Source organism: Notechis scutatus, chromosome 4 (genome assembly GCF_049901735.1).
Source record: "Notechis scutatus isolate UNSWTSFEM ecotype Mainland chromosome 4, rNotScu1.2, whole genome shotgun sequence".
NCBI lineage: Eukaryota > Metazoa > Chordata > Lepidosauria > Squamata > Elapidae > Notechis > Notechis scutatus.
Window position 1 is genome coordinate 121,557,815 of NC_142012.1, and position 280,367 is coordinate 121,838,181.

Here is a 280,367-nt window from a genome sequence, read left to right on the forward strand (position 1 = left end):
TAATCCGGCATTGCCCTGGTATTTATTTATCCCAATCCTGTATTAGACAGGAAAAGGAATGAATTATATCTATAGTTTCAGATCAAAGTAACTTTATTTACAGGGTTTTAAAAGTATAAGTAGAATATACAAATTATAAAGGAACATCTAGATGTAACAGCTCTGTCTCTCCTATACTGTAGTCAGGCCTCACACTGTTGTACTGTCTCTGAATGTCTAGATATAGCAGCTCTCTCTCTCTTATCCTTTAGTCGGGACTCACACTGTTGTACTGTCTCTGAAGTTCTAGATGTAGTTTTCTCTGTTCCTTCCAGCTGAGACTTAAATTCACACCTAATGTGATATGTAAGAGAAGTAAAGGGAGGGGAATTGGTTCTGAATCATCTAGATTTGTCATGTTCTTCTTAGGCATATTCAGTCAAGCCTCTTACTATTATGACAACTAACAACACTAGAAGGGTGTGTCTTCTCTTTCCCATCCTGTATGCGGATCTCTTTGATTCACTTAAGAGTGCCTGTGAAATTGAGTCAGTATTCTGGCAATAATCCCAAAACTATAACCTTATTCTTTAATTTAGTCATACTGGGAGTATGACAGTCTTAGTATATATGATGATGTGCGTGAGTGTTTGGTCTATACATTCAGAAGCTTTTCTTTAAGGAATACTACTGAACTTTGCTTTTTCAAGGAATTCACAACTCTCCCAAGTAAACAGCCACATTTATAATCCTAGACTGTAGTTTGAAGATGGTTGCTGAATTGTTGGAAAACTGTACTCCACTGAGCAAGAAACAGGATATATTAACCACAGATCAGCTCTATTTTCAGTAGCCCCGAGAGCCTGCATTTTTTAAATAAAAAAATATTTATGCAGGGGCAGAAAAGCTCCCAATTTAGATCCCATAACAAAATGTTGGAGCACTAAGGGACTTGGTGAGCTGAGACCTCTTGGCTTGACTAAACCTTCCTCTGGTCCAAAAAAGCTTGACAGGCTGCTGTCAGTAAGGCTGCCACAGAACAGCTGGCTTCTCCTCAAAGAAAGCCGATTCTGTTCCCAGAGGGAAGTGTCACATCTGTTCATGTGATGTATTGAATTGGAGTGTCCTACTGTTTTGCAGTAAACCAGAAGGCAAAGGAAAATTTGTAAATGTGTTGTTTTGAAATCCCAAGATTTTAAAACAAGCTCGAACTTTTAAAGGGTGGTGCTGAAATGCAAAGCCATTTAAATGTTGTACAGTTTGGCATATTTGCCAGCTTTTTCTTTTGTGTGTGTGTGTGAGAGAGAGAGGGAGCGCGAGGGAGTGACTGAGAAACAGCCTATGAGAATGTTTGTAGTAGTAAGCATGAGTGTGTATCATTTGAGTCAGTAAAGAGCCAGCTAACATTTCATGTCACTTATTGAACTAAGTTGTCTTAAAATGAAGCTCTATTATTTCTACAACCCACTGAGATATAGACTAGCTGATTGGCCTAGTGTATGGGGTGATGCCAGCCTATGTGGTTAGTAGTTGTTCAGTGTATCTTGTAATATTCGATGGAACCCAAAATATAGAGTGAAATTTAAGCCATGGTTCTATCAAACACCAGTTAGCATGTCATGTGAAAACAGCCAGTACTTTTAATATAGAAATAATAAAAACAGTTTTATCACACAGATCTGTCATCTTTCAGCAATACAGTATCTTGCAACTAAAATTGAATTTTTGTGCCTCACTAACAGTACTCAAGAAAAGATAAGAATAAGCCAATTTTTTTCCAGTCAACCCAGGGGAAAGTATGTCCAAAGTCACAAGTCAGATCAGGAGCAATTTGCTCAAGCGCATATTCAGAGCCTCAGGGCTATTCAGTCCACATGCACTAACATCACAGTGCAGTTTGGTTCCATTACGATGACAATTATGTCTCAATAAAAAGAACTGCATGTATGATGCTGTAGTTCTAAATACTCTGAATAGTGAAACCATCACTCCCCTCCCCATTTTAAACTCCTGAAGCACATAGATGATATCAAACGTTCATAAATGCAAATATTATTTAAGTAGGCTCTAGATTAAAACACAATAGCAACAATACTGAAACCTGTCATCTGATTATTTATTTTTATTCTTTTATTCTTGTTCTCGATTTTGTTTGACAAATTCTAAATAAATAAATAAATAAATAATTGAGACAGCCTAATCACAGTTCTCTTTCAGTATGGACCTATGATGAATACAGAACTGCTTGAAGAAATCATTGAATGATGGGCTATGATAACTTATCAAGACGATACTGTGGCTCACTGTTTGAAAAATATTGTCAAAGTATCTTTCTTAAAATCATACATTTTTTTTTTATTCCAACACAGAATCCATTTCTGCAATTTCTCTTCTCTAATCCTGATGCTATAAATAAGTCACTTCAGTTAATTTCTCCTACATCAACTCTTCGAAGGCTATAACTAAATGGGAAAGCTATCAGCTTTTCCATTTCTGCTTTGTGACATCCCAAGATTTAGCTGGAATAAATTTTCCAGGCTTTCATTCTGAGGTCTGTGTTCATGCACAAATGTAGTTATGAGCAAGTGAAAGGACAATCTATGGTAATTCACCTACTCTTCACCTGGGACTTCAAAAGGCAAATGTGGGAATAATAAGGAAGAGCAGGATTGGACAAGAATGACAGTAGAAAAAACAAAAGGAAATCAGCCATTATCTCTCAGCTATATTTGCATCTTAATGACTTCCCATTTCACAAGCCACAATGAACACTGCTGTTCAGTTTGGAAAGAACAAAGCCATTTCTGCTTTCGGCTGGGAGAGGCCAAATGGGTCACCTAGTTTCACAGAATGATTCAAAACCTATATAGGTATATTTGAAATTGATCTGAGGGGGGGAGAAATGCATTTTGAGTAGATAATAGAAACAATGAAAGTTATATTGAAGCCTTAGAATAAGAGATTGATTTAAATTCATCTATTGTAAAAGAATGCTAGAAGTGATTTCATTGTATTGTACTTTTTCTACGTGTTTGGTTTTGATTAAATTCCTATCTTAAATATTAGAGCTTTTTAGTTTTCATCTTTTTAGTTCAAAAAAAAATCTAATAAAGTTATCTTTAAAATAAAAAAGGAAAAGGCATCACATTTTGCAGGCTTTTGCTGAAGCTATGTTTTAAATTGTATAATACTCTGAAATGCAATTCTCACTGAGGAATATTTATGCGTGGTCTAAAAGTGAGAGGGCAGATTTTGAGTGTTCCCTCCCTTTCACAATTGGTGTCCTGAAACAGCTTCTTATAAAGCTATCAAGTCTGTTTCTTGTTATTGCTCTTCATGGAAGTCCAGCTGCTGCTGGCACAGCCCCTTCATTTTATCTTGTCAGCCCATTTTTGATTACCTCTTCTCAAATCTTTCCTCTTCACAAATCTTTACACAAACCTCTTCAGCCTGAATGGGCTCTTTTTAAGATTGATTGATTCACCATAGAATTAACCCAACCAATATTAGGATTTTAAAGGTTATTATAAGAATAAAAGGCAATGAAATCATAAATAAAACCATATCTAGTATGAGAGCAAATAAATAAAACTTTTTAAAAAAATACTACCATAATATATTATCAAGAAATTGACAACAGAAATTATCTAATATTTAAGATTCCTGGAGGAAAAAAGGAAAACATACAACAAGGCACCAAGCAAGTCTTATTGGGATTAGTGCCCATAAGCAAATTCTCAAATTGAGAAGGTTAAGAAATAGAACTGTAAAGCTGATCAAACCATGTGGCACACATTGCACAGCTGACCTTCCTTTAGATTTTCTGGCTACAAACTGTTCAATAAAATATCCCAAACCTTTACCAGTATTGTCATTTCGACAGGAAATAAACATAAATTGAGCAAATTCAAGACTTCATCTGACTTATGGTTAGATCTTAGAATATTAAATAATGGTAGATTAAACTGTGAATTTTTAACTGTGGACTTTTAATGTGTATGCTGCCCAGAGTTACTGTGTGTATGTTAGTTGGGTGGATATTTATTTTATTTATTTTTATTTATTTATTTATTTGATTTGCCAATTGTTTACAAGATAATAAGTATAAGTGTATACATAGTTGTGAATACATGAAATGGGTACATATAAGAAAAATAAAAGAAGAATAAGAGAAACAATAGGACAGGGACGGTAGGCACGTTGGTGCGCTTATGCACGCCCCCTACAGACCTCTTAGGAAAGGGGTGAGGTCAATAGTAGACAGTCTAAGGTTAAAGTTTTTGGGGTTTGGGGAAGAAACTACAGAGTGGGGTAGAGTATTGATAGTAACTTTTCCTTCAATCACCTTACTAACTCATAAAACTGGAGCTGCTGCTAAGTAGACAAGCAACTGCCTTATGCAATAGACATAGGGTAGTACAAAAAATCAAATCAACAAATTACATTATTTAATTTGTAATTGTATTTCACCAATAGAGAGAAGGGTGTCAATATTGTATTCCATTACCGGCCAAAACCAACATGGATGTCTTTGATTAGAGGCATTCTGAGTTGAACGGGGAACAGTCATAGGCAGGAACTATTTGCAGCTCTGACTCAGGCAGCAAAATATCTTGGGTCAGCCCTGTTCCCACACTGGCAGGCCTATGATTCATCCACAGTCCTTTTTTAGTTCCATTTCCTATAGGGTGGCCCAGTTTTTCCTATACCTCCCATCCCATGCTGAATTTGTTTTTTTCTGCCAGATTCCGAATAATGTTGCGTCCTTTCTCTTAAATTGTCTCCTAGGTATCATTAATACTATTATATTCAATAGAATATGGCAGAGGTATATTGTCCCTAAGTGGCTAAGAACTTACGTGGTAGGCTCTTGGGTATATCTGGGCTGAAATCAGACATGTTGGGACGTGTTTTATGGCCACATTTTATGGGACTGTTATGCAGATGCTCGGCAGCTGTTCTTGGATCATGCAGGTAGATCTTAAAGATGGCTAACAGACCTAGTAAGAAATAAAAAAACAGCTTCTCTGTGCACAGGCTGATGATGTCTACTACATCAGTAAGAATTCCTAATGTTCCTGCTTGTATAAAATATCAGCCTTCACCATTTTGGTACCTTCCAGAGATGATGAATAGAAGGATGATATTGGCTGGGTATTATGGAAATTGACATCCAAAGCATTGCAAAAACTAGAGATGCTGGGAACAGCTGAGATTCATAACCCATTTGTGTATTACTGTAGCTGTTAAGCAATTACCCAGAGGTTGTAAGTGATTGCCTATGATGAAGCAAATAATAGAAAGTTGAAGCATGCATTTTGAAGCGAAGGAACTAATAGCAGTTTAATTCATGCTACAGCTATACAAGGATTAGTGCAGTGCTTTTCTGTCTAATACAGAATTCATGCTGGAAAAAGGTGGTTTTAAGGACAACCTAGCAGTAATAATGATTAAAATCAGAATATTGTGGTTAAATGAATATTTTGCAGATTAGTTTTTCACGAAAGCTTCTTATGCCCAGCATTTATGTCCTAGACCTAGAGTGACCCAGGATTAAGGCACAAATGATGAATACCTTCCCTTCCCTTATACCCTCCAGATATGGTGAGACTGAAGACTTTAGCATTCCTGGTCAGCACAGCCCACCGGATTTTCAGTTCCAACATACTGGAGGTCATCAAACTGAGAAAAAGGTTTTAAATTTAAATATAATTTAGACCAGGCCTGTCCAACCCATGGCCCAAGGGCTGCAGGTGGCCCTGGACAGCAATTAATGCAACTCCACAAAATTGTAAACTTGTAATATTATTATGTGTTATTTATATACATTAACTATATTATATATTTTAAATGTGGCCCAAAATAAGTCCTCTTCACCCATTGCAACTCAGGCAAGCCAAAAGATTGGACACCCACGATTTAGACCACTGACTCAAGACTTCTAGTTCAGTTCTTTGTTGTCAGAACTGATCCAACTTGCAAAGCGATGAATAGGTCTGGAATAGTAATGAATGCAGAAAAGCTCCAAGGCCCTCTTACAAATGTACAGATTTGAAAAAAAGGGTAGAATTACATCAAAATAAATGATTTGTAGCCTAAAATTATCATTGATCGCCCAAACTACTTTTTGTACAAAATGAAAGTTACATTTGGAACTAGCACTGCCTTAATCCTTATAGAAGTGAAAAAACTTTGTATTACAGTAAACATTTTGAGGTACAATTTAGCTAGTAAAAGCCAGTACATTTTAGAGCACAATTGTAAGACAATTTCCTTAGAAACGTTTTTTCTGTCTGTCTGTATGTGAATTTGTATATATGCCTGTGTAAATACGCAAGGGTTTTTTTTTAAAAAAATGGGGAATCAGTTTAGGTTTTGTCCCTTGGGGGAGCCTCAATTTCTCAATCAGCAGGAAACACTGAATGCAGGCAAAGATTCCTTTGGCCACTGAAAGCAGAGATTCTGGCTGGATCTGTGACTGGGGGAACAGGAGGAAGCTAGAAGCCATTGCTGCATCACAAAGACTGCAAAAGAATACTAATGAAATACAAAGCCTCTCATTCTCCATTCTGAATCCTCAATGTGCACAGCTGTATGTTCTGGCACATCTGCACCTCCTGAGAAAAGCAAGCAGCAACCCCCTCACTCTTCTCCTGGGAGGCATGCTTTGCATTAAACGTTTTGGGGGCTTAACTATTCGTTGCATGGAGTCATTCCAGGGCACTGAATTAATTGGCCTCTCACTATCTGGCCTGGCACACTAAAAGCCTCTGTTGATAGAACAGATACTTTGCTCTAGTGAAGAACAGGGGCTCCACCCTTTTATGGTATTTGATTAAGCATTGCTATTACTAAGCCCAGGCTTTTTTTAAAAAATAACATCCGCTTCCCACAGACATCCAAAATCAATTCACAAGGAAGGAATGGCTTTCTTTACCCCTCCCCTCCCCTCCCGGCCCCAAAATCTAGAGCTGGTCATAACTAGTTAGTTGCCAGATCAGGGAAAACCATTCACAGCTTGTCCTTGGTATAAAGAGGTGCACTTGGCTGAGTACTTAGCAATCTGGTTTGGACTTAGAATCTAAGAAGGTTTGTTTCAGATTAATAAACACATAAGGGCCATCAGGCAATTCACTTGCAATCAGGAAAGCATTCCCAAAGTTGGCAATGCTAAACTGTATGATTGTCCATGTATTCAGTAAACCCTCTGTAAAGCTCAACGTTTGTTTTTTTTCCCCTGCTGATCAGGGAGAACTATTGCAAGTTCCTTACTGAAGAAGCAAGCATGCTGCTTTGTTGCAGGAGAAAGGAAGCAACCAAACGGCTACAAAATTTGAACTGCTTTTCTTGGTTTGTGCAATTTCTCCCACTAACTGAAAAACTGCCTTAATGCAGATGTTAAAAGAGTGATTACATTTCTTTTCAGTAATAGCAGCCTTCCAGAATAAATTGTGACCTCTTAATTTCCTTGTCTTGGTAATCCTCTAGGAACCTTGATTTGCTTATCCTTTATTATTTCAGGGTGTTGAATGCCATTGCTATGAGAAGGGGCAATTTGGGACTATAATTCCTCTAAGTTCCAGGTAGCTTGGTCAATATTAAAGATGATAGGAATTGGTATTTGAAATGTTTGGCAAAAATCAAGTCCCCCATCTTTAAGCCGGCAGTGTGTCAGATCATCATCTCAAAAATAATCATGTTCATGTTATGTTAACTCATTCGTTTATGTATTTATTCACATATGGGTTCTTACTATCTGAATATCCATGTAACATTCTTTTAACTTGTTCCTATTAACACAAGCAATATTCTAGATAGTATTCCTTTCTTTAAAGAGGTAAGAGAACATTTTTTTGCAATTTGTTTGATTGAATGAATGACGTATGTTGGCCAGGCAAATACAGTATTCTATCTTGTGCTAGCTCAATAAGGCAGTATCTTTAACAGAACCCAGTCTATTATATGTGTACTCTTTCTGTGTATCACATGTAAACAATTCACAAATTCATTTTCATGGATGTATTTAGAAAATTTGTCATTTGTCGCCCTTGAACAGATATTCCCTCTGACTGTTTGGAGTAAAGCTGACTGAGGAATTCTGGGAATTGAAGTCCACAAGTCTTAAAGTTGCCAAGGTTGGAGACCTGGTTTGGAGGGATCTCATTCCTCAAGATACGTTAACATTTGGGTCAGAGGTAGGGAAAAGAAACAAACTTTCCAGATACATGCACATTGCCATTTTCTTACAGCGCATAATCTGTGGATCAATGCATCCAGATTTGAATCTGCAGGACCCTGACAACTATGAAATTATGCTATCCCACTACCTGTAGATTGCCTTGAGTACCTGAATGGTGAACTGAAATATTCTGTTGAACAAGATGTCTTGAGAAGTTTTATCCTTCAATTCCAAAATTATTTTATTAAAAAAAAACAATCATATGATAAAAATGGATAAATCTGATGAGGCACTTCTCGTGGACTTTATTCTGAATTAGCCTGTTTCCCTTCAGGTATAAAGTGGAGCCTTTGCATGTATAATGCTGGACTGCAGTTGCTGAAATCTCTTACCATTGGTGATGCAGGATCAGGTGTGAGTTGGTTTCAACATTGTCCATCGTTGTGTTGGTTGTACCTATGCTAAGTTATGTTATGTCTGTTCTATTTGCTTAAAAATATGGCAGCAAAGTAGACCTGCTGTGGTGAGAAATGAACACAGTGGGTGGGACTTCATAAAATACGTGAAGGCCTTCCAATCATTTCCCATCTTTTCCCACACTAAGTTGGATAATATCACCATTTCAGTCTTAATAAATCAATCCTCTTTTTTCAACCTGGCCACCCTTTTCCCCTCAACAGATTTATCACATACTTTAGTTTATAAATGATTTAGAAGGCAGTAAAATGATGAGCTAGGATTTTTATTACCTTTTGAAGGCTAGTTAGGCAGTTCCTTCTGTCAGATATACATTAGAGCTGCAAGCAGACAATTCTAATGCAGTTGGCCTAAATAATGTAGATTCCACTGCCATATCAGAATCAGCAAGCTTTCTTGAGACACTGACCTTCTATGGTCTGTTTTCCGGAGTTTTAACTTTTTCACCTTTACCTTACCTCTTGGGTAGAATGGTAGCAAGGAAGTTAAAATATCTTCCAATATTACAAGTTATTTTTTTTTACCAACAATTTTACCATAGGCCAGCATTCAAACTAACAGTAAAAGATGGAAATGTGGAAACCAGAAGAGATTCCTGGGTGTTTTACATAAATCTTTTGGCTAAACAATTTCTTTACCTTCAAAGCACCCTAACACAGTGGTCCCCAACCTTTTTGTACCAGGGACCGGTTTCAAGCAGAAAAATTTTTCAAGGACGGGGGGAGAAGAGAAGGAGGCTTCGCTCTCTTGCTGCTCCACCATCCAAGGAAGAAACTGCTTCAAAGAAGCGGGGGGGCTTTTCCTGTCGCCGCAGCTATTCCGAGCGCCCGTTTCACCCCCACTCCCACCCGCGCGCGCGCTGGCGCTTCAGTCCACAGTGTCCCGTTCTGCCTGCCTGCCTGCCTGCCTTAGTTTCTGCTTGTTTGGGAGCAGCTTCGGCTGAGAATAATAACTATTCGCCTCTTTTACTCAGCCGAAGCTGTTCCGATTCAACCATTAACGAAGGCAGGCAGGCAGGCAGAACGGAGCACTGCGGGCGGGCGGGCGGACGGGGTGGGGGTGGGGGAGAAACGGGCGCTTCAGGGAAGCTGCGGCGACAGGAAAGCCCCCGCTCTTTGAAGCAGTTTCTTCCTGTGCTGGTGGAGGAGCGAGAGAGCGACTGAGAGAGCTGACCCAGAGAGAAGGACAGGCTTCGGTTGCTTCCTCCCTCCCCTTCTTTCATTTGTGTCCTTGATCCCGATCCCAGCAGCATTCACCGAAGGTGAAGAAAGCCGCCATTTTTAAAAAAAAAATTCTTTGCGGCCCGGTAGAGTGCTCCACGGCCCGGTGCCGGTCCGCGGCCCGGTGGTTGAGGACCCCTGCCCTAATAGACAATAAAACCTCTCTGTATTGTTAGCTATCCTGGAAGAATAAAATTATCATTTTTTGATTGAGAGCAAGTTGATCACTAACTCTGTTTTTATGTCTGCTGCTGTTATTCTTATTTGAGCTTTGCTGCACAAATTCTGCATTAGCAAAGTGCATTTGCTTCATCTTGAAAGGCATCTCTTTTTTAAAATATCAATTTGATGAATCCACCCCCAAATAATCCCAAGGAAGAAATCTTCACAGGAGGAAAAAATGATTGTTCCACTATGCTTTTAAACTATAGCATCTAATAGCAACTTGTTTGATCTAGGAAACACCTTTAAAAGCTATTTTGCAAATTGAACTGGTAATAAAAGGTCAAAAAAATGAGTCCTGAAATTTGAACCAGGGATTTCCCCACCTATTTCAGTTGCTTGAACCTTAAACAAAAGTAACTCAAGTGGTATTTTAAATATTTTTACATTACTGTATTGCATGTTATTACTGCAAGATACTATAAAGAGAAGAGTATTTGAATATATTCTAGTGAAGGTACAATTATTACTTGGATAACGAATGGGCTAGCTCTTTTTATCTTTTTGTCATGTACTTGATTCCATTTTTATATTCCTAGAGCATTTGAATAGGGCAAGGTTGTTCAGATCATTTATACTTGGCTCCATAAGGCTCAGTGCTGCAAGATCTCTTAGGAAAGTTATTGCCTTTCTTCTGACAACAAAAACAGCATGCACATTTAGCAAAAATGTCATTCTACCCTTGCAGCCCCCTTGCTGTGAATTGATTAGGCTCTTAAAAAGAAATAAGACTAATGCATTCACTCAATCAAGAACTAAGAATGTGGCTGGAAAAAATATCCTAATTCTAGCAAGGTCATCAGCTGTAGGTTATAGAAATACTTTGGTATTTTACATCCTACTTAACTTATACTATGAATGAACGTTATTAAAGCACTTTTCTCCTCCCTACTGAAGCTAGTCTTTATAATCTAGTCTTTTTTTCTATCTACTTCTTTTGGGAATCCTACTCATTCCATAGATCCTGTAATGTGCAGGTGAGGAAACTTGGTGCTTGCAGCCGTATAAAATATTTCTGGGGAAGGCCAAGAGTTGCAGTGGAACATCCAATGACACAGAGCAGGTTGAGCTGCATCATATGCACGGGCAGCACCAGAGTTCTTACATGGATGTTTCTTAATCACTCATCACCAAATGGCAATAAACTGTATAACTCAGAGATGAAACGAGATTCTGTATACTACAAAAAAAGGGACCCTGGTTGCCCAACTTTGCACTGAATTGTGCTCACTATCGATCATAATTCTAGAAACTAAACAAGTTTTTTTCCAGGTGGCTTTGTAAAGAAGGCGGCACTGATGATACTCTTATACTCCAGAGCTTTACCAGGTACAGCACCATCCTTAGTTTCTTCCTCAGAAACATGCAACTAATAAAATGCTACCCTCATCATAATATTTTAAGATGCAGAAAACTGTAATGGCTTTATGATTTGTGCGTTCTCCCAAATGTGATTGAGACATGCACAAGGCTTCACTGTTTAATGCCTAAGTATATGAAAGTCAGAAGTGCTCTTCTCAACAGGAAGAGGAAAAGCAGTACTTCTAGAAGAAAATATAACAAATAACTCTATTGTATAGTATCATAAAGTACATTATTACTTCCTCTGAAATTTACTTTATAAACAATTGTGTTTTTTTTACTAAATAATGGCCATTAGAATAACATCAAGGAGAACCAATAATTTTTTCAACGTTGGCTAGAAATGGAAACCCAAAATTGCTGGTTTTCATCTAGCAAGCTCAGATGGGCATGAAAAGGGTTGTTTACATGGAAATCTCCAATGCCTTTTGATATAGTGGTCTGCCTGAAGAAATAGTTGGAATTAATCCATGGTTACCATTCATCGTACCACAGTAGACCACAGGAAACTCCAAATGAAAGAATCTATTCTGAGTCAAATGCAGCGCAACCCTCCATATAAATACCAAATCTTAAAAGTAAATGCCTCTTCCAGAAATGTCCACGAGGAAATCAAGAGGAAGAAAATGCACTGTATCGGAGAGACATAAGCTCCCCACTCCCTTTTCTAGGCATTGTGCACCTGGGGGTGACCTCTGAAAGAGATGAAACTTGCTTTGCAAAGGTACAATGCTGTTTTGTACTTTTTGACAAAAGTGCTGGATCTGAGAAGGCATCTGGTCTTTCTCATCAAGTTGAGATAGGATTAAAACTTGTTTCTTGAGAAGAGAAGCTTCAACTCTGAACCTTTGAGTAATGGTTCCTATGAGGAAATGTTACTTTCCACTAAAACACAGGTAAACAGTGTGTGAAGAAATGATTGTCTTCTGTGGGTTTATGGCCTGCTCATTGTCATTTTACAACACAGTACCAATAACAGGACCTTAAGGAGATTCCTAGGATTCATCAAATCTTACAGATGAATTTGAGGCCCATATAGTCCATGGCAGGAGATCCATGTCTATATTGAAGCTCTATGTCCAATCTATGTCATAGGACCAAGGTTTAAGAACTAAAGGATATTTGTGCATGAGGGCAAGGGATGTTTCAAAACATTTCATCCATATGTCCTTTCCTATTTGGACTGCCAGAATAAATAACACCAGAGTGCTGTTTTAAAGTGAAATCTGCATTCCATATACACTGCCCACCCTTTGTGTTGAATGCATGCTCCTCTGCTTGTAAAAAAAAAAGTCAGGCCTGTGACAGATGTAATTTGCTTTTAAAAACTACCAAACCTGACCTTTTAATTATCTTGCAAATCTAAAATTAAAATAACTCTGGGATGATTATCTACTCCCTCATTAAGCCACCACTGAATATTACAAAACTTTGTTTGAAGTAACATTTGATCAAAAGTTAATATGCAATCAAAATTGGTAAACAGAACAGACAAACGAGATGATTTTACATTAAAAGCTAAATAATGGTTTTTCTTTAAATAGTGAAATTAAATGCTATTTAACTAATGTCAATGGAAGACACTATTTGTTAAGCTCTTCACTAGGAGAAACCACACACTAGTCTATCAGTTTCCAACAAACATTTTGTTTTTTTTTCATATAAACCAAACAGAAGACAAACTTAAATCTAGAAGTTAATGGTACTGTGCTAGAGTCCTGAAACCTGATTACAGTTAGTTTCCCCCCCCCACCCCGTGAATAAAAACGGATTCATTTTCTGCTTGCATCATATAATGTATTAACTCCCACACTGTTTGATAGAATAGACAGTGAAAGGGTAAACGCTAGAGACATTAAATAAAGCCATTTTCAAATAAGTTTGGAGCGGATTTGTTATAAAGCCTCTTGTTTGCTGTTATTGCTTTTTGGGTGCTGGGCTTGTTTGCTTTTTATTACACTGATTATTTTAATTTTCTTTTGAAGAATGTATGCCACTGAGCCCTGTTTAAATTGGACCAACATCTAAGTTCCAGTAAATAAATAAATAAATCTGAATGGTTGATGCTGGTACTAACTGTGGATTTCTTGTCCCTCCCTTTGTAAAAATAAATTATGTGCCTTTTTTTTTTAAAAAAAGGCAGAGAATTGAAAGCTAGGCTCAGGTAGTACAAAATCTTTTCTTAACGCCGTCAGGATACTTCCTATATAACAGATGTGGCAAGAGCAAGCACAAAGGTGAAAGGATTTTTTTTTTAAACTTGGGCCTCAAGGAATCTAAGCCCACTTTTCCCACTGGGAGCATTTGCAACTCCTAAAATTCCCATTCAGCATTTTCAATGGCTGGGGATTCTGAGAGTTTTAATCCAATGTATCTGAAGAGAAATAGATTGAGAAGATCGGTTCAAAAATGGCCAATAGAAAGCAGCTCTAAACCACAGGTATTTTGTTTTTGTTTTAAATAGCAGTACAATCTTCTACAGGTCTATGTAGCAGCATATTCCATTGAGTTAAGGAATCAAATGTTGCGGAAATGTGCATAGGTTTGTTGCATAAATGTGTTATAACAGAAACATATGGACAATCATGACTAGTTTAAAAGCAGAACCTCTGATATAATTCTGACAAACCTTAGAATGTGATATTTTTGTTTTAAATAAAGGAGATACCCACAGAAAGCAAAATATGGCACTATATTAATAACCTGCATTGCTTATTAAGCTAATATGACCGTATCTTTCTTAATTTGCAAATCTCATTTTTACATTTTAATCAAGTTTTAGCAAAGAAGCAAAATCTGACCATTATGCAATGTGCATATCATTCGTAATTATAGCACCCCTATATATTATATCTATCTTTTATTCTGAACTACTGTTCTGATTCATGTTTGGTCCATATGTTTTCATTACATCCAAACAGAAATGACATTCCTATTTCACTGAATAAGGAATAGGGTATTGCTAGATAATTGAACCCATGTTTTTCAATATTTATCCCATTATTGAATATCTATTTAGAGCAGGGGTTTCAAACTCAAGGCCTGCAGCCCAGCCCATGGGGTGCTTAGACCTGGCCCATGGGACTGCCTTGGAAACAATGAAGGACCGGCTTGCGGTACCTCTGCCAGTGAAAATGGAGCTTTGTTTTCACTGGCAGAGCGCTGCAGGAGGATCGCCCCAGCTCTGCCCAGGCCATCACAGGTATCCCCGACATGAGTGACATTGAACTGGCCACGCCCCCAGCCCCCCCAGGGTCAAATGCAACCCTGATGCAGCCCTCAATGAAATTGAGTTTGATATTCCTGATTTAGAATTATTCCCAAGGGCATGCATAGACAAAGAAGAGTGTGATCTATTTTTTTTTAAAGGCTATCAGATTTGCTTTCTGATCAACATATCCTTATTCTCAGACATAACTGGGTAAAGTAATGCCCACACAGGCAAACCAGAACAAGGCATTGCACTAAGTGATCACATTTATTTGAATATTTTGTGTGTGTGTGTTCTAAAATTGGTTACAGAATAAATACCTGCATCTTATAACAGGAAGTCCATTTTTTTTTAATACAAAGTGCTTGTTAGAGGAAGTTGCATCAACAAAACACAGGAAACCATGTGTGTACTTAGGCACACACTTCCCTCCTGGAAACTAAAACAGATTTTTATTTTTTTTTAAGTTTCTTTTCCCTTTTTTGTGCATTTCATTTCCTGCCATTGTGTATTTACAAATCTCTGAAAGAAGAAAAAAATGCCAATATGTACGATACGTGGCCTTTTAACACACGAAAAAAATCAGCCTTAAAAAAAAAACCTCTACAAGTGTCATTTCTTAATGAATCAATGATAGAAATTTGTCTTAAAAATGGGAAGGAGAAAATAATTAAAAGGAAAACCAAAGAGCCCAGACTCTGAAATAAAAAGGATCATCTGTCCCTTTAAGTTTTCCCCGTAGGAAAGTAGCAATGTCACATGATCCAAAGCAAATACTTGATTGAAATTCTTGTTAATTTTTTCCCACAGTCCCCATCCCCAACCTGATAGAAAGAAAGGAATTTTAAAGAATTAAATTAGAAATAAGAGATGACAACAATGCCCCACTCTGAATCTGGCATGTGGTAGGGATAGATGGAAATGGATTTGATTTAAAATAACAACAAAAACTAGATTAAAAAAATTCAAAAATCAACAGGATTCTACCAAAACCAGATGGTTAACTGGTGACATAGTGTTTGGTGGAAGGCTGACCATAAACTCTATAGAAATCCTGGCGTCCATGTTGCTGAGATGCATCAATCCATTCTCTCACTGCCAATCCTGGAAGCGACTGAGGTACAGATGGAGCAGGTGGGAGTGGGTGGGAATATTCCTGTGATGACACTGTCCATGGAAAGTGGCCGGATCGTGGGTAGGGCTGATGCCCACTGTGATTGGATACTGAGGAACAGTAACAGTTGTCCACTGAACAGACAAGAATTTTGCGCCCACCATACTGGGACAGCACAGACTGCTGAGATGATGTGCTGTTGGGATAGTGAGAAGGGTTGAACATGGAGCTGGAGTGAACTGGTTGGGGGCCACTGGAGAGTCCTACTATGTGCTGCGTGGAGCTACAAGGCACCATGGGTTGTGCAGACTGGCCTTCACCAGCCGAAGCCCCCTGGCTGACGTACTGGTTGGCAACGGGTCCCGAGGATGGCTCCAAGAAGCTGGCTTCTGGAAAAGCTGTGGAGTGCTTGCGTTTCTCGGCTCCTGAGTTACTGACGCTGCAGGGATACATAGGGATGCTCTGCAGGAATGGCACAGGGGTACTGAAAGGACCTGAAATGAAACATAAAAAATAAGTGACATCTCCATTTTCAGCTGAGTGATTAATGCAACAGCACAGATCCATGTGCGTGTTAGTAATATAACGAAGTCTGCCAGATAATGCCAAAGACAGACATGATCTCAAAACTAATAGAAACTAGGAAAAGAACCCCTGATTATTCCAGCTATCCATTGTAGAGATGTTTGATGGACTTCTTTTCTTATATTGAACAGATAGAAAGAGAAAATATTAAATACTAAATGTTGTTATCTGCGGGAAAGACGGTGTTAACATGCAGTGTTTTCTAATGTGCATAACAAATTCAAATATAATTTTGATGCAGAACCTGGATTCAAAGAAAAACTAGAAAGTCCAGTTGCCTCTTGAAAAAGTACCTTGGGGATAGTAACATTTTATTGATTAACTATTAGAGCATAACAGAATACAAAATATAAAACACAAAATACTAGTAAGAACATATGTTAAAAATAGAATAAAAGAACCTGCAAATTGTACTTCCATAACACCCCTCCAAATTCACATATGCAGTTCTCAACTCTTTGCTTTGTTCAAATAAAGGGCCATATTATTATAGGTCCATGTAATAATAATGTGCATAATCAGGAAGTCTGCAATTGTGGCAAGATGTATTATTATTTAATATTAATGTGTTGAGTGATCTAGAAAGATTTTTGGAGGTAATATCTTATAATGTCATTTACTAATGAATTATTTCTATCAATATATATATGAAGAGACTACGCAGCAACATTTGCCCATTTAATATCATCTCATAGAAATATTCTCCTGATATACAAATATTCCCATATAAGCAGAGTATAAACATTAAAATAATTATTCACAAATATTATAAATCAGGAATTGGTAACCTTTTCAGTAGCACTGGTAACCATAGCATGATCGCATGCAATAATGCAGAAATCATTGATCAATATGATTAGTTGAAATCTAACAAGAATATTGAAATTTATAGGATTTTATCAATTTCACTTGAAATTCTTTAAGATGTCATGTGTCAATGTTGAAATCTTAAAACGCTTGATGATTTATCATTTTGGAGAATATAGAAATGCTACTCAAAAATGTCCTCAACATTCTAGAGCCAAGGGGCAACATATTTATAACCCCTTTTTGATCCTTGTCTCATAAATTTTAACCCATGAACAGCCATTCCAAGTGCAACTGAACGCAGCCAAATTACAGCTGGTGAAAATAGCAGCTGTAGATAGATTATTTTGGATAATAATCTACACTCCTCACCCCAGGTACCTGACAAATAATAACAGAAATGTATTGGTTGCTACAGAATTAACTCAGGGGAGTCAGCAGTATAGCAGTAATTGAAAGAATATCCAAAGAGACTGTACCTCTTTAACTTCTTTCTTGATTAAGGCCATACTCTATAGCAGAGGTGTCAAACTTATGGCCCATGGGCTGGATGTGTCATGCATTGACCATGCCCAACCCTGGTTTAGCAAAGGGGGAAAAAGTAGCGATATGTCACGTGATGACAACATGATGCCGCAAGTTTGACATCCTTGCTCTATAGGACAGAGTAGAAATTCTAGGCCTTTCCGATGCTTTTGGATTATCAATTCCAATCAAAATGGTAAACTGAGAGCTGGTAGTCTAGCAACATTTGGAAGGAAACAGATTTTCCATTCCTATTCTAGAGGTTATGTAGAAAATAGCAAAGACATCAAATTGAGTTATCTTTCTAGTACTATTAAGACCACCTTTTGTTTCTAAAATATCTTAAACTTTGTAGATCTGGGACTAACAATATACAGTGAAAATATTATGGGAAGAATATCATTTTGTGCCACATTCTTGCCACAATTCCCTCTGAATTAAAATTAAATTGCCAATTAATAAAGCAGCACAGTGTAAGGAATGTAAGACAAATTAAAAGAAATAACACAAAAATAAAATGGTTTCCTCCGCCTAAAAATAGATAGTTGGAAAACCATGTACAGATTTAAGATTGGGATCCAATCTAGGTTGGTCACAAGGACGAGAGATTTACTCTTCCAAGCTTTTGGACTGGTCCTGGATTCCACACTCAAGGATCTTCTCTCTAGCAGAATGTGTGCTTTGGCCTATTCTATGAGTATTTATGTGGTACCTTGTTGTCTGTAGCTTTTTAGTTGTTGATTGGGATGTTGATGGCCAGCTATTAAGTCATTGGCTGATTTAAAATCCCTATTCTTATAGAACCCAGATTCTTCTCCTGGGATGATTTCCTTGAAATACAGGAGCAAATCTGTGAATTGAATATGTTGTGCTTATTCCTAAAGGAAGAAATATAAAACTCATCCAACAACACTCCCAAACCAAAAAAGGTCCTGCTCACACACGTTACATCCCCATTACCCTGTTTCCTGTGGTTTCCAATTTTCAAAAATAATTGTTAAAAAAAGGTAGCCGAAAGATACTCTGTCCCCGATTCATGCAAACGGAAATTCAGTAGTGAGTATACAAATGATGAAGTGTCATGGGAAATATTACTCACCTTCCAGGAGCTTCCGCAACTGTTTTTCCTTCTTGGCAATCTCATTCAGGAAGAGCTTGGAATTGAGGTGGCCAATCTTAGGAGGGGGCAGACTGCCTCCTGTGCAGTTCTGAGTCCTTAAAATGAGCATTACAATCTATTACAACATATTTTTTTTTAACAAAAGCCAGCTGGATAAATATCCACAGTGCCTCTTGTTAGCTATCTGATTCTTTCTTATGGCTCCATCCTTCTGCTAATTTAAGGGAAGCCTCAATTGTTCAAACATTTATCTCCCAGCAAACTTTTCCCCCTATATCTCTAAGAACAACTTTCTTTCCTCCACATATTATTCTTTCTTCTTGAAAAACAATTCTGTAAATTTAAGATTTCCCACGTCTTTTTAAGAAATGGTGTTCTCAACTGCCAAACACCATTTAAACTAATATTTTTCTTACATGTTTCATCACTACTAACAGAGAACAGTTTATTTGCAGGGATTCTCTGGTTTTGTAGATACAGGGCATAATTCAAAGAACTTTTTTTTTTTGCTCTGATTTGAGTGGATACAAATAACACAAAGTGTATAGCAGAAACTAAAGCACAAACCCCCAAACCATAACTTTGTTCCATCAATGCAGAAGCAAAACTTGTATTTTTCATGTTTGAGAAATATAGTTGTCATTTTCTTGAACCCTCGCTCTGAGTAAACTACACAACAGAGAGTTCCATTACAGTGCAACAATAACCATGGTTATAATAATGGCAGCTGAGGAAAGAAATTAGCTTTGTTAATGTTATCTTTACAGCCACTCAGATGGTTATCTGGATTTCCTGCATTTCAAACCACCTTCTAATACAAACCACCCTCCAAATTACTGCCAATAGATTTCTTACCTATCCATCAAGATCTTCACTGACTTTGTATTCTAGAAAAGAATAAAGAAATATAATTAGTAGTTGTCAATCAAATAGATCTCTGATGACACATAAACTACAGTTTTCCAAATTCTGCAGATATCTAGGGTGTTCCTATTGATTATATACATTTATTAAATTCATCTCCAACAACCTATAAGTATTCCATAACCAAACTACCTGACGATCACAGCTCATAGTCATGTGTTTTGTATATTATCAGATTCATTCTCTGTATTTTCCAAAGTTTTTCAGTTAACAAGAATGACTTCTGGCTGAAACTCTGGAATTTAGTGGCCACCATTATGAATACTGTCAAGGTAGATAGCAAATTTTTCTTCTCATAAAAGATAATCTGGATTGCTTTTCAGAGTTGTAAAGTTCATGAGAATATATGTAGAGCATTCTGAAGTACTATATTACCACTCTCTGTATTACAATTGCTTCTACCAATACCCTTTCATTTCTCTGTTGTAATTAAAATATATGGGATCAGTATGGAATCAGCTATTCAAGTTCAATCAGTGGTGTACAATATACTTTAGGTTAATTGCAAAAAATGCTAGTAGTTTACACAAAGCTTCTTGGTTTTAGATATATTTGCTATGATTTCCTGGATCACAATGAAAATAAGACAGCCTTCTTAATTAATCTTACAAATTTAATTAATCCTACAAATAATCTTTTCTGAAACAAATAGCAGAAGTTACTAAGCAAATATTTTGAGTTAGGTGAAAACCCAATAACTTTATCTATTGCTCTATAATGATCCTAGTTTTTATTATTTTAGCTGTAGTATATGACAGATAGACCCCGGGTTTTACAGCACAAGATTACCACTATTGCTGTCATTTCACTACACTTCCTTGGCTTCATGCACCTACTGAATGTTAATAATATTAAGAATAACCTCACATTCTGATACATTAATTTTTTCAACTCACTCTGCCATTCTTCTAGTAGTCTGATTTGGGACTCTTGCTGAAGCACAATTAAGTGCAATATGATGTATCAATCGACTTAACGAGATATTCCAGTAGGGTGTAAATACCTTGCCAATCATTTATTAAGATTTACAACGAAGCCTCTTTTTAATGGAGGCATTAATATTCATGAGGTGAAGAAACTTCCAAAATTGAGTATTAGGCCATTTGATGTACATGAAAAGATTTTTAGAAAAGAATGCTGAGTGGAACCTTATCTGAAGTAAGGTTTGAAGTAATCTTTTTACTCATCCATCTGCTGTATGACTTTAAAAAGCTACATTTAGAAAACTAATAGGAGGATTGACTAGGCATCTCCAACCCTAAGGGAAATCCAAAATCCTAAATAAGCCAGTTAAAACATTTGAATCTCAAAACCAAAAACATAAATTTAAAAATGTTGATTCGATTCTGTCCTTGGGCCATTTGACCAAAATTATAATAGTTTTATTTTATTTTAACTACAATTTCTTTCATGGCAGGTAATAATATTGTTATTTTTGACTTAATACTTAAGGCAACTTTCTCTAACCTGATATCCTTTGAGACATAGAATTTGCTTGGACACCAGATGTGCAACTATTTTCAAAAACAGTCAACAGAATCCCCTAATCTATTTTAAACAAATGTTATTTGAAATATTCACCTAAATACATCTCTGTCCAGGAACTGAACTGAACTTTTTATCCTGTCTAAGAGCTGCATGAAGTATGATAGCTGATGCTGCAATATCATTAGAATAGGCAGGATTGAATTTTGTATGAATTTTAGGGTTTAGATGAGGAGAAATATTCATTTTGTGCCATCAAGTTAATGTTAACTCTTGGTGACCACACTGATTTTCTCCAGGAAGATCTTTCCTCAATCTGGCCCTTAATGGGCTTCCATAACAGTGTACACATTGCTGTTATAACTGAGTAAAATTTCAATCTTATCCATTTAGGAAGGAGAAACTGTGGGGCTATAAATGGACTCAGAGCAACTAGAAGTTCAACAAGATTGTTGTGCTATATATATTCAAGAGTACGGGTAATATTGTTGGCCACTAGTTCTTTTAGGTAGCTTGGGACACTTATGTAACTTAGGAGAACATTTTACCAAATAATAATGTGAGGTAGATTAGGTCAAGAGATGATGACCCATCCAAAATCACAAAAAGATTTTGTAAGATTTTTTCTGCTATATATTCAACATAATTTTGGCTGAGAATATCATCTATAAAATAGTTTAGCACTTGTCCAATTTAAGTCTTCAGCTCTACTTAAAACGAGAAAATATATTTTGTTCATAGATATCTGTTCACAAGAAAGAAGGAACTTTAAAAATATATGCTATCAAACTATCCAAGTTTAATATTTATCATTGATCAATTCTGACTCCTTGTCAAGTGTTAAGATTAACCACACATTTGGATGTCCCCATGGTATACTATATGGTAAAATGAAAGATAAAATAATTTTCTACATGGACTAATTTTCAACTCTTAATTTTAATTTCCACTGTTAATTTTGACACTGCTAATTCATATGCAGAAACTACATGGGTCTTAGCACTACTTTCGAATGCTGAATGTTTAAATCCATCCATGAGAGCTAAAAGTAAATACCTGTCCAACTGTAGGCCAGAATTTTTCTATCAAACTTTAATCTACTTCTCTTATTACGTCTATAAACCTTTTTGGGATATTCTCATCCTTTGTTGACAAAGTAGCATTTAAACATGCAGAAACAGTGATAGCATTTCTATATCAAATAGAGAAATGGAATAATAATTGAATACTCTTTTCATTCTCTCTGCACAATATCTTTGTGTGTTGCTGCAGAAGCTTCAAAATTATTAAAGACAGAGAACCATAAACAATAAAACAAACAAGTCAATAAAACTACAGAAAGTTAATCAAATCTAAAGTAATATAGTTTTGCCAGGTAAATATGGGAGGATTCATCAGGGTAACTTGAGAAAAACAAATGCAAGGAGATGGGAGATGGCATATGCAAGCTGAAAAGGCTATAAAGAAGAGAGGGGAGAAAGAAGAAATTTCTATTGCCAGGATGGGAGACAAAGATTGGAAATAAAGTTACAACTGTGAGCTTGATGCACCCAGTACTGGCGTGACTGTTTAAAAGCTCTGAATCCTTCTTTTATTCTAAATGCTTAGCCCAGACCTCTCCTTCTCCAAACACATCCCACTTTTCACCTTCATGAAGTTGATGTCTTCTGTCTTGTCATACATGACCTGAACAGAGCTTAGCAGTTTCTTAGCCTCCTGCATGCGTTCGCTCAAATGCAGCACCTGGGCAGCATTGTCATTGCAGAATTTGGCTTGGGCTTTGTCAAGGATCTCCATTGTTTTGCGCAGGTCCTCATCAAGTATCTGATGCATCTTCTCATACTGTAGGCGCACCTCATCCTTCAACTGGCTCACCTTCTCCTATTGATACAGTCAAAGAAGAGTGCCCAGAGTCAATGTCCTCTCTTATTTACTTACTACATCACTCATAATGGATAGTGGTAATAATGCTGGATTCAGAAAATTTATTCTAAGCAATTTTCACTCGCATTTTTTGCACAGGTAAAAAAATTACACAGCATTTGCTTTGCTCTATTGGCCGATATGAACTTTAAAAGAATACAGTTAGTTCAAGATGTGAACAGAGTGGTGATTGTTCAACAGAGTGGTAAGGGTGCACATCTTAGCAAATGGCACACAGCAGCTATGAAGCATCATCTATAAGAAAATAAATTTTTGCTTTTGTCCTTGATCAAGATAGCAAAGACTGTGTTCCAGCAGTGAATAGAAGTTTTTCACAGACACATTATTGTACATCAATGCACCCCCTTAGCTCAACCTCCTCTACTATCCCAGGCAAATATGCTAGAAAGACAATTTCTCTATCTAACTATCAGCTGAAGTATGAGGCTGAAGTAAAATAAAATAATTTTATATCTCATATTCGGTAGATTATTCGTGCCCTGAGAGAGGAAGCTGCACTGGAAGGCAGGGGCTTAAGAAAAAGGGTCTACAGCAGGGGTGTCAAACTCAAAGCCCATGGGGCCAACCTGAAAAACAGTGAAGGACTGGCCGCGGTGCCTCTGCCAGCAAAAATGGAGCTTGGCCGCATGCGCCTTCCTGAGCTCCGTTTTTGCTGGCAGAGAGTTGCAGGAGGCTGTTGCAGCCGAAAATTGAGCTCAGGAACACGTTTTTGCTGGCAGAACACTCAGGCCGCCACAGGCGCCCCCTGACACAAGTGACATCGAGCTGCCCATGCCCACCCCGGTCCCCCGCGGTCAAACACAATACTGATGCAGCTCTCAATGAAATCAAGTTTGACACCCCTAGTCTAAGGTATGAAAAATACCTGTAGATTAGTGGTTTCCAATGTTCCTGCATATCATAAGAAGACATATTGAAACGATATAATTAACATTAGAAAGCTGTAGTGATTGATGCCTTTGGTGGGGATTCTCTAATTGTTCCATGCATGGAGGAAAAATAATACACGACTATGCCATTTATTTTGTAGGGATTCCAAAGACTAAACCTTCACTGGAAATTCCCCTATCAAGAACACTTTCTTGCTAGATGAACATAATTCTTCTTGGTTGTAGCTTTAAGTAAATTAGAATTACTTCAACTAGGCGCTTGTCCGATTCCAACTTGTACAGCTGCTCCTCAATGTCTTGTTCACGCTCTTCCAGACGGTCCTGCTGCTTCACCAGCATCTTCTGCAAGAGAAGGAAGAAGCAGAAGAAAGGCTGTTAAGATCTTTTAAGGGAGAGGAGGGAAAACTGAAAAGGTATATAATAATCACAAGGAATGTTGGAAATGCTGATGAAGACTAGTTCATAATGTTCCACTGCTCTTTCTATCAAAAGTAACAGAATGACAGTGGCAACCCTAGGTTTGTAATTTCAGTAGCTAATCTGAAAAGTGTTCAGTTAATTAGAAAAAGAAAAAAATGATAAACGATTTGTTCTTCCACTCACCATCACTGCTTCTATGGTAATATACTATGAACTAGAATTCCCAATTTTTCTCAAATTTTGGAACGACGTGCAGAACTTATTAAAGAATGAAGACATGTGCTTCAGAAAAGATAAATCCATTGTGTTACATAAGACCTTATTCAAATCATTTATTTTTGTTTTGTTTTGTAAGCAACAAGTATGTGCCAGGAGTGGAAGGAGACCCACACTGACACACACACACATGCCAGCCCTGGAGCCATCTTTGAGGTTGCCACAGCGAGGCTGGTTGGAGCTATGAGAAAGGGAAGGAGGAATAGAGATAGCTGAGGGGAATATGTAGCCAAAATAACATTATTTCTTATGTGAACCAAGGACACTCTCACCAGCACCTGGAGGGGCGTGGATAGGAGACATCCGGAATGGGGAGACCTGACTGGGGCATGTGCTGGTTGTGTGTAATGTGGGGAAGAACTTTGGGTAGAGAAAACCCAGGGGACGTCAGATTCAGGTTTTCATCAGCTGTGCCAATATGACATACCTAATAAATCTATACTTTGAGGAAGTTTTGATTTCCTATGGGCTGTTACTTGCAACCCTGACACACAACACATGAATATTTTTGCTAATCTGGAAAAGATGGAAAAAATTATATTGGGACACTTCTTGTTCTTAGATGGACTTTTTCATCTTAATTGTTCAAACATCTTAATTGTTCAAAACTTTGTATTCATCTGTGTATGGTTTGTCAATTGCACAGTGGCAGATAAGAAAGCACTCCAGAGGTTAACGTCATTGTCCAGAAGATCATTGGTTGCCCTCTCCTCTCTTTGGAAGAGCTTTATAGCTCCCGCTGCCTTAAGAAAGTTCAAAACATTCTCAAAGATCCATCTCATCCTGGGAACCCTTTTTTTGAACTATTACCATTTGGCAGACGGTACAAAATAATAAAAACAAGGACAAATAGGCTGAAAAACAGCTTCTATCCTAGGACAGTAGCTCTATTGAATTCTACTGTATAGTGCAATATTAATGCAATATCAGGGGTTTTCAATTCAATGTATAGAATGTGAAGAATGTATGGTTGTTTTATTTTCATAGTCATAATGCACACTGAAGATGGTATTGAATTTCGTTGTATGAGGTGCAATGACAATAAACTAAACTAAACTAAACTTTACTAAGAGACATCTTACCAAACTCTATATCTTTGTTTCTTAAACTTTAAGAGATAAAAACAGAATTTCCACCCCAAATATTTTTTTCAATTTGAAGTGCAGACTAGCTGCCCTATAATGTTAGAAACTGTATAAATACTATAGCCATAATAACAAGAAATTAAAAATAATAAATACTTACTATGAAAAATCAACATTAGATCATTTCCTTTGTATTTATTTTATTCTTGCTATTATTATGATCTTATTTTTCACCTTCAAAGTTCTTCCAATTCTGAGGAAATTATTTCTGAAATGCTATAAATTATTGTGTATACAAGAGTGTTTTTACTTCTATAGAAACTTTCAATATAAACATAAATAATTGATAGCATTTTACATCATCTAAAAATTCTTGATAGTACTTTGCCCACTTATTATGCACTAACTTCAGATAAGGCCCTTTCTACTTAAAAAGCTGTTTCCCTGGGTCATTTGGCTAGGAGAAGAAAAAGAGGCAAAGAAAGAATGCTTCAGAAGACATTGGACTTATGAAAACACTTTAGGCAAACAGGTCTGCAGATAACTAAGCTTCCTTGTTGAATGTTACAAAGAACATTACTGTAATTTCAAACAAATGAGTTTTCTGTGATAATGAAGAGCCAGATAAACCAGTCTTGTATAATTTCTTCCCTTTGCTTCAAGCAGCTTCTACATACAAATAGAATGCACTTTGATTTCAGATAGTATTACCCAGATATGAAACTTATTTTTACATGACTACGATAGTTTCAATTGTTGTATGAACTGTCTACCTTTGACCACTTAACACCCAGGTAACTGCAGGTTACTTCTCTGCCCTACTTCCATGGAAATGAAGTTGTTTTATTTTTTCATTGTTATGAAGATGACTAGGCTGAAAGACACTGACATGCCCAAGGCCACCCAGGCAGCTTCTTGTCACAGCAGATTCAAGTCATTCTAGTTCAAGCCGAGCATTAAATCCTTACATTACACTGGAAAGAATTCTTATAAACCTATTGTCATTGCTCACTAGATAAAATGGTATCTCACATAGCTGGCAATAAGTATTAAACTAGAAAAAGTTGAGAAACATAGATGGATACATAGCTTGAATAAATAGGCTGATACTGATGCCATACATGAAAGAGTTAATTTGTCAAAAATAGTAGTAGAGAATTAACATTGTTTTAATTACATGATAGCCCTGGTTTGTATTATTTTTAAGTGCAAATTTTTCCATTTAAGTTTCATCACCATTTTTGGGAATGGGCAGCATACAAATAAGATAACTAAATAATCTATTACTGCTTAAAATAATGCATTTTGACATACTGAATCTATATGTAACATAACTCTAGATATCTATGGAGAAATGACCTTCTCATTTGATATTTGTCTGCAACAAGCATGTGCATATGTAGCAATACCATATCCATTCATTGTTGTCTGACTGGTATATATGTGAAATTTGGCTAGGAAATTTTGTGAAAGATAGATTAGAGAAAAAGCTGAACCAGAGGCTTCAAAGATTTTGACTGGGATTGGGAGGAGGGGGGGAAGAGATTGGGGGCAGTTACTATGTTTTGTATTTGAGTTTTTATTTATGTAAGCTACCCAGAGTCACCATAAGTGAGTTGGGTGGTCATATAATTTTTATAAATACATAAATATCAATGAAGATTTATCTACAAAATTTGCAACCCGTTCTGCCTTCTGAGAATTGAGAACTGGAGATGCCACTTATTCGAGGAGAGCTAAATCCACTAAGCTGCCATGTTATAGATTTTTCATGTGCTCTTCTGACAATACTAAACTGATCAAAATTAATTATTCTAAATAAATAAATATCTATGTATTTCATTTCATTTCATTCTCTCTTTTCTGGCTACCTCCTCCAACTAATGAAATTCAACTGACACCATTCAAGCTGGGTGTTCTGCAGTAGGAAATCATTATCTGTGTATTCCTAGGGAGTTTTAAGCAGTAATAGATTATTTAGTTATCTTATTTGTATTCTGCCCATTCCCAACTGCTGGTGATGAAACTGAAATGGAAAAATTTGCATTTAAAAATAATACAAAATAGGGCTATCATGTAATTAAAACAGTCTGTATGTGATTTAATTTTAACTATTTAAATTAATATAAACTGCAGGGAATCAGCATGAAAGATAATTATAAATATCTATAAAATTATAAATAATATAGACAATATATTTAGATGTAACAGAATACTAGAAAATTCATTCTTTTCTGGGGATAAGAAATATAGGATAAATCTCTTAAAATAAATCTCCATAGTCAGCCTTTCTGAACAGCTGTCCAGGCTAAGTGGAGATGATGTAACTTGTATTCTAACACCTCTGATGAACAACACATTCGGAAAAGCTATTTTAAATATTTAACTTTAAAATAATCTGTTTCTTCAAAACGTTATGCAAAATAATTTTGTTTCCTACTCAAGCTATGTTAGTAATTGATAACAAAACCTCCAGGAACTGGAGATAAATGAGATAGCAAAATATTTCAATATAACACAAAGGATTCACATTTCTGACCTTTGGGAAAGAAAATCTCAGGCGATGGCATATTTTTCACTATCAAAAGTTTTTTAAAATATATGCTTACCATTTCAATAAAAGTAGGGGAAATGCAAAACAAGCTAATGTAATTTACCAGTCTCCAAATATTTTGGTCTTCTGCTGGCTTAGATGTGGTGTGTTTGTGTTTGTGTGTCCCATTCTTACACATCCATTCTCCGGAGGGGAAAATTTACCTAACTTTTTTACTACACCCCCATTGAAGCAATAAGGGTAAGGAAGATCAAGAAGGAAAGTGAAGTGGTTAGAATAGGCAGAAGGGCAATAGCAAAAACCAGTTCTGAAGGGATTATTATTATCATAAATAGCCGGTTGAGGTTTATAATCAGGTACTTGGTTCTTGTGTCAAGTACAGAGAAGAGTAAATCAATTTAAGTGCAAGGAAGGCCACTATCTTCTCTATCCATTAGGCAAAAATATTGGAACTCTTTCCTTATTTTCTTGATGTTCCCTGCAGATCTCAGGTACCTTGAGATCATCTACAGAAGTTGGGATAAAACAATAGAGGGCTGCAACACAACTAATAAAATTGCTTGCAAAACTTACAGAGAAAATAATTCATTTTTGCCTATTTAGCTAGCTCTCTCTAACCTGTCCTTTAAAAAAAATTCCCCAAAGTGGTACCACAGGTTTCACTTAGGAATCCTTAAGTCTTTTAAAAGAGAGCTGCATTCTATCTAGAGACAAAGTACAATATAGAGCTGTTTGTAAAAGCTCAACTACTTTGCTAGTTTATTAAGAAAAACTAAACTACACTCTGTGAAAGACTCGGGCATGACTAGGATAATATCAGTGTATCCAAACAGAACTTTCAGCATCCATTTAGAAATGTGAGCTGGATAGGGTATAAATGCTACCAATTCCTGGCCTAATTCTATTCACTTTCCTGTCAGTACAAGTCAAGAGCTGAGACTTTTTGCATTCCTCACAGCTCATCCTTATTAAGGAATGGGGACATCCCACATTTGGCAGACTTGTCAGTTCTTTCCCTGAACTGAAACACTGATATGGTAGAGTAGGACCAACAGCATTTGCAGTGTGCATGAGCAAAGCTATTAAATAGAAAACGAAAGATTTAAAATAGGGTAACAAATGTGGGAGGCACCAATGTGAAGCATATGCAAATTTATCAGTTTTCAACTTCTGTACCATTAACTGCTGAATATCACAGATTTCTTTCTCCCAACCTGGTTCCTTTTCTGGAAGGAACTACAACTTCTTCCATAGTTCTATACTGTAGCTCAATAATTCCCAGTGAGCACATAACCACTCATGGCGGCTGGTGAGGATAAGAGTTGTAGCCTAAAAACCTAGAAACTAGGTGGGAGAAAGCTGTAATAGATCCAGGGGTTGGGGATGGAGAAGAATCTTGATATTTAATTTACCAGTAACTGAGACTCTCTGAATTTTGAATATCACTACTGCTGTAGCAAAAGTAATGAGCTCATTTATTTTTTTCAGGAACAAATTAAATCCTTTCTGTTCTCCCAGTGCTGACATCTGAACCTCTGTATGTCTGCTTTCAAGTTTGGCATTGAGGAGGGATAGGATACCAACTCTAGAGATAGGTATGATGAAAATTCCCTGTCCCTTAAATGAATGAAAGAGCAAATTTATATATATGTGTGTGTGTGTGTGTGTGTGTGTATACACACACACAGACGAACACAATACAGAAGCCTGATGATGGCAAATGAGATTCTGCCGAAACGTTGCTACAACTTTAAAAGCACAACTATAATGACGTGGGAAAATACCCGAACAAAGCTGAATACCCCTGTACAAATACAACCATCTTTGATTTTGAGTGCAGCTAAAGTACAATATGAATATTCCAATGTCTCTAGATGGACATAGATTTTAAAACTCGGTTAATCTTTTGCTGAGATCTAGCAAACAAATATAACAATTCTGAGACTTGTTCATTAATTTTGAATAAGAGGTTCAGTGGAGAATTTTGCAGTTTTTAGGAAATATAGTGTTTAGTATTAAATATCTTTATTTTTTTTAAATAGCCCATATAATATTTCATAAACTAAATGGAATGAAAAGTATTTGATATAAATCAGTGTTTGACATATCCTTATATACCATAATAGTAAGTAGAATCAAACTTAATATCAATGCCACAAACTGTTCAGCAATATAATGTCCTAAACACCTTTTGTCTCACTTCTTTCCAGAAAGAATGCAAATTTTTCTGTCATAGAGCAAAAACAGAATTGAGATTTGTTGTTTTGCTACTATGCTTTATTTTTTTGATGTCACTTATTGGAATTAATTTTCTATTTTAGTGCAATCATTGGAAGTTCAGTGTATGTGTCAATGATGAGTTCAAAGTGGGAAGAATAAAAAATATTTTAAATTAAAATAAAATATTAGCCAAAATTTCTAATGCTAGGGTGTTGCAATCAATCACAACCATTCAGAGAAGTGAATTTGGAAGAGATGCTGTCTTGAAAAAATGAAGCAACTCCTGTCTGTCATTAACTCACTGTTATGACAGCATGATCTATGTCACTGATTCAAAAAACTAAAAAGGAGTCAAAGACCTGAGAGGATTAGTTCCAATATTATGCTGAGATAGGATTTTTCTTCTTATTTCCCCTGATATAAATCAAGCCAAATGACTCATCCAGTTCCATTTATATAAAGTGGTGAATATCTAGTGATGAGTTAGAAACCCTGGAAAATTTACCAACAAAAGAAAACCATACGCCATTGATTCATTTTTTAGGTATTCGTTTTCCATCCTAACATTTTTAGGTTATCAGGACCTTTTTAAGAACTCTGAATCCAGGATCAACTCTAATTCAGAGGAAGAGTAACAAAACTTACTTCACCTTTTAATTCCCTAATCATACACACAGATAGTATGTGCTTTTATTTATATAGCCACACAAAACTGTTCTTTTTTAAGTCTATGATATCCCATTTTTTTCAATATGAACATTTGTTATAAGATAGTGATAGTTGTCTGTTATAAAGGGAGATGGCCATACAGCAAACAAATGAAGGGAACACACACAAAAAATACTATTTAAGTTTGTCCTTGTATGTTACAGTTTACCCAACTTAATGGTACACTCTCCTCTTACTTTAAATTTCATACTTCTACTCCTTGAATTTAAGAAAAAAGATTTTTCCCACAGATGTGTTATTAAAATAAAAAAAAATTTACAATGTAAAACTGTGACATGTGGGGTTCTTGATAAAGTACATATTGCAAAAAATAAATTTACATTTCTCATCATTGTAATTAACCAAATGTATGACAAACCATGGCTCATAAGCATACTACTCATATACTCGAATTTCATTTTAGAATTGTTAACTCCCACGTGAGAGCTAGTTATAACTAGAAACAATAGGATCAGAAACTTATATTTATTTATTTGCCTGTTCCTATAGCAAATTGCAAGATTTCGAAAATGGGGCAATGTAAATCCTTAGTATGTTTCAGTTAGACCACAACAGCCTTTCCATACATGGAATCCTCCAGATATGTTGGATTGCAACTCTTACCGCCCCAGTTGACTGCCAGTCAGTATGCTGACAGGTACGCTCTGAGCCAGTTGTAGGATTCAATTTTTTTTTACTACCGGTTCCGTGGGCGTGACTTGGTGGGCATGGCAGGGAAAAAATACTGTAAAATCTCCAGTCAGAGATGGTATTTGCCGGTTCTCCAAACTACTCACAATTTCCGCTACAGGTTCTCCAGAACTGGTCAGAACCTGCTGAATAACACCTCTGCTCTGAGCTAAAATTTAACACAACTAGGAGGGCATTGGGTGAATGAAGATTAAAAACAATTATAGCAGCTCATTCAACAACAGGGTTCATCTGATGACTACTTCCTTATAGATCCTAAATGACAAATCTGCTTTACCCCCCAGCAAAGTCATATCAACTGAAAGACATACTACATTTATGTTCAAAAGACAAAGTAAAAGTTGGAACTCCAAACAAGATAACAAGCAATCCTTGGCTTGACCTCTACAAAAGTGTTTTGAGTTTTACATCCGCACCCTAAACAAGGCAAGCTTATTAAATGCAACAGAACACTTTGCTGCATTTAGTAAAATCTCCCTTAAGTTACTATAGCTGGTTTCCTAGCAACCACTGACACAATGGTAGACAGGAAAAGTGCAGACACAATTCTGCTGTCTGAAAACAATAGACCACTAAATGAAAGGAAGTAGTATTCTACTTCCTTAGAGCTGCTTTAGGTATTGGAGATCCCAGTTTAACACTGATATTGATTTGGAGAAAAGACTCATTCAGATAAGTTCCACAGATTGTAACAAGAGAACACCATGTGCTTGAACAACCTAATTCCATTTCTTTCCCCGCCATCCTGTTTCAATTACAATTATTTTCAATAATTTCATGGTGTTTTAACAACAGTAATAGTTTTGAATACTACATAGACAATCTGATAGACACATACCTATCACTGACTGTTGTTCCAGTTTCTTACATGATCTACTTTAAGTGACTCTTTTTGGTTAATAAATCTCTAGTTAAGAACTTTTTATATTCATATACTGCCATAAGATTTCACTGGTCTTTTCACTAATAATTAAAGATTTCACTAATCTTTAATTATTTTCAAATATGTACCTTAAAATTAGCAAAGGCATTTAACATAGAATAACTTTATCTTTGTAAGCTGCCCAGAAATATTGAGAGTAACTTGGGATATAAATTCCCTAAATAAACAAATATTTCAACCTAGGAATTTAAAGAAAACAACCACGTGCAAGAATAATTTTTAAAGGTAATTTTAAATTATGTTCTTGGAATTTCCAGCCCACCCAGTGATGGCGGATTAGAATCCTAAGCATTGTATAAGCCATGAATTAGAATCCAACTGAGAAAGTCTTAGAATGATAGTTCAATATTTGCCATGTTCATAAACATTACACAATTTAAGTCAACTACATGAAAATAGAAATCTATTGCAGCTGGGTAATATTCCATATCTTTTCATACATTTGTGCAGGAACTCTGTCAAGAATTTTATGTTGAAGATCCGGTTTGAGCTTCTTTGGTGACAGAGCAAAATCCGTGATTGTGCGCGGTTTTGATCTGTGCTCGCCGCTGGAGTGCCCCGAGCCGGCTGGTTTCAGGGCTAAGCTACCCCATAGAGGTGGTGAAGAGGGGGGAGACTGCCAGCAGGGTCAAGGAGAGTCACATCTCTCCTCCCCAGCTGGCCATTACTCCCTTTCCCGAAGGTGGTTGCAGCGGTGGTCAGAAATGTCCACCTCAAAGAAGAACTCGACCAGAAAATAATGTGTAGGAGGAAGATAAGAAGGAGAAAGTTTTGGCTGACCGGGTCAAACTGAAAAAGCAACAATATAAGGTACCCTGGAATTTGAATTATAAAGAAAAACATTGCTCCCAAAGAAGACTTTGAAGCGGCAAATGAGAGAGGGAAGGGAAAGGATTTGGTTGTTTTTTTCTTTTCTTCCCTATATTGACAACTAAGAGATTTAAGCAAGAAATCGGCAAAAATCCACTTTGACATTAACAGGTATTTAAGCTGAAAATAAAATGTCAAAGGGATAATAAAGATTTCTGGATTCTCAAAAACTTTTAAAAGAAGGGAAAAAAACAAAAGGATGGGATCTAAAAAAATGGAAGGAATTAACAGTGAAACTTTAACAAGATTCCTAAAAGATACATTTTAACTGAAACTTTGTAACAAGATAGTAGAACCCCAGGAAGAGAAAGTGGAAAAAAGAAGCAGGAAGAAACAGCTTTGGATTATTTGGATTACTTGGTGATTTTTGGATTTTTTGGCTATTGGATCTAAAGGACTAAAATTAATTGGGTGGTTGTTTAAAAGTTTTTAAAATGGTATCACTCTTGGAAGAATTGAGAATAGAACTTAAAAAACAGAAAGAAGATGCACAAGAAGGAAGAGGTTCTTTTGGCTTCGTATTTCAATTTTTAGAAATGGAGATCCTGAACTATGAGAAACAACAAGAAATGCCTGTAGAACAAGAAGGGTGGGACAAAGAAGAAGCCGTCTTCAATGACCAAATATTTCTATGCGGGGAAAAGAAAGGAAAGGGGGGAAAGAGAGTGAAAAATTTAAGATTTGAAAAAGCAACCCAAAAAAAGAATAGTTTGAAAAGTAATTACAATATTAGGAAGAAACAGAAGAGAGGATTACAGAAGAGAGAATCAGAATTAGAGAGAGAAGGGGTCAAAAAGGGAAGGGAGAAGAAGAGGGGGAAGAGGGAAAGGAAAAGAAATTATAAAGGACAGAAACAGGACATAGAGAAACAGGGAAAACGTACAAAGATTAAGGGTATAAGCCTATTTAGAAGACACAGAGATAATGGGTGAAAATTTAACTGAAAGGGGGATTCTGCAAAGGTACATAAGATAGTATTGTTATATTAGAAATAGAAATGAACTTTGAAAATATGAAACAAGTGTGATTAAAATGATAGATAAAATACTTATTGTAATGTAATGGAATGTTTAATAAATAAATGAAATAAAGAGAATGAGAGAATGGAATGAGGAAAGGAGGGGAACATTTTAATTATCATTGATGTGTTATAAAATTTTAAGTGAAGAGGAATATGAAAGAAATATGAAAAATTATGGAAATATTATAAGTGTTCCTAGAAGTATAATATCCTATTGAAAAGAAATGTTAAAGATGTTAAAGATTATAACTAACATGAATGATAGAGCTGAATTGGAATATAATAAGTATTTTATTTATTATTGTTATATATATACTTTCTCTTTAAGAACTTAGTGCGTATTTTAAGAATGTACCAAGCAGAATTCGACTGGAAGTTATGTGTTATATTGAATGTTATAATTGTAAAGGCATAAATTGAAGTTTAAATAAGAGTTGAAGGGATAAAAATTAAAAGATGTAAAGGTGTCATACTCCAATCAGTAACTACAGGGGAAAATTTTGTTTAATGAGAAAAGAAAGTATGAAATTGAAACAGGACAGACAAAAGTATAAATATAATGATTAGAAAGATATTGAAACTTAGAAAAAGAGATATATATAATTGAATTTAGAAAGGAATGAGATAATTATAAGTAAGATTGAGAAAACTAAGGGAAGGGAAAAATTATTGAGAAAATGTTAAAATAGTAATAAGATAGGGAATAGAACACAAAGATGAATATGACATTGAATTTGTGTCTGTATGGAGAAGTGATAACTCGGGACTATGCTAGTCTCAAAAAAAAAAAAAAAGAAAGAAAGAAAGAAATTTTACTTGTATTATGTTTTGTGAAAACCCAAATAAAATTTTTATTAAAAAAAAAAAAGAATTTTATGTTGAAGAGTTCATAAAATGTAGGGTAACCTCATGGCAACCAAGCAGGAAGAGCTGAACTTGGCTGGGGCAATTCAGGAAACTTCCTTTCTTTAGTCTTATGGCACAAAGCCAAACCAAATGAGATGACACCCTTGAGTCTAGTGTGGAGTCACCCTTGAGTCAATGGAGTCAAGTGTGCTGACTACATAATTTAATGGGCCATAACTTTAAGTCATGCATGGTAAGACCAGGATAATTAAATTTCATGCTTTAGAAATCCAAGGTCAGAAAGGCGTTCCCAGATCCTTACACTGTATGTTGCATCACCCAGTCAACTGTATAGTTCTTCTCAAAAATTTGGCCTGGTCAGATATAGAAAAAACTCAGCAGCTGCACTGGACTTGTCATTTTCCTATGGAAAAATCCCATCTGATTTTAAGTAGAAAGTATAACAAAACAAATTAGAACAGAGATTATATGAAAGCTTGTTCATTTTTTCCATCCTCTTTTCCAGAAACTAAACCATCGACAAGATCCAGTTTGGTGTGGTAGTTAAAGCATTAGGCTAGAAACTGGAAGACACGAGTTCTAGCCTTGCCTTAGGCCCAGCTGGGTGATCTTGGGCTAGTCACTTTCTCTCAGCCCTAGGAAGGAGGCAATACCAAAACACTTCTGACAACTCTAGCCAAGAAAACTGCAGGACTTGTCCAGCCAATCTCCAAAAACAAAAAACAAAAAAAAAAACCAGACAAAATTGAATGCAAGGGGAAAAAATCCACTGACACTCTCATGCTTTTGCTTCTAAAAGCTGGAACTCAAGAATACTGAATACTAAAGAAGCATGAATACCACAATGAGATTTAGGAAAGCTACCACAGAAACTGCCCTGCAATTCAGATTTTATCCCATCCTTGTTTGTCTTATACTTGCAGCTTCACCCTATTTTTAGTTCTCCACGGGCCCCCCTCTTCCAAGTATATTTCTGATACAGAGTCAGAAGGAGATTATTTTGTTTATAAATGGAAATGTCAAAATATAGAAATAAATTATAAGGCAAAGAATTCTTGACAGAAAACTTGCATATGTAAAATTTCCAGAGGATTCCCCAAGGATAGTAATAGAAATCTAGGGCATCTCTCTAAAATGAAGTATGGCTGATTTTAAGATTAACATACCATAGAAAACTCCACTCATTATTGTCATCACTAATAAGATGCTTCCTGGCCATGATGTACTCTCAGAACTGGGGCTCTCCAGACAGCCTTCCAGACTTCCAAGTGCCAAAATTCTCATCAGCAGTCAAGTTTATTCTGGGGAAAGAGGCTAATACATACAGGGGGCTCTCAGATTGGGGAAGGATGGCTGCACACACCAATTACCCCAAAACTTATAAGAACAGTTTATTAGTTAATAATTTATTTACAGAAACATGAGAATAGAGTAAAATGAATGGGATTCAGAGAAGGTGGGGGAGTGACCTTTGGCTTCTAAAAAACCTGAGTGCCATCCCTTCAAGACTCTGCTACTGAGTGCCGGGTTGATCTTATTCAGATTCCTTTTCAAGGGCACCGGAGAAAAAATAATTAGCATTATCTGCAGAGGCTGTAGCCCAGTTGTCATCATATCTCAGTTTGAAATAACGCAGAAGAAAGAGGTATCAGCCCACTGAGACCCTGGAAGATTTGATATTTTTGTACGTTGCCATGGAAGAGATCTGCATTTCTTTTCCAGCAGGTTGATTTTTCTATTTGCAATTGACACATTCTTTTGGCAAACAGCAGGATTATTTCAAAAGTAGTACCTTGAATACTAATGATGAGTGCAGCAGAGAGTGATGTGCTTCCAAGGACACACTCAAAAGATCCAGAACAAGGGCAGGTCAACATGTGAATGCCTTCAAGAACAGAACATTTGCGGGAGGGGAGGGGGCGAGACAATTCTATTCCAGGGTCCTTCTCTCTGAAACAATGAATCATAACTAGACCCAGAAAAGAGGCTGACCCATGCTCCTACCTCAAGAAGGAGTAGGTGGCCCCAGTAGAATCTAGGTACTTTGGACTATAACTTCCTTAGGCCTTGATCACGCGTGGTTTACTTATCCCTGCCATCAATATTCCATTGTTAGTTTCCACTATTAATTTCCACATTATGCTGCTAATTTCACATGCAGGAAAAAGATACCTTATGGCTTTGCTTAGTTGCCTGTGCGCCAGATGGAACATTTTCCTCTGAAATGTTTTTTTCTGTTTGAGGTAGTAATGTGACCCAGATCTCATTGGATGAGTGCAAAAATAGGGCAGATAGAAATGACAGGCCAGATTTTACAGCAAAATTAGCCCTTGGATTCCTCTTTCCATCCAGTCAGCTTAATCCTTACAATCACTGAAGGCAAATGTGCTGAGTGTTCTTACCCTGCAAATTGTAAGGGAGGTACCATCCAATGAAGCAGCTTCCATTCTTTAGAACAATATTTTTCAAACATGTCAATTTTAAAATATGTGGCCTTCAACTCCCAGAATTTCCCAGTCAGAATTTTGGGAGCTGAAGTCCACATATCTTAAGAGTTGCCATGTTTGAAAAATGTCCTGCACTCAATATTAGAAATGCCCAACAACACCCCACCCCACCCCCAATATTTTAAGCTTTTAAAAATGCAATTGTGCTACAGAGCATATGGGTGCTAATAGTATAAGTGCTATTCAGATGAGTTAGAATAAATTTTGTTTTGATAGTTTTGTTTGATTTAAAATATCTGGAGTCCTCTGCTAAAGTGGGCAGTCTAAAAATTATTGCACAAATATATAAACAAATGCATAGTTTACTTTCTAAACATACCTTGATTCTTACCATTCTGTGGTTGTGTCTGACACAAGAAACCCCAATATACACTGCTCAAAAAAATAAAGGGAACACAAAAATAAGACATCCTAGATCCGAATGAATGAAATATTCTCATTAAACACTTTGTTCATTACATAGTTGAATGTGCTGACAACAAAATCACACAAAAATTATCAATGGAAATCAAATTTAGCAGCCCATTTGGAGTTACACTCAAAATTAAAGTGGAAAAAAACAGTACAGGCTGATCCAATTTTGATGTAATGTCCTTAAAACAAGTCAAAATGAGGCTCAGTAGTGTGTGTGGCCTCCACGTGCCTGTATGACCTCCCTACAACGCCTGGGCATGCTCCTGATGAGGTGGCGGATGGTCTCCTGAGGGATCTCCTCCCACACCTGGACTAAAGCATCCCCCAACTCCTGGACAGTCTGTTGTACAACGTGGCGTTGGTGGATGGAGCGAGACATGATGTCCCAGATGTGTTCAATTGGATTCAGGTCTGGGGAATGGGTGGGCCAGTCCATAGCATCAATGCCTTCGTCTTGCAGGAACTGCTGACACACTCCAGCCACATGAGGTCTAGCATTATGAGGAACCCAGGGCCAACCGCACCAGCATATGGTCTCACAAGGGGTCTGAGGATCTCATCTTGGTACCTAATGGCAGTCAGGCTACCTCTGGCGAGCACATGGGAGGGCTGTGCAGCCCCCTAAAGAAATGCCACCCCACACCATTACTGACCCACTGGCAAACCGGTCATGCTGGAGGATGTTGCAGGCAGAACGTTCTCCACGGCGTCTCCAGACTGTCACGTCTGTCACATGTGCTCAGTGTGAACCTGCTTTCATCTGTGAAGAGCACAGGGCGCCAGTGGTGAATTTGCCAATCTTGGTGTTCTCTGGCAAATGCCAAACGTCCTGCACAGTGTTGGGCTGTAAGCACAACCCCCACCTGTGGACGTCGGCCCTCATACCACCCTCATGGAGTCTGTGGACGTCGGCCACCTGTGGACGTCGGCCCTCATACCACCTTCATGGAGTCTGTTTCTGACCGTTTGAGCAACCACATGCACATTTGTGGCCCGCTGGAGGTCATTTTGCAGGGCTCTGGCAGTGCTCCTCCTGTCCCTCCTTGCACAAAGGCGGAGGTAGCGGTCCTGATGCTGGGTTGTTGCCCTCCTACAGACTCCTCCACGTCTCCTGATGTATTGACATATATTGACATCCTGGTAGTGCCTCCATGCTCTGGACACTATACTGACAGACACAGCAAACCTTCTTGCCACAGCTCTCATTGATGTGCCATCCTGGATGAGCTGCACTACCTGACCCACTTGTGTGTGGGTTGTAGACTCCGTCTCATGCTACCACTAGAGTGAAAGCACCGGCAGCATTCCAAAGTGACCAAACCATCAGCCAGAAAGCATAGGAACTGAGAAGTGGTCTGTAGTCACCACCTGCAGAACCACTCCTTTATTGGGGATGTCTTGCTAACTCCCTATGCTTTCCACCTGTTGTCTATTCCATTTGCACAACAGCATGTGAAATTGATTGTCAATCAGTGTTGCTACCTAAGTGGACAGTTTGATTTCACAGAAGTGTGATTGACTTGGAGTTACATTTTGTTGTTTAAGTGTTCCCTTTATTTTTTTGAGCAGTGTATTAGCTCATCCATGATTATAACACAAAAATCCCCACAACTAATTTTACAACCAACCTATATGTGCAGTAAAACTGCACATCCTGAGGGCACACACATAACTATACCATACCAGGCTTAGGGTCAAAATATATTTTTGAATGCCGTTCCACACAAAGAACAGCCTCTTTGTTCTCTGGGTGTTCTCTAATGGCAGACTGCTAAAAATGCAGTCCACAAGCATGTAATCTGAAGTGGGACACTCTAGATTGTCATGCAGCTTTGATGCACATTTGGGTCAAACCCTGTTGGAGCTCAAAAAGAACATGGCTACAAGTGAGAAAAATGGGGGTGACCAACTACAAAACATACACAACTTTACACCCATTCCTTTCTTCCCTTTCCTGTTCTTGCTTGGGGCTAGAATTCTGCATTGTTTTGCTGCAGTTCTGCATAATAGTTATAGCCTCCTCTCCTGCTCTGGGGAAAGAAAATGATACTGACCACCAAGGAACTTGTCTACTCAGATTCTAATTAGATTATGCTCCCTAGCGCAGCAAAACAAGTGGAATGTTGCCAGCCATAAACGCTCAACGCAAAGGCCTGCATCAAACTGCAATCCATCTATCCTAAGGCTATGTGGGAAGGCGGCTTGCTCTGGCCCAGTTGCCAAGGCAACAGGGGGGCGTCGCCATGTGCATTGGCTCGGTAGAGAACCAAGGGGAATGAAGTCAGCAATACTGTATGGCCTCGTCAATCACAGTAACATTAGGCTGGTGGCCAAGTGAGCAGATAAGTGGCTAAAAGAGCAGACCTTATCCTCTGCTAAGTAAGGAAGAGAATATGCCCTATTGAAAAGCAGCTCAGATAAAATTGGAATTAGGGGGGGGGGAGAATAATAAATCAGCCAGTCACTCCTGACTTACTTGTTGGAACAGGACCAGAGTTAGGACCAACAATGAGGAAGTGGCATGGAGGAGATTCCGCTCATATTTCCCAGATGGCACTAACCAACTGCTACTCCTGAATTTAGAATTAGTGTAATCTACATCAAGGCCCCACTGTACTGTTGCCTGTTGATCAGGAGTGTAAGGTAAATGGGGCTGCACTCTTATTCACGCTCACCAAGGATTAAGGGCCATCAGACTTTAGTAAATGTGCCAAGGATTCCATAAAATGGAAATACACAGCACACTCACCTCAAAGGAACTCCCTATTAAAATTAATAGGGATTACTTGGATAAGGCTATCAAATATTGACTGTAAGTTCTTTAAAAAAATACTTAAAAGCACGACTATAAAAAAGAAATGTGTTCACCTACTGAAGATCAGGAAAAAAAAAATCAGTAATTGACAGCTAAGAGATATAGACATCCTTAAATATTTGTTGCCATCTGGTGGTCGTCCACATTTTTACCATCTTGATCTCAATGTTATTTCTGGAGTAACTTTGAATACTTTGTGTGGAATAGTGCATGCAGGTAAAATGTTATGCAAATAAAGACAATAAAGTTAAAAAAAAACCTCAAAATTGCTATGTAAATATTAGTAATTTGCAAATGAGAATTCAGAAACAATCACCTAAAAAGGGTGGCAAGCATTAGTTCTAATCTGGTCTCTAATTTCAACATGGACTTCTCCAAGATCTGTAAAGTCTTGCACCTCAAACTGTTCATACATTAAGGCAAGTAATTCACCACCTGTCATTTAAAGACACCTGCACAGCAACACACCAGGAATTTCAGGTTTTTAAGAGTTCAGAAGTAGCTGTAAAATACAATACGGTCTTGAGTTAGAAAGCCAAAAATAAATACCTCTGGTGCAATCTATATGAAGATTTTAATATTACTTGCTATAATAATTCTTATGTTGCTATACCTAAGGCTGACCAGCTGGCTTCCTGTCTTTGGAAGCACTTCAGTTTTATAGAGAACATATTAATTATCAATAGGAAAAAAGATGTTCCTCATTTGTGAGTTAGTAACTATTTTTGGCCTGAACCATTTCTATCTGTCTTGCCTTAGGGCCATCCAGGAGTGATCACAGTGGTATTAGCAGAGCTAGTAAACCCAATAGCGTGCAATTTTTTTTATTTGAAAGCTTTATTTGAGAGCTGATTAAGCTGTAAAGCACCCGTTTTTGCTTCTCAAACTCCTCCCAAACAAAAATGCCCTTGTTTTCATACTTAACATTCAAGGAGAACATGTAGCCAATTGGTGGTTCGTTCCTGCCCTATTTCAAAGTTCTGGTGCATATAAAGTACTTTTTGCAACAGGGAAAATTCATTATGCTTCCTATAAACTGAGGCACTGAAAGCCAAAAGAATAATGAACCTCTTCCTATTTAGAATCACTAAACTAAAGCTTGCAATGTTTCAGCTGTCTGTGTTTCCTACATGTTATTTTCATACCACAATTAGTTTTTTGTTTGTTTTTTACAGTCCTCATTTAAAATCATTTGGATCCTTGCATTTTCAGTTTATTCTAATTGGCTTTACTCTTCAAATAAGCATAGAAGCTGCACTGTTTTACATCAAATAACAGCTTCAAATAAAACCTCTAATGTATGTTATTCATGGCTCCTTAGAAAAAATAGAGGAAATATTTGTAAAATTATAGTTTACCAAACCAAGATGTCAAGCTATTCCTAAATTCTCCTTCTTGTAAGTAGTGCGTCTTGACTGATTATTGATTCAAGGGACTGAGGGCTAGGAAAAGAAAGGTCTCCATTCCAAGAATATCAGTCAAGCAATCAAGGCAAAGGATTATCTCGAATAAGGCTGGGTTTGTGAACATTCAAATGGCAAAGTGCTTTTTGCAATTGTGTTATAGAATAATCTGGCTTCTGTTCTGAAAATGATGTAATCAAGCAACTTTGTGTTGGCAACTTCTAGAAAACAAAACCAATGCAAATAAAGATTTTAAATACTCTGTTTGTGGTGCTGCATGGAAGAAGATGTTGACTGAAATGCAGTATATACATAGAAGAGTTCCAGTTTCCTGCCTCTCTCCAATCTACCTCTGGAATTTTCAGGATCAGAACAGCTGCAAGCAGACCAGGCCCCTATCAGACTTCTGGCATCTGTTGACTGGATAGTTCAATTCCATGTTTTTGTTCTATGTCCTTTCCTCATCAGCTGAGCTCTATACCTCCATGTGTACATCTTTCAAAAGTTTCACACAACCTCCAAATCTCACTGAATTTGTTCTGGAAACCTTCAACAGACTATATACCAAGTAGCAATCAGTCTGATTAATAAATAAGTAAACAATAAGCTAAGTACATAGCACCCTATGTGCATGTTAATACTTTGTCCAAAAACAAATTAGCACAGAAAGGCATTGAAACAGCTAAAAAGATGCACAAAGAGAAACAGAGCAAATGCTCTAGTTTCAAGATCCATTCATATAGGTTTTGCATTTCTGGGAAGCCTTTTGCACAACAATCGCCTAATGTACAAAACCTACAAAAATTCTCAATAAGTGTATGTTCTTCCATTACTAGGACAGTTAAATTGCAGTAATCCACAATCCACTTATGACTCCAAAATCCAGGAGAATTATTTTGATGATCTTAGGTACTGAAAAAACTTTGTAATTTGGTCTTTTCCTGGTTATCCCAGAGCTCTCCACTACCAGATCAAGATCACAGCTGCTTAGTTTTCGCAATGCTGCTATATCAAGAGCTCCAATGCTATTTCCTGAGCCCTGTGTTTCAGCTTTGTGACTGAATTCATATACACATGTTTTTAAAAGAAGTACCTATGAATCTAAATGTACAACTAATCTGCCCTAGGCAGGGGTGGGATTCTACCAGTTCGCACCTATTCGCTAGAACTGGTTGTTAACATTCTAAGCAGTTCGGAGAACCGGTTGTCAGAAGAAATTATTGGCCTAATCCTGTAAGGAAGGCGGGAAGGAAACATTCTGGTGTTGCTTACAGAAACTGCCTCTCTGTTAACCCTTATTACATTCTTGGCAGGACTAGACTTCCTGTCTCTGAAACTTCTCTGGAGTTTTTTTCCCCTCCCTTGCTGGTACTTTGCTTGTGTGGAGTGACCATTTAAAGTTACAATGGCACTGAAAAGAGTGACTTATGACCACTTTACAACTGTTGCAGCATCCCCACAGTCATGAGAGGCCAGGCAAGGAGATGCGTGCCTCAATGTGAGTAATATTGAGTTGGCCACACCCAGCCAATAACATGACCACCAAGTCATGTCCACCACCTAAGCCACGCCCACAGAACCAGTTGTTAAAAATTTTGAATCCCACCCCTGGCCATAGGAGAAGGAAGCTAGGCAGAAAATTCACAGGTCCTTGACTGCCTGGGGTGCTTCAAAAATTTCATCAGAATTCAAGAAAGTATTTAGTATTAGCTTTAAAAATTCCTATGTTCAACCCTCAGACTATTAAAAAAAATTCCAGGTCAAAATAGACACTATATACAGATATAACTATTCATTTCAATGGGACTTTTTGTTTTCTGTGGATTTTAAAAGTTGAAACTGCCATCTACATTTCTGATCAGATCACTGTAGTTGGACTTATCTTCTTCCTTCCTAGTCTATAGTTTGGACAGCATTCAAACAAATGTACTTTCAATTTTTTTGTATTCAAGCTTCAATTCCTAACGAAGCAAAGGACTAGTGAAAGGACTGGAATATATGATGTACTGATTGCATGATGGAACTGCACTGCCAAATAAAACTGCTGTTATATAATTTTGCTGCCAATGCATAAAAGAATCTGGGATTCTTTGACCTTAACATCTCAATGCTGTGTTACAACATATATTTGATCCTCTCCATCAAACAGAAGCCAATCACTTCTTTCTGAGAGAGAATCTTTGAGACATGAACTAATAAAAATTGTAACCACGATGTACGATGATTCTTAAATTTATTTTTACTTTCTGAGAAGAGAAAAGAAAAGTTTCCCATCAGGACCAATTTCCCATTCAACCTCCGTATAGCATTGCTAATTACAAAGCTGCTGAAGCATCCTGACTATTTTGCTAACACACCCTCCAGCTGTCTCCTTTAAAAAAAATGCAGTAAAATCAGCTTGGATTTTACTTTTTTTGAGGGGGTGGTGGCTCAGAATTCTAAAGGCCTGAATTATAATCTTTTATGAATCCTATCGTTTAGAACAGCCCAGGAACACCAGATGTTCAAGCAAAGCTGCCAACCAGCAGCTGGTTACAGCTTGCAGCACAGGGTTTTTTTTTGTTATTGTTACTTCTAAAAAGCAAAATGATATAGATCTGTACTTTAAACAAGCACACTGCCAGGCTTTATAACATCATAGAAAGTGGTGAGGGTTGTTTCTTATCTAGGGGTTGGCAGAGGTAGAGAGAATCTTGAAAAGGATCAACCTTTTTTTCCCTCTCTGGGCCCTTCCTTAAGGGCAGACCAAAACCTGGGCTTTTGATGTGAGTGGGATACTCCTTTTTTGAAGGCCTGTCCATACAAGCCAAAGAAAACAAGTACAGCGTAAACCAATACTCTCTCCCTATACCGGACAGACTAGACTCAATAGATTTAAAACTCTACTTCTTTTAATAGTAAATTTTTAAAATCAAGTATTTTGGAATATATATTATCTCTGTGTGAGACAGGAGGGGAAGTTGAAAGACAGTGGCTTGAGAGAATTAAAATTTATCCAAGAAATTCCTGTTAACATTTATCTAAGTAATTCATATTCAAGAGATAATTGGCCATGTTTTAGGGAGGGGACATTTTCTGCCCAGGTATCTGGGTAATAACCAAAATGAGGTTTAGGAAGGGTCAGAGGTGGTATTCAGCAGGTTCTGACCAGTTCTGGAGAACCAGTAGCAGAAATGTTGAGTAGTTCGGAGAATCGGTAAATACCACCTCTGACTGGAGATTTTACAGTGTCCTTCGCCTGCCACGCCCAAGCCACGCCCACAGAACCGGTAGTAAAAAAATAATAATCTCACCACTGGGAAGTGTCTACTATGCAACTTGTTTTTATTTTCTTTCTGAATTATCTGAATGCCTGCTGTATAGACACGTCCTTCTGGCGCACATATACATCTGCTATAGAGGGTTATAAGCTTGACAGAAGAGATTGGCGTCCAGGCAGAATATGGAGAATAGTCTATCACTGTCTTCTACCTGTTTGATTCTAATCTTATCTCAAAGGATAGAAAAGTAGATATATGAGCATTTCACTTTTTCTTCTTTACTGGATTTTACAGGCTTATTTATTTTATAAGCTTAATTCACTGCACTGTATACTTCAAATCTACTTTTAGATTTTACCCATGATTAATTTATTCTCTCCCCAGCTCTTAATAGAATACAATGTTACATTGTTTTATTTATGCTTAAATATGTTATTTCTCTATGGCTGGAACTTTTTATAATTTGTTTCAAGCTGGTCATTGATAAAAATCTGTCTGTCTGTCAACCTTACCTACCTACCATTTTTCTTTTTCAACATCTGAATTGGATGCCTTGAATACACCGTCTACTTGGACCAATCCATGCCAGGTCATTTGTACTCATTTGAGCAATTTTTACAACAGTATCATAAACTAGCTTCTACTTTAAGAAGGAACATGTTCTTCCTTAACTGAAGCAAGCTTATAATCACACAGGTAAGGTATGACATCTCTAATGCAACCTGCTAAATTTCAGGTAGAAAAATGGATTCAAGTCCCCTACTCAGGATTGAGAAAGAGGGAAGCATAATTAGAATCCCAGTTAGATTTGGCATATGTCCATCCAATAATTGTAAGATCAAACTACCTCCAGCTATGTTTCAGCATAAGTTGTTACGCTGTCCTGATATACTAATATTTATATAATTTGGAACAGTGAAAAGCTGGATTAATGCATTATTTCCAAAAAAAGAAAAATAACATTGCTATAATTTGGAGAAAGGAATATACAACATCCACAGACCTAATAAACTGCAAAATATTCTGAAATTAGAAGATCCTTAAATGATATATGTGAGCCTAAGGACTGGAAGAAGTAATTTTCAATGCCTGTCTATGTACCCAAGGTGCACAACATGAATCTCCAAGGATAAGAAAAATTAAAATTTAGATAAAAGAACAGCTATATACAATATTTAACAAAATCAGAGGCTGCAATGAATAGATATCCTTTCCCATTGCTTTCCATGTGACACAACTAGAGGGAGCAGATTTTGTATTCCTCCCCAACAGTATAGGGTTGCCTACATTTAAGAAAATACAAAAACCCTGCAAGAGATATCTATGGAGTCCTTAGTGGTCTCTGAGACCGATTGTTTGCAGATTTCATTACATAAAAATATCTGAATGAGAGAAAACAAAAACCATGAACAGCTTTGCTTTCTGTATAAAAATTATCACTAGGAAACACTTTTGCTTTTATTTTTCGGAAACTATTCAAGGGATTCACCTGAAACAGAGTCTTTGCAGTTCTGCTGAAACTCAACCCGGAACATCAGGATGCAGTTTTTAAGAATGCTTGCAACAAAGTAAAGCAGATAAATTTACACATGCTGCTATACTGCAATAATAATGAGCAACGGGGAGGGAATAGTAGGGCATAGTTATCGTTTGGAAGTAGACATATTTAACTGAGCATTAGACTGCTTTCATTCTCAGAAATATTATAGTAAATCTAGTCTGAAGGAATAAAACTTTTATTAAATTGCAGTTGATACTATTGTTCAGTTTTTGCTTCACTAAACCAGAATATAGAATAATATTTAGTTTTCTTGCTAGAAAATGACACTGGAAGGAACAATAATAAAAGTTAGAATATATTTATTCAGTACAATACACCAATTCCCTTAACAGTCAGCTATTCTTTAAGTGAAGAATATATGCTGAGTTTATTTATTATGACTTTTCTGAACAAAGGTAGACAAGAAAATTTAATAAAGTTTGGGACTCCCAGATTTTTTGCCAGTTGACATAATTCACCAGTGAAGACTTTTTTCCAAGCAATAAAAATAATGTTTTTGTATATATCACGGATCATATTATATATGTTTTTGACGAAGCAGCTAAATTTGTTGGGGCCTTAATGACATGGTCTTTCTCTATAAAGTCTTACATTTTCCTGGTGCGTCCTACGGAAATTTTGTTCCACTTTCTTATCCTCTGTCTTAAGGGCCTCTGCTATGTCTCTGGAGATCGCAGAGGGGGAAACAAAGGACACCAATGGTTCATCCAGAGGAGGCAATTGGAGAACTTCCTATCATTACCCCCTGGTAAGGAGAGGAGCCATAGTGAAGAACTTATCATTACCCCCCAGTGTGGGAAATGAACCTGGCTGCATCCATTATCTCTGGAATACATTCAGAAACAGTTTGTGGCACGGAATTTCCTACTATAGAACTGTGGGTTCAGAAAAAATCCTGCTATTGGGCCCCTGATTGTCAGGTGAAACAGCTGGAACACTAGGCTGAGGATCAATTTGGGCCGTGGTCCTAGCCTTATGGAGGACGGATTTAAACAGGTCAATGAATGGGGTAGATCAGGAGATAAATCCACATCCTCAGAAAATCCTTGTTCTCCTTGAGTTTCCTCCTCCATAACTGATGCCCTACTCCTGATGGAATGGGCCAGTGAAGCAGCCCTCTGGTGTCTAAGGGATTCCATTGAGGTCTGCTATTGCACAGATTGCAATGGAGGATCAGACCGTAGAGAAGATGGATGGCTCCTCCCCTCAGGGTGGAGGTCACCCCCTGAGAAATGGCCTGAGAAATGAGGGCCTTAATCTCATCCGATAATTCTGGGCCCAATCTATCTGCTAAGTGGAGCCCTGCTGCCATGGGAGTAAATGTGGCCTCAGGAACTCTAGCTCTGTCTCTGATCTGTAAATCTGCAAGGCTAGGGATCGTGCAATCAAAGGGAAATCTTTCAGTTTGGATTTCCTCTGCAAGAAGGAATATATTCCTGCTCTATCTCCCTCTGGTGACCATGCTCCAAGAGCTGCAGGCAAGTCTTGCACGAATGGCTGCTGAGGGCGGGAACAACCAGGATCTGGCTGGGGGGAGGGGGAATACCTCTCCTGTTCTGCTTGCTTCTGAGCTCTGGCGAACTGCTTTTCCAGAGTCCTCTGCCTTCGTTCTTCTGTTTCGTTCTTCCTTGAATAAAGAGCTTTTGCCTTTATCTTGTTTTCTGCCTCCTTACTTGCAGATCTGATCTTCTTGGGGCTCTACTTGGACTGTTTAGCACTTTTGGGCTCCATGCTGGATGCTGAGTGATCAGCCATCGTGCTTTCAGCCCAGATCGTGCCAGGAGGAGAGCTGAGTGCTCCAAATCCTCTTCTTTGGGCAGCTTTTCAGCCCTAGGTTCCTTTCTTGGGCCATGGCAGTGGCAGCACTACCAGTTTCCTGGGGTAGCCTGCACAACTTGCCATGCAGTCTAGAAGTAAAATGGCAGCTGGTGGCGCTGAAAATTAGCTGTTTGGTGCTATGACCGCAAACGCCCCTCCCCCCAAGTTACCTGGTTGAGCCTGGGCGTGTGAACAGCACGCTAGAGTCAATCACGGCTGGAGCACACACATCCCGGGGGTGGGAGATCATGGTCGAGCTGTCCCGTTTGCCTGAGTTGTGAGACCCTAATTGGTAGGGGAAGCCGCCAGAATTTGTAAAATTCCAATGGCTGCCTGTCTTCAGTTTTTCAAAATGTTGCAAACCTTTGGAGAATCCACACATTGAAGATTGCTATGTTCTGCTACTAATCATTGGACCCAACCTTTGCCATGTCTCTATAGTGCCAATACTGAGTCGTGACTGGGGCCTGGGGACTTCCTGGCCTGACAGGAAGAGGTGTAGCAAAGATTGATGACTCAGTCTCTGGGCAGAAAGGCAGATTCAATCCATATGTGTGGATTCTCCCATAGGCATGCTGGAGAAGGCTCTTCTTGATTAAACACCATATACTCAAAAGGACAATATTGTCAAGCAGCTAAGTGTTTGCTAATTGTTTTGTTTCTCCTCTCCACATGCCAAAATTCTTGCATTTTTGTGTTGCTTCCCTCTGCTCTTCTCCTCATCTGGAGCAAGTAACAAGAAACTGTCCAATTCATCTTAGTTGAAAGAAATATACACATAGTGAGACCATCCCAATACAAATCTCCAATGATAGATTTCTATCTTATCCTCCATTGGCCAAAAAAAGAATAAAGCTTATTAAAAACCCCGCTGAAATAAATTCTGTTTGAATTATGTTGCATCTTTCAACATGACAGTTCATTGAATTTAGAAAGCTTTATTAAAGAAATTTTGATTAATGACTATTATAGCAAGGATAAATACCAGAAAAACAAAATATATTTAATTTTGGAAAATTATTCTCAATCATGCACTCCAAAGAATTCCTAAAGCCTCTATCATAATAGATCTTACTGGCAGACCTGTAAACAGGCCTCCATAGATAACTCAGTTTACAGGTATAGACTTATCTTAAAAAATTTTCAACATTGTGAAGGTACTGCTTTATTTGGTTTAATGAAAATCAACATGGTTCCAATTACAAAAAGCAACAGCAGTTTTTAGCTTGGAATTTGCACCATCAAAGACTATGTCAGAGATAATGCAACATGTCAGTTTCCAGATGTTGTTGAATAGTATCTCTCAACACTCCTTAACATGTCTAAGCTAACTAAGGCTGCTAGGCTCTATGACTGAACAATATCTGCAACTTACCTCTGGTTTAAAATGTGTAATTTCCACCCATTTTCTGAAAATATTTTCTGGAAAGCATCTAAAATATAACGGACCAAAAATCCATTGTTCAATCCCTTGTTACTAAAACATTAAATTCACAATTAGCTAAAAGATGTGAACACAAAAAAGGAATAGTAACCCACCCTCCGTGGCTTACTCTTCTGATGTCATAACCATATATTATGACATTATGTTTATAACTGTAAGTGCACTTTTCAGAGAGTGAGAATCTTTGAATTTAGTGAGATTTTTTGTGTATAGAATTACATTGCATAATACTTCAAGAGGGTTTTTTTTTTGGTATTATGTCCTTGTCAGCATATTTTCTCTTTCTCTTTAACAAAAAAGTTCCCTGTATTCTTATTTTCTCACATTAACAAAAACTGTCATTTATTTTTAAATGTTCAGGGATTTTGTATTGTTTCTACGAGTTTCCTGAATAAAATTAATGCTGCATATAGTATGCATATATGATTATAATATGATTACCTAATCATATTATCAACAAATTGCAAGCTTTGTTCAACAGATTCTTTTTCATTATGGGATCGTTGACGTAAGCATTTGTGTAACTTGATATTTCAGTCACTGATTTATCATTAAGTTGACATTACTGATCTTAATACTCAAAAACAATAACCTTTCTTTTAGTAAAATTTTAGGAAATCGGGGTCAGTCTGCTGAGTCACTTCCCATTGCTTTTTGTTTCATTTCCATTATATATTTTGTCATGTCCATAGAGAGCACAGGATGACAAAAAGGGTAACCTAATTTAATATCTCTTAACCAAGAGTCTGGTCCAGGATAGCCTTGCTTCTGCAATGCAACCACATTGAACCTCAAAAAGCCTACAACTTCATTCTACTTGAAGTAGGTTCTGTATGAATTACTAAACACAGACACAAGCCTTATTCCTCCTTCTCCACAGGTTAGGGATACTGTCCAGATGCCCAGATGCATCACATTCAGCAATTAAAATCAACTCTATAAGATTATGTAAGAAATTTAAACAGTAGGATATTAGATTAGGAAAAACCCAGGAATAAGGAAGTCATCCAGGTCATGGTTGTCTCAAAGATGCTTTTTCAGGAGGCAACGGGACTTGTATTTTTCTTTGAAGATGTTGAATGGTGTGGAATAGGAATAGATTTCCAGAGAGAAAAATGCAGACTACAGGAACCAGGAGCACTACTCGGGTGACCCTGAAGACACAGATAAACCTCCGGGTGCTTCAAGGACCCTCTAAAAGGATACAAATGACCAGCTGTCTACAAGGAATATAAATTCTTCCATTCCCCACTATCCTGTCAGAGGAGAAGCTTCTTGGATGTGAAGCCAAATGAAAAAACAAGAAAATACAGTTGCCTCCTGCAAAAGCACCTTTGGGACCAGGAATAAGGAGTAGTTACTTTAGTCAAGGTAACCACAGCTAAATATCTATCAGAAGATTTCTACCTTAAGCTAAGGAACAAAAAAGTCGAATTGTACAGTTCTTCAAATTCAAGTACAGTATTCTATAGCTAGCTTAAATAAATTATTCTTGTTATAAGGCTTGTAATTTGGTTAACAGCTTCAATCTCCACATGCTAGCAGCATTCTTGGCTCAATTTAAAATATTGGTGTTTTTTTTTAAATTTTAAGGAAAATAAGGCAGGGGATAGGCAAGGAACTAATTAAGCATCTACTTTCATATGAAAATATGCAAAAGAAGCCATTCTAAAGACACTTCTGTTCAGAAACATTTTTATCCGGTATACATAAAATATTTTCTTTAGCATCACTTCCAAACTGGGATACTTCTCCTTGATTTTCCCCATTTGAAATGGTGTTAAGAATGGTGTTTAGTTTTTACATTATACTGGTAAGTAATATTTTAATGTAACTTTATTTAATTTCCATGACAATTATAGAAAAATAGTGAATGCAATATAAAATTAATCTGTCCAAAAAATAAAACAGAGATAGTTTTCTATACTTCTTTGTACAATATTTAGCGCTTATTTTCAGAATTTTTGTTACTGTAGAACAAGGGTGTCAAATTCGCCATGTTACATTATGTGACATATCATGAAAAAGTTTTTTTTCTCTTCACAGAGCTGGGGTAGGTGTGTCCTGCACGTGACATATCTGGCCCATGGGCCACCAGTTTAACACCTCTGCTAGAGGTACCAATAAAAGTTAGGATGCTTTTTTTTGTCTTTGATAGTAGAAAACTGATTGCCAAAATTCTTGCTGAATAACATGCACAATCCCACACATCCATACATGATTTGACAAAACTAAGTTTTAAATCCATCAGTTCTGCTGTATTTTTACTTTTGGTCATCCAGAGCAACAATTATTCTTGATAACTGGATTACTACTCAGGGGTTCTGATTCTGAAACATTCTTGTACAATATTAATTTTTCATTTTATTTAATTTGTAAAGTAGCTAAAAAAATCAAATTTAAAATATTCTAGCTTTTTCTTCCTGAAATACTCTACTAGATGGAATTATATTTAAAGAAAAGCTTTGTTTAGATGTTATTCTACTAAAATATTTGTAAATATTAAAATTAGGAGGAAAAACTAAAGGCATGGCTAACAATTAACATATGGGCAAGAGGATTCAATGAATATTTCCTTGATAATATTTCCATTGTATTGATTGCCCAGCATATGTGCATAATATGAAACTTCAAAATAATTTATTTTCTATGTAAGCAAAGGAAGCACATACATTATAAGGAAGAAAATTCCAAATCAGTAATAGTAGAAAGAGGGGATGGGAAATAAAGTAGCATCAGACTTTGCCAATTACATCTTTCTTGAAAAAAAATTGGCTAACATGCAGAATCGTGTTCATTTGGCAAACTACTGAAGAGGTCCTTCAGTAATAATATTCCCAAGCTAGTGACCCAGAAAATGAAAGGAAAGGAAAAACTGTATGGACGATTATCAAATAGATTAGACATACAATCAGTGTCCTAGTCCATATCCATTGCTTTAATCATGATTAGTCCCATATTAAGCTTGCATTAACCTCCCCAGAGATTTGCCTTTCCATATCAAACATGTATTTCTCAACAACATTCTGAATTTCCTTTTCACCTAAAGAGGGGGATTTATTTTCTCTAATATGCCATACTATGTTAAATTCTAGTAATGATGATAAAGTTGGTTGGGAGATATTCATAAACCATCCTGTGATTTTTCTAACATTTCTGGGATGATAATAGAGCCAGAGAGATCTTACATCTTTTACCCTGCATTTCCAGCAATTCAATCAACCTATCACTGTTTACTCCCCCTATCCCAAGCCACAGGAAAGCAGCTTTCTATTTCAGCGTATGGTACACCAGAACAAGAGAACAAAGGGATAGGCAGGCTGGTGCACGCGTGTGTGTGCATGCGCGCGCACACACGCGCACACACACACACACACACACACACACACAGTCCTTTGTCTGGGAAAGGCCATCCCTTCCTGGCTTCCAGTGAGATGCAGAAATGCAGTTTTTGCTGATCAGGCCATCCACTCTGAAAGTACAGTGAAATTCCTGGAAAACTTAATTTTGCCTTTTGTTCCCATCCATTCAACTAGCTCCTGGTAGAGGCAAAAGAAATACTCCTACTTCCCAGTAAAACATGATCAATAATGTTTGTGTTTGCAAAAGAGCATCTGACCTCATGCTTATTTGCAAGGTCAGCAAAAAGGAACACATAGCAAGGGGGAGGAAGAACCTGAGGAGGAAGCAAGCAGAGCAAATGAAAAATGAGTCTCCAGAAAGAGATTTAAAAACCAGCCAATTCACTAAATCGAAACGCCAAGGAAGCCATTCAAATTGAAAATTTTGAAAACAGTCTCCAACATACTGGTTTCTTTTTTAAAAAATGGACTAATGGTACACTGTTTTGGGATGAAGGGCTGAGATAATTACAAATTGTATCTCTCCTTAAAAGCAGCAGACTGCCCAAGCAGATTGGCTTGCCAGCATTTATTCCTACTTCAAAAAGAGACAGAAAGAAGACAGTCATCCAAACCTTTACCTTCTGCCAACTGTTTCATCTGGATCTATCTACAACTGCTGTGTTTTCAGTTTAGCCTCAGTGCCTGTACAGTGTATTACAAAAAAGCTCTTTACTGCATAAGCATATGAGCATTTATGTGGGTTTCAGGGAGAAAGCCAAGCAACAGAAGATTCTACATACAGTACAGAATCAAAGCCAAGATACTGATTATTCAAGCCACCAATTTTTTGGAGTAAGATGGAGCATTTGTAATGTACATAATATTATTCTATTTTTAAGCAAGGCAGGGGAAAACGTATCATTTTGTAGTTTAGAACAATGACTTCCTGCATGCAAGCTGGGATTTTTTAAAAGTGAATCTTTAACGTATCATGTATGACAACAACATACATTCCTCTAGTAATGTCACATATCTAGCTAAGTCATTATCATCATTAAGAAAAATTCCACAATTACTGGCTTCATACAAAGTGCTAAGCTAGAAAACCTAGTTTACAAACCTCAACCTTTACAAAGCAGTTGGTTAAAATCAACTGAACTGTATTATTAATTAGCATGAAATGCACATTCAACTTAAGGCCACCTAAGAAATTAACAGCCTAGGAAATGTTTAAAAAAAGATATACTTCAGTTTTGGATTATGTGAACATAAGATCCAAAATGATAAGAAAATATGTCAGTACCTCTATTAGACCTTTTCAATTTAGTTTTGCTACTGTACTTATGGGTGGATCAAAGCATTTCAAACATTTGAAATAAAAATATATTTTTTAAAAAGTTTTTTGAAAAATTATGTCAAATAGTTGTGTAATACAAAAATACCCACTCATTAAGGGTTACTATAAATCAGTATGCTGTTATTTACAACATGATAGAGGACAAGGTTAAAATTTTCTAAACATAGTAAGTGAATGCTTATCTGGATCCCTGTTTGTTTTAACCCTTGATTCTTATTCAAAATGGCATTCTTAGATCCCACACAATCAAATCCTAGATTATCCTCATTGGTAATTATTGCTTTACTCTATTTGACAAAATATTTATTTTACCCTTGGGGTAATACAGTATTAGACTTGACTGTTTCTGTTTCCGAGAAATGGCATATGACTCAACATGTGACTCCAACAAGTAAACCAGAGATTCTTACACATGAATTACATTATTGATAAGAACGTACGTTCATAATCTAAACTTTTTCATGATACACAATAACCAAGATCATGGATTCTGATAACTGACTCCTAGATGAACATAGAAGCTATATAAGCCAGTTATAACAATGCATGCATATTCAGCTATCTTTTAATTAGACCAGAGATTACAGAAATAGGGATAAACCTGTGCATTCTGTTTGTGCATACATAGCTTTAATAAAGATTTGTTATTAAATTATGAGGCAGAAAATCAAAGATACATATTGATAAAGATACTAAAACAAAAGCAAAAATTTCTTACAGAATGCTAAATTAAGCATTCTCCATATCTATCCCGCCCAGTCTTTCATCTCTACTACAGAAGTATGGTCTTTATGGAAATGAATCTCAGTTTCAGGTATTTATTGGAATTTTCCAGTGCAGAATTAGGTTAGACTATGCATTCTTTTTGAAGATTATCAAGGGCAGATATCAACCATGTGCCTCTTTGATTTAGCAAGATACAGTATAACCACTAGCAGGACTTTGTCTTAATCTTAAAGACTTAAACACTGAAGAACTGTGGTGTATTTGCTTTTTTGGAATGGGAGCTACACCTGGCTGTGGTTCCATCCATGCAAAAAGTGAGCAGAAAATCAAGTTCAATTATTAAGATTGCTCTTCAAGTATTTTATTATTTTCCCCTTCTGTCCCAATTGAGATTTAATTCATCAGCCACTTTTTCAGCGCCTTTAAAGGCCACATCCAGAATAAAGGCTTTATGTAACCATTAACACATGTGAAGATGGGAGCCATGACCCATCTATCCTTGAGGAAAACTCCTCATACTTCTACTTAGCACTCTGCAGTTAATGATAACATTTAGTCTACTGAAGATAGCTAGTACTTAGGTTCCAGGAGAATCTCTTCCTTAACCCATGATTTAGCAAGAAATCTAATGAATACAATTATTATGTTGAATTTGGGTATAAACTAGGACCGCAAATTTTTAATTTGATAGACTAAGATTGGATTCCCTTGCTCCAAAAGGAAACATAAAGGTTGGAAACATAAGACAAGATTGATTAGGTCAAGGGAAAATTACTTTTAGCTTGAAAGAATGAAATGTATGCAGTATAGAAATGTAACTATTCCATTTCAACCGTTTAAGTAAGTAGGACACATTTGTGTCCTACTTACTTAAATGGTTGAAATGGAATAGTTTCAGTTGCAAAAGATCTGAGAAGCTATAGGAAGGGGTGTATTGTTTCTGCAGGTAGCATCCAGTCTAATCTGCTTCATCCAGGTTTGAACATACCATGCATTTTGTAAAATGTAATTTAAGAAAGAATTCCAACAGTACATACAGATGGCTTTTTAAAACACTATTTTTGAATTGTTCATTTTCCTTGTATTATGGATTCTTCTTTGAAAACCATATGCTTGATCAATATGTGTCTATTTCTAAGCAAATAGAGAACAGCAAAGTAATGGACCTTGATGGATCAAACCTAAACTGATGCAAACAACTGCAGGCACAAATTGCAGGTTAGAAATAGAATAGCTCAAGTTCCAAAATAAGTTTTTCACTCTGCTGCAATTTCCTTGTTTCAGAAAATTAATGCTGCAATAAGATAGGCTTGTAATCAAATAAGTCACAGAGAAAGATATATAGATGCAACCTAGATATAATATCCATATGATTGGCACATGCCAAGATCAGAGGGTTTAGAAGGAGTATTTTTATATAACTACATGGGAATATTAGGCATTTAAAAACAGATTAGTGTTCAAAGTACTTCCCACACCTTTCCAGTAATCTTTATACCTTTTTTCTAAGGCAGGTCAGTACAATGATTTTGAAACTTCTGGAGGTTGAGGTTTAGTGTTATTTTACACCATCTATTGAGTTTATGGGTAGGCAGAAATTTGTATAATGACTTCCTGTTTCATAACATATTCTCTTAGCTTCTATTATACCTCTGTGAAATCTTTTTGTAGCCATCTATCTTTTTGTACCCGAGATAAGTATATTTTTCCTTCAGATCAGAGGTAAAAAGAACCTGCGCTTCAGTACCTCTATCCAACTCCCAGCAATCTTACCATTAACCATACTGTTTTGGGCTGCTAGCAAGTCTAGCACAGCACTGTTGTATTTGAAAGGATATACAAAAGAGTGTGAAAATGACTTTGGAAAAAGATACTCAACAGCAACTTTTGTAAAATACAGTTTAGTCCCGGAAGGAGTAGGGGGAAATCTCAAGATTGCCCCACTTCTTGAGTTTCTTCATATTGGAAGGGGGAGTAGGGGTAACGACTCTCTGACAGACTTTCAACATTCAGTTATTCCACTTTGCAACCATAAAGTAGAGTTCTAATCCTTGTGGAGTCTACCTCGAAGGACTGACATAATATATGCTGCATATATTTGTTCTAGGTTAGAAAAGTACTGGAAATTTTATTGTAAAAAGTACTCCTTAAAAAAATATGGTGGCCATGTCTTTAACTTTGTTGGATCATTCTGGGAGGCCAAGTGACCTCCATAAGAATCGGACTAAAACTTCAAGCATCTTCAGGCAACACATTTTAGCACAATCCCATAACTGTGAGAACAAAAAAAGTGGATGTCACTAGGCAAAAGATCTTGCTGTATATATTTGAGATATTTTTAAACATTTCTATACTGCATATCATTAAAAGAATCTAAAAATCTTACAATTAAAAATTATGTCCTCTTAACCATTTTTCCTTTAGTTGTTGTTCTGAACATTTAACAGTTTACTTTCCCATCATTTATATGGAAAATACAGAAAACATGTACTTTAAAGTAAGTTTAAATGTTTAATAAATTAAAATAAACATTGTAATATATTCAAAAATATCTAGGACCCCGCCCCACCCTCCAATAAAACCTAGAAGATAATATACATGCTCTGGCTTCACTGGTTTTGCATTATTGTTTGGCCAACTAAGGCCCTTACTAATTTCCTAAAAACTAGACGCAGCCCATAGCCATCAAAAGGTTGTCCACCCTTATAACAAAGGAAAACTTAATTCTGAGTAACCAGCCTATGTTCTTATCAGCACAGCTCAGAGTTTACTTACAACAACGAAAAGCAGTAAAATGAAGATATTCACTACAGGTAGTCCTTGATTTACAACAGTTCACTCAGTAACCGTTTGAAGTTACAACAGCACTGAAAAAGTAACTTATGACCATTTTTCACACTTATGACCACACTGCAGCATCCCCATGGTCACGTGATTTACATTCGGGTGTTTGACAACTCACTCACATTTACGACGACTGCAGTGTCCCAGAATCATATGATTGCCTTTTGCAGCCTTCTGACAAGCAAAGTTAATGGGGAAACCAGATTCACTTAACAACCATGTAACTAATTTAACTGTAGTGATTCACTTAACAAAGGTGACAAAAAGTCGTAGAATGGGGCAAAATTCACTTAACGAATTTCTCATTGAGCAACATAAATTTTGGTCTCAACTGCAGTCGTAAGTTGAGGACCACCTGCATTTTATAAGCACAACAAAGGTGGCTTCTACAACATGAAAGGTAGACCGGTCTTCCTATTTTAATTCTAGAGACTATTCAGTCTTTGTTAAAAATGTAAATAAAGCATGTGAGGATTTTCTTCCTAAGCCGTGTGATCCCCAAAAGGCCTGCCTTAACCATCACTCTTTCCATTCTCTGCTCACAAAGCAGCAACAATCCAGTCATTAAACCCACAACAAAATGTAGAGGAGGAAATGTTTTGATTGAAGTATTAACCTATTCTCCAAAGAACCTGAAGGCAGGACAAGAAGCAATAGATGGAAATTATTCTAGGAGAGATCACCCTAGAACTAAGGAGACATTTCCTGACAGTTAGAACAATTAATCAGTGGAACTATTTGCCTTCAGAAGTTGTGGGTGCTCCAAGATTGGAGGTTTTTAAGGAGAGATTGGACAACCATTTGTCTGAAGTGGTATAAGGTTTCCTGTTTGAGCAGAGAGTTGGACTAGAAGCCCTCCAAAGTCCCTTCCAACTCAGTTATTCTGTTAATTCCAAACATATTTCCAAACAGATGTGATCCCAAGTTCTGTATCTACTACCTTAAAATATATAGTATACAAATAATGTGTCTTCTACATTATTCTGTATGAGATATCGGTCAGATCTGACTTTGAGTTGTGGGGCAAAGTATTCCAACAAAAGAGTCTTGATCTCCTCAGAATGAAAGTTTATCACACACAAGAAATATTTTATACAACCTTTTATATAACCATTTTATATAACCTTTACTTATATATGATGTATGTATGTATGTATGTATGTATGTATGTATGTATGTATGTATGTGTATATATATATGTATGTACAGAACTTACAGGTTTCTTAAACTGAAACTGACCCAATTGCTTTTGTACTTTATTTACATAAGTAAGGTGAACATTATATTCTAGATATCATTTTAGTAGTACAGAATTCTGCGCAAGTCTGAAAACCTATCTCCAGACCTAAATCGACAGCATGCATATGCATTGCATATACAGAGAATCCTGAGGGGTGTTATATATCAAGCAGGAAGAATAAGTTAGGAAATATCAAGCTAGTTCAACAGAGAAAGCCCCTTGTTTTTCCACATAACATATCAGCCAGTAACCTACTTCAAACATGCAAAGTGGGTGGCAGGAGAGCTAGGAACACAAGGGCCCCGGGGAAGCCAGCAGCTTTTATTCTTTTTTATATCCAATCACAATTGTTTCCTCCTCCTCCTTCCCTCCCTCCACCTCCTCTTCCTCTCTGTCATATCTCAAAACACACAACACTTTGTTTTGCAAATGGTTCCAATGAGCATCATATTCATATGAGCAGGGACAGAAAATCAGGATATTTAAAACACAGAGAGAGAGAGAAAAGAGGGAGGGGAGGCAGGGGGGAGGGAAGGAGATAGATAGAGAAACAGGATTCTAAGCAAAACAGAGCCTTGGACACAGGAGATGAATGAGAAAGAGCCTTCAGAACAATGTAGACAATGCTAAAAAGCACATCTTCTGCCCTTTTAATTAGTGGGAGGTCAGTGGGAATGTCAAGCTTTGCCATCGAGTTCCTCTTTTCAGAGGAGGAAATTAGACTTTTAAATGAAGGTGCTTTACCTCTTTTTTTCAATAGGATTCATACAGGAAAAAAGAATTGCTTACCATCCCTTAGCACTTAGTATAGCACCAAAATTTACCATTGCCAAAGGAATGTCCCCCGTCTTCTAAAACTGCATAGCTATAGAAGTCTAGACAGGGAATGATACCAGTTATTTCTAAGAGAAGACCAAATGATCATCTTGTGAAATAGGATACAGCAAAAATTTTGCCCTTCAATCAAGGTTCATGGTGGCAGTAACCAACTATTCTCTGCTTTGCTCTTCATTCAAGCATGGCTTGATGAGGATGGGCATCAATGAAAGCCACAGAGTCTGATCTCCATTCTCCCATCTAACCACAAGGTCACTGAGGGTACTTACTTTTATTCCCATATGCTTTCTTTTTGTCAGATGGTTAAAAGGAGAAGCAAACCAAAATTAACAGATATATTTATTCAAGCTTTATATAAAAATACATCATGGGTCTACTTTGCAGGGATCAGGGAATATTTGTGTTTCTTTAAATTACAAAAGACTGTATTCTGTGACTATGACTATAAAATAAATACAAATCCAGGCTGTATCAATAACACTTTTGTAGCTCTCAAAACAGGAAACATTTTACAGACCAGAAATAACAGGCAAACACAAATGGCTAACTTATTATGCGATTGCAGAATTTTGTGAAGAGGGATATAAAATAAAATCTAGAGAAGAATTGATGGCAGAGAGACACAGTTGCCAATGGTCTTCTTATTTACAGTTATTGAAAAGATTTAAAGTAGACAAAAAATGTGGTTTTGAACATTCAAGATTGAGTTTGAAATGGAATTACATACAAATGATGAACATGTAATTGCTAAAATATCTAAAATTTTATTGAAAAATGAAACAGAAGTTGAACAAATTAAAAAATGCAAAGGTAATCCGGTAGCCTACTTTTGACTATAATTGGGATTGGAATTTTTATCACTATACAATATAGTTATTATGTAGCTTATTACATGATTGGACTTGATTTTACAACCATTTTTACCATGGTTAATAAGTGAATCATATGAGTGATACACTCAACTGTTAAGTGACACACACAATTGTTAAGAAATTCAGCTTCCTCAATTAACTGTTTGTCAAAAGCTGACTGGGAAAGTTGCAAATCATGATTACATGACCATAACACATTACAACTGTCATAAATGTGAGGCAGTTGTCATGTACCCAAATTGCAATCATACGACCATAGTGTGACAGTTCTAACTCGAGGATAGGTCAGAGGTCTTTTTTTTTCTAAAGCCACTGTAACATTGAACTGTTGTTAAATGAATAGTGGTAAATCAACAACTACCGGTATGCTAAAGGGAGCTAAAATTTTTGGTTTTAATATACATATGGAACAACAGGAAAATATGTGGTTGAAAGGGTTGAAATTTACATTATGTTGAAATCTTAAAGATAATTTTTATAAAATGATATGCCATTGATATATGTCAGCAAGGAAAAGTATCTACAATGTACAATATAGTTGCACTTCAAATTCATGTTGGAAATGTGAACAAGGGAGATTTTATGTTTGGTGGAAATGTAAAAAAAGCTAGAAAATATTGAATTCAAATATATATACCTGATTTAGAGGATTTTAAAGATTAATGTATAGTTGAGACCAAAGGTCAATCTTTTGGGATTGATGGACATAGTCATGGAACATAGTCATTGTTCTTTATATGATAACTACAATGAGATTATTGTATGCACAAAAAAAGAAAGCTTCGGCAATACAATGGAAGTGAAGATTATGGAGCTTGCTGAGATGACCAACTGACTTCTTTGATTAGAGAAAAAATATCTAATTTTATTGCTGATGGAAACCCCTTATGGACTTTTTGTGGAAAATAGAAAAAAACAGACTTATGGGGATTTATGATTAGACAGGATAGATTATAGAAAGGGGACATGTAACTTTAGAGAAAGATATAAATTTACAATTATAACTGCTGTAGCTGTAGGAAAAAAAAAATCATAAAACACTTCTTTTAATCTTTTTCCCCCTTTCTTGGACTTTTAGCTTTCTCTTTGATTTTTTTTCTTACTTTATATTAGCTTGTTTTTGGTTTTTAACTATTTAAAGCCTTTTATTAAAAAGTTTTTGTGACAACTCCCCATTGCATGCTTTCTACCCATATTAGTAGTGTGGTCTGCTTGTTTCTGAAACTCCATGTGCTTGATCCTCATCTACAGCTTCCCTTCACAGTATGTGTTTCACCCTGCCTATTTCCATGATGATCCAGAATAAAGCACATGGAGAGATTTTGCAGTCCCATAGATCTTACTACAAAAGTTGTCTGGGGAGAAGTGAGAATAAAAATAATTCAACTTTATGAACATACAAAACATTCCTTTCTTAAGCAAATGTAAGAATTCCCAAGATAACTTCGTGTTACATTTCTTTAGGTCAGACCTTTACTCCTGGTCAACATCCAGGAGATAATTGGATAATTAGACTTTAACCTCCAAAATTTCTGTGAAATAGTCCTTCCTTCTATCTTATACATTTAATTTTCTCACTGCTAATTTCCATGAAAACAGAAGCCCCAGCTCAAAAAATGCAGAGGCTGTTCAAACCAGTCAGAAAATCAACGAGAGATATGAGGAGGAGCAAAACGGCTATTACCAATCATTAAAGAGCGTTTGGGAAGCATGGCCAAGATAGAGGGAAATGGAAATGGCTGCATAAAATAGGGAACTATGAACTATGGAAATAGGAGAAAATTCAGGCTGCAGAAAGCCAAGGGATTAGAAGACCTCAGCAGGCCTTGCTAGTTTCAGGGAAGAAAAAAAGGGGGGAGGGGGCTGCAGTGGAGAAGAAGGCCTGCAGCCTCACATCACATTTAAAGTGATAGGCAGAGCAGAAAATGGAGCTGGAAAAACAGACAGCAACATGTTTTACAGGCCACCCAGAGACAGCTTGCCTGTGCAAAATTATAACTGTGACTTTATAAGCATTTTTAACCCACAAAAAGAAAGATGAAGACAGAAGGCGGCTGGGGAAGAGGGGAAGAAAGGACGACTGTATAAATCATGTTTAGGCCATAATACCCTTTATGCTGAATGATTTTTAAACGACACTTTAGGACAGCTCCTGATGAAAGAAGGCTTCAGAGCGACACTCTTAACCATTTTGTTTTCTCTCACATGCCGATTCCTGCATGTGGTTTGGGTGGAGCTGTTGTAATTCTGCCTTTTTCAACACAAAAAAAGCATTGGGCCTCTTTGGGGCCAGGTAACGAATTCTGTCAGAATGTACTCTGGCACAAAGGCCATCTTCTGTGACACTCCCCCACCACCACCACTGGCAATGCAGCCAAATGGGAGAAGCGTTTGACGAGAGCATGAAAAGCCAATTTGCAGAACATAAACTAATTGCTGCTTGCCTCCACAGGCAAAGCAAACCAGACTGGGCCATACTGAGGGTACAGGCAATCTCTCCTCCTGTCTCCTTTGTTCATTTGTTATGTTATCATTAGAATTCAATCCTGAAGATGCTCAAAGTATTCTTCCCTTATAAAAATCTATTTGCTTTGGACAAATTATGTTCATTTTAAATAAACATGAATAGCACCACTTTTTCATTTATTGCAGATATGGGGTACATCAGATGCAATTCAGAATGTTTCAAAGTCAGAAGAGTCTTTCATAGTTGGTAGGCAGAAATATATATGCAGAATAAGGGATAATTTCAAGGTATTCTTTTCTAGCTTTTATTTGTTTTTAAGAGGGTTTTTTTTTAAAGTTGTGCTATGGCAAGATGGTAGACATAGAAATCAAATCAATAAGGAAATAATAAATGTATAAATGCTATGAGCTGGTTTATTATAGGTCTCAAAAACTGCCTTTTAAGTTAAAAACCTAATGAAACCTATTTTTGTATAGCGACAAAAATAGCAGTACAATACAAAATAACAAGCATAAAAGGACTCAAAATGAGTGTTCAAGTTTCTTTCCCCTTTGTTGAGGTTTCTGAAAATTTTATTTTTTATTATGAGGGCAAATCAAGCTATCTGCAAATATTTAGCTTTTCTGCAAATTCACAACTTCTGGAACCTTGTAGAACTTAAGAAAATATAAAACAATGCAATTTGCTTTTGTACTCTGGTAATAAAAAATACCAAATTTGATGCTCATGCAAACATGCGAAATGACTCTTTTTGCTCATTCCAAGCAAGCTAATTCACTGCAATTTTTTACTAAGAGTTTTTAAATTAATCACACATTTCTTTTTAATGTGTGATTAATTTAAAAACTCTTAGTAAAAAATTGCAGTGAATTAGTTTGCTTGGAATGAGCAAAAATAGTCATCACTAATTTTAATGCGCCAAGGTCACTAATATAGGGAAAAACTAATCCATGGGAACTAGAAATTAGTTCATACTTGATATGACAATCTTGTTGCACCCACTTAATATATTTAGCTTTAATAAATCTGAAAGGAATATTTGGTTTCCCAGGTGTATAAATAGTTTAGATAGACTTATGTAGGAGATACAATTAGTTTTTATCCAATACATTTTAAAAATACTAGCTTTCTTTTTCAATTTCATATGTTCTCAGAGCACTCCTGAATGCAGCATATACCATGAAACTCCTCTGAATCAAACCATAATAAATATTGTTTCTTAGAACCAAATGGCTTAATTTTAATAATGGCTGAAATCTTACATCTCCTGCCTTATCTACCCCAGGACTGGAAAAATTTCTATAATCAAAGCTACCTATGGCTGATAAAAATTGTACAAGCATGCCCATTGTAGAAACAAACCCAACATCCTTAATTCATTCCAACAAACCCCCTATTCAATTGTAACAGACAGGCTTTAATTTTATTATTGTAGACTTTTTTCAAAACTTTTCCCATTATTCTTAGAATGTCTCCATTTCACTTCATAACATGTCCATATTCCTGTTTAAATCATTTCCTTTACTTCTACTGCAATTAAAAAAATGGTTTTTTAAGCCTAATGCATAGGAATTAAAACTGTGCAACCTATGTTAATGTACAAAAGAGAAAGAGATGCCCATGACTGCATACCAGGACAGCATCTAAAAATTGTTAGAAAAGGAAGTTAGACAATGGCTGAGATGAAGAATATTCTAGAATATTAGTCAAGGAGATACATGAAGGATACCATGGGAAGACTCATATTCTTTAATGAAGAACACTGGAAAGAAACTTATTCAGAGACAGGAAGAGATGTAGACTACATCCATTACTGATGGATATTGATTGAATATGCCACCAACAATATGGAGGGTATACATATAAAATCTCCCAAAGTAGCAAGTCGCTGTTTCATTTCACTTATAGTTTAAAATTTAGCATTATAGGAGAAAAAAAATGGAGCGATATGCACTCATCAAAAGGACAAAGTGCTGCATTTACGCATACTTGACTCAATCGATATAAACAAAACAGTATAAAAAGACAAATGGATGACCACTTATCTTTCCAGCAGGAGTTTACTGAGCAGCTCACATCCTTCAAAAACTTACATGCAAATAAAACTATAAAGTTAACTTCAGTTAAAGACATCCTCAGAAATTTGAATGAGAAATGGTTCCGGTAGGCTAGACAGAGTTATGTATGTTTAAAAAGACTAATGATTAGCTTTCAAAATATTCTCCCATGAAAAGTGCTAAATTGAGCAGGGCTAAGAGAAGCAAAAACATTTTCCCAACAATAAACTAAACTCAACATGTAGTGGTTTTGTTCGTTACTATACACTGAAGTCAAAACTAAGAATTGCCCAGCCCAAACAAGGACACAGAGTTCAGCTGATTTCCAGACAATGTCTGCTTATTCAGGGAAATACTACCAGACAATCTGAGATGACTTTTTACTAATTCACTTCATATGCAGCCTGACTATCACCAGTAAGGTCCAAAATAAATATAGTTTACTACATTATATGATGGAAGGCAATGAAGGACGCTTCTAGAAAAAGTTGGGTGTGCGCATAACTAAAAATTCCAGAATATTGACTCATTATAAAAAAAAAAATCTGAATTGAACTGTTAGTGAGATTTACCAATCTCAGTTCATCAGCCATTTGCCAAACCTCTCCTAGATTTGAGGAAAAATAATATTTCTGTTCAAACTCACTCTTTCTACTACGAATACATACCCTCATCCCAACCACAAGATTAGTTCTCCAACTGGAAAATAATAAGAAAGCAATTTTATTAATGACTTATTCACTCCCCCATTTTAGCAGCTAAATGGTGAGTCATTTTGGCAACACTGGAATATACACAAGTTGTCTGTTTTACAGCCACTGCTGTTCGTTTATTGTTAAATATTTATCCTACACAATGATGCTTGAAAGGATTCTGTGGACCTGTTTGTGCAGATTTTGAAGCAACTGGATCAGATCGAAAAAAGAAGACGGGACCCAGCCAAGCCTGTCTTTACATGCAGGTGTTGTCACAGAGTTGTTCCTCAGCCTGACTTTTGCCACATACTCAAGATCACACCCTTAAACTCAGTATTAATCCAGAGTAAACACCACTCCTTGGTTTCAGCCTCATGATCACCAGTACAGATTACAACTTCATTTCATAGATAAACATGCATGAAGGGAAATGATGACACAGAGGAAAAGTCTATCTTAGCCATTTTTAATGTTGCCAAAAGCGAAACTACTTTAGGTGATCTTATGACTATAGTCAAATAAATATTCATCGCCTCTGTGATATTTTAATATTTTGTACAACTTCCATGTATAGAAACCCGCCCCTCCAAAGACCCCTGAAATTTCAGCCTATCAGAAACTACCGAGATGTCAGGAATTAAACAAACTACAGTCCAAAGTATATGTTCATGGTCAGGCTGGCTGGAATTTAAAGGAATGCAGGCAAAAATATCTGAAGAATACAGAATACCAGATTGACTATCCCACCTTTACTGTATTGTCAAGGTAAAAAATATTAATTTGAAGCTGTTGATGGTCTTCCAGTTACATTCCCTTGCTCTACCACTAAATGATGGCTTCTTTGGGGAATAGCTTTTGTTGCTTTTGGATGAATGTGAAGATCCCATCTCATATCTAGTTTCATAGCATGGAGTCAGAGTAGGAGAGAGGGTTGAGTTCATATGGTACAGTGTTCCTTTCTAGAAAGTTGGCCAGAAAGGAGGAAGGGAAGAAAAATGGTGATATGACAACAAGTCTTACAAAATAAGAGGACTGCAAAGTAATAAAGTCTTTGCTCCCAACTACCAGAAACAAAGCTGCTTAAAACCAGATTTCACTACTGGACTTTCAACCTTTAGGTCCATTGGCATCTTTGTGCATCCCATTTCTGAATAAGTGCAAAAAAGACAGTTGGGTCTGAAGAAATGGTTCCCAGAATGAACCAAAGAATATTATAATGGGCATTTTATTTTGAAAGTAATAAGGGAAATTGCTGAAAATTCAAAAGCTTCACTTGCTATACCACTAAGAAGAATCTAGCCTATATAGAATTTTATATCCGCTAATAAGCCAATGCCTATCCTTAATAGCGTAAAATAATCCACAGCTTTAGATTTCCTGCTATTCTGAAATTTTCAGAGTGAAGACATTTAAATAACTGTTTTTTTTCCAGGAATATACCTTATTGTTTGAGTAACTAGTTACATTGAAAAACATCTCCCCGCCACACACATTCCCACTGCCTTATCCCTTCCTTCCCCTCCCCCAACATCCTGTGCAATAGAAGCCTGTTTCCCTTGATGGATTTCTAAGGACATCTGAAAAGATAATGTCAGCTTTTGTTTACTTCATTTTCACATTTAAGATTTGAGAATAGTACCAGGATAAGTATTTAAAGCAACCTGCAGTAAATCTTGTTAGCAGCAATGGAAGGGTGCATTCTGTAGGCCTTACAACAACAAAAAAGCGAAAGGCAAAAAAAACCAACACCCTTAAACAACCACTTATTTATTTATAAAAAGGTGGAATGGATAATTTTATTCTTGCAAAAATTTATGTTTGAGCAAAAGGGGTCACATTTCTTACTGAAGATAAAACTGTTCTTAGAAGAATTAAGGAGCAAAGCTACTAAAACAATAGTGATCCTGCTGAGCAATAAAAAAAGCAATAAGAAAAAAGTTCTTGCTGCACTTTTAATTATTGTCATTTGGTGTCAATGGTTCCTCTTTGGTCTCAGATCAAAACAGGGACTAAGTAAACCATAGCTGGCTGTAAACAAAGAACTGGGGATGACTAGACAGCTAAGAAACTGGCCTTTACCTGAAGTGGAGTACTAATTCGTTGATGCTCTTTGATACAGCACCCAGTACTGACCTGGCCAAAAATATTTCGCTGCCAGGGCAAAAGAAAGCTTAGTAATTTAAGAAATGTTTTTATTTCATTTTTATTTTAAAAAAAACATTCAACGTAATAATCTCTTCTATTCCACTTAAACTGATTATGTGACAATATCCACCACCTCAAATGAAAGCATTACACTATCTGGACAGGTAGCAGGATAGGTTCTAGGCTGCCCATAATAATGTACCCCAGAAGAAGGGAAAGGTAGGGGCTGCTTCAGGACCCCTCCCATCCACCATCTGAAAAAAAACGCTTGACTAATAATGAGGTCAGTCCTGTCAAATACACTAGTTGTATTTTGCAGTCAAGAAGAAAGCTGCATTTAAGTGTGAAGCAATGTTCCTACTTACCCTGATCTCATTGCGTCGGATCTCCACGTCACATACTGAGTGCCCTTGGTGTGCACCACTGTAGTAGCAACAGAACTGGCAAACAGCAACCTGTTCAGCTTCGCAATGATACAGTCGGTAAGCATTGTGCTGGGGGCAACTCCAAGCCCTGACGTCATCCGCCTCCACCAGGAGGTGTCCACGTGCTGTAGAGGGCTGTTGCAGGTGTGTCTGAACGTGGGATTGGCAGCATGGAGCTTCACACCTTAGACAGATCTTCTGTGCAGGCAAAGGTGGCCCACGGCGGCAGAAGACACAGTGTAAGACAGAGGGAGTCTTTTCCAAATTAAGAGAGTTGAATTTCTCCACAATGTTGGTCAATTTTAAGTTCTTTTCAAGGTTGGGCTTCTGGTTGTAGGCCTGATTACACTCAGGGCAACGCACTAGCCCCGACTCTTTGGCCCAAGCCTCTCCTATGCATCCCCTACAAAAATTGTGCTTACAAGGAAGTTGGACAGGTTCCACAAAGACATGCAGACAGATGGGACATATAAGCTCCTCTTCAAAACAGTTCTTCCAGTTTTCAGCCATGTCTCACCCAGATCAGAACTTTCCTTTTAATCTCTTTAAACAGTCAGTTTTTGGTCTACTAAAGCAGATGATGACGAGTTTCCACTTTTGCAACAGAAAGGCCACTAAGTTGCTAACGAACCAAAAAAATTAAGAATGCAATTAATGTAGATCTCCTAAAATTTAAAGTAATATATTCCCAACAAGCCCACTTTTATTAAATATAATTAACAATCAGTACTAAAATTGCAGAATAGTTTTAAAGTTTGAAGCCAAACTTTCTTAATTCTTATAAGGTTTTTACTTTCTGATTCTGAAAAGCAAAAGTAAAACTTACCGAGAGTTGAAAAAACTCCATACAAAATCCAAAAGGAAGTCCAAATGCCATATAAATCTCCTATATTAAATACTCCTAATTACCACTTTTTGACCATTTAATATCTGAAATGAATTTCTATCCCTCGTGACTAAATTCAAGCGTCCCTTTTCAATTATTTTTCCTCCGTAAGAAATTAGTATTTGAGTCTTTAATTGAATCATTCAAAAGCTGGAGATAAATCCATATGCAAAGGGCAGGAGGAGGAGCTAGTTTTCTAATGCAGCTGAATGGTGCAAAAGGGTTTTTTTTTTCCCTTGGCTTTGGGACAGTGCAATCGCAGAAGGAAGACAGTCAATCACTCAGATGAAATTCCAGCCCAGAGCCAAAAGGACCCTCCCATTCTTTGCTCTTTTTACAAATAGGAATGAGAAGAAGAAAAATACTTTTAAAATGTCTACTCTGAAGAACAGTAATAATCAAATTCAATGGAAAAACAACCTATTCTAATATTCTGTGGAATTCTGTTTTCAAGATTTGCCTTGTTTTTAATCTTTCATAAGACTAAGGTGAAAACAACACTCCCAACTCCAAAATCCTCAGCCTTTTGAAGAGTGATGGTTTGCTCTCGCTGGAAGGAAAACAAGTATGCCTTGATCAAACTGAAAAGGAATTTCTCAAGTGCTAATGAAAAGCCCAGACCCCGCCTCTTCCCCTTTGCTTCTCTGTTTTCCCTTCTGACATGAAAGCTATTTCTCCTTTTGGAACCAGCCTGCAAGGGGGTGGGAGAAGAGGAAGACAGACGAGCTGGAAGGGAACTGCTGAAATGTACAATTCCAAGAGGACCTACTCAGTCCTCAGCCATTTTGAGTTGATTTTATTTTTAATTTGTGGGATTTAGGGGAGAGAAATAGAAACAAACGTGCAAAAGACAAGGGAGGGGAGCTGGTGAATGGCACCACCCTGCAAAGTGTGTCCTGATGGGGGAAAGAGAGAAAGGCATACAGGGAGGAGAAGGAGAGAAGCGGGGTGTTCTAAATTGGGTTTATATAGCTGCAGCTGCTGTGTCTTTCAGTTTTTATTATCAGATCAAAGAAACCCCTACATACTCCTTGCAATCATCTCCAGCCATCTTGGGTCCCTTCAGTCCCCCTTTTAAGTAAAAATGTATTTTTAAAAAAATATCTATCGACCCCTCTCTTCAGCACCTCTCTTCTTCGGCTCCCACCCTCAGTCACAACAGAATGAGCTAGCAGACTAATGGATCGGACCCGTGTCACATAAAAAAAGAAACAACAGGAAACCCAGCCACGATTTCAGCCCCTAACAAGAAAAATTAAACCGGGGGAGGGGGGAAAGAGGGTACTATCACCACACTATCGCACACAACAAGAAAGAATATGGGAATTCCGGAAGAGAAAAATAGGGTGATAAATTAAAAAGCAGGTCCATTTATCGATTAGGATCCAGTACAGAAAGCCTACATGGATTTTCAAAAATCTTTTCCCCATTCAAGGCAGAGAAGTGATGAATCTAAGCTAATTAAGAAGCTCTGCCTGCTTCGCAAAGATACACACACACACACACCCCAATTAAGCCCTAACCGCCTTCTCCCCCCTTCCCCTTTAAGATTTGCAATACGAAGCAGGTCCGAAGTAGGGAGTGGATGGCCCAATAAAAATCAAATTAAATGAAGTATGCTGAGCAGATCGAAAGGGTCGCTATCAAGGTGAAAGGGAGCAGGCGTCGGAAACGGGCAGAGATGCTGCTGCCTCTTCCCCTCCGCTTCTCCTGGGATGGCGAAGGCGCCTTTAGGATCGAGGTGAACGAAAGGAAGAACCGGAGTATGAAGGAACTCAAGGGCGGAAAGATGACTAAAGATCAAGGGCGCATCGCAGGATTTCCCTCCCCTCCCCCCGGCTCGAATTTAAAGGAACAGGAGCTCAATCCGAACCCAGCTTCTCGGTTACCCAGCGGCAGGGCCCCTTTAACGCGCGATTGTCAATCGATCGATCGATCAATCGACTCCGATGAATAACAAGCGTGGAGCCTCCAGAAGCGCAAGGACAAAAAAAAAAAAAAAGGGGGGGGGGAGGTAAGGAATCGCCGCGCAGTCCGGAGAAAGCCGCTGTCCCAGCTCGGGCCCTCGCCTGGATTCAATCCTTCCTTCCTGCCCTGTTTGCGCCCACTCTAGCCGCAGTCAGCGCCAGCCATTCGCTCCCCAGGATCTCGGTAAGACCTTCGACGGCGACGATGGCGGCTGGCGCTGCTCCTGCTGCCGCCGCCGCGCTGCTCCTCAACCCCTTCTCCAGGGCCTCACGTGACCGCCACAATTTGATACATTAAACACAACGCGTCCGGCCTCTCTTAAAGGGGCAACGGCGGCTCCGGCTTTTGGTCGGCCTTGCAGGCCTCTCGCGCCTGACTCTCCCCGCCTTTCCTACGGTACTTACTGAGCGAGTGGGGACCGCTAGGAGGCCCGTTGCCGTGCCAGAGGAGAGCCAGCCATTGCTGAGCTCCCTTCTCTTCGCTTGCCTTTGCTGGATGTCACGGTATGACTGAGTCATAGTGGGCTGCTCCCGCCAGCCTCAAAGGGAGGGGAAGAGCGTGGCTGGAGCTGCCAATTGAATAGGCGGAGGAGGCTTGCTTTCTTCCCGGTGCCGGCAGCAGGGCGTCCCAGCTGGCCTTATCCGGGGTGGCACAGATAAAGGGAAGGGCTCGCTGGGATCCCTGAGGCTTTGAGCCTTGGTTAAGCGATGCCGGGTGTGTGTGTGTGAAACGGGATGGCTTTGCTTGCCAATCGGGGTCTTTTTAGCCCTGCTGCCCGTGGCCTTTGAAAAGGAATAGGGTGTTGTATCTGCTTGCCAATATAAGCTTTTTTTTTTTTTTTCTGATCGAAGCATCGCTTGGTTTTGTACACTGTTGGGGTCATTACCACTGCTAAAAATACCAGGTGAACAAAGAAAAAAGACACCTTACCTACAATATTAAAACTTGCTGCTGATGCCCGGTCCTGGAAGTCCTTCAAACGGAGTAGGGTATTTTAAATTCAACACTGCTGTGCTATCGCTTCTGGTTCATAGAAGTCATGATCTTTTATGTTATTCCATTATTTAGCTTTGATGTATTGCCATCATTGAGCCAGATCCTAGCAATACAATGATATCCTAGAAATGGATGTGGGAGAGGTTGCGGAAGTTCAAAAATCACTGGATTCCATGATTGGAGTTCACTTGTTATAGTACAGATATGAAACTGAATAGGAATCAAAAGAATGTGCCCTCTTAGTAAAGGGACAGTTTGAAAGGAAAAGGTTATCACAATTCTTTACCTGAGGATATGTTGTTCCCCTTGGAAGCTAACTTGGTTTCTGTGGTGTTTTTTTTAAAAAAGGGAGTGAAGATAAGGGATGGCTTTCCCTTATGCAGCATCATCATTATTCAGTGTCATATATTTTTCCAATGCTAATACTTATTAGAATGGAGAGCATAGCGGGTTACAGATGTTTTATTAAATTTAGCACTTTTTTTTTTGCTTGCCAGCTGAAAAACCTTCCTCAATGGCTTGTAAAGGTCATAAATAAGAACATATCTGCCTGTAGGCTTAAAAGGAAGATACAGGTTTACACAACACACTGAGTCACAATTACCTTAACTGATAATGATTTATTAAATAAGATGCTATAACTTGGCTTTAGAAAACAATCAGAAATCATAGTTTAGAAATCACAATCAAGAATAAACTAATCACATGTAAATAGCTTCTAGATTAAGTTTTGGAAGGACTAATTCAGCAGATGATGAATCTGGATCTAAGCACAACTGAATTCTCTCTGCTGGCCTCAGCAATGGCCATTTGTAGCTAGCAGTAGGAAACACTATTAAAACTGATACACTGGAGCTTGGTTAACTGCCACTTGATACTAGCTCTATGAAGGTTAATATAAGCTGTGTTGTCATTAGCAGCAAACACGCATATCTGATATGGCTATTTGCATGTTTTCATATGTTAAGTGATATCTAGTACTGGCTGTCAAACTCCCGGCCCATGGGCCGGATACATCCTGCACTGCCCATGCCCAGTTTAGCAAGGGGTGAAAGTCTCGATACATCACATGACACTGCCCTGATGATGTGATTTTGACATCCCTGAATTTCTAGCTATTCCAGATCTAGAAAACAGAGTAGAAGGAAAGATGTAACAGAAGAATCTGTAAACAAAGCTTGATTTTTGCTATTTTTTTCCTCTAACTGTGCTGTTGTGTGCTGTGACATTTTCTATTGGATATTCCAGCATTACTTTATTTAGAATGGTTTCAGCATACATTCAGAACCAATACAGTTCATAATACTTCAGGATTAGAAGAGGCTTTTGCTGTTTCAGGAAAAGGCCTGCATATTCCCAAGTAATGGCATGCCTGACTTCATATGAGAAAAGAAGACCTGGACAGATTTTGTCAGCACTTGTGTGTACTCCCTCTGTGAGTGTATTAAGCATTTACAATTGGCCACAGGGAGGAGTAGAATTTTCCTCACTGTGAGAGGCACAGTTCTCAGTTACAATTTCTGGATGACATGCAGAAGTTTTCTAAGTATGCTTCATTCACTGGTGGCAACTGCATTTACAGCTCATTTATACTTAAATATTGCAGTTTTCCACCTGTGATGATGTAGGTGAAGCAAATAATTTTTATCAGAAGAAGGAAAACAAACACTATTAATACTTCAGAGCTACTACAAATATCCAATTAATGTCTGGAATACTCTACCTGACTCTGTGGTTTCTTCTCCAAACCCCAAAAACTTTAGCCTTAGACTGCCTACTATTGACCTCACCCCTTTCCTAAGAGGTCTGTAGGGGACGTGCATAAGTGCACCAACGTGCCTACCGTCCCTGTCCTATTGTTTCTTTTTATTTTTCTTATATGTATCCATTTCATGTATTCATAACTGTGTTTATACTTATACCTGTTATCTTATAATCGCTTGACAAAATAAAAAAATATTTTGAATATCTAAATTGTTACTCTTTTAGGACTTTTTCTGCAATAGTTGGCATTACTGTCAGCTTTTGAAAACTGAGAATACGCTCAGTGATCTTTCAATTTTGCAGTGTTTTTCTGGTGTAATTAATGGGTTAGATTATTTGAGGGGAATAAATCCTATTAACTACAAATAACGTACTAACTAGAAATACACCTGATTTTGGCTACCATCCCTTTGCTACCAACTGTTCTTACAGAGAGAAGAGATAAAATAAAATTGATATTGAAAGGTATAGTCTTTAGTTCCTTAATCCAGTTCTGTAAAAACATATTATTACAGCTACATTTTCAACTTTGAAAGTTAGAAAAGATTCACAACAGATTTTTTTCATGCTACCTACAGGTATTCTGTTATTTTGAAGATTGGTGGATTTCCCTGGGTTTTTAAAAAGTGAATAAAGTGGTAAATCATTTATCAGAACCTTCCTGCCAATGTTATCTGCAGCAGCTTTTCCATACCTTGTGAGGAAAAACTGGTGAATCTTGTTGGAAGAAATATCCACCTGGTTCAGTTCCAAGCCGGGAGAAAGGCACTGGAGACAAAATGGAGGCTGGAGGCGGATTAAAAAGAGGGTCCATTTATTGACAAACATGTTTGCAGTTCTGGTGCAGCTGACCACATGGAGTTGAGAGCGAAGGGTTTTTATACCTTCTCTAAGCTTTGCACTTGAGCTTCCTGTTCCTGTGCAAGAACACATATTCTATTGGCTGTTGTCAAGGCTCCCATGGTGCCATGTAGTGGTTATGTATGGGTCATAGTGGCTCTATAGGCAAAGAAAATCCTAAAGTGTTTGAGCAAAGTTTGGCTGAAGTTTGGAGGGTGATGCAATAATTCCTATTATGGCTTAATGGCTTTGCCCTGTGTTGGCTCTTGGGTGAGAGCTAATCTGCCTCTGTTCAGACTTTGCTGCAGGGAGTAATGGATTACCAAATCTGCATTTCTAAAAATTGCCCCAGCTCCGTATCTGCTTGGGGGGCAGGGAGCTGGGGCTCTCTCCCTTAAGAATATTTCTCTTTTAGGGGAAATATTTTATCCTGCCTTTTTAAATATTTCCTAAAAAATTTCATTCTTCTAGTAGAGGGGTGGGTGCTAACTTTCTACAATCTAAATCCTGGAAAATATGCAGGGTGGAAAATTATTTTTCTAAAGCATAAACTAATTTTTAAATTATTGAAAATGTTAAAAACTCTCCTACAGTATATATGATAATGGAATAGGAATGGAATAGCACTGCATTATTACATGTAATATATAGTACCATGAAGAAACATAAGATTAAATAAACTCTTAATTAAAAGAATAAAATTAAGCAGTCTAGTTGTAAATGACATGAATTAGCATGAGTAAAATATGTATCTCTGTATGTTAGATTCTGTGGAAGGTAGAAGGGGCTTAAAAGAAATAGGTCTTTCAAAAATCTTATTGGTTATTTTTCAAATGCATTAAAGATAGAAATTATAATTCATGTTTGCTGTCTGGTCTCTACACAATATTAAATGGACAATATAATAGTGCATTATCTGAAATTCAGGAAAAGTTGGGGTTTTGCTAGTTAATGAAATAATCTGGGCTCATTGTCAGCAAACAAAGATACAAAAATATATAGATTAATTTATACATATATATATACAAGTCTAGGTCAAATGAAAATTAAGAATAAACTCTTTTGTTTGAATTGCTACACACTTTGAGCCATGTTATAGCAAAAATATTTTCTGGGCTATTATGTGCTTTGTACTCTATTCTGCAACTGATTATGGGGATACTTACCATACAGCACAGGGGTGTCAAACTGGCAGCCTGTGGACCGCATACATCACCCCAGCTCCATGAAGGAAAAAACATCACGTGACAGCAACGTGACGTAGCGAGTTTGACACCCGTGATATAGCAAGACTTTAACGATTACTAAGATGCTATGCGTGAGGCACTCTAAACATATACAATGTGCAATATGAAAGCTTAACATCATTGTTATATTTTGTGCAGCCATGTATGTAATATGCATCAGTTGCTTAGATTAAATATCTGAAATAAGAGCTTAGTTGCAGAAAGCTTATGCAACCACAGATGTGTTAATTAATCCTCAAAGTGCCATAGAACTCCTGGGCTGTTTTAAATTTCATATAGGGTTCTATCACGTACCATAGTACTTGCCAGAAATATTCTGTACTCCCTTTTTCCTGGATTGACAAGATTGGTTGCCAGCATTTGTGCTGTATGAGTATATTGCTGTGCTTTCCCCCCACAAATTATAATTGAAAGGTTTTCCCCATCCTCAAGTTACGACCACAATTGAGCCCAAAATTTATATTGCTAGGTGAAATATTTATTAAGTAAGTTTTGCCCCATTTTACTACTTTTCTTGCCATAGTTAAGTGAATCATTTCATTTAAGTTATTAACATGGTTGTTAAGTGAATCTGGATTCCCAATTGACTTTTGTTTGTCAGAAGTTGGCAATAGCTGACCTCAGGACACTGCAACCATTCTAATTATGAACCAGTTCCCAAGCATCTAAATTTTGATCATGTGATCATGGGGATGCTGCAACAGTCATAAGTGTGAAAAATGGCCTTAAGTCAATTTTTTCAGTGCTGTTGCAAATTTAAGCAGTCACTAAATATGAACTGATGAAAGTCAAGGACTCTGTATTTGGAACTTCAAACAATATTCCTCTGAGCATAGTAAAAAAATTTGGTCTGTAAAAGATTAAAGATCATTTAGTTGCATGGACGTTTAGTATTGTTAATATGCTGGTGATCTCTACTCATTGCCAGGCATGTGATGCTGTTCAGGTGCCTGCTCAATAGACTGTAAGGGCTTGGATGGGGAGAAATTGGCTGTGACTTAATTCTAGCAAGCTAGAGTGATTGTCTAAGGTCAGGAGAGATGACCCTTTGATACTGGAAAAGATAGCACTCCCCCAGATAGAAGTGGTATGTAGTTTGGGTGTGGGGGTGTCTCCTGGAAAAACCAGTGACAAGTGTAATGCTAATAACCATCACCATCTTGTAGGCCAATTGCATCCATTCCTGAACCTCATTTGATTATTGCAATGCACTCTACATGAAGCTGTCCTTGAAGGCCTATCTGGAAGCCATAATTGCTCCAGATTGCAGTGGTGCCTGTAATTTTGGACACTCGTTTGTTCACCCATATTACATTACTATTGCATGAGCTTCACTGTCTCCCAGGTGCAATTCAAGGTGCTAGTTATCACCTTTAAAGCCCTACATGACGCAGCTCCAGGTGCAGAACAGTCTCTTCCACTAAGTCAAATAGGGCGGGATGCTCTAGGTCCCTTTCCTCAAATATTATCCTCTGGTAGTACCTTGGAGGCCTGTTTTCTCTGTAGCCATCTTGATTCTTTGGAATAGTCTCCCTCCTGAGATTTGGGGGGCCCCTACATTAGACAAGAACGGAGCTGACTTGTTTACAGTACACGTAGTTTGACACCTGGAGGAAAGAGTCTGATTTGTTATTTTTATATTGTTTTCATTGTAAGACACCTAGGATCTTTGGGCAAGATTGGCAGACAGAAAAGAGGTACAGACAACGAAAGTGTACAAGAGGACAATTGAGAATTGGAGAGATGGTATTAGAAAGAATGAGTTCAGTAAATGGTGCTAAGAACAACAGAGCAGGCTCCAGATATATTCAAAACAAAACACTAAGAGTAACCAGCTGGGCATGCAATTCCCCTCCCTTGTTAATCAACATAGCGTCCTGGTCTTGTAACACAGATGCTAATCTAGGTCAAGGGACCATGCTGCCATGGAAAGTGTCTGAAAGTCAGGCCTGATGAAGACAACAGAGAGAAAACACTCTGTAGCAGCAGAGTGGGCCTAGACCAGGGGTCTCCAACCTTTAAGACTTGTGGACTTCAACTCCCAGAATTCCTCAGCCAGCAAAGCTGGCTGAAGAATTCTGGGACTTGAAGTCCACAAATCTTAAAGTTGCTAAGGTTGGAGACCTCTGGCCTAGACCACAATTTGGTAAAGTTCCTTACTTCTCATTTTTCTGAAATTTGTGTACACTGTTTTTGCAGTAACTACCTATTAGATCTAGTTCATCATTAAAGAAAATAGCTTTCATGTCATGATTTGGCTTTGCATTGATGTGAAAAGGCCAGCCTATGAAATAAAGTAAGAAAAGGAGCAAAATCTAATTTGATGGGACATCATCTTAGAACAAGGAAGTTGAAGAAGACAATATGAAATGAAAGCGTTTTTCTGTTTATAGAAATATATACAAATATCAGTTTGAAAAGTTGCCCTACAGTCTTGTTAAAATATACAAACAATTTTTGTTCTGTATCCTATACTCATAACGGTAGTACTAGAAAGGTAAATGCTCCAATTTTTCTCATTAGACACAAAATCTCATTTTTTTTCTGCATTTTCACATAATATAATATTAGTTAAACAAATAGAGCAAAAAGACTTTAGGTTCATCATGCCAAAGGAATCTCTGAGTTTAAGGAATAATTTCAATGTTTGGAATTTTTGCAGGGCTACTAATAGGAACAGCTAAAACCTCCAAAGATGTATTATGTTGCACTTTATTATTTCAGTAAATACACCTACCCATCTCATCTCAAAAACATGACTGAGGCTGGCTTACAATAAATTAAAAAACAATATAATAATATCAAAAATATACAATGATATAAGAAAAATAAAATCACATAAAACTCCCCCATACACAAAATTCATAGCTGAAGTAGTTGAGGCATTAGTTTACTACAGGAAGTTAATTTATCTGTGTCAGTGTTAGAGGAAAGTAAGTTACTAATTCACAGGTACTTCACTGGGTCATAATCCCAATTGGGGATGTCTTGAAAATGTAAACCCTGATGTTTTTTTAAAGCTCTATCTGGGTGAACAGACTTATTAAAATGTGCATGTATGAATGAACTGTGATTACCCATTGAAGTTTACTGTCTTCTTGATCAGGTGATGTGCTGACAGCTGATATTGTCACAGCCCCAGACTGCCTAAACCTGTTTCCCATCTGAAAACTGCCACAAAGATAGTCCAGGTAGAATTGCTGTGATGTCACAAAATGACATACTAACAAGTGCTACAAAACTTCTGAAGTGCAACTGTTTGGAGAAGAAAGTGATCTGGGTGTATGTTGTTGGAAAGGCCCAATTATTTTATAAATGATCAATCCCTTATGATGGTCATAGTCATCTAGACCAGCGGTTGCTAACCGGTGGGCCGCGACCCACTGATGGGCCGTGAGAAAATTTTTGTGGTCCACAGAGAAATCTCACTCCCAGAGCACCCCCCAAAGCAATTAATCCAGGCTGTGCTGCCCACATGGCCCACGGGAACCCTCCCTGCCCACTCACTCCTTAGCCAGCAAACTTGCCTGCTAAATTGCTCTTTTTCCTTTTTCCGACCATCATCTGTTCTGCTGTGGAGATTCAGATTAGCTAGGAAGCAGGAAATTGTTGGATTTCTTGCTTTCTAGATCTTTAGATCTGAATGATTCTGTGAGCAACTCAATCTGCCTGCCTGCTTTGCCTGATTTGGGGTAAAAGTTGTTCTTTTTTAATGAAAAATTCAGTATTTATACTGTATAAATATTTATAATATTTACATATAAGCCATGCCCAGTCAGTCACATGACCACCAAGCCACACCCACAAATTAGGCCACACCCACAGAATGGGTTAGTGGTTCCTGGGATTTAAAATTATGTTTGGTGGGCCCTGACGTCCAAAATCTAGACCAGTTATTTAATTGAACATGCCTTTTTCAAATTAGTCTGATGTTTTATTTCTCTTTTTAATTTGTAAGCTTTGAATCTCACTTTTTATTCAGGAGATCAGGATGATATTATAATACTCCCTCTTTCTATTTTCCCCAATACTTATACCTCTGTGAGGTAGGCTGGGTTAACAGAGACTGAATGGCTTAAAGTCACCCACCACCAACCTTTTATGACTGAAGGTGGATTTAAATCTGAGTTTCCTTGATGCTTGTCCAACACCTTAATCTCTTCACCATACTGGCTCTCTAATGCTGTGTCATACCAGCTTTTGTAATCAGTAGATTCTACATGTGGCCACAATGTCATATTTGAGAGATTTAGGGTAGTGATTGCTGTAGAACAGGGGTCTCAAACTCAATTTACCTGGGGGCCACTGGAGGCAGAGTCTGGGTGAGGCTGGGCCGCATAAGGGATTCCACAGTGGCACTGCAGACATCATTTCCGCTCAGCTTCTACTTGTCAGTGGCTCCTGGTTTTGCCTTTCCCTTCCCAAGGCAACGCGGGACTGGAGCCGCGCGGAGCTGCGCCGGCGGTAGCAACTCCTGACAGCCCCAGCCGGACACCTGAGCGGAGCCTGGGCGGAACTGCCTGTTGCTGCTGCGGGTGCTGCTGCAGGCATCTGGCTGCCCAAGTAAAGAACCGCACCAGCTCAGGGCAACTGTGAGGAGCAAGAGGGGAAGCCGGACCATTGGAGAAGCGGAGCAAAGCCGGAGATTAGTAGCTGCCTCTTTCGGCGCAGAAAGCTTCTCCCAACCAGCCGGCTGGTCTCCTCCTCCTCGGCCATACAGAACAAACAGGCAGAGAAGGAGAAGAGCAGCTGGCCAGTTGGGGGAGGCTTATTGTGTTGCGAAAGAGGCGGCTAATGATCTCCGGCTCCGCTCTGCTTCTCCAACATCTGGCGCCGCCCTGTTCTATGTGCTGGCTGCTCGGACTTGCCGGGCCCGAATGTCAGCCACGACGAGGAGCGGCGGGCGAGACTTCCTTCAGAGGTCCATTCCCCCTGTGGGCCGCACTAATATTATACTTTCATATCACGGTGGGGGCCACAGGATATCGTCCTGCGGGCCGCAATTGGCCCGCGAGCCGTGAGTTTGAGACCCCTGCTGTAGAATATTTAACTTAGTCTTCCTGATCACACTAAGTCCTGCTATATGAGGGCAAGTACATGGTAAAGCTAAATGAACTTCATGTACAGCAGGGGTCTTCAAACTTGACAGCTTTAAGACTTGTGGACTTCAACTCCCAGAATTCCTCCTTCAGTCATATTAGCTCAGGAATCTACAAGTCTTAAACTTGCCAAGTTTGAAGACCCTTAATGTACAGTATTAGGATTTTTGTTTTATTTTAAGATTGTAAAATTGTTTTATTGCATGATCTTATTTAACTAACAAGTTTTGCTGCTTTCAAACATCTTGGACATAGGTGATTCTTTCCCTTTTAACTCACATTCAAGAAAGCATCAAAATCGTCCTGAACTGACTTCTAAGCAACTAGGCAAACTCTTCAAAATTTAGGGACTGTAGATACAGGGCAGAATTAAATAAGTTCCAACAGAAAGCATATCTTTTTTTATCCCATCTTACTGACACATAAAAAGTTTCCTCGCTATAGAGCTAAGTAAAGTTTTGAAAGGAGAAAAATCCAGTGATGGCTATAGATTTATCCAGTTCTCATGAAAATCCTTCAGAATTGCTAGCCATTATTGTATCCTTACAATTTAGTCAGGCCTGATGAATATCTGCAGTGGCTGCCATAGTTGCAGTTGGAGTTCTCATCCTCCTGAAAACCACCATCCTGGGGAATGTGGACCTTCAAAATGTCAAGTCATTTGGTACACATCTTCACAGTGTTAAGGATGACAGGGCTCCAAGTTGCTTGCACAATAGTGATGTATTATATAGTTTCTCAAGATACTTTCGGGCTCCTGTTTAAAGAAATTCTGCATCTCTTTTTGGCATGTGTGATAGCCAAACACTGAAAAAAACACCAGGCTTGTTTTGGCACATCTTGTTCCACTTTGTTGGTGCCTTTGTAATTCAAATGCACTTTTCCCTGGGAATGCTCAGCAACTGTGTGACCCAGCCTCTTTAAGGAGGCACTAGCAAGCACAATGTTTATGATTTCTCATGATAGGACTGGTGATGTGAGTATTTTCAAAGTACCATTAGCCCTTGGACAAATGTGGCAAAGTCAAAAGAATTTAAAAGGCTTGATCCAGTCCATATCAATTTATTTTTTCAGGTATGTGTGTGTTATTTTTTTTTCTTCCATTTTTGTTTTATTTAAAAATAAAAAACTCAATTTTTAAAAACAAACAAACAAAGGAAGAAAGAACATAAAACAAGATATTTAAAAAGTGCATTAAAACAAACACATATACACATATTATCCCACCTACCGGCAGTTGAATACTGATTAATACATTAGATTTCCACTCCTTGCAGAAATAGGCCCCCCAAACTTTTAAAACTATTATAGCTATTTGCAAATATTAAGTATGTGTGTGTATTTTTAAACAGTACTTTATTCTGTCTGATGTGGAATGACAGTTCTGATAAGCATATAGACTCCCAAAGCCAGTCATTCTGCCCACTGCATTGGAATGGGTTTAGGAAAGATTGTTCTACCAAATACCAAATTCTGTTTCAGTCCCACTTAGCAGCGTTTTGCTGTGCCTATTCCTTTAGGGAACAAGAGATGGAATGTGTGCAGCAGAGGAGGAGCAAAAGTATAGGGTGATGTATTATGCATGGCCCATTGCACAACACATCTATTTCTAATTCTGACATGTTGGCAGGTATGGTTTAATTATGCATTATGTTCAGAAGTACTTCCTTTCATTAGTCCTGAATCTCCCCACATTTCATTTGTGAGAAAAGAAAAAAGAAAAACTTCCCTTTACATATAATACCTTCATTATGAATTAGAAAAAGAGTAGAGAAGGAATTCAGAGATGGTTGAAGAGTTTGGTTCAGTTGAGTGTGAACTTACACAAAGTTTATTATGGTTGCCCAACATAACTGGCATATTGATTACTCCTCTAATTAATTCACTCATGTTCATATGCTGGCAGCAGACAGTCTAGGATGACCAGGATGTCAAATGGAAGGATGCCATGTTCTTCATCCTTCTAGTTTTTGCAATGGAAACTTAGAGGCTGTTGCTCCACTCCCATTTACCTATGCTTTTTTTCTCCTTCAAGCGAGATATTTTTAAAAAATACATTCACAGTCAGGAATGGCACTACTGTAGACAGATTCTGGGGGACCTTATTTATTTTGGTCCTCCTACTAGTTCTTTCCCTGCTTGTGGCTGTAGAAGAGAGAAATAATCAGAACGGCCACATATGGGGACAAAGTTTTTGCTATTTTTGCAAATTAATAGAAGAGAAGGAGAAGGAGGAGGAGGAAGAGGAGGAGGAAGAGGAAGAGGAGGAGGAGGAGGAGGAGGAGGAGAAGAAGAAGAAGAAGAAGAAGAAGAAGAAGAAGAAGAAGAAGAAGAAGAAGAAGAAGAAGAAGAAGAAGAAGAAGAAGAAGAAGAAGAAGAAAACAACTTTATTGTCATTGTACAAGTACAACAAAACTATAGATGCACCCTATAGACAATTAACCCTCAGAGAAGCAGTTTTCCCAACAATGAGTAAGCTGATTTAAACAAATTAGTTTTGTGCTTACCAAGACTAATAATATTTGGGACTAAATCTAAGCTGCTCTGGACTAAATTGATCCCCCAATGATTCATTTAAAATACTAATGCAAATAGGGCCACAGTGGAGACAATTGTGCTGAATTCTAACTTAGACATCATCCAAGGCCAGATTGGATAATAGCATACAATTCCCTCTAGCATGAAATCTACTTAAGCAAATGAAGTAATATCTGACAAAGCAAAGTGAAGCAAAAGGAACAGTTTTTCTTTGTAGACCTTCCAGTTCATAGGTCAGGCCTGCAAGCAGGAACAAATTGCCACACCAACTACAAAAGGCTTACATCACAGCAACATTTATTATCCTCAGCCTATTGACGTCAAGGTGAATTGGGTGTATAACTTCTATTATTCTTAGTGAATATGTCCAATCTTAGGAGTTCCAGTAGTTGAAGTTCAAACATATTATTACATTATATGTAATTATGTAAAATGGGGGGAAACAATAGCAAATAATAATAGCCTTTATTGTTGATGTACATATATTCAACTAAATTGATTTAGCCTCTACTGCTGCTATCCATAACAAAAATACAATACAACATGAATAATATAGAAAACGGTAATTAGGGAGAAACCAGTCATATGTGTGCATGGAGTGATTGTAGTTGTATTTAGGAGCTGCCATGTTAGAGCTTCATACATTAGATACATTAAAATTTACAAGATGAATCCCATCCAAATTTATACCACTTCCCAAGTTTCTTTCTTTGCCAAATGACACCCTTGTTCTTCTGAATAGTAATATAAAATAAATATTTAAACATTTCCATTACTACTGATGAAGATGATACTGCTCAAATTCAAATAAACCTTATGAAGGTAGATTGTCCAATAAAGGAGTATATTTGTAGCTAAGGTCGAAATTAGGTGTCTTTGGTGCTCTCTGAGCTTGGTGTTTTCTTGAAGATGTTTCATTACCCAATCTAGATAATCGATGCTAAACTGTTCTAGCCATCTAGATTCTTTTTACTGGGAAGAATTATACCCAGAATAAGATGTTTGAGGGATATTGCACTTCCTTGTTTTAAGATGTGTTCTAAATGTATTAACTTCTTGACAACATCAGGCAAGACCTAAATTCATATCTGACACAAAGTTTTTGTTCTCGGGGATGCAGCTTTTCCTTTACCAAAGGCAACAGAGCTGCTTATTGTATGCAGCTTTTAAACAACATAATAGCAGAGGCTTCTTAGATAAACAACACTCTTATAATTTTCACTACTCAGTAATAATCATAATCATAGAACCTAATTCTAAACTGATAATTTTCAGCAGCAACCCATTTTTCCCAATGACCAATTAATAGAGGACTCTTCCACAAGGCACAGTTTCTATCCCCTAATTCCTCCAAAGCAGTATAAAGATCTGTCAATAATCTCAGTTCTGCCAGCTCCCAAATGCTGAGCAAAATAACTCAACTAAAGCTCTGCCTCCAGCTGACTGCTAGAAGCCTCTAGAAAGCAGTCTTCCATTATTTCACTTCCATTCCACAAGGCAGAGAAACGAAACATTGTTAGCTCCTCTTCCATGTTTTCTGTACATATTGCATACTTTTATCTAGGCTTTTGCAAAGAAATCTAAGCATTGAAATATAGTGAAGCTTTTCAAGCCACCATTCTGTCTGTATTAAAAATCCCATTCAGAGCAGTAAAGATGATAGGATATCTTATTTTATTTTATTTATTTGATTTGTCACTTACAAGATAATAGGTATAAGTATAAACATGAGTAAGAATACAAGAAATAGGTATGAATAAATGGGGACAATAGGACAGGGAAGGTAGACACGATTGTGCACTCACGCATGCCCCTGAGAGACCTCTTGGGAATGGGGTGAGGTCAATAGTGGATAGTTTAAGGTCATGTATCCATTTTGCAAAGAGGTCCTTTTTCCAGTGCTGCTAATAATGGTTGCAGACTGCAACAAGGGCTGATGTAGGGTAATAAATTGTAAACAAAATGTGGACCTGCAGAAACTTCAATTCATTGTAATGGCATTTCAGAAATCAAGCTGCAGCAAAGCACTTTTCAGAGTCATTTATCCCTGTCAGAAGAAAAGGGGGAAACCATTTCTTAAGATACAGGTGATAACATGTACTTCCTGAACCTGCACTCTTTCTAGACACCCTTTCTAAATCCATAACCCAGGGGAAACCTTTGAAGAAAGTTAGCACCCACCCCTCTCCTAGAAGAACGAAACATTCTAGGAAATATTAAAAAGGCAGAATGTTATATTTCTCTGGATGAGAAAAGGAGAAACATGTTTTTAAAGACAAAGAGCAGCTCCCTGCCCCCCACCCCCAGCTCCAGGGTGATGGGATTAAGATATGGCCCTCAGGACATGATAGGATTAGCCCTCTACCCATCTAATAACAGGGTTCACTACATTACGAAATCACCTGGGGACATTACATCAGTCCACAATTCAACCAAACTTATTTCAGACAAACTCCTAGGATTTGCACACGACCCCTAAAGCAACCAATATGATACCTGCCCTTGCACAGGAACAGGAAACTATAGGGCAAGGCCCAAGAGAGAGTATAAATATATATCTCTCTCCACTCTGTGTGGTCAGCTACCCAGAAGCACACATGCTTGGTGGTTCTGCTTCACCATTAAACCATCCTTCCAAGCAGCCTCCGTGTTTCCACTGTCTTTCTCCCCACTTGGAACTGAACCCAGATGGACATTTCTTCCAACATCATATAGAATAGTACTTTGCAATAATTCAAAAGTATTACAATATAGTTGGGCCTTCCCTTATCAGGGAGAGTTACAGCTACCAAACAAGGCAGCGATCGTTCAATGCACTCCAGGCTACCTTGGGTGGCTGAAATAAATCCGAGAGTACACTAAGAAGGCACTTGCTTTTGGGGGGGATGTCACCCTATCTGGGTTCAGAAAGCTATGCAATTCAGTGAGCTGTCAATCCATAGTGTGTCTTTTCCCCCCTCCAGTTTATTATCCCTTACCCAATACATCAACACATTTGGACACTGCTCTAGATCACGCTGATGACAAAGATAAATAGAACTGGTACCATCAGCCTGTTAGTGATATCCACTCCCAAAACTGCCTTATGACTATATCCAACAACTTCATCTACATAATGAAGTCCTCAGAGCCTATATAGAATGGAGGGGCATAGAAATCTGGGTATTTAATAAAAGAACCAGGCAGCCAGAAAACTGTATCACATTTATGCTGGTGCAAAGTATGGTTGCATTTAGTCTGCTCTTTTTGTCTGCCCTGATTTTCAGGTTATTTGCAACTCCAATTCAAAGAAACCAGACAGCTGAATGAAAATCTGCACACAAAATACAATAATGAATGAAATGAGTTTGATGAAGTCACCACTGCCTGGAATACCGCACAATCTTTTCAGGAATTATGTGGATGAATGTACTCATGGAAAAGTTGTAAAATTCAGAACCGAGCTGTAACATTTTAAGGCAATAAACATACAGCAGTATCATGAAAATCAACAATAATAAAGGACCAGGCAACAAAAGCAAAACTTATGCCATGGGACAATAATTAGTAAACAGCATTATTTAAAGTTGGGATTGGTGGGGAAACCTTAGATTTCTTAGGGAGGGAAATGCTCCCTGACTAATCCCTTATTCAGCGATTGCTTTATGCTGTATATAGAATTTTATATGGTGGATTCCAACTATTACTGGTTTCTCATTGACACTCTTTTTTGCTTTTTCACAAAATATATCTTAAAGAAGACATGGGGACTTGCCATTTTGGACCAGTAGTACTAGAATTATCTGCTTAGAAATATGCTTAAATGGTCTAGCCCTTTGGCTATGGTAAAAATGAGAAGTAAAGTTAAGCCTATAACAACTCGGATGGTTAACATTTACAAGGTATTGTAATAAGAAAGATTAGTGTTATCCCCTCCTCAAGAAGAAATTGCTGGATCCATCTGCTTTGGATAACTTTGGCTCCATCTCCATTCTTCCTTTAAAAAAGTAGGTCCACTGAAATTCCAGATACTCCTGGGTGGGGGAAAGATTTTCTGGACCCTGTTTAGTTGGGCTTCAGATCTGGGATATCTGGTATAATGGCATTGATCATACATGTGAATGACCTCTAGAAAGAGCAAGATGGGGTAGTGCACATCCATCTTTACTCCCCTGGTCTCTCATTGATTTATGATGCTGTGGTGGGATTAAAAAATTTTTTACTACCAGTTCTGTGCGTGTGGCTTGGTGGGCATAGTGTGGCCTGGTGGGCATGGCTTTGGTGGGCATGGCAGGGGAAGGATAATGTAAAATCTCCATTCCCACCCCACTCCAGGGGAAGGATACTGTAAAATCCCCATTTCCTCCCCACCCCACTATCCTGCTTTCCAGCTCTGTTCTCCTGTGCAGGGCAACAAAAGAAGACCCAGCCGATCAGGTGGGACTCGGGAGGCAGAGAAGAGATGGGGGTGGGGCCAGTCAGTATTCCAAACTACTCAAAATTTCCACTACCGGTTCTCCAGAACTGGTCAAAACCTGCTGAATACCACCTCTGCTGTGAATCATAATAATTATCTGAACTGCTTTGGCTGCTAGTGGAGGAGTTCTGAGTGGATTCTTCTCTTTCTTCTGGTGCTTTCCTTCCTCCTGGGAAAAGAGATCTAGTCTACAGTCCCTTTTCTGTGGACTACTTCTATTTCTGTGGAATATTTCTATTTAATATTTAATGAAGTCATTGGCTGATGGTAAGACATTATCAATATACTGATGATACCCAGCTCTAAATCTGCTGAGTCAACCAAATGATGCCAAGAAGGTTCTGTCTTAATGTTTTGAGGTTGATTGGGGAATAAGAAGCTTCAGCTCAACCCTAGCAAAATGGAAGTTTGGGGCCCACTAGATTTAATGTTTTTGGTTTTTGATGGATTTGCACTACCCCCAAAAGAACCAGTGCACCATACAAGGGTTCACCTGGACTCAGAGCTCCTGTTTGAAAAGCAAATGGTAACCGTGGTAAGGAGAACTTTTGCCTAACTTTGTTTTGTGTGCCAGTTGTACTCTATTGTGGAATATGAGGCACTGCTCAATCTCATACCTTAGTTACCCACCAAGTGGATTACTATAATGTGATATATGTGGAGTTGCCTTAAACGAGATCCAGAAGATTAAATTGGTCCTAGCCCAGCCACGCTTTTCTTCTGGATGTGCTCTAAGGACTGGAAGCTGAGAAGTTAGATAACATGATACGTTATTGCTACTGCTGAGTGTTTATTGCTTTGTTCTTAGTGACCGTTGTAAGTTTTTATGCTCGTGCTGTTTTCTTTGTATTGTGTAAAGGGGCATTTGCAAGACAAGTGGTCATATAAATCTAATAAATAAATAACTTGATCATCAATATGTAGCACTCTGATTAATCAATATCAGCAAGACTTCATTTTACTTCCTTGTTCATTTGGGAATGCTACAATGCAAGAGGGTGATTTGGGGAAAACATAATGTAGCACCCAGCTACAACTAAAAAATCTGAACTTAGTGCTTGGAAAGAGGATCCATCATGGTAGAAATGCAAAGTACAATTTACAGTAGCAATTAAAACAATCAATAGATATTGAAATATTGAAAGGGTCTCAAGGAGAAATAAGATTAATATAAGACTTTGATTGAAGAAAAGCACATGGAAGAATATTGTAACAGGTTGGTTGATTCAAGGACAAAGAGATTTGGGAATAACAGAACTGTTTGCTATATCCACTCATCTACAAAAACAATTATAGCAAAACAAATTGCTCGTGAAACTTCATTCGGAGTTTGTTCATTATGGTGTCTTAAGTTGTGCCATAATAGCTAATTAGATCCAGAAATTAAGATTCTAACTCTGGACTTAACACTGACCATACATTCTTCTCAGAAATAAATCCTATTGAGTTCAGTTCACTCCTAAATTATATAGGAATTACAGTACTTATTACTTCTTGAGACAGGCTTCTTCACTGACTTCCCTTTTCAAAGAAAAGCAATCGGAGCATCTGAATTATGAGCAACAGAAACTCTGTCTAGTTAGTATTTCTCACGAAAGCAGCAAGCTGTTACTTGCTGCCTTGCTCAACCCTTTGGCTATTATTTTCCACCTAGTCCACATTTGCAATCTTTTCTGATTCATGTTCTTAGCTTCCCTGATAACTTCATAGCCAGTTTCATAAATCGACAGCTCAGTTTTGTATGGGTTTTTTTTTCCTCTTCTCCTGCACATGAAGTTTTTGCTAACTCTTTTTGTCCATTCTTCACTTTCTTTTCAAATGAATGTAATATTACCATACAAAAATTGAAATGCCAAAAGGGCAATAGCAGGGAACTCAACAACGTCATGCTTGAGCCTCATTTTTGTCATCAACTTGACTGTGATCTACCATGAATGGACCAATTCTCTTTGGATTTAAACAAAGACCATTATTAGATTTCACATAGATAATGCAACCAGAAATTCTTAGGATTATATTGCAGCTCTAACTTATCATCAGTGCTGGGGCTACAGCAAATCAGCTGTCTCAGGTGACAGAGGGGGACGTTGGCTGAAGCATGTTGGAGAAGAGACACTAGTTTTGCCTACTAGCCTTTCTTTTTCTAAGCTTGTCCGCTTTTTTCAGATTGCAGTAGCAGAAATAGTCCTATCTGTCCTGCCTATTCAGCTGGCTATTGTACAGGTAGTCCTCGACTTACAACAGTTCATTTAGTGATCGTTCAACAGTTACAACAGCCACTGAAAAAAGTGACTTATTATCATTTTTCACACTTACTGCCTCTGTAGCATCCCCATGAACATGTGAAGAAAATTCAGATGCTTGGCAACTTATTCATATTTACGACAGTTACAGGGTCCCCACGGTCATGTGATCATTTTGCAATGTTTTGACAAGCAAAATCAATAGGGAAGCCAGATTCACCACTGTTCAGTTATTAACTTATCAACTGTGGTGATTCACTTAATAACTGTGGCAAGAAAGGTTGTAAAATGGGGCAAAACCAGGGGTGGGGTTCTACCGGTTCTGTCCACCTCTGTAGAACCGGTAGCTCTGAAGAGCAGCAGACATAGAACCTTTTCTATGTCTGCTGATGTTTTTGCCCACCCACCCACCTGGGCTCTTACCTGATCTTTATTTCCTGGTTTTTTTTTAATTTCAGCTGCCGAACGAGGCACAGCTGCAGTTAAAAAAACAAGAAAAGGGGGCTGCTTCAAAGGCTGCTTCTCAGCACGCAGCGTGCTAATGACGATTTACAGGCGCACAGCTCACAGCGGACAGGGAAGCTCGTAAATCCCGAACCGGTAATTAACCCTGTGGTATCCCACCCCTGGGCACAACTCACTTAACAAATGTCCCACTTAACAAAATTTTGGGCTCAATTGTGGTTGAAAATCCAGGACAATGTGTATTTTGAATGGGGGAAGTGCAATCTCTTTGCTTCAGGCAGGAAAATGTATTCATCCAGATCTACCTACTGCTGGTCATTATTGGGGGAAAAAATATATCAATGCAATATATAGTGGCCTGTAACAAGTCCCACTGGAAGCAAGAGACCTTATTCTGTGGTCAGTGTGGGGCTACCTCTGTCTAAACCCTAGGATTCTTTTGTAACTCGTGACTGAGGCCATTTTTTAACAGTGCAGTTCTGTATCAGGCTCTCTCTTACTTTGTCCTTTTTCATTTTCTAAGGCTTTGCTTGCTAAACACAGCCACTTGCACTGTGGATATATTTCTAGAAAAATATTTTTGTTGCAGTTTGTCAAAGAAAAAGAAATGTTGGTATGTACAAGTGTCCTTGATAATTCTATGTAGGAATATGCAATAGTGGGGGAAGTGGATAAAAAGGGTTATACTTTTCTGTTTAAAAGAAGTTTAAAGGATCTGCTAAAATAAAAATCGAAGGATGGAACAAGTGACAGCATGAGGGAGACTTCTATATTCAAATATCTATAAAAAAAGCACAGAGGAGAACTGCTATCAGGTGGATAGTAACATTTGCATCAAGAAACATATATTTCAGCCAGGAAATCTGAGAGCTGCTGTCTTAGTCCATCTGATAAACAAACCACAAAATGGAAAAGTCGTATTGTACCTTCTATTTAAGATATTTCTGCTAACAAAACACACATAATTGGTACAAAAATAAGGCTGTTTGATGTGGAGTAGAGAGATATTATTTCAGATGTACATTCAACTTGCAGCTTAATAGATGACTTTAAGCTAACATTTCTGCATTATACCTTTAAGCTGCTCCTGCCCTGTGATAATATTTGCTTAACACCAAACTGGTTTAATAAAAAAAAAAAACCTGTCCTAAAATGCTTCAGTTCAGTCCAGCCAATACACTATCAGAACCCTTCACTGAACAATTCCCCTCTTTCTGTGCCTTTCCATTTATGAAAGTAATTGGCAATCCCTTTCCTTTCCATAGGTAGGTCTTACTGGACAGATATTGTGTGTGTGTGTGTGTACAGAGAGAGAGAGTTAAAACATCAAATATACAGGTATGAAGGCACAACCACCAGCTTTTAAATAAAGCACACTTTGTTGCATTTTCTCAATTTGGCTCAATAAGATCTGATACAGCTGTTATTGGAAATGCATAATGATTATAGTAATTGCCTAACATGTAGAACATCACTGGCATGAAACCCAATAAGGTTTTTTTTCCCTTTTTAAATTTTTTTTCACTGATTTGTCTATATTTCTACTGGGTTGTTTTTTTAAAATTTTATTGATGCACTGTTCAAGACCTTTTAAGCAGAAGGGTTTTACAGAATGAAACTTGAAAACTGGGAAATGATGAAACAGCTACAGATGAATGTATTTAAAACAAAAAACCAACACAGTGAAAAAGTTGATGTGTCAGGAAAAGAAAATGAATATTTGTATTAGCTTTCAGACCAATGATGTCCTACATGTTAGGCAAGTGAGAGTACATTCCTTCTTCTGCACAGTAGTCACTGTGCAGGCAAGTTAAAAATAATACTATAAGCCATCAAAGGGTGGAAAATGCTTATTTTGTGTCGGCACAGAAACACACAGAGAGGGATTGCATTTGTGGTGGACCAAAAGTGAATAGAAGACAGTGGCGTCCATTTCTATGCTTCAGAAATGGTTGGTGCCCCATACTTGCAATGGGTTATCTATCAATGTGGTTATGTCCATTATCTTTCATCCCAACCTATTTCAAAGTATGGTTCTTGTAAGAATTAACCTTCAGGAGGGACTTTTACATAAAGCACTTTGAAATATAGATGAAAGTCGGCATAGAAATCTAATAAGTAACAGCTAGCCCAGATATATCATTTGGCATGCAAACAATGTTTATCTATATTAACTGAATGAGAACGAAAGGAAAGTGCAAGTGAATTATTCATTTTGTCTTTGTCTCTCAGGGCATGCAACAACAAGCCACTGAGCTGTGGTGGTGCAGTGGTTAGAATGCAGTGTAGCAGGCTAATTCAATTCATTACCAGGAGTTCGATCCTTACCAGCTCAAGTTTGACTCAGCCTTTCATCCTTCCAAGATCAGTAAAATGAGGATTCAGATGGGGCCAATATGCTGAGTCTATAACCTGCTTAGAGAGGGCTGTAAAGCACTATGAAGCAGTATATGAACCTACATGCTATTGCTGTAAGCCAGAGGCCTCCAAACTTGGCAACTTTAAGACTTGTGGACTTCAACTGTTGGCTGGAGAATTCTGGGAGTTGAAGTCCACAATTCTGGGAGTTGAAGTCCACAAGTCTTAAGCACTATAAAAAAAATGAGGCGAAACTGCTCTTTTGCAGTCAGGGATAATATCTATATTAGACAACAACCAGTTCTTGAGCACGGAACGGGTGGAGCAAACAGAGTCAACAGAACCAGTGCACTCAGAGATGGGGAGAGGATCAACAGCTCTTTGGTCTCAATCCCTTCACTTCTGGGCTGGCCTCATCAGGTGTCTTCAGTGGAGCTATTGTGCTGCCTGTCCCTGGTCTTCCTGAGTATGCTGCCAAGCTGGATGGTTCCCATCCTTTGAGTTTCTGCTTCCTGTTCATCAGTGGAATTACTCAATTATTATCCTCCAAGTTTTGGAATTGCTGCTCTCCAAATATTACAAAAAATGTAACAGCTAGTTATATTACTGGATAAATAACACTCTTCCAATGTTTCACAATCTTTGCAAGATGCAGATAGTCCATAATGGAACCTGCATATTATGGTTATATGTTATAATGGTCAAAAAATGAGTTAGTCATGTGACCAATATCATTTTACAGCCTTTGTAGCAAAGGTCATTAAATGAATGATGCAGTTGTTAAAAGAATCTTACAGTAGTTATATCAACCAATGGTTCACTATGGGTGCAGTTTTGTTGAAAACCAGGAATAAATGCCAGGTTTTGGGGAAACCATCATAAAATGGGGCCATGTAATTGCGGGACGTTGTAAGCAGCTGTAACTATGGCCGTGTTGTTGAGTGACATGACCATGGAGGAGTCCTGACAGTTGGAATTCGAATCCAGATCATGTCCCCTTTTTCGGATCATTTGTAACTTAAAACAGTTACTAAGTGTCCAGTTCTAAGTCAAGGAGTATCTGTATGTGGTCTTCGACTTCCAGAATTTAAATCCATATATCTTAAAAGCTGCCAAAGTTGGGAGATACTGCTAGTCTATCTAGATTTTAATTTATTGGGACTATTAAACTATTTTTTTTATTCTTTTCAAAGAAACAGAAATTTGGGAAGAATTATGTCCATGGCCAATTGGCAGATCCACATTTCAAAAACACTAACAGAACAGGAGAGAGAAGCCAGGAAAAGAAAAAGATCAAGTTTGAAAATGGACCAGATTACACCAGATGCTGTAAACAAATACAGGGAAAAAAATCTCCCCACCAACATTCCTAGAAACAGCTGGCCAGTGGCTTCAATTACTGTCCCTAATCTGTTCTAAAGTGTCTTCCATTCTACCTTCCATGCCCCGATTATGCTGTTTCGCTTTTCTAGTCATATCCTTTTTGAGGGCTGGCACAAGAATTTTGCTGCCTAGGAGCAGAGCTTCTAATGGTATCCACCACCTACCCCAATTAAGGACATAGAAGCAAAGTCAGCCAGGTATTTTGGCATATCATGCTGAAAATTCTACAAGTGCTCATCCCCCTTACAAGCAGTAAAGGACTGTAACAGCAAATTAAATAACTAGCAATTTGCTATACTTTCATAACTTCTAAACTTGCTGCCTGAGGCAGTTATTTCATCTTCTCTGTTTCATAAGGCCATCCTTGCCCCATTTTCCAAATATATGTTCCATAGTACATATGTATATGTGTGTGTGTGTGTGTGTGTGTGTGTGTATATATATATATATATATATTTGTTTTCTTAAGTTTTAAGCGGGTACTTACATGTATGGTGTTCGGCTTGGTTCGGGTATTTTCCCACGTCATTGTAGTTGTTCTTTTAAAGTTGTAGCAACGTTTCAGCAGAATCTCATCTGCCATCATCAGGCTTCTGTATTGTGTCCGTCTGTGAGTCAGACTTTTACAGTAGTTTCAGATTTGAATTTGGGGCAGCCTATTGCTGTGCCAGAATGGTTTTTTCTTCATCCTGATTGGTTGGGAGTCTTGGTCTGTGTTTATTGGTCTCGGAGTTTGCTGTGTTCTGCTTGATTGGTGTCTCTAATATCTTCTGTCTGTTTTTGGCTCTTTTTTGTATCTTGATTGGCTGGCAGCATTGTGTTGCTTTAATGGAGGCCTTTAGTGCAGCTTGGCTTCGGGTAAATGGACGGCTATCATTAGTTAGGAAGCTGGGTTTCATCTGGGTGCCTGGTTGGGATGTGTTTGAGCTGGAGGTATCAGGGGGATCTGTTTGTGCCCAGGTGTTTGCCTGGCTTGTGGTGTGGAGATTTTTTGTTTGTGAGTGCAGGCTTCCAAATGATTGACAGCCTGGTGGAATCATCTCTTCTATTCATGCTTTCTGGTCTTTTTCAATCTCTATGGCTTCTCTGATGATTCTGTGATTAGGGTTTTCTATAGTGGCCAGGGTTTTGGTGCCATTGAAGTTGATGCTATGACCTGTGGCTTCCATGTGTTGGACTAGTGAGGAAGTGTGTTCCAGCTTTTTGACTGCATTTTTGTGTTCATCCAGGCGGGTGCTTATTCTTCTATTGGTCTGTCCAATGTATGTGGCCGGGCATGATGCACAGGGGACTTCGTATATGCCTTGGTTTTCCAGGTCAATTTTATCTTTGGGGTTGCTAAGGATGGCTGCTATTTTTCTGTCTGTTTTGAAGGCAGTCCTGATGTGATGTCTGTGTAGTACCTTACTAATTTTGTCTGTAGTACCTCTTATGTAGGGCAGGACAGCTGTTCCATAGGTCTGTTCATCTTCTGGGTCTCTATTATGTTTCAGTGTGTTTTTGTGGATCAAGCTGGTGATTTTGCTTTTGTGGAATGATAGCCGTCCATTTACCCGAAGCCAAGCTGCACTAAAGGCCTCCATTAAAGCAACACAATGCTGCCAGCCAATCAAGATACAAAAGAGCCAAAAAACAGACAGAAGATATTAGAGACACCAATCAAGCAGAACACAGCAAACTCCGAGACCAATAAACACAGACCAAGACTCCCAACCAATCAGGATGAAGAAAAAACCATTCTGGCACAGCAATAGGCTGCCCCAAATTCAAATCTGAAACTACTGTAAAAGTCTGACTCACAGACGGACACAATACAGAAGCCTGATGATGGCAGATGAGATTCTGCTGAAAACGTTGCTACAACTTTAAAAGAACAACTACAATGACGTGGGAAAATACCGAACCAAGCCGAACACCATATATATATATATATATATATATATATATATATATATATATATATATATATGTATGTATGTATGTATGTATGTATGTATGTATGTATGTATGTATGTATGTATGCAGGGTAGTGTTAATATCTACCCATTAATTATGGTACATCTTCTACCAATATAGTTTCTATAAAACTATATTATTTCATTGCTGTAACTGATCAGAATTTCAGCATATATAATAATTGGCTTTTATTCTTGCAAGTGGTTTAAAATGGCAGATTTATTTTTTAAAGTAAAAAATTCACTTCTTAATCTCAATTTATCAAAACCAAAAGTGGATACATTTAAAATCTGAAGTTTATGATAGTTGGGCTCTGTTTCTACACATCTGAGTGCCCAGTATATGGATGTACCCACAGAACAAATTATCAGCAGTCAGTAATTATATTCATATAGTTGTTAGATGTACATCAATTGCTAATTTTTTTAAAAAAGCAACCTCAAAATGATACAGAATTTTACCAATGGATCACAATTTTAATTACGTTGTCTTAAATTTATCTAATTTATCTAGAATCCATTGTTAATACTGTTTATATTTTATTCCACACATTGTTTTCTTTTGCAATTTGACTCCATTACCTTTTGGAAATTCCACATTTCACAACTATGGTATTAATCAACTTTGGCCACAGTTCTGTACATTATGCTGTTTGGCACGACAACTAAAGCTTGCACAATATTATCTTCAACTGTGATGCATTTGGACTAGTTTTCCTGTTCTTCCCACATTCCCCTTCCCACTCACTTTCAGAGATTGTTATGTCTCAACCAACTTTGCTGCTTTTCATCCACATGTCATAATTACCTTTAATTTACTATTTAAATAGTTTTCTCCCTTGTCATTTCTTACATCAACATTACCTCTTAAAAGGGAGAATATAGGACAGAATACAATTTGCTGCAGTAGTAGATGTTTCAGAGCCATCCCATTCTGCCTGTTTAATATTTATTCTGCATATTAATTGAAAAAAAACTTGCAGTGATTATCATCAAGCATAATCTTTTTTTAAAAATAAAGTTTTATTTGGGTTTTCACACATACAAAATACAAGTAAAACATCTTTTTTGAAAATAGCATGGTCCCAGGTTACACTTCTTTATACAGACACAAAACTCAATTTCATGCTCCTTTTTGTGTTCTATTCCATATCTTATACTATTCTACATTTTCTATATAGTTTTTCCCCTCTTTTAATTTTCTCAATTTTATTTTGATTATCTCATCTCAATTCAAATCATTATATTTATACTTTTGTCTGTTCTGTTTCAATTTCATATTATCTTTTCTCATTAAACAAATTTTCTCCTGTAGTTACTAATTGGAGTATGACACCTTTATATCTTTTAATTACATCCATTCAACTCTTATTTAAACTTCAATATATACCTTAAGGTTATGACCTTCAATATAATACATAATGCATAACTTCCAATCGAATTCTGCTTGGTACATTCTTATAATACACAGTATATTCTTTAAAAAAAGATTATAAATATATGTAATTATAAACCCTCTTTCCATTCCAGTTCAGTTCTATCATTAATAATCATTAAAATCTTAACATCTTTAACACTTCTTTTCAATTAAATATCATACTTCCTTAAAGACGCAGCCTCAACCACTTGCAGCGTCAACCTCAAACTGTTTATCGTGGATCTCACCCCATTCCTAAGAGATCTTTAAAGGGGGAATGCATAAGCGCACCAGTGTGCCTACTGTCCTTGTCTTACTGTCCCCATTTATCTGTATTTACTCCATTTGTTCTTGTTTATGTTCATACTTGTTATCTTGTACATGTTTGACAAACAAACCAACAAATAAATATAGGGAGAGGGAGAGGGAGAGAGATATTCTGTGCAGTTTCGCCCAGCATGGCCTATGCTATGATGTAATATACCAAGCAACATTTATAAGACATTGTAAAAACTATTTAGACTCAGAAATACAGTAGTGTAATAGAGCCTTCTCTACTTTTGACACTTGGACACCAGCTGAATATGACTCAGCTGAAGGGAATAACAAATGTCCAATCACTGCAAACAGCTGCAGTTGCTTTGAAGATGGAATCATGTAAAGTCTTGGCCAGAGAAGCTTTGAGAGACTGTAGCACAGGGTTTGCTTTCTCAGCCAATCAAATCAAAGTCACCTGTCCATGATAATTATATTGGTTAGCAATTTAACCTTTGCCCGGAGTCATATGGTTTTACAAGTCCCACCATAAATAATAATTTATAAAATTTCAACTTTTTTGTTTATTTTTATTTAAATGTCCTATTAGTTTTTAAAAAGAAACTAATGTAAGAATATGTAAGGATAGTTTCTCTGGCCATATTTCTGTTAAGACAATTCAGCCAGGGAGCATACAACTGGAAGCAGGAACAGTTCAATCTAGCAGCAAGCAAAACCACTACTCTCTTAATCTGTTAGATATGCCATATTACAGATGCAAAAATCTGGACGGCCACCAGGTGGGGGTCTGTGTTGGCATACAGTACAAGAGTTTTCCCATACAGAGCTAGTCTTTCTGCCCTCTACCCATTTGTTTCCTTCACACTTTGTGAGCTTAGAAGCAGAAAGAGATACATTTTCAGAGGTCAGAAATGAAAACGTATAGTAGATATTTTCTTTCCTGTTTATCATTTGGACTATTCCCCCCCCCTTATATTTTTGTAAACCTTCATGCATTATATTGCTTTGATAAATGATATTTATTTAAATGTAAATAACAATTTGATAAATTATTATCATTGTTAGATAACCTAAAGTGTTAGAATTAAAAAAGAAATATTCTGTAAACATTAATTACAATTTAGAACAAAGCATACAATCATTTGACTTTTTCATACAAAATTGAGTGCCTAGCATTTGTTTTGCCACTTTTCTCTTCTTCCAGGATGTCCCCTCTCTGATAAAAATTAAGCTGGAACCTTCAGAGATCAAATCCTGCTTACTCAAACCGAGGTTTTAAAAGAAAAGGAAGCTATCTACCTACATTGCAACATAATTTTATGGATCTTTGCTCTGAATAAGCCCTGTTAATTTCAATGGGAGTTATTTTCTAGCAAGAAGTCCTAAAATATCTGAACAAAATTAATGCTTACCTGGTTCAGTGAAACAAAGAGGAAATGTATTGTGTACAGGATAAATATTAAAAATGCAATATTAATATCCAGTTAAATCGTATCACAGTAAAAGGGGAGAAAAATGAATTAATGACAGATAATTATACAGTATATTCGGACAGTATTTCCATCATAGAACACTTTTTTCCTTGCTTTGATTCCAGTGAATTTATTTTTAACAATTCAGACTGCCTTTATTCTTTTTTTTTTAAAAAAAAAAATCTTAAAGTTGCCGTTTGTACTCTGCTGAAATTTGATTTTATACAAAAACGGGGAATATGTATTTCAATTAAATGCACATGATGATAATAATTTATATGCATTTTCCATTATTCTCTAAGGCTGTGGAATTTTATCAAATTCCAGATATTTCATGCTGAAATACTTAATAAAACTCTGACAGCTGCATTGAAGTAACCATGATACCCCAGCTGGGGTGATTTGCAGCAGAGAAGTCAGGAGTGGGGGAAGACAAGTGTCCTGTTTTACATTGGACCATCCTGTATCAGAAAGCCTGTTCAATGCAGCTGATGAAGTTCTCCACCCACAGTCTTTAGAGATCACTTGCCACTTGGATAAGATGTGTGGTTTTAATTATTACTATTTACTATTACTAATTATTAATTATTACTAAGGGGAAGGTTTTTATTATCATTTGGTCATTATCAGTTCGAATTAACCCTCTTCACTGAAGGTTATGGCCCATAATCTGCAACATTGGCCCAGTGCAGGTTGGTAGATGGATGTTTTCCAACTTCCTAATCTGGGTCTGTGAGACAATGATTTACTTAAAAGGGTTCTGTGCCTAAAGGAGGGCTAGGAACCCTTAGTCCCATGGTGGCAAACCTATGGCACACATGCCGGAAGTGGCATGCAGAGCCATTATTGCTGGCATGCGAGCACTCGCCCAGGAAAGGTCTACTGTGCATGTGTGTGTGCCGCCCACCTGAGAGCTGATTGTCAGGTATCTGGCTCACACACAGCGTGTGTGGGGTCACGCATGCATGTGCAGGAGGCACGGGGGGACGTGCGCATTGCCTTCTGGGTGATGGCACGTGAGCACGAGCAGGCAAGCATGCATGCAATTATCGACACGGGACCCCAAAAAGGTTAGCCACCACTGCCTTAGTCCAACATTGTAAAAACTACGCCTGGCTGGCTGGCTGCCCCCCCCCCCCCCTTTCTCTTTCCCTTATGCATGCAAATATATGTTCAAGGGACTTATTCCCTAGTAAGTGTGTTCAACTATTAATATGCTTTCACTCCATTTCTTTATTTAATTATTAATCATACTTCATACCCATTGCAATCAAAGCAATTTTTGATGGTTTATAGTTTGCACAACTAAAATTAAAACATCTGTAATTGGATGGTAAGATTAAAACCATTCAAAAAAAAATAATGACAGCAATCTAGTGATGAGATTCAACTGGTTTGCACCATTTCAAGTGAACCGGTTGTTAAATTATCCCCCCTGTGTCAGCTCTGAGTTCAGCTGCCACAAGAATGTGAAAAATGCAATGCAAGGGGTGGCGGTGAGGGAGTTGAACAGCCAAGGTTATTTAGTATGTCGCATTAAAAAATTCCAGCTGCAGTTAGTTGGTTCTCGTGATTTATGAAGTATAGTAAGTGGGAGGAGATAGGGCGGAATTTGGGAGACAAGCTGGAAATGAGTTTCAGTTTTGGAAATTGCCGTAGATGTACAAGAGCTGTTCCTAATAAATCAATTGGAGATTATACTTGTCTCAGTGTGATTGATTACCATGGAAAATTTCTGGATGCCTAACACCCTGCTATCTAAGTGGATCCTCGACCTTGTGCTGCAATGGAGACATGGGCAACAGAGTGGCCAGCGTGAGGAAAGGAGAAGGCCGCTTTCCTTCTTTCTTCTCCCTGCCCTCCTTCCCTCATGCCAGCTGCTCCATTTACTGTTTCTCCATTGTGGCACAGCACCCAGGATCCACTTTGATAGTGCAGAGGGAGGGTGTAATTTAACAACAGGTTCACCCAGCGTCAGGTTGGCGGTTGCAAACTGGTTGTTAAACTATTTGAATCACACCACTACAGTAATCATATCGGCCCCCTACATAAAGACACAAAAACAGCAAAAACAAAAAGAGTAGAAACAAAAAGCAGAAAACAAGATTGCAAAAGACATAGACCTGAAATGGTTTTTAAAAATTCTGGAAAAACATGGAGGGGCTCCATGTTGAACTCTATGAGGAGTCTGTTCCAAAGTACCACCACAACCATAGAAAGGCATCACTTTCTATCTCATCCCCCACCATCTCTTGAAAATACAGGAGTATAAGCATTAACGTATCTTATTCTAGTTGTTCTAATGAGTTTGACCTTCTACCGATGAGAGCAGACAATTCTGTTGGTGTTCAGATGCCAAGTGATCAGGGACTTTATAGGTTAATACCAGTCTTTCAGATTGTATCCAGAAACAAATTGGTAATCAAGTCTGCAGAACTGATTTTATAGGCTGCCAGTGATGTGTGCCAGCAACCATGCAGGCTACCATGTTCTGAAGCTAATTGTGGTTTTCTGACTAGTCTTTAACGGCAGACCCATGTAAAGCATATTGCAGTGGTGAAGCTGGGTGGTAATGAGGATATGAGTTACTCTATCCAGATCTTTTTGCCCATGTACAGCCATAATTGGTGCACAAACTAACTGGTTATAGATCCCTTCGACCACGGTTTCCATCTGCTGACCAAGCAGGAGCTGCGAGTCCAAAGAGCCTCCCAAGTTGCAGACCTGGCCCTTTATAGATTATGCCTATCAGTCAAGGATCAATCAATCAGAATAGAACTGGAAGGGACCTGGGAGGTCTTCTAGTCCAACCCCATGCTCAAGCAGAAAGCCCTATACCATTTCAGACAAGTGACTGTCCAGTCTCTTCTTAAAAACCTCCAGTGATGAAGCAACCACAACTTCTAATAGCAACACCCATCACCTATCTTCCCATATCTTTCATCTGTTATCATTCACTTGTTTTTGACATCTTTTTCTTCCTCAAGGCTTCCCACACCCTCAACAAAATGAAGCTGAATCCTTCCAAAATCCTACTCTGATGATCTCGAACCCAAGTTTTAAAATAAAAGGGAAGCTAACTGCCTACATTACACCACACATCTCTCAGCATTTTCAAATTATATGACTGCTTCTATGTCGAAAACAGAGTCTTTCCACTTTTCCAATATCAAGGAATCATAAGAAGAAATTAGTGGTAAAGAACATGAAATATTCCAGATGTTGGTGAACCAGTTATCAGGAACCTTCCTAACATGGCAATGGTAGTTTAACAATGCATGGAAAGTCTCACATTTTCTATTCCTTCATCTTTGGAGTGTATGTTTGTCTGTGTGCTCATGCAGGCTGAGATCTATCAGATACTTCTCTAGAGAGGCAAGGCCAAAGAAAGACATTGGTTCATGGTTTGTTTTAATCCTCCCTATCATAATAGTAGAAAAGTGCTTTGCCTAAAGAAAAAAGTCTTCTGAAAACCAGACATGTGACTGACTGGTAGCACCAACCAGGTCTAGCCAAAGATTTCAAGGTATCTGGCAGATTTTTAATTATTTCTGTCCCAGAAATGAGACTTTGCATGTTGCAAATGCTTGTGCATCCTGTTGGAAAAATTGTTTCCTGCCCAGAAAAAGCGAGCAATTGTATCTCTTGAATACATACAGTACATTTCAAGGAAACATTGGCCCATGCTGCTTTGAGAAAAGAGCTTCATGCCCAATTATTGTGTCTCTGCTTCACAAAATGATTGTAGCACAAAGATACTAATCTGATTGTGGTACAATGTTGCCATGATACGATTTTATAGGGCACAATTGTCCGAAAAATAAAACTGTTTGGTGGCTGATCTGATGGCACGCCAAAAAGCAGCCACCACAAGATTATTGCTTTCCCTCTCCGTTGTTCCTAAATTTACTTTGTAGGATTAAAGAAGTGCATGTTTTTGAAACACAAAATTCTTTTTAGTACTTGGAAATGTTTATGCAGAATAAATCCTCTGCAAAAACTAGAAAAATTGAATGATTTTGCTCAGACATTTTGGTTGTGAAGAAAAATCTCCTCCCCACATTGGTGTAAATTCATTGAATTGTTATGAATAATAATTCTTAGTACAAATAATAGATAATAATACCCACTACCATCTAGTATTTGTAAAGTGTATGCTGGTCTTTTCCAAACCTGCTATTTTCCAGAGGTGTTGAACTATAATTTCCATTATCCTAATCAGGAAAGCATTCCATGTATTGGATGGGCATTCTCAAATTTATAATGTAAGATATAGGGTATGAGATTAAGGGAAGGCCACGTAAGGCTAGTTACTCAAAATGCAATTTGTTACAGTCAGATTAACACTTATGCTTTATGGCACCGCCTTCACTGAAATCTTTAAAGATATGGAGCAAAAGGCAAAACCAGCAATGTTAGTACTAGCATATATTATCATTTTGGAATATGGCTCAAGTATATTTTATCTCAAACAAATTCTGCATATTAGTTTTTCCAATAAAGTTTACAGTACCAATAAAGGAGAATATTTGCAGCTCAGGGTTGAAATGAGAGGTCTTTGGTGCTCTCTGAGCTTGTTTGTTTTCTTGCAGACATTTCATTACTGCAAAATTCATTAATTCATTGTTTTCTTGCAGACATTTCATTACTGCAAAATTCATTAATTCATTGTTTTCTTGCAGACATTTCATTACTGCAAAATTCATTAATTTTGCTGGCTAAAACTAATAGAAACACCTGTCTGGCATTAATTTGCTTACCTGAACTATAAACTTTTGAAGGGTCTTTGCTGCTGTCTGAGCTTGGTTAATTTTTTGCAGACGTTTCATTACCCAAACTAGATAACATCATCCATGCTAGTAATGAGTCGGATTTGTTCTCAGTTTATATTCTAGTGGCTTGCCCTGGCAGTGTTGGTCTTAGAGGTTCTTTGATTGGGCTGTTTACCATTGGCTTGTTTGGCAGTTCCTTGATTGGGGTATTGTTTACTTGATTGTTGGTCTGATGTTAATCTTGGAGTTAATCTACGCTCATCTGGATATTGATTGCTGGTGGGAAGGTGTTTTAGTCATATAACATAAACTGAGAGCAAACCCAATCCTTAATGGTGCTGATGATGTTACCTAGTTTGGGTAATGAAACGTCTGCAAAAAATTAACCAAGCTCAGAGAGCACCAAGGACCCCTCAAAGTATACAGTTCAGGTAAGCAAATAGATGCCTCACAGGTATTTCTATTAATTCTAGCCAGCAAAATAGATGGCTGAGGATGACAGGAATGGTAGCCCATGTTAATGTCTAAATTACCAAAAGTCTATCCTGCCTTTTCATGGACATTGCTATGATACCTGTGAACCTAAGGTATGCTTTCATCTCAGTAAAGACATACTTTGAGAGTTCATGCAGGGATTGTATGTTAAATAATATAGATTCTTCTCTGAAAGCCAGTTTGATATGGTGATTAAAGCGTAAGGCTAGAAATCTGGAGACTGTGAGTTCTAGTCCTGCCTTAGGCACGAAACTAGCTAGGTGACTAGCTTAGGTCAGTCACTTTCTCTCAGCCCCAGGAAAGAGGCAATAGAAAACGGCTTCTGAAAAACCTTGTCAAGAAAACCGCAGGGGTTTGTCCAGGCAACCTCTGAGAATCAGACAAATTAAATGGAAGTAAAACACCTGCAATTAGAAAATAAACATACGGAAATATAAACATAAACATGCAACAATTGGTAGAGTAATTGGGTTTACCTTGCAACATATATTGTGCATTCTATCTATTCACACACATACAGATGCATGTAAAAGCCTACACTTTTATATTAGGCACTATCTGTCATTGAGATGGTATCACATATTGCTACGATAGCAATAGCAAAAGCACTTATAACAACAACACAGCACTCTCTGTGCAGTTTACAATGTCAGCATATTGTCCCTAACAATCTGGGTCCTCATTTTATCAACCCCAGAAGGATGGAAGGCTGAGTCACCCTTGATTCCCCCTCCCCACGTCAAACTCCAGGCTATGGGCAGAGTTTGCTTGCAGTACTTCTATCCACTGTGCTACCAGAACTCTGACATTCATCAGATTATGTTGCAGACTGAAGATGTCATATGAATACACTTTATGGGTGCTATGTCTTCCTCAATCTCAGTCCTCTACCAAATACCTGGGAACTTGAGGATTCGGTGCAGTATCTTAGTTGTTCCTAGCACTACACTTTTCTGAATAGTGAGTTCTGATGCCATTCCTGGAATCTGTTGGAACCACTCTTCCAGCCAAGGAGGCACAGCCCTGAGATCTCCCACCATCACTGGGACCATTTTGGCTTTTACTTTCTACATTCTCTCCAGTTCTTCTTTCAGATCCTCATCCTTTTTCCTGATGTTGCTGCCACTTGATACAGCTACATCTATCACCAGCATTGTCTTCCGATCCTTGTCTACTACCACAATGTCTGGTTGATTGGCCAGTAGCTAGCTGTCTGTCTCTGGAACTAGAAGTCCCACAAGATCTTAGCTTCCTTATTCTCCACAACTTCTTGTGGGCTCTTTGATTTAGACTTAGGAGGGTCTAACCTACATTAGGTACAGTTCAGTTCCTGTACCTAATGCCAGATACTTGATTGTGCCATTCAGTATATGTTGTTCCTGCCTGCATCTTACACTCTGCTATAAGGTATTGGAACTGCCTCTGCGGCCTCTCTGCATAGCCTCCACCTCAAGTCCTGTCTAACATAGTAGACCCCTGTCTCACTGATGTCCTTTAGTCCAGCACTTTCCAGCCACTGAAAGGATTTTCCCAATGTCTGAATTTCTCAATGTACAGTAGGTTTGATAGTTTTATACATTCATAGATTTATATTTACAGACAACACAGGTAATTCTCATATTCAAACGTTCAATTGTCAACATCACCCTGAAATACCCGAGATAATTATTTCTGGAACTCTGCACTCTTAGAAGAAATCTAGGACTCAACTGGCTTATATAAATGCCTTCATTGCAGTCACAGCAACTTAACTGACACGAAGAGCAGCTTCTACCAGAGAGAATGAGAGCGAGGGAGAGGTGTGTACATAATACAGAAGTAAACCCTGGGTTTTTTGTTTTGTTTTGTCCTCACATTGCAAAGGATTGGCAGCTGCCCTAACCCAGTCTTGTCTGTTCTGGCCAACTACCCAGTGTTTTCATAACAGACTTTCTGTATTCCTAACTTTACTTTGTCCTGCCTTGCTAAAGTTCAACTCTGGCTGGGCTGGAGATGTTCTGAATGATTAAGGAGGCTCTCAGAGGGATTATACCCTGGGGTTACCCAAGAAAAGCCACATTGCAACTGTTGTATTTTATCTTCCTGCAAGGATTATGAGTGGTAAAATAAAAAAGATGTAAGAAGCAGAATGTTTCAAGTTTACTAGTTAAAGATGGCACTGTCTGAACCTTCTCTAAAATTCTGCAAATGAGAATTGTACAGTAAAAATTCAGACAGGCACCACCGTAAACTACTGTATGTGCAGCTTCCCAAGGCAAAGGCCAGAGACTGAGCTTCCTTCACGTTTGAAATTCACCAGTACTTGATCCGTAAGGTTCTCATCTACTATATGGAGGTTGTACTTTTTTTATCGATTACTATTCATGAAATGATAGGTGCTTTTGCAAAGCAAAATCACCCCAGTATAGTTCTTCAACTTTGCAACAACCTTTTGATATGTTGTATATTCCCCAGATTGCTGCTGTAGTATCATTCAAAGCAAAAGGTGTTAGTTCCCAGATTCCACACACTTGCCTTTAGCACTTTCCCCCTGCTATTTATTCTCTTACCTGAAATTAGAATTGCTGGTGGATTTTCTTTCTTTTTTTTTTAGAGAAAATGTCATCCACGTGAAGGACAAGGTCTATTCTTAATGGCTCATCAAAGCGACTAGAGAAAGCCGTATCATTCACTCTCTCAATCCTAACTCACCAAAAGGGCCTCCCACCCAGTTCTGTTGTGGACCCTGCTGACCTAGTTGGTTTCACTCAGTGTGAGGGAAGAATTAATCCCTTCCCTGTCAGAAATGGATTGAGAGGATGACGGATGTCTGTATCATCCTTCTGCCAGAGCTTTGTCCTTGTGCAGTCAGCTTAGCAGGTCTCCTCCTGGGGAAAAACTCAGAGGCCCCCCCAGTGGCCTTGCCCCGACCTGCCCTGATATAAGAGAGACGCTGGCTGGTTCGTGATGGTGTGATGGGCTGTTTGTGTGTGAGGTTTATTTAAAGCAGGGATTTCATGTTGCATCTCCGAGGAAGGGTTTAAAGGGATCAGTGGGGTTCTTTAGGATAAGGCAGAGCAGACAAACATCTGAAAATAAGCAAGTAGCCGCCAAGATGCAGAGCTTGCTTGAGTCTGGAAGCCTGGTGTCATTTCCCCCTTGTCTGGTGGTGCTTTTCTTTATGCAAATAGCTGAAAGCAGCTGCTCTCTTGGGAGTGACTCATTTCCTGCTCTTGTGTCACATTCTGGTCAAGCCAGTTTGGCAAAATCTCTCCTTTCCGTCTTAGTTCCACCCCCCTTTGGCTAAGCGAGGATGTATATTTGTTCAGTCCCTGACAGGACCAGGCAGGACTCTCAGGAAACAGCAGCACGAAACTCCCAGCCTGAAAACCAAGAGCAGTTTTGTGTAGTGTGTGTGTGTGTGTGTGTGTGTGTGTGTGTGTATACAAGTGTACTTTTTTGTGAAAAATGTATGTGTTAAAGAATACACACACATAAATTTTTCTTCTCCAGAAAAAGAAATTTCTTCAGGCAATGTCTCCATTTTGGGAGGGCCTCCGCCATGCAATTTGCATTGGAAATACATTTCTATCTCTAAAAATAAAACATGGGTAGAAAAGAAAAGGAAAAGCAACTTGCTTTCTAAATTTAAACTTTGAAGTCCTCCTTATAGATTGTGTGTGCTTACTGTAGAGGTTCTTAAGTTATTATAAAGCACAGTTTAGGGGGCAAGAGAGCAATGTTCAAAATGCAGAGAGCGTGGGATTATGAGAAATTTGGCTTTTGATGCCATCCGACTCCGAGGTAGCTTCAGGAATTCAGTGTAGAGTTGAAGATAATAATATCATGATAACCAGTAACACATTTTTCCTCAAGATTATTTTACAATTAAAGCCAGGTGCGTGTGAAGCTATACTTGTTTTCCTTTGAGAAATTGACTAGAGTTGATAACTTAATTCCTTTTAATATAAGTGTACCTAATATGAGGAATAGAAAGACACAGCATCAGCAGAAAAAAAATGACTGCACTGAGATATAAGGGCTACCAAATCTGCAAACATCAGGACAACCAAGTGATGATAACAGAGATATAAGAAAACCAATATAAGTTACATAATGTACAGAATGTAACAGAATGCTACATAATATTCTGATAGCCTTAATCACTGGATGCATGCATTGAAAGTCATGTGGAGTTTTGCAAACCACACCTAGTAGCACTGCAGAAGTCATTTTACTTGCATTTAATTTTCTTAAGGAGAAATTAGCAGTACTTCTCTTCTAGTATTGAAGAATCATCATTGTGCCTATAGCTCCCAGTTCCTTATCCATTGTAATACACACACACACACACACACATTACTCAGTATGGTATTGGAGAGTTCATTATTTAGTTAAGGCTATATTCCTCCTTATATATTTAAGTTCGCTGTGGCACTTCCTTGTTTCTTCCCTAGCCGAGGCCATTATAATTGTAAAATCTTGTCTGTTGACGACAGCCAGAGTTCTTTATCATTTTGATTGGATTTCGTGAAAGAATCACCCCTCTTCGAATGTTAGATTTTTTTTAAATTGACCACCTAACAAATAGCACTAGGCAACACACACACATATTTATAGGCATATCTATTTAAGTATATCTGTTATTTTATTCTTTATGGTTATTTTTTTAAAAAATAATACCAACAGAATTTCTTACTTAGCTGAAGGCCTATAAATTTATAATATGAATAGCTTTGGGAAAGTGGACAAAACCCCCAACCCAAGTCATCAGCTTGCTAGAGAAGATCACAAACAATGTCTCTGTGAAAGACTTATCTGGTTCTTGTACAGGAACATGGGATGGCTGTGGTAGCAGGCACCTGTCACTGCCTTTTTGCCAACCTGAGGACTGTTGATGCTTGCAGGTGCAGAGAACAAGTAACTGCCTAGACAAGCCCCTATTCTTTTCTTGGTAAGATTTCAGAAGTGGTTTGCCATTACCTCCTTCCCAAGTCTGAGCTAGAGTGATCGGCCCAAGGTCATTCAGCTGGCTTTCTGCTTCAAGTAGAATTAAAACTCACAATTTTCTGGTTTCTAGCCGGATGCCTTAACCACTACACCACCCTGGTTCTCATTTACAAATGCTAAATTTTTTTAGGGCAACTGAAAGTAAAAGAAATTCCCCCTTTGCTCTTGTAGAAAATAAGCACCCAACCCTGAATGAAGAATTAAATATTTTGAGAAATATTAAAAAGACAGAATATTATATTTCCCTGGATGAGAAATGGAGAAACATGCTCTTAGAAAGCAGCTCCCACCTTTCTTAACAGCCCTTAGCAGATGTCAGCATAAGAGATAAAGAGATAGATAGCTCTATTCATAAGCAAATATCCTCACCCAAGATCCAGCAAAGGTAGGATTAGTCCTCAGTCACAATAGGAATTACCCAATGCCCCTTCACTGCATCACCCTCAGAAATTTCAACCAAACTTAGCTCAGACAAACTCCTAGGATTTGTACATGGCCCCATGGGAGTCTGAAAACAGCCAATAGAATATATGTTCTTGCACAGGAACAGGAAGCTCAACTGCAAAGCTTAGAGAAGGTATAAAAACCCTTCACTCTCAACTCCATGTGGTCAGTTGCACCAGAACTACAAACATGTTTCTGTTCATCAATAAACGGACCCTCTTTCAATCAGCCTCCAGCCTCCATTTTGTTTCCAGCACCTTTCTCCTAGCTTGGAACTGAACCAGATGGATATTTCTTCCAACACTTTTGAAACTGGGAAGATAGAAATGTGGATAGGCGTTGGCTGGCAATTCTTTGATCCATGCAGGTTGGGTAAAGATGACGGTGGTGTGTGCTTAAGTAGCATTATGGTTCTCCTTTACTGTTTATCCATCCCTTGAAGGAACTGAAATGGCAAGGGACCAAGTGTATTTCCGGGCTGACATTGGTTGCCAAAGATAAATTAAAATGGTCAAGAATGAGCCTTACAAGAATCCCCAAAGGAAAGCAACTTTGCATTTATCAATCCATGAGCTGTGGGAACCAGGCCTAAGGAGGGGGGAAGGAACATGTGTCAACAGGCAAACAAAATTTCCCTGCAATATGGTGTCAGTTGTGACATAATCTGGCAAGAAAAGTAAACTACTAGTAGTTAATATGAGCATATCTGCTATGTTACTTTTTGTCTATGTGTGTCTCTCTGGTTAGACTACATTTTATGTGAAATAGTACTTTAACAAGTCCATCTTTCCCACCTTCACACTTCAAGATTAAAGGAATGAGGCAGTTTGGTTTGCAGAATTACTCCAGGACCATCCTACATAGCCAGTTGTTTATAATAAGCCCAAAGGAATTTGCTATGACTTATTCTACCTATAGAGGACAGCAATATTAGTGAGCCTGTAAAAATCTTCCAGTTATATAGACAGATCTTCCAATGTTAAATATGTTGTATGGATTATTTGGGGAAGAATTCAAATGCATGTAAGTGACACAATAAAATGCAATCAACATACTCCAAGGGCTCTTCTCCCATCTGTGAGCCAGAAAAAAAGTATTCCAATTAAATTTTGCTGTCCCCATTGTCAGTCCTAATTGTCTGACAATGGCCATAGCATGGTGTCCTTTTCCAGGAAGGGAATTTGTCAACTCCTCTCTTCTCAACATTATCAACGTTGAGTGGAAAAACTATCTTCCAATCTCAGGACTGCATCTATCAGCATTTACTTCCTGAGTTCTCCTGCCACTTCTCCCAACCTGGGGTTTAATTACCTACTGATGTATATGCATGCATCTACTGGGGCTTTGAAAGAGACACCTCTCATTGCCTCTGCTTTTTCCAGCCCTGGCAGCTGATCCCAGGCTGGAAGAATGACTGATGAAAAAGAGATGGGGGTATTTTTATCCATCAGATATAGCAGGTAAAGGAAAGCCTACTTTGAAAAATGAAAAAAAGCACAATGGTCCTACAAGAAAATACCCAGAAGCTAGACAATTTAACATGCTCCTGCTAGTCCAGAGTAGTCAGTAAATCCCAGGTGATCTACAGAATACACAATAATAGGGACCTTGGAAGGGACCTTGTAGGTCATCTAGTCCAACTCCTTGTTCAAGCAGGAGACCCTATACCATTTTTGACAAGTGGACATCCAGTCTCTTTTTGAAAGCCTCCAGTGATGAAGCACCCACAATTTCTGAAGGCAAGCCATTGGTTGATTGTTCTCACTGTCAGAAAACTTCTCCTCATTTCTAGTCAAAACTCCCTTCTGGTTGAATCTTTCCTTGATCAGTTTCCATTCGTTGTTCTTTGTCTGGCCTTCAGATGCTTTGGAAAATAGATTCTCCCCTTCCTCTGTGTAACAGCCCCTCAAATATTGGAACACTGCTATCATGTCACCATTATCTTTTTTATAGCATGGTGACCAAAACTGGATTCAGTATTATAGATGTGGTCTTACTAAGGTTTTATAGAGTAGCATTAGTACCTCTCAATCTTGATTCAATCCTTCTGTTAATGCAATTTAGGATTGCATTGGCTTTTTTTGGCTGCTGCCACACTCTGCTGGCTCATATTTAATTGATTACCTGCTAGAGCCATCTACAGTACCTGTAAGAGAATGGTTGGTGAAACACATTAGATTTTTGTCTACAATGAAACTGCTATGACTTGTGCTCTGCTAAAAACGAAACAGCTCAAGATAATTAGGTGTAGGCTAGAGCTGAGATGAAGACAACAACAGGAAGACACAGAAGAAGAAAAAATAGGTTCTGCGGTCACACAAGCGGGAAAGACCCTCCACAAACTTACATACATACATAATATGTACATACCTATATATGGTACATACATACACCACACAAAACAATTTACAGCTATATCTTTGGTTTTGGCAATAAAGCCTACAAATATACTGTGCCACTGATTCATGATTTTAATTATTTCATAAAAGAGAAATGTTAATTTAATGAAGATATTGGTTATTCAAGTGACCTACAATAAAAGGATAGCAATAGCAGACTTCTATACCACTTCACAGTGCTTTTACAGCCCTCTCTAAACAGTTTACAGAGTCAGCATATTGCCCCCAACAATCTGGGTCATCATTTTACCATCCTTGGAAGGATGGAAGACTAAGTCAACCTTGAGCCAGTGAGAATCCAACTGCCAAATTGCTGGTAGTTGGCAGTCAGCAGAATTAGCCTGCAGTACTGCATTCTAACCATTGTACCATGTGGCTCATATTATTAGTTGAATTACAGATACTAATACTATAGAATAATAGGAAGTAAGAGATTTGGACCATACCTACTAATAGGCCTTGCAGAAAATGTTACTAGTGTCACATGTTGACTATTGATCATTTTTCAAAATCCAGTTCATCTCTGTTTCCACAATCAGAAATGGGATGCACTGCAAGTATTAACACTTACTGAAGATGAAAGCTGTAAAATATAAACATGACAGCTATTTTTTTCGTTCCTGGTAAGAGCTCACCTTTGTGACTTTTAATAAAAACATGGACATTCACAAAATGAACGCTACTTTACCCACTAGAGCAGTGGTCCCCAACCTTTTTGTACCAGGGACCAGTTTCAAGCAGAAACACTTTTTCAAGGGGGGAGAGAGAGATTCTATTTTCCATTCCCAAAACTTTTATGTTTACCCTACAACTAGCATTAAAGACACCTGACTGCAGTCTCTCTAGTTCTAGGTCTTGCCCAGATGTGTAGCTACAAAATTTCATGCAGATGTTTCTCTTATCTCTGTTTGGTGAAAACAGGAATTGAATGAGGAGCATTTAGTCAGTGTGTTTTCCTAGGAAGCTCCTGTAGTCCTTGTTTAGGGATCGCTCAGAGTTACGATGGACCTCTAACATCCAGCCCAGGAAGAAACTGCTTCAAAGAAGCCGGGGGTGGTGGCTTTTCCTGTCACCGCAGCTCCTCCGAAGCGCCCGTTCACCCCTCACCCCACCGCGCCGCCCGCAGAACAATCCAGTGCTCGCTTCTGCCTGCCTGCCTGCCCCGTTTCTGGTTGTTTCGGAGCAGCTTCGCTGATAAAAAGAGGCAAATAGTTATTATTCTCAGCCGAAGCTGCTCCCGAAACAAACGAAGGCAGGCGGCAGGCCGGCCTGGAGACTGGAGGCGGTGGGGGTGACGGCGGGAGCTGGGCCGCGAAAAGCTCCTTGAGCAGTTCTTCCTGGGCTGGGAGAGCAAGCGACTGAGAGGAACATGGCAGGAAACCAAAGCGACGGGGCGGACGGCGGGCCCCTCCCTCTTTTCCTTGACCTGATCCCAGCATTCACGCGAAGAAAGCGCCATTTTTTAAAAATTTTTTTTGGACCCGAGTCCTCCCCCTCGCTGGCCCGGGGGTGGAGACCCCCCCCCAAAAAAAAAAAAAACCCCCCCCCTTTGTGATTCTAAAGCTGTCCTATCTGTTTTTCTTCCTTTGAATTTGATATCTCAAAGTTTTACAACTCCTTATCAAACAAGATGGCTTAGGTTTCAACATCTCTACAGGATGGGGTGCTAGAGGGTTGAGCAAAACACCCCAGTGTAGTGGTGGGATTCAAATACTGTAACAACCAGTTCTCTTCCCTAATTTCCTCCAACAACCAGTTCACCAAACTACTCAGAAACTTAATAATTGGTTCTCCTGAAGTGGTGCGAACTGGCTGAATCCCACCACTGCCCCAGAGGAACCACAACACATACGCACTTAATGAAATACTGAGAACAGGCACCCTATTTGCTTCTATTTGCAACTTAGACAGACTTGATCACTGAATGGACAGTATAAGAGATGTTTCCCTTCCCTCTTCTCCCCCCATGTAGTAGATTGGCTTGGGCAACTGTTTTTGCAATGCTCATTGTTGGGAGCCTTGAAAGATGAAAGATTCATGGCAGCCATTTTAGATTCAGAAGTAGGAGTGATAACTAAACAAAAGAAGGGGGCAAGTGGATGTACTGAATGTCAGTGAAGCTAGCAGAGGGGTACAACTAGCAGAGGGGTACATGAGAAGGCAGAGGGCAAGCCATTACAGAGAAGAAAGAGATAAAATCTGGTTCTCATCCCACTTCCTGCTCCCCAGCCTCAACCCAAGGCTTTTGGTGCTGGATCATTGGAAGCCTCAGCCTGACTAGTTCTGCTGAAAGTCAGGCCTGTTCATAATAAGACCTACTCCATGTCTAGCACTGGAGGAACAAAACAGCCTTGGTGTGGATATGGAATTCTGAGTGGACAAAACAAAATTTGTCAGACAGATTGTGAGTGGTACACCAGCCCTGACTCCAGGGTAGAGAAGGAGGGTGACTTGGATACTCTATGCTTTGGCAACAGAAAGAGCTTCACCTTAGAACAATTAATATGTAATCCGAAGAGGGAGGAAGTTCACAACAATCAATTGTGTCATGGACAGATCATTATGATGTTGCATTGAACTGGCATTAGTAACCAAAGTTTGTAGGAGGGAATGAACCCATTAAACTGTTTTTTCTTGGGCAACTTATAGATTCTCTTGGATCCCAAAAGATTCTTGGGAACTTTCCAAATGAGTTAATGAGGAGTTCTGTGGGTATCTGATTGTTGTCTGGAATGCAAAAGTCACCCACACATTTGATAAGATTATTCCTGAGTGCTTTTCTTGGGCATATAACCAGAAGGGTTCCTTGATTTACGAAGCTGATCTGGAACGGAGGTGCAAAATGAGACATCGGTAGCAATGTTAACGCAAAATGAGTTAGTGGAAAATGAGAAGTGACAAAGACTGGACCTGAGTTTACCAGTGCACTGTGCTGGTAAAAGGGATAAAACAGGCTAGGCTGACATTTAACAAGTTCCCAAAAGTTATTACACCCTAGCCTGGCATGTCCTTTATCCACTGTGAATTTGTCATCCATACCCTAGAGTGAATCTTATACAGCTTGCAATTTTGGATTTGATATTGACTGGATTAGAGACTGAAGATATATGAACCTCTTCAGAAATAGTGTAAGAAAGTGTAAAATTCAAACTTGGGTCTTTAACATCATCTTCTTCTATTACTGATGGTCCCCTGCCACTTGCATGTGAAGGGTCTCCAACCTGGAGGCAATATTGAGGGTCCAAAACTAACCACTCTACACACATACATACACACCCTATAAAGCCATCTACTTTGCAAGTATCATTATGTCTTATGGCAACAAATTCCACAATTGAATTATGCACTGAATAATACAGTGCTATATTTTATTTTTCCCATTTTAAATCATTTTCTCATCAGCTTCACTGTATATTCCTTGGTCCTAGTGTTTTGCATGAAGGAGAAAAAAAATATATCTCTCATTAAAGAGATAGCTTGTTGTCTCACCTATAACATGTAAACCTCACAAGTGGAGGGAACCTTTTTCACTCATTTGATGACTGGACTAGATGGATAGACTAACTTCTAGCAAGGCATGGTTTAATGTATTCCTGTGATTTGTCATTTAGGGCTTTAAAAGTAATGAGCAATTTGTGCAGCCCTATGTAGAGCACATCATGTGTGTACAACATAGAGCGCTTTCTGGAGGTTACCAGTGGATGCATCCCTACCTTTAAGTCATCATTACCTAACAATGGGCATAGCTGATGTAACATTCAAGGCGGATAAAAGCTCTTTGGTCACCAGCTCCACACAGGGAACCAGGGAAAGGCCTGATCCAGCATCCCTCGCAAGCTGCACCCCTGCTCTTTTTGGGGAAAATACGACTCCATCAAGAACAGGCTGGTTTATTACAAACCTAAAATTATTATCTTCCACAATAAGTGCTTTTATCTTATCAGGATTTGGTTTTAAATATTTTCCCTCATCCAACCTATTATTGTTCATAAGACAAACATTTCAAAGATGGCATACAATTATTTGATGAGGTGGAGACACAGGTTTGAGTACCATCAGCATAACATATGGGTCCAAATTTCCTGATGATCTCTCCCAGAGTTTTGGGTATGTATTAACAAACATTAGGGACAAAATGGAGCCTTGAATAATTCTATATACCAACTTGCACTTTGTGGAGCGGTGATTCCTATGAAACACCAACTGGAAAAAAAGAAAAATTGTGAAGGACATGTCCTCAGTTGCAAATTCACCTGTGGAGGTCAAGTCAATTTCTGAGTCCCACAATTCTTTATACATTTTGAATATTAAAGATATGCAAAATAATAAAGGCAAATATTGGTGTTCTGGTTAATGGAACACTCTACCAGTTCTGCGACAATGAAATGGTCCAGTTTCATAGAAAAAAAAACAAAAATTGGTACACTTATATTTCACAGTATGCTCTTTACTTTTTAGAATTTTTGACTCACAAAAGACTTTTCTGTCAATATATGAAAAATCTTTGAGGTTGCATCCTTTTGGCTTCTGGTCAGGTGGGGAATCTCAAAGTCACAGGCAACTTATATTAATAGTCATCAGTTGAAACATTCAGTTTAATGCCATATGATGATGGTTTAGGTGCAAAACAATGTCCAATTTAGTTCAAAACCAGAAATATAAATATACATACATAAACACACACACACACACACAGAGTATATTGCCAGAGAAGGTATTGATTGCCTCAGATGTCATTTTTGGCAAAAAAAACCACACACAACCTAATAATGTCCATGTGCATTGAATCTGCAGATTCTCATTTATTTGAGATTCCCAGAGTTGTAAGAGAATTAACATCTGTTCCTTCTTTTTATTTCTTGTCTGTTATAGTCACTTAACAAGCCACTTCTAACATTGGCCCCGTTCCCTACATTTTCTAAAATATCTATGTGTCTTTTCTAAAAATGCCTCTCAGTGCCTAACAGAGCCAGCATGGTAGTTCTTCCTAAATTATGGAAGCTCACTGGGTGACATCAGGCTAGCGACTGTCTTTCAACCCACTTACTCAAAGAATTGTTAGTGTGAGAAAAAGGGGAAGAAGAAGTAAATATATATGCAGTTTTGGTGGAAATAAATGTATATATAATATAAACGTAACAAATCTAAATAAATAACTTCACCACCTGCCATGAAACCTCTGCTTTTTCCATATATTAACACCCTTGAGCTATGCTTGCCCAGTTGGCCTTGCATGCAGAATAGGCAGCATTTCTGAGAGCGCTACCTTACAAAAATCTACACATCTATCTACGAGGACAGATACAAGTTTGCAGCTTTAATACGCCAAAAATGCTGCTGCTCAGAATGTTTCTAGTGGAGTCTTTCAAGCCTCAAGCTAACATAGAACTCCAGCTCTCTTGTCTCCACCCTGACCTTGTCTCTACAACTGCAACAAAGCACATTTCCCCAGACTTCTGCAACAGTGCATTCCACAGTTGGGAGGGAGGCCCTGTGGCAGAACAGTCTATATGGCAACTTCCTTGTCATTCACAAGGCCAAACAATGGAAGCCCATGGAATCTGCCAAACAAAAGGAAGCACACTGAAAGCTTTGCCAGAACTATTTGGGTGTCCTCTGACCAGGTATCCTGGGGCAGAAAAACCTATTCAGAAAAATCATTCAATCAAGAATCACTCCAGCTGTAGGCTACGCAAGAGGTTATCCAGATAATCCTCTTCAGACATACAAATTATTAATGCATTTATTTGTCAACAATTCGTTAATTGCTTCATGGATATTGTATAAATTCTCATTTAAAATAAAATGTATTGTTGATATTAGGTTTGTATTAGTTGACTTTCCTTGTAAGCTGACTTTGGCACAGGTCTTGTTAATGAATACACACACACACATACATACGTGTACATCAGTAGTGGGAGTCAAATATTTTTACTACCTGTTCTGTGGGCGTGGCTTGGTGGGCGTGGCAGGGGAAGGAGACTGTAAAATCTCCAGTCAGAGGTGGGATTTGCCGGTTCTCTGAACTACTCAGAATTTCTGCTACCGGTTCTCCAGAACTGGTCAGAACCTGCTGAATACCACCTCTGGTGTACATACATACACACACACATTAACAAAAGCATTGTAATGTTTGCCAATTGTTGCTTTGCTCAAAGTATGTATAGGCAAGTATTCATGAAATCTTTGAGATGAAAAGAACCATTTAAGTCAGCAAGTGCATCTTCCTCTCATACAAGTACCCAAACTAAGGCATATCTTTCTGTTGTCTGGTCACTCTTTGCTTGAACACACCCAGAAAGAGGAACCCACCACCTCTTTGGGTAATTGGTTGCACAATCAAATGAAATGTACTTTCTTTCAGTCTAAAACTATTATCATGAGTTTCACTTTGGCACAATAGCCATTTCCTAAGACTCTTTTTAAAAACTTGTCTTGGGACTAAATTTCTATTCACTTGATAATCCTTATAACCATTCTTTATGTTTCTCTATTTGTCTGAGTCATCTTAAACTGTTCTACTGAGAACTGAACACAATATTCAAGGTTAGAATCTCAATAAAGCAGAAGAAAGTGATTTAATGCAATATTTGTATTTGATGCAGCCTAAGATAATTTACCTTTTTTCTAGACATATCACACTGTCGATCCTTTTCACACATTTATGATTACCAAACCAGATATACCATTTCCTATCCCTATGCTTATTATCTGTGCCTATGTATTTCATTCATTTTTTCTAAACAAAGATATTTTTACTTTTTTATTAGATCCCATTCTCTTAATTCCAGCACATTTTAATAAACAATCAAAATAGCTGTTAATATTCTTTCTGCATTCTAGAATATTAGCCAGATCACTCGCATTCATTCCCTTCACCTCTTTATCCAATTAATAAAAATGGCACATTGTCTGTTTTCTCACTTCAGTTTGATGAAGCACCACTGAACACTGTATTAAAAATCAACTTAATTCATTTCACAAGAAAAGTACTGATCTTAACATCAGATTAAAAATACATTTTATTGCAAACTCTAAAATTTTACAGATAAAAATGTTAGGCTTAAAACCATCTTGCATTTGACGTGTATGTGCGTCTCTTCAGCTATTAATTGCTCATGAATAGGAAAAATATCTCTGAATATTTGTATTATATGCCCATTTTCTGAGATCTGAACTGACAAAAAAAAAACATTTTAGGAAACCAGACTACATGTCCATTCCTCAGTGATACAAATCTAACAGCTTTGCAGTCTTCTCCAATCTGGTATCCTTCAGATCTTTTCTACCTTTTACATTATTATCCCCAGCTAGTAGAAGATAGGAATATATAATATGCTGTGCATGCCAGTTGGGGGGAAAACAGCAAGATGCAGGTTCACTTCCTGTGCAGGTAAAGGCATACTCATTTTTGCCACCATAATCAAAAAGTCCCTATTCTTAAGTCCATGCTTCCAAATTGCAAACACTATTTAGAACTCTTTGCACAACAGTACTTTCAAAAATTCCAATAACAAGTTTAAAGTGCTTTTATAAGCAATCATATTGTAAGCCTTTGCTGTAGCCTTTAAAACCTATTTAAACAATTGATCATTATCAAAGCTGTATTATTTTATGAACATATCAGTCTCTCCACTTTTATTCTGGAGGGTTCTCTGAAAGAAGGAAAGACTCAGCCTAACTGGAACAGTAGACTGGGCATCAAAAGGGCACCACTTACCATATTCACTTCTGCTTTATTTCTGATGTTTCTGATTTGGGGAGAGAAAAGGAGATGTTTAGGTATCCTTGTCTTCAAATATATATATATAGACAAAGACATTAGCCTTCCCCAAATTCATGCCCTCCAGACTCCACAAATCCCCCAAAATAGAGACAGAGATGTAAATTTTGGAAGTCCTGACAGACCCATCTGGAATCAAAGTTTAATCAAATAAATAAATAAATATTGAAAAAAGTTTGAAGAAATCTGGTATACAGGTTAATCTTTCCCATTTGATACTCTCTTAGTTTGGAGAAAGCTGAGAAAGCAATCAGACACGAGCATCTCATACATCTGGAAGGTACCAACCTGAGAAACACTAGTTCAAGTTAGCAAAACTGTCTATGTTCACACAGGATATCTGCTTAGCTTAGCCATTCTTAATTAACTAACATTACTGGGTTCATGATTCGTTGAACCATAAGCTACTATGGGCTGATGATTGTACAACCCCAAAAGCTCAAATTTAATTGGCTAGTTTGATTCAGTGTATCATAGGAAAACAGTTACACTGAACAAGCAATAATTCATATCCTTGAAGTTTTATCTGAGAACCGTATTGCTAGCACCAAGTATCAAGGAAAGATTATCATGTAAAATTGCTGTCATTGGCAATTTCTGCATCACTGCAAGAACATGGAAGATTTTTCCTTCTCTGCAGCTCTTAAAACTGCAGGAGCTCACTCACAATCTCAAGATGGCAATTCCATGTAACCTCTGGCTTGGGCATTCTTGAGGCTGATTGTTTTGCATTCTCTCACTGATACTCCTCTTAACAACTTTTATAAGGATCAAGTAAATTGTTCTTTGCTGGGTTCTTAAAAGACAAAGGAACAGTGTTGCATAATAGCTATAGATGCTTCTTAGATTCTGTTGAAGTGTGTGCAAACTTACTTTCCAACTCAAAAGCCTGCTAGCACAGAAGTGTTGCTATAAACAATGTTCATTGTAATTTTAGATCTATCAGTCTTTCTAAAACCTTAGTCTTAGAAGTTGAGCAGAGAGAGAAGGGGCAGAAAGCTCACACATTTAATATGCAAAGATAATACTTTCAGAAAGACTTCAATTGGGTCGCTGGTCAATCCAGCATTGCTTACTATTTATATGTTAAGGCAAAGTTGTGGTAAAAACCAGAATGAAGCATAAAAATAAATAAAATCCACAAACGTATATCTAGAATTTCAATTGTAGAGTTGTTTTAAAGGCATACTAACCTCACCTGTTGCTATTAAAGCTGCACTTAGAATTTCAAAATACAGTAGTATTTCCTATTTGTTATTTCCCTTTTACACATAGGAAAACATACCCACTCTAGGTCTACAAAATTTGGACTGCAAAGATTCAGATAACAACTAAATGGCAGGAAAGATTCTGTCTGCTGCCATTTAATGATCATCTGGGTATTTGTAGCACAGATCTGGTAGTCCTACCCAATGTTATTCTTGATTACAAGATTCTGATACAACCAGTTCTAATTTTAAAAACATTAAAAAATAAATAAAAACAGCAAGAAATAACAGCCTTCCAGCCATCTTTGTGATGACTGCAACTTTATTGAGGCAAACAATTCTCATTAGGCTGAAATATCTGTGATCATGTGCCATCAACCAACAAGGGCGTTTCACCAAGGCCACTGACTGCCAAGATCAATCAGTTAGACAAACACATCTACAGAAACCATCATAATTGACTTGGGATAAAAATCTAGGTCATTATGCTTAAAACCATTTTCTTCCAACGAGACTAGCTGTAAAAAAAAAAAAAATAGAAAAAGAGATCTAATATCTGGAGTACAAAAGCTTATCTATTACCCAGTGATTTTTTTTTTTAAAAAAAGCAACTCTATTTTTAATCATGTTTAAATCCTGGCTATCTACAGCATGCATACTAGGGGCAGAAAATAATCAACATCACGATCTAAGATTGTTCAAATATCTTCTCCAGACCTCCACATTTGTATGGCTTATTGAATTTTAGCAAGACTATAGTTTATGTAGCATGGGATACCTGCATTAGTATCTGCCCTTAAAATCTTGTTTTTTCCCCCTTAGGCTAAAAGCTACTTAAACAAGGTTTGCACTTGCTATGCCAGCTGCTATTGAACACTTCAGCAATGCCATGTTTGGAATAATTACTGAAAATATTCTTTTCACTGTAAATATACATTACATATTCTATTCAATCACTACACTAAACAATATCCATCCTTCCCCTTACCCCAGAAAAAGTGTGTGTGTGGGGGGGGGGGTAAACCCTTTCTTCTTCTGACACATGATTGACTGCTTCAGAATTTGGGGTTGACTTTTTTTAATTGGCTAAATTCTCCAAGAAAAGGAGGGAGACCCTCCTGAATTCTCAGCACCAAGTTGGAAAAGAGGAGTGAAAAATAAGGATTTTCTTTTTATTCCATACATCTAATCAGCAAAATCACCCCAGCATGCTGACTAGACAGGTGCTTCTTTGTTATACCCTGTCCTAAATCAAGAATCATTTCCTCATCAAAGAAGCAAGCTCTTTTTCATTTTCTATATTTTCAAGTTACACTGGGGCCAGTTTCCTTATGATATGCGATGAATGTTGCATCTTATACTTTTTCTGCTTCACGGGGGCAAGAAGCAGCTCCAACATGACGTCTTCAGTTTTATTTTTATTTCAGTTTCCTCGCATATAGGAAAACTCTGTTACAATAAATCACTTTTCAAAATTCCCCTTTTCTGCCTCTTTTTGAAGAAGCTCATTCTTTATCCTTGTCTCACCGAAAATATGGATTTTTTTTTAGAACTACACATTGTAAGCATTCCTTGATTACATGGTATATTATTAGTAGCTTCAAATATTTTAATAGTTTATACTGAGCCATTGGTTAAGCATGTCTGCCATGTGTGCAGCCAGTTTTATTTCTGGACTTCCACAATATATAAGCTGGTTTAATACAGCATTCAAGGTCTTGGCAGAACTGACACTTAGGAGACTAGTTCCTAATAAAGGCAGGCAAACATTCACAGTAATAAACCCTCCCATTGTTTCAGATAAGACGCCTTGTTGCCAAAGTAGCTAATCTTATATCTCAAAGTTACTTATGACAAAAGTGATAAGCATACATGCAGCCCAGTGTTAATTTGGGACTAACTCTAGTTCATTTAACGTGGTATGCTTTTTAGTGAATCTGGTTAGAATTCCTCTCAATATTTCAGTAGGGCCTACTCTAACCAGGATTAACATGAGATACAACTAAATATAGACCAACATCAATACTGAATCAAAATTTAAGACTAAATCAACATTTCTAAGATAGAGCTTTTGTGAGAATGGTCAAACTTCAATATAATGCCTAAGAAAAGCAGATACAGTCCTGCTGGATCACACTATCTATTTCTGATCCTGCCTTCTATGTATCAGAGAAGTTAATCAGATGGCTTCTGAAGGCCCGCCAGCAAGGTTAAGAGGCATTAGTTTCTCCCATCCGGGCAGTTTGAATTCAAATCATATCATTCTGACTGGGTAATTACAGAAAAACTGGGCATTAAAACTACTTAACTATTAAGCATAAACCTACTTAAACAAGTGGTCATTTCTATCACGTGGCAGGCTGTTCCAAAATTTAATTATTCATTGAGCAAAGTACTTCCCTGAAATGTGTATTTTTCTGAGAAAAGAATATCCTATTTAAAATGTTAAAAGGAAAAAAAGAAAACCAACCTCTAGATTCCAGAGCTTTAAAAACACATTACAATAGCTAGAAGCATGAGATCAGATCCCCAGTTAAAATCTGTAAGTCATAACTCCCAAACAAGCCCACAGTCAGCCCTGTGGAATCCTGGCTGGGTAGGGAACGAAAACTGGCTGGAAAGTTGTAGGAGGGGGAAGGAATTAGAGTGTCCAGGAAAAGGAATGGACATAGCTGGTTGTCCAGCTGCATCCTATTAATTCAGTGTTATAGCACAGACATTATAGTGTGGTAGGTAGGAGGTTTTTCTAGTTTTAATCACAGGTAGGGAAAAATCTACTACCTAGCACTAGAAACAATACTCAACTCAGCTGAGTGGGCCAAGCTCTTCACCCACAAGGCAGATTCCAAATCTGCAGGCAAAACCTGACTCAAATACAATAACTGTGAGAGGGACCTTGGAGTCCTAGTGGATGATCACTTGAATATGAGCCAGCAGTGTGCGGCAGCAGTCAAAAAACTAATACAATCCTGGGTTGTATAAACAGGCATAGAATCAAAATCACATGAAGGATTGGTACTGCTTTATAAAGCCTTAGTAAGGCTACACCTGGAATACTGCATCCAATTTTGGTCACCACATTACAAAGAAAAAGATGTTGAGACTTTGGAAAAGGTGCAAAGAGCAAATAAGATGATTAAAGGCCTGGAGACAAAAACATATGAAGAACGGTTGCAGGATTTGGGTTTGGCTAGTCTAGAGAAAAGAAAGACTAGAGAGGATCTGATAGCGGCATTCCCATATTTGAGAGGTTGCCACAAAGAGGAGGGGGGTCAACTTATTTTCCAAAGCACCAGAGGGCAGGACAAGAAACAATGGGTGGAAACTAATCAGGGAGAAAAGCAAGCTGGAATTAAGGAGAAACTTCCTAACAGTGATGACAATTTACCCGTGGAACTGCTTGCCATTAGAAGTTGTGAGTGCTCCATCACTGGAGGTTTTTAAGAAGAGACTGGACAGTCCAGTCAGCAGGTTCTGACCAATTCTGAAGAACTGGCAGAGGAAATTTTGAGCAAATGCCACCTCTGACTGGCCCCACCCCAATCTATTCTCTGACTCCCGTGTCCCAGCTGATCGGCTGGGCCTTTTTTTGTTGCACTGCACAGGAGAACGGAGCTGGAAAGCAGGTTAGTGGGGTGGGGAGGGAAGGAGATTTTGCAGTAACCTTCCCCCAGAAGTGGGGAAGGAGTGAGGATTCTGCAGTATCCTTCCCTGCCATGCCCACCAAGCCACACCCACCAAGCCACAGAACCATTAGTAAAAAAAAATTGAATCCCACCACTAGGACAGTCACTTGTCTGAAATGGTATAGGGACAGAGGCAGTATTCAGCAGCTTCTGACCAGTTCTGGAGAACCAGTAGCGGAAATTTTGAGTAGTTCGGAGAACTGGCAAATACCACCTCTGACTGGCCCCGCCCCCATCTATTCTCTGCCTCCCGAGTCCCAGCTGATTGGCTGGGTCTTCTTTTGTTGCCCAGCACAGGAGAACGGAGCTGGAAAGCAGGTTAGTGGGGTGGAGAGGGAATGGGGATTTTGCAGTATCCTTCCCCTGCCATGCCCACCAAGCCACACCCACAGAACCGGTAGTAAAAAAAATTTGAATCCCACCACTGGTATAGGATCTCCCTGCTTGAGCAGGTTGGTCTAGAATACCTCGAATGTCCCTTCCAGCTCTACTCTGATTGATTGATAAGCATTTAGCTGTATAGCCGGCCAGTCTCCATCCACAATCACTACCACCTTAAGTTTGCTTTGAGAGTTTGTTAGCCTTCATTTTAGTACCGTGTCTCTCTCAGCAGCAGCCTGGCAGTCTTCTCCCCCCCCACTTTGAGTGAGATCTGAGAGACTCAGGGAGGAAGATGTTAACATAGCACTGCAGGGGCCAGTTGGCCTTAGTCAGGTTTCAGTGTAGCTGATTTTCAGGGATCAGAAGATGAAAATTTAAAGCAGCATGTATGCAAGCAAGCAAGCACTTTCTTGCTGCCTCTGTATTCTCCTGCAACCAGTCCAATTAATTCAGGGAGGCAGCTGCTCTCTCTGGCCCACCCAGCAGACAACCCTGCTTACTTAGACTGTGTTCATGCAAAAGTCTAAGCCGTGTCACTGGTAACCCCATTATATTGTCTGAACCCAGAGAAGCCATTGCTATGTTAGGAGAGAGGCCAAGATTACTTGCTGGATAAGTCCAACCATCCATGACTCATCTTAATCTGGAAAAGGGGGTTAATTTGTGATTAGTTCTCTGTCCAGCCTCTGGTGCAGAGCCAATAAGCTAGAACAGCTGCAAAAATGAGGATGTTCCAAGCAGCATCTTATCTGGTCTTTTTTGTTTGTTTTTGTTTTATAATCCTAGGCATGGGGCGGCGGGGGAGAGGTGGAGTTGGAATAAAGCAGTACAGAGGTGAGATTTTCTTCCAGTTCTTCCTCAAGGACTGACCCAATGGGGATTTTAAAAAAGATTAAGAAAAGACCACTACAATGATTACTGCTGGATGATAATCAACGTGACTGGCCCGAATACAACTGGCATAGCCCGCAGTTTGATCATTCACGTGGGATTGATCAATTTGGTTAGAGATATCCTACAAACACCCCCTCTTTCTATATCAGTTTCCTTAAGCTTGGTGCTGCTTTCCAATGTAAACTGCCCGAGGCCATGCTTCCTGGGAATTCTGAAATTGTTTTTCAATGCATCTGGACGACAGATTTTGGGGAAGGTTATATTCTGGGAAAGGTTATATTCTGCTCTATGTGTTGTATTCTGTTCTATGAATACATAATTCTGTTTGGTGAAGTGGAGAGTGAAACCTGGAAGGTCATAGATCCTTAAAGCCTTTTTCAAATATTGAGCTTCATGCACTGAGGACTCAACTGGAGAATGAGGCATGCATGCTAACATTCCCCTCCAAATGTCTAGTTGAAGGCCTGTTAGGAAACTGAGGTTATTGCACCTTTAAAAGTGACTATAGCTTTCCACATGAATTGGGATCTTGCTTTATTAGAAGAGTACTCTGAAACATCCAGCTAAATGTGAAAATGTTGGGAAGAATAAGGGTAAGACTGCCTGCTCTCTGTCCAGTTCAAAAATTCAGAAATACATATATTTCATCCTGCTCAATGGATCTTAAGCAACTGTTTGGTCCTTGCTTTGGCTAGGCTTTAGTTTGCTTCAACAATGGATTTAGAACTAGGACTATATAACTTGCATTCCCATCCCTTATGAGAACCTATTTCAAGAGTCTTACAAAACTAAAATCCTTTCAGATGCCCAGAATGTTAATCAATCAAAAAAGACTAATTTAAGTGGTAAATAAAAACCCCTTTTTCTTGCCAACATCTAACATTTTCATTCTATTGGCCACCATATTCACTCTCAGGGCCATGACTTTGAAAGATCACAGGTAAGTATAGAAAGACTGTGATTCTACAACAAAAATGAAACAAAGAGTTATACTAAAATCTTTCTTTGCAAGTCATGGGGTTCCTTTCAATAAGGATCAAGCAGTATAGGATTATCGTCCATTAAAAATCCCAGGCTTTACTGACATATTAATGATGTCCCAAACCCAGGGATCAGCAAAGGCAAAAAACAGTTGTTTCACCAGTGCCCTGAGGACACTTTTGATTTCTGCAAGGTATTCTAGATCTTAACTTCCCCTTTACAGTTTCTTCTGGAACAACGGAATTAGATACTGAACCACAAATGTATAAATTTCATTAATTTAGCAATATACATTCTGGAAAACTGCAGCATATTTATGTCCCTCTTGTAAAAGAATTTAAGTATGACCTTGAAGAAGGTATCAAAGAATTATTAAGATTGGATTTGTGAAAAGATGACAGACTGCAGAAATTCAAGCAAGCATAAGAAAGAAACTCAAAAAACCTCTGCCTTGATTTTATTTAATATAAGATGACACAGGAGGAGACATTACTAGCTGTCAAGAGTTTGTTAAATACCCTCAAAATAAATTAGCGATTTCAAAATTTCTGCAGTGCATGTTTCTTGACCTAGCCTACCTCAAAGGGCTGATACAAATCATAAAAGCCTCTCTTAAGTTTCTAAAGCAACAATCATACCAACGGAATTCCAGATGCAATCATAAGAGCCAAGTTACCGATCTTGGTTACACATGTTCTGGAATTATCTTTTGGTTTTATTATACATGCAGAACTCAGCAGAGAAAGTCACACAGGCCTCATGTGTTCTCCTGCTGAGTTCTGCCTGCCTACTATTTTTGATGCCTGCTTGGCTGTAGCCAATCAATAAGAAAGTATCTGGTGACTGTATAATTTCTGCAGAAGGACCCTTGGTGGAAAGATAATGAGTCACTCCAGTTTTCACCAGATGAACCACTGGATAAATAGCATAACATGAAAGAGACTTTTGGGAAGTTGGGGGTGGGATAAAAGCTGAATGTCATTTATTTAGAAATCTCAGCATGTGTTCAACTACCACAAGGTCTAGAGAGCACTATTGAGCTATACAATATCAAACACTGAGGGTTTGTCAATGATGGTATCCTTGCTTTGGGATTTGAAAGAAGAATAAGTGGGTTAAAATATATAAAATAAGTACATTCATATAACATTATATCTCAATGTTCTAATACATTACACATATGCTGTTTTGCAGTCTTTTTTTTTTTTACTTCTTGGAAGACTTGGGGGATTCTTTAGCTTTGAAATAGGTACATGAAGTAATCTGTACTATATTAGCATACTCCAAACCCTCACAACTGATTGGTTCGGACGGACAGCGACCTGATTGGTCGAAACACCGGCCGTGATTGGAGCGCTAAGAATCTACCGCGATTGGATCGTGGGAGATTCAAAGCGCTGCCATTGGCCGCCGAGCCGCGAGCCAGCCTATATGAAGGGCTGCCGTGGCTTGGATTTCTCCGACTGTTCTTATTCTAAATAAAGAGCTGAACTCACTAGAATGGTCTCGCATCTCATTCGAACCGATCTACCTCAGATCTAACATAATCAGAGAGAGTGCATACCTATATTACCTTTAGGGGACATAAACCTCATGCTGGTCAAGGATTTTATTGCCAGATTTTAGCAGCATAATGTGGGGATGTCTAAGAGCCGCATCAAAGGAGGTGATATAGCTCTCTACTATCCTGACTTTAGCTTCCTCAGTTCACAATTAGGATGAATGATTGAGAACTGTAAGAGATAAAATCTAAGTTGTTTGAAAGGGACCAGCTTGAAGAAAGCTAATGTAGCAAATGTATGGAAGGAGGCACTGGTTAAGCAAAGGAATGCATATAATCAGGTTTTTATTTCACCTAAGCCAGTGTTTTCTATTCAGTGCCTTTTTGTTTCTTAGTCTTGCTTCTCAAGTTCTTTTAAAAATCAGAAATAAACTAGCAACCTTTAATTATGCAAAGTATGTACAATGTTCAACCTTCTAGTCTGAAGGAAACGAAACTTCATCTTCTGCTGGCTTCTTTCTCAATACTGAAATCTAGTGTGCTGTGCAGTGCTCCACAGCAAACCTAATAGGTAATTTTAGGCCAAGTAAAGTATGACTTACTCAAGACTATCAGCGAACTTCAAAGCCAAAGTGAGTTGTGATCTTAGTTTTACCATATTCAAACCAGAACATTTCCCACTACAAATCCTGGCTAATGAACTAAACTGATCGAATAAATTGAAAATAATTTATTCAGAGTAGTTGCATTTCAAGTCAGCGTGTACGTCCCCTTAGCGTACTTTTCTGAGGAACATAAAATCTGAAATATGTTTTAGAGATTCCTCGTTCTTCTAAAAGTTGCTTCTTAATGGATGTATTTCAAACAATGTAGGACTGATGTAAGTTAGAAAGTTACATCAGTCTAACATGATGGTCCAGAGAACTGCAGAGAAGCTGGATTTGTTCACCTAGATCATTTTCTTCTGACACTCTCACGATGTACTGCATTTCAACTCTATGCATGGATTATACAGTAGATTTTAAGGTCAGCTGATTTAGTGGGTGGGAAATTGGAGAAGACTGATCTAAAGCTTGACCAATTGAATTTCCTCTCTTCTAATTGTATTACACAAATCAAAGAGCATTTAGACAAAGGAAAGCAGGGAACTGCCTCCATATTTTCTCCCGTGGAAGTTATTATCTTCCTTTAGATCTTGTTTGTTGTTATTCCACTCACAATAATATCAACTAAAGAGTATGCTTAATGTCCTTGTCTCCTGCAGTACTGAGTTTGTTAGCCAGAGGAGATGATTCTAAGCAATTCCAAGTACATTTGCTTCAAAGCCCATCGATCTGCTGGCCTGGGAATGACAGAAATGGGAGAGGTAACTTTTGTTGAACATTAGCATCTTACAAACTTGAATTTGTAAGCACAGGTTGGATATCTGTGTAAATTCCTCCATTTGTCTCTATTGTATATATCCATGATGATGAACCGATGCCACCTGTGCCAGAAGTGGCACGCAGAGCCATCTCTCTGGGCATGCCAGCCATCGCCCGCTGCTCTTTTGGATTCCGGCCCACGCATGCATGCGTTGGAGAGCTGCTCCTCTGGTTTCTGGGGCACGCACACGCATGCTCCTGTTTCGGCACTCAGTGCCAAAAAGGTTAGCCACCGCTAGTATATATCTTATCACTAACATCACTGCATCCCTGTTCTCAAGATTCTCCACTTGCACCTGACTATAGTACAACCATATCTTGGAACCATCTTTTTGCTGGAAAGACCTTATGTCATCTTGCCCGCCCACCCCAGCCCATAAGTGAATCAGATTTAAGTTTTCCTCAACTTTAACTGGTGCTGAAGTAGCATTTTCCCTTTTTCCGGACACTGTCTGAGGACAGTCTTAATGTGTGTAAAGTTATTAAGCTTTGTCATTCATTTCCCTGGAGGGAAGTCAGATGACTAAGACTGGGAACAGAGTCAATAGACAGGATAGGGATCAGCAGCGGAGGCAGCAAATTTCATGCTGGTAATGTTTCTGTCTTTTCGTTGCTGAATCAAGGATGAGTAGATTAGTTTGGGAAGGGGAAAAAAACGTCTTACTGGCTCAGATATTTAATTTTGCATTCTATAATTTATCAAAAGGATAAAAAATAACTTTATGGAATTAACGTGGGTGAATTTGGAGCCTATATAATTTGTTAAATAAATAAATAATCCTCCATTATTGCTCTTGGTAAATGTAAGCCAAACACAGCTTGCCATTAGTACTGGAGGAGAAGACAGATTGCAGACAGTTGTCTACAGAGCTGATGACTTCAGGTAATTTGTAGTCACATACTACTGGAGAAAGCAGCATATTCTCTCATCTGTTTCCTCCCTCAAAGCCTGCTTTCCAAAGCTGAAGTGACTTTATATCTAACCTCTAGGTTAATTGTGGAATGTTCACTGATGGTTAAACCCACCCCCTAAGTTTTCATCATAAAATCCAGGGTGAATTGAGAGAGGGGGGTCAAGGGGTGGAAGGACAGGACAAAAATGAAATGCATCAGAAAACAGAAATCACAATTTGATACTGAGAATGCTATCAATTATATTTAAACTAGTCCAAAATAAATATATCCTGAAGTTCTTCCTTGACTCACAAATGAGGCTGGCATGTTTATCTTAAAGACCCCCTGTGATATATTGTAATCATAGTTTTAGTTCATAGTTACATCATGCAAACTGATATAACAAAACAAAAAACAAAAAAAACCCCTACTTTCTAAAACATCCAATCCAGGGCTGATCAGTTGCTTGCCAAGGTCACAGTGCTAATGGAGGAGGAGGAGAATAACAATTCTCCTCAACAATAACAATTTTGTTAAACAGGAGACTCTGCATGCAAAAGGTCCTTATGGGTTTAAGCAGGAAACCAAAGATTATGTCCAGACAGATGCTCACTACAAGTTCCAGGAAGTGTTACTTAGTAATCTGGCTAAGCTTCACAAACATAATTTGTGTAGGCGGTTGATAAGACAATCATGTAGCACAGCACCTAGAATCAAGTGAATGATTTAGCAAATTCAGGTGAACTGACCCTAAGAACAGTGCCCCCCAGACACCAAAAGGATATCATACAGCCTAGCCTCAGAAATTATATGTGTTACTCCTGATGTTTTCATTCCTAAAGAAAGAAAATTATTGGGGCAGATGACAGGAATGCTTCAAATCCTGAAATATTACTCACCCTGTAACAGGCACAGTCATGCAAATACAGTACTTATCAAATTGACACACTTTCCAGACCAGGTGGGTACCCTCCATAACTTGATGAATAATGTTGCCCAAAGTTGGAGGATGTTAAAAGGCTAAGTAAATGGATCAAACATGTTAGGGATTTACCCTTCTCTTTTTCTCTTAAATTGGATTCATAAATTGTACTTTGTTTGAACCACAGCTATGTTCATTTTTAAGAATTAATGATTGTCACAAACAGTAGTTAATAAACTATTATAGTCATATTTACACTTAGATGCTAATTCAAAATCAATTTATGTTATTGTTTAGCACAATATCTTCACTTAGCTCAACCAGAATGTACAAAATGTGGCTAAAAGTATGGTACCCCTCCATTTCTCACCCCAAAGAATTCCTGTTTGCTGTCATGCATCATCCACAGAACAGGTATTTTGTTTGATGTATGACTTAACTTATTATGGTAAACAAATGAAAATGTGTTTTCATTGTTGCAGAAGTTATCTGAATGAAAAAACTGCAGTATTTAACTGTAAAAACAAAGTACAGCTGTCTTAAGACTTGAATTGGAGGTTTTAGGAAATACCAGGGGAATAGGACTGTAGCTGAAAAAACATCGGAAAGGAGTAAAATCCATTTCATATTGCTGCAATGAAAACTACATGGACATGTCTGAGACATGTCTTTTTGTCCAAATGAAATTTTATCTTTGTGTACAAAACTGACAAGATATGGTATAAAAAAATAAAAATGATAAGAAAGAATCTTTGCTTATTAACTAGTTGGATTGCTATCAGTTTATTGGACTGATGCCTTAAGTCGCAAGACTTTGCTGTTTTGCAAAAGCAAGCCTATAGTTGCCTGTGTGTTGCCAGCCCCTAGAAACTGCCTCGGGCCTTCTCCTGCCTCAGTGGATATTTAACATTCTGCTCAACCTCAAAGCGGTTGAAATATTAACTGTGTGCACAGGCCAGATGCAACTGCCTCAGGGTACCCAGAAGAGAACTTTTTTTTAAATGACTGAACAAATCATTGCCCCATTCTTGCTGTTATCTTGCACCTCCCTTTACGCCCCAGTCCAAATGTTCTAAATAACTTGTGCTTGTCAGGCAAAGCCTAATGTTTTATCAGATATAAATCCCTTCATGTACTCCACTATTCTCCAATAGCACCTAAAATCTGCAGTGAAATATAGCTATATCATAAAATGTGGGTTAACACTGAAATGGTTCAATATTCATTTGGTTTATTTTTAAGAGTTATAAAAATGAAACAATGCAAGTATTTAAAAAAAAAAACTAGAACAAAATGAATGCGAAAGAAACAACTATAGAGGCATTTCCCCAAGAGAAGGCATAACAACCTGATCCAATGTACTGCCTAAAACTACTCCCAAGAAAAAAACATTTTGGGAAAGGTCCAGATTAATGTTAACTATAGAGATATGTTCTATGGTCTCTATATGCAAAAAAAAAGCAGGTATCTGGAGTGTTCACTTCCCCTTGCTCAAAACTGCAGATTTTCTACATAGCTGTTTCCTCCACACTCAAGATTCAACAATTTGGCTCACAAGCAGATACCCCAAAATGCAGGAAGTCTGATCTAACAGATACTACAACATTATTGTGATCATGCAGAATTGCAATACATTAAGTATTGTATGAATGCATTAACACCCCAATCCACAGAAAATATGAGCCTGTTGACCCATTTTCATTTAAAGCTGTGATTCTTACCCAGACTGCTGTGACATCTTGGATGCCACATAAGTAGTCTAGGCTAGGGATTATGGAAGAGCAGGCTGCTAAAAAACCTGCATGCATCCTTGCCGTTTTTCTCCCCTATTTGAACCTTCTCCCCAGTGTCAGCATGGCAGAATTGCCTGTAAAAACTACAACCTTGAAACAAAGAAAGGAGGAGAAGGGAGAAGACAAAGAGGAAAATGGAGGAAATGAGCATGTTTTGGAAATTCAGCAGCAGCAGCAACAACAACAAAAGAGAAAGCATCAAATAAGTTTATTTTATGGAGATGGAAGAGTCAGGAAGAAAAAGAAGGGCAAAGTATGGCGTTGGGAAAGTGACAATGCTTTACCTGCTGGACATTAACAAAGAAGAAAAACAGCAACAGAAGTTGAGGGAATGAGAGGATGGAATTTAAAGATGAACCAGGATTGCAGAAGTTTAAACACTGTTTTATACTAGTAATACTACTAGCAGAATAGCAATAGTATACTTAGAGCAGGGGTGTCACTCTCAAGGTCCGTGGGGCAGTGGTGGGATTCAATTTTTTTTATTGCCAGTTCTGTGGCCGTGGCCTGGTGGACCTGGCAGGGGAAGGATACTGTAAAATCTCCAGTCAGAGCTGGTATTTGCTGGTTCTCCGAACTACTCAAAATGTCCGCTACCGGTTCTCTAGAACTGGTCAGAACCTGCGGAATACCACCTCTGCCGCAGGGTGCTTAGATCTGGCCCATGGGGTCACTCTGTAAGCTGCAAAGATCCGGCCTGCAGTGCCTCTCCCAGCAAAAACAGAGTTTGGGAGGGCCGTGCATGGCTCTCCCAGGCTACATTTTCATCCGCAATGGCTCCTGTAAGCCCTCTGCCAGCAAAAACGAAGCTGGGGGAGGGGCTCTGTTTTTGCTGGCAGAGGGCTGTGGGAGGCCATCATGGCTGAAAACAGAGCTTGTGAGAGCCGCTTGCACACACACACACACACACCCGAGCTCTGTTTCTGCTGGTTGTAGACCGTCCCAGCTGATGGAGCCTGTTTTCACTGGCAGAGTGCTCAGGCCACAGGCGCCCTGACACAAGTGACGTCGAGCTGGCCACACCCATTCTGCCCCTCCCCGAGGTCAAACATAACCCTGATGCGGTCCTCAATGAAATTGAGTCTGACACCCCTGACTTAGAGGATAATATAACATAGCATAGAAATACAAGCAACAGTATAGAACATGATGTATTAATAGTAGGACATAATATACCACTGAATAATATAAGTAGAAATGTAATAGATTGAGTATAAGATTTAGAAAGGATGCACACATACACATTTCACTTTTGTATTTTGGATACTTTTTTTCAAAATAAAACTTCTCCCCAATCCTTATAAGGAGACATAAAAATCCACTATTCCTCAGTGGTTTTTTTGAGCTTGAGTCAATCAAATTGGCTACAGTTTAAAATAAAAACATGAGAGGACCAGAAAAGTTTTACAACAAACTTTAAATTATTAATGAATGAATGTACTATTATAGCAGACGTGTGATTCTGCTTTGTGAATAAAGATTTATTCTTGTGTAAGTGATGTTTCTGACTGAGAAAAAGTATTGTTGAAATCTGGGTTAATGTGCTTCAAGAGCCTGAAGGTGAGTCAGCTAACAACTAAGCCTCAGTTTAAAATGTTACCATGTTTGAAAGCTGTCCCTTGTGTGAATAAACCCTAGGTAACAAATGCAAGTATGTAGCTTAGTTTGATTGGTTAATGAGGAAGTGATAGTGATGCTCAAAGATATCAGGGATGTGTTAAAATGTTAATAGGTAACCTGTACGAAAATATAAAGATTACAGTGGTGGGGACAAAGTGACAAAGATGGAATATAAATGAAAAAGAAATAGGTGCCATAATAAACAAGAAAACTAAAAATAATAGTTTCTTCTCAGGCAGAGACATTCCTCACTAAAATGACACTACTATTGAGAAACTTTTGATAGTATTGTGAGAGATTTTAAAATTCTATGGTAGAAAGCAATCAAGTTTTAATTTTGCTAAAAGTATTTCAAGTAAAGCATAAGAAAAATTATTTAGTCACAGAATTTATTCTATTAACTATGGATCCTTACACAATCGCAGAGATACTGATTTTTCCTGCTCGTAGTGCCATTGGAAAGTCAAGATTTGGAATGAAGCAGAACAAAAAAATAAAGGAAATTCCTCTCGTGGACAGTATGTTAGCCAACACTGAAGAAACCATTTATATCTCAATTTAGAAAGAGAAAGAAATGGATGCATTTCAATTACTGATATTCATTTGCCATGTTGATGATTGTAAAATAAAACTATGTTTGTGTGGTAAAGAATTTGATGGAAAAACCCAAGATGAGAGGGTGGTTGTCTTATCTTAGCTACTTGGAATCTGTTGTGTTGCCCTAGAAATCCTGTGCATATAGCAATTTGTAAAGCTGCTGCTCTTTTAACGGGTGAATCAGTAAAATAATTTATGTTAATGGAAAACATAATGTTATAACAATATGCTTTCTTCAGTATCATGAAGCATTAGCTGCAAAAGCAACTGGCTACAAGTTGAAAACAGGGGTAGACACAGTCATAAAAATGGAGTCACTAGTTGCATCTGTTTCCCAAATTTTGTGAAGAAATTGGAACAAAAATTGCATAACTTTCCCTCCATCCTTACATTTGTTAGAACAGGGGTGTCAAACTGGCGGCCCATAGGCCGGATGCATCACTCGCAGGCCACGCCCACCCTAGCTCCACTGAGGCAAAAAACATCATGATACATCATATGACGCAATAGTTTGACATCCATGGGTTAGAAGCTTATGAGAAACTATGATGTCATTGAAGAACGTGATGATTATTACCTCTTTTATTCTTCAGCAACCAGAGGTTTGTATTTTTGGTATACAAAGTTATTTTCTTCGTAGCTACTGTTGAATATTTAAATAAGAAAAATATAAAAATGTCTACAGATCAATGTAATAATGGTAAAACGTTTGGACTGGAAAAGTGAAGGAGACAAATATGGGCATATTCCCAATATTACTGCAGGTCATACCAGTAATTGCTGAACAGCTGGAAAATAAAATTATATTTTTCAGTCTACCCTTGAAAACTGTGACTAGCTGAGAAACCACTTTATTGAAACACCAAACCAATTTCAGCTTAGTCTCACAGAATGGGAAGAATTAGTGTATGGCAGAGGAGCTGCAATGTGAAATTAAACCTCATGGAAGGTGTTTCTTGAATTTTGGATGTAGGCAAAGAATGAATACACACTTCGATTGCAGGAAAAGGAAGTCTGGTAAGAAACATCATTGTTAATTTACCAATGTGAATTGGGATTTTCTGCCTCACAAGCAAAAACTGGAAAAATGGAATGTAAACATTGCTGAGAGGAATTAAGAGTTCTTGTGAAACAGCTGTGAAAATCTCATCACGCTAAAATACCCCACTAACAAAAGAAAAGTTAAATACTAAAAAGCTTGTTTGTTCAATTGTTTCAATATAATTGAAAATTGAAAATATACCAGTAATAAATACTCAAGCAGTTGAAGGCTGAAAATGATATATTTGTGATATCTTTTATTGAAGTTTTAATTGCAAATAAGATGTCATCTGAAAATAAACATTTTACCTAAGCTTTAGTCCTTATACATGCCATGGTATTTAAGTAATCCAACTCATCACTATAGTGTATTCTTGAGATAACAAAACTAGTGGAAAATAGAAGAAATGTATCATAGATAATGCTTGAATTTAGGTAGCCATCAGCAAAAAGGTTTTTTTAAAAAAATGTTGAAAGTCATCGATTTAAAGTATAAGCGTATTTTTAGTTTCTCAGAACTTTCTTAATCAAATACAGGAATATACGTATGTGTGCGTGCGTGCATACATATAAACAAGATGGCTCACATGGAGAATTTCATACTGTTCATATGTCATCTGTTGATATGGTAGTAATGCAACAAAAGCTCCCAAAATTATTGCAGAAAGAATGATTCCCCAGGTCTCTACACAAATTCATTTCATCCCTGAAATGCACAGCACTATTAATTACAGAATCAAAATTTGCCACATATTTTTTAAATTCTCTTTAAAAGTTTTGTGGAAAAACATTAATTTCTAGAAATTAGATATATTGATGGTATAAACACTCCAGTGGTCCAGAAGATATGCTTCATTGGGTAGACAAGGTATATTACTCCATTACAGCAAGAATTCCAAATGAGATGTAGCCTTATAGGAGACTTGGTAATTTCTCAATTGAGAAGAACAAGATAATAAAGTGACTTTTTGCAACAAGCCACAGAGCCAATGCCACGAAGCACAATAAATCAAGAGATCAATGAAGCAGAGTGAGGGCTCCAAAGTGTGGCTCAATATCATATGGATCCAATGGAGTGGTGAAACTATGAAATAAAATTGATTCCCTCCCCCTCCCCCCAACGTCCCCAGTGCTGTATGTATTTTCTCTCACTAGTTTTCACTGTTGCAAGACTTGAATAACCAGGCTGAGAGCAGAGCATCCTGAGATCTATCTAGCAGTCAAACCAAATTAATGGTACTTAAGCAACCCAACTATCAAATTATATTTGTTCAAGACAGTAATTAAGTGGGAGGTATGCTTTCTCTAGAATACAGAGATAGGATGTAACCAAAATCAGTGAGCAGTTCTAGGCTCTATGAAAAGTCTTCCTATTTCAGTTACAGCTTTCTAAAAAAAAGTCCCCCTCCTTTTTTGACAACACAGTAAAGTGCTGTCCAGGTACTTCAATATAATACATAGGATCATGTGACCATTTTAACTCTATCCTTCTCCAATAGCCAAGGAAAGGTGATATTAAAATAAAATTAGAAAGAACTCTGTTACTTCCAGAATTTGTGGAAAGCACAAGAATTTTAGTCAAAACACATGTAGAAGTTACTAGGCTGAAGATAGCTGTTGTAGGTGTTGTAAGCTTCTTGTACCTGTGTGATTTCCACATCATATTATAAAATTTAGCATACATTCACATTTACTCAAATGTTTCTCCCGAAATAGATTGTACCTGGCAGAACAACAGATAAATTGCAACAAAGATTGTAGATAAGGAGATGCTGGTGGTTAGCCCTCATATTATATATTGCCTGGTTAGAACCTGCGGATAACAGTTGGAAAAAGAAAATTAAGTATGAGTGAAAAATAAAATCTAATTTATCAGCTCTGCAATCAATAAATACACACTGAACACAATATGCAAACAGGTTTAATGTACTTTGAATACACAGAAGGGAAACAAAAGCTTTGTGATTCACAAAAATATTACAAAAAAGTAGTTCATACCAGCACTGTGATAATGTAAGAATATACATTACAAACTAATATAAAATATCTTTAAAACTGCTAGTTTAGGTTTTCATTGCTTTTTTTTTTTGGTAGAAAAAGGGTATACTAAAATATTGAAATATTACTGCAGGAGAAGGAAACTGTTTTCAGTCAGTTTCTGCAGTAACTCTAATATATTTGTAGAGAAATGCACACACACACACACAAAACCACACACACATGTGCCCCCCCCCCCACATAGATGAACTACAAAAAGGTTCATCTCAGCTGAAGCTTTTCAAAACAGCCTCAGCAGTCAGAATTAGCATCTGAACAAATCTACGGATTAATTTCTCCAAAAGTATATTTCAATTTGTTTAAAGCTTCCTAGAACTACAGTACAGCCATCTGAGATATAAAACTAACACCCCTCAAGAGCTCTTCTCCCTTCAAAATAAAAAAAAGTTAGCAAGCCCTCTGTTGAATAGAGAACTCTAGTTCCTATTGAGATAAAACCATTCAAAAAGGAAATATACTTCTTTTCATTTGAAGTGTGATGCTACCTCCTCCCATTGAGCTGTTTTCAGCTGCAGTAGAATTCAGAACTGCTACTACTGAATACCAACTGTATGTCTTTAAACTAGATTAAACTGAGCATGTATTTGCATACATGTGTGTAAGCATAAACGCGGACACACACCATGGATCTTTGCTACTGTTAAACCACAGCTCTGGAAAAGTTACGTCATGGCAGCATTGTTCATAAAGTACTGTTAATTTTTGAACTTTTTCATACATTTAAAAATTATTTAAATAGGTTTTTCTTTCTCTAAGATAAGTGGGGTTTTTTTCAGCCTTGAAAGTAAAACTGGTGAGAAAGTTAGTTCAGCTTAACCTGGAATTAAAAGGTCCAGCAAAAAACTTCCATGTTCCTGCATCTTCTTATCAACTGGTGCTCACAACAACCATTTGTATTAACCACAGTGAGCATATTATAGTATATACACTGAACATGGATTATAGAATCATCTTCTTCTGTTCACTGAAGATTTATATGATAAGAGTCTAATAGAAGAAATCTGTAATTTTGCCCGGAAAAGAAAATAAGGACTAGGGAGTATGCCACAACAATTAGCTAGCAACAGAGCTTTAAAACAATTTCTGAAATAAACATATAAGTTAAAAGAAGAGTTTAAACACATTCCCTCATCTCATCTGCAACTCACTATATAGTAACTCTCTAAATGAGGAGGGTTTATTTCAAAATATTTGCAATATAGGAAAATTATTGGCTAAAAAGAAAAAAAGAAACATTTTGGGAAAAATAATAGAAAGCTTAAAAGCTCTTACTATGATTGTATGTAAGCAATTTAAGAAAGGACAAAGAAATATGTATGAAACATAATACATAATATTGACAAGTTAATTAAGAGTCAGTCTGGGATCCTTATAAATTTTTATTAGACAGTACTAATTTTGACATTGAAGATGTCTAGCAGAAAAGGATATACAGGTTAAGTGGGAAATGAAATGCCACAGGGCTACCAAAGATGGAAGGCATTATTTCTTTTCCTAAAAACTGCAATGATGGTACTTGTGGAAAACAGTATTATTTTTGTCTCAAGCCATTAAAATGCTTATGTAAATAGAATAATTCTCTGATCCCTTACTTCCCTTATGTATAGGGATCATATGCAAAATAGATTCATATAAAGCATATGGTGATTGTGTCCTACTGGAAGAAAAGAATGCAATGGAATGACAGTGCAATCCTTTCTTAATCTGCCACACGTCGCTTTCCCTTCTAATTCTGTACTGATCATCATACTGAAATGCAAAATATCCTGCAGAGATTTTAAAGGTTTGTATCCTACTTTTTCCCTCTGATGAAAGGGAAATATGAAATTCAAGATGTACACATTTATATAAAATATAGAGATATTGTGAAGATTACAGATATAGGATTTAATGTAATAATCATGCATACGTTTATTTCTTTTGTCTTCTTCAGGGTGAGCCTAGATTCTCTTTTTTATACCTGTTTCTGGAATGAACAATGACTTTCTTCCTTTTTGCTCTTCTACCATATTTCAAGTAGCTTCTGCTCGATTTTAAATGTGTTTAAAATTTTGTGATAAGTGTATATTTAAATGATTTTTTTAAAAATATAATCCAACTATTTAGTTTTTGAACTTTTTTACTTTTTTGCATTACAAAATCTTTAGTGCTTTTGTGGGATTCAGCTTCTGAGCAAAACAGGCAATAAGGCCAGAACTTGCAACATGTGCAATAGCTTCAAATCTCTATTCTACTCATAGCTTACTGTAGGATAACTTACACAGATTTTTTTTTCATAGTTAGATAGTTAAACATTCTGGAATGGTCTGGTGGCTCTGTTAGCATTATCCTGGCCGATGACTAGTGCAACAGCTGCACAAAAAGTTAATAATTGTTGCGGCAAGCCAGGAAGGGTGTTTACTGCTCCAGGTGCTGGAGGGATTAAGTAGCAGGTGCAAACCAACTGAAGAGCAGCCAAAGCTTCTATTTCCGGTAAAACACTTCAGGAACTAGCAAGCAAAGAACAAGAACGCAAAGTAAACTCTTCTTACCTTATGTTGAGAAAAAATAAAAAGCCAGCATAATTAGCCACAGTGTGAGTATCTGCTCATGAAGAGTTGAAGGAGAGACCAAACCCTGTTCTATTATGTTCCTTAGGAAACTGACTAGAACAGTCATAAATTGTTATTGATTAAACAAAAATACATAAAAGCACCATACTTTTGATTTGCCAAGCCAGTAACTTGTGGTTGCATTCAAGTAGTTTAAAAAAAACCCAAATGCACTCTTCTTTGGAAATCCAACAAGACTAGTCATTTAAAAAGTATATTTTGGGTCAGTTCTGCCTCCAAAATGAATATTCATGCAGAACATAACACTAAAAACACTAGGATCTTGCAGAAAATCCTATGAGAGACACTATTTAGCTCTAACTTGTAGATCCTTCATGAGAAATTCACCATGGTTTTAAAATTCCAGTTTAGCATTTCACAGTATACTGACTCTGCCTCCCTTGTTTTATTCCTTAAATAAGAAGTTCCTTATTCAACTTGGAAAGAGAACAAACTGAGGGTTAAGTAGAGAGAGAAATCTATGAGACAGTTGTGACTAACACTTCCCCATTACAGTAATGCATATATTTCCAAATAAACTATATATATAAACTAATTTAGCTGGAGGAAACAATTCCCGAGAGTTCACGACAGAATGACAACAGTCAAAACAATTATCATCTTAATTATGCCTCTCAGTATTAGGTCCTGAGAAGTGAAGAGGATGCTGCTGCTATATCTTGACCTATGAGATTCTCAAAGGCATCTGTGAAAATACAAGATACTGAATTAGTTGGAACATTTCTCCAGGTCATCTGGTCCTTTAAAATTTAAAATGTGCGCACATGCGCGCGGGCACACACACACACACAGTATTTATATGTAATAAATTAGATTTTGTAGAAAAGGCTCTCTCTAGCTTAGTCATTTCTCTAGCATAGCTGTTTTCTACCAGCAGGGATCACTTCTTTCTATATAAAAGCATTTCAATGATGTTAGATCCAATTATAATTTGAAGCATAACAATTAAGGAATAGGCTTCCCACTTCAGTTCCTTCAAAAACTAAACAAAAGTACCATTGTGGGAAAAACTTACACAGCATTTCTGCCACTCAGGCTATTTGTTTCCCATGCCTAACTCCTCCCTGAAAGGATAGGGAATTGCTTCCCAATGCCAAAGCAAAGCATACACATTTCAACAAAATACCCATTTCACAGAAATAAAACCAACCATACTCAGACAACAGACACAGGCAAAACCAAACCTACACAAAACATAATTGCTTTCTAAACTTTACAAATTCTTTAAAAAAACCCAATATAGTGTAATCTAACAAAACCATCAACAACAACAAAGTAAAGCCAATTCCATCAACCTTACACAGCCAAAGTAACAATAATCACAAAACCCCCAGGACTATCCTTTTTGAAGATGGAAGTTATACATATTTCCTGGGGTGCAAAGGAGCTCTCAGATAAATGAACAGAAGTAGAATTTTCTGGATTTTGCAGGGGATTTGGTGTGTTTTTTTTCAAATGCATTGTGTGTTGCAGACCATATATTAGTTTTAATGAATATTTTGTCATAAAATGGTGGGAAACCATGGTAGCAATTTTCATCATTTGTACTACCAACATTTGCAGATGAAGATCTGAGGGCTATTGAAAGAAGATCTGGGCACCACACTTGGCCTTGAGGCTACAACTTGCTTAATTATAGAGCAAATTATAGAGGAAATCTTCCAAAAAACAACCTTGTTCTTTAACTTTTTAAAAAAATATTATGAAATATCACCTGATTAATAGCAGAAATGGAGGGAAAATAAGAAATTGATGAAAGTCACAATCACTCTGCTGTCCCAGAAAATTGACTCTGGCTTGTTCAACAAATAATGGTTAATGATCTTGACTGAATAGTACATGTGAACACTACCCCATGTACATTTCCTCTAGAGCAGGACTGTCAAACCTGCAGCGTCATGGTGGTGTCACGTGATGTATCGGGATTTCCCCCCCCCCTTTCCTAAACCGGGCGTGGGTATGGCCAGTGTGTGATGCATACGGCCCGTGAGCTGTGAGTTTGATAGCCCTGCTCTAGAGAATCTTACTATTAGCGCTGTACAACTTTGCAATCTTCTATTATTAATTTAACATTGTTAATTTTATTTAAATATCTACTAAAAACAAAGTATGAACTAGGCTCTTCAAAAGACTCTCACTTATGTTACAGATTCCAAAGCCTTCTTGCTTTATGATCTTGAATATTAGAATAGGTTAGTACATCACAGTATCCAAAAACTCTACTGACAATACAGTATTTCACAATGCATAAAGTCCAGCTCATGTTTATTGTATATTTTTCTCTCTTTTCCCAAAATGTCATTGCGTAAAAAAGTTTTCCCTTTTTTTGTCCAATGGGATTCTAACCTAGCCTTTGAGTTGCAGATGAAGACCACTGAATATTTGTAGATTGTAAAACAGCAGTCCCCAACCTTTGCGGCTTGCCGGCCCGGCTTGGGGCGACCCGGTGCACGCACCCAGACTTTGCACAAATGGTAGACTGGCACACAGCTTGACTTCCGTGAGCCAGGTGCACATGTGGGTGAGGCCACTTTCTGCGCACGTTATTGCGCATACATGCACATGCTCTGGCCAGCCACTCATGTAGCCCAATTAAGAATAGGCTATGGCCCAGTAGTGGGTTGCAGCCCGGGGGTTGGGGACCCCTGTTGTTAAAAACACATATTTTCACATAGTTCAAAAACAATTTAAACTTCTATGTGAATTACAATTTCTGGAGAGGCCTGATTCAATTAATTCTCATCAGAGCAAATTCAAGGCTTTCTATTACATTAATAAAAACATGGTTTTAACAAAACTTAAATGTTTTAGACTGCTTTGTTCCAAAGCTGATATAAGATAACAGGCTCTTGGGCACCTCTAGGAGCTGAAACACAGAGAGTTGGTGGAAATTTTTCAGAAAGAGTGCAGCATCAGGAATTTTCACAAAAACAGAAGTGCTAACAGTGCTAATACAAATAAGACAAGCCATTAACTCATTTTATAGCTCAGTGAGTTCAATGAGAAAAACATATAAAATTAATCACTCATATTTCTTGCTTGGTCATTAGTAAAAGAAATAAGAGCAATTATTTAATATGCTTTATAATCCAATAACTTACAGTTATCTTATCAATTAAAGTGTCTGAAAAGGGTTGGGGGAGATTATTGTTGCCAAACATTCTCAAAGTAATATATAAAAACTTATAATTTAACATACATTTATTTAGAAATAATCCAACTGAATTACAGTTAGGTTTCTTTCTAAATCTGTTAATATTCACAGGCTCAATTTGGAAGTTGTTGCTGATATTATTATTAAAGTGTTTTTGGATGTTATCTTACTAATGAATTAGCCATTCTTTACAGAAAAGCAAATGACAGGATCATTTTATTATAGGGCTCAAAATTTGGGTTTTAAAATTCAGCTACAATCAACTAATCTGAGCTAAGAGACCAAACCCACCTGCCCAACTTCACTGCAGCTGAACCACAAGAAATGTTTGGGGCCAAGATAATAGAGTAATTTTTACTCTGTTTACTCCCAATACATTTGGAGAATCCCACTTTCTTTTTGGAATTGCAACTTGCATTAAAGGAATAATTCTGCCAAAGGAGAAGCCTGGCTAACAAAAGAAGTTTGGCATTATGGAGAACATCAAATTAATAATTATGTGTTTACAGATGAAAAATGTGTACAATAAATGCAGATGAATATAAACCCTGAACTAAGGTGGCAGCAGGCAGTTCTAGAGCCAGTTAAGACAGTGGAAGATGTATTACAGCTGCTACTCATAATGGAATACTTCTTCCTCTGTCTAACTCTTGTACTCATTCATATATATGCAGATACTCAGAGTTCAGCCATGACGAAAAAGAAGAAAACCAGACAAGAACTTTTCTGGCTGAACTGTTGTTGAGTAACCTCTCTTCTGCTGTAGTTATGCAGCAACATTGTCGGGACCAACTTTTACTCTACTCAATGCTCCCATTAGTCCTTGAGCAATAAACAATAAGCTGCTGCTTGTGGGCATCAGCTGTCTTTAATGAAGTAGGTTGTCAAATACAGCATCAGGTAAGATGGAGACTTTTAGTTTCTTTTCAGGCCAACTATATTCCTTTGGAAGCTTGAACTAAAAAACAAAGAAATCAGTTAGTACTTATAGAAATTGCTAGAATCTAGGATGAATAAAAGTACAATTTCTGGGAAGAAAAACAAAATGTGAAGATAATATTTTATAATTTCTCTGTAGAATTATATAAAAAAGTGATCTCTTCTGAAGTGATAAAACAGTTATATGAAAGAAATTGCTACCTACGTGTATTCTACCTATAGAAACAGACAATAAAGGAAGAAATAGATCAATAAGTGAAAAAGAGGCTTGTTTCAATACAAAAAAGGCCTGTTTTTTGAAGACCATAAAAATAACAAAATTAAGAAGAAGCTACTGATCGTAACAGAAGTGAATATTCAGAAACCAAAATTGCATAAATAATATTTCATGTGAGAATTTTTTTTTTTCAAATTTTCAAGATACTTTATATCATTATATAATACAGGAGCAAATGAAAAGATATTAGATTAACAAGCAAATAAGGATTTTTAAACCAGGTTTTATACATGATCTATGACTTATCACTTTTGTATGTTTGTATGTACACTGACAGCTTATGCACTGGAGACGAATTCCTTGTGTATCCAATCACACTTGGCCAATAAAGAATTTACAACAAGATTTCATGATCCTGCCAATTTTAACAGACATTATGCAGCTTATGCATTATGAGCCACGGTGGTGCAGTTGTTAAAGAGTGCAGTACTTCCGCTGACAGCTGGCTCTCTGCAATTTGGCAGTTCAAATTTCACCAGGCTCAAGGTTGACTCAGCCTTAGAGAGGGCTGTAAAGCGGTATATAAATCTAAGTGCTAGTGCTATTGCGATTTGGAAGATAAGGAACCCACAGGAACTGAACAGTGAGAAGGGAACAAGAAAACATTTGTGCAAGGAGCCCATGGAAAAATACTCTCCCTCTCCAATCCCATTATAGTAAGTGTATAGTACAAGACAGCTATCATGTCTTTACTGTTTTTATTCACTGCTTTTATAAAAAAAAACTTGAGAGGGGAGTTGTATGATGATTGATAGTTCATAAAAATAGTTAAAATGATTCCATGGGAAAAATCTGTTAAGTTAAAGGTCAATTAATCTAAAAGCATGTACAACAAAAACTTCAGAGAAGAACTCAAGCACTTTCCTCTGAGCAAAGTACTGGATCTTTTAGAGAAAACAGGATGTCTCAATTTCAACACTTTTAAGTTTTCTAAGTAACAGAATGTTCATAATTTTTAATCACAGTATATAAATATTATTTCAATGAAACCTGCATTGAAGTAATACATTTAAAGATTTACAAATTATGACAAAAGGGGGAAAATGTTTCAAGGAATGGAGGATACATGGCAAAAAAAGTACATGGAGAAATGTCAATTTAGCATAAAGTCCCTACTGAAGGAGCATCTTAATTCTTCAACTTTATTCAGCAAAGAATTCCAAATGTTGATGTTATATAAATTACATACACAAGCAAAGATATGCAGGTAGCCCTCAACAGACAACTACAACTGAGCCCAAAATTTGTTGTTAAGTGGGACATTGAGTTTTACCCCATTTTACAGTCTTGCCACAGTTGTTCAGTGAATCAATGTGCTGTTAAGTTAGTAGCATGGTTGTTAAGTGAATCTGGCTTCCCCATTGACCTTGCTTGTCAGAAGATGACAAAAGGTAATCATATGATCTCAGGACACTGCAACTGACATAAATATGAGTTGATTGCCAAGCAACTGAACTTTGATCATGTGATTATAGGGATGCTGCAACAGTTGTGTGAAAAATGGTCATGTCACATTTTTAATGCTATTGTAACTTCAAATGTGGTCCATAAATGTGTTGTAAATCGAAGACTATCTGTGTAAAGAATGTCTTTTTAGGTATTTGGATTAAATAAACTTACTTCTTCTGGAGAACTCAGATCTTCTAGGTCTTCCAGCATTCTTTCCACAAACTCTTCTGTAAGTAAGATCTGCAAAAGTGAGAAAAATAACTTTTATTCTTTTATGCACCAAGTTACACTTACTGTAATTGCCAAGAAGCAGACCATTCTATTCTTCAGAGCACTGTTCCATGTTGCTCATCCTGTAATTCATAAAGGCTTGGGAAGTCAGTTCACTTCCTCCGGTAATTATTTGCTTCCTCCTATATTACCTGCAATTATTATGGAATCCATCTATATGATACCAATATTTCCTGTGCCAAATAAAACGTCAATTCAGAAAGGGTAAAGATCTAAGAATTGTAAAGAAACATCATATTGTATGAGGTAATGCAATGGATGTACCTATTTTTTAACATATGAGTAAGAAGAGGGAAAGGGGGAATGGGGGGGAGAGAGGGAGGGGGGAGAAGGGGAAAAAGAGAGAGAGGGAGGGAGAGAATGGGCGGGGGACAGGAGACAAGAGAATGCTTAATTTGAATTTGTCAATAGGATTTTTTTCATTAAACCATGTTCAAAATTTCAGGAATTAATCTGCAGTCACTGGATGTCTGGATGCATCTTCACCCTTCTTTTAAAAGGCAATTTAAACAAATGCACAAAGATGAAGAGGAACAGCAACACAAGACCTCATGTTTCTTGCTCATATTATTACACTGGAAGTGTTTTTCAATCATGACAACTTTAAGATGTCTGGACTTCAAATCCCAAAAATCTCCAGCTACCATGGCTTTTATTGAAATGTATACAAAGCAATAGCTAACTATACTTGTCTCAAAACTTTAGTTTCTGCACTGCTCTTGCAGTGGTGACACCACATTACAAATAGACATTACATACATTTGATCATTAAAGGTGACATTTGTAGCAAATCATATCACAAGCTGCTATTTCACATTTTCCAGTTTTTTTTTTCAAACTCATCAGCATGTGGTGAGAATATTTAAAACCATGTAGCTATAGAATATCATGGAAAGAACGCCAATTTATTTTTCCAATGCATAGAAAAAAATATTTGAAGTAATTTTGAAAAAATACCCCAACAAACACAGGCCAAACTACTGTTTCATTCATTTTCAGAACTAGTCTGTAACTATGACAGAATATCAAATAGCATGTGCTATGGAACTTTTGAAATGTAAAAACACAACTCAGGTAAATTGTGCAAATACCTTCTATCATGATTACTCAACTAATTCCTCTTTACCCGTAGTTCTGCCTTTATATGAAGATCTTGCAACACACCCTAGTTTTTGCAAAGATGAAAAAAGTCTCATAAAAAGTGTTCACATGGGGTGCTTTCCTTGAAAAATGGATCATCAAAGTCTCAGTTACCTGTGCTAGGACAGTGTTTTGTATACAGCTCTATTCAAACAACATACTTGAATATGGAAACACAACACAGAGCAATGTATAGTGTCTGTCTTTCCCCAACCTTTCTAAGTTGAGGAAAAAAAGATTAAAAGCCACATGTTTGGCTTAATCATATGAAGAAGCCTCTGTGTTATAAGGCAGCTTCAGAGATGCTTCTGTGTTTCTTGGAGCCAAATGCCCACATAAATTCTCTTCAGATTCTTCCCACCAAGGAGGGAAAAGACAAAGAAACACCAGGATTTATGTTGCCAGTCAAATGAGCAAGAGTAAAACATGTAAATCAAGGATTCTGAAAGTCTGTTAAAGCATGACCAATTGTATATAGAAAATGGGCTCCAGGAATGCCTGAAGCAGGGCATCAATTGCTATTTGTCCCTTTGAAACTGGGATCGAGAGAAATACTACCACTGTATTAAGAGGTTCCATTTAACTATCATGGCTAATATTGATTGACAACTCTATCTTCCATAAATTTTTCAAAGCCACGTAATTCTACAAAACAGATTTGGTTTATATTATAGTTTTTTATCTTTTCTCAATCTGCTGTCAAAAAATTCGTTTATCTATTTTGCTCTGTATCTTTTCCTTTTTCCCCTAAATGTAATAGCCCTAATATATTTTACTTTCCTTATCTGGAAAATGTTACAATATTATGACCATTTTAGTTGTCCCCTTCTGTATTTTTCTCAACTCTACAATGAGGTTGAAATGCAGACCTGTGAGCATTACTTGTACTTTCCTAAGATACCCAATACACTTGGTATATGTCGCACTCACACAACTATTTATCTCTTTCCATTGTAAAGATAATTTTTGCTTGCTCTTTCTTGTTCTTAATTGCTAATCCATAAGAAAATTTGACAGTTTATTTCCCAACCACTAAATTCACTTTGCTGTTTTCAGTGATGGTTCTATCAAAAATGTTCTGAGTCTTTGTCTACAATGTTGACTGAATAATATGTGCCCATTACAAAACAACAATTATTATTCATGTGCAATCTAATCCAATGGCTCACAATAATAAAGGAGATACAAAGTTATATAACACCCAATATTAAACCTAAAATCAATCCATATAATGTAACATATTAATTTGGTTTATTAAAAAAAACAGATTAACGAACAAAACAATTAAGATAATTAGACTTCATAAAGTAAAAGATTATGAACATTCAATTCCAAAAGCCCTTTGGAAGAGTACAGTTTTCTGCCTTTAGCACATTTCTTCATTAAAAAATGGGAGAAAATCAGCAGCCTTTCCTGTAAGGACTACCTTGGTCTGGTTGACTCATATTGGAGCAGGCAGTGCCATAGGCAGTATTTGATTTGAACTTAGAACCTCACAGGTAGCCACTGCAGGTCTTGCAGCAGAGATGTAAAATGATCAAACACATAAGTCCCTGTCTTCATGCTAGGCGCTACATTTTGGATCACTTCATAGGGGCAGCTCTATGAAGAACAAACCAGGGGTGGGATTCTACCAGTTCTCACCTATTTGCTAGACCGGTTGTTAACATTCTAAGCAGTTCGGAGAACCGGTTGTTAGAAGAAATTACTGGCCTAATCCTGTAAGGAAGGCAGGAAGGAAACATTCTGGTGTTGCTTACAGAAACTGCCTCTCCGTTAACCCTTATTACATTCTTGGCAGGACTAGACTTCCTGTCTCAGGAACATCTCTGGAGTTTTTTCCCCCCTCCTTTGCTGGTACTTTGCTTGTGTGGAGTGACCATTTAAAGTTACAATGGCACTGAAAAAAGTGACCTATGACCATTTTTCACACTTACGACTGCTGCAGCATCCCCACAGTCATGAGACGCCAGGCAAGGAGATGTGTGCCTCGATATGAGTGATATTGAGTTGGCCACACCCAGCCAATCACATGACCACCAAGCCACGTCCACCCAGTCACATGACCACCAAGCCACGCCCACCAACTAAGCCCCATCCACAGAATTGGTTGTTAAAAAATTTGAATCCCATCCCTGGAACAAACTGCAGAAGCTTGTGTTAAGTCACTGTAGCCAGATCCCCCTTGTGCAGAAAGGGTCACAAATGGTGCATTGGCTGAAGGTGGATAAAAAGCTCATTTCACCCAGGGTGGCAATATAAGTGAAGAGCTGTTAGTGTATTGGGAGTAAAATACTTTGAATTTCCAGATGCTCTTTTCCAGTAGCTTCTTACAGATGGGTTACAGCAGAATATACATTATGGAAGCATCAATCTCTGCTTATGTTTATAGTTCGTTAACAGACTTCCCTGAAACCCAAATACTCTAAAAAAAATCTGTGTTTCATATTACCTGATCCAAATTTTGGAACACCAAAGGGCTGTCAATGATTATATAAGAAGCAAGACTTGCCTTTTGAAATCTATGATTTAAATTTATAGAATTCATTACTACTTTTAAAATTCATTGTTGGTCTTGCTGAGATAATGGGGCAAATTTTCTGAACTAATTCACTATAACTGCAAAACCTGAGAAATCAAGCTATCAATGTATTTTAATGTATGAAGATATACTTATATTTTGAGATACTTTGCTTTATAATGCAGAAGAACTATAGCTAAGTTGTAACTGAAATTCTTTCATTGATTGCCTATAAATATATGCAGATCCTATATACAAATTCATACATATGGCTTATGCATCTTGCAATGCCTGATTCAGGATATTCCAGGAATAAGAAACTTTTGGTGGACCCCATACCCTTCTCCTATGCAGTCATATTGGCTAAATGGGACTGGGGGAGAAAAAGGAGAGGATGGAAAATAAATACGTATTTTAATATAACAACCTCAAATTGGAAAAGACTATTGTACAGATCAGTACTCCAGAAGCAATAGTTGCAGATAAGCAACAGGATCCTTTCATCTTGATTTCTATGAATCACAGAGATATGATTCAATTTTGGGTTGGTAGATTTAGGAAATCACATCAGCAAGTTAACCAAGTCTGCCTAATGAATGAAGCACTTCATGGGAATCAAGCATCCAATATGTTTTATAAAAGCAGATGACCGAGTTCAAGTTGTCACCCTGCATAATTACTGCAGCAAAATATGTCATGTACAGCTGCTGAAGATTACATGGCCTTTGTGGAGTGTCTTCTGGGCAGAAAGGGATAACTCATAGAGTATGAGAGCAAGAATCCACTTGGAGCATATTTGGGTGAGGCAGGGAACGCATGGCTCATTATACAGAGTTAGATTACAGAGCTCATAACATAGAGTTGTGCATCTCTGGGAAAACTCTTTGTTCTTTACAGGCAGAAGGAATTGACTTTACAAACATTCAATATATTAACCATACTAGAGTACTGTAGTAGTACAATCTGATTTAAAAAAAAAAACAGAGAAAAACACATCTTCATACTGAATTCATATATAGCTTTCAGAAAAAAGATTAGATGCTTCTTTTAAAATTCTTACCGAAATCCAATTAAATCTATTCAACTTGACAGTAGAAAGATTATATGCTGTCCTTCCAAAGGGTTCAGCAACCAGAAATAGGGTCTTCTAACAGATAAATGGGACAAATAGTGGTTTAAGGGGCTTTTTGGCCAATATACAAAAAATTAAACATTGGCCCCTTGATACTTTGTGATCATTTAAAAAAAATGATTTTCAATAAAACGATTAACTATGGGGTGTAAAAATAGTAGAAAAACAGAAAACCCCATTAACATACAGGTTACCCCTCATCTTGCAACAGGGCAAGAGATGTCATGCGGGTCAGGGAGATTGCATGGGGTGCAGTGCAGTTTGGGGAAATGTGCATGGGTGAATGACTGGTCAGAGCAAGTGCAGAGGGGCTGGGTGAGGGTGCACCAACTTGTGACTTGTGACCATCCCTGCCAGTTTCCTCCCTGACTTTCTGGTTGTGAATGGTGATCAAGTGATGCAAGCACTTAGCAATTGGTGGTAAGTATAAACAGCTTGCCAAGCACCCAGGCTGCAATCACATGACCCGTGGGATGCTGGTACAGCCTGGAACCCCAAGTACTGCTCATAACCATTATTCGTTCAGCACCATCATCACATTGAACAGTTGCTGAACAAATGGATATAGGTCCAAGACTGCCTTTATTCAGAAAACAATAGCATAGATGCCAAAAGTTAACCTGAGAAATAAATGGAAAATCTCTAAACTTTTAATAAAAGAAGTATTGCTAGAACTGATAATGCAGAAAATTGGGGCTTTCCCTATTCATACAGCAAAAGACCAGAGTATTAACATACTCTATTTCTGATCATATCACTTGTCATGATCAGCTCCCAGTTAAAATACATTTAAATTACCATAAAGAATATACTGGTCATTTTGAACAATGGATCCTGCATTTACAGCTATGAGTGAAAGAACAGTTTTGCTTTTAGACAGCATCCTAATCTAACACAGGAATTTATTAGAAACAAATGATGTTAACAGACACAATAACAATCAAAGTGCTGACGTATCTGCACAAAATTCCATGATTTTTTCCTATGCGTTTTTGAATGAAAAATATCATGAGGAAACCAACGGGGAAGCAGCGAATCTACCAATGTCAGTTTGCCTGTTTGGTCAGGAAACACATATCTTTGCTACTGTCACTGAATAAACACTCCATTATTAATATCTGAACAAAGCTTTGGTTCTTAATAATGATGTATTTCAAAACAAAAGGATATATTAGTATAAATGGCTTAGAAGAAGATATTACTTTTTAAATGGCCAAGAAACATGGAAAACTGCATTCTTTTTTACTAATCCTTATAATGTTTTTCCTCCTGAAGATATGGTAAATCCCATGATTTAATTGATCATAAGGTTAGTTTCCTAAATAGGCAAAGTTATTGTTTTTTTCATCATATTGTTTTTATTCAAAAACCTTTGACAAGTATTCTTTTGCCTTGTGCTTATTTCAACAAAGATACATTAAAATATTACTTTGCCTCTTTTGTTTAGGAAGGCCTTCAAAATCAAAAACAAGGCCCAAGCTCTATAACCAACCTAAATACTTCAGTGAATACAAAGGTAGAATTGGCAACACTATTAGAAGATACAATGTAACACAACTACAATAACACAAAATAACTACTCTATACATTTCCTGTTATGTGATATGATATCAATTACCAGCAATTTGTTTGTTTTCTATGTATGATATATATTTTTGCGCTTATGAAAAAGATAATTCAAATATAAGATTGGAAATGATAAGTCAGAAAACAATGGAGGACATTTCAACCTGCCATTACAATCTGAAAGAAAGAATGTTGAATAAAAAGAATAAAATAATTTTTAAACTAATTTTAAAAGGAGAGTCCAATATATGCTACATGTGTTAAAAGTTGACATGCAAATTCAGTTTTGCAATACAGTAAATGCAGCAGTAAAGTGAACCATTACAGGTAGTCCTTATTTAGCAACTACAGTTGGGACTAGCAACACAGTCATTAAATGATGTGGTCACTAAGTAGAAAATCACTTGATTACAATCGTGCTATGAGTTTACTTCAGCTTTCCTTGCCCCACCCTATTCCTTTACCCTTTGGAATGTTCACCCTGGTGCTGGGATAACCAACAAGAAGGGAATTAATGTTTGCATTTACATTCATTTGAGAGGAGGGGATTAAAAGAGAGTAAGCAGGCATACGATGGAGAATACACATTGAAAAGAAAGAAAAGAAACACTAATGCCTATGTTTGCTTAATATGCTTTTGTCTCCAAGCCCCAGGCTGATTAGGAGGACAACAAAAGTGAAAGTGATTAAAATCTTGTCAGTCGCAGGCAGCAGCTAGCTAACTAACATGTTAATAGTTAACTTGAGAAAAGCAGTTTAGAAAGAGATTGCTTGTTTAATCTCTCCACTCTATTTGGGGGGGAGGGGGGGAGGAGAGAAAGGAAACAAATGTTAGGCACAGGACATCAGGTACTAACTGACTTCATGATGAACACATGACTGAAAGAGAAAGACATATTTTATATTTATATCCCACCTTTATTATTTTTTTACAAAGAAGTCAAGGTAGTGAACATATCCAACATAACTTTCTCCTCCTATTTTGCCTATAACAATAATCCTCTGATGTGGGTTGGGCTGAGAGTGAGTGACTGGCCTAAAGTCATCCAACTGGCTTTCATGGCTAAGGTGGGATTAAACTGATGGTCCCTGTGAAGGTCATACATTAGCACCTTGGTCATGAAGTTATTTTTCAGCATTGTCATAAGTTTGAACTGTTGCTACATAACTGTTATGAACAATCAATAAGTTAGGTCTACTGTAATTGTTTGTCATACTGGAAAAATAATGAATAAGGGACAAAGGATAGTGAATAGTGAACCCTGGGCAGTAATAAGCCAGAGGGAAATATGTTGAAATGTGTAACAATTATTGTTTATTTGTATATAGAGATAAAGATGTAACTGAATTATCTTAATAGGTGATTTCTTCTCAAGCACATATTAATATAACTGTATATGAATGTTCTTTTTATGCATCTTAAAAGTTTTACATAATTTTTTTACTGATAACAATTTCATTTGTTTCATTCATATATACATATATCCCCAAAAGCAGACTTTAGTACATAAATATCAATGCTAAAACTGCTAGTTTTCGAAAGTGCCACAACTTCTGCTGTTTTCTATGCAATACATTTCAATCTAGATGTTTCAGAAAACTTCATTGTCTTAGAACATACAGGGAGGGCTGAATATATTTATTTCATGCAATGGGCTTTAAGAACCTGAGCTATCCATTGGTGAAGAATGTAAACCTACTATTTCTTAACTGCAAGTTTCCTTTCCTCACAAGTGATCCTACTTTCCGGGAACCATAAAAACCTGCTGGGTGAAGTAGAGATTATTCTCCTATGCACAACTACTCTTAATCATTAAGTTAGTTAGGCAAAAAAAAAAAAAAAAAGCCAAGATGCTTACTTAGTGAACAAGAAAAATAAAAATGTAAAACTGTTTCTTTTTAAAATTAAAAATATAGGCTGTTTAGAAAGACATTCTAGAATCAAGCTGCCACCTTCTTTTTTTTAAAGCTTCTTATGGCACCTAGAAGAAAATAGGATACTTTGCTTGACATGCAGGAAATATATAAAGTCACAAATTCTGGGAAAGCCATTAACTGTGAAATGTTTACTTCCAGATCTCCTTACTGGAACAGGCCTAGTGCACAATATGTTAAATCATTTCTAAACCTGTTTAAGCAAATAGTAGAGTATATAATGGAACTAGTAATGGCAAGAATGGAATGTGTTTGTTACCATTTTTCCATTTACATAAATGGATAAAATTACTTAAGAGAGATTTGAAGAAGTGACACAAAATCCAACCACATTCTGCAAATCATTATGAAGGACTAGTATTACCAGCAGAATAATAAAATTACAGGGCTGGAAGGTGACATTTAGGCCATCAAAAGTCCAACCCTGCTCAGTGCAGAAATCCAAATTAAAGAACCATCAGACAGATGGTTTTCTAGTGTCTGCTTGAACATAATTGAATAAAGAGAACCTTACCGCCCTTTGGATAACTGACATCACTAACAAATTGTTTTTACTATTAGGAAGGGTTTTTTAAAATGAAAATTTGTCTTTCTATAAGCCGAATCTAGAATTCTAGATTCTACATTTTGAATGAAAGTGTATAGATCTTGACTTTCTATATGAATCTCTCCTCAACTGTCTTTTCTCAAAACTAACTATACTATACTCATCTCTTAAAGCCTATATTTCTAATCCTCTAATTATTTTTGCTGCCCTTTTCTGAACTTGTTCCAATTTCTCTGAAATGTTCTTAAACTTTGATACATAGAATGGACACAGTACTCAAAGTGGAAATACTATCTACCTCTAATTCAGAATTAGGCTGTTTTGCAGTCATGTCACAACTGCTGGCCTATACTCAATTTGCAATTAATTAGTGTGTGTGTGTGTGTGTGTGTGTGTGTGTGTGTGTGTGTGTATAAAAAGAGACAGACATCCCAATCTCTGGAAGTAAAATTTTATATCATTCACTAAGCCCTGTTAGTCTCTGCTAACATTGTCAGAATGTAAAACAACCTTTAAGGAGATACTGTATATACTCGAGTATAAGCCTAGTTTTTTCAGCCCATTTTTTGTGCTGAAAAAATCCCCTCGGCTTATACTCGAGTCAGATTCCCTCTGAAAAAAAAAATGGTGTGGAGTCGCGGCCTCCGGCGGCAGCGACTCCCAACAGCCCAGCCGGGAAGGGAAAGGCAAAAGCGCTTTGCCTTTCCCTTCCCGAGGCGGCGGGACTGGGGCCGCGCCGGCGGTAGTGACTCCTGACTCAGGGGCCTCCGAGGGAGGGGAAGAGAGTGACTCCTGCCTCCCGCTGTCATCATCATCTTCTTCTTTTGGGTTAGTGAATCAATTAAACCTTTCATGATAGTGAGATCGTTTCCCAAATTAATTATTTTTATTTTTGAAATTTACCAGTAGCTGCTGCATTTCCCACCTCGGCTTATACTCGAGTCAATAAGTTTTCCCAGTTTTTTTGTGTAAAATTAGGTGCCTCGGCTTATATTCGGGTCGACTTATACTCGAGTATATACGGTATATGCCTTTATATAACATGGGGGCAATATGCTGACTCTGTAAACCACTTAGAGAGGGCTGTAAAGCACTATAAAGCAGTGTATAAGTCTAAGTGCTATTGCTATTAACCAGACCTGAAAATTACTCAGAAATAGAGTCTATAGAGCACATGTTTGGTTTGTGGACATCAGTGGAACCTCGGGTCACAACCGTAATCTGTTCCAGGACTACGGTCACAACCCGATTTGGTCGTGACCGGAAGCACAACTGAGTGCGCATGCGTGGAAAAAAAATTGTGTGGACTGCGCATGCGCGGAAGGGGAAATCAGTAGAGAAAGGGAATCTGTTTATTCGCTGGGTAGAAAAATCGGGTGGATTTTTTGGTCGGAACCCGATTTGGTCGCAAACAGAAGCGTTTGCCACCTGAGATTCCACTGTATATTGATCTGAAAGACACCATTATTTCCCTTTTATTGATTTTTCAATGAGCAATTTAAACCATGTATATGTAAATTTTCTTTTATACAATAATGTGACTCTGGCTGCAGCCAATTTTTTTCCGTGCCATAATTAGACATAGGAAGAAACTATTTGCTGAACAACTTGTTTTTCATATGTCAAAATGTATGCTATTTTCTTTGTTATTCTGTTTGCTCTTGGCTCCTTTGATGACGATAAACTTACATTTATTACTGCTTTGATATATTGCCATATATACCAAAGTTCTATCTAAATTAAAGACCAGCATTGTCAGGAGGTATGTAAAACCTATTAAGATAACTTTTCAAGAAAAGAGCACCCAGAGCCAACCATTTCAGACTATCTTTTAGCTATTATGAAAAATCTCTAGTGCTATATGTATTTGTACATCCTAAGTGGCAATTCCTTGTGCTAATACAGGTAAAGCTACAGAAAACATAACCAGAACATGGACCTACTGTTGAATCTCTACCATAAATGTGCACTTGAAAAATGTGTATAGAAAACAAACCAAAGACACTCTAGTCAAAAATACAAACAGGCCATTATCTGTGGGCAACATTAAAATATGAAATATTTATAGAAGATTTGACTGTGACATCCAGAGGAGCGAAGAATAAGGGCTTCAAGTAAAAAAGTAAAATTAATTTTGGAAACTGTTTTAAATCAGAAATAGCTGCACAAAAAGGTTTTTAAATTTTCTTTTAAAATTAGATAGGAATTATATATTTAAACTCTAGGCTTTTGGAAAAGAAAAAGCTTAGGAATATATGGATCTTGTGAGCCACATATACCATAATTCAATTACTTCAAATAATTCCTCATAAGACTGTTTGCTGTTACTTTATCCTGTGTTTTAATTCTACTTCCTGTCTTGATTGGGAAATGCAAGAAGTCACAACAGAAAGAATTTACAAAACATGAAGCAACATATTCAGTGCACAGGATTCCTGAGAGTTAATCAAATATAAAACAAAAGATAGAAAGTAGTAGTAGTAGTGTGTTTTGTGGAACCGTAACTAGTTTTCTAGAAAACTTTAAAAATTCTGCCACTGTTTCTTCTAAGTGAAGAAGGAAGAATTAAAAATAGGTCTCTTCATTCTATCCTGAAGATGTTTTGCAACGCTACTTGTTTTGACATTCTTTTTGAGTTTTTAATAGGTTCAAATATTGTAGCCTTGCCTTTTCAATTGCTGCATACTGTTTGAAAACAACAGTGATTACAAAGGCAACTGCATTGCGGTAGTGGGGGAAAGAATTAGAGGATGCAGTTTGTAAAATGTTCTGGGATTTGGGAAGATAAAATTGCTGTTTACATAGAGAAGAGTATTAAAAACTGCCATTTCTTTTTTACTTATAATTCCGCTTTCTAAATACTTTTAAAAAATGGTAAAGAATGCAAAGGCATTCTTTGCCTAAAAATAATACAGCAAAACCAAAAAATGATTATTAAAAACTTAAAGCATCTGAAACAAAATGGGAGAAATTGGTTCTTATTCAGAAATACAAAATATAAAAATAAAATACCTGTAACCAGGGTCCATGTGCTGCATATGGATGCTCCTCTGTAGCAAAGGCCCCTTCAACTCCTGTAGATACAAAAGTGATTGCTGTATCTCCTGTAATACTTTTGTATGTAAAGTGCCGACCATGTAATAATCTGCCTCTGAAACAATAAGCAAAAAAATGACTTTCAAATCAATACGGTCTTCCCCATGTGGCACTCTGTCACAATATATATTCCTCAATACATATAATATTTTAGGCCCATAATTTTAAAGTTCAAGATAAAAAAATGAAATAGAGACGAGGGACAGAAACAACTATAATTTGACTACAGTAATTAAGGCTCTAGTGGATTGGGTAAAAAAAGAAAATTCATCTAAGTTCCAATATACACAAACTGCAAACTCAATGACTTGTATCACAGAAACTTTCACAGTACAATGACTGATGAAACGAAAGAGATGCAGTTAAATGAAAGGAATTCTATATCTCACCTACATTTCTCTCTTCCAGACACATTCCATCTAAATGTAATATATGCTTTTTCATAAACCAAAACAAATGTATTTGAATAGCAAATTTAGATAATATATGTGTGCTGGAAGATTTCCTAAGGTTACCAGAAAAATTCGCTATTTTGGAATTCAAGTAAAAATATATAATAATCTAATTATACAACAAAATACAATATTGCATTGTGGTAAGATTACACAGCATAATATAATATGCTAGAATTAATCAGTTCAGATATTTGAGACTTGACATGTAAGAGTTAACCAAAACCTTGAAATGCAGAGTCCTAAGATTACGATGGCAATTAGGACCAGACTGCTGTAGCTAAGCAATGTTGTATAAAGTATGATGCAGTTACCGTCAGTTACCAATGACAATCCAGACAGTCCCGTTTGGTTTGCTTTCTTAACCCCAAAATACAAACTAAGAAAATATACCCACATAGGCCACACACAAGTTGGAGGAAAGTAGGATTGAGGTGCAAGTGCAGGAAGTAGGGTGTGGGTTGCACAAAACAAACACTTTATACAGGGGTGTCAAACTCGCGTCGTCACAGCGTTGTCACGTGACGTATTGGGATTTCCCCCCCTTCACTAAACTGGGTGCGGCCGAGGCCAGCACGTGACACATCCGGCCTGTGAGTTTGACACCCCTGCTTTAAACAGACATTTCAAGGTCCTCCCCTGTTGTTTGAATATGTATGCTTTCAGGGAAAATATCTGCATGGAATTATTATTGTAGTAAAGCAATAAGTCTCTTGGAGGTTCATGCCAAATCTTTGAGATGCAGCACTTTCACATTTTGAACAAGGGCACATTGCTCATTTCATGGAGTGCCCTCTGAATAGCACTCCTCAACCCCTAGGCATATATATATTACATGGTTAAATACTTTGTAATATTCAGTTTAGCTTTTTAAATCTAGTTGAAGAGACCTCAGTAATGTAGAGACAACAGAATGGTCCTTACAGTCCCTTGTATGAAAACTCACATTCTACTCACCTTAAACAAAGTGGAATTAATGCTCCTGATTCCTGGTTGAATTTTAGGTGCACACTCTCAAGTTGTCTTGTGCGAATCAATTCATGAGGAATGATTGCTGCTGAGCTGTCACTTTCTAAACTGTCCTTACGACTCCTAAATCAAAGAATGTATAAGATTTTTATCCCACCTTTTAAATATATTTTAGGTCAACTCAAGGTGGAGTACACCTAATATTCCTGCCCCCCATTTTCACCACCACCACCATCCTATGAGATACATTGGGGGGAGAGAGAGAGTGATTTGACCAAAGCCACTCACCCTTCATGTCTAAGGGAGGCCTAGAATTCACAGTCTCCTGCTTTCTAGTCCAGAGCCTTAACCACTATACTAAACTGGCATTGTAAATCCTTAAGCAGAGAATTACTGAAGCAATACTTAGGTTTTAAAACTTAACATATTTTACAAAATATGTGATATATGTGGCCTCTATATCAGATCTATGTGTAACAAATCCAATTTCATCCATGACCTGATTGTGAGTGTGATTGCAGACATGGGACGCATCTCTAAATCCCTGTTGTAGAGTCCCCTTTGCTGAAGTTTCGCCAACTTGTTTTATTGTTTTTATATAATAATTTTATTATTAATTATTATCTGTAACTTCAGTTCTGCCATGGGTGGATTGGATCCTTGCACTACCTGGATGGGGAAAGCAGCAAAAGAATATTGAGAGCTGGGTCTGGGGTATACTTAATACTTCACAGGAAAGTTGCACTTTTGATAACTCTGAAACTTGCGCTAGTAATTTTTTAAAAAAAACATCAGTCTAATCCGTTCTAACCAATGGAAGTAACAATTCATTTAAGTCATATTTAGTTGGGATTTCTATATATTATTAGTAAAAAGGAGTCTGGACTTGAATTTTCTTAATGGTTAATGTTATCCTATATAGAACAGAATAACAGAGTTGGAAGAGACCTTGGAGGTCTTCTAGTCCAACCCCCCTGCTTAGGCAGAAAACCCTATACCATTTCAGACAAGTGGTTATCCAATCTTTTCTTCAAAACTTCCAGTGTTAAAGCAATTACAACTTCTGGAGGCAAGTTGTTCCACTGATTAATTGTTCTAACTGTCAGGAAATTTCTCTTTAGTTCTAAGTTGCTTCTCTCCTTGGTTAGTTTCCACCCATTGCTTCTTATCCTGCCCTCGGGTGCTTTAGAGTATAGCTTGACTCCCTCTTCTTTGTGGCAGCCCCTGAGATATTGGAACACTGCTATCATGTCATCCCTAATCCTTCTTTCTATCAAACTAGACATGCCTGATTCCAGCAACCATTCTTTATATGTTTTAGCCTCCAGTCCCCTAATCATCTAAATATGATTACGTGGTTATGGTTTTTTGATCATGGTAAATTATCTTGCTCAGAACTGGTCTGTACCAGACCAACAAATTCCACATTCAGAATAAATGTTGCCTAGAAATAAGGTTATGAACAAAAGCTGGTATGTCTGAATCTACAGAATATCTTTAGCACTGAGAGTATACCAAGTACGATATAAAAATGTGTTTGTAATTTCAGGAGTCAGTATTGAATCATTATGTTTTGTCACATATTTCATCAAGATATATTGCTATACTTATACCTTAATAATCTGAATTTTTTCCGAACGAACTATTGGCTTAAGTGGGGATGTTTGTATTAGCAAATAAAGTAATTCTAACTTTTGAAATAAATGAATCTATTATTAAACCTTTCTTTCCAATTCAGTGTTTTGCTCTGAATGTTATTCTGCCTAATTTCTTCACTTGACCACATTCTATTGAATTTTACCTCTTGACTAAATAATGGTCCTGGGACAAGCTTCCCTAAAATCCATCTTTCATTAAAATCTGTTAGATCCTGCAGCTGAAGATTTCTGTTTATAGGGGTTTTTCCATTTTCCATTTTCTTTGTAACTGAAATGAAGGCCTTCTCTTTGCCTTGCCAGCTCTTAAGAATGAAGGGTATTGGCAGGGCCACCCACATATAAGATTTTCAATAACCTACACTAAGCTGAATAAAGAATCAAGTATTCATTCTTTTAGCTTGAATGAAAACCATGCATGGTCCTGGGGAAGAAGACAACCTAGATGAGGGGGTGATGGAATTTCTAACACGTTAGGGAAAATCAGGGGGAGTCAAAGAAGTTATTACTGCAGCTTTTTTTCCTCTGCAAATGCAGCTTTGAAAGCAGGAGCTTAATACAGGTTTTGTATCTGGTGTTTTCAGTTTTATTTCTACTTATTTCTGTTATTTTCATTTTTATGGTCATCATCTCTTATCTTCATTTGCTCTTACACACATAAAGTACTCTTAACCAGATCTATTTAACACAAAAATTTTCAGGTTGTCATTAACTAATGTATTTTAAAAACTGCCACATAAAATTCTCCACTCAACCAACACAAATAATTCATGGATTCTCAGCTTATATCCAGGAAGAAATGAATAAAACCTGACAAGAGCCATGACTTCTATATTAGGAAAGAGAAGGTGCATTTAAATGAGAGCAATATGCTGGAAATGTCCCAGCATGAGACTGCATATCTAACATTTTATGGAACTGCAAGGGAATCTGAGATTAAACCTTATTCTGAGTGATTGAAGGATTGTGGGAGGTGTAAGTGTGGGCAGTTGTCAGATTAATTCTTTAGATGATTAAATTCTTTTGTAGTCAATGTTTGAAGTCTCTTCATTTTAAATGAGTGTAATGCAGCAGTTACCAAGGTGACTTTTGCTGACTTTCAACTATTTCTTCCTTCATTTTCTGTTCTTACTAACAGCCTGAATTGGTTTCTACATCTTGTGAATTAAGATGAACCAACAGCACTGTTAGCCGTATTGCTGTTAGCTGCTGCTGTATTAAACTTCATATCTGGATTTGGGTACCAGAAGCAAAGCTAATAATTTGCTGGAAAACCACATCTCTATTGTTGCTAAGAAAGCAACAGAGTCATAGTCACATAAACAAATTTTCAACCATCTTTGATCCTCCTGCAATATTAGAGACAGATGATATAAACCATGTCATTTGAAGGCAATCAATATAAATTCTCCAGGGGAAAAAAACCCAACTGCCTGCTACTCGGTTTAAATATCCTATACTTTTTCTGAAATTCTAAGAATCTGAGAGACCAGTTTCAATAATTGCTTATAGTCCAATTAAAGGAGAAACTAAGATTTGCTATGACAGGCATTGATTAACAGATTAAAGCTTACTAATGAAATAAACTAGGGGAGTTATCCTTAAATGCTGACTATTTTTATGAGATCTATTGTCTGGGGTATTTGATTCAGAGATAGAGAGAAGTGGACTTGTGCACAAATACAATGTTCCACTGCCTACCTGTTACTTAAATTAAAAGTTCTAAAAAGTAAATTAAAGTTACTTAACACAACAGTCTGCAGCCCTAACCCTAACCCAACCCTATTTTAACAGATAATTTTTGTTTACTTTTATAACAGAGGACCAATAATTAAAGTTAGAGATATGAAGTTACAGAACATATAAAATGCTAATTATAAGTTATACTACAACATACTCTCCATTCTAAAATAACTTTTTACTATATAAGGTTCCAGCCAGCTCTTCTTCCAAGGAGAACAATCTATGCCTATTAGCCCAGCCATCATATTCTATACACCACTGGTTCACTTTACTTTATGTAACTTCTGAGAGCACATAGTCCCTACTGAGCTGATATGGCAGGGAAAGGCGTGAGGACAGAAAAGACTGTTTAGATATTTTCTAGTTATATCAACCTGGAATTTCTTCTAAAGGTGCCAATGCTTCTTCTTCTTCTTCTTCTTTTTTTTTGTAAAGTTTGGCTGTAATCCTTGGACATTCATAATCAGCATTATAAAAAGTAATGTGCAGAATCTAATGTAATGCTAATAAGTCAAACAGCCAACTCAGGATACAGACAAAAAAACCTCTATTTGTTAACAGCGCATATTTCCGAATTTACTTGAAAACAACTATCCTTTGTTTACTTGTGAACAATAATATGTTATTATTCATATTCTATAGAGGGCAAAGAAACATTTGAAACTAAGAAATATAAAAAAATAAAACTTAACTTCTGTTTTTTTCTTTATACACACACACACACAGAGAGAAACATGTATACCTAATGTACACAAAAGACCAAGTAACTTGACCCAAATGCAGTTACTTCTTATGTATCCCATATTGCTAGTAATGTGTAAATTAATTACATATATGATCTACCTCAGCTATTGATATTAATAAATATGCTCCTATCTGGTATATATGCTTTTTATTTTGCTAGACTGATGTTTAATAACTTGAAAATTCTCAAATTCACACTATACAGTAACTTGGTCAACACATTTATTTTAGAATGTGAGATAGCTTAGCCTTTCATTCAATTTCTCTTTCTTAACTTCTGATCTTTAGATTCTGAGCTTTTAGGCAGGGTTTGACCCTCATATTGATGTTCTGATGACTGTACGGAGGCTAGCCAATATTCACATAACTATGGTATAAAGACAAGCATTCTCTCTTATAAAGATATGCTTCAAATACCTGAAATATTATAGCACAGAAAAGACAGTAGACTTATTGTCCCAGAAATCTGGATCAGAACCAGTATAGTAAAATCTATAAGTAAGCAGGCTCAGGCTAAATGCAAGGAGGAACATCTTGAATTTACAAGTTGCCAGCCAGAAGAACAAGCTGCAACATGAAGTAATGAGTTCCCTTTCATTGGTGAACTTGAAAAAGAGGCTGGATCATTGGTTAGAGATATTTTATTTGTTTAATTATTTAAAAATGTATTGTCTGCCCATCTTACCACATAAAATGTCTGTCTGTCTGTCTGTACGTAAATATGTACATACATACATATGTACATAAGTTAAAACCATAGTCTAAGGTTCTACACTGAGCAGAGATTAAATAATTTCTAAGGTCATTTCTGCTTTATGCTACTTTAATTTAATGATGTTTACCAGTGGAATAAATATCAAACAGAGATTAGCATTCCCAAACCTGTATTTTTGCAAAAACTGAAATGTTCTTTATTTAGCCAGGTTTTCCACTGACTCTTTTCAACTGCCCTAATTATAAATGATTTGTTATTTGCTTTCCTTTGATTATTTAAGCCATTTTTACTATTTTGTTTCATATTTTTATATACCATATATCAAATTCTACTTTGGTAGTTTCTAAATTTAAGTATCTAAGTTAAAAGCAAATATAAAATGTTGCAAATACACAGTTAAATAAAATATATTTGAAGTATAGTACCAATATTATATTAACATTAAATTATAATATATTATAAAATTGTATTATAAATATTATATTATATACAAAAATAGCCTTTCCTCCCATTGTTATCCTAAGAAAAATGAGAAAAACTTATTCTTTCCCACTTCAAGATTCATCTATAAGACTTACGGTGCTCTGTCAGTGTTCAATCCATTCTGCCTCTGAGTACTAATTGGTGGCAAAATTGGCTTGCTGTTAATCTCTAATCCCCTTCGTAGAGTTTCTCGAATTTGTTCTGTGTCTGAAAATTCAGAAATTAAAAAAAGAGTTAAATCTAGATGAGGTGATCTTTCAACCAGTAGATTGGAATATTAAAACAAAGACTATGCTTTCTTTTTCATCTGTATATAAAAAAACATAGTTTCTTGAAGCAAACTGGTAACTATATTTGTTTCTATTTAATATAAACAACACTCACAAAGCTTAAGCTTTGAATAACATTTCAAATTATGATTTTTGGAAAATATTAGTCACAATGCACTGAATGAAGCATTATAGAATATAATAGCACTGTTGGTCCTCTGGCTTCACCCCTGAGAAAATGTTATATAAAGTTAACACAAAGTCACAGGCATTAAATTTATTTACACACACACACACACACACACACACACACACACACACACAGTATTTCCTCACAATCCTGTGAGGTGGATTGGGGCAAGAGACACTGACTATCCAAAGCCACCCAGCAGGCTTTCATGGCCAAGGCGGTGGGAACTGAACTCACAGACCCTTGCTTTTTAGCCTGGTTCCTTAACTATTAAGACCAAATAAACCCTAAGGCTGATGTGATCAAAGTTTAGCTTACCTTTTCCAGACAGTCGTCGAGGATGTGTACCAATGCAGATACTTCTGCTGTCTTCATCATCCTCTGGTGGCCGGCTAAGGTCATCCCAAGCACATTTTGCACTGACACCGCTTAGATTGGAGCCATCTGTTTCAATCCCTTTATCAACTCGGTCCTGCTTAAAGGGATCCCAAACAAGCACACATTTGAGAACATAGTTCTATCATTACAGGATCTATTACATATATTTTATTATAATGCTAAGTGTCTGAGAAACTGAGAGCTGCAGTACTCATTTTTACTGCTCTAAACACACAAAAGTCAGCTGCAAATCAATGCCGGTGAATACAATGGCCTTAAAACTCAGAATACACTGTAGCTCCGCCCAGTGTAATATCACTTACACTGCTTCATGGGACTTTTTTTTCCAGCCCTATCTGGAGGCATTGAACTTCTGGAGTTGTGCATGATGAAGCCTATGCTCTTATCACCAAGCAGTGGCAGAACGTCTGAGTTACCAAATATCAATTGATGTCCTGAGTCACAGCATTTAATTCAAAACCACATTTCACGTAAGTGTAGCACTGAATCAAAAATAAAATTTAATGAATTCCAACCATTAACTTTCCCAGCATGCTTTACTTCCAAAATCAATAGCAGAAAGAGATATTCCTGCATCTCATTGAAACTACCAGTTCAACAGAAGAAAACGATTTGACTTCAGTACTAACATTCACCACCAGATGATGCTGTTAAACTAAGTCTTGGCTTTTAAAATAAGAAGGAATGAACTGCAGCAGTTTGATATGAACAGAAGAAAAAAATAATAATTCAATTTTCCTTTTCACATGGAAACAAACACGTGCACCTGGGCTGCTTGAGAATATCACTGAAGAAACTGTCAGAAACTATATATCCATCAACTATCGTTATGATGTTTGATGTACTGAAGGAAGACTTCACTCTGAGATGAAAGTTTCACATCTAATATTCCAGTACTGTCAATGGTTGCAAAGATCAGTTTCAGCATGTTAGTCTATTTTCAACCCAAGAGTGAAGGGTTACATATAGTTTTTCGAAGCTTTTGAAATCCTTATAGTTATCACAAATCATATTGGTTTCTACAAAACAAGGCAAGTAACAGGTGCCTTTCCATTCATACCTCAATCCCTCAACTTCCCCCAAGCACACAAGGACCAGGGAATCTGCACATGAATGGGCCTTTTTGCTGTTTTTGTTTTGTTTTTACTGCATGCCATACAGAGTCATTTTGGAGATGTGTATTTACAAATATATGGGAGGGAAGGAAGGAAGGAAATGGTGTCTCTGACACAGTTCAGTAGCAACAGTGTAACTAATCTGAACTGAGCTATTTATTGACTATGGTTCCAAGGATTGCAAGCATGAAGACTCACAAATAAAAAATTGATAGCAAAGTAACAAAATAATTGGCTATTTTTTCTGAGAACATTCAAATATAAGGGAGAATTGTTTTGGATTACAAATGCAATTGTGTCCACTCATCATGAAATATCAATAAACTAAATAATTAAAATGCATACTTGCAGGTGTGGATCTATTTCGAATATTGTTTCCCCACGTCGCATATCTGTGATTAACCACGGACCTCCTGCTCTATAGACGTTAAAAAAAAAAAAAGAACAATAGTTAACTGCAATTATCCCCAGAATATTAGGGTGTCTTGTGCATCTCTGCTAACTATATCTCAGACCACAAAATGCCTTCTCAGATCCTCTTTGCAGGTTATCAAATTTGTACGAATGTACATAATTCTTTAAGTATCACAATCCTAAGGGAATATGATACCTAAAATATCTTCCTTCTGAAGCTATTTATTTTCCCCTTGTTACATAAACTAACCAATAGAAGAGAGTACTTTGTAGCTCAGGGTTGAAATCTGAGGTTCCGAGTACTCCGAGTGTGGTTTTTTTCTTGCGGACATTTAAGTACTGAACCAGATAAGCTCATTGGTGCAAGAAGGGAGTGTGGATTGATTTCATTTTATATATTAAAGGCTTGTACTGTCGGTGATGGTGAGAATGATCTTGGTGATTCCTTGATTAGGCTGTTGCTTACTGTTAGCTTGTTTGTCTGACCTGGCAGTTTCTTGACTGAGGTATTTATTTCTTGATTGTTGGTCTAGTGTTAATCTTGGTGTTAATCTCCGCTCATCGGGGTGTTGTTTGCTGGTGAGGAGGTATTTTGGTCTCTTTTTTTTCCTTTTTGATTGTCTCTTTTGAATGGTATAGAGATGTTATTTCTCTCTATGTGCCGCCTATTGGTGGCTGCTTCCAGGAATTTTCTAGTGTTTTTTGGACTTGGCTTGATCTAGGATGGTCCGTTTTCCAGCTGAAACTATGATTAAGTCTGTCCATGTGTTGTGAAATAAAGGAGTTTTCATCCTATCTTCTGACTGCTAGTTGGTGTTCATGGATGCGCTCTGCTAGTCTTCCGCCTGTTTGTCCTACCTAGTGGCTGTCATAGTCCTTACACTGTATATTATAGACGACTATATATATCCTGCTTTTTCTTCTGGGCCTGCTGGATCTTTTGGTTTCCTTAGGATGCTTTGGAAGGCTTTAGTTGGTTTGTCTGCTATGGTGATGCCATAAACAAACCAAATAAATTGCAATTTCAAGTTGTCGTGTGAAATGGGATGGGGGGGGGAAGAACCTCAGCTATTTAAAGTGTACAGGTTTTTAAAAAGATTATTTCAAGTGTAGCATTTGGAAGTGGCTGAAATTATCTTAATCAGACATTATCTTTTAATTGCTGGTGTGACTTCCAAATCAGGTGGAAATGCTCTACTTACACAGGAACAGTCCGAAGCAATTCTAGTATACCCTGCCCATTCCACTGCTGTGCTGCATGAAGCTCTTCTGTACATACTCCAACAATCTAGAACAATAAAATAATAACAAGATCTTTTATACATAACACACACACATATATATATATATATATATATATATATATATATATATATATATATATATATATATATATATATATGTATGGTGTTGACTTGGTTCGGAGTATTTTCACGTCATTGTAGTTGTTCTTTTAAAGTTGTAGCGTTTCAGCAGAATCTCATCTGCCATCATCAGGCTTCTGGCAGATGAGATTCTGCTGAAACTTGCTCAACTTTAAAAGAACAACTACAATGACGGGAAATACCGAACAACCAGCCACCATACATGTAAGTACCCAAAACTTAAGAAAACAAATATATATATATATATATATATATATATATATATATATATATATATATATATATATATATATATATATATATATGAAAAACTAGCACGATGCAGCACAAATTTAAACAATAAAACAAAAGGGGTGGGGGGAAGCTCTGTGATGGAGGGACGTAAAATCTGGGGAAAACTCTAGTGAATGCCTTTTGGCCAAGATCAATTGTAGCCTTTCAGAACCCTGGCGTTCACTTGCCTCCCCCACCCTAACAGATGGCTCAGAGATGCTCTGGAGAGGAAAGGACAATGTTAGTGAAACAGGAGTGTTTCGAATCTTTCCCTCCCCTCTGGAAAGCTCAGAAAGGCTCCAGGGGGGAGGGAAAGAGAAACATGCTCCCCACCCCTGGAAGACTCAGAATGCTGGCATCTGCCAGCATTTTCATCAGATTTGAGGTCCATCTCTCCAGCATGCCAAGGGAAATCCAGTGTTTCCATGATCATTTCCCCTGATGGGATGGGGAGAAGGCCTGGGCTTTCCAGGTGTGGTGGGAGGCCTGGGCCATCTCCCTGCCCTACTTAGGGGTTCCCGGGTGGCCTGCTTAATAACCACAATGAGAAAGCTAGGGGTTGCAGTTGTTGGGTGAAGTGGTCACATGGCACCTCGCTTAACAACTGCTTTGCTCAACAAGCAAGATTCCAGGCCTAATTGTGGTTGTAAGGGCTACCTGTATATATTAGATATACAAAAGAAAGAAACTGAAGTCTGATGAAAATGAACTAAAGTAACCTAAAAGACTATCACAATTATTATGGGAAGTACTTAGTACTTTTGCCTTGACCAAAATTACTTACATGTTTTTTTAATGGGAAATAGTATATAATGTCTTTTTAATATCTAAATAATGACATAATACGACAGATAATTGTTTATCTGGAAAAATAAAATAGTATTTCTTATAGACAATTATAAGAATTTACTGACTGCTAGAGAATACAGTGTACCTGGAGAAATGTTACAATTCCAAATGGTGTCTGAACTGGCTGCATTTGTGGATCTTCAGTCAAGAGCATATGTTGAATTCTAGACTCACTGTTGTCCAATGGACTATGCCACGATACATGGTCACCACTACAGAATGTATTTTCTGTGGAGGAAAATGAAGGAAAACTTCTTTAAAAACTGGAATAATCAATCAATGGCCAAAACAAGCATCACATCGCCATAAAAAGATTACAACAGAAACACTACCCATTTATTTTCTATTGTTCTTATGTATAAAAATGAAGATAATTCTTTTGTTTTTAAAGTGAAATGGCTAACATCTACAGGTAGTCTTCGACTTATGACCACAATTGAGCCCAAAATTTGTGTTGGTAAGTGAAACATTTGTTAAGTGAGTTTTGCCCCATTTTATGACCTTTCTTGCCACAGCTGTTAAGTGAGTCACTGCAGTTAAGTTAATAACATGGCTATTGATAACATAGTTCTTAAATGAATCTGCTTTCCCTATTAACTTTGCTTGTTAGAAGGTCGCAAAAGGGGATCACATGACTGCAGGGCATTGTAACCATCATAAATATGAACCAGTTGCCAAGCATCTGAATTTTGATCATGTGACCATGGGGATGCTGCAATGGCGGTAAGTGTAAAAAATGGCCATAAGTCACTTTTTTCAGTGCTGTTGTAACTTTGAACGGTCACTAAATGAACTGTTGTAAGTCGAGGGTTACCTGTATATAAAAACATGTGAAATTTCAATCACACTTGTTGGGACTAACATCTTGATGGTTTGACACACCCCTCTGGGCACCACTGATTAGAAACCCAAAAAAAGTCACCACTCTGATATTTTTTTTAACAAGTCTTCTATGAAGTAACTATTCTCTTTCAATTTCATTCTACTTAGCAAGCTGGTACAGTAGGACAGTTTGATCATCATGCTCATTTATCAGGATTTCATCAATTTTTCCACATAAAATGTTGGTCCTGCCAACCAATGCAGGAACCCTAAGTTCCAGTAAACAGGAAAATGTAGTGAATTATTTTTTATTTTGCAACTTTATGTGCCACTTTTCATTAAAAAGAGTCAAAGTGGCTTACAAAGTTATAACAAAAACAGTAAGGCACCAGGCTAGAAACTGGAACACCAGGAGTTCAAACTCTGCCTTAGCCATGAAAGCCATGGGTGACCTTGAGCCACTTACTCTGTCTCAGACCAACTCCCCTCACAGAGTTGTTGTACAAAAATAGGAGAAGGAAGAAGTATTAGGTACATTTGCTGCTTTGAGTTATTTATAAATATAATAAAGGCCAGAAATAAATAAATAAAGCTAAATAAATAAATACGATCTTGATAAATTGTTCAGACCCTGGCTAAAACATCCCAATGTAGGAACCCAAATATTTTGTCAAAAATTTACTTCTACTTTATTTGTTTCTACAAACTAATAAAAAAAATGCTTAACATATATCAGTAAAGTTAAAATCCTTATATTATTATCATTCATAATTGGCTACTAGCTTACAGTGCTGTCTTAATGGCGGTAACAAAAGCTCAGATTTTGATATGCCATTATTTTCTGTTAAGTTTCATCTGTTTGCACAAAAGAATGATTGCAAAGAAGTTTAATACCATATGCATTTTCAACAACCTTCCTGTATTATCCTAACTAATCCATAGGGAATCTTTGGATCCATAGAGAATCTGATCATGTCCCATTAATTTCATGGCTACAGAAAAACAAAATTCTACTGACCAACAACTATGAGGGTTAGGGCATTTATTAGAGTTATGCTATAGTGGCTGGAAATGACATAACTTTTAGTCTCCAAATCCACTTTAGAAATATCTTTCAGGAAGGTTAGGAAAAAGAAATGTTTTCATTGGAAACCATCACAGCCTTCAAGGGAAACCTGGTCTTTTGACCACCATGAAGCTACAGCAATTTGGCCAGAGGATTAGGATGCAGGGAAGTAAAGTGTAACCTAAGCAAGAAATATTTCACATTTCAACAGACATGTATGGAAAATCAATTGATACATTCAGATTTCAAAAGCATGTAAAGACCTATAAAGAAGAGGGACATGCAGCTGTTCAACAATTATCAAAGCCATCTTAAGAGTCCTTATGATTCCAATTTTCAATATCTTCCAAGTCACATAAAACACTAGCCAGGACTCCGATTAACTAAATGCTTTAATTAATGTAAACCCCGGTCACTATTTTCCACAATGAAAGAAGTTATATAAAGATACTTATTCTGAGGCTTGTGTTTTTGTCACAATATTCTCTCGATTCTGTATTTTACTGCCTAGATTTCTTCCTTCAGGAAATCCCAACCATTTATAACTGGTTTTCAAATGCTAATACAATATCTCTGCTGAAAGTCATGCTATTTGTATCTATTTGGATGAAGACAATTTAAGAAACGTCTTTCTTCTACAAATGCAACATTCACACTGACTGCTCAATCAAACTACAGAAACCAACTATGTGAAAAATTATATGGATTCAATTTAAAAGCCTCAGAGTAAGTAAATTCAATATCAACGGACCTTACTATTGTGTAATAACATGCAAGACCTGTCTTTCTGTAGAGGTTGCCACAATACTTGGATCAAATCATTATCAAGACAAATTATTGCTATGCAATTTGAAGTTTTTGTGAAAAAACACTAAGCAGACATTTAATCACTGAAACTGACTAATTCTTCTAATTTTCAGTGGAATTGTATCATCTTCCAAGGTTATCATTCAACCCAAATTGTATCAAAATTCTAAATGTCCTAAATGAATGGAAAACAATTAAGAAGATACAAATAACAATAACTTTAAAAATTATAACCTCTTATATGAAAAATATGGATGGATGCTATGATTTTTACTTTAAATCAATTAGTGGATAAGAACTAAGAATCTTTTTTATTAGCTCTGTTAAAAGGTAAAATATCATTTTTTTATTGCCACCCACATAACAATTAAAACATCTATTAACACCTTGATTTGGACCACCAGCATTTTTAAATTCTGAGATACCTAAATAAATTGAGGTTTGTTGAAATTCAATGAGGATCACTAAATCCTATGAGACAAAAAACCGTCACAATTTTTATAAATATTTATTAATAAATCTAATTGATATGCAAATTTTAAAGCTAGAATGGAAGAAGGAATTGTAGATCCCAATTTGTTAAAATATTGGAAACTGATAGATGAGAGAAAAATTAAAATCAGACAATAGGGAGGAGCTGTTGCAAAAAATAAAACTGGAACTGATAATGACAGTTGAAATTAGAAAGTAAGCCTGTTTTTGATGAAGCTGGTGAAGGTTTATAATCTTAGAGCACAACTTGATTCTCAGCTGTCACTGGATTCGCATATCATAGCTGAGGTGAGATGTGCTATAATTATAGTGGTGCCAGAAATAATCTGAGAACTGAAAAATTGGATTCTGAATTAGTCACAATATTCTGTGGTGACATAAGTTGTTATTTTGGAAGTTTAAATTATTTATGACTTCCAATAAATGCATTAGATACATGAATATTAGAATGTTATCTAACTTTTACTGCATTATATGAGAAAATGCTTATTATAAGTAACAGAACCAAAAATATGACATTGTAAAACACGGGTGTCAAACTCGCCCGGTCACACTGCCATCACGTGATGTTTCGCGATGTTTTTCCCGTTTGCAGAACTGGGATGGGCGTGGCCTGTGCATGATGCATCTAGCCTGCAGGCTGCCACTTTTATACCCCTGTTCTAGAACAATTTTAAAATGAAATTATAAATATTTTCACATACCCAATGATCAATTAAAATTACTTCATTTTGTTTGTAATACTTTTGTTATTCAGTTATTCAACAATACAATATTTTTACAATAGTAGTTTAAATATTCTTGTATTAAAGTCTACTTCCAACAAAGATGGCACAGATTCAAATAATAATTGAAGCAATTTGAATGTGTTTCCAAAGCACTCCCAACACTTAAATGATCAAGATTACAATTCACTTGAATGCAAAATTAAAAAGATTCACTCAATAACCACTGAAAGGTAAATCTGAATCATGAACCACTTGCTTAGAGGTCAAAGCAGTCATTATCCCATGAAATATTACTCAACATCTACTTGGTACACAGGAACAAAACACTGCTGAGGCTTGAGAGAACTGAATTACAGAAAGCTACTGCTGTTGAGATTCAATGTAAAAACAGTTAAAACTTTTGAAGCAAAAGTTAATTTAAATAGTACAAAACAAAATGGAAATATTACTTCCATTTAGAAAATTTGTTAATGGAAAAGACATTTCAATTACTAATCTTCTCATCTTGAGCTTGCTTCCATTTTCTTTAATTCTAAGTAAAATCACCAAGACTATTCCCACCAAGACCTTTGACATAAAATGACCATCTCCCTTCCCTGCTAACACTAATGATGTTACTTAGTTTGGTAATGAAACTTCTACAAGAAAACAACCAAGCTTAGAGAGCACCAAGGACTCAGTAATTTATATACATTTTTACATTGGCAATCTGCAAGCAAGATATATTGCAAGCAAAAAGTATTGAATATTCTATAAATTAACATTTAAGATAAAAGAAAGTCCAGAAACAAGCCAGAGAAATATTTAAACTTTGCCTGTCAAATAATATTGAATGAGATTGCTTAACAAGTGAAGCTTCAGTAAAAGAAAGATAACTAATTTCTAATCAATAATTAAGAAGGTTGGGACTAACTTATTTATTGGCTCTTGGGACTGAAGTGGTGAAACAGGAATCTCAAACTGTCAAACCAGAGAAAACCAATTTGTAAATAAAAAATAGACAGGAGAGACATTTTAAGTTGAAAAACAATACTAACTCAAAAAGACAGGTCAAATAATTCCAGGATTTAAACTGGTCTCTAAAATAAACTGGATACCACTATTTAACTGATTCAAAGTCCTTATTTATTCAAAGTCCTTATTCCTAGATCATGAACAGTTTCCAGAGTCCTTAGTAGTACAAGTGATAGCTTCTAATTTGTTTTATCAAAATAAAAATATGACTTTCATCTTTCAGACAAATTATGCAAAATTCAAATTAATAAAATATATATGAAAAAGGAGCTGGAATCAGAGCTAATTATTGGGGGAAAAAACAGCTAAAGTTTAAAGTAAACATTTAAATTATACCTGATTGGAAGACATATCTGGCTAAGCCTTGCATTAATTCTGCTGGCCAGGTGGGTGGTGCAGATTCCCCTGTTTCACGCTTAAGTCGAAATGTCAGCTCAAATCCAAAACCACTTGGTCCATCTGATCCAGTAAACCTGTACAAAATTAACCACAAAAGGTTTCATAAGAAAGATTCAGGAATATAAGCTTAGAATTCCAGTCTTCATTTATTCTACTTATTTTAGTACCATAGTATTCCTCTGTATCAATACAAATTTACAGTAATTTGCCAAAAATCAACAAAAATATTGATAATAGTTAAAATATGTGCAATACACATACATAAATAAAAACTATCAGTAACTAATGAAAGTTAGAACAATGCAAAGCTAAATTATAATGACAGCAACAATAAAACAAAGTTTAATTAAACAGTATCTGTCAATTTAGAATGGCTCCCAAGCTTTAACCGCATCCCATCAAGAAAACTACAGATTATAAAAGTGGATGAGTTTAGAGGAATTTATGCAGAACATTTACTTTTTATCAACTAATAACTGATAATTAATTAGTTTCCATGCTGCTAGAAAATGGCTATTCATTCCATTAGAACAGACTCAGATAATTTCCCAAACTGTTAATAGTTACTGTAGCAGACAAAAGTGCAATGACTAGTAAATGTTTTCAGCAAGAGGACTTATCTCTATTCTACAAAAATACCAAGTTCATTTTGTATCAAGATTTTAAAAATCATGAAATTAGTGTTTTGATCTGTAAAGGATGAATGTAGCTATATCCATTTATTCCACATGAAGATCCAATTAGCAAACAGATTATCTGATTCTATGGATTTAGAAGGAAGGACGGAGCTATGGATTTGTAGCCCTTCTGTATCCTCTATAAAGAAGACAAAAGATAGCTCTTATGAATTTCTAAGCAACAGCAATTAATCTTTATAATGTACAATGACTGCAAATGCTACCCTTGTCCCTCTAGTTTAAATTCAAGTTTCCCAAGTCATACATTTTTGAAAATTCGGCAAATTCATGGAATCTGCCACAATAGCCAAAAGGAATTTTGAGAATAGGCTTAGAGAACATTCTTTTTCTCAAGAATTGCATTGCCTTAGGATTGTTAGTGGTTGAATTGTTAGAGGTTGAAAACCTACAAATCTGGGTTAAAGACAGACTTGGGGAACAAAACTTGTTCTTAACTCAGGGATTGTCTGTAGAAAGAAAGCACAATTGTCTTTAATGATGCCAAAGTCAGCTACGTTGGGGGGAGGGGGGATGATGAGTTCAATATTAGCAAGCAGAAGTCACATATAGCTGTCAAACCTCCCAGGTACAATTAAGGACTTGATAAAAGCAGAAATGGAATTCCTAATCATCAATCCCCCAGCACTGCTATGTTCACAGTATCTTGGGATAGCAAAAGATGCAAAGAGGATAGAACTCAAAGGAAGGAAATCAGGAAGAAACAGAGGGCCAATGTGTAATAATCAAAAAAGGTAAATGCAATCTATCTTTACTGTTTTTAATAATTTTAATAATTAGCTCTTTCCTCTCAGTGCATTACATTGGAAAATTGTTTTACACTAGAAAGGAGATTATTCTCCAAAGAAGCAGATGCAGATATGCTGCAGACTGGCTTTGCCCTGAGCTAAATTTAGTCACATTCCTCTTATGAAAAACAGTCCTTTTAAGTTCAACTATTGTGCTATAAATATAAAGCAAGTATCTCTCCATACTTTTAGAACAAACAACAAAAAAGAGTTTTTAATAATATTGGTGCATTTTAGATCCAGGAATTGTGTATGAGTTTAAGTAGTTCATGTCAGCCTCTTTGTAGGTGGGCTGTTTCTCAAATTAGCTACCTCAAACAATTGACTTTTAAAGCCGAGCATACTCCATCAGACTTAAGCAAAACAAAAAACGAAGGTGGTCATGGCTTCCAGGGCGGTCTACCACCAACAAAGAACAGGAAATGTGCTAAAATGCCTTGGTGGGGTGCATAAAAGATTCAGGTTTTGTAAGATATGTAGCCAAAGGTTTAAGAACTACCCAAAACAAATGGGTATGAATTGAAAACATTTACATTTCACTTTCTTTCTCCTTGAAACAGAACTACATATAGAAAAAATGAAATAAAAAGTTGTGGATAATACTGTATATTCTGAATTGAAAAACAAAGATAAAATAGGCACTGCCAGCTGAAATAATGATTACATTACACTCTATATCTAAAGCTTCAAGCCTGCCCGATATAGTCAACCAAATATTTTATTTTTAACAGGACTAATTATATAATGATAGGTAGGTAGGTAGATAATATACACATACACATACACACACACATATGTAAATGTATATATGTATGTATGTGAATATACTGCCTGAATTTAAAACAGAAAAATTTAAAACAGAAACCAAATTGACAAATTGATATTATGACAAACTGATCATAATGTTCTTTTTTCTCACATAATTTTGAACACATTACTAGGAATTCTTGCACATATCAATCATCAGCTTTAAAACATATTACCACAGATACATTACAGGTATTCCTTGACTTACAACAGCTTGTTTAGTGACCATTCAAGTCACATAGCAAAAAGGTGGTAAAATTTAGTGCAATTCACTTAACGACTGCATCATTTTGCAACTGAAGTTCCAGTCCCAATTGTGATTGTAAGTTGAGCACTATCTATACAACATCAATAACAATCACACACACACACACACACACAGCTACATGTAATAAAGTATAATTCCAGAAAGATAATTCTGTCTGGGATGCATCATTTGCAACAAAAGCAGAGCCAAATGTGTAACACCTTAAATTAACTGCTTTACGGCTGTTGGTGCTTGGGAGACACATCACACTGTGTAATGTGCTACTGCATTGCAACAATGATTTACGATTTAAGATTACCCATGAAGCAAATCACTGTGTCCATGCCACAAATCACTGTTAAAATAAATTATGACTTAATAAACTTAACCATGCCAAAAGTCATTTTAGGTAGTATCATCTACATGTTAGTCTGTTATCCACGAACAGGCAATGATAGTGACAGAATATAAAATACAGATTTTATATTATTGCTACATAAATGCAGCAATTCTTGTTTAAACATTAGAAATTATAAGTAAATGCTGTCTTGCTATCCATACTTTTTCTAATCTAACATTTAGATGAAGCATACTACCGCTTTATAAAACCCTAGTAAGACCACACCTGTAATACTGCAACCAATTTTGGTCACCATACTACAAAAAAGATGTTGAGACTTTGGAAAAAGTTCAGAGAAGAGCAACTAAGATTATCAAAGGTGTGGAGACTAAAACAAATGAAGAACGGCTATTAAACTACAATTATTAAAACAATACATACAAAATAAAACATATTCATTAAAAAGTGTGATGAAAAAGAAAACAAATAAATCAGAAACCATTAATCTAACATTCATGGAGGGAAAGCCTGGACAAAGAAAATTGTCTCCAACAACCATAGGAAAGATAGCAACAGGAAAGATGTCTAAATCAGTTTATGCCCAAATCATTTTACATATAGAACAGTTACTTTGGGGTGGTTCATATATAGAGCAAGACATGCATGTTATGGATGTTTTTATTCACATATCTTTGATACATAGTTGTTGTTTTTCCAGATGCAAGCTAAACGAAGATTGTTCTGCATTACTTAGATTCTTGCAGCCCCAAAAAGCTTGTTATGAATTTCATTTTTTGCCATGACTAAAACATCTGAAACTGTTAAAGAATTCATTTCTGCCAAAATATGGAAGTCAAAACATTTCAGATTTTCTTTTACTAAACTGGGGCCAGTCTAAAAGGGATCAACAAAATTTCTTGGATGCAATTTTTGAAGATGTAAACAGGAACATTTTTATTTCATAAACTCCCTTACAATAGGGAGGGTGGGAAGCCATTCCAATAAAAATACCACCCCAGAAAAGTCAGATCTTGGAGTCTTAGTGGACAACCAGCTAAATATGAGCCAGCAGTGTGCAGCCGCTGCCAAAAAAAGCTAATGCAATCCTAAATTAACAGAGGGATACAGTCAAGATCAAGGGAAGTACTAATACCACTCTATAAAGCCTTAGTAAGACCACACCTAGAGTACTGCATCCAGTTTTGTTCACCACATTACAAAAAAGATGTTGAGACTCTAGAAAAAGTACAGAGAAGAACAACCAGGATGATATGGGGACTGGAGACTAAAACATATGAAGAACAGTTACAGTCTAGTGAAGAGAAGGACCAGAAGATAGCAGTCTTCCAATATTTGAGGGGCTGCCACAGGGAGGAAGGAGTCAAGCTATTTTCTAAAGTGCCTGTAGGCCAGACAAGGAATAATGGATGGAATGGATTTAACCTGAATAATGGATTTAACCTGGAAATAAGGAGAAACTTTCTGACAGTGAGAACAATCAACCAATGGAACACTTTACTTTTACTTTTATTGTCACTGCACCTTGTACAAAGAATTCAAACACCATCTTCAGTGCACCTCATGACCATGACCATGAAAGTAAACACAAACACACATCCTTCACTTTTCACACATTGAACTGGAAACCCCTGACACCACACCAACACTGCACTATACAGCAGAATTCAACAGAGCTACTGCCCTGGGATAGAAGCTGTTTTTCAGCCTATTTGTCCTTGTTTTTATTATTTTGTACCATCTGCGAGATGGTAATAGTTCAAAAAAAGGGTGCCCAGGATGAGATGGATCTTTGAGAATGTTTTCAACTTTCTTAAAGCAGCGGGAGCTATAAAGCTCTTCCAAAGAGGGGAGAGGGCCACCAGTGATCTTCTGGGCAATGATGTTAACCTTCTGGAGTGCTTTCCTATCTGCCACTGTGTAATTGGCAAACCATACAGAGGTGCAGTGAAATCAGAGAAAATTTCTGACAGTGAGAACAATCAACCAATGGAACAGCTTGCCCTCAGAAGTTGTGGGAGAGCCATCACTTGAGACTTTCAAGAACAGATTGGAACAGATCTGTCAGAAATGGTGTAGGGTCTCCTGCTTGGGCGGGGGGTTAGATGACCTACAAGGTCCCTTCCAACTCTGATTATCTGTTATGCCCACTCAGTTGTTTTCAGCCAACACACCAGGGGGCAATCATATGCTGGGTGGAGGCTTCATCCTTATCTGCAATAATGATGCTAAACTAGCTAAACTAGCTATGATTGACAGTTTTCAGCCAAAACAAGATAAAATATGAAGAATCAGGAGAACTATGGCCTTTTGCTGTGCTACATTGGAAAGCTCTGTTGCAAAGTAAAGCATCAGTCAAATGGCCATCTAGCCTCTTCTTGAAGAGGGAAAGAGGACTCACCACTCTAGCTATTTGAAGCCACCATGAAACTGCTCTTTCTGTTAGGAAGACTTTTCTAACATATAATTGGAATTTCCCTTGTTGTCATTTTAATCAAGTACTCTGTGTCCTCCACTCTAGAATGAGACACTGCAGATACTGGTCTTCTAAATGACATCCTTTTAGGTATTTGAAGAGCAGTATCATGATTTCCTTCTGTCAACCTTTGTCGGGGCTAAACTATTATACTCCACCAAGGCAGGCACAAATTTAATTGATGTTTCCTAGAGAAACAGAAATTTAGTATCACTACAATAATCAATAATTTAGCGGGGGCATTACAACAGTTGTCATTCTGTGAGCCAAATAAGGCCAATCCCTGAATTGTGCTGCAAATGAATTATTTTAACATGGTACCTCCAACTCTCAATCTTCCCACTGATCCAGAAAATACCACAGTTGCTGAAAAATTAAGATGTACCAGCAGTTACATCCTCTCCGTCTATTGCATGGGATCATCAATCTGGGTAACCATAGCTGATCCTTTTCAAAACCAAGTGTGAACCAGGTTGGAAGTGGATGAGACAATTAGGGACCTGCAGCTTAATTTCTGAGTGTTTGAATAGTAATTTATATAATATTGATCCAGATCAGATTTTTTTCAGAGACTGGAGGATCACTTCCTTTAAGGGTAGTGGCATCACATATTCACTATTCCTAGATCCACCCAATCTCTTTAGCTTACTCGGTTGCCAGGATAGTCACAGATCAAAGTAGTAATGCAAATATTCAGGCAACTACAAACTCTGATCCTTGATTCTCAAAAATTAAAAGTGAACCCAGACAATTGTGGTGCAGTACAATAATCTTAGTAGGTACTGTGTCAAAAAACACAGCATGAAGTGAATAATTTTATCTTCAGGTGCCTTATAAATTACAGGATGTGACTTCTTTCCATCAAAAAGAACCCAGAATTAAAAGCATGAATCTATAGTAAATATTTTTGGTTATGAAGTTGCCAGATATCACATAATTTTCTTTCTCACTTATAAACTCACAAAACTTTGCTGTTCTTGTTCAAAATTTCCCATTTTTTTTCAAGTAGAAACAGGAGAAATATGAAAACTTCTGAGATTCTGAAAATTTAAAACTAAACATTTCTTAATTGAATGCACAAAACTAGTATTTATTTATTTATTTGCATGTATGTTTCTTCCACTGCATTTCCAACTACTTCAGAAAACAACAAATCATAATACATAGAAATTAGAGACTTACTCATGCACTCTGTTATCACCATACAAGTCACTTAGTCCAAAGCTTACATAATGCCAGTGCTCAGGAACATTTTGAGTTGGACTTCCCAAATTCCTGTACATACTAACATAGTCCAGAGGATCCGGTCCACCTAACCTATTTTAAAAAGAAAATAAGAGAAATTAGATTGTTTAAACCAAGTTTTGGGAAATAGTTTCAAGTAAATAGATTTACCTCTACTCCACATTATTATACCACTTCCTTCTGAAAACAGCTAATGCTTCTTTTTGAAACTAAGTCAGAACTTTGCCTGATGTCATCATAACTACATAGCTGTTGTCATAGATCTTAAAAGTTCTATATTGCTTGGTTTTCATATTTTTTTCTGTTTCAATACTGAACAAAGTACAGGACTGCAAAGATGTTAGTATACTGCAAAAGACAAATGAACATAATTAAAATGAATATTTTCATCTGAGAGTATCAGAACTGTTCACAAAAATTGTTAATAAAATAGGTTTAATTTTTATTCTCCATAATACTATAACAAAAACACCCTAATCTATTGATGTAGTGCCTTTGTGGAGTAATTATCTAAAGATGATTCAGGCACTGGCTAGATTCACATATTATATCAGCCATGATTTATTTATAATTTGCTGATAAGTCAGAATTAGCTGGTTGTAGGCACCATGCTAAGCCTAAGAAAAACAAAACAAACTAGTTTTAATCATTGCAAACCAATAAGAAAACAAAACTCAAGTAGAATATTTCATTTTTGTGAAACATATAATAATAATCACCACTTTTATAAAAATTAGTGATATATGCCATTTGTTACCCCAAATTGGTGGATAACTTTTCTTTTTCAAAATTAGAAATAAAGTGGATCTCAGTTCATTTCACAGATGTATGGCATTAAGTCCCAAGAAATGGATATTTTACACAAAAAAACTGCAAAAACAATTTCCATACTAGAGTTAATATAGCCTAATTCTCTGTCACACTGCTCTAGAATCCAGCATTGGGCATAACTCTGCCCTCTTATGATGTGAGCTGAGTCTGCCACTATAAAAGGTTCGCTTCTGCTGAGAGCCCCAGCTTTTCGACTCAGCTCTTGGACACATGAGTTATTGTCTCTGGACTCTGAGTTAATTAGCATTCCTCAAAACAAAAGTATCGGAAAAAAAGGAAAAGAGACTCATCAAGATCGAGAGAAGCTCCCGGGGCTCCAGTAGAGCTTCACTCACAAGGAGAACAGGGATTCCCCTCTCCTCCAGTTGCCAATTGCTTCAGCAAGGCACTGACATACAGACAGTAAGTGCGATCGGCCAAAATGCCACAGAAGCTCCCTCAGACTTGCTAGAGGCTCAATGACATTGCAACAGCCTCCTACGCAGCTTTTCCCTGGGCCACACGGCTTGTAAAAACCTCCCGAGGCTGCACAAGTCTTCCGGAGATTTTTTAAACCCTAAACTACCAAAGTTTTACGATAGCTGCCTTCGTGGTCTCGCAGCGATTAGGCCCAATCCCAACCAACCTCCCTTCTACTACTGTATTGATTGGAGGGGCAATCTTCCTTCTGCAAAGATAGTAATCCGGCCATTATAAATTGCCAAACAAAGGCCACAGCATGAAGCCCCAGGGATTCAAACGTGCAACAGGGATCATCAAAGGCCTCAAGGCCCCTCGCCTCATGGCTGGCAGCCATTTTGTGATGGAGTTCCTCCGGGCGCCATTTTTTAGTGGGCCCTGAGGCAGTGATCCTATCTCTCTCCTGGCCATCTAGCTCGGAAAACACCATCAGGAGGAGCTGACAACACCTCCGGTGTTTCTTCCTTGAGCAATGGAAATAGATTGGGCCCAGCCAGGACCATCAGGCGTGCAGAGCATTCAGACCTCTCAAGCCCCCAAAAGGGTTATGAAAAGAAAACGACCACAAGTCCGTTCAGACAACAGGGAGGCCGCAGCAAGATCAGGGCCAGGGCCCTAGCCCCCAAGAAGGCCTCCAAGTCTGAACTTAGGGCAGAAAAAAGAAGACATGAGGCTTTAAAGAAACAATTTGCAAAAAATACTCAACAATTACAAAAACAAGCTGTAGGCACAGAGAGGGCAGATGGAAGTCCGGCTAGCCATCTATGGAACTGGTCACCTGAAAGGCAGGATGACGACCTTCCCCAGGACCTGAGTTTGTCAGGCCCTTCTTACAGGCCACCTACCCGGAACACAGCTACACCTAACCCTCAGCAGGCTTTGCCCCTAGGGGTTTACAGGTTTAGGAAGGAAGCTAACCTTATCCCTTCTGTGACTAGGCCCCAGATGATAATTCCTCCCTGGGAGAACAGGCCCCAAGACAACCAGGAAGTAGTTTCGGTGGCAGTCAGACAGGGCACTGCTGAAGGTCTCAAACACCTCCTCCACCCCCGGGGCGGAGGCTCGGGTATCCTTTCTTCCTTCTGTCAGGGTAACCATCCCCCACGGAGGGAGGTCCCCACTTCAGAACCCATGTATGCCCCTCATCATTTTTATAGCCGGGATACTTCCTGAATGGGGTACTTCCTCAGAGGATGAAGAGGGGGAAATTAAAGACCCCTTCATCTCCGACGAAGAGGAAACCAAACTAGAACAACCGTACACAACGGCTATCTTTAAGCCCTCCTTGTTTCAGCCCTTACTACAGAAGGCTCTGGTTACAGCCCAGTTAAGCCCAGAAGATGTGGCCTCGGAACCACAGGCTAGCCCCTCTAGCCAGGGAGACACACTATTCTCCAAACCGGTGGTCCAAAATGAGGTTCTCCCATCTCCCTTGTTGTTCTTGGATGTAGTAAAGGACCAGTGTGAGAACCCCCTGTTGGGGCCTCGCCCTTCTTCCCAGGACAAGAGGTTCTTTAATGTAGGTCGCTCCTTGGCTAACACATTCCCAGCAGTAGATTTCCCGGTGGTAGCTACCTTTGCTTCCTCAGGCACCCCTACGGAACCGGAGGATGTTTTACGACTGTAGGACAAAAAGTCAGAACAAACTCTGAAGCGCTCACACCAGGCCGCAGCTTGGGCCATGAAAGCTTCCACTGCGTCCTCGTTTTTTACCAAGTCGTCTATTCGCTGGTTGCGTCAACTTCAGGACAGAGTTCCCATTGCCAATGTTAGGTCCCACCAGGACCTAAACAAAATAATAGTGGCAGCCGAGTTCACCACCGATGCCACTTTAAGCTCGGCCAAATTCGCCGCAAAGGCAATGGCCTCTTCCATGTCTGCCAGGCACCTGCTGTGGATGTGCAACTGGTAAATCGACTCCAAGCGTAGGTGGAAGTTGGCGGTGGTCCCTTGCTCAGGAGAAAACCTCTTTGGAGCAGCCTTAGAGGTGTACATGGTGGAAACACGAGACAAGAGAAAAGTGCTATCTACTTCCTCCAAGGGATCAGATTTTCCACGCACCACGTACCCCAGAACGCAAATCTTCAGGCCAGTCAACACCCTCACTTCAGTTGCAACCAGACAATGTATCCCCCTCGTTGGGAATAACAGCAGGACCACCAACCCAAACAACAACAATTCTCGGGTAAGCAGCCCTTTCAAGGGAGAGGTCATTCATTCAGGTGCTTTAAGTAACTGCATCCACTCCCCTCCCATCGGAGGTCATTTGACCTTTTTAAATCCAGATGGGAGGAATCAACAAACGACGCCTGGGTCATCAGGACAATATCATCGGATCTTCGACTTGAATTTCTCTCCCCCCCTCCATCTTTTTGCGTCAGCTGTCCAACCTCTAGTGACACATCTGATGGCTCTGATGGACTCAGCTATCCACCACCTGATGGACATCAGGGCCATAGAAAGAGTTCCATGGGATCAGTGGGGGTCGGGCGTCTACTCCCTCCTCTTTGTTATCCTTAAGGCCTCAGGGGGGTGGGCAGCAATCTTCAATCTCAAGCTCCTGAACAAATCCATCCCATACAGGCGTTTTAAGATGCAGACCCTACATTCTATTCTTCAGAGCATCCGAGAGGGTGATCTCCTCTCTTCCATAGACCTCACAGAGGCTTACCTCCATATCCCAATTTGGCCTCCCCATCGCCAGTTCCTCCATTTTTCTTATTGCAATGAGCACTTCCAATACCAGGCCCTACCATTTAGCCTTTCATCAGCACCAAGGGTTTTTACTAAGGTCCTGGCAGCATTGGCCACCTTCCTCTGAGCCTTACCTGTGAGGGTCCAATGCTACCTGGACAACATTCTGATTCAATCTACCTCCATCCAGGCAGCCGAACAAGATCTTCAAATCACGATGCAGGTGTTGCAGGAACATCAACCTGATCAAGATCTATCTTTCTCCAACAACCCGACTATGGCACCTCGGGGTCATCATCGACACAGCCAGCTGTGAAGTCTTCCTTTCACAGGACTAACAAGACAGTATCACAGAGTTGATCAACAGAATTCGACTAAGTCACTCCGTTCCACACTCCCTCCTGTCCCAGTTGCTTGGAAAGATGATCTCCTGCATTGAAGTTGTGCCATGGGCATGCCTACATGCACTATCCTTGCAGTGGTTCCTCCTCCCCTTCCAAAGAGAGGGCATCAGTCATTCTGCCCACAGGGTGCTGCTTTCTCCACAGGTGCTTCGGTCCTTCGATGGTGGCAGTCCCAGGCCATCACAAAGGGTCATCCCTTTATGGTGAAAGACAGAATTGTGGTGACCATGAACGCCAGCCTTCATGGCTGGGGAGCACATGCCCAGGGCCGGATGGCCCAAGCACTCTGGCCATCTTCAGACAGGTCCCTTCCTATCAATTTCCTGGAGCTCAGGGTTATTTTTCGCACCCTGAGAAGTTTCCAGAACCTAGTGTCAGGGTCCCATATGCTAGTCATGACAGAAAATATAGCAGCCAAGGCTCATGTCAGCAGGCAAGGAGGGACCAGATTAGATGGGCTGGGATCCTCCAAGGAGAAACCACAGATAGATTAACTAGGTCCGCAAACCAGGACCTCCTTGGCCAATAGGGTGCCAGGAGGAGGAGCTCCGCTCATTCCTCCAACATCTTCCGAATTACTGCCGGAATGATGGGAAGCGGGGGGAAAGCGTAGAGGAGACCTTTGGGACATCTGCTCCGAAGAGCATTGGTCTCCTCCGCTCCCTGGCAAGGAAACCTGGCGAAGAATCTGGTGACTTGGGCGTTTTGAGGAGTGGAGAAGAGATACACTTCCGGTGTTCTGAATCTGAGGGAAAGGTCCCTGAATAGAGATGGAGGAATGGACCATTCTGCCTGGTCGACTAGGCTCCTGCTGAGCTAATCGGCCTGGGAGTTGTTGACCCTGGAGATGTGGTCCGCCGAGATCGACAACAGGTGTTTCTCTTCCCATAACCCCAACTGTACAGACTCTCTCATGAGGGCTTTGGACCTCATCCCCCCTTGCTGGTTGACATGAGTCTTTGCGGCCATGTTGTCCGTAAGGACTAGAACGTGAGAGCTGGTCACTAAGTGCCTGAAATGCTTGAGAGCCAGAAAAATGGCTCTGAGCTCTAGCCAATTTATGGGAAGAGTCTGCTCTGACCTGGACCAAACGCCCTGAGCTATCTGGCCCTACATATGGGAACCCCAACCCAGGAGGCTGGCATCGGTGGTTATCACTAGCCTGTCTGGATCCCTGAACAGGAGTCCCTTCCAGATTGATGGGAACGCCACCAATTGAGTGATCTCCGGATTTGTGGCGGGAGCGGGACCTTGATGGATGAGTGGCTGGTTCCTGCTCGTTGGTAGGGAAGCAGAAACCATTGGAGTGGTCGGGAGTGGAGCCGAGCCCATGGGACAATGCCAATACAGGAGACCATCTTCCCCAGAAGTTTGGACAGCAGCGACAGGGGGACAGTTTGATGTTGCTGGATCTGGCTGATGATCTCTGCAAGGCTCTTTCCATGAGCTGGGGACAGGAAAACCTGGCACGACATGGTATCGATGACTGCTCCCAAGTGTTGCAATTTGGTTGTGGGAGAGAGCTGGCTCTTTTTGGTGTTGATGGAAAATCCATGGCTCTGGAGATATGACAGGGTAATTTGCAGATCCCGATGGGCCCCATAGATGGAGGAGGACAGAATCAAAATGTTTGCCCAAGTAGCACTGGATCCTCACTGGAACAGAACACAGAGATGCCATCAATGCTGCCAGAACCTTTGTGAAGACCCTTGGAGCCAATGAGAGGCCAAAGGGAAGTGCTTGATACTGGTAATGGGTATTCTGAGAACAGGAACTGGCGATAATGATGCCAAATGGGGATGTGGAGGTAAGCCTCTGTGAGATCAATGGAAGAGAGGACGTCACCCTCCCGAACACTCTCTAAAATAGAATGCAGAGTCTGCATTTTAAATTGCCTGTATTTTACAAATTGGTTGAGAAATTTTAGATTATGGATGGCTCGCCACCCCCACCCCCCCGAGGCTTTGGGAATGATGAAAAGGCGAGAGTAAAACCCATGTCCCTGTTGAGAGGGGGGAACAGGTTGAATAGCCCTGATTTCAAGAAGGTGTTGAATGGCCTGATTCATGAGGGCTTGTCTTGAAATGTCCCAAGAGACAGGACAGATCAAAAAATTTTCTGGGGGTGGCATTAGGAAGTCCAATTGTAACCCTGACCTAATAGTGCTGAGCACCCAGGTGTCTGTCATTGACTCCTCCCATTTGGAGGCAAAGAAGGCTAGGTGACCTCTGATGAGTGGGGAGAACAAGGGATTACTTAGAGCAACGGAAGGAACGACCCCCTCTCCCCCGAAAGGGCCATTTACTAGGAGAAGGTTGTTGCCTGCCAGATGCTTCCACACATTGGTCTTGGCGTTGGGAGTACGACCTCTGAGAGCAGGGAAAGCTGGATGAGGTCTCCGCTTGAAAGGCAGGAGGGTGATAAGGAGCAGGGTGATAGTCGGCTTTCTTCCCAGAGGAAGAGAGAATTTTACGTTTATCTCTGGTTTCAATGAGATAAGGTTCCAGAGCATCGCCAAAAAGCTTATTGCCTGCGAATGGAACTGAAGCCAGCTTCAATTTTCGGCATGACTCCCCCTGCCAATTTCAGAGCCATAAAAGTCTTCTTGCTGCTACTGAAGATGCCATGGCCCTAGATGCAACTTTGGTGGAAATGAGAGTGGCATCCGCAATGAATTTCGCCGCTGCTATAATCTTATTAAGGTCTTGGTAAGACCGAAGGTCAGAAGCAGGCAATCTATTCTGCAGTTGGCGCAGCCACCGTATGGATGCCCTCGTGAAAAAGGATGCTGCTGTTGAAGCCCGAACAGCTCATGCAGCGGCCTGGTGATTGCGCTTGAGGGTCTGTTCGGAACGTTTATCATCTGGTTTCAGGATATCTTCTGGTTCCGTGGGAGTGCCAGAAGATGTAAACGAGGCCAGAACCGGAATGTCAACAGAAGGCACTGCCAAGGCATTGTCCAGGGCTGCGCTGACGTTGTAGAAATGCTTATCCAGAGAAGATGGGTGAGGACCTGCCGAAGGGGAAGTGCACTGTTCCTTGACCATGTCCAGGAACAAAGTAGGAGAAGGCAAAACCTCTGCATGCACTACAGGCTTGGAGAAGAATGAGTCTCCTTGGCTAGAGGGATTTCCTTGTGGCTCAGGAGCCACTTCCTCCCGCGACAGCTTGGCAGTGACCAAAGTCTTGCTGAGTAATGGCCTGAAGAGAGCAGGTTTGAAGACCAATGCAGAGGATGTCTGCTCTGGGCGAGAATCCTCTTCCTCTGAAAGATTTTGGTCAAAAATCTCACCCTCTTCATGCTCTGAATGAGAGGAGTAACTGTGTTCAGATGGTGAAGCCCTTCCTTCCTCATCAACCTCCTCCCAGTCTGGTAGAGAAGAATGGGCCCTGAGGTCCTGGGCCCTGTGTAAATCAGGGTGATGAGGCAAGGAACTTATAGATTGAGAAGGGAGAAGGGCCTGAACCCTTTCCAGAGGTCAAAGAATTTGCTTGAAGCCTTCAGCCAATCCCTGCCTAATGGTCAATGAGACAACATCTTGGATATCCCCTGATGTATGCTCAAAGGTAGAGACAGAAGGCCAAAGGCCGCTGCTGTGGGAGTGAAAGTGGTTTCAGGCCTAGATTGAGAAGAGGTTCGAGGCCTGGAGGGAGAGGGAGGAGCATAGGGCCCAGAAGCCTGTTGGAAATAGGGCCCAGATCTGCTGAGATCCTGAGGATCTGATTGTTCTGCAAAAGCCTCAGGAGACCAGGATGGAGGATGGAAAGGCTCATGGATAACTTCTCCTCCCCTGGGAGGGCTTGGCTGGGGCCCACGGGTATCACATGAAACATGCTGTAGTTGCAGTCTTTTTTGTTGAATAGTTCTGTTGAACTGCCTCTCTAGGGCCGCATGTCTGCGCTTCTCTGCCTTCAACTCAGCCTGATTTGCCTTCTTAGGGGCCAGATCCTTAGTTCTGATTTTAGCAGCCACCTCCCTCTGGACTGATTAGGTATGTTGCCTACGTCTTTTTCTCTTATTGGGCTTAAGAGACTGTTCCACTGGGGGGGGGAGCTCTGTCTGAGCCTTATCTTGCTCCATTTGTAGAATAAACGCTCTTTTGTTGGAAAGAAATTGTTTAGAAATTCTTATTAAGTCCTTTAGGGTATAAAATGGCCCCCGGGCTTACAAAATGGCCGCTCACCTCGTGGTGGAAGGCTTCAATCCAAAATGGCCACTGACTAGGGGAAACAGGCTCCGAGATCGAAGAATCACTCCTTAGGCTATAAAGAGCCCCAAGCAAAGTCAGCAAAGGAAAACACAGCTGCCGGCCACACGATCAGCTGGCTGGCGCTGTTATCGGTTTGCCAATCGTTTTTACGATCCCTCAAACCGCAGGCGTGGGGGAGGTATCCAGACGCTGCCCAGCTTGCCTGCACAGTGCTCTGGCAACGCTGCTCCCAACGTTGCGGAAGAGAGAGCCCTGCTCTCCTGGAAGAGCAGCTGCCCAGATCCCTGGGAGCTGCTTGAAGCGAGGAAAAAAAGTCCTGAAGATCGCTGGTGATTGCTATCTAACAGAACGGTTTCAGAGACACAGCTACTGACTGAAAGGAGCTGAGTCAAAAGCTGGGGTCTCTCCCGGGGGCTGGCTTTTATATCTTAGTACAGACTCAGCTAAATGACATCATAAGAAGGAGTCAACCCCATCCTGGGCTCTCGATGCAGCATGGAGGAGAATTATCTGATTCTGGTTTCTGTTTCCCTAAATTTATATATGAAAAAATTAAAAATAAAGTAGTACTGCAATTATGTAGTGTTCAATTAGCTCATCCTAGTTACTGAATGAAATCAACAAAATGTTAAAAAGTTATGATATGTATATAGTTACTGACCAAGCACATCTAAATTATATTAAAATAATCAAAATATCTTTACAATCCCCAAAGCATGTCACAATTTTTGAGAACCCCTATTGTTTGGAAATTGAAAGTTGAAAAATTTGACACACCCTACAATCAAGGCAGACATGCTATCCTTAAGATTTTGTTGATATCTATTTGCAAACTAACAATTTTTTCAAATATAATAAACCTAGCTACTCAATAGTTTCCCAAAGCATCCTTTGAGTGAAACTAAGTCTAAAATTACAGGCTGTGGTTGATTCCAGGCTCACATTAAGTAAGTATTTAATTCACAGAGTTGTCCATCACTGAAGAGACTAATGAGAAAAAGGAGTAACAGGCAGCTCCACCTGGGACAATCACAGCACTTTGGCTCTGGAAATCAACAGACACAGAGGATTAAGCTGATACTACTAACTAATATAAAAATATTAAATCTTCTTCAGTAATCAAGACAAGTAAAGGACAGATTACCAGGCCCTTTCTCTGAAGGGAAGGGAACATCAGAACTTTGAATCCGGGTCTGAAGTCCCTTTTTCGGGGTCCACTGTGATTTCGAACAGTCACTTAGCAACCAGACATAAGTCAAGGGCTACCTGTTACAGAAGTATTCTTATTTCCATGGTCCCAAACTCTTCATGACCTTGGTATTAAACAGCAGCAATATTTGAATTCAAAACATTTATAAGTCCAAGCAAACTCATCTTTCTCAACTTCAGGTTTTTTCCTACTATTTATTGATAGCACTATTTCAATCCAGAAATGTGATTACAATACTTCAATTCCCTTTCTCCAGCTATTTCTTCCATGGCAGTCACGGTATGTGCAGAACATTGGCCATGTCTGTGAAGCACAAACTAACCTAATTTGGCCTAAACCATAGGTGACCAGTACCAGACAATTTATGAAATCATTGACTACCCATGGGCTGTAAGACTTCTGAATAGAAAATAACTTCATGTCAACATTGTATGATAGAGTTGCGGGGCTGGCGCGTTGTGCAAAAAGGTCACATAGTGTAATAAGATTGGGACTGGGTTAGGGACTTCTGTCCTCATTGTGAGTTGTGTTTGGGGGAGGGTGCACGAAGGGAGGCTCAGACGCTCTCATTGTATACAGGTTATTGTATACAATAAAGGTAATAATAAATAATAATAATAATTGCCTTGGTTATATTGCGAATTGACAAGCCAGGCAGCATTCCTACAGCTTTGCAGTGACAGCTGCCAGGCTGTCACTGACAGCTGCCAGGCAGGCTGCCACTTTGAAAGCACATTATTGGGAGAGGCAGTAACACTTTGATTATACGTATATTTTAAAAATTGAGATGATATGACTGAGAATGAAACCACTGCTAATGGAAAGAGTAGATGCTTCATGTATAGACACAACTGCTGCCTAACTACATCAGCAAAACAAATAATCCAACCTGAAAACATAGAGTTTCACAATTTCAGAAATTATCTATTTGGGAAAGTGTACTCAATACTGAAACACAAGCAAAGTAACATAAAGATTGGGCTCACACAACATATTTGTTTTTTTCTTAAAGCTATGTGTAACATTAGATGGACACACTAAGACTCAGACATGATTTAAGCCAAAAGGAAAAATATGTGTGTGAATCTCACTGCATATGATAAGATGAGAAAAGAAATAGAAGTAGTGTGGAACATAGTTAAATGTTAAATATTTAACTATTTATTTATTTAAATATTTAATATTTAGCAAGGGAAAGCATCTGTCCACTCACTTTACTGCTAGCAATAATATGCAAAAGCCAACTCTTAAAGATGTAATGAATATAAAGGACTGTCTCAAAAGACATGCATTCATTTATGAAAATTGCAGAACCTCATCAATATTGCCCTTACTAAAAATAAAGGTCTTCGGGCTTCCAATAGTTTCTTATATTTATTCAAAGTATGGCAAAATTTAAGAACAATTCCTCTTTCAATCTATGTTGCACCATAACAAAATGTAAACCCTTTATCCGCTCAAGCTGTTTCTCCAAACACTCCCCTATTCTTCATACACAGACATGAATCAGGATATTAACCCATAAATAATTACAATTTATAAACTGGTAAAATCACTGTTCAAATTCGGAGTCATTTTTAAAACTTGGGTTTCAACCGGGCAGGATTTAGATTTGAATGCAGGCCAGAATCCCGTCTCATTTCACCGTTTTTGGACCACAACTCCCAAACCGCTGCCACAAGGTTTTGAGCATGATGCCATGGTGCTCTAATAAGGTATCTTCCGCTCCAACAACTTTTCCTCCTCTCCCCCAAAACAACCATCTCCGACCCAAGTACTGTACCACAAGCGACCCCAAAACTTAAGACCCTTCTACTACTCTTAGCCACTCCCAGTTCTCCGACAGATCCTCCTTCACAACACACACGCGCGGGCGCGCACACTTATCACCTTTCCAACCTCGGCGGACCGCGTCCAAGGAGCCAGACCCCTCGCCCTTTGTCGCCCACCGGTCCCCCTCGCCCAGGCCCAAACTCGGTCAGGAGACCCCGAGGCCTCTTTCCCAAAATGCCGCGATCGTTCCCCGAAGTCACCCGCGGAACAAGCCTTCGAATCGGAACCAGCTCCTTCTCCACCCTTCCCACTCACCAGTATTTGAGAATCGCCGTGACCTGCAGGGGATTGGGCTGCTCCGGGTACAGTCGCCGGCACTCGCCGTAGATCCCGTGTAGCCCCGGGGGGAAAAGCGAGGGAAACGGTCCCGCTCCGGGGCCAGGAGCAACGGGGGCGACGGTCTCCATGAGGGAACCCGTGAAGGACGGAGGGAAGCGACGTCGCTCGGAGCGGGTGGCGGGGGGGGGGGGGACGGGACGATCCCGACCCCCGCAGACAAACCAAAGGTCGCTCCAAACTCCTTTCGCGACCCCGGCAGGGCCCAGCAGCAGGAGCAGGGGAAAGGCGTCCCCCCCCACTCACCCCGACTCCAGTCTTGATAGGCCACCGACTTCGCCAATCACACTGTAGTGGAAGACGAGGCTGACATAATCCCACCTTCGCCTCCACCCGGTGTCCCACCCCCTTCTCCGCCGACGCGTTTCTGACCTCTGGCGTCGCTTAGCTCGCATTGCTGACGCTTTCTTGCCCGGAGTGGGCAGAAGGAGGGATGTCGCGCGGCAAGCCGTCATTGAATTGCTAGCTTGAAATGTGTCTATGGGGATTCTCAGGCATCCAGGTTATGGTTGTCCAAACGGTGCTTTTTTTTTTTCTAGAAGTAACTGGACTTTCTGGGAAAGTTCAGTTGCCTCTAGAAAAAAAAGCACCTTTGGGACATAGCTTGCCATGTGTGTGTATCCAGGGGAGCTCTGCTTCCTTTATCAAATCCGAGTTTAAAAAAAGATTTGTATGAATCCAGCCTAGGATGAAGAGAGTTTTATCTCCTAAGGAATCATCCACGATTGCAGTATAGAAACAGTATATTGGAGGTAGTGATCCTTTGAGAGGCCCTATATGCAACGAAATGTCATTTTATTGCATACATTTAAAGTTATAATAAAATTATTCTATTACGTTGAATGTTGTCCATCTCCCCGGTAGGGCTATTCTGGGGAGTTTATAGAATGGTAAAAGGATGAATAGAAAAGCAATTAATAATTTAAATTTGTGCACATTAAAAATTTAAAACTAATGCAAAAACCAGAACCAAGGAGATGGATAGCATGGAATGAGGCCTTTTTCCCCAGTCAACCACCCCTATTTATTCAAGTGCTGTGATTCATACCTAATATAATAAATGTAATTATATATGTAATCTTTATATAAATATGCTTGTTTGTGCTTAGTGTGCTACAGCAAATAAAATCATTGTGACTTATTAACCATTAGATTCTTGTTTAAAATGTGAAAATCTAACCACACACTCATACAGAATTATGAGGATTATATTCCTAACAAATCATTGGGAAATACATTTTAATACTACCAGTAGCTTAGGCTGGATTTGTCTTAAAAATTGCTTGCAGTTGGGGAGTCCTTTCAACATGTATTGTGCAATTTTCTGCCTCCACCTCTTTAATAGATGTATATATGTGAGATTTTTAAAAGGATGGTTCATCTTATGTTCTCTACTCAGAGAATTCCAAAGATATGGGGAATTCTGAAGGGGGTGTGCGCACACACACTCACATTTTCAGCAAACCAGTTGTTAAAGTATGTGCAGCCCAACTGGATGCATTTCAGTTAAAGTTATGAATGAATGTGGCAACTAAGAGGGGCTTTACTTTAGGTGTCACATTTGTTCACATCACTGCAGTGGACCATATAAACGTTTCCATAGAAGAGAAGTATAATTCCTTCTGTGAACTGAAATAAAATAATTGAATGCAGTCCATCCAAAAGATATTAGCATCCTCTGACTTTTTGTCCTGATAAGACCTAATTTTTTCTTTCCCTCCCCCATATCAAAAGTGAAAGCAGTTCAGCCCCCCAAAATTAGTGAAATCTACAAATGTATTATAACAGTCCTTTACTTGCATAGTAAAAGGGCAAAAGCTACAAGAATCCAAATAAAGGGATAATCGCTGTATTTGCATTGGAATTTATATTAAGTGGACCACTAAACACTTGAAAAAAATGAAAGGTACATTAGCCCTATCATAACTGGTCTCCAAATATTTCATATAGTCACTAGATGGCTGCAAAGTGGCTAGAGTTTTCTGGATTTCTTTATGACTAAATATCGCAACCCTAATATATTATATACAGTATATCTGCACCAGCACATACAGCATTCAATATGCGTGTGAAAGGGTTTTTTTAAAACTGATATGCTGATATCAAAAATCTTACGATTTCTTCATTGATTATAAATACCTTTTATTCCTTTCCAGGACAAAAATAGTTTTGCAAATCGGTACTCTAACTTACTAGAACAAATAAATAGATTCAACCATTCATCCACCCACTCATTGGGGGAGGGGGGGTAAGCGCCAGATATGGTAATTTCTATAGAAACTCACTTTCCCGGCAAGCTTTGCCTGTGCTCTGAGCATGCGCTCTGCCCCCTGAGCTGTCGCTTGCTTGGCAGTAACCGAAGTGGGTGTCGCCGGCGGCGCATAGGCGCTCGCCATGGAATCCTACGATGTGATCGCGAATCAGCCGGTGGTGATTGATAATGTGAGTCCGAGCGTAATTCTGTCTCTGCGGTGTGAGAAGGTGTGGGCGGGGGAGATTGGCACGGTGGGCATTTTGCTCCTCATAGAAACCAGTCAGCGGATCTGTTAGCCGGTGGTTTTCTGTTTCCGCCCCGCCTTCGGGCAATCCTCTGTCCCTCGCCATCGCCCACCGAAGTTGGGCTCTTTCCTCCTCGATGACCCAGGCCCACGTTCCCGTTGGTCGGTGCCTTTGCCATTCAACAGTAGAACGGCGCAGCCCGCAGAACAACAGAGCAGGTAAATCCACGCCCTGTTGAGCTCCTCGCTCTCTGATTGGTCCCCCTCGGCAGATTCCCGTTGCAGCGTCATCGGTTCGCGTTTCGCGAGGGGGATCGCCCCGCCTTTTCGGAGACTTCGTGCGCGATTATTGGCGCGTTTGCTCCGCTCCTCGCTCTTTTCGACCTTTAAGGGCTCCGTTTTGTTCTGACCCGCTCATTCTGTCAAAGCGTGCGAGAGAATGGCCTGGGTTGGGTAGCTGGGCCCGCGGAAAACTGCCTAGCAATCCTTCATTTTTGCCTTGGTGTATTTTTACTGCTGTGTATAGCTAGCGCTGCTCTTTCTGTAAAACAGGGAGTGCAGTGAGGAAACCTTTTTTTTTTTTTTTTAAAGATCCAGTCCAGGCTTCTTTCTCTCGTTTTTTTTTTTCAGATTTCTCTGTGACCCTGAAAAAAAACAACGTCGCATTAAGAATCAAGCTCGTATGATTAAACGTTGCAATTTTCCCCCCAAGCTTATGCAAAAGCCTGTGAAAGGAAGGGTCAAGAAAAGAGAATATTTGGAGCTAGTCTAGGCTAGCACTAATGAAGGATGTTTACCTAGCTTGGGTAATGAACCGTCTGCAAGAAAACAGCCAAGCTCAGAGAGCGCCAAGAACCCCTCAAATCAGTTCAGTAAATACCAGTAGACAAGGGCTGCGCTTGTGATCCAAAGCGTTTATTCTGAATTTTTTTTTTTAATGGATACTGCTGTGATGCATACATCTTTGAACCCTGGAAGATAGGATTTAGTAATTAGTATTCATCTCAGTAAACCCTCAGATTTCCATGTTACGTTCAACCATTTATGGAGTTTGGGGTCATAAACTCACTGCCCAGCAGCCTTTTTTGTTTTCTGGTACAATTCAAAATAGTGATTTTGTACCTATAAATTTCCACATGGTTTACAACCAGGTTATAGGAAAAACTGCTTGCTAGAAGAATAGGTCTGTAGTGTTACTATATGATGTGGTTCAGGGATTCTTCTGTATGCTAAATTAGTTGAAAAAGGCTAGGTAGTTGGGAATAGGGAGCAGAGCCTTTTCTGTGGTGAGATGGATTCCTTCCCTGTACAAGTTAATCTGTTTCTGCCTTTCTTTAATTTCAGGAAGACTGTTAGAATCTTTTTGTTCTGCATTTAACACTAGTGCCCTGAATCCTATCGGCATTTAGATTATCACAAGTCCTCCATTGCGGGATACTTCCAACAGTTTTAACACTAAGCAAAATTAGATGGGCCTTTTCTAGAGCCTGTTTTGATGCGGTCACATTGGCCCCACTTGGAAGATTTCATGGAGATCGCTTATTCACAGAGACTTGAACTACCTTGTGGTTCTAGGAAGGTAGAAACTCACCCATGTTTTCATACAATGCCCCTTGTACAATGCCCCAAAATAGGCTTTGATTGCACCAATCATTTCCAAACATGAAGGCCACGCAGGTAAATTTTATGTTTATTATTTTTTTAAGGGACACTAACCCAACACATATATAAGGTGGCCATTCTTTTTTTTACCAAGTTCACACAACTTCACAAAAAATGTTTAATTAGACATGCTGTTGTACTGTCCCATTATTTTTTCCTCTTCCCTAATGACTAATAGTTGTGTTAAACCTTTGTTTTACTGTATTTTTAATTGTAAAAGCTGGTCAAAGACCTTAATTAAGATATTTGATTTTGTTCAGCACAGCTGTTAGAACTTATTTTAAAGACCTGTTTACACAACACAGTAGATAGGTTACTTTTTATTATTCAAAGTTTGCTGTAAATTATCATAGACAAGTTTTAAAAAATCTTAGAAGAAGGCAATTGCAAATAATTTCTCTATTATTGCTTAGAAAAGTATATGAACATGTGCATAAATTCACCAGGATTCTGGTTTGACTCACTTGAAATTTTATTACTTTCAAAGCTATATTCACATAGCATGTTTATCCACAGTCGAATTAACCATTATTTACTTACTAAAGTTTTAACATCTCCTGCAAATCCTGCCACTGAGTCCTAAATAAGCCAGCACGATTTCAACCTGGCAAGTTTGCTATTTGAACCGAGCTGCATCTGGCATATTATTTTCATAAATTCCTAAAGATGTATACAGAGGGGCAAATGCTTCAGTGTTCTGTAAGTTATTAGGGTGATGTGATTCAGTGCTGTTTACTGGATCTTTCCTGTTTCTTGTACTTCTGTCTTACTATCTAGTTCCAAGCTAAAACCTTTTGTCCCACACAAAGAAATTATTCTTGGGTGGTCTGAGGCTGCATAAGTGTGATAAAGGAATGTGCTCCATCTAGTGGTCACGTAGATTCACTAACAGGTCATACAGTTTTAATCCTGGAATTTATTGGGTGAAGTTTTCATTGAAGGGTCTCAAAAAGAAGACTGGTGCTAAATTTGGACTGTTGTGTGTTCATAGTTTTGGAGCCAAGATGCTCATGAATAATTATCTCATTTCACCTGATGGTCTTTGTTTTTTATCCCAACAGGGTTCTGGCATGATTAAAGCTGGCTTTGCAGGTGATCAAATACCTAAATACTGTTTTCCAAACTAGTAAGTATTCTCATAATTTTGGCTGCTGATCCATAATTTCCTACTGTGGACATTTTTTGCAAGAAGCAGCCTGAGACTTTTAATTTATGCTGGCTCTGGCAGTTGAACACACACATTTTTTGTGCATAGCTTCAGTTAGGCTGTTAGGTGGCCTATAGGATGCAGAATCCCTTAATACTGAGGGTTTGGAGAGGCTCAGAAATACCTTCTCATGGATTTGGAATTTTAAGGATATTTACAATTTGCTGCTTGCAGCAAATTAGAATCCTTTAGCTTATTATAAAGAAGCAGAACAAAGTACTTTCTTCATTAATCCTATGGTGGATTTTGAAGATACTTGATATTGGATTCGTTCTGTAGCATGAACCAGATTTAAGCATTAATGTGATGTGTGCATTGTGCTTATTTAATAACCAGGGATAAAATAAAACATCCTATGATATTAAACTCAACCACTCAGTTCAGGCTGCAGCACCTTAATCTAACAATTCTAGAATGGCCTTTCCTGAGTGAATACTTGAACTCAGATCTGTTTTTTTCCCTTTTGTGGTACTTATTTCAGTGTTGGCAGACCAAAGCATGTCCGAGTTATGGCTGGAGCTTTGGAAGGTGACATTTTCATTGGTCCAAAAGCAGAGGTAAGATCACTATATTGATTTGACTGGATTTTTATTCTTTTTTTAGCGTCACCAGAAATTGAGAAACAGCCTATGCTTTTCAACTAAACAGAGTCCGATATTTATCGTTGCTATGTTCCTCCTAATAAACAGATTGGGTTCTAGCCATTTGCTTAGACCAGTGGTGGGCAAACTTTTTGGCTCGGGGGCCGCATTGACTTTTAAAATTTGACAGACGGGCCGGGTCAGCACAAGATTTTTTGGGAATCGCCCCCACCCTTTCCCCCCTCTTCACCTCCTTCCCCTCCCCTCGGAGGCCCCCTGAGTCAGGAGTTGCTACCGCCGGCGCGGCTCCGCAGCTCCAGTCCGCGTTGCCTCGGGAAGGAAAGGCAAAAAGAGCCGCGGCGGTGCTTTGCAACGGCAGCAGCGGCACCGGAGGCTCAGGCTCAGCGGCTCCTGGTTTTGCCTTTTCCTTCCCAAGGCAACGCGGGACTGGAGCGCGCTGAGCTGCGCCGGCGGTAGCAACTCCTGACAGCCCCACCTCAGGACACCTGAGCGGAGCCCGGGCGGAACTGCCTGTTGCTGCTGCCGGAGCACTGCTGGGTCGCCTCCTCCAAGCAGCCTGCCCGCCCACCGGGCTTCCTCCGCCGCGTGGCTCGGGGCCAGGCGCGAGCGCCCGCGAGTTAAAAGGAAGCCGAAAGTTGTTGGGAAGTTGCTCGGGTTTCCAGGGCTTCCAGGCTTAAACTTTGCACAGGCAAAGTTTGCAGGCGGGAGCATCTTCCCGCCGAGGAGCGGGAAGGGTTCCAGCCGGGCGGGCTGCTTGGAGGAGGTGACCCGGCAGTGCTCCGGGTTTCCCCTTCGCCACGCGGCTCGGGGCCAAGCCGAGCACCCGCGAGGAAAAAGGAAGCCACAAGTTGCTGGGAAGTTGCTCGGGTGCTGGGAGCAGGCTTTTAAAGTGCCGCCCGAGCAGGACCGCCGAGCCGAGAAACGGGCACCAAGGCAGGGCAAGGCTCCACCAGCAGCGGCCTAGCTTTAGGTGGCTCCAAGCAGCCCGCTCCAAGCAGCCCGCCCTCCCACCGGGCGGAACCCTTCCCGCTCCTCGGCCGGAAGACGCTCCCGCCTGCAAACTTTGCCTTTGCAAAGTTTAAGCCTGGAAGCCCTGGAAAAAAAGGGGATGGCGGGACTCACCTTCGGAGAGGTCGCACTCGAAGGTGATTTCGAACTCCCAGCCGAGGCCTTTGCAAAGTTCTTCTTTCTTTCCTACCCCGAGAGCGCTCCTCACTGTTTTGCAGCTTTGGGGGCCACGCGCGCAGGGTAATAGCCCAGCTATTTTTTTTCAGGGGCGGGCCGGATTGGACAGACCAACGGGCCGGATGTGGCCCGCGGGCCGTAGTTTGCCCATCCCTGGCTTAGACTTATATTTGTATTTCTGAATGAACTCAAATGGATTATAGTAATAATAAACATATATCTATACAGAATGAAACATATGCATTATGAATGCATCTATATCAACCACACAGTTGCTGTTATGATAAAAATAAAAGTTTGTTGCATGATGAACACATTTCTTCTATGTTTACAAGTGTGATTTCCGTTGTAAATTTAGTGGTTGTTATATTTGGGAATCTTGTCAGCAACTCAATGTATGTTTATATATCTCCTCTGACTGATTGGCTATCTTGTTTCTTTAATTTTCTTAAGGAACATAGAGGTCTTCTTTCTATACGGTACCCAATGGAACATGGTATAGTGAAGGATTGGAATGATATGGAGCGCATTTGGCAGTACGTGTACTCAAAAGATCAACTCCAGACATTCTCTGAAGAAGTGAGCTACCTTTCTTTCTCTAAGCTCCAGAGTACCAAATAAGAGAAAAACCTGTATCTGCTTTTCAATCTCAATGCCAATTCAATTAGTATTTTTTATTCTGTTCAATTCACTTCACAAGGGATAACCATTTTATTGGTTAGATTCACAAGGTAAGAATTAAACTGGAAAGACCAGAGACAGCTGTTTTATAAGCCCACCAGGTGCATTCCAATCTCATGGCTAGGAAAAGCACAGCCAAGAGTTTATTAATTCAAGACTGTAAGAGAAAAAAAAAGCTTATAATTCAAATTTTGGTCCTGGAATATACATTTTATAGCATATTGATCGTCTTCCATGTCTAGAAAATTATCTAGGAGTATACATTTCTAGGAGTGAAGCTTCTGCTGTTAGCTTATTTCTGAATGTAGTGATGAGTTTCAGGAAGAGTAGGGATTTATAGTCATATCTAACCTGAAGTCTTATATACATGGTGCCAAGCAATATTGCGATTTGCTCCATATTGACAATGTGAGAATAGGTATTATGTAAGAATATGTACCAATTTATTTTGGCTTAGCCTGAATCGGGATATTGGTTAGATTCATGCAGAGAATAAGCAGTAGTTTATTGAATATGTCATGGCTGAAATTATGCATTGCATTAAGTCAGAACCAAAAAATTGTAAGATGTTGTAATCTGTGACTTCAGTCATTATAATATATTTAACAAAAATGGATTAACATTTTCTGATTTAATATATCAGGGGACACAAGCATGGCCTTTCAATAGCAATAGCACTTAGATTTACATACCACTTTACAATGCTTTACAACCCTCTCAAAGTGGTTTACAGAGTCTCATATTGCCCCCAACAATTTGAGTCCTCATTTTATCCACTGGAAGGCTGAGTCAACCTTGAGCCTGGTGAGATTTGAACTGCTAAATTGCAGGCAGCCTGCAGGCAGCCTGCAGGCAGCAGAAGTAGCCAGCAGCACTGCATTCTAACTACTGCACCACCGTGGCTTTCAACTTAATAGCTCCTCTGTCTACCATTACAAGAGGAAAAAAATTCATTTAAACCTGTGCTTAAAAAGAGCTATTTTTATATCTGTGTCCACCGTACATTTTTTAGTCTCATTTGAATTACTGTATGAATCAGACAATAATTAGTAAGAACTCTTTTAGCATAATAGATTCTGCAAAGTTGTTGTCAGTTTGAAGCAGTGGCTAAAATTCATTTGAAATTTTCTTCCTATATCAAATAATGGATGTGGGAATCTACCCATTGAATTTTTGGGTAGCATACATCATCCTTTCCTAATATTATTTAGCCCTCTCAGATTATTCCTTATACTGATATTCTAATAATGCAATTATTTGACTACTTACTCAAATGAATTTTGGTCTAATTGATTTTTTTTTAAAATCAGTGCTATAATTGGCACTATTTGTCATTTGAGACAGTTTTGGAAGAGGGGAAGGGAAGTTCTTAGTTTAAGCCTTATAATATCTATTCATTTATCTATCTGAAAGGTGGGTAAATGCAAATAGTAGAAGACATCAATTTTCTAATAACAATAAAGTGGGTATTGGGAATAGGCATTTGTATTCATTGTGGTGAAGTTATTGCTTGTGCAGGATCCTATAACTGCCTCCTTCCTGTATCTGTTAATAGAAATAGGCAAAAGCATAACTCATCTTTTCTTCTTCAGCTGAATTCTTTATTGTAGGGAGGAAGGTAATAGAGGCTCTTTGTAGTTGCTACCTTTGTGATCCACGAGTGAGGTTAAGGCAAATTTCTTTATTTCATGAGGTTCTTTCTAAAAGAGAAAGGATATAAAACTTTTCATATTATTTTGTCCAAATTCTCAGGTTATTTTTGTAGCAGCTCATAACAATTCTCATGGTTTCTTACCCAAATATTGCTCTGGGCAGAGCTGACATGCTATTAAGTTCAAGTGCTTAATCTATAGAGATATGTATATACCTATACCTGAATGGAAGGGGAACTTATAGTTTTGCAAATGTTCGTAACTACAACTTTCAAGCCTTCCTCACCATTGGTCATATTGACTATATATTGATAATACAAATTCCTCATCCATGATGGGTAGCTATTTATTATATGTAAGGCTACCATGTCTGGACTCCAAAAATACTAGAAAGTGCTATGTGCTACCATCTATGGTCATCTTAATTTTTGCAGTTCGAATATGGTAGTCCTAGTATAAGGATTACTTCACAATCCCCTTTTGGTTAGATCAACCTTCCAAATGCATAGACACAAGAAGAAATAGACTGTTAAAGCTTTATACTAGAAAACTTGGGAAGTCTCCACTGACCATGGAGTAATGGCTAACTTGTGTTCCTAATCACTAGCATCCTGTGCTCTTGACGGAAGCACCACTGAATCCTCGTAAGAACCGTGAACGAGCAGCTGAGGTTTTCTTTGAGACTTTCAATGTGCCAGCTCTATTCATCTCTATGCAAGCTGTGCTTAGTCTGTAAGTATTTTGCCTATACCATTTTTAAAGCCCAACCTGGAAGAGAAACTAATTTTTGCAATTTATTGCATTGCTTCGTACATGAAATGATCAAGGAGATTTTCTACATGCACACACAAATAGATTTTGTTCATTGAGATTTATTTCTAACTAAATATGCACCTTGATTTAAAAAAAAAGATTTTCTCAAAGATGTCTTTACAATTAAATGAAGAGATTTATATCATAGGCAAATACAGAAGAAGCAGTAAAAATCCATTCTATTATTATTCTGGAGAATTGGCCCAATGCCACACTTCTTCATAGTGAATTTATAATTTCCTCTGTTTTAATTTGATGATAACTGATGTTTCATTACATCAATATTACATTATTGATGTAATAATACATCAATTATTATCACTGATTTTCTATCATAAAGATTGCTGTTTAGTTATTTCTAGGTACATTAGAATAGAATTATGCTGGGGGAATTGCTTTCTTGGAAGTGTTACAGATTATCTGTCAAATACTGTTGATTTTCTCCTTTCTGTAGTTATGCAACAGGACGAACTACAGGGGTGGTGTTGGACTCTGGGGATGGGGTCAGCCATGCAGTACCTATTTATGAAGGTTTTGCAATGCCCCATTCCATTATGCGAATTGACATAGCTGGCCGTGACGTCTCTCGTTTTCTTCGCCTCTATCTCCGGAAGGAAGGCTATGACTTCCATACATCATCTGAATTTGAGATCGTCAAAACCATAAAAGAGGTGCATGGATGCCCTTTGTTTTTGATTCTGGGGTCTCTTCTGTTTTAAGGTACTGAGCAGAGGAGGGTGGATTGAGCAGTTACGGCTGATATATGTCATAGCATTTGCTAATGTCTATCCAGATTACAAGAAAAGATGGGGAAATGAGCCTGTTTAAATTACATCTATGGTGCAGAACTGCTTTCTTTTGGCTCTTGAAGGCTATCTTCCCTTAGTTCTACTTTAATCTCAATCCAATCACTATGTTCAGAGAAGTGATATGATTACAGTCCTAATTCTTCTGTAATTGTACAAATTCATATAGTAGACACAAGATTGCAGTTTTTAAAATTATCACGCTTATCAGAAACCTTTGGTGCTTAGAAAACTATCACATCTAAAAAACAAATAGAATATTCTTACCTTGGCTTCTTGCCTATATATGGGAGTTCTTTTGTTAAAAAAGGTAAAACAGGAAAAGCCTTCAGACATTTCCGTAAATATCACTTTCTAAAAAGGTTGTATTCCATTATATAATCCTTTCAAATTATTAGCTGGTGTCTGAGTCCAGATAACAATTTTAAAAACACACAGCATAGCAAATATACTAATCTTTAGGATCAAATTTCATTGTATTTTACATCAAGTCAAGGACTTTGTCACTGGTAGATCAGAAGATTTAAGGCTAATATGCAAGCTTTCGCTGTCTGTTTAAACATTGGATCAGGATTAGGGCTAGGGTTAGGTCAGGAATGCAGAATTTGTTTACTAGAGAAGCAATAGGAACATCTTAGCAATAAAAATCGGAGTTGGACAAAGCTGTTTGCCAGGTCTTGTTTGGGAAAGCTACCAGAGAGTTAAGTATATTCAGGATTCTTAGCCCTTCTGACTATAAACTTTCCTTATGTAGAAGGATTTCTGAGCTCTACAAAAGCCAAAGATAATAAAGAAGATGTGCCTAATTCTTATTAATAGATACTTCAACTTTGACATAAAAACTTTACAACAGTCAATGGTTATGTTATATTATGATACTTGAGAAAATGAGTGGAAAACAGTTACTTCATTCCAATTTCTGTTCCATAATAAAGCTACTAGGTTATTCTAGAAAAGCATTACTTCTTTATCTATGTGTTTAAAACATAGAAACTCTATTTTAGTTTCTTAATATTTACAAGTTGTCCTTTTCAGGTTGCTTACAATATTAATAAAATTAAAGCACTGTAGAACACTACAAAAAGTTGAAATTTCACATAAAGGAAGAAAGAAAGCAAGATTCAGCCTTGGAAAATTGCAGAAGTCTTATCTTAAAATTATAACAAAATAGGGTTAGATAAGCCTCCCTGAAGAGTGAATTTTACAATTGAAGTAGCACCACTAAAAGTATAATTTCTCTAGTTGTTCAAGCAACTCGCCTCAGATAATAGAGCTAGTTTATGTTACAGGATTACTGCAATAATGTACACGAGACACTCAGAATATACCATTCTGGTATATTAATACACCATTTTAATCGTATATTCTGAGAGTTTTGTGTACCTTATTGTAATCATAAAGTAATCATATGGGGTTGTTCCACTTCTTCAACTTGATATCTTCCAGTTCTCAGTGACAATCTCCAGGTTGAGAAAAGTGACTTACCTTATTTTTCGGACTATAAGACACCGCCCCCCAAAAAAAGTGGGTGGAAATGTCTGTGCGTCCTATAGAGTTAATATGGGCCTGTTTTTTGCTTCCCGAACCCTTCGTACGTCCTGTTTTTTGCCCTCCCCGGCATCCAGAAGCACTCTGCAGGCCAAAAAGGGACCCATGTTTGGCCAGCAATAATAATTGGAAAATATTTTGCCTCTGTGGGTTCCATTTTTGCCCTCCCTGAAAATGGGACATGTGGAGGGGTTGGGAGGCCAAAAACGGGCCTGTTTTTGACCTGCAGAGTGCTTCTGGATATTGGGGAGGGCAAAAACGGGACGTGTGGAGGCATACAGCGTTCTGTGTGCCTTTGGCGTTTAGTCATGCCGGCCACATGGCCACAGAGATGTCTTTGGACAGCGCTGGCTCTTCGGCTTTATAACGGAGATGAGCACCGCCCCCTAGAGCCAGAAACGACTAGCACGTATGTGCGAGGGGAACCTTTACCTTACCATCTACTATGTGATCAGCTGGAAGGAGGTGATATGCTGTTTTACTACAGAATTGCTGTTTGGTGTAGTAAGGGAAATACACTACAAAAGCTCTTTTATGTCCTTTGTATCATTGCTGAATGAGGCTATTTATATTGAAAACTCCATCTTATAGATTCATCTGTATTCCACAAAATAATGTCTACTGGAGAGCTTTGCTTCTCTGGATTTTCTTTGTAGAACTGCTGGTTATTAATAAATTTCCTAGAATTTTTCATTTTTAATCACCAAATGGTTAACAATTTTATGACATTGTTTGGATGGTGAGGCTCCTTGCATGTTAGAAGTGGAAATAAAAACAATTCCAAAAGGCAAAAAACTATTGAATGACAGTACATGTGGAGTATCTAAATGAACATTGTCTTACCGTGGGCTGCTTGTTGGAATGTTGATGATTATTATCTTGGCTTGTCATTCCTCCACAGCGGGCTTGCTACCTGTCGATAAACCCTCAGAAGGATGAAACTTTAGAAACTGAAAAAGCTCAATATTACCTTCCTGACGGAAGCACCATTGAGGTTTGTTAAAACTTCACGTAATTTAAATATTTCCTAAAGAATTCATGGGAAAGGGCTCTGAAGTGATAGGGTACCTGCAGGCTCCTTCAGGATTCTAGAATATAAATGGTCTTGACTTAAGTTCATTCATCTTTTAATCATCTCTTTGTTTATTTTGAGTTGCCATTCCCTCTTCTTCTCCTTTGTATCTCAGTGGATTGGTATGACTGATACTTTTGGTGTCAGTCATCTGACACAATCTTGGTAAGATTGTATTCTTTACAGTAAGAGCTTCCGTTGTTTCGTTTACTCAAAGTTGTAGAATAAAATGTGAAATCTACCAGTTTTCAAATGTTTTGAATTTCAGTTCTCATCATACCTTCTTGATATATCAGTGAAAAAGCTGACCTTGTGTTGGAGTTGTCCAAAACATTTGGACAGCATCAGACTGTAGAATCTTAAAAGAGAGCAATTTATATGAGTTCATCACCACCGTACTGAAGAGGAGGACGTCCTTGTCTCTGCGCTTCTTATTCTGTTTAAGGGTCCTTTTAGATTCGACTAGTGGGGCGGGAAGAAAGTCTTTGTATGAGCGTAAGAATATTCATGTGACACCGTTTTTCAATCTAGGAAATAAGATTCCTATATACAAACCAGAATCCCGACATTCTTGTTCTCTTTGCAGATTGGTCCTGCCCGATTCAGGGCTCCTGAATTACTGTTCCGTCCAGATCTGATTGGAGAAGAATGTGAGGGATTGCATGAAGTTCTGGTTTTTGCAATTCAGAAGTCTGATATGGACTTAAGGCGAACTCTCTTTTCCAACATTGTGCTCTCCGGAGGCTCCACGCTCTTCAAAGGTTCCTTCTGATGCTTATTTGACTTTATAAACATGTGGTGTTTGAACTTAACTTTAAACTTGTCCCCTCATCTTCTTTGAAGTTATTGAAAATAATATTAGCTTCTTGGGAGTAAATAATGGCAGCACTCCATATAATTCTTTTTCCTGGAAGTAGGCAAAAATCGTTTCCAGAAAAATCTTCTTCCAGCCCTGTTGGAAGAACTGGAAGTCCGCAGGCTAGATTCACATATTTCTGGGAAAATAGCCATAGCATTTCCCAATAAGTCTCTTTTTTAATATTAATGAAATGCAGTTTTTGTGTGCTTAAATGATTTTTCCTATTCTATTATTGATCTGATCTGTGTAGTTCAGCGGTCCCCAACCTTTCTGGCTCCACAGGCCGGCAATAGCAGTAGCGGAGGTGGCGGCAGCAGGGGGGAGGGGATGGTTTTGCATGCTCAACCTAGCTCCTACCCAAGCGCAAATTGAAGCTTTGCACGCTTGCACAGCCTGGTTGACAACAGACACAGCCTGGTTGCCAAAAGGGCCACAGATTTGTCCATGGCCTGGGGGTTGGGGACCCCTGGTTAAGTTTATGTATTAATACATTTCATGTATTCCTTTATTACTGAGGAAGAAGATGTAGATGTTGTTTCAGAGATTGTTTGGTTGATTCTAGATTTGTTTTCAGGAAACCTAGATTACTTTATAATACCCTAGGTTGTTAACTTAAATTATTGCTTATAATTTCAGGTTTTGGTGATAGGCTTCTAAGTGAAGTAAAGAAACTGGCCCCTAAAGATGTCAAAATCAGGGTATGTAGAGCTTGTTTGGAGGTTGTAGCAGGGGAGCACAACTATTGTAAACATTTGCTTTCAAATCAGTTGGTTGGGACTGTTAGAAAAAGAAACCCAATAGCCTGCAATAGAAGAGCTTTGTAAGTTTGGTATATGGACAATAAAGATCTTTTCCTAAATCTTCCTCACTTTTTATTTTAATCCCTAGATATCTGCTCCTCAAGAGAGATTATATTCTACGTGGATTGGGTATGTACATCTCCTGCAGCAGAAATTGTACTTTTATTTGTCTTTACATGGATCCACACATTTTATTAAAATAAAAAGTGACTCATTTAAAGCTCAGAAGACTCTGAATTAGAGTCTTATACTCGTATGGTATGCAAACAAACAAATTACCGTGGTTAAATAATTGTTTCTTCCACCCCCCCCCCCCCCCCCCCCCCCCCCCCCCCCACCCAAAAAAAAAACACACCCACCCCCCCCAAAACCCCCACCCCCCCCCCCCCCCCCCCCCCCCCCCCCCAACCACCCCCCCCCCCCCCCCCCCCCTTTGGAGAAGTTTGAAACAAACTTTTTAATATGTTGTGGTTAAGGTGTTGGAAGATCCAGGTTCCAATCCTTGCTTTGACATAGAAGTCAGGTAGTTGACTTTGGTCCGTCAATCTTCAGTGAAAAAGCCCCCTTCCTACATTGAATTGATTCAGAATAACAACACCAATAATAATAATAATAATAATAATAATAATAATAATAATAATAATAATAATAATAATAATAATTAGTAATATAGGAGAGAGAGAGAGATGATATGTAGGTAGGTAGATAGACAGACAGACAGAAAGATGATAGATAAATGATAGATGGATTTAGATCATTTAAATTAAATGCTGATTATTTGTTTGCCATACTTTTCAAAAGAAATCCCTGGCCATCCTTTAGATTTCATTAACAACAGGTTGATAGCTATGAGTTTAGTCATATTTTTAGAAAGATTTTTAAGTTATCCCTAAAATTTATGCATCTAACTCCTGTGTTTGTTCCTCTGCAGAGGCTCCATCCTGGCTTCACTTGACACATTTAAGAAAATGTGGGTTTCCAAGAAAGAATATGAGGAAGACAGTTCCTGGGCAATCCACCGAAAAACCTTCTAACCCTGGCAAGTTCAGGGATCTCTTTAGATATTTGTTCTTATTCTTAACTCTCTTTTCTGAATCTCTAAGGAGTTCTCTGTTTGTGTGTGCATGAATGGATATATGGGTGCCAGCACACCCTGGACTTCACAGAGCCAAAGGGAAAACTGGGTTTTGACTTCAAACTGGTTGTGTGGGTTGAAAATGAGACTTAATCCACTGGAAAAATCCATCCCCCCCCCCCTTTTTTCCCCCCTGGGTGACCCACAAACCTCTGGGGGGGAAGGAAAGAAACCCTACTATGCCTCAGAAGAAACTTGGGGTAATATAAAAGTGAATAATAAGATAGAAATAGAAAATGTCAACTAATATTGGATCAAATTCAGATAGGCTGACCAGTGGAAACTGAGCACAGAAATTGATAGTTATTTCCAGTGCTCAGCACATATTTTTAGATGGTTAATCCAGAGTTTTCCTTCCACCCCACCTTTTCCCCTGACATACGCAGAAAAGCGAATAAGCACATTCTTAACTGTTACCACTCCATTTACTGCTTTGTACATGTATGTATATTCTTAGGCTGGTGTGTGTGAATCAGAATCACGATATGATAGTTGGAGCAGTTAATTTTAGGAACTAGTTTATAATGCATGATGTAGATCAGAAAGAGCCTTCCTTTGTTCTTTTCTAGTCAATTGGTTTTGGCAGCCTGTAATAAAGCAGCTGACATTTAACTAACGGAAGATGATTCCAAAATGTGTTTGCTGGCCCATTCTGTACTTCCTCTGCCCACCCTCTCTCTTTTCCCAAACATGCAGGTTCTAAATGTTAATATTGATTCTTTCTGAAATGCAAAAACATTGTGCCTGTGTCACAATTTCTGCCCATGGGGTCTTTAGCCAAGCTTGATGGGGAGTCATGCAATTGTTTTTAGACTTGTTTTATTTATTGAGAAGTTTTGGTGGTTGCTGAACTACTATTACTAAAATGAGTTCCACCATTTTCAGTGTCCTATTATATTGTATTTGCTCATACTTTAATACTAGCACTAATGTTTTAACAAAATATTTGTTAAATATAAATATTTGCCAACCCTGCTGTATTATTTTTGGATTTGTTGCTTTAGTGAATGCACCACATGAGAAAACAATGAATTGTATTAGAATGTTTGAGTTTAATAGTCATCTCCAGAAGGTTGGTATTCTAAAGTAATGTCAGCCCCTGATTTTACATACTACAGAAAAGAAAATTAATCTGCTTTGAACTCATTTTTGTTTTTATTTTTTTATACATATTTTGGTGCTTATGTTTTTTTACTTTGCTGCTGAAAACCAAATATTTTTGCATTTTTGTCCATTTAAGTGTTTGAAGATTAGACATCAAGAAAAGAATCCTTACATCTACCAATAGCCAAATATTGGAAGAGAAACTATAGTCAGAAATAAAAATTAAATAACTTGTATTATCCCTGAGTAGAAATGCAGAGTGTTTGCTATTAATATATTATAAATATGGTCCTGTTGTGGTTTTGGTTGAAAGCCTGTTTTCCTTCGTAGGTTATTGGCATTCTCAGAAAAATTACACAGGAATTAAGTAGGCAGAATTGATATTTAGTAGCATTTTGTCTCTGTTTCAGTGCTTATAAGAGCAAGATCCATACTGACTGAATGGATGGAGGAAAATATAGCTTCTTTTGCCAGCAGGTTGAATAGAAATGCATATAATACATATCATCTTGTGCATTATTCAGCCATCCTTTAGTGTTAAAAATAGGGTAAGATCTGAGGATACAGTTCTCCCTGAGTAAGTTTTGCTTAGTTGTCTTTTAGTGTAAGAGCAGATATATTTTTCAGAAGAGTCTTTAATTATCATTGACTTATAAGGGAGGAAAACAAACACATCTTAATACAGTAATTCTCTACGTCTACATAAATAATTGTGTACTACAGGAATGTGTAGAGTTCTTTATAGCTATTTCTTCTGTTAAAACAAAAGAATTTTGGGGGCAGAGTGATAATGTTCCTTTAATGAATAATATTGAAATTTCAGCATTATATCCTTATTTTCATTAATGAAAATCTATACTGTGACAAGAATGAGTCTGAAAGACTGCCCATTTAATAGCCCTCTAAGACTAAAGAATAGCATAAAGCATTTTCTAGTTTCTGTTTATTGAGAATAGTTAAAATAGTTAAAAAAAAAGACTACGCTACATTTTGTAAGATTCTTTTAAAATGCTGCTACAAATGATTGCATATAAAAATATCCTGTGTCTTTATTTCCTGATATATGTATGGTTTTCTTACCTTGAATGTATCTTAAGCATCTAAGATTGACATTGTTAGGAGATCATATCTTCATTACAAAATAACAGTCTCCCACTTCAGTCACTGTTTTAATTAAACCTTCCTGAACAAGTTATTTAGTTTGTTATTGGAACTGGAATGAAATTTCTGCTATGCTTGATTCAAAAGTTCATCGCATGTCTAAGCAAGATCTTGAGAAGTTGATCTCCTTTGATTTTAACTATTTGCTTTTAGAGCAGAGGCTCAAGCCAATTCATTGTTGTGTTGATCAAGGCTTGAGTGGTAGATCTGTTTTTCTACACAAGTATACTTTTTCTGTTGGCTGTAAATGTGTTCAGATACGGTAGAAGCCTGGGGTACTGACATTAGGCAAAGTTTAGATAACTACAGAATTAAATGCAGGTTTAGAGGCAGTAGACTAGTTATAAAAAATATTGAGTATTGTATTAGTCTTTCTTTTGACAAGATTTATGTACAGGGTAACCTGGGATTTCTCATGGAAGACCACAGGACTGGTTTTTCACTGCAGGAAAAGGGCACCTAGCCCATATTTCTTACCTTGCACTATGGTAATGTCACATTTTATTCTAGTTGTATAGCATTTGAAATATGTGTCCAGTGCAGGCTATTACTTTGGGGGCCTTGAGTTACTTGAAAAAAAACAGAAGATTTTAGTATTAATGAAATTTGTACTGTAATTGCAGTAATGGAAGAGACAGTTGGAAATAATAAGGGCTACAGCGTGTACTGGTATGAAGGATGGCAAACCATTACTGTAATTTGTTTTAGTTCATGTTTATGGCTGTATGTATGTGGAAGTAGCATTCCTATGTATAAACAATCCTTGATTACCCCCTTCCTTTTAATTCATGGCAATTTTTCCTTTGTTTTGACATCAGAAGCAGTAAAATTGTATACTAAACAGACAAACCCAGCACTGGTTTTATTAATCTGATGCTATACTTCACAGATGTACAAATCACTGTGGGGTATTGCCTGCTGTACGTAAATAAAATTATTAATACACAGTGTGGTTTATTGGCTTGGAGAATCTGTTTGATTTAAATACTTTGAGTGATCTTGTTTTTGTTTGAGCCTTAGGCAGAAAGCCTGCTTGGTGATCTTGGGCCAATCACTTTCTCTCAACCCTATGAAGGAGACAGTGGCAAACCACTTCTGGGGGAAAAAACATTGCCAAGAAAATTGCAGGGATGTGTCCATGCAATCTCTGAGAATTGGGCACAATTAAACAGAAGAAAAAAAATTGTTTGAAGAGTTAGTGTCCTCTTTGGAAGTAATTCTATTTGGTTGGCAGATGCAATCAGTTCTTAATTCTCTAACACTCATGACGTGCATTAAGACAGGTAGGATTCTTACATACTAGACAAGCTTTCTTCAGTTTAAAACATTCCAGTGAGTTGGAAGAACATTTCCAGGTTATGCAGCTAGGCTGGCCTAATAATTTGTATTTTTGTTATTACTGATATTTTAATGATATACTTGGGTTAACGGCTGGATTGAGCCTTCTGCCACCACCTGTCTTGGAATGCCACAGTTGGCATCCACCTTCTGACTCTCACAAGAGAGAGCTCACATTCCTGGTGTTGGTTTTCTGGCAATGTAAGAGTCAAAATGCAAAAAGTGAAAACACAACAGCATTATTGCATGTCCATGCAATATAAACGTGTATGGTGACCAAAGGATTCAACTATTCCTTTTCCTTTACTTATAAACAAACTTACTGAAGAAAGAAAAAATGCAATGTAAACCTTTGCATATCTGACTCAATGTCTGCATTGCTTTCTACTCTGGGCATGTGGATTGTGCCTCTGTGCCTGTAGTTTGGCATGCAGGCTAAATCCAGAAAAGAAATCAAGAGGAGATTCCACTGGATTAGTTTTTCTTTCCTTTTTCTACAGAAAGGAAAGGTAAAAATCCTCACAGGGAATACACAGAAAGTCTTTGATGGAGAAAGACAGTTGATTTTCTCCCTCTTGCTCTCAAAGTTTGGTGTGATGTTGATTTGGGGAAAGGATGCTGCCTACCAATAGTACTTAGTGCTCTGAAAAACAGATCAGACCAGAACTGTAGGAAATGGAGAAGGTGGTCTCTTATTTCCTAGCAGGTAAGTGTGACTTCTCTTACATGTGTAATAATGAGAGAAAAAGGCTTACATCTGGTTCACGTTAAGTATGTTGTCCTAACCCAAACACTAATATTTGTATACCCTTACAATATTTATATATTAATATGATTTTGTGAAGCCAGCCAATAGCCTGAGATACTTCCTTGGAAAGTCATCTCAAGATTAATTACCACGTAGCCAACACATCAAACCATCATTGTCTCTCATGCACACGTGCGTGCACACCCACCCACATATGCAAAATAGAGTTTTAAAAGGATGTTTAATGAAATGAAAATCAATGTAATCAGTATACAAACTGAGAGCAATAAATTACACTGAAGCCATCCAACAATACAAAAGCTGTAAACATTTCATCATCCTGTTCTTTGAAGGCAAAATGGCAATTGCAGCAGCTAAGGCTACTGTCTAAACAAAGTGATACTTGGCGCGCACAAAGGAGGATATGACTTGGTCCTGACAGGAAATGTAGCCCAAAACATTTGAGGAAATCAAGGATATTTATGATATATATTTATCATAAAGGCAATGTTTAGGCCATTTCCTGTGATCGGTATTTCTGCATAAAAATGATTTCATGGTCAGTTCTGCTCAGCTAGTGCCAGCTTTTTTAGCACAGGTAGTCCCAGAAAAGCAGAATAATTGTCAGTCATCCATGAGCAAACCAATACTTGCACTGGTTCAATAGAAATGCGCAGACCATTAGCCCTTATTCCCCCTTCGGCAGAACAGGAAAAAAATGGATTTTTGGCATAACCATTAGGACTAGAGATTGAAAACGCATGTTTTTCATTTCTGACAGCTACATCTGCCTTTAGTACTTGACTTTTAAAAACAACTTTTTATCTTGAATTATCAGTGGGAATAAAGTACATTCATTCTCTTGAAAAGGATGAACGTTGGCAATACGTGACCAGTTTCAATATGAGAGAGGCTATTTTACAGAATGTAAGTGCTCTATGCCCACCATGAGAAATCATTATTACGATTATTTTAACTGTATTTGGCAAAATCAAGCTTGACCACCAATCTAATGCAAAAAAGAACAGAGATAATGGAATACTTAAACCCTATCACCTGTGGCAAAGGTATCTGTAAACAGTATATGGGGGTTGTGATACAAAGACCAGAAAGTTGCCAATGTACTCGACTCTATCCCTTCTTCATTAATATGACTATTTGTAAGCTCTGCTTAGCTCCCAAGCCTGGAAATGAATTAGTATCAATATGAACAGTAAGTAATTGATAAAATATTTTTAAAAATACAAGGCAATCACTTTTTCTGGACAACCTTGGATACAGAAGATACAAACTTTATGAATTTTACAAGACTGGCCAGAACCCTCCACAGCCTCACAAAAAAATTCAAGATAATTCAAAAAGCTTCCATTTATTTTCCACTACCCAATGCTGATCTGAAGATGTAACAAACTCCTGTTTACTCCCACTTTTTCCTTTTGAAATGGGTCATGCAGTCATCAACAGTGGGAAGATGCTGCTCGCTGTTACCTTCGCTCTCAATTAAATAGTCTTGATTTCTCGAGAGTGACTCTCTGTAAAAGCGTGACGTTGAGATTTCACTGTCTGAAGGCGTCTGCCGTGCAAGCTGAATTGTGACCAGGTGAGAAGCTGCAGTAAAGCACAGGACATGGGGACAAAGACAAGGAGGTAGAAGCAGCCCTGGCGTAGTGTAGGTTTCCAGGCTACACTGGAAGCCAACCTTGGCTGGGCACTTACTATACTGCTCAAGGGATCCCGTTGAAAAATGTCATAACCTGGGTCGAAAAGAAAGATGCGAATGAGAGGTTGGCTCAACAAGAAAGATGAGAATAACTTCAGGAATTGAAAGGGTCTAATTTGATTTTGTCATTGTAATTTTTACTAAAAACACTTCATTTCTTTCCCCATTATATTCAGGTACTTCCATCTCAACAGCCTCCTGATGCCTCCATTATCTGCTTTTGTGAAAATAATGAAGTCGGGTTCTCAATATTTATAATCAGGATGTTATTTGGATGACCATTTACGTTTTTGTAAGACTACCTGAATCACAGAGCAAAAAGTAACAAGTGTCCTGATGAACCAAACATAAGATATGCCCTGCCCTCAATTTTGAACCAAAACTCATTTCCTTCTCTCTTTTTAGCAAAATAGTAAAAACAAGTGCAGCAGTAAGGACCAAGTGGCAATGAGGCAGGGGACTCTGATCACTTTTATACTGCAACTGCACTTCTCAGGAAGATCCTTCATTAGAAATACAATATTTCCCTGCATGAAGCGATCTTAGGAAAACAAAAGAAAATGAAATTCTCTTAACAAGAATATTTAAAAATTTAGATTAAAATCTTTTCCATCACGTATATTTAATGGTAAAAAAAAAACCCATTCCTTTTGGGGGTACCTATTGGGTATGAGATTTATTTGTGAACAAACTATCCTAATTTGTTCCTTTCAATCACAAAGCTCACTGGTGTGGTATCCAGAAAAGCAAAACATGAACCACCACATCACTAAGGGAAAGGTATTTTTTTTCTTCTTCTGCAGATTCACAATTCAGCAAAAAGGACGAGCTTAAGAGGAACCCTTGTGCTGTTTCTTTTCAAGACATATTCCCCAAGAAAAAATAAGCTGACAGTAAAAAGAGAGCTGAAGAAGCTTTTTTGGATGAGAAGTGAAACATCTTCAAAGAAAAACCAGAAAGTCCAGTTGCTTCTTGAAAAAAGCACCTTTGAGACTGACAATAAAAAGCAAAACAACGAATATTGTCACTGCTGATGTGTTATCTGCCAATCAGAAAAGCTATCAGATATTCCATCCAATTCCCCACTGCCCTTCACCTACCAGTGTAAGCAGAAAGCAGCCAGGTGCCAATCAAGGGGGCAAAGGTTTGGCCTGGTTTGGTTACCAAAGCCACCATGCCAAACAAGAGGGCCGAGGCAGCCTGCTGCCTCCGATTTAGCACAAAGTCTTCATCCACCAAGTCAGACACCACCAGGTTCAGCAATTTGCAAGTCCCTTCAGTAAACACACGGTTACTAAGGAAAAAAAGAGAGAGAGGCTGTTAACAGAAAGCATCAGGCTAAGAGAAATTCCAGTTCATCCTTTACTGATTTGAAACAACTGGGAGTTAGCTCAGTGCAAGAAACTCTCTGCTTGACTGCTTATGTGTATGTGTCTATAAATATACTGTATGTGTTTATGTGGGTGAATGTACATGAATACATATGAAGATGAGCTGGTTCAGTTTTGTTTTCTTTTTTATTGGCTTCCACTCCTAGATTGACCACTGTAGATATTCAGAAAAAGATCCATAAAAGAAAAACAGAAGCAGCATGTGGGAAAAGGCTTTACTTTCAACCCACACAGCTCCCTCCAAAATTTATCAGCATAAAGTGTAACATTCATTTGTTACAATTTTTAATATTTCTTTGCAATTAAAAATATGGGGGGGACGACGACTTTGGAATATCATTACCACTGAGGTGGGATTGTCCCTAACCCTATTATCCACCCAAAGGTGCTGAAAACCTGGTTTTGCCATTAGGCCTTGGGAAATAGAAACCTGCAAAATGGCTATTTCTGCTAAGTATGATAGATTCAGTCATGGAGAAAAAAATATCAATATTTAATTTTGCATATCATAACTGCGGCCAGAATAACCTACGCACAAAACTGGAAACTGTCTTCCATTCCTTCAGAGGATATGGTCATTAAAAAAATACATGAATGCGCCGAGATGGATAGCCTAACCAAACTGTTAAAAAATAAACAAGATAATGATTTATGAAATATGGAACATTTGGTATGAGTGGTTAAAGAAAAGGTAATATTTTTGATATTTGGATAAGTTATGAAAATGACAGAAGACGTGCATTTCATCACAAACTATATAGAGAAATTAAAACATTAAAAGAACGAAGGAGTTATTGTAACAAGGCAGATCACATCAATGATAAAGAAAAAAAAAATAACCATTGCTCAATATATGCTGTAAAATGTATGTGTGTGTGTGTGTGTGTGTGTATTGATTTGTCTGTTTTAAATGTATGTCAAATGTTTTTTCTAGAATAAAAATTATATTTAAAAAACTGCAAAAGGGCTGTATTGTGTGTAAGATTTTGACTGCACTCTCCTCAGTGTTTTCTAATTCTAACTTTTAATTGTCCTAATTGTCTTTAGTGGTTTTGTCCTCAGTAACTGATTTCACAGGTTTTTTTTGCTTTTGCTATTTTAATAATGTGAACCATCCAGAGTGAGTTGGGCAGCTATATAAATTCATTCAATCAATCAATAAAAGAGCAGGTTTGATAAATTTCTCCAGGACATAAAACATCTATTTTCTTTCAAACTTTTTCTCCACAATGAAAAAGGATCCAATTTACCATACATTTCCTAATACATTCACATCTCCTGTAGCCATCAGAATATGACTTTAATTAAAAATAAAAACAGTAATAATGTGGTCCTTAGCCAAAAAACCCAAAACACCTGTCCTTGCTTTAATATGCTTTTCAGCATTTCACCAACTCTGCTCACCAACTCTGTTCACCAAATCATTAGACACAACAACACTTTTAAAAACTCCTCGTTCATCAGGAGCTAGATTTGTAATGTATTAAAATGAAAAACTCACTGAGCTTCAGAAATCTGATTCTCCACAAGTTCAGTCATCCCAAAAGAACATTAGTATCTCAAGATATATAAATAACTAAGCATGCATCCAGAATTCAAATGTTAAAAACTTTAGCTTCACTTTCTATGACGTCAATCTATATCTAATATTTTATCATAGAGGCCTAGCCCATTGTATTTACCTAGTCCTAGCCCAATTCTCTCTAGTGTCATAGCAATATAGCAATAAATACCTAGCTATAAAGAAACAGAGCAGGTAGATCCAATCTGGTCCAGCAAGAAGCATAATTACACTGAGCAACAGTTTCAGGAAGAAAAGCCCTCGCACCACAGCATATACACCCCACCTCCGGCAGAGAGAGAGGAAGTAGAGGTTGTTGAGGTGAGGAGCCACGTAGGAAACACCTGTGACAAAGAATAAATAAAGGAGAGTCAGAGCTTAATGGCACAATCCCTATTTATATACAGAAGATCCTGGACAGAACCTTTCATCATCTAGAGGAAATATAGGAAAAGAGACCTGCCTAAAATCCTGAAGTTAATACCAAACTAGACATGTTTTTCTTTTCTTGTTAATGACTTCCTTTGCATTTACATACCTAGCAAGAAATGAAGAAATAAACTTATATACATTCTGAATAAACCAGCTAAAATTATTTTGGGGACCTTCGATTTTAAGAACTCAAAGCATAAAATGGACCTGATTTCACTGCATTAAATATCATTTTTAGCAGAGCAGACTAGACATATATCTTACAACCAATCATGTCCCTCCTTTTACAATAGCCACATTACCCTAAATCAATCAATCATAATACAGAAAGCATGGCTGGATGGCAGGCAGGCAGGCAGGCAGGCAAGAAGGAAGGAAGGAAGGAAGGAAGGAAGGAAGGAAGGAAGGAAGGAAGGAAGGAAGGAAGGAAGGAAGGAAGGAAATAAATACACTGCTCAAAAAAATAAAGGGAACACTTAAACAACACAAAGTAACTACAAGTCAATCACACTTCTGTGAAATCAAACTGTCCACTTAGGTAGCAACACTGATTGACAATCAATTTCACATGCTGTTGTGTAAATGGAATAGACAACAGGTGGAAAGCATAGGCAGGTAGCAAGACATCCCCAATAAAGGAGTGGTTCTGCAGGTGGTGACCACAGACCACTTCTCAGTTCCTATGCTTTCTGGCTGATGGTTTGGTCACTTGAATGCTGGCGGTACTTTCACTCTAGTGGTAGCATGAGACGGAGTCTACAACCCACACAAGTGGCTCAGGTAGTGCAGCTCATCCAGGATGGCACATCAATGCAAGCTGTGGCAAGGTTTGCTGTGTCTGTCAGCGTAGTGTCCAGAGCATGGAGGCACTACCAGGAGACAAGCCAGTACATCAGGAGATGTGGAGGAGGCCATAGGAGGGCAACAACCCAGCATCAGGACCGCTACCTCCGCCTTTGTGCAAGGAGGGACAGAAGGAGCACTGCCAGAGCCCTGCAAAATGACCTCCAGCGGACCACAAATGTGCATGTGGCTGCTCAAACGGTCAGAAACAGACTCCATGAGGGTGGTATGAGGGCCCGACGTCCACAGGTAGGGGTTGTGCTTACAGCCCAACACCATGCAGGATGTTTGGCATTTGCCAGAGAACACCAAGATTGGCAAATTCGCCACTGGCGCCCTGTGCTCTTCACAGATGAAAGCAGGTTCACACTGAGCACATGTGACAGACGTGACAGGGTCTGGAGACACCGTAGAGAACGTTCTGCTGCCTGCAACATCCTCCAGCATGACCGGTTTGGCAGTGGGTCAGTAACGGTGTGGGGTGGCATTTCTTTAGGGGGCCACACAGCCCTCCATGTGCTCGCCAGAGGTAGCCTGACTGCCATTAGGTACCGAGATGAGATCCTCAGACCCCTTGTGAGACCATATGCTGGTGCGGTTGGCCCTGGGTTCCTCCTAATGCACGACAATGCTAGACCCCATGTGGCTGGAGTGTGTCAGCAGTTCCTGCAAGATGAAAGCATTGATGGACTGGCCTGCCCATTCCCCAGACCTGAATCCAGTTGAGCACATCTGGGACATCATGTCTCACTCCATCCACCAACACCACGCTGCACCACAGACTGTCCAGGAGTTGGGAGATATTTTAGTCCAGGTGTGGGAGGAGATCCCTCAGGAGACCATCTGCCACCTCATCAGAAGCATGCCCAGGCGTTGTAGGGAGGTCATACAGGCACGTGGAGGCCACACACACTACTGAGCCTCATTTTGACTTGTTTTAAGGACATTACATCAAAGTTCGATCAGCCTGTAGTGTTTTTTTCCACTTTAATTTTGAGTGTAACTCCAAATCCAGACCTCCATGGGTTGCTAAATTTGATTTGCATTGATAATTTTTGTGTGATTTTGTTGTCAGCACATTCAACAATGTAATGAACAAAGTATTTAATAAGAATATTTCATTCATTCAGATCTAGGATGTCTTATTTTTGTGTTCCCTTTATTTTTTTGAGCAGTGTATGTTTATAGTTTAGAGTATCAAAAATAGAAAAAAATATGCTGTCAATACTATGATTTAAGATAACAATATTACAATTATAAAATCTATGGGGTTTTTTTTTACAATGTAAAACATAACGTTGAGAAAACCAGTACAACTTGCACTGAATTGTGACATAAAACTTTTGATCTTAAGCTAATTATTGAATATCAAAGTGCTCATTATGTTCTTACTTGGTATGTTTGTGAGTGTGCGTGTGTTAATGAAAAGAAAAAATAAAGAACATTTAACAAGAATTGAAATACTCAAAATAAAAAATAGAAAATTAAAAATAAAAATAAAAACAAAATATTGGATTTCTAGCTTCTATTTGTTAATTTGCAATATTTGCAAAAATGTAAATGTGATTATATTTTCCAGGCTGCATGATAGGTTGTATATGTGGGAACAATTCTGGGTTAAATTTAGTGAAATTTCTATGGTGTATGTTTTGCTATTGTCTCATATTCTTCAAGTTAACGTTTCTGATCAGATAGCGATGTCTTTCTTTCGATGTGGGGCAAAACTTATTCTTCTTACTGTAAGCATATATTTTGTTAAATTAGGATGTTTTTCTTGCTTTTTTTCTGAGATTATTCCTAATAAATTGTGGTTTCATTCCAAATGTAAATTCCAAGATTTTCTACATAAAATCATGAATGACTTCCTAGTACTTTTGAGGCTTTTTACATGTTATCATCTGCGGTATAATGTTTCTGATGTTTCATGGCATTTGCAATATTTATTTCTGAATGAGTGGTCTATCTTAGATATTACCGATAGAGCTTGTATAACACCTATAAAACATTTTGCACCAATTTTCCTTTAGATTATAACTTGCTGAAATTTTATAGATTTAGTCCAAAATTCTTTCCATTGCCACACAGAAATTCACAATTACAGCATTTGAAATTAAATCATTCAATTTTCTGATCACTGAAAATTCATAAAAATAAATAGGACCCCTTGGTAGATGCAATGAATATGACAATAAGTTTTCCTCCAGAGACAGGAAAATTGAAACATGCATAGAAGTTGTTCTGAATAGTTATTCTGGTTCCTTTAACCAAAGAAGATGCCAGTTTATGCAAAATAGATCATGTTTGTTCTCGTTGTGTACATGGCTTAGATTACATGAATTAAGTTTTATATAAACTAAAAAGCCTTCCACAGTGACATAAGTAAACATTAATTGATTCCTGCTAAGCAAATGCCTTTGCATAGCACTGACATCTTTAAAGCCCTTTTCCATTTAAAATGGAATAATTATTTATGATAAGTAGTAGGGTTTGAGGTTTGTTTTGTTTTAAAATTTAGAAGTCCAAACTTATACTAAGTAGATCACATTCTGCATGAGTCTATATCCTGGATTCATTCTAGATTTAAAAAAGCTATACTAAATGAAATTTTTAAAACTATTGTGAATCTAGATTTTTTAATTAAAACTCTCATAACACTCAACATGGGTGATAGTTAGGGATTATTATTAATCCAAACCCCCTGGAAGAAATATTAATCCAACTCTCCTGGAAGAAATTTGTCTGACGTTTGCATATTGGTTTCCTTATAGATCTGAACTATACTAATATGACAAAGTGATAATAGGCACTTCAGTATCACTCATTTATGAGAGACAGAGGGAGGGAAGTAAGGAAGGAGAGATCACTAAACAACTTATTAGCTACAATAAGCATATCCAGTAAACTGCTGGAGAAAAAGGAACTATGAGGATACACGAAAATGTCTGGTTGACTTCAATCCCTATAGTCTTGTCATAAGTCCTATTTGTTTTCATGCAATTCACACACAACAAATATATAGATAATGCCACCTTTAAAAAAGTACACTGTTTGTCATATTTAATTAGAGAATGACCAGAGCTAACTTACATAATTTGGATATATACTATTGGATACAGCATTTCATATCTGTAAACTTTCTGTTTTTCAAGAAAAAGAATGGAAAACAAGTACTTCCAGAAAATGATTTAGCTAAGATGGATCACATATTTTCTACCTTTAAAGAGGAATAATATCCATTCTCCAGTTCAGCTTTACCTATTTTATACCTCTAAATGTGTCCAGGTAGCACGGTCGCTATATGTTGCAGTTGAATGCATCTGCAGAACAATTTTTGGGAAGTAAGACTCTATGGCTGAGCAGAGCTTCCTACTATTCCCACCTTGGACTTACCTAGAAGAAATGATCCCATTGAAAGGGAGATGCGATCGGACAGCAAATGCTCCAGGAACAGAGGGAAGAAGTTGCTGTTAAAGTGGCAATGAAAAACCTGTAAAACACATTTATAAGACCTATCAAGACAATTAGAGAACAAATAAGCACACTATATGCCTAATGCAATATCTGCCCCATATATTTGTATACAAGCTCAAAGATAAATATTCAAGCCCAGTTCAGTGGGTCTGTATTAGATCAGAAAGAATGAAATCTGTTCCAAAGAATGATGGAACCCAGTAATTTATATTGCACAATCGGCCCTCAATAAACCCTTTGAAGGGAATAAGTGCAAGATTACTGCAACATGCTCTACATGGAGCTGCCCCTGAACAGCATTCAAAAATTACAACTGCTGCATAACACAGGTGTCTAGATAGTAAATGATGCCAGATATATGGCACACATAGCACCACTTCTGTGTGAGATGCATTGATTACCAGTATGTTTCAGGATGCAATTCAAGATGCTGATTGCCACCTCTACAGTCATACATGGCTTAGGACTGGGTTACCTGAGGGATTTACTTTTTCCAAGTTTCTCTGCCCATCCAATTTGATTTAGCAAAGTAGATATGCTACAGATCCTGTCAGCCAAACAGTCAGGCTGGCAGGGATTAGAAGACAAGCCTTTTCTGCAATGATCACCCCTCTACGGAAAGTAGCATGGCCCCAACCCTGTCAGCCTTTCATAAGATCCTAAAAGCCTGGCAGGAAAATGTGAATATCCATTCTCACACAAGCCTGTCTTGATATCAGGGTGACAAAATTATTCTTAAAAAGCTGTGCTTCTTTCAAGATGCAGCTGCTGCTGACTTCATAACACAACAATTATTTGTACCACATTATACATCACTCCGGCTGTACATTAATATGCAAATAAACCACAGAGTCTGCACTGCCAATTAATACTAACATTGTATCAACATCTGCAAATACTAAGAACATCTACTCCTATAACAGGAATGCCATGTTTGAAGACCTCATAGCCTTTCCTCCTGTAATATGAAAGTACACTGATGAAGAATGCAAAAAAAGAACCTTTGTTCTGTTGCACACAGTAACTTTTGAAGATTAACTTCAAATTTCTTCCCAAAAGGCAGGCATTGCTTTTCTCTTAATGAAAAAAAGTACAAAAACATTTAGAGTTCTCAAGAATGTTCTTATCCCACCATAGAAATTATTTTGAGAAACAGGAAACGGAAAAGTTTATCATAAATTTTCCCAGTAGCTGACTTGTCACACAGTCAAGATGAGACTATTAGACAGATTCATCCTGAAATCTTTCAGATCAACACCACTTCCTAATTCCAACTTTCCCAATCCATCGCTTTCTAGATGTGTTGGAGTTATAGTTCTTAAAAATCTTAGCCAACATGCTCCTCAACCAGGCTGACCAAGAATTCTGGTAGATGTAATTTAAACATATTGAATACAGAGACAATTATCAGAGATTTATGAAATTATTTGGAAGTTCACCAACACTCTGCTGGATAGGACCCCTATCAACTGGGCTTTTAGCTAGCAGCCAGTACTGTTTTGTTACAGAGACTATGCAACCCCTACCTGCATTAAATTCATGGAGACAAACCATAGAAAATTGTGATGTCTGGAAAGCTGTTTGAGGTACTCAGCCAGTGTGATTCTTTTATCTTGATTTCTAGAAGGATGATCAATGTATAATCTGCTGGAACAAATTTCCACATTTTAAAGATAGCCAATATAATGAATTCAGGTCCTTGTCTTCTTGAACACTTATTTTCTTGGTTAGGTAGAGAGGAAAAAGTTCCAAAATAATTAAATCATGTAAGAACAGGATACAGATGAATAATAGTCTCTGTCTTGTCTCTTTATACATAATGATGTATTAGCCAGCCACCAAATCAAACACAACACAGAATACAATTTGTTTAAAAGAAGACTTCAATAAAACTTTCAAGGTGAATTTGTCACCATTTTGTTACAGAAGGCATGCTCCATTTCTATTTACAGGGTTCATTCCAAAAGTACTCAAGAATTATACAACTAAGCTTGAGGCCATTTAGCAGATATTTATGTTTTGTTTCATTTTTCTGTATCTCTCAATGTTAAAGCTAGCAAGTTCATGGGGAAGGATAGGGATGCAAGGAAAAACAGGGAATCGTCATCAGCTGTATTATATCAGAAGGGGAGAGAGCCTAGTGTTCTGCAGATATTTTGAGCCTCACCTTCCTCTTGGATTATACCGACCAGATCTGATAGGAATTAAAATTCCTAATTTTTGGATGACAGGCTTTATTATCTATTAAATTATATTATAAATTATACACAGAGAGACGGTTTGGCATCGTGTTAAGGCACCAAAGTAGAAACTAAATGTCTGTAAGGTCTGGTTCTGCCTTAAGCACTAAGCCAACTGGGTGACTTTGGGCCAGTCACTCTCTCTTAGCCCTAGAATGGAGGTAATGGCAAAGCACTACTGAAAACCTCATCAAGAAAACTGCAGGGACTAGTCAGATAGTCACTGGAAACTGAGAAGAAAGAGAAGACCTAATTTTGAATTTAAAAAAGCACACTTTAAAACATTTTATTTAAAACATTACAAAAAGTTTAAAAGAAAAGGTAAATATTAGCCAAATGTTTCTGAGAAATCCAATCAAATAACCTTCGTTGATTGCTAAGGAGCCAGTTTTTAGCACATATTTTATTTGGCTAGCAGAAAAAGCCCTTAAGTATCAGAATGAGCAGGCTTGTTCTGCACAAACTTTTCACATATATGGATCAAAAGCATCCAGTGTTCAAAGGGATTAAATACAAAATCCACTTAGAACAACTTCATACAGAAGTGCTGAAACTGTATTCTTATATAGTTTGATAATTTAAATTTTAAATTTTCCACTACAATTGGAAATCATGGTTCCTTTGTTTCACACCCAATCATCGATCTGGAAGCTCATGCACTGCTTTTTAAAAGAACATGCACTCTTTACAATTCCATCTCCTTAAAATTTGAAGTCTTTAGTCATTTCTTTCACAAGAAATAAAACAATACTTGGAAAATGTGGTCACTGTTTACCCGCAACATTTTGTATACACTGGGCAAGTTATTTAAAATGAGAAAAGATATTAGACAACCAAGCACCACTCACTCTTTTAATGCTTCGTTTTCATCCCATTTCACGTGTCCATCTGTCTGAAGCCACTGTCTCAGTAGCCATGTGGCCAAGGTAAACCCAAGTGCTGAGCAGAAAGCCAGAGCCACGCAGAACACCCTGAAGGAGAAAAAGTCCTCTTTGTTCCACACAGCATAGGACATAAAAACTGAGAGGGAGCCAATGGCACTAAAGAGTGATGAGTAAAAGTTAAGGTCAGTCCTATCCTTTGCAGACACAGCGAGATCAGCAAGCAAGGCATTCTGGTTTAGATCCACCATAGTAAGGAAGCTGTCATACAGGCAGAGACAGATAAGGAATTGTAAGCCTGGGTTGGCCCAGGCAATCCAAAAAGCCAGAAATGACACAGCAAATAATGGACCATTGCGTCTTAGAGCTTTGAGTCTCTTTGAAACAACTTCTGGAGTGGAGATTGCTATTCCAGACCTAAAAAGAAGAAAAATATAGTCTATGTAAACTGGCTGAGCTTTACTCCACTCATTCATTTTTAAATTGGACATCGCCTTTTTGGCCAAATAGTAAGCTACTTTGTCTCAAGCATGGATTCAAAGTTTCTTCCCTGACATTCCCCTTTCACTGGAAACTGTCATCAGAAACTGGCACACAAATAGAAAGTAACATCAAATTTATCTTTAAAGAATTGGAGGCCTTTCTCCAAACTAAAGGAACATTTTGATATAATCTGTTCTAGGCCTCTGAAAGGTTGCTCCAAGGTCCACAAGACTGACCTTAGACCAACCTAAATTGATATAAGACGGTAAGCTTGATTACTTCATGGCCTGGAAAACTTAGGGGAAATTGAAAACAAAAGATATGCATCTTAAAGAGGAAAAAAATTCTTGCCATACGGTAGTAAAGCAATGTGGAGCTTCCAATTTTAAGCTAGTTTCTGACTAGGGTGTCGGAATGTCTGCAAGATGCATTACTGTGAATAGTGTGAAATCTGACTTGTTTAATGAAATATAATTGTAATTATTACATTCTCTTAAATATCTACTATCAGTGAGATTCTCTCTGTCTTTCTATGCTGTTTAGACTTTGAAGCAGGACATAAATGAACCTCTGCTTACTGCTGGGTGCTAAGAAAAGCTCTGTCACTCAACCAGCCAAACAGAGGATCGTTGAGGCTGTTCCATATCAGAAAAACAGTCTAGGAAAAAACAAAAAGAATATGATTTAGATACTGAAATATTTAACCAAATCTATTATCTTACAAGTTAGCCATGCCTATATTGGGAAGAATAACCACAATAATTGAAATGCCTATATACATACCCTTTTAAGGAGTTGCTTAAAGGTATACCAAGAGTATCCACCCAAAATGAAAAGCACTTTTACCCATTTTGAATCTGAATATTGCATACCTCTAAGAATCTGATGCCAGATTCTTTCAGACTAATTACTGAATACTCTGAAATTATTTATTACTGCAACTCATTTTAAACTTTCCCAGAATTCTAGCAAGCTAGTTTTTACATTTCATTGTCACTGAATCTTTACAACCAATGCAAGTGCTATAGCACACATATATTTGCCACATATTTGCATGCATACTGGCTAATCTATAGTTCATGCATCTTCTATGATAACTACCCTGTTTCTCCAACAATACGGCCTCCCCAATCAGGAAGTCCCAGCATGTTTTATAGGCATGAAATGAAATTAAGCCCTCCCCCAAATTAAGGCCTATATTAAAACATGCAAAATGGGGGAATGGTGGGGGGCTTGCCGTTAGGAAGTACTTTTGTTGCACACCCAGATATGGTGCTGCCTGCATTGACCCTGATATGAGTGCCCCACCAATGCTGAGGTCAACATCCAAGCCGCCGCCCGCCCGAAGATGCAAGGGGGGAAATTAAGTCACCCCGAAAAGACAGCCTAGCCATTTTTTCGGGCTCAAAAAAATAAGACCCAGCCTTATTATATGAGAAACACGGTATGCCATAATAAATTATAATTTATTTAATTTCTGAAATATCACATGCTATCACATGAAAGGAAAGGCTAATGATGATTTTCAAAGTTAAGAACTTACCTCCCCAATCCAAAAGGAAAGTTTATCAATTTTATATATAGAAACAAAGGTGTCCACATAGTAGAGGAGAAACACATTATGCAAAATTGAAATAAAGAGAGACAAGGATCCATAAACTACTCCAACGGGGAAGTTGAACAGGCAAGCTAAAAGCTTCAAACCCATGTTGATTCACGTTCTGGATGTCACCTCCAGTTCCAAAATGACCTCTCTGTCCAGTATTTGCTGACTTGTTGGTGGGACCAAACCATCATTAACTCTGTTTAGGCAGACAACAAGAAATTGGGCAATTTAGTGTATAGATTTGATACATTCCCTACTCCTCTTTCAAAGAAAATTGCAACAAGGAAACCAACTTCAGCAAGTCTTACTCTGGGCTTCAAAGCCTACATAAGACGTGGGAAAGGAAATTTATAATAGGATTTATATATACAGTAACAAAGGAATAATGCATCACACGACAACAGGTTTCAGATCAAACTGACTGCTGAGTAAGCTCTATTGTACTTTGGATATTTATACATACATATATATATATATATATCTAATACAAATCTAGCCTACTTTTCTGCTGACACGTCTTCATAGTTCTTAACTAAGTATATAAAATAATTTAAAATTAATTTAAAATTAAACAAACAAGCTTGTACAATATTACAGATACACTGTAGCAGGAATGGATGGGGATGATGGAAATCATGCTCTAGTTTGAAAGGCAGCTAAAATGAAGTATTACTAATATTAAATAGGAAGGGATGCTGAATGCCTAACTTTTTAAAAAGATAACTTTTAATGTGCTAATTTTATAACACATGATAGCCACCTTCCCATACATGGCACTTTCCAGAGTCCTTGGGCTATAGGATCTTGAATTCCCATTTTTTGTACACGCTGCGTTCACACAATATGAACATTCAAGATTAGCTGGATCCAGGTTTACTCAATTTCTGGATTGATATAGTGCATAAATGATTAACTAACCACACAAAATGAGTTCTTACAATATCCAAGACCGAAATGGAAAATTTCCTTCCAAATCTTTCAGTATGTTATCCAATACAGCTACAGACTAACTTCTGAGTTTTTTTTTTTGTTTTTGCATAGAGGGTTTATCCCTTTCTGGGAGAAAACTAGGAACACATCAGACTTATGTGCTGTTTACAGAATTACACGTCTCCTGAAAGCACAAGTTAATTGCAAGACTCATTTTAAAAGAATAGGGCAAGTTTACAGATCAAGTAGGATGAAATACACAAACTACAATTCTTGAACTTCAGCAGTCCACTTGGCACATTGGTACATAATTGCCTTAACCTTGAAGGCATTTGGAGATAACATTTAAAAAAAACCAAGAAACACAGTTTTTGCATTGGGATGGTGTTTTCTGAATTAAGAGTAAGGTTGCAATCCAATCTATATAATTCCATTTCACCATAATGTGAACAGAATTATTAACTTTAAAAAATTCAAATAGGAATCTAATTCAGTCTGGAAAGAGAGGGGTAGGAAAAATTTAAAATAGATTCTTAAATATATTTAAAATCAAGATTTTCACATGCAAAATTGACCTCCAATTATAGTCAGCCACAAATAAACACCGCTGTACTATCTATCCCACAAAGTATAAATTAAACTGAAACAAGGAAATTGGTTCTCATTCTTCAGCAATATGATTTATTTCCTCTTGCAAGAAACTAAAGTCGACATTTTGACAATTATAATCAGAAGCATTTTCAGTCTAAATTTTTAGTCAAAATGTTGCCTATCTAAGCTATTAATTGGAAGCAAATAATAATATTCATACTAAAAAAAATGCTTGGCAACTTAAGTCAATTAGAAAACTCCACTATGATTCATTGACTTTGTACATTGTTTGAACATAAAAAAAATGCATGAGAGTTTGTTGGATGGCATTAATGTTCAATGTTTAATTGGCTCTTTTGGAAATCTGAACACTTTTTCTTCAGAGAAAGAAAACGCTGTGCCCTGTTCTATGACTAGGTCATCTATTTTAAGAGTAAGGTGCTCAGGAGAGTTATCTGTTTATTTGTCTACATAATTTTTTAACAATAAAGAGAAAAACAATGGCAGAAAGATCCCCCTTCCCTGGTCAGTTTTCTAAAACTACAACTAAAATCTATGGGGAAATGATGCCAGGAGCCATTAATCTGAGGCAGGAATAAATGGTAAAAGAAAGCAGACATGGTACCAGGTGATAGGCACTGCAAAGTGCAAAGGCTGCTGCTTACAAAAAAATCGAAAAAGTGGGATGAAAGGCCTGTTTTGAGAAGGTGAGAATTTCATGCAGAATCAGGTAGTTGGATGCATATATCTCTGCCTTTCAGCCATGCCGTTTTCCACAGGAGTATAACATGAGACAGGCTACAACGAACTGCCACATCTGTATACTGCATTTACAATCCAGTTTTGTTCTCGTGTACAAGCTTCCGGAATCTAGACGGGTGTTTCTCAACTTGGAAACTTTAAGCTGTGTAAGACTTCACTTCTCTTATATATGCAGGCTGGGGATTTTTTGGGAGTTGGAATCGACAGGTCTTAAAGTTGTCCAGGTTAAGAAACACAAGTCTAGATCTTAGCACCGTATAATTATTTACAATGGGAACACAAATGGGAGTTCAGGAAGCATCCTTCAGCTCTGCCTGTCAATATGACACATTAGCGAAGAAGCCGCCAAGAAACCTAAAGAAATGCCTCAAAAGGGCGAGTGGTTGAAGTCTAATGCAGGGCAAGAACCTGCAATCTACAGGAAACCCAGGGCGAACCGACCAACGGGAAAGAAACCGCTCTAGGTGCGGTCATCCTTTAAAATTAGGATTAAGATCGAATGACTTGAGAACGAACATTCTTTAAAAGAAGAAAGACGAGGCAGAATTTTTAAAAGAGTTTTAAGATAGATGACTGTAAATGAAAGAGGGGGGGGGGAAACCCCTCAAGGAAATCACGAAGAGTTTTGCCTACCCAGCCATCGCTAATCGAACTCCACCGGCACCTACAGCCCGATTTCGCCCGTTCCGTTTTCAGAATCGCGCAGCCGTACTTCACTTCTCAGGGGCCAACCTCCCGCGTTTCAAGTGACGTTCGCAGGACGGCCATCTTTAACACTGAAAGCGGCGAAGCTTTAAATGCCATGTTTGGTTTGGGCAGTAACAATAACAATAAAGAGATTCGGTAGAATTAGTTCATTGTCAAGAAAATGGTTGTTGTAGTTGGAGTGATATTACTAATTTTACCGTATGCTTTGAGTCCAACTTCAGGATGTTTTCTTCTCGGTCTTAATTTTTTAAGTATATTGTAAATCCTGTTTATGTTGTAATTCCCGATTGTTGTTGTCCTGTAAGAATTTCAAACGTATATAGGGCATCATGGAGATGGTATGCAGATCGGTGACGTGGGATAATGGTGGGGTTTTTTAAAAAATATAAATCAGTAAGTTAGAAATGTTTCAGTATTTGCCGGTTCATTTGGATTCCAGTGTAGCAGCCACCAAAACAAGATCTATAATTTTAAAACATCAAGCAATGCATTTCCAGTATATCCAAGAAGTGTGTTAGATGCATATTATGGAAAAGATTGTGGTTTTTATTCATTGCCAAGATACTGATTTATTCCCCTAAACTGCTCCCTCCTTAAAAAAGAAAAACTATCTGAACTTTTCCAAGAATAGATTAGACAGTCATTTGACCTGGAGGGTAATAAGGTTTTTTGCCTTAAGCAGTGGGTTAGACTGGGAAAGCTCCAGGGTGCCTTCTAACTTTGTTGTTCTATTTCCAAAATGCTCTACGGAACTGCGTTGTTTGGGATTGTGAAGAAATTATTACCTGCCTGTTTCGTCCATGATGTGTTGCAGAACTTTTAAAGGTTTAAAGATGGGGCGGGGCTAATCAGAGGTGGTAGTTGCCAAACTATTCAAAATTTCCGATACCGGTTCTCCAGAACTGGTCAGAACCTGCTGAACACCACCTCTGAACTGTTGATATTTGTTTCACTTATTTCATATAGGCCAGTTTAGTCTAGACTCTAGTGGTTAAGGCACCAGAGTGGAAACTATGAGAATGTGAGATCTAGTTCCATTTTTGGCATCAAGCCAGATGGGACCTAGGGACAGTCATTCCCTCTTATCCTAGGCAATGACAGTCATTCCCTCTCATCCTAGGCAATGACAAACCACTTCTGAAATCTTGCTTAAAATGCTGCAGGGACTTGTCCAAATAAATAAAATAAAGTCATCCGACAAGTAATCTGCATTTGGAGAAGGTGGTTATAGCTATGGGGGCAAGTTGTTCCACAGAAGGAAACCATCATTGAAAAGGCCCTGTTATGGCTTTTCTGCTTTTAATATCCTGATTTTAACTGCTTTTTAAATTGCAAACTATATTTGGCAGTGGTAATATACTCAATAAATAAATCTATATATATATAAAAGCAAAATACTACTCACGTATCATCACAAAATCTCCAGAACTGTAAAGCCTACAAATTTGAAATTTGGAACGTATGTTCCTCTTGGCGTCTAGGTGCTCACTAAAAAAGTTTTTTTTTTTTCCAAAATGACCATCAGAGCATTAGTATTTTGTATATTATTATTAACACGCTCTGATGCTAAGGAGTTCTACTCCCTCCCCACCTGAAAAGAAATCTATTCCAAATACAAAACACAAGGAGAGGAGAAGAGTTTCAGTTTCAATTTTAGTTTCACAGAACCAAGCAGCTTTAGTACAGAAGACGTTGAGCTAAGCCACGTCCAGGCTCCTTGCTGTCTCCTTGCTCACACACCAAATACTGTTTCGAAACAGCCCTCAACTCTCTCACACACTGACAGGATGCTAGCCAGATGAATACTGATGGATGCTGGAAGGCAGAGGCAGATTTTTTTTCTTATTTACCTCCCCAAAAGCTAAGCCTGACCACATAGTTTCATAGCGAAGCATGGGTATTGAACTAGTAATTATATAAATCTATCATTACAGTTATCTGTTTAAGCATAATTAACTATTATCCATTAATTTATTGAATTCTGCTATGTAATTTGTAATGAATATAGGGCACTATAGAATCAGATTTGTGGTGTTTTCAGTATATGGAATAAAATTCTATTTAAATCACTGGCACTTCATAGTTCAAAATAGCCTAGAAAGAATTGAGGACGTCATCAGAGGTCCACGTGTGTGTTTTCCTTAGCTTCTTCTGAGAAGGTCTGCATCATACATGAGTCAAGGAAGTTAGTTAATTCACTTTTTTCCATAAATATTGTTTTACAGTGTTTGTATTATCAGATGCCACTGATGATTCACAGATTCCACTTACTAAAACACAGGAATATCATGACTGTTTTATGAGAATACAGTATTGGGAAATGTTTGTATCTATTCACATACCTTAAATAGCAATAGTGTACATAATGAAGTAGAAAATCTGATTTGTCTTTTAGGACATTACCCCTCTTTTTTGCATTTGGTCTTTTTTCTGAACTCTATCTTTTGATATTCCATTATAATCCATTACATCTGATAGCTAATTTAAAACTTTGAAAAGAGATTACTTAGAATGATCTATTCAGATTTATTTCCACATCAGTGTAAGAATTCATGAATAAAAACCATCCTAGAATTGGTATTACTATCACTAGCCTGTACCCCAAAAGAAATAAACTACCACTGAAATGTGTTTTAAACTTTGTGCGCAACTATAATTTGGTAAATGAGTGACTAAATTGTAGTTTATTCAATAACACAGTTAAATCATACAATCTTCAGGTTACATCCTACTCCAATTAGCACTTTGTATTTATTTACAATATTTGTCTGCTGCCACTATTGTGTGACTACAGAAAACAAAAGTTCAATATTCCAGTTCTAGTAAGAACATAATATCTAGTTCCTCACCCATCAATTCAGAAGAAAAGGTAACTTGGGACAAAATTAATTTTCAGAGGGTGCATATTCCAAAGCACAGAGACCACTACAATCAAGGCTGAACACCTAGTCCATACCACCTGCATGTGGGGGCAGGTCTCTCAAAAAGTCATCTCTAGGTGGTTGGAGCAGATGAGCAGAATTGTACTTTGTAAAGTAGTTTTGCATCTATCCTGGGGCCACAGCAGGATGTGAATACTGCTGTCATTTTCTTCTACCATGTGATCTCAACTCTATGATTGTGACTTGTTTATCTTTTTTCTTATTCACAACATTTTATATCACTCCATTATAAAAAGTCAATGCAGCAGACAAAAACAATTGCATAATAAACATTTAAACAGTAAAAAGAATGAAACAAAATTAGGGCCATGGATAATTGAGTTTTCTACTTCGAGAGCTGAAATTAATTAATCATTGTTTCAAATGTCATTGTTGATAATCAGAAATGATGGCGTTCCACAGTCATGTGATACATGTAATCTTAAACCATGAACTATAATTAGACGTATGTGGGTTCTTAATAATAAGGCCTAACACACACAGCTCAATTAGCCTATGATGATAATATAGCCATGATGCTAACCTGTTCTGTGGGTTTACACTTTACTGCAGTGTTTTCCAACCTTGCCCATTTCCAGGGTAATGGACATAAAATGCCAGATTCTTATCAATGGCCATGCTCAAGGCTGGGAAACACTGTTTTACAGCTAATATCAAAAAGCATTGCACATCTTCTACAACATCTCTTTTTTTCAAATTTTCCTTTGAGAAAAAAAGGCTATTTTCTAGTCTTGACATTATTAATTTTGAAAGTTTTTCAAACAAATGTAAAGTTGGAAGGAAATTGACTCCTAAAGATAACTCCAAATAATAGACTATCTGGGCCTAATGACAGAATTCCTCTTGAAATGGATTTGTATTAGGGTTTCCTTGCCTAACAAAGAATGAATGACGGCTAATTAAGTGCTCCAGGTGTTGTCTGGGGTTGATAAAATGAGCTCACAGGGAGCCATGAGCAGAAGGTAATGTGTGTAGAAAGGGAGAGTTGCAAGTAAGACTGGTTAGTGTAAGATTGTTTGATAACAATGTTTTATTTTTAGGTAGAAGAATAGGGTGGGATTCAAAGTCCTAAAAGGTCATCAATATTTAATAGTGAAAAATTTTTAAATTGTGAAATAGCAAATATAATAATTAGTAGTTTTACTAAACATTTACAAATGCTTTCTGTAATATGTTATTTTTATAATAGGGCAGTTCTAATTCTTGACTAATACTTATATAAGCAGTACTTGGGAGATGCTATTTGTTGTTGAATATATTACTGGATTTAAAATTTTATTCTTTTATTTATTTTATTTGGTTTGTCAATTGCTTACAAGATGATAGGTATAAGTAAAAACATAGTTATGAATTACATGGATACATATAAGAAAATGTTATGTAGACAAGGTTAGAGCATCTTCCTCCACCTTAATGGTCTCCAGATAAAGTAGACTGTAATTCTCACAATCTCTAACTAGCATAGTTTTTGACAATGGGTGAGATGGGAATTTTAATCCATTGTTTTATTAGCTTTGTTTTTCTAACATTTCTTATGGATTTTTTTTGTTCTTGTTGTTGAAAATGAGTAAAAGTTTGTCCCTTGTTGAAATGTACTAGGTACACTTCAAGTATAGTGTATTAGAGTACATCTTTCATGTCTCTGCTGATTACTGAGATTACATATATGAAATAGTAGGATGATTGACCTATTGGTGGCTTGCAGTTTGCTAGCCAAATGCTATGTTGTGAGAACTTGACCAATGTGGTTATGGTTTATGGTTCAGTGTATTGTAGAAATTCTTACAATTATGTTAACTACATAAATTCTGTACAGTATGTTATCTAAAGGTTAGCAGATTGTGGACTCAGCCAGTAGCTGAGTCCAAAGTGTATATTGAACAACAAGCTAGCCAAGTACGTTTTAACCTGAAATATGCAAATGTATCCTGTGCAACTAGTTTGTGGATCAGTAAAATGTTAGAATGTAGAAAATTGGATTAATTGATAAACCATGGTCCAACGGAATATGGATAAGCTTGCTAGGAGAACCAGTTTAAGGCACCAGGATAAAAGCAAGGAGACTAAGTTCTAGTCCTGCCTTAGGCACAAAGCCAGTCGTGTTACCTTGGGCCAGTCATATAGACTAGGCCGAAAGAAGGCAATAGCAAAGCATTTCTGAAAATCTTGCCAAGAAAACGGCAGGGACTAATCTAGGCAGTTGCTAGGAGTCAAGAGTGATCTGAAGATACCAAAACAAAACATGTTATTTGAATTACAGGTGTGGATTTTGTGCAATGCAATAAGCTAATGTACGGCATAGTGTGATTTATTATTCTAGGCCAGAAGGTTAACTGAATAAACCCTGATTCAGTTAATCATGAATAAATGTAATAGAAATATCCAGTGTTCATTTCATCAAACTAGGATGAACAAAAGAGAAAAAAACTTGGTTGATTTGTGCTTAAGATTTATTTGGACAGCAAATCTTATAATATGGTTTAACTGCATCCTGTTTTGCCAACACTTAAAGAAAAATGACAATTCATATATAAGTTATAAACAAATAGTCCTGTTGAATCATCCATAGGCACATCTAGTCCAGCTTTCAATATCGTATACCGGCCAATTAATATATTTGGAAGCTCAGAAGCCTGGACAAGGGAGTGATAGCCATTTTTCACTTTTGCTGGTCAGTATTCATGAGACAGTAAATAATCACCAGTATTAGTAGCTACTGAGAGTTTGATCCTGGATGAAGTTTGTTAGGGATAACATTGTTTACCCTAACTGGTTTGGGTAAAAATAATAAATATGGTATCATGGTTTGTTTGTTAAAGTGTGTGTAACTTTAACTGCAAGAATGTAATTAAGGGTGTGGTTGTAAAAGCACTATATATGAAGCGAGGCAATAGCAGCTCTCTCTCTCTGGCCTACTGATCTCTAATTACTGAATGGATTGATGACTGCGTTCTTGCTGAAAAGGGGAGAGAAGAAGGAGTGTTGATTTTTCTCAACGGAGAGATAGTATAAAGATTGGACAGATTTATTGTAAGTGAACTGACATTGGCTGTTCAACACGGACTTTGCAAATAGAGTATCCCCGACAAGACTTGACTGAAATTGATATATGACAAATGGACCGTTATTTGACTATGCTATAATTCTTAAATGGAATAAACAATATTTTTGATAGCACAAGCGTATCTGTATTTTTACTGCGTGTTAACTAGAAAACTTATCTCACACATTTACCTGTCTTCCTATCTGACTTCGCTGCACGTTCTGTTTAGTTTGTTTTCCTTAACACCCGTTGGGGAATCCAGGCTTAACAAAGTTGTCCTGAGAAAATTTACCCTTCCTGGTTCTCTCTTCGTGTATTTTTCCTGATTTTTAAAATTTTGTTTCTATAATGATTTTTTTTTTTTATATTAAAAAAACAGTAATAACTAGGAGTCTCAGATCTGGGCTGTAAAAACTGGAACAGCCATCAGTTACTTTTTTTTATGTTGTTACTGTCACAGGCTGCTTATCTGGATTTGTGCAACCCAGAATTGGAAGCTATAATATTTTTTTAAGGCAATACCTTTGATAGTCCTACTAATGGGCCCCAGTGTGTTAGTTCCCAAACCTATAATGTCATGTGTAGGAGAAAGTCAAACTTAAAAACTAACTCCATAAAACCACAACTTTATAAAGTAATACTGTGGGATCCTCGATGCCTTCTGAGCTTGGTTGTTTTCCTGCAGATACTTCATTATCCAGCTAGGTGACACTAATGCTTGAAGCATGAGATTTGCTTCTTTGTACTTCAAACTTCATAGCTTTGTTTACAGCCTTGAATACCTATAAAGACCTATAATTTTTTCCTGATAAACTCTCTTAACCTTGTTAAGGGAATTTATTCAGCTTTGTAACTTTATCTTTAAAATTAAAGTCAAGATGTAGCCATGATGATGCAATTGAAGTTTCACCTGAGGAAGATGAGGAAATTTGATCACATCATTGCAACTGCTAACTTGACTTTTTTATTGTATTTAATGTATATTATTACTAAAATATTAAATAATCCTCTTAGTTGGATTATGCTTGGCATCTCTCTTAGTTTCCCCTGAGGGGGGGGGGAACAGGGGGGTGGGGAGTAGAAGGAGAGAATGAATGTAATTCTTGTCTATTTCCTGTTTGCACTGAATCATGGCATAAATATATCCTGGCACTATGTTTTCTCAGCTTTGTCCTCATGACATTTCCTCCTTCCCCTCTCAGACCCATATGTAAATTGCTGTTAGTTGTACTGGTCTATAATTTATTTCAGGTAACTGAAGATAGCAACCTCATGCAACTACATGACAGAGATGCTATGGGACAAGACATTTCATGCCAGAATAGTTTATAGCTGACTAAAAGATGAACAGAAAGTGGTTGAACTCAGTAGTATATAAGCAAAGTATAACCTGTATGCTGGTTATGTAGTGCTCTGATATCATTACTTCCATTGGAGTAATTCTAGAGTAGAAAAAAAGGAAAAAATATTAAATCTCCATACTTCACCATTTTTCTTTTCACCTGGAAACCATACATCTTGAAACATGGCCTGGAATGGAAGGAATTAGTAGTAGTAGTTTATTGAATGATTAGTCTTGCAACCTTATTAATAAAATAAAATACAATATGTATATAGTCTAATTCCAAAATAAAATAGGAAGAAATGGTGATAAAATGCTTATGTGGTAAGTAATACAAAGAGTCAGTAATCGGATAAATGAATCTCTTTTACAGGGTAAGGAAGGAATAAAATATAGCTACCTCTGTAGTACCTTTTATTCTACTGTAGAAAGAGTCCATGCTACTGTGTTACTTTAAAAGGGCAAGGAGGAACAATATGTAGAATACAGTAATTTCAATAAGAAAAGATTAAGATAATGCCAAGCAAGAATGTTCTGCTGCTTTCTAGAGTTTATTTGGTTGCTATGCATTCCTTTGTCCTGTTCTCCAGACAACAAAACCTGAAACCTGGAGAGAGAGGGTGGGGGGAGAGAGAGGGAGAGGGAGTACTATTCAGAGTTAAGGTAAAGGTTTTCCCTGATCAGTCGTGTCTGACTCTAAGGTGTGGTGCTCATCTCTATTTCCTAGCCGAGGGATCCAGCGTTGTCTAAAGACACTTCTGTGGTCATTTGGCCAGCATGACTATACATTGAGGTACATGAAACATTATTCCCTTCCCACCAAAGTGGTATCAATTTAGCTACTTGCATACTTTCAAACTTCTAGGTCGGCAGGAGCTATGGCATTTCCTTATGTATTATTGGGTATTGCTTGGGCAGAACTTACTTGCTGCTGTGCCACTACTATGGTTGGTAATGTTGCTTTCGCTTTTTAATGCAGGAATTAGGGGGAATTCGATTCTATTTTTATTCCTTTAAAGAGAGCTAAACTGATGTGTGTCTCTATGTGTGTCTCATTCTAGACTGTGAAATCTTGTATTCAAGACACAGGTTATATGGGAAACATAGTTGGGTATAAAATGCAAAGTAAAGATTGGTGTGAAGATTAAAATCCTAAAGCAGACTTTGAAACAGATAACTGTAGCCTAATTCTAATCATGGAACTTGTGAAATGTGGGTGGGTGGGGGGTATTGATCAGTCAAAGATAGTAAACTTTTCATTTTAGTCTATTTCTCATATTAAATTAGCAGTGGAAGTTGATGTTATCTCCTTGGTGTTGCAGACAGTGAAATGAAAAGAGAAAGATATGTACGAAGTTGTATGTTTCCTTATATTTTAGCTAGCCAACTTCATTTATTTTTTAAAATAATATTTTGGCTGCTTTTTAGCTTCAGGTGGCAATTTGTATTTCTATTAGGAGAGAGTTGCCACCAGTGTTTACTTCAAATGCAATTCCTGAGAATATGCTTGAGAGTTGACTTACCCAACTCTCTGTTACTGAAATAAAGCCAGAATGAGCTTTCAGTAAATTGATTATGATTGTTTTAGCAGATGCATAGATAATTTGCCATTTTCTGGTATATTAAAATATGCAATACAGTGTGTGAATTGGACAGGCAAAACATAACATTTATTGTAAAATACTAACAACATTACTTTATTATTGTTTATAATGTTACTATTATTAATGTTAGCTGATTTTTAATATAAGCAATGGCTGAGGGTTGGTTGAGACCAAGGCACAGTGGGACCATGGTACAATTTTGAGGATTTTAATTTTGCCCTCATTATTGTGCTGTTTGTAATCAGGCTCCCTCCCGCCTGTTTCTTATAAGGGAAAACACATTTCACCAATACTATCAAAAGCCTTGCTTTCCTTGGAAATGACAATTGAGTTTGTTGCTAGTGTCCCTTCTGTTTAGTCTCTCTGGATGCTTGCTAGCACCTTGTCTGTTTTTTGTTTTTTTAATCAGAATGGTAGACTGCTCCCCCTTTCAGTTTTATTTTATAAGATGGCACCCAGGAGATATACAGCAATTCTTGGAAATAAACACAGTACTTGTGGCTGGCTTTTTTTCCTCTTCAGCCTGCTTTCCATTTAGGCACATAATTGGGAAAGCATAATATAGGAGGTCCTGTGATACAGGAATCAAGTATTATTAAGCTACTTTGTGGGTTGCTTCTGTGGAGCTTTCCGTTTGATGTGAATCCAGCAATTGTGTGTTCTAAATCACATCTCTTATGCAAACCTATCTAAGTATAGTTTATTTGGGAAGCTAAAGTTAATCGGTGGCTTAATGTGCAACAGGATCACCACCTATATATGTACATGTATGTACACATAAAAACTGATTTGGATCACAGTTGGGACAAAGTTGAAATTCTCTTCTACCCAGAATCATGGCTTCAAAAAAAAAAAAAAAAAGGATCCGAGTACATTTAAAAATGTAGCCTCTGGCCTATGTTTTCCAATATATAAATCTGAGTATTGCTTTGCATTACATCACTCCCCGTACCATGGTACAACATCGTAGGTACACAGAACTTGTCTCAACAAGCTTCAAAGCTATTGAAGTACCATAATAAATTGTTTAGAGAACTAATTATGAAATCATTATTTGTAAGGGGGGGGAAATCTCTTGGTGTGTTATAAATGTTGCTCCTGAACAAATTTCATTTTAAAAAATGTATATACTTTACATGCAATTTTTCTAAATATTTAGAGTTGATAAATAGATACGAACTATTTATGTTTTCAAGAAGTTCAGCATCTCTTGCTTTATCCTCACAGTGTGGAAGAAAAAACCTAAGTGAAATGCTTCATGAAAAAGCAACATTGGGTTAAGAAGAAGCTGTGTGCACCATCTACCAGTATGGCTCTGTACTATCCTGGTATGTTTCAGAATTGTCCTTATGCATTCCTGCCCCAGGTTCCGATGCACAACACTTACAAGCCTCTTGCTATCATGGACTATAACATGGACTACGGTTACAATGACAGTTTATCCAACCAGATGGAGTACCATCACATCTATGGTCCAAGCCCTTTTTTTTACCCTTATCCTTTCTGGCACTTTCCCCAGGTGGCTTCTGTTCCTCTGTACCAGCCTTACAGTAACTATCGTCCTCAAATGGCATTCCAGAGACCAAGCTGGGATCTGTGGCCTGAAGGCTTTGTTCTGAGAGGACAGCTCCATTGGGGTAGGCTTGAACGTGTTGTGGGGCCTAGGAGGGACTTGCCAGACTTTGTGAAAGATGATCTCAGAAGAGTCTATGGCACGTATCCAAAGACGGATGTTTCCATAATGTACCAGAATGGTGAATTTATTGTAAAAGGAAACCCCAGGGTAGGAGAACAAGAATACAAGATAGAGAAGACAATCATAAGAAAAGAACCCACACCAACTGCTAGTGAAGCTGAGGACAGCAGTGAAGAGCAGAACAGAAAGAAGAAAAAGAAAGCAAAGAGATGATGTAGCTGGATTAAACTACTGACTGAAAAAACACTCGTCTCTGCTGGTGTAAAAGAGCCAGTGATGTCTATAATGAAAACTGGGCTATAAGCACAACACAGGGGATAGTGAAAAATAATATTTCGTTAAATTTTGTACAATCGTAATTTGCTTTCTTTGTAGCCAGTAATCACAGGAGGTGGGGGAAATGTATGCACTAATATTTTATGTATAATTGATTTTGTGTTCTTGCTTGTTTTGCCAGTATTTGAAATGATTCTTGCATTGGAAAAGGCCATGCCAAAATCAGAATTGCTACTACCCTTACTTTAAATTCTCCCCAAGAATCTTTTTCTGTCATATATATACAGGGCAGGAAGGAAGGAAGGCACTAACTACTAAACTAAATAACCATAAGATATTCACTATGGATCTACTTAGAAACTAAACCTGGAATGACAATATATAATAGTGTATTTCATCGCCATCTATTTTTTCACCTGTAATTTCAGATACACAGAAAGGTCACATTAGGGCAGGATTATCATTTTAGATTAGCAAGGATTCACCTTGCTTAATTCTTAAAATAGCCTTTTGAATATCTTCTGTGCCATTGATTATTCCTCTGAATCTCAACATTTTATTCACAAAGTTATGATTGACTATTAGACAGAAACCTAATTTGTACACAAGCTATTTAAGTAATTTTAAATAAAAGCAAGCATGTTCTAGTGTGATTATTCTTGGTTTGCTTGTGGAAATTTCTTGAGTATGATGGTAAGACTATATTTTTTTGGAGAAATTATTATTTCATCAGGCCATTGTCTCCTGATTTTGAGGCAAAAGTCAAATCATTTTGATTTTCTCTTTAATATTATTTTTGACCTTGGAATTGGAAACATATTTCAGTCAATTGTGTTCAAAGTTAAATTGACCAATTGCTGGCTATCTTCCACTTGATCATATTTAGTAATTGGTTCCATTATCAAATTGTTCTTCCTGTTAGGCAGTGTTTCCAGAATTTAAGTGTTAAGCACTCTGAAACAGAGAGGTATCACATAATAAACTGATCATGGTGCTGAAGCGATACCTAGTTTTCAGTATAAATACCCATGTCTATAGTTTCACAGGCCCACAAATCCTGTTAAAACTGGATTGTAATTAGACTCTGAGTAGAGTTGGAACTTATGTGGATTGAATCCATTTAAATATTAAGAATATTGTGTACTTGGGAACTTAAGGCTGAACACATAGGAGTGGACTGCATATGTAAGGTATCAGTATACAGATGACAAGCAGGAACTAATTAAGTACTGTTTTTGATGGAAGTTCTCCATTATGGATGGCCATAATGGCTGGATATAATGGGAAACAGTGACGTAAAACAGTTATAAAAGTGATATAAAAATGTTGGTCTTGTGATAGTCATGGCAACATTCTTCATCCTCTGGAAAACTCGATGAGTCAGGATTAAGAACTGTAAAATAGAGGACAGTATAAGTGATATTTATCTATATAATACTAAAACTCTTGTGTTTGTTTACAACCTTCAGTTGAATGAAACTGTGCATCACAGGGCAATAATTTTTCAACCAGTATACCTCAAATGGGCTAACTTAAAGAATGCATACTAAATCCAGAAACCATTATTCCCATGGGATTGGATTCCGGAAAGTTGTGGCTGCTTTAGAGCTGTTATACTGTCAGTCATCCATGGTCAAGTGATTGTCATTTCCAGTGCTCCCTGCCAGACTGCCACAAGTCAGTGAGAAAGCTAACAGAAAGTTGCAAATCCAAGATCAGAAAGCAGGTAAATGGTTGCTGTCAAGTGGGGGAGCGGGCAAGGATCTGTTTAAGAGGTCTAGTGAAATTTGTGAAAGTTCTCGAGGCAAGGGGGTGTACAAGAGGCTTAGTGCACAAAAATGCATGAGATATTGCAGAGGTTAGGGAAGTTGCATTGCGTGTGGTATAAGTCAGGGAGGGTGTATGAGAATGTGGGGGAGGTGAAGCAAAAGTTGAGGACGGTGCAAGGGCCTGTAGAAATGTTAGATAAGAAAATAATTCTGAAATGATGTTTCCATGACCAATGGGTCCTGACTTGTTTAGTTACTTCTACTGTCAAAATGAAACAGAAGTTATCTGCTATCTTTAGTTTTGGATTACGCACATCATCAGATTACAGAGCCTGTTTTTGAGGTGTTCACCATCCTTTGAGAGATCTTCTGACACTCCAAACCCTAGCCTAAACTCTCAAGAACAGACCAAAATGGCTACCTTAGAATCTATAGAGATGAGCATACAATGCCTGACTCCAGAACACAGAATGAAATCTGGTTAACTGGAAGAAAGTGGGCATCAAAGTGGAATCACTGATCTTGCAACTGTAAAGGTAGTGATGTTACATTACTTTTGCAACATTTCCATTGGAGAAGCAGCTGAACCAGAAATAAATCATTTGCGGGGAGGGGGGGGAGTTTACCCATTGTATTTTATAATAAAATTATAGGAAATAAATATAAAATGTAAATAATCATATTAAATGAATTAAAAAGAACCAATAAACAAAGAATTTTAAAAAATTAGAATCTCCAGTAGAAAAAGGAGCCCCCAAATAAACTCAATAGTGTGTGTGTGTATGCACACATAGGTAGAAATCACTAGTTTAACCCTGCTCCCCCCCAAAAAAATAACAATGATGCTCTGTCATATAATATGGTGAAATTTGTCCCAAATAAAATATATACAGTAGTCCTCAACTTGCAACCACAATTGAGCCCAGAATTTATGTTGCTTAAGTGAGACATTTGTTAAGTGAGTTTTGCCCCATTTTACAACCTTTTTTGCCACAGTTGTTAATCACTGCAGTTGTTAAATTAGTGATACAGTTGTTAAGTGAAACTGGATTCCCCATTAACTTTGCTTGTCAGAAAATTGCAAAAGGTGACCTTGGGACACAGCAACCGTCATAAATATGAACCAGTTGTCAAGCATCCAAGTGTGAATCTGGTGATTATGGGGATGCTGCAACGGTCATAAGTGTGAAAATGGTCATAAATCACTTTTTTCAGTGTCGTTAAAGCTTTGGTCACTAAACAAAGTGTTGTAAGTAAAGGATTATCTGTAGTGCTGCATCATTTTTGATTGGTAAAAAATATAATTTCCAACACAGATAAATTACAAATCTTAGTATCTGGAATAACAGAACTTTTCCATTTCCTAGTGTAAGTATTTTGGAAATTCACCTGTGCTCAGTATAACCGTAATTCCTTCTATCAATTTACAAAGCAAAATTTATTCATAGTCCATTTATTTATAGATCAAACATAATAAAAGACTGGCATACAATACAATAGCTATAAAATTGTGAGAAAATCCTAAAGCAATTAGCAATAAATAAATAAATCTAGCAATGAATAGCACGAGAGAGGAGCCTGATGGTTACTAAGAGCTCTGGATAAGAATTCTGCAACTTCCTTGGAGCTCTCGGAAGAATAGGAGCCTAGGAGAAGAATAACAGTCTGAGGTCCTTGGTGCTCTCTGAGCTTGGTTGTTTTCTTGCAGATGTTTCATTACTCAAACTAGGTAACAACATCAATGCTAGGGTAACATTCTCCTGGTGGCAATGAGGGTCACTAAGAATTGGAAGCATTACACCTTATTGCCATTGGCTGTATAAAGGATAATAGCACATGAGATACATTCTGTCTCCAAGTCTGAACACAAACAAGTTAAATTTTCTTATGGGAGGCTTATATACCTACCAGTTATTGCCTTAATAGGTTCAACCTCAATTTGTGCCAAAGTAAATAGTCATGGAACATGAGATTTTATAAAATACCTAGGAACAGACCAGGAAAGAGCAATGTTTGTGCTATAAAAGGGATGGCAAGAGTTTGGTATCGTCATTTTGGATGTCCAGATCCCAGTTCCTTTGGTTTAACTCAGCCAGGGCTTTATCAAGTCCCAAAGCAAACAGTGCTATTTGCAGATTGAGGCACATTGACCCCTCACACATCTACTTATGTACCATTCATTAAAATGTTACCCCAAAAAGATGTAAGTAATTTACAGCAGGGCAACTTTAAGCCTGGAGGACTTCAACTCCCAGAATTCCCCAGAGTCAGAAGTAGATTGGCTTAGCTGCAGAAGACCTCCAAGTCTAAGGCATTGTGAGGAAATCAATGGGCCTCAATCTCTTCAGTTCTTTCATAAAGAAAGGACTGATTTCTCAATATTCCCAGATTTGGGACATTTGTTCCTTCTTATAAGCAGTGTTTAGAACATTAAACATAATTAGAGCTATTAGGAAAAGAATGGGTTGCAAAAACTAACATGTTACTATTTTACCACTGGGACTTGCAGGAGGCTTTTAAATGCCACGAAATAACAGTATATTTGCAGCAAGCTTACCCTCATAGCAATCACTCAGATTGTTTTGAAACCAACCCAGATACATTCATATAACAAAGAGTTAAGTACACTGGCAATTTATTTTATTCGTTTTGTGTGCAGTGGAATGTGAGTTCCCTACATTTCTTTAACATTTCCAATGCTGCTGTAAGAAGAATTACAGCTCAACTTCAAATATTTTGTCAGGGAAATTGTGTAGAGGTGCCTTTAGAAACATAGCAAATGCTGAGAATAAAATACTGTATATGTAGGAAATGACAGGGCTGAGCCCAAGGCAGGAGTCAAGTACATCATCAATTTGGAGTCCCTTCGCACCCACAAGAGATCTAAGTCCAGCCTTCCTTGAATTCCTTTGACTCTTATCTATTACCAATTTGCCTTGATTACTAGTAGTTCAGTTTCTTGTAACAGCTAGCATGGATTAAACTTGAACAACTCCAGTTCCTCATTTCTTGCACTTGACATTATGCTCAAAGTGTGCACTCACATTTAAATTGGATGCTTTCCACTGTACCAGATCATACTTTCTACTTGGATAGTGTCTTTATAGCACTTAGTGAGTCTTGCCTTCATGCCAAAAAGTGACATTGCAATATAATAAACTTTTTAAAAGATTGGCTTGAGTTGTGTGAATAGCTGCTGAAAATAGAGCCTGCTTTAACTTTTTAAGAATAACAAATGATGCCTAAGTTGAATGATGGATGGCAAATATTTAACAATGAATTTGTAAATCCGTTCTTGGCAGAAGTTCTTTGATGATACCCTGAAGCACTTGTGATCAGGCTCTCTGGAGTTTATGAGCTGCCTAGCTGTAGAACTGAATCCACGGGGCGTTTCATTTCTTCTAAAGCCTATGGAATTCAGTTCTCAGAGCTAAGCCAGCCATGTAGGCACCTTGCTCCTCGCAGATGTCATCTGTTGGAAAAAGCAAAATGGATTTACTACTAAAGATGCCAATGGTGTAAATGTCTTAATTTAATGGACCTTAGTTTAGTAGATATTGAATGCAACAGACATATTTTGTACACTATATTTCTGTACATTCAAAAAATCCCATTTACCATCTTAATTATGTGTCAAAAATGTAACCATGTTTACACAAAACTTATTCAGATTTAATGAACATTTGTTTTAAAGGACACTTGTAACCTTCTCTCCCCCCCCCCATGTTAAAACGAGAGTTAACTGTATTTTTAATGCAGTTGAATGGGAGGGAGAAGTGCTTGAAAATATTTCAATATCTCAAGGTAATTAGATATGTTTGTCAGACTTTTAGAATTTCCCTTTCTCTTCTCTGCCTTAACACATCTTAAAAACGTCTTCCTGTTTAATGAACCAGCCAGGTTAGAACATGAACCCTACAGTGCTCTTCAGCCTACCTGAGTGATAGGTGGGATGGACTCTGAATTGATTCGCATATTATATTAAGCCAAGAAGTAAGCCAGGGTGATTTTTTTTTCTGCTTTGGAATTCTTTCTCTCTGAATATGTATGTGGGTGGGTGAATGTGTGTGTGTGTGTGTGTGTGTGTGTACATACACATAGTTACATACATACACTCTCTGGAGTGTATACATACAGATAGGTATGTGTACATACACATACCTATCTACTTACCTTTCTCTAAGTGCTGCCAAAAGCCCATCTGATGATATAGTATTCACAGTGTAAATGGACCAATGTTAGTTTTGGCTGGGGTTAAGGAGTTTAATTTTCAAATAATTATGTAACCTATTCTTCTATCCCTGTGAAGATAGTACTTTGGTAGATGATAAGTGCAATAGCTTTTCCTAAATCCAGTGCCTTTCAACTCCTCTCCATTATGCATACTGGAGAATTTTATAAGTTGCAGTATCAATACAACTGACAGATTACAGATTGGGAAAACATAAACTAGATGCTCAGAAAAGTTTATTATTTTATGCATTTAATATTATTTCTCCTAAGTTACAAATATATTTTCCGCCCCCTCATTATTATTATCAGCATTATTCCTCCCCCCCCCCCCCATCTCATGGTTTGAGGCAACTTTGAGTGGCTGGTATGTCTTGGGTGATGTGTCCCAATATTATAGGTACTGTAAATATTCAATTTAAGTTGTTCAAATTTTCCTAACCTTTAAATCTCTAAGCACTTTATTATCTAATCATTATAGGAATTTTTTTGCTTCATGTGTGCTGTTTCAAATTAAGATCAATATCACTATGTCAGCCTTCAAGATCTTCTACTTCTGCTTTGCATCTTTTGGCTGCCATAAGTAACGGGGGGAGGAGGGGGGACAAGTATGGGAAGCGAGCTGGAGGTGGTAAAACTTAGCATTGTATAAACTGAGGAGGGGGGAGAGTGCATTCTTGGTTAGGGTTCTATTTTCTTGCTTAGCTTTCTTTTCTCTGCGCAGCTGCAAACCTTTATCAAAGTATGCCAAGGTCAACTGACAGAAACTTCATCACCACCTGAAGATGTCCACATGATGATATTCACAACTTTTAATTGGAAGAACCATTTGAACTATTGGGGGTGGGAACATTTCCATCACTTTGTATATGTGATTTACGCGCCTAATTCCTCAGATTCAGAATTCTACTGTAGCTACCACTTCATTTCCAGTAAAAGATATCTTTTCTCTAACTAAAAGAGTCTAAGTATTTCTTTCTTGGATTTTGAATGGAGCACAGCCTGACACACTACTTTTCAGTGCTGTCTTAGCAGAGCTGACAAACGATTATATGACTAAATCTTGGAGAGCCAAAAATACAATTCTGGAATATTCATCTTTCTTTTTATGTATCTTCCCCTAGAAATTGGACATGGTTTTAGTGGATACACTCTAATCCTAATGCAGCTAGTTTTAGTTTGTATTATTTACTGTTGATGTTGCTATTCCCACAATCCCTGCCATTGGCTAAATCCTTTGGAAATTATAGTACAAATTAGCTGGAAGAAAACCATACTGGCCAACTCTGGAGTAGAAGGTTCAACCTGGTAGTCATGAAAGGCAAAGGAAATGCCCCACTTTTCTCTTCATATTTTTTAAAATATCCGATAAATATCAGAATTAACTGGCTCTTGATGTTCAAAGTTACAATAAAGCTGGGCTGAAAACTCCAAATAACCATTAGATGACTGTTTCTACTGCCCTCTAGCGATCATCTGGATTTTTGTGTTCCCATGTATGGTGGCAGGAAGCTATAATCCATATAACTGTGTTATATAGTTCAAGAAAGATGAGACAGCATTTCCATTTTGTATACAGATCTCAATTCTATACAAATTGTGTATATGTGTACACTTAAAGAGGAAGAAAGGAAATTATTTATCCAGAACCTCAAAAAGTGTAAAACTCACTCAGTTTCTTCAGTAATAACGACCAATCATAATTACCTAGTATCTAGACCTTGAACAGGATCAATTAATTAAATGCCAGTTATTTTGTGAATGTGTATTTAACCCACATGCAGCTGCTGTGATTCATGGATTTTTTTTCTCCCAGCTTATAGGTACAAGAAATTAGTTCCATCTAAATTACCCTTGATACTTATGCAAACTACTTAAACTTAATTTCTTATATCATTCTACATCCAAATATTTCCAGATCTAGGAAGTTTTGCTCCCTACCCAAATAACCTTTTACCTTCCCTTACACACTGTCCACTCTTGACTTTCCTTTGCCATCTCAGGGAACAATAGCTTCTCTGATGTGCAAATACACTCTCCACGCTTCAAAAAAAAAGAAAACGCGTAACTGTTCTAGCAAACTGAAACTATCTTTTTAACTGTTTCCACGAGGACTATATCAGAATTAAACGTATTGCTCTGATTTGATTATTGCTAGCCTGTAGTCAGGGGCATGCTGAAATCAGTCTGTCAGTCCATTCACCCACAAAAAACTAACCAGGCCAAAGATTATGGTACTGCAGAACTCTTTCCTGAATTCTCCCAAGATACCGCTTGTTCCAGAGCTGGATCATAACACCCAAAGGCAGATAAAGTTAGGAACAAAGTACTAACCTTCTGTGTGGTCGCTCCAGCTGTTTCTTCCCAGACTGTTCAAGAGACCTAGCCGGAGGTACTTAAATATGACAGGCTACTTACTCACTTCTCTTCCTGGACTGCTGAGGCATGCACATGGTCTGAGTAACTTCCACTGCCCCCTCCTTCCAATCTTTCGGCTTCCAGGCTTTTCTGAGAAATGAGGAAAGTGTGGGAGGGCAAGTCAAGCATCCCACAGAAAAATCTCTGCCAGCATCTTGTTCTCAAGAAAATCTCTGGACTTGTCATTGCAACTGACTGTTCCAAGAAAAGGAAAGCACGCTTGAAACAGAAAGGTGAGTGGGAGGGCAAGGAGATACAGCACTTCAGCAGGGGATGGCATCTGTGCTTGCCTTGCTTGACTGGAACAGATAGCTCAAAAGAAAGCTGTGTTTTACGCTATCTTGGCTAAATTGTTTCTTCCCCTCCCCCTTTTCAGAATTTAGCAGCCAAGATAAAATGCTATGACTGTTAGCATTCCTGCTTTTGCCAAATACATACAATAACCATTGAATACACTCCTTGGGCCTTTGGATCTTGTTTAGACTGGTTGATAGCCAAATAGGGAAAAATGAGCACAGCACCCAAGCACAGTGGTAGCAATTGTTTCATATAGTAAATGGCATGTATGAATTTGCCCCGAGTTCTTAGCCAAGCCAGTGATTATACTCAATCCAAATACAGTAAGTTTTGTGTTTTAAAGGTTGTCTAGGTTAACCGTTTCATCAAGCTTGGCATTACCATTTTGATGCAGTGACACAGAGCCATGGGGCTGTCTTCTTGAGTTCTCCACTCTACAAGGCAAAATTTCTTTCCATGTTCCAGGATAGTACTGTAAGAAATTAAAATGGTTACTCAACTGTACAAGTAAGCCCAACCTATAGGCCTGGCCTTGTAAGAAGGGTCCAGCAGTGAACATTTTGTTGAACATTCCCTCACCTGGAATCAGTTCTCAAAGATAGCCCACAATGTGCTCCTCAAATGCAGGTCCACTTCACATAATGGTATCTTTCAAATTTAGTCATGACAAGCTGATATTTACACATAACAAGCCCACAATGTGCTATCTTTCTTATAACAATATGAGAGTACATGAAGCTTTTAGAATGAGTTTCAGTTGCTGCCATATAGCCTTTCCTGTCATATGAACACACTATTTAGAGATGTCAGCTTTCCCATATTATTCCAACTATATGCAGAAGGAATAAACAGATTTGTTAACATGTAACGTGCCATAATTCGTTAAACACTTAGATTTGCATATTTCTTTGCTGCCATAAATAATGCATTCAAAACATAAAACACCTTCAGATCTGTAGTTATTTCATTATCAATGGCCGGGTTTATACAATGGCTTATTTTGTGCAATCATAATATGTCGAATGAGCTATCAATGTTTAGATTCTCATAACCTAATCCAATTCAGTCCACCATGGCTTGAGTTTTTGCTTATCTTGCCATATGAAATCAACTGTTTCATATTACCATCTGGACCAGGGGTGGGATTCAAATTTTGTAACAACTGGTTCAGTGGGAATGGCTAGGTGGGCATGGCCATGTGACTGGGTGGGCGTAGCTCTTTTTTGCAGCAAACCCCCCCCCCCATTTTGGGGGGCTTCTGGGCCTCAGGGAAGCCTCCTTGGGGGGCGTTTTTGCTCCCAGAAGGTTTCCCTGGGGCCCAGGAAGGAAAACAATTGAGCATAGGGGGAGTGCGCAGCACCCCCATGCACTCTGTTTTGGGGCCTTCTGGGCCTCAGGGGAGCCTCCTGGAGGGGGCGGCGGGGAGCTGCTCCCACCCTCCATTTTTTGCCTTCCTGGGCCTCAGGGAAGCCTCCCGGGTGAAGCAGTAAGTAAGTGAGGGGAATCCTGGCACAGCTGATCATAGGAACAGTTGATCTTCGGGAGCGGGAAAAAAAGAAATACCTGAAGGGGTGACTGAGTGGGAAAGAATGCAGTCAGCGATGCTGAGCATGCGCACAATGTTCCGCATGCGCGATAAAGACTGACTGGGCGGGGAATGGAGGGGCGGGCAGAGAGGGGCGGGGCCAGCCAGGGGCACGATTTGCCAGTTCTCCAAACTGCGCAGAATCATAACCGGTTCTATAGAACCGGTCTGAACCAGTAGAATCCCACCCCTGCTCTGGACTTCTAAAGAAGACAGAGATAATTTTTCTAAGAATGATGATTTTGTTCTTTTACCAATTTTCTTCAGGAGGTATGATATCTAATGTTCGGGGTGGGCTTCAAAAATTTTAGCAACTGGTTCTCTGCCCAGTTGTTGGGTGGGTGTGGCCATGGTGAGTGTGGCCTAATTGGCCTCCTGCACCATGGCAGGGGGTGTTTTTGCCCTCCCCAGGCTACAGAGGCTTTTTTCGAGCCTCTGGAAGGGTGAAAATAGCCTCCCTAGGCACTGGAGGCTCTCTGGAAGCTGGAAACGGGCCCATTTCCAGCCTTCCCAAACTTCCGGGAGGACCATTTTTCACCTTCCTCGAGCCTCCGAGCGCACTCTGCACTTACCTGCATCCAAAACGGGCCGCTTGGGGATGTCTGAGGTGGGCGAGGTGGGATGGGCAGGGCCAGCCAGGAGTGGGATTTGGGGGTTCTCTGAACTGTGCAGAATCTTAGCTAGAGGATCTGCTGAACCCCTGTGAAACCCCAGCAGCCCAGCCCTGCTAATGTTTATCAGAGAAGGAAAAACAGAAAGTTCCTGGAATCAGATTTAAAGGAAGTAGACAAGAAGCAGAATCCAATATGGGATGAAGATATCAATAATTCCCTTGGTGGCAGGGGATCCTTATTTATTTATTTATCAAATTTTGAAATCAACCATCTCCCCTGCAGAAAGACTCTGGGCTGTATATAAATAAAATACCCTTATGGTAGAAAGAATATGGTTTTTAGGAATTCAGCACTGCTTTGCTTATTTAAATACAGTATGTCATAAGTTTTCCTTCCCTGTTTCTTACCATTATGCAAATTACTATTATGATTGTGAAATTCGGTATTAAGACAGAATTGCAAGCTTGATCTAAATGAGTCATATTTTAAAGAGAAATGTTAATACATTTAAAATACAATAAAGATTGTAATTGTTTTGATAAAATGTTTGCTTTGATTTGATTTTAATTTCCCACCCATCACATGAAATACATAAATAATACTAATTAATTTGCCTTTGTTTATTTGCAATTATGATTTGGATTTCTGCTTGTCATTTACATCTTTTCAGAACCAAGATAACTTAACATAAAACCAATATTTGGTCTTCTGATATGTTTGAAGAAATGAAAAGTATCCAGAGTAACCCAGGGTTTTTAGCTCTCTAGGTTTTTATAGTCTTCCCAAGCCTGGGGTAGAGTGGCTGAGTTCATTGGTTGCAAATAAAAATCCTGTTAAATATTATAGTATAACATTTTAGATATTATTTGTAATTCATGACATTTATTTTGCATTAATATGCAAAGTGATCGTTGGTGGAGTAAATAAAATAATATGTAATAGTGGCCATTCACAAAATATTATTGAGTCTTTCAAAGATACTATTAATGAACTCATTAATACATTGGTTGGGTTTGCAAATTGTTCTAAGTAGAGTCAACTAACTACATTATGGCACACTGTAAAGCGTTAATTCATCCATCCATCATTCATCTATCCTGCAATAAATCATTGCTGGATATAGATTTGTATGTCATTCAAACTACAAAACTCATCTGAATAATATTCTTCTTAAGATGGGTACTGTGCTTCAGAAATACTCTCAATTACAATTTTTTGATTAACAAATCTGAAAAAATACAAAAGCTGTGTTGTGCTTTAGATTCAGATTAAAAAGGTGTTTCAGAGTGAATGGCTAAATTGTCTCCTTAAAATGGCGTGCATAAGCGCACCAACGTGCCTACCGTCCCTGTCCTATTGTTTCTCTTATTCTATTATTTTTCTTATATGTACCCATTTCATATATTCACAACTATGTATACACTTGTACTTATTATCTTGTAAACAATTGACAAATCAAATAAATAAATAAATAAAATAAAAATAAAATAAATAAATAAAAAGCAGTCACATCATGTGAGTCCAGAAAAAGACTCCAATGCTTTAAGAAAATCTAGACAGGGGCTACATGTGTTTTTCTGGAAATCAAACCACAAAGCACTGCAGAGATGTACAATTTTATCAAAAGTTTTCATCATAGACAAGAGATTTTGTGGCATTTTCTGAGTGGAACTATAGATGTAGAGCTTAAGATATTTCAAACAAAGAATACTACCATGCCAGGGAGATTATTGGCAAGTAACATCATTTTGCTATATAATATAATCCACATAATTAAAAAATATTATCAGAACTGGTAATATTATAAGAGCTATGCTATATTTACCTAAAAGGAAAACAGGTTTTTTTAAATCAAACTTTTTATCAATCTTAGATTTTCCGAGAATATAATAATCTAGTCTTCCTTTTAGAAAAAGACTACTATAAAATAATTAAAGTGTCTGACAACAAAAGTTAATGAACAAAGTGGGAGTAAGTGCAGATGATTGATGGCTAATTCTCCATCATTACATTTTTACAGGTTCTGAATCTGTTGATATCTCAAAAGAATTATAAAGTCCAGTTAGTGATAGTGAAATAATGTATGAAAACCTATGCCAACTTATTTGTCTTGGAAATATAGCAAGATTTTAAGGCATACAACTAAATATTGCTTGGGACTGTTTTTAAAAATGTATTTTGCATTTTATTCTTACTCTCAAAAACTCCCTTTGATGCTGCTATGCTAAAATATAGGATATTACTTAATCCGAGCTTAACCCCTTTTTAGAAAGATAAAATACCTAATAAGACAGGGAAAACATTGAAAAAGGTCCACACCTAATTGTTGTGTAAAGATATGATATACTTTGCTTGACTTGGTTTAATGTGTTCTATGAATTCTATCTTTATGATTAGAAGCAATGTTGAAAGCTTGTAAACATACTGTGTTAAAATGAGATGTTATTCAATTAACCATGGCCAAGCAAACCAGGCATAGTGTAAAGTATAAACTTAGTTTATTTTCTTTTTAGACAACCTAATGTTGACATCGGTATTGATCTACCTAATTCTAAGGGACTGATGGCTACCAAAATTATTTGCTTTACTTTAAGCATGAAAAGATTTTTCTGACCTCTCTCAAAAGAGGAAGCTGACCAAAACACTAAGCTTTGTTTCAAGTGGTGAGTACTTTTGCATAACAATTTTGTTCTCTTGGAATAAAGGGGAAGAACGGGGTTTTTCCAGCATTCATTCTAATGTTACAGTTTCCTGCACAGATTTTCTCTTAAAAACAGAAGTATATTGTTATACTTTTGTATTGTTTTTAAATTTATGAAAAGAAATATTTATTTTTTTACTCTGCATGATCGTTAAAATAATTCCTCAAACCAAGATAATTTCTGATATTCCAAAAAGGTATAAATGAAGTTTAAGATTTGATAAATATTAATAAGCAAAACTAATACTTCAAATGAATTGAATACTTTATTACCATTAGAATTGGAATTTGTAGCTTTCTCACTGCAAGTATCAACCCTGAAGCTGACCTGAGTGAGGTCATTTTGAGGGTTCAGTGTTGCCACACTGGAGTTGAGGGATAGGGAGGGGGGAATAGAGATAGCTGGGGTTTGAAGCCAAAACAAAATACTTTCTCCTGGGAACCAAGGACATTCCCACAGGTGGTTGGAGAGAGGAGGAATGAAGTTACCAGGCAACCAGGCGGTGCTTTGATTGGACCGTGTGACTGATTGTTTGGGGAAGGGGCAAAACTTTTAATTAGGAGAAAATCGCAAGAACATTCAGTCTGTTTTAACCAGCCTGTGCCAATATGATACACCAAATAAAACTTTGAATATGGCAGTTCTGTGCTACATGTTATCTACAGAGATCCGGCAGGTATGGCTGCTTCTAAGGAATCATCAGCCTAACTGAGTTTTTGGAGGGGTAAAAGACTATTAGTTTCCAGATCTTCAGAGGTTCTTCAACGTCTCTGTGAGAACTCAAGATCCTCTTCAGAAATAAGGGCTGGTTTTTAGATGTTGCAGCAATTAGCAGTATCTAGGAACCTTGATTCTGAACTCTTTGACTTAGGCTCTGTCTGGTCATCTCCTAGAGTAGGGGTGTCAAATTCGTGATGTCTTGGGACTTTATCCCCCTTTACTAAACCTCCCCACGAGTTTGACATCCCTGTCCTAGAGGAAAGACTATGTAGATGCTAGGATGAAAGCTGAATTTGAGTGAAACATTATCTGCCTTAAAGAATTTGATAAGACTTAACTATGATTTCAACTAAGAACAACCTTCAATTGTAAAGATTCTGACTGGGAAGAGAAACCTAAACTTGAAACTGTTATTAATATTGGTATATATTAATAGATTTATCAATTTTTCATCAATTTCTTAACAAATCATGGTGGCTTCCACAATTAAAATGTGCATGGCATATATGCAATAAACCAGCAGTCTCCAACCTTTGCCACTTGGTGGCCCAACTGGGGGAGGAGAGGAGAACTGGGTAGCACAAAAGGTGAGCTGGTGCGCACACAAACAGCTCAACTTGTGAGAGCGGTGGGCTGGCACCTGTGTAGCTTGCTGCTCGTGCAAGTTGAGCTTTGCACACACACTCTGGCCAGCCACTCTTGCGGCCCAATTCTGAATAGGCCATGGCCCGGTAGTGGGCTGCAGCCCAGAGGTTGGGGACCCCTGCAATAAAAAAATATAAATAAAACGTCCATAGTAATAAAAACATTAAAATGTCTATGGTGAGAAAGGTAAATCATCTAAGTAATAATGACAACCTCCTAACCCTACTATCCTATTTAATATATTGTAAAACAACAGTCCTATAATAGTACACAACCAACATTCAATTACAGTAAAATTATGTTTATTTAACACTTATAGAGGTATCGACTCCATGTATAAGACTACCTACCGTAGGCTGAAGCTGCCATACCTGAAGATGATGCAGGCACATAAGCAGGATCGATAGCCAGGAATCTTGCCGAAAAGATCCCTTCAGGAGATAAAGGGGAACTTTGTTAAGGAAAGAAAGGGAAAATGTCACCAAGATATTGGCCTGAGCATATAGGAAACCCCTCCCCAAATTCCATCAACAGCTACCAGATGTGTAAATCAACAAACAAGAGTAACTACCAGTCTTGTGAATCAACAAAGCAAGGGCTTTGGGGAAATAAAAGGGATCCTGAAGCCCATCCACTTTGGAACAGAATGGGACAACTCGCCACAGCCAACTCACCATGGCCAACTCACCATAGGACAACCTGCCACGGCCAATTAGCCATAGGACAACTCACTGTGGGACAATTCAACAATTCAATTTAATTATTTAAAATAATTTTTAAAATATTTTAATTTTTGTCATTCAGATTTCATTTTGTTTTTCCTTTGACATCCTTTCTTTAATGATTCTATTCTGTTATTTCTTCAATATTAGTGTAATTCTTATTCTGCAGCAAGGTGGCTGTAGTGTGTTGGCCGCAGAAAGCTGGCTGTGACAATTAGACTTTGGCAAGTTGGCCGCATGAGTTGTCCTACATTTCTTTGGAATTGTCTTGGATCCAGACTTGTTGGCTCCTCTCCTCTGGCTAATGCCTGCCAGCCTAGATGTGGATATGGGTTAGTGTGTGTGTGTATGTGTATGTACACAAACACACACATATGGATATACATACATACATACACGTATGTACATTTCACACACATGCACACATACACATATTATAACCAGTAAAGTTTTGCTGTTCTTAAATTAACTGGGTCTCTGTGTATTCTAAAGAATTGCTTTGTGCCTTTTGACTGAAAGTGATTTGAGTGTGGCTATTTCCAGGTTTGTGAGTATGAGTGAATGACCGTAAGTTGAACCTGGGAGCGTTCATGTAACACATGCCTTCCTAAAATGTAAAATTACTAGGAATTTTTCTGTACATACATAGTGGGTGGGCTGCTTATGGCTGGAGAAGCAGACTTAAATGTATTTTGATATCAAGTCTTTATTTATTTAATTTATTTATTGATTTGTCAATCGTTTACAAGATAATAGGCATAACATGAGTAAGAATACAGGAAATAGGTACGAATAAATGAGGACAATAGGACAGGGACGGGAGGCACGATGGTGCACTTATGCACACCCCTTAAGTCTTACAGGCTTTATAGATAAAAACAGAACTTTGAATTGTACTCAGAAGCTCGTTGAATCAGTACAGGATCTTGAGCACAGGATAAGATGCTCTTGATGTTATTTGCATATAATTGGGTCATCATTGTACCAATTGTACTCCCAGATGCTCTTCAAAGGCAGCTCCATCTGAAGCACAAAACAGTGGCCTGCATTTGTGATGAGGAGGGCATGAGTTAGTTACAGTTAAAGTCCTCATGTACCAACTAGTTTACTGCCAACGATGGGGGGGGGGAACCCTGATCTTGACTTCCTTCCACCTACCGATCCAGCAGTACCCGTGAATCCAGGAGGGACCTCCAAATAATAGATTTGTTCTCTTTTGAAACGTAGCATGAAATATGAATCAGGGAAAGAAAAAATGATGAGGTCATGGTAAACTTGTCCCCTCAGACTCGTTTCTTCTTTCAATTCTCTCTGCGCATCTTTTTCTTCCATTGAGGAGAATCATGGCGTTTTTCCCCCCAAAAAATTTCAGACTATTTTTCCGTCTAGGACAGTAAGGAGAAAAATAGTATCCAGATACCACTGTACACTTTTCTTCCTCTCCAGACTGCAATTTCCAGCAGCTGCTTTTCATTATTGAGGGTAGGAGGAAGAAAGCAGTGGAAAATAGTTGAATTTTGTGGAAGATGGCCTTTGGTTCCTAGACCAAAATCCTTTGATTCCTAAGGAGGCCCCTCAGCAGAAAACAGCGAAGTGATTTCTTAAGAAGAAAAGATCATACTCAGCTATTTAAAAAATCATTATGTTGCAGGCTGAGGAATCCTCAAAAGGCTGAGTAACATATTACAGGTAATTGTAATTACAATAATTACAAACAACATTCTGCAAATCATTATGTTATGGTAAAAGTGATAAAAGCAAAGCTTTACAGGAATTGTTTTACTGGAGCGTGATAGTCTGGCATTTTGCTTTTTAATTAGTGCTCTCCTCCTCTAAAGAATAACACTATTGCATTACAGCATGTCATTGGATATATAGCTCTTTTATGAAAGCATTTTAGTTCATTCCCCCACCCCCCCAAAATACAATCTAGCCTTTATATGAAAATAAAATGATTGCAACATAAAAGAGCCTTCACACACGGAAAGAAGAAATGATTGATCTTGTTTAGTATCAGGATTATAAAGTTGGAACCTTTACAAGCAGCAGCAAGATGCAACGTGAAATTTGACAATGTAATACTCTGTCAAGATCATTTGCTATTTAATATTGCTGTATACACTCTTCACTCTTACTGATTTCCTGCCCCCCCCCCTCCCATCTCTGTTTCCTGCCCCCGTCTCCATTCCTTCTTAGCTTAACAGATGATTAAGAATTCTTAAGAAGTGAAAAGATGGCTCATAACTTTGAGACATTTTGGAGCATCTTTTGAGGGGGGAACTAGCCCTTTTTGGCAGTAAATAAGTCTGGTTCCACTACCAGACTTATTTACTGCCAAAAGGGCTAGCTCCCCCCACCCAACCCCCAGACTCTTCCTTTCTGGTCTGAGTTACAGTCAAGCTCCATGTCTTAATCAAATTGGGCTAAATTCTAATTTCTATACTCTGTGGGAAACCTCAGGATTTCTGTTGGTTCTTTGTCTTGCTACTGTCTACCCCATCATCAATTTCATTGATGCCTGTCTTTTCTTCCCACTTTCTAGCATTGCCAGTGTGTTAACAAACTGATTCTAACCAAGTTGGATTTCATTACATTCTAATGTGTTTTGACTTTAGTAATGTTCTTAGTCTGTGATGCAGCTTTTATAAACCACTCAAACAGAATTTGAACTGCTTCAAATGCTGTCACGGAAGTTTTGAAGTTGGTCAGCTATTTAGAATGCTGTAGTTAGGGTCATACGCATATTAAATCCTAATACAATTCGCTCAATTTGGACTGTAGCATATGAATCCAGTTTCGTGACTTACTCCATAAAGTATGACTTACTACAGTATCTGATCCCAGTCAGTATTCTTGATTTGTATTAGTTATGAGATCTTTTTCACAGCCACATTAACATGCTTAAAGAAACAGAAAAAATATGATGGAATAATTTGTACTGCCTCAATGGCCAAGTGCAATTCTGTCTCAATTACAAGGCTTGTGAACCATGCTGTCTTACATCTTTAAAATGAAATAATTTAAGAGCAGTAATTGGTAGACAATGTCATTAGTTGGCAAGGAAAAAAAAACCCTCCAATGCGTTCCTTAACAAGTGGCGAAGATGTGTTGGGTAAATATGGGCAGAGACATAATCCAATTTTCAAGCTGCCTAAATGGCTGGTAACAAGAAGAAACCTGTTTATATGCTGTATGGCTAGTGCTCTCTGGAAGAACATAATTGATAAGTGCTACAAGAATATGGCAATACCAGTAATGAGAAGTCAAAGCTAGCAGCATTCAGAAACAGTTCATGATATATATAAAATGTTGTTATAGTAGGCAAAATTGCCTGGACACCAGCCCTGCATAATAAAAGTATTAGAAAGTATAGTAATCCAATCTCCTTGTCAGCAGAAGTAGCAGGAAGGTTGTAATATACTTTTGGGGATAGAAACCAGAGTCCAGCTGTCTTTCCCAGTTTACAGAGGCATTCTCTAGATAACAATGATCTCTTTACAGAGCATTATCTTTTTAAAAATATATGTCCAGTGCTCCTTCAAAAGGCCATTTTTAAACAGTATTTTGAAAAAAAAGAAATTATTTTATGTATGCTTGAGCACACAAGCCAAAGTAACGTCTGAGTTATGTTTTGCAAAGCATGAGTTGGGCATTGCCCAGGTAGATGCGTAAGATCAAATAAAGAAAGGGATCAAAAGTGATTCACAGTACATTCATCTCTCTAAAATCCAAGGAGACATATTTGCACACACATACTGTACACATCCAAGAATTAGCTATTCTGTTTTTTTTTAAAGAAGGTATAATGTTCTTGCAAAAGAGTGATACATTCCTCTTTATAGGCAACTCACACAATATTCACAAAGTTATTTCAGAGAGTTGTAATGCAGGAAGATGCCACATGTCCTGACTCTCTTTTGGCTTATCCCAAAATGGCTATTGAGAAAAGTGCTCTGCAATTGAAGCAGATAAAGTATGCTCTTATCAGCATCAAGTAATTAATGGAAGCTCTTGGAAGAAAATGGAAGACCATATAATTTTCAATATCATATATTGATTGGTTATATAGCAAGTGTTCATCTTTAGTTCTCGGGCTCTTAGTAATGGTGAGTTCCCAGATTCAGGCGGTGGTTGTCTAAATAACCAGCATTATCACTGAAAAATCTCACAACTTTTCCAATTCATAGAAAAGAAATTAACAAGAAAGAAGTGTCCACCTTTAATGTACTTTGAGATATATTGATTGTAGATGGAAGCAGTACAGTTGCTGGAATTTTTGTACCTTATACTTTCCTTGTCAATAAATCTTGCTAATGAGATTTAGTCTTAATGGTATGCTTAGAACCATAAACATTCCTCCATCCAGGATCGATGAATAGAAAAGCTGCAGTTCATACAAATCTCCATATTTATAGACAAATTAATGTATAGAAAGAAAAAAATCCACTTGCTAAGTCTTATTCTTCTTCAATAAATCTTAAAGAAATTCTGGAAGAATCTTATTTTCTGTGGTGAGATAGCCAAGAAATTAACACTCTGAGCACTCTACTCAAAAAAAAAGAATCACTTTTGATTTGAGAAAGATGCAAAGACCCTGAAAAATTTTCTCAAAGAGCAAGACCGTTTTTTTTTCTTTTTAATATTTTCCATTTGATTCTTCAACATTGTATTCACCAGTTCACAACTGTGCCCAGTCCACCCCGGGTAAGACAAGACTGAGCATGTTTTCCCTTGGCAAAATCATTTTACTTCCTACATTAATTGGCCTGATTTGTAAAATACCTGACCATTTGAGACTCCTGAGCACTTTTTGATTATTTCAATTCTTCCATCTTGCTCTATTCTGTGTCTTCTGCCCTCTTTTTAGCTTTCTTTTCTTATAGTTACTATCCTTCTTTTCTCTTCTTTCACCTTTCTCCACCTTAAAGTTCAACTAATACAATTACATTATGCTGTTGCCTCTGCTACTCCTCAGTAACTTTTCTTATTAGCAAGGAAATTTGGTGGTGGCTCCTAAAGTTTGTGTACAGTACTGGCACATGCTAGATCTCCAGAGTCCATTGCTGGGCCCACGAGCTCTCTGAACTACAGCACCATACCCTGCTCTCTTGATGGAACATGGTAGAAGCTGCCAGTTTGCTTGCCATGACAGCTCAAGACAGTATATTTTACAGAGTTCTCTACCTTTTAACAATGTTCATTTTATAATTAGAACTCCTTTTCCACTTGTTTCATCAACGTTCCCTTTCCTTCTCAACACAATTAAATGACTGGAACAAAACCACTCACATTCAGTTGCCAGTTGCCATCTTCTATCTCAATGCCATTGTTCTGGCTATAGCTTCTTGTTGAATATTGCACATATTCTTATATTTGATTTTATTATAACCTTCCAGCAATTTATTTGGGAAACTGGCAATTGTATTTGATTAGTATTACTTAATTCATTCTTCAGTATTTTCCTGAGGAAATCAGTTACATTTCCCTACTTCAGTTATTCCCTTTTTAAGTTGCTCAAATCTCCAGGTGCCACCATTCTAAAAGTTGTCTCACTGTTTGGCATATATGAGAATCTGAATCTTCCTGGACTCATTGTTAATATCTGCAATGTGCACACAGAAGTGGTCCACAGGAAACCAACATTCAGAAATCCTCCCTTAAAATTTCTCCTTTCTTCCTGATCCTTATAGCGTCTAACAAAGACACAGAAGAGGGATCAGGACGTTTCTAGACTTGTTATTGTTCTGTTGAACCTGCTTATGCATTACACAATAGATTTCCTTTAAGAGATCTCGCTGCTAATTTGTAGCACTCATAGGTGGAGAAAGTTTTAAGAGTCATAAAAAAAAAACCTCTGGAACCGAAGGGCTACAAGTTGCCTACCCAGAAAATAAAGGACAAAAAAGGGAAGGCAGAGAATACATACTGTGATACTTTCAAACATTTATCACCACCAGCAGCAAGTTTAGTGTAGTGATTGAACTACCAACCTACAAACCAGGACACCATGAATTCTAGTCCCATCTTAGGCATGAAGGCAGCTGGGTGACTTTGGGCCAATGACACTCATTCTCTCAGCTTTAGGAAGAAGGCAATGGCATTCCAGTTTATATCCCTCTCTTTCTTAATATCTTCCCTTTCTGTTCTGTACAAGTCCATTTACATACTCGTAGCCCGCGTCGCGATTGGCTAAGGCGCGGCGACCGGATTGGTCGGCGAGCCACACTGATTGGTCCGCTGCGAATCCCCCGCGATTGGTGGAAACTAATCGCGGGAGATTCAAGCGGTGTCATTGGTCATGACCGCCGCGGCTCGAGAATAAAAGCCGCAGTTTTTCCCTTCAAGCTTAAGCTGTACCAGGAGCCAATAAAGAGCTGAAACCAAGTCACTGACTCGAGCTTCCTTTTCGACGGACACGACACTGGCGACGAAGGTGGGATCCAGAGAATAACCACCGAGCACGTGTCCCGAGGAAGACAAAGGACCGACGAGATGGCCAGCATGACCCCACCAGCACCCTTCAACCCCGCTACGAGGACTGGGAATCGTACACGGATAGATTCCTGATGTTCCTCGAAAGTAGCAATTTGAAGGATGCGAACGGGCAGAAGAAAAGGGCCGTTTTCTCACACACTGCGGGCCCGCAGTGTTTAAGATGGCCAAAGCCCTCGCGAAGCCAGAGGACGTGAAGGCGATGGACTGGGCCGATCTCGAGCCACTCCTTCGGAACCACTACGCCCCGCGTGCCCATCCTCATCCGGCGGGATGAGTTCTATCGGCGAAACCAGCGGCAGGACGAGAGCATTAGCGACTTTATAGCCGCCTTGCGAGACCTAGGGGGATGTGCGAGTTCAGGGACCTGGACGATGTCCTCCGAGACCGCGTGGTCCTAGGCCTCAGGGATCAGGCACTAAAAAGTCGACTGATGGCGAAAGGCAACATCGACCTCGGGACGCCTGGCCGAAGCTTCCGCAGCCGAAGCCACCCGGAAGTCAGCAGCCAGACTTCGGAGGGCAGACAACGGGGACCACGCTGAAACCCCGAGACAAGCCGACGAGAAACCACCACACACCACGGGGACCTGGACTCCGCCTCCGATACCACGGACGGGGAGGAAGACGTCCACCGACTACAAACAGGACGGGACCGGCGAGATCAACGGGTCGTAAGTCGGGAACCAGTGCGCCGGGTGCGGGGAAACCATTTTCGATCCGAGTGCCGCTTTATCGACGCGATCTGCCGGCAGTGCAACAAGAAGGGCCACATCGCCCGAGTCTGCCGACTCAAAAGACACACAGCCCCCGGGCGAGAACCAAGCAACCGGGGACGAGACGACACCCCCGAGAACCAGAGATCGCCAAGCCGACTATCGCTGGAACCGAGACAACCGAGGACGACGGAGCGGGAAGGCCGACAGAGAGAAGAAACCCACCAGACGGTCACCATCGGCCATGCCGAAACCACGGATGCCCGGAAGGTCACGCGGAGGTGAGCATCGAGGGCGAACCATGCCGGATGGAGGTAGACTCCGGATCCTACCTCTCCATGGTCGCCTGGAAAGAACTCAAGCGCCTGGTGCCAAACATCCAGAAAAGAGGACTGGAGAACCAGAAACTGATCATCAAGGACTATCAGGGGAACCGCATCCCCGTCATTGGGACCGGACAGTTCGTGGTGACTTTCAAAAACCGCACCGCGAAACTTCCCTGACTATCGTGGACCGGAACCGACCCAGCCTTTAGGACTCCAATGGTTCGCGCCACTCGGGATCGAGGTCACGGGAGTAAACCACACCACAGAGGCCGACTGGGAGCAGCAGTTGGCGAGGGACTTCCAAGAAGTATTCGACGGCACACTAGGCAAGTACAAAGGGCCCCCTATCTCTTTTAGCCTAGACCCAAGTGTCGCCCCATACGCCTAAAACCCAGACGGGTGCCTTTTGCACTCCGGAAGAAAATAGACGAGCAGATTGACAAACTCACAAACAGGGGGTTTTGCAGCCAATCGACCACGCCCGGTGGGAGACCCCTATAGTCACCCCAGTAAAACCAGATGGGTCAGTAAGGATCTGCGGGGACTATAAGGCCACCCTCAATTGCGCCCTGCAACAAAGCGCCTACCCCGTCCCAGTAGTGCAACACCTATTACACTCGCTGGGGGGCAAGGTCTTTGCGAAGCTCGACCTGGCGCAAGCCTACCAGCAACTGCCGGTCGATGAAGAAACCGCCGAGGCGCAAACAATAGTCACCCACCGGGAGCGTTTCGTTGTAACCGACTCCAGTTTGGAGTCAGCGTAGCCCCAGGAATTTTCCAGAGCCTCATGGAGAGACTGCTGCGAGGAATCAAGGGGTGGTTCCCTATTTTGACGATGTATTGGTGTCAGCAGCCAACCAGGAGGAACTAGAGGGTCGCCTAAGGGAGGTACTAGAAAAATTCAAAGGGGCCGGGCTAAAGGTGAAGAAAGAGAAATGCCAGCTATACACAGAGCAAGTCGAGTTTCTGGGGTACCTCCTAGACCAACATGGCATCCACCCCACCGGAAGCAAGGTCAAAGCCATAAAGGAAGCCCCCACACCCAAGAACAAAACAGAGCTGCAGGCATTTCTGGGACTGCTAAATTTTTACAATGTGTTCTTGCCCCAAAAGGCGACCAGGCGGAGCCTTTGCATAGGCTCCTGGACAGGACGGCCAAATGGACCTGGGGGAAACGGGAGGACACCGCATTCAAGAATACCAAAGACCTGCTCACCTCGGATGCCGTTCTCATTCAGTATAATGAGACCCTACCCATCGCCGTCACATGCGACGCCTCACCATTTGGCGTCGGCGCTGTCCTCAGCCATACACTCCCAGACGGAAAAGAAGCACCCATCGCTTTCTTTTCAAGAACACTCAGCAAACCCGAAAGAAACTACAGCCAATTAGATAAGGAGGCACTGGCCATCGCCGCAGCAGTAAAGAAGTTCCACGAGTACCTCCACGGCCGCCGATTCACCCTCATCACGGACCACAAGCCGCTGCTGGGCATCCTGGCGGGGAACAAGGCCACCCCGAACATCCTATCCCCCAGGATGACAAGGTGGTCTGAGTTCCTCGCCGCCTACGACTACCGGCTCACACACAGACCGGGTAAGACGATCTCCCATGCAGACGCGTTGAGCCGCCGCCGCTTCCCGACCTCGACGACGATCCAGCTCCCACGACGACCACCCTCAGCATAGAGACATTGCCGGACCTACCCATAACCGCGTCAGACATTGCCCGAGAGACTAATAAAGACAAGCGTCTGGCGCGGGTATTACATTGGGTAGCAAAGGGATGGCCAGAGAAAGACAGCGATGATGCATTCAGGACATTCCGAAACCGGCAAACAGAACTGTCACTACAGAAAGGTTGTTTGTTATGGGGGACAGGGTGGTCATACCGAAAAACTGCAAGGGAAGGTATTACAATTATTACACGAAGGCCACCCGGGATTGTGAGGACTAAAGCTTTAGCCAGAAGCTATGCTTGGTGGCCAGGTATGGACAAGGAGATCGAGGCCTGGGTAGCCAAATGCTCGCTGCCAAGAAACCAGACCAAATCCCCCGCAGCACCAATTTTAGAATGGGAACGCCCAGGGGACCATGGTCGAGACTCCATATAGACTTTGCCGGGCCCACAAAAGGGAACACATTCCTCATCACGGTGGATGCTTACTCCAACTGGCTGGAGGTAAGCAACATGAAGACCACCACAACAGATGCAGTAACCAAGGTCTTAAACAAACTCTTCGCAACCCACGGTCTCCCGGATGTCATCGTGTCAGACAACGGACCCCAGTTCACCTCGCTGGAATTCGAAAGATTCCTAGCGGAACGAGGCATACGACACGCACTGACAGCGACGGCACATCCGGCGGCCAATGGTAGGGCAGAACGGATGGTTCAATTTACAAAAAGAACCCTCCAAAAGATCGAACACGGGGACATACAAGAAAAAATAAATAAAATGCTCCTAATACAACATATCACCCCTAACACAACGACTAACAAAAGCCCGGCAGAATTACTAATGGGGAGAAAACTAAGGACACCACTCGACAGACTACACCCCACATACAACCCGGAAAAACCCCCGACTCATCTAGCAAGCACCGGGTTTTGCACCAGGCGACGCAGTCTATGCAAAAAACCTTACCGGAGACCCACTATGGGTACCGGCAACTATAACCCAACTGACAGGACCCCACTCCTACCGGCTACAGACAACCGACGGACAAACATGGAAACGCCACATCGATCAAATAAGATCAAGAACAAAAAACACAACCGACACGCAACCAAACACAGACGACACCGATAACACAAACCAAGAGGGGAGGGAAGACACAGAGGATCAAATAGGAAATAACCAGCAATACTCACCAGTCAACAGCCAGCCCGAAGTCTCACCAGGAAGGAACAGCCAGGCCAGCTCAACCAGCCCGGAAAGACCAGGCAGGAGCGGCGAAAGTCGCAGCTTCGACCAACCCGGGTAGACCGGGAGGGAGCTGCAACAAGAGGCCCAGCAACACCTTCCAGGGAGTCCCATCGACAGGGCCAAGAGAAACAGAAGTCCCGACCGAACCGGCCGGGAACCAAACAACAACTAAGCTGCGCAAGTCAAGTAGACAAGTACGAAGCCCCGCCTACCACGGGACTACGTTACGTAGGACCGAACCAAGAGGGAGGGGTGTTCTGTACAAGTCCATTTACATACTCGTAGCCCGCGTCGCGATTGGCTAGGCGCGCGGCGACCGGATTGGTCGGCGAGCCACACTGATTGGTCCGCTGCGAATCCCCGCGATTGGTGGAAACTAATCGCGGGAGATTCAAGCGGTGTCATTGGTCGCGACCGCCGCGGCTCGAGAATAAAAAGCCGCAGTTTTTCCCTTCAAGCTTAAGCTGTACCAGGAGCCAATAAAGAGCTGAAACCAAGTCACTGACTCCGAGCTTCCTTTCTCGACGGACACGACACTTTCCCCTTTTCTGCTGGGTCTTTCTGCCTTTCCTGACTTCACAGGTATCCCCTTTTGATTGCCTTCTTAAATTTCAACTTTTTAACCTTCCTTCTTTCCCCACTTCTTTGTAGTGTTCTTTGTGTTAATTGTCTATTTAAAATGTCTTCTCCTTGAATCGACTCCTCCTCCTCCTCTGAAGCTCTTTCTTCTTGTTCTTCAATCGCCATTTTTTCTAACACAGAGCAAAGTGATTCGCCTCTTTCCTGTAGTAATTCTCTCATATTTTTAAGTTCCATTTTTAATTCCCAAAGAGATGTCATCATTACACACTCTTATATTTTATGATCGTTAAAGTCCACAAAAAAACCCCACTTTTACTTTCCTTCTTTCTTCTTTCAATTTTCTAAAGTTCTCAGTTATTCCAGCTGAGGGTCTATACCAAAAACATCAATCAATCCCACAGTCAGTCTTTCCTTGCCTTTTTCTTTATTCTGGTTCTGCTTTCACCCCTCCAAGGCAGCTTCAGCCCCTAATGGTAATAATCGGGGCTCTCCAACGAAAGAGCACGGACCATAGCTGCGGAGAGTTGCGATGTACGGTCCATCAGCGAGGAGGCTCCGCCAGGAATCAACACTGACTTGAAAGTACAAAAACACAGAGAGAAATTGTAAGGCTTTATTCACTCAAGAGTCATCTGAAGGATTTGCATTTTATGAAGGCTTTTTAAAAATATAATACTAGAATGTCAAATTGAGCTTGACTTTACAATTACTGATCAGTGCAGGTTAGGTATGTTGCATTTTTTAAAAAATTATAGATTGTATTCAGGATTTCTAAGCAGCAACTAAAAGTATTTATTAATAGAAGCATATTTATATAATACTTATCCACTACTATCAGTTAAAACTACTAGTTTTCTAGCACTAGAGGTGATATTATTGCTTTCCAGGCATTCTTATCTGTACATAGCTTAATATCACTCTCTAGTGGTTAAGCAAGAGAAACAAAATGTATTACAGTACTTTTAAACAAAGCAAAACCACAAGTGACTTTCTCATGTTAACTAACGTTTTCTAGGCAAATTGACAAAAATGTGTGCATATATCTTGTAGGAATAGGAATACTTAAGTACAGCTTTTTAACAAAAACTTTTTTTTTACAAAAGTTGTTTATAAAGCTTTTTTGCATGTAGTAACAATACATAAACAGCCTTAGAGAAGAAACAAACTCCTTAAACTGTGGCACTGCAATATAATTAATTGTTAACCAGCAAACAAACTTTCTAGTACAGAGCTGTCAGAGCCATGGGCCAGATGCATCATGCACTGGCCACGCCCATGCCCAGTTTAGCAAAGGGGGAAAAAATCGCGATACAAAATGTGATGATGCCGTGACGAGTGACGATGCGAGTTTGACATCCCTCTTCCAGTAGATCAATGCAGATCTTTCAATGAGATCTTTCTAACTGAAATCAAGAAGCAACCATAGCCACTTGATGGCTCAGCGCAGCTATTACAGGGGTTTTCCTATGTGTTTTAGGGCATGTGCATGAATGCAAAGAACATTACACACTTCTGTTTTTCTCTGGGCCTGGCTCTAAATATATGTTATGCAGATTTTTTTTCCTCAGAAATTATCATGTATTTTTAAGATCACCTACAGCAAAAATGTTCAAAATCTCTCTCTCACTGTTGTCAGGATTGTATTCAGCTGAGTAGAATCTACTTTAACAAAAATTAAAATAGCATGCAGTAACGCTTTGCAGATCCCCCAAAACAAATCTGAAGATTGGTTTCCAGAGTAAGCCAGTTCCAACAATTGGATGATTATCCATTTGAAACTGAAACCACTGAGCTCTTTGCGGTTTTACATGAAATTTTCTTTTATTGTATTTTGCACTTTATGATTGCGGCTGCACAGAAATACACACAAACACACACATGAATACTAATGACATAATACAGTGAGTGTCCTAACAATTCTTGGTTATAGTTCTCTTAAATGAGTGTTCATGTCTGTTATGTTATGTTATTTCTTGTTTTTAATTTTGGTTCCCTTTTATTGTGTTTTTAACTGTTAGCCACCTAGAGTCATATAAAATGGGTGGCCATATAAAACAAATAAATGTCATTTGCTAATAAGTCTGTTGGATGTATATGTATTTATTTTTATCAATATATGATCAGCTTTGTAAATTATTATCATATTTGACTCTCACTTAAGTAGTGGCAGTGAAATATTAACAAAACATTATATTACAACTGTAATTCAATGTGGACAATATACAGTAATCTGTTCTTTAGTTTATGGATTTAAAGTAGCTGGAGTAGAATTTGTTGGTGGATATTTTAAAATTTTGTACACATTTTTACTTATGTAATATTTTTCTCAATAAATATTGGGAGCTAATATATTTGTTTAACACCCCCAATTGCAGCTTTGGTAATGTGACAAAAAACATCATTGCAGTGCAAACTGTCTTTTGAAAATGTGTGATGTTATGATATCCACATGGGATGAAGCTTATGGTGTTTCAGCCCAAAATTGCTTTCAACAAATGAATCTCTTGGACGCCACTATTGTTCTATCTGCAGTATACAGTGAACCTAATTTTTTAAGAAGCAACTATTAGAGATTAATAAAGGAGAAAATTCTAGCTCAGGGTTGAAATGAGGGGTCCTTTGCACTCTCTGAGCTTGGTTGTTTTCTTCCAGATGTTTTATTACCCAAACAAGATGATATCATCAGTGCACTGATATTAGAAATTAGTTGTCTCTTGCAGTAAAAAAAATAGAATAATCCTTGTTTTTTTTTAAAAAAACCTTCTAAATTGGAATTAAGATTTACAATATGTTATCTGGAAAATAAATAGTATATTTTTGTTATTTTCAGATAGATTAAGTGGGTCATTGAGGATACCTGCAGCAAGTAAAAAGGAGTCTAATGTTGCTATATTTGGCAAATAGCCTTTTAAAGCCGGGGAGGACAAGCTTTTGAGATCTGCTTGCAGAGTACAAGAAGTATGGCCAGTTATGTCATTATAATGGCCAAATCATGATAGGCCCAGTAAAATGCAGGATTTGTTTTTCCCTAGTGCGAAGTAGCCAATTAACACACAAGGAGGGAAACTGCAAGCTGTTTATTCTGTACAACACAAAGGGGTTGGGCATCACAAATTGAGACCCTCCAGTACACAGTTAACATAGCTTTTATACACTTTTGTAAAACCAAGGTATATAAAATATTGTAATCCTACAAACTAGCAAGGCTAGGCAACAAGCAACAATGCATTCATGCTCCTCTAGAGGTCCTTCTGTCCCTACCTGACAAAGTTTCTAGTTTAGTATGCAAACTTTCTAGCTAATTTATCTGCCACAAGAAAAGGGGAGTTTAGTGCAAGTAATCTGTTTACAACAAGAAGGTCCAGTCTTGTTTCCATTGCTAGCCTCCTTCAAGATGGTTCAAGTATTTTGATAAAGCTATCATAAAGTCTTCAGGGAATTTTAGGGCCAGGATGTGAGGCCCAGAAATGAGAGGCTCTAAAGACAGAAAGTTTTTCAGAAAAATTGGGTTTCTCTGGCTAAAACAAGCTATTTGTTCCTAGAAATTACATCACTACAGTGGGTAGAACTACACTGTAAGCCCTTTTATAAGTTTGGAGTAAATACTCATTGTTCCTTCATATTGCTTAAAGTTTAGAAAAGACAGCCTGACATGACAGGTGTTGAGGATTTTTAAGAGGTGAAGTTAGGTCTCTCCAAACTCCTTAGAAATGCACAAAGGGCCAAGAATTTTTATACCCATGCATTCCAGGGGAGTTCTAAAGCTGTGTAATGCAGAACTATATAAAGGCTGCACATTGTTACATCCATAGAACTGGCATATGTGGAAGCAAAGTCTTGTGTGGTTATTGGGGCAAGTTTGAATATGTAACTCCTGAGGAGATAAATCATCTAGACCAGTGGTTCCCAAAGTGGGTGGTACCGCTCCCTGGGGGGGGAGGTGGGATGCCTTAGGGGGGCGCTAAGAGGCAAGGGGACTGGCAGGGGGGCACTAAGAGGCAGCAGGGGGCATTCGAGGCACCGGCCCCGCAGGTTCACTCATCGATTGTAGCACCGCTCCAGAGCCGGCGCCTCAAATGCAGAAGCGGTGGCACGTTACGTGCTGCCACGGCCGCATTTGATTCGCCGCCCCCCTGCCGCCTCTTAGCGCCCCTCTGCTGGCCCCCTTGGGGACGCTAAGAGGCAGCAGGGGGCATTCGAGGTGCCAGTTCTGCAGGTTCACCCATTGACTGTAGCACCGCTCCGGAGCTGGCGCCTCCAATGCGGAAGCAGTGGCACGTTATGTGTCGCCGCGGCAGCGTTCAATGCACCATCCCCCTGCCACCTTTTAGTGTCCCCAAGGGGGCCGGCAGAGGGGCGCTAAGAGGGGGCAGGGGGGTGTTCGAGGTGTCAGCTGGCTCTGCAGGCTCACCGATTGAGGCGCCGGCTCCAGAGCAGTACTAGTCAATGGGTGAACCTGCAGAGCCGGCGCCTTGAACGCCCCCCTGCCACCTCTTAGCATCCCCAAGGGGGCCAGCAGAAGGGCGCTAAGAGGTGGCAGGGGGCAGCACATCGAACGCAGCCATCGCAGCATGTAACGTGCCACCGCTTCTGCATTGGAGGCGCTGGCTCCAGAGCAGTGCTAGTCAATGGGTGATACTGCAGGGCCAGCCCCCTGCCGCCTCTTAGCCCCCCTCTGCCGGCCCCCTTGGGGACGTTAAGAGGCAGCAGGGGGGCGTTCGAGGCACCGGCCCTGCAGATTCACCCATAGACTGTAGTAATGCTCCAGAACCAGTGCCTCGAATTCGGCAGCACGTTGGGAAAAGCTGCTGCCACCGCTTTCCCAAAGTGCCACCGCTGTCGCATTCTGTCTGTCTATCCGTCCATCCGTCCGTCCATCCATCCAAAAGGTCTGTTTGCCTGCCTGCCTTCCTGCCTACCTACCTGCCTGCCTGCCTGTCTCTCTCTCTCTATCCGTCCATCCATCCATCCATGTTCGAAGCGCCGGCCCCGCAGGCACATCGGGAAAGTAGAGCAAAGCCAGTCTGAGAGGGAGGGAGGGAAGGAGGGAGGGAGAGAGAGAGAGAAAGAAAGAGAGAGACCTGATGCATCAGATTGAATGAGGCCTAGTTTAGACTGAGGTCCTTTTCCACATTGAAACATCTTTGCCAGCACATTGAAACCTCTTTGACTTCTATTAAAGGTTTTGTGAACGAAACATGGTCAACACTATCAGGAAAGTCTCACATTTTGTTGAGGCTTTAAACAGGATCCATTGGACCAGATTTCCACCCTAAAAATTACTTTTCCCCAATGTATTACAGTGCCAATTCTGAAGAAGGCAAAACCAAGATGTACTGGTAAATTACAAGGAGAACACACACACTCCCTTCTAATCCTGCTGGAGCATGTGATTGGACTAGAATAGATATCTCATTATCTTTCTCCTCCCTCCCTCCCTCCTTCTTTATCTTTTTCTTTCTGTCCCTTCCTTCCATCCCCCCTCTTTCTTTGTCCCTTTTTCTTTCTTTCCCTTTTCTCTTTCTTTTCTCTCTCTCTTTCTTTCTTTTCTCTCTCTCTTTCCCTCTCTCAGGCTCATCCCTTTGGATCTGGGGTCGCCAAACTTTTGGACCTCAAGGACCACCTAGCTCATAATTTTAAATCCCAGAGACCACTAATATGAATTTTGACTGATGGTGGCTTTCTGGCGTTGGTGGGAGAGAGAGAGATCTGATCCAACCTCTCTCTCTCCCTCTCTCACACACACACACACAGGCAGGGGCGGGATTTAGACCCCTGATCTAAAGCTGTCAAAACTCCAAAAACTGGCCATGTAGCTCTGGGGAGGCCAGTCATAAATTAGAACACTTGCTAAACAACCGGTCATTAAGTGAGGACCACTTGTATTTGGTTTGCCAGTCACCTGGCCACGCCCACTCAGTCACATGACCAGCAAGCCACACCCACCCAGTCATGTAACCAGCAAACCACACCCTCAAATTAGGCCACACCCACAGAAATTTGAATCCCACCCCTGGGTGGGGGGCACCGAGGATGCGTTTGTAGCACCAAGGGGGCGGTGGACCGAAAAAGTTTGGGAACCACTGATCTAGACTGCTAATCTAGCCAGTTATTTATTGTATCCATTCCACTCCTGGCTGATGGCCACCCAGAAGGTGATAAGAAGCTGGACCTGAAATCATAACTGCTTCATTGAGAAAGGAGCCATGGTATGCCCTCTCAAGAACTATGATAGGAGTCAGATGGCCCTATAAATTTTAACATAAAATAGATAAGTCTTTTGTGCCATCTCAGACAACTGGATTATGTAGCGGGTTACTGTCAATTCCTATTGGGATGGCAGATTTACCTAACCTACAATTCAGGGTTGTGCTGCTGAGAGCCACAGAGGATGGGCTTTGTAATGCTTGAATCATGGTTTTTGTAATACTGTTGCACTGGCTAATTAACATGGGTTTTCTACCAAAGTCTTTGGGACAACCATGACCTGGATGACCGAGAATCTCTACAGCCATGCATTTTCTTGTATTTTAAATTTGCTTTTCAATTGTATTGCTGATAATTTCCCATAACGCCTTAACCTTCAAGAAAAAAGCCTCCCTTTCAGAAACCAGGACTAGTAGGAGAGCATTTTCTCTTGTATTTTAAAGCCCATCCTCCGTGGCTCTCACTCACTGCCGAGAGAGAAGGAAGCCCGTCTTGTCATCCCTCCGTCTCTCCCCTCCAAACACCGAGGGCGCAGGCATGTGCGTGTTTTGTTTGTTTTTGGTTTTTTTCCCCCCCTTCTCCGGCGTGAAT

The 280,367-nt window shown here is 38.3% G+C and overlaps 5 protein-coding genes across 10 annotated transcripts; 2 read left to right on the top strand and 3 right to left on the bottom strand.

Annotated features, from left to right (window-relative positions):
• Positions 1-14,898: 14,898 nt before the first annotated feature.
• On the bottom strand, positions 14,899-73,348 carry TRIM8 (tripartite motif containing 8). Of its 2 annotated transcripts, none has more exons than XM_026666879.2 (7): positions 73,209-73,348; positions 69,891-70,572; positions 24,291-24,386; positions 22,858-23,091; positions 19,657-19,688; positions 18,781-18,896; positions 14,899-16,258 (listed from the first exon to the last, which is right to left on the bottom strand). In XM_026666879.2, the coding sequence occupies exons 2-7, from the start codon at positions 70,458-70,460 to the stop codon at positions 15,651-15,653; spliced, it is 1,656 nt and encodes a 551-aa protein (XP_026522664.1). In that variant the 5' UTR covers positions 70,461-70,572; positions 73,209-73,348; the 3' UTR covers positions 14,899-15,650. The 2 variants fall into 2 exon arrangements, with proteins under 2 accessions (XP_026522664.1, XP_087820754.1); XM_087964628.1 differs by having other exon boundaries at positions 70,777-73,215.
• Positions 73,349-120,141: 46,793 nt separating this feature from the next.
• On the bottom strand, positions 120,142-197,807 carry SUFU (SUFU negative regulator of hedgehog signaling). Of its 4 annotated transcripts, none has more exons than XM_087964630.1 (12): positions 197,351-197,783; positions 185,391-185,525; positions 178,775-178,911; positions 173,595-173,737; positions 172,205-172,290; positions 170,934-171,006; positions 169,393-169,549; positions 168,711-168,822; positions 163,264-163,398; positions 161,771-161,909; positions 149,798-149,866; positions 120,142-122,163 (listed from the first exon to the last, which is right to left on the bottom strand). In XM_087964630.1, exons 1-12 carry the CDS (start codon positions 197,500-197,502, stop codon positions 122,149-122,151), a joined length of 1,353 nt encoding a protein of 450 aa, XP_087820756.1. In that variant the 5' UTR covers positions 197,503-197,783; the 3' UTR covers positions 120,142-122,148. The 4 variants fall into 4 exon arrangements, with proteins under 4 accessions (XP_087820756.1, XP_087820757.1, XP_026522769.1 ...); XM_087964631.1 differs by having other exon boundaries at positions 120,909-122,163; positions 169,393-169,546; XM_026666984.2 differs by lacking the exon at positions 120,142-122,163 and adding an exon at positions 146,060-147,919 and having other exon boundaries at positions 197,351-197,807.
• Positions 197,808-199,741: 1,934 nt separating this feature from the next.
• ACTR1A (actin related protein 1A) lies at positions 199,742-217,161 on the top strand. Its single transcript, XM_026667196.2, has 11 exons — positions 199,742-199,873; positions 202,653-202,717; positions 203,280-203,355; positions 205,039-205,164; positions 207,526-207,650; positions 208,186-208,402; positions 210,987-211,079; positions 211,744-211,918; positions 212,653-212,714; positions 212,905-212,945; positions 213,748-217,161. Exons 1-11 carry the CDS (start codon positions 199,826-199,828, stop codon positions 213,848-213,850), a joined length of 1,131 nt encoding a protein of 376 aa, XP_026522981.1. The 5' UTR covers positions 199,742-199,825; the 3' UTR covers positions 213,851-217,161.
• A 1,363-nt stretch (positions 217,162-218,524) lies between these two features.
• Positions 218,525-235,931, bottom strand: SLC68A1 (solute carrier family 68 member 1). 2 transcript variants are annotated; one of them, XM_026667296.2, is made up of 9 exons: positions 235,847-235,931; positions 232,868-233,126; positions 231,903-231,982; positions 230,809-231,258; positions 229,247-229,364; positions 227,640-227,736; positions 223,147-223,318; positions 221,123-221,316; positions 218,525-220,056 (listed from the first exon to the last, which is right to left on the bottom strand). In XM_026667296.2, the coding sequence occupies exons 2-9, from the start codon at positions 233,030-233,032 to the stop codon at positions 219,803-219,805; spliced, it is 1,530 nt and encodes a 509-aa protein (XP_026523081.1). In that variant the 5' UTR covers positions 233,033-233,126; positions 235,847-235,931; the 3' UTR covers positions 218,525-219,802. The 2 variants fall into 2 exon arrangements, with proteins under 2 accessions (XP_026523081.1, XP_087820755.1); XM_087964629.1 differs by having other exon boundaries at positions 229,247-229,367; positions 235,847-235,930.
• A 7,991-nt stretch (positions 235,932-243,922) lies between these two features.
• On the top strand, positions 243,923-246,899 carry C4H10orf95 (chromosome 4 C10orf95 homolog). Its single transcript, XM_026667536.2, has 2 exons — positions 243,923-244,041; positions 246,080-246,899. The coding sequence occupies exon 2, from the start codon at positions 246,111-246,113 to the stop codon at positions 246,759-246,761; it is 651 nt and encodes a 216-aa protein (XP_026523321.1). The 5' UTR covers positions 243,923-244,041; positions 246,080-246,110; the 3' UTR covers positions 246,762-246,899.
• Positions 246,900-280,367: the final 33,468 nt, after the last annotated feature.

What these genes read in the sequence shown, in the direction of transcription:
- TRIM8 (XM_026666879.2), bottom strand. Translation starts at nt 70,460, where the DNA reads ATGGCTGAAAACTGGAAGAACTGTTTTGAAGAGGAGCTTATATGTCCC. An exon ending in CGGACAAGCGCCTAGTTGAA is followed by an intron (nt 23,092 to 24,290) that starts GTAATTCTAATT and finishes CTGTATCAATAG; the next exon opens with GAGAAGGTGAGCCAGTTGAA. An exon ending in AAGACATCAACTTCATGAAG is followed by an intron (nt 19,689 to 22,857) that starts GTGAAAAGTGGG and finishes ATTCTTTTCTAG; the next exon opens with AATACAAAGTCAGTGAAGAT.
- ACTR1A (XM_026667196.2), top strand. Translation starts at nt 199,826, where the DNA reads ATGGAATCCTACGATGTGATCGCGAATCAGCCGGTGGTGATTGATAAT. An exon ending in AAATACTGTTTTCCAAACTA is followed by an intron (nt 202,718 to 203,279) that starts GTAAGTATTCTC and finishes TACTTATTTCAG; the next exon opens with TGTTGGCAGACCAAAGCATG. An exon ending in CTGACGGAAGCACCATTGAG is followed by an intron (nt 211,080 to 211,743) that starts GTTTGTTAAAAC and finishes TTCTCTTTGCAG; the next exon opens with ATTGGTCCTGCCCGATTCAG.
- C4H10orf95 (XM_026667536.2), top strand. Translation starts at nt 246,111, where the DNA reads ATGAAAAAGCAACATTGGGTTAAGAAGAAGCTGTGTGCACCATCTACC.
- SUFU (XM_026666984.2), bottom strand. Translation starts at nt 197,502, where the DNA reads ATGGAGACCGTCGCCCCCGTTGCTCCTGGCCCCGGAGCGGGACCGTTT. An exon ending in TTAATTCCACTTTGTTTAAG is followed by an intron (nt 161,910 to 163,263) that starts GTGAGTAGAATG and finishes TTATTGTTTCAG; the next exon opens with AGGCAGATTATTACATGGTC. An exon ending in ATCTGAGTTCTCCAGAAGAA is followed by an intron (nt 147,920 to 149,797) that starts GTAAGTTTATTT and finishes TTTGTTTTTTAG; the next exon opens with TTCAAGCTTCCAAAGGAATA.
- SLC68A1 (XM_087964629.1), bottom strand. Translation starts at nt 233,032, where the DNA reads ATGGGTTTGAAGCTTTTAGCTTGCCTGTTCAACTTCCCCGTTGGAGTA. An exon ending in AATGGGATCATTTCTTCTAG is followed by an intron (nt 223,319 to 227,639) that starts GTAAGTCCAAGG and finishes TCTTTGTCACAG; the next exon opens with GTGTTTCCTACGTGGCTCCT. An exon ending in GCTGCTTTCTGCTTACACTG is followed by an intron (nt 220,057 to 221,122) that starts GTAGGTGAAGGG and finishes TTTTCGACCCAG; the next exon opens with GTTATGACATTTTTCAACGG.